Source organism: Sturnus vulgaris, unplaced genomic scaffold (genome assembly GCF_052056855.1).
Source record: "Sturnus vulgaris isolate bStuVul1 unplaced genomic scaffold, bStuVul1.hap1 Scaffold_198, whole genome shotgun sequence".
Taxonomy (NCBI): domain Eukaryota; kingdom Metazoa; phylum Chordata; class Aves; order Passeriformes; family Sturnidae; genus Sturnus; species Sturnus vulgaris.
Genome location: NW_028276185.1, coordinates 644,755 through 932,006, shown reverse-complemented (window position 1 = coordinate 932,006; position 287,252 = coordinate 644,755). Strand labels below are relative to the sequence as shown.

The 287,252-nt window shown below is 52.1% G+C and overlaps 1 protein-coding gene across 1 annotated transcript; it reads right to left on the bottom strand.

Annotated features, from left to right (window-relative positions):
* Positions 1–60,905: 60,905 nt before the first annotated feature.
* On the bottom strand, positions 60,906–279,420 carry LOC148217871 (uncharacterized). The gene is given in 8 exon segments (XM_088158321.1): positions 60,906–61,411; positions 77,908–77,913; positions 101,983–102,643; positions 114,485–114,498; positions 127,411–127,989; positions 153,296–153,303; positions 160,119–160,690; positions 279,394–279,420. Coding segments are annotated over 8 exon segments (2,373 nt in total).
* Between the last annotated feature and the right edge of the window lie 7,832 nt (positions 279,421–287,252).

The following is a 287,252-nucleotide window of genomic DNA, read 5'->3' as shown; positions in this document are numbered from 1 at the left end:
TCACGACTCCCCCCTCTACTAACAGTGGATCGGGACACCTTCCCGGCCCTCCCGCTCACCCGAGAGCTCCGTGCCCCCAGCCCGGGGGGCTCCCAGTGGCACCAGTAGGGCCCCAGCTGCCCCACACGCCCCATGGCCAGCGCCGGGCAGGGTCTGACACCTCCCCCTCCACAAATTCTCCTGGCGGGGGGCGCTGGGGGCGGGGCGCGGGTGGAGTCCAGGTGAGGAGCTCTGGGCGCTCTGGGACTGCCTGAGGAGTCATCAGCGCCGCGCGCTCTGATTGGCTCAATTATTTTGGTGCCTTCTCTGATTGGCTGATGAGAAGCCTGGGAGTTGAGAGAAGCAATGGGAGAGATCCCACCCCGAGCACCTGCATGGGAACAACAGACCCAGCCTGGGCACAGCAACGGAATTTATTACAATCAAATCACAGCAGCACAAGGAGAAGGGAAAGGAATATCTCCAACCTCTTCCCCCACCCAATGGGGATCACCAGGACCACGGATCACCAGGGTTCTGCCCAACGGGGGTCACTGGGGATCATCCAACACCAATCCTCCCATGGGGGATGGAGCTGGAGCAGAGCACGAAGCTCTTCCCACACTCGGGGCACTCACAGGGCTTCCATTAGTGGTGACTCCGTTGGTGTCGGGTCAAGTTAGAGCTCTGTGAGAAGCTCTTCCCACACTCAGGACACTCGTAGGGCCTCTCCCCAGTGTGGATGCGCCGGTGGACAGTGAGGGTGGAGTTGAGATTGAATCCCTTCCCGCAGTCGGGGCAGCGGAAGGGCCTCTCCTCTGTGTGAATCCGCTCGTGTAGGAGGAGATTGGAGCTGGTCTGAAACCTCTTCCCACACTTGGGACACTCGTAGGGCCTCTCCCCGGTGTGGATGCGCTGGTGTTTTCTCAGGGCAGAGCTCCAGCCAAAGCTCATCCCACATTCCAAGCAGGTGTAGGGCCGTTCCCCTGTGTGGATCACCTGGTGCCACATCAGGTGAGAGATCCTTGTGAAGCCCTTCCCACATTTCCCACACTCGTAGGGCTTTTCCCCAGTGTGGATCCTCTGGTGCCGGATAAGACGGGACCTGTCTCTGAAGCTCTTCCCACATTCCCCACACTCGTACGGCTTCTCCACACTGTGCATCCTCTGGTGCTGGATCAGATCAGAGCTCCACCTGAAACTCTTCTCACATTGCAAGCACTTGTGGGGCTTCTCCCCTCCAGGAGGCTTCTCCACCAGCTCTGAGCTCTGCCTGGATCTCCGGCCGCCTTCCCGGCTCAGGGAGGGTCTTTCCTCCTCGCAGCTCCCTGGGCTGGGTTTGCAGCCCCTCCTCCTGAGAGATCTCCAGGGCTTTTCTGCCTCCATCCCCGCACACCTGAGGAATGAAAATTCCTGGTTTAGGGGGAAATAACAAGAAGAGAGCTCCATAAACTGGGTGTTCCTCCTTGCCCAAGTTCATCTCTGGAAGTCATCGAGGATCTTATGTCTGTAATAACCTCCCAAACACCAAGACTCCCACCCAAAATCCTCCAGACTTAAAGACACGGATCAAAAAAACCCCAAATATATAGATTGAGCCAAAATCCCCTCCAAAATTGTGCTGGTTTGAAAGCAAAACCAGTGAGAGACTCCAAGTCAGAAATACAATTTGATAGGAAAAAAGAGAAGAGAATTAAAATACATGCAACAGTAGAAAAGAAAACAACTGACAGAATCAGAATACAACCTGACTCCCCACTAGTTAGGGTGGTGGTAGCAGTCCCGATGAAGTGGTCTTGTTGTAGTAGTGATGCTGTAGAAAGGTCTGGTAGCTCTTGTCCTCTGGAATCCAGTGGGTAAGGGATGCCTTGGTGCTCCAAATCTCAGATTTTATCTAGGTAGGAAAGGCTTGGCTCCTCCCCCTGGCTGGAGCATCTCCCAATGGGATGATGGAATTTTATCAGTCATGCAGTGGGACTCAATGGCCCATTAACAGAAGATATCTTCCTGGAGGAAGGATGGGTTGTGGAAAAGATAAAGAACACTGCCCCAGCTGGTTTTAACAGATGGCCCATTAGCAGAGGATCTCTCCCACAGAGATAAGGATCACTGTTCCACCTGTTTTTTTCCACTACTCTTTGTTCTTTTGTTTATTCCCTGGACCTCTGACCGGTTACTTCATGTTTGCTGCTGATTTCCTCTCCCTTTTGAAGATGAAAATGGTAAAAGTGTCTTTGACCTGCCTTGCTGGATATTGTGAAGAGGAAGAGTCATCTACTGCAAGTGGAAGTGTCACAGGTGGAGCAGAGTTCTGTGAGTGCTGTATCAAACCAGACCTCGTCAGACCTGCCAGAACAACTGGTCATTCTGCCCTTCACTGCTCTGCCTGTTCCCCACTGTTTCATGCCAGAGTAATTTAACTGCTGTTAATTGGGTGTGTGTTTCACTCGAGCCAGTCCAGCAGAACCAGCAGAAAGCAGCCCCAGAATGAATGGGGCTCTGCAGAGGAGCCCCAGACTATTCATCAGCCTGCCCGCAGAACTGGCTCCAACTCTGAACCCTTGTGACCACACTCTGAAGAAGACACACTTCTGATATTTCTGAGGCACTTATGACTGAGGCACTGCATGTGCTTGTGCAGGGAAGAATCCCAAAGGTCTTTCTTACTTCAGGAAAAACCCTGCAGCAGTGCATACCCAGCATCTGCTATCAGCACATCCTGGCTGCACGTGCAGGAGAAGCAGCAGCAGCATTGTACACGTGGGTTTGTTAAGCTGAACTCCCCTACACTTTGAACAGTGCTCATCACAAACATATTTAATGGCACACCGATGCCATACATTTCTCCTAAAAGCCTCCCTTGTAACTAAACTTTGCTGGAAAGTTAATGCCGAGGATGAACGAGCAACTTCGGTCTCAGTGCGGAGGTGGAGGGGTTCTAAACACTGATTTTCCGAAAGCAGCATCTCTCCTGAAGCGCTCGGGGCCACCCGAGCCGCCGCCGGGAGCGCGGTGCAGAAGCCGGCCCGGACTCAGCCGCAGCGCCGGGCACCGCGCATCGCTGCTCTGCAGGGCGGCCCGCACGTCCTCCAGCAGCTGCCGCAGGCTGCCCTTCTCCTGCTGCAGCTCGGCCATGCGCTCCTCGGCCCGCTCCAGCGCCACCATCTCCTCGCAGCGCTCTCGGGAGCAGGGCCCCGGCGGCCGCCGCTCGGGCTCGGCGGGGGCTGCGCGGGCGGATGTGGCTCTCGATGTGCTCGCCCTCCCGGCCCAGCGGCAGCCGCGGTGCTGAAGTGGCCGCAGAGCCGCGCGTGGAGCTGGCGGAAGGTGAGCTCGGCCCAGAGCCCGTCCCACAGCCCCGCGCACTCCTCGGGCTCCGCCGCCTCCTCCGGCGCCAGCGTCCGGCACAGCGTGCGGGACTCCTCGCCGGGGATGCGGCCCGGCCCGGCGCAGTCCCGCTGCTGGAAGATCTCCTGCAGGGACTGCTCCGGGCCGCTGGCCAGCACGACCATCTCGTTCTCCACGCCGCGCTCCAGCCCGTAGCGGTGGGCGAGGGCGCTGAGCAGCCACTGCGTGCGCCGGGCCGGCCGCCCGGAGGGGTCCCAGCCCTCAGGCGGCTCCATCGCGCCCGCCCGGCCCGCGGCGCTGCCCGAGCATCCTGAGCGCCGCCCGCCCGAGCGCTCGGCCCCGGCCCCGGCACGGAGCGCCCGGCTCGCCCCGCACGGAGCCGCGTCCGCCTTTGTCCGGCAGGAGCAGGGACTCGGGCAAAGCGGGCAGGTGCCGCCCTGCTCCCTTTGTCTGCCAAGCCCGAGCCCCAAGTGTGGTTCTTATTTCTTAGCTAATTTCTCCCTGGTTTCTCTCTGACACAAGCATGACAATAGCATCGCACAATCCAGTTTGACAAGTAAGGCGCTTCCACTAAATTAAAAACCCAATGTTTGTAGCCGTGGAATCGGGTTTTAACCCTTTAAGTGCGGCGGAAATAAGATGCACAGCTACATGGTCATCTTTCATGACAGGAAGAAAGAGACAAGTTTATTCAGAAATACACTTGGTTTATAGCATGACTCGTAATTCCCAGAGTAGAGAAAAGGTGATTGGTTCAGAGAGAAGACACCCCATTCCCAGGGCCTGGTCACACATCACAACAGCTGTTCTATCTTTGTTACTAATTCTTTTTTATTTTGACCAAATTATCAGCCTGGGAGAAATTCTCCCTAGCCTTGAGCTGGACCAGCTTATCGGCTGGGAACAGAGCTGAAAAGCTCCAGCCTGGAATATTATTCAGGCTGTAATTTTCTTACTTTCTCAATATGTGTCCCACAAATGTGCTTGAACGTCGACCTTCTGTTCGCTCAGGCATCCTCACCTCTGTAGATGAGGTGACTTCCAGGTGTTGGTGTGTGGGTGTTAAGAGGTCTGTGTTAGAGATGAGTAAGTGTTCAACTCGTTCAAATGAGCTGCCCAAAGCAGTGATTTTGGTCTCTCTTTGCCTGGGGAGCAGGACCGGGGTTGTTGAACGCAGGCAGCAGCACGAGCAGGGCTCCTCCAGCAGCAGGGACACGCCAGGAGCCAGAGGGGACCGTGGCACCAGAGGGGACAGTGGCACCAGCCGTGCCCGAGGTCTGAACAGGCTGCCAAAGTCAGGTGGTGCTGACAGGCTGCGTTAACAGCCCAGGCAAGGCGTGGTGAGGAGCCAGGCCTGGGGGCCACCCAAGGAGTCCTGTCAAGAGCAAATCGTTCTAATATTCTCTCTAGGACAAAAAAGGAACAAACCAGTCCAGTTGATATGTGAGGAAAAAGAATTCAAGTTCGTTTAAAACGCTGCTTAATACAGGGTTGGGTTTCTTTTGAGTGAACTGGTGTTAATAAATATTCGGTCCCATATGATGGGGTTTCTCTGCAAATAGGCCTTGATGGGAAATTACTGAATACCTTTTGTTTTGCTCTTTCTTAAGTTGAGCACCTGAGTAGCTTTGTTGAGGAATGGAGAACTCTTTGTAGCTCAGTATTTTCTCAGGAGGAGCCTTAAATTTTAGCACAGGAGGAAGGACAGGCAAAGGTTTGAAAGCCTAACCGTGCTGAAGTGACACACTTTGAGAGGAGTCTGTGAGGAGAAGTCCCCTCAGGCACTGCCAGGGCTGTTTGCCTCCTCTGCAGGCTCAGTATTCTGGGAATTCCACAAGCCTCAGATGCCACTGTATTTTCCCCTGAATATTTTTTGTCGTGCAGTACACAGGGAGAATATTTTGTGCTAGATCCTCCTCTGGGCTGAGAGGAATGTTGAATTTGTCTTTACAAATGAGCTCTGGATCTGCCTGTAGATAAGGCTAGCACTGAGAGATAAAAGAAACAATGGGATGGATTCCACTGATTGATGAATGGAAAAAGATGTTTGCCTTTACAAACAAACTGTAGGGCTGCTGATAAATCAAGTTGGATATCGAAAGATGAAAGAAGCAAGGGGAGGGGGGAACTATGAATTATATAAAAAATACAAATGAAAAGGGAGGGTTATACATTAGAGGGGAATTTCAGGTATCAGGCATTCCGGGAAGTCTGTGCCTCTCAAGTACCTCAGCCAATGGGGAAAGAGAGAGGGAAATGCGGCGGGGAAAATAGGATAAAAAGGAGGCTGCGTCCTCCAAAAATTGTAGAGATCCCAGGGGAATGTCCCATGGCCTCTCCCTTTATTCGAATAAAGCAAAAAGGACTCCTCTGTCTCCTTTTTGGACATAAACCTCTGGTGTTTGTGGATTAATTTTCCTGACAATTTGGGGGCTCGTCCGGGATCTTTCCACTGTCCCGGGCAGCGAGTGGAGCTGAAGGCGCCTCACCCAGATTGGGTGATCAGCTCCCCTCGGTGCCGGCCGGTACCGGGCGATTGATTGGGTTCCCGAGACTGTCCAGGAGACAGACGAGTGGCGGACCAGGGGGGTCCGTGAAGAGTCCGCAGGGAAGGACCACTGAAAATCTCACCGGTGAGTAAAATGGGATCTTCGGGGAGCAAAGCTGGGAGGGCACCCATGGAGGGTAGCACAGGTAAAACGGGGCACCCAGAGAGGGTTGGAAAGGTGAAGCCGCGAAGGGGCCCCGGCAAAAGGGATGACAATCCCATAATACCCCCGGAGAGTCCCTTGGGGAGAATGCTGAGGTCTTGGGAGAGATTGTATATTCACCCAGACATAACTATGGAAATGATGGTAAAATATTGTTATTTTGTGTGGCCAGAGTATGAGTTGGCAAGGGGACTTATATGGCCACCTTATGGAACAGATAAAATTAATTTGTGTCTAATTTTGTGGAGGTATTTAGAGGAAAGTGGTGAGGATTGGGATGTTTTTCAGCACCTTCCCCCGTCTTGTCCTCCAGTGTTGCCAGCTTATCCAGGGCCAGCTGCAGGTTGTCTGTATCCTCAACTTTCAGAGCAAGGGGATCAAGAAAATGTTATTCCTACAGCCCCACCTGAGAAGGATGATGGTGTAGGGGGAGGGGAGCAGCACGTCGTATCACCCCCCAGAACTAGAAGAGGAACTCAGTTTAGGGCATCAGAAGCCCCCCAAGAGACAGGGGTACACCAGATGCCACTCTGTCAAGTTCCTTTGGGGGGTCAAGGGGGAGGATTTGGGTTTGTAATTGTACCACTCACTACCCAGGATATAAGAGGGTTGAAAAAAGAATTACCCCCATATTTGGATGATCCCATAGGGGTGGGGGAAAAGATAGAGAAATATTTGGGAAATGCGGATTATACGTGAAAGGATTGGGATTTTCTTTTGGGAATTTTGTTTGGGTCATCAGAGAAACGAATGATTTTGCAGAAAGCTCGGCAGCTGTGGGAGGATGAACATCCACAAGCAGCAGGGGGGGCTGGACCCAATGCACCTACGGTGGGTGATGCCATCCCCCAGGCAGACCCCCAAGTGGGACCCAAATAACCAGGCCAGTCTGGCTCACCGTGATTGCCGTGCTTATTTGATCAGGGCAATCAAGTCTGCGGCTCCCAGAACTAACAACATAGCTAAGGCTCTGTCGTTAGAACAGGAGAAACAGGAAAGCCCTCATTGGTTGGAGAGGATTAGGGATGCCTTGAGGAAGCACGGGGGGATGGATCCTGAAGGGCCAGCCTTCAACACATTGCTTAAAGTACAATTTGTTACTAAGGCCTGGCCTGATATAAGGAAAGGGGTACAAAAAGATAAAAAGTGGCAAAATAAGCCTCTAAAGGAATTGGTTAGAAAACCGCAGCAGATATGTGTAAGAAGGGATGAGGAAAAGGCAGAAGCTAAAGCAAGGATGATGGCAGAGTTTGTGCAGCCCCAGAGGAATAAACCGCAGGGTCCAAGGGGTCCCCAGGGACAGAGGGGACGGGGTCGGTCACAAGGAAGTGGCAGAGGGATTCCCTCCTCGGCAGGGGACAGCCGACCCAAACAGCTGCTGGGGAAGAACCAGTGTGCTGTCTGCAGGGCAGAAGGGCATTGGAAAAACGAGTGTCTGCAGAAACAACTGGACCCTCAGGAGGAGGAAGTCCAGAGAATAATAGAAATGGATTGTTAGGGGTGTCAGGGGCTCCTATTATACCAAAGACCCACCACTCAAGAGCCCTTGATAACTTTTAAGGTGGGTCCGGATCGAGAGGAGGTGTGTTTTCTGGTAGACACGGGGGCCTCTCGGTCCAACTTAAATTTTATATCTAAGGGGGGGAAATTGTCAAAAAGATCCTTGGTTATTCAAGGAGTAAGCGGGAAGGATGAGCGAGTGCATTTTATTCAACCGCTGTTAATAGATGTGGGGGACAGATTTGAAGTGCATGAATTCTTGTTTGTTCCTAATTGTGATTGTAATTTACTGGGAAGAGATTTGATGGCTAGAATGGGAATGCAAATTAGCATTGTAAGAAGTGACACGGAGTCCGAAACTGTAATATCTTTGTGTAAAATGTCTGAAAAGGCTTATGCTAAAATAAATCCAGAAGTATGGGCAGCTCCAGGGAAATATGGGAAACTGGACATAGAGCCTCTCCAAATTACTTTGAAGCAACCAGGACAAGTGGTGTCTAAAAAGCAATACCCTCTTTCAAGGGAGGGAAAGAAGGGGTTACAGCCTGTTATTGAGTCCCTGCTAAAAGCAGGTCTTTTAGAGCCGTGTATGTCTCCCTATAACACTCCTATCCTGCCGGTTAAGAAACCAGATGGAACCTACAGAATGGTGCAGGATTTAAGAATAATAAATGAGATTGTCAAACCAAGGCATCCCACAGTTCCAGATCCATACACAATCCTAAATCAAATCCCTTCTTCACATCAGTATTATTCTGTACTGGATTTGAAGGATGCTTTCTGGGGGTGTCCAATCACAGAAGATGGTGGGCGGTGTTTTGCTTTTGAGTGGGAACAAGAGAAAGGAGCGAAAATGATGGAACAGCAATTGCCATGGACGGTGTTCCCTCAGGGATATACAGAGTCGCCGGTTCTGTTTGGGCAAGCTTTGCAGAAAATATTAAGAGAGTTTACTCCACCCTTGGGAGTCGGGTTGTTGCAGTGTGTAGATGATTTGCTCTTGTCGGGGGAGCAGGAAGGGGTGGTTGAAGAGGCTACTGTAAAGCTGCTTGGTTTTCTTGCAAAAAAGGGATTTTGCAGGTGCCGTTGCCCCAGACTGAAAAGGAGTTGCAGCGGTTTTGGGGGTTGGTGGGGTGCTGTGGAGCGTGGATCGAGGGTTTTTCTGTGGTGGCCAGACCTTTATGTGGCTTTTTGGCTCGGGGCAGTCCTGGTGTCGTGGTGTGGACACCAGAGGGAGAGAAGAGCTTTGGGAAATTGGGAGACAAATTGGTTGGGGCCCCGGTCTTGGCTCTTCCAGATGCAGAGGGGGAATTTCGGCTATGTGTGGATGTCGAGCAGGGTCATGCTGGAGGAGTTTTGGTGCGGGAGCATGGAGGAACGCGGGGGCCTGTTGCCTATTTTTCTGAATTGTTGGACCCGGTGGCCAGAGGCTGGCCCCATTGTCTGCAGAGCTGTGCAGCCACAGCTCTGATGGTGGCTGAGGCCCGAAAGCTGACAAGGGGAGGGTATCTCATTGTTAAAGTCCCACATCAGATTAAAGCTTTGCTAACTGAGAGAGCCTCTAAGTGGATGACGAGTGCTCGATTATTACAGTATGAATCTTGTTTAATGGAACAGGAGGATTTAAAATTTAAAGGTGGGGAAATTTTTAATCCAGCCTCTTATTTAAATGGCCCTGGAGAAAAGGGGGGGCAGAAGAAATCCATGATTGTATCCAGGTTATAGACCTCCAGACACGGGTTAGGGAAGATCTAAGGGATATTCCCTGGCCTGAGGGAGAGAATGTGTTCATTGATGGGTCCTCCAAGGTGGTAGAAGGGAAACGATTTACAGGATACTCTATCGTGAATGGGAAGCAATTAAAGGAAGGGGGGAGGTTACCACACACCTGATCAGCTCAGACAGCAGAGCTGTACGGGCTAGTGAGAGCCTGTGAATTATACCAGGACAAGACAGTAAATATCTTTACTGATTCTAAATATGCATATGGGTAATACATGCATTTGGAGAACTATGAGAAGAAAGAGGTTTATTAAGCTGCAAAGGAACGACATTAGCTCACGAGAACTTAATCTCTTGCCTATTGGAGGCAGTGAATTTACCAAAAAAAAGGTGGCGATAATCCACATTAAGGGGCATCAGGCAGGATGGTCGGAGGAGGCAATAGGAAACCGACTGGCTGATGAAGAAGCTCTCAAAGCTGCATTGTTGCCAGAAGTCTCTAAGATCCTGCCTATGCTCCCAGTAACTGCACCGCTGCCAGAAAAACTCTCTTTTCCACCAGAAGAACTTGAAATAATTAAAAAGAGTGGGGCAGAAGAAAGAGAAAATAATTGGTTTACAAGGGATGGTAAGCAGTGGATACCAAAAGCTCTAGCCTTACAATTGTTAAAACAACTTCATGAAGGGAGTCATTGGGGCTCCCGAGGACTGGCAGAAGCCTTCCTCAAAATGAACGCTGCTGTTGGTCTCTTTAGTCTGGCAAAGCGAGCCACTGAAGGCTGTTTGACTTGTGCTAAAACCAACAACAAAGTTACAAAGAAACTGGCCAGGGGAGGGAGGCGTTGGGCAGTACGTCCCTTCCAGAGATGCCAGGTGGATTTTACTGAAATGCCTCGAGTGGCAAGATTTAAATATCTTCTGGTAATAGTATGTCAATTAACCGGGTGGCCAGAAGCATTTCCAACTGTGTCAGCAACTACAGGATCAGTTGTTAAAATATTTTTGGAACAAAAAAATTCCAAGATATGGGATGGTGGAAGCGATAGATTCAGATAGGGAAACTCATTTTACAGGAAAAATTCTTCAAGGAGTTATGACTGCTTTAGGAATACGGTGGAACCTCCATACCCCCTGGCACCCACAGAGTTCGGGCCAGGTTGAGAGGATGAATGGAGAAATAAAGAAACATCTCCTGAAGCTGGTGATAGAAACTAAAATGCCATGGGTACGGCTCCTGCCCCTGGCTTTAGCAAGGATAAGAGCCAGACCCAGGGGAGATATTAAATTATCTCCCTTTGAATTGATGTTTGGAATTCCTTACCCTTGTAATTCTCAGCCGAGTGGGGGGATAGAGATAAGTGATGTGTATTTGAAACAATATGTGGCTCGGATACTGTCTCCTGTGAAATCTCTTCGACAGGAAGCTCAGCTGGCACAGACCCTGCCTTTGGACTTTGCTGTTCACAACATCCAACCGGGAGACTGGGTCCTGGTTAAGGAGTGGGAAGAAGCACCACTGGTGGCCAAGTGGCGTGGACCTTTCCAGGTGTTGCTGAGCACAGACACAGCCGTCAAGACAGCTGAACACGGGTGGACCCATCACACTCCGGTCAAGGTCTCTGCAGCCCCAGAGATTTGGACATCTCAGCTGGAGGAGAAGGACGGGAAGCCGCGACTGACACTCGGCAGGAGGGGACTGGAGCAGCAGCCAGGGCGTCGACATCGGGGGAAGCCTCGTGTGCCCACCCACAGAGTGCCTGCTGAAATAGTCTGTGTGGGCATCCCTCCTCTCAGATCTCCAGGCACTGGGGGCCAACCCTTGCTGTCATTGTTTTCTTTATGTTGAGCTGTTTCTGTGCCTTCACTCGCCACAGGTGGTGTGGAAGACAACGTGAAAGTAAAAATGAAGTTAGGAAATTAGATTACACAATCAGAATGTTTCTCTTAATAATGTTCCCTTTATATTATCAGTTAGGTTGGAGCCAAGAATGGGAAAATAATTTTTTGACCTTAGGAGAAGAAGTAGCAAAAACCTTTAACCTTAGCAATTGTTGGGTCTGGGGAGGGCCAGGAGAATCTGAAAACGGGCCATGGGTGGCCAGCCCAGTAAAACCTCAATAGTAGATTAACACCCTGAGTAAAGTCTGTAATGGAACAGGATTTTGGGATGAAGAAGGAAGTCCATGGCGGCTTCATTCTTCTGAAAAAGACACTTATTGCCTAAATAGGCAAATAGAGGACAATGGAAAAGTGGTGAAACAAACTGCAAAATGAATTAAAAAAATTAGCTCATGTACCAGTCCAAACATGAAAAGGATGGGAATGGGACATGTTTTCTTGGCTACCTGGTGGACTATAAGTTAAACAACTGCTTTTTTCCTCTTATGTGCTGTAGCAACTCTAATCTTTTTGCCAGGCATGATCCCTTGCTTAGTACAACTTATTCAACATGTGATCAAAGGGATGCAGGTAACAGCCACGCCCACTAATTCAGATATGGTTACAAAAGGACAGAAATTGATGTCACTCCAAATAATTACAAAACCAAAAAAGACTCAGGAACAAGAAATTAAGTCAATGAGAGCTAAAGTGTGTAAAGACAATTATTAAAAAATAAAAGAGGAGGGGTTGAGAGGACTGTTGAATTAGTCTTTCCAAATGAGCTGTGGATCAGCCTGTAGATAAGGCTAGCACTGAGAGATAAAAGAAACAATGGGATGGATTCCACTGATTGATGAATAGAAAGAGATATCTGCCTTTACAAACAAACTATAGGGCTGCTGATAAATGAAATTGGATATTGAAAGATGAAAGAAGCAACGGGGGGAAACTATGAATTCTATAAGAATTAAAAATGAAAAGGGAGGGTTATACATTAGAGGGGAATTTCAGGTATCAGGCGTTCCGGGAAGTCTGTGCCTCTCAAGTACCTCAGCCAATGGGGAAAGAGAGAGGGAAATGCGGCCGGGAAAATAGGATAAAAAGGAGGCTGCGTCCTCCAAAAATTTGAGAGATCGCAGGGGAATGTCCCATGGCCTCTCCCTTTATTTGAATAAAGCAAAAAGGACTCCTCTGTCTCCTTTTTGGACATAAACCTCTGGTGTTTGTGGATTAATTTTCCTGACAGAAAGCACTTGGGGATTCTTACCTGCACAAGCACGTGCAGTGCCTCAGTCATAAGTGCCTCAGAAATATCAGAAGTGTGTCTTCTTCAGAGTGTGGTCACAAGGGTTCAGAGTTGGAGCCAGTTCTGCGGGCAGGCTGATGAATAGTCTGGGGCTCCTCTGCAGAGCCCCATTCATTCTGGGGCTGCTTTCTGCTGGTTCTGCTGGACTGGCTTGAGAGAAACACACACCCAATTAACAGCAGTTAAATTACTCTGGCATGAAACAGTGGGGAACAGGCAGAGCAGTGAAGGGCAGCATGGACCAGTTGTTCTGGCAGGTCTGACGAGGTCTGGTTTGATACAGCACTCACAGAACTCTGCTCCACCCGTGACACTTCCACTTGCAGTAGATGACTGTTCCTCTTCACAATATCCAGCAAGGCAGGTCAAAGACACTTTTACCATTTTCATCTTCAAAAGGGAGAAGAAATCAGCCGCAAACATGAAGTAACCAGTCAGATGTCCCAGGAAGAAACAAAAGAACAAAGAGTGGTGGAAAAAAACAGATGGAGCAGTGATCCTTATCTCTGTGGGAGATATCCTCTGCTAATGGGCCATCTGTTAAAACCAGGTGGGGCAGTGTTCTTTATCTTTTCCACAACCCATCCTTCCTCCAGGAAGATATCTTCTGTTAATGGGCCATTGAGTGCCACTGCATGACTGATAAAATTCCATCATCCCATTGGGAGATGCTCCAGCCAGGGGGAGGAGCCAAGCCTTTCCTACCTAGATAAAATCTGAGCTTTGGAACACCAAGGCAGCCCTTACCCACTGGTTTCCAGAAGACAAGAGCTACCAGACCTTTCTACAGCATCACTACTACAACAAGACCACTTCATCGGGACTGCTACCACCATCAAAACTAGCAGGGTGTCAGGTTGTATTCTGATTCTGTCAGTTGTTTTCTTTTCTACTATTTCATGTATTATTTTTCTCTTATCTTTTTTCCTATCAAATTGTATTTCTGACTGATTCTCTCATTGGTTTTGCTTTCAAACCAGCACATGTCTGGAGGGGATTTTGGCTGAAGCTTGTTATTTGGGGAGTTTTTGATCCGTGTGTTAAAGTTTGGAGGATTTGAAGCAGGAATCTTGGTGTTTGGGAGGTTATTACAGACACAAGATGCTCAATGACTACCAGAGATGAACTTGGGCAAGGAGGAACACCCAGTTTATGGAGCTCTCTTCTTGTTATTTCCCCCTAATCCAGGAATTTTCATTCCTCAGGTGTGCAGGGATGGAGGAGGCAGAAAAGCCCTGGATATCTCTCACGAGGAGGGGCTGCAAACCCAGCCCAGGGAGCTGCGAGGAGGAAAGACCCTCCCTGAGCCGGGAAGGTGGCCGGAGATCCAGGCAGAGCTCAGAGCTGGTGGAGAAGCCTCCTGGAGGGGAGAAGCCCCACAAGTGCTTGGAATGTGGGAAGGGTTTCAACTACAGGTCCCAGCTGATCCTACACCAGAGGATCCACACTGGGGAGAAGCCCTACCAGTGTGGGGAATGTGGGAAGGGCTTCAGCAACAGCTCCAACCTGATCCAGCACCAGGTGATCCACACAGGGGAACGGCCCTACACCTGCTCGGAATGTGGGAAGAGCTTTGGATGGAGCTCTGACCTGAGAAAACACCAGCGCATCCACACTGGGGAGAGGCCCTACGAGTGTCCCAAGTGTGGGAAGAGGTTTCACACCAGCTCCAATCTCCTCCTACATGAGCGGATTCACACAGAGGAGAGGCCCTTCCGCTGCCCCGACTGCAGGAAGGGATTCAACCGCAACGACAACCTCATCAGGCACCGGCGCATCCACACTGGGGAGAGGCCCTACGAGTGTCCTGAGTGTGGGAAGAGCTTCTCCAGGAGCTCTCACTTGACTCAGCACCAACGGAGTCTCCACTAAGGGAAGCCCTGTGAGTGTCCCGAGTATGGGAAGAGCTTCATGCTCTGCTCCAGCTCCATCCCCAATGGGAGGATTTGTGTTGGATGATCCCCAGTGACCCCCGTTGGGCAGAGCCCTGGTGATCTTTGGTCCTGGTGATCCGTGTTGGGAAGACACCTGGCTGAGGGGTTTCTGCATCATCCTGTCTCCCTGTGGGCACCTGGATGAACACAGGGGCAGGAACGTCCATCAGGGCCCAAACTGACATTGGGAATTCTTTGAGGAGAGCAGATTTCTTGACTTTCAAGCTCAGAAAATATTCTGTGTTCAATCCTATGTCCTGGTGGTATCCAGGAATATCCAGGAATGGTCTTGGAGACCTTTTCCAACCTCACTAATTCCCGGATTTTCATTTCCTATTGCCCAAGGTTGTCTTCCGCAGCCAAATGGTGATGAACTGAGGCAAAGACTAAGATTTTGGAGACAGTGGGGTGGAAAGTCCTCCAAAAAATGTTTTTCCCTCCCACTCAAGCACATTGGTCCTCAGCTCACACAGACACTGAAATCTTTTTCTTTTAGCCTCGATTTGCTTTTCATTTCTCTTCATCCTTTTAAAACAACCAACACGGGTGAAAATAAAGACACTGAACTGAGACATGGGTGGGGATATGGAGGGACAAAGACATGGTGGGGCACAGACATGGAGAGTTGAATCATGGTTTGAAAGAGTTAAGATTTTTGCTAAGGGTAGAAGGAGTTTCCATGGCCAAGATGTAAGTTAGGTAGGTAATTACTTGATGCTTAGGCAAGAGCTAATTGGTATAATTATCTGCTATTATGAACTTAGGTATAGAAGAACCTAAATAATAAATAAAATAATAAACCGTTAATCATGAAGCACGAGGCCTTGGATCGTGCCAGAGGGTCACAGAGACCTGATGAAGACTCTCCTGACTTCATCCATCGAGACCACTGACCCATTTCGAGACCACCGACCCAATTCAAGAGAAGAACTGCGCACGCATGAAGGACGAATGGGCTCATTTTAATATGGGATGGGGATGGGAGGTGCTGGGGTTATGCACATGTATTGTATGTAAGATCTTGGGCAATAAATAGAGGGCAAAGAACCTTGTTCGGGGCGGTCATGCCTTTGGGAGGTGACTCCCGTGCCGGTGAATAAACACACCACTTTGTAACTTTAATTAGTTACAGCGCCTTTGTCCGTGATTATTCCGGTTTTTAATGATTCAGGGGGACAAACTGCGGTCCCGTGGGGACACTGCAGGGACATCGTAGTGACCCAAAACAGGACAGGCGACCTCAGGGTGGCCCTGATGTCCCCAAGGCAAGGACACCAAGGTCCCCAGTGTCCCTCGGGGTGACAGTACAACCCCGTGTCCCCACCATGTCCCTGCATCCCGGGCTGCCTCCAGCTTTCACATCACCTCCTTGTGTCCCTCCACCGATGTCCCCAAGACCCCCACGATGTCCCCGAGGGCCTGGGCAGCTCTGGGGAACCCCTGTCGCCATGTCCCCCACATGCCACCACCATGTCCTGGTTAACAAAGTTCACCAAGGTCCCCAGGTGTCATGTCACCGTGTCCAGCCACCCCTGGACATTGCGGTGACCTTGCTGGTGGCCGCAGTGGCCTCAGCACTGGCCCTGGCCATCGCCACCCACTGGGCATGGTCACGCAGGCGCTGGGCCATGGCCCAGTGCTCATGGGCGGTGGTGGCCAGGTGTCACCACGATGTCACGGAGGCCTGCAGGATCACCTGGCAGGACACGGCCACCGTGCCCAGGGCCAGAAGCAGGTGACTGTCCTTGGCCACCCCCAGGGCAGAGCGCTCCGAGTCCAGGGACACTGCGGGGACATGGGGATACCGCACAGATGGCACCAGGGACACAGCAGCAGGGCAACCAGCACAGTGGCACTTGAGCCGTGGCACCAGGGACACCCCAGAGCCACCAGCCCAGTGTCCCTAGTTCCATCCCAGTGCCACCAGTTCTATCCCACTGTCACCAACCCAGTGTCACCAACCCAGTGCCACCAAGCCACTCCCACCCCAGTGTCCCCAGTCCTGTCTCAGTGTCACCAGCCCAGTGCTCCCAGTTCCTTCCCAGTGGTCCTAGTGCCAGCCCAGTGTCACTGCCCCATTGCCACCATACCAATATCACCATCCCAGTGCTCCCAGTTCCCTCCCAGTGTCTCCAGTCCCATCCCAATGTCCCCCATCCTGTCCCAGAGTCCCTGTCCCAGTGCTCCTAGTTGTGTCCCAGTGCCACCAGTTGTGTCCCAGTGTCACCATCCCAGTGCTCCCAGTTCAATCCCAGTGTCCCCAGTTCCTTCCCAGTGCCACCACCCCATTGTCCCCATACCAATGTCACCATCTCAATGTCTCCAAACCAGTTCCCTCCCAGTGCTCCCAGTGCCAGCCCAGTGTCCCCCATCCTGTTCCAGTGTTTTTGTCTCTGTGCTCACAGTTATGTCCCAGTGCCACTGCCCCATTGTCACAATACCAGTGTCACCAACCCAGTGCCACCAGTTCTGTCACCACCCAAGTGCCACCAGCCTGGTGTCACTAACCCAGTTCCAGCCCAGTGTCCCCAGTCCTATCCCAGTGCCACCAGTCCTGTCCCAGTACCACATCCCCAGGGTCCCCATACCAATGTCATCACCAGCCCAGTGTCCCCAGTGCTATCCCAGTGTCCCCCATCCTGTTCCAGTGTTCTTGTCCCAGTTCTCCCAGTTGTGTCCCCGTGCCAGCCCAGTGCCACCCTGTCATTGACCCATACCAGTGTCACCAGCCCAGTGCCACCAGTCCTGTTCTAGTGCCACTAGCCCAGTGCTCTCAGTGTCACCATCCCAGTGTCCCCAGTTCCATCCCAGTGCCACCAGTTCTGTCCCAGTGTCACCAATCCAGTGTCACTGGTCCTGTCCCAGTGCCCCCAGTGCCATCCCGGTGTCACCACCCCAGTGTCACCTGTCCCTTCCTAATGTCCCCATCCCAACGTCCCCTCCCAGTGTTCCCAGTTCCATCCCAGCGTCCGCAGTGCCATCTCAGCGTCACCAGTTGTCACGATCCGCTATTAATGCAGAGCGGGGGTCGTGATGGTTCTTTTGATCTCAAAGGTGCAAACAGGCAAAATGCAGGGGACAAAATCAGTTTATTCAACAACAGAAAATCAGTTTAGTCAACAACAGCAATGCATTTCATCAAATGCCAACAATTCAGTTACGGTAAAGGGGAGAGGTACAGGATTAGGAAAGGGGAAGGAAAGGAAGGGATGGGAGAATAGCTACCAACAGACGAGATGGGCGTCCTCGCGGGTCATCCGATAGACGAGTCCTCGTCCGTGGGGAGATCTCAGGGGTCTTCATCAGTGGAGAGATCTCAAAGGGTCCTTTCCAGAGGGTCGCTCTTTTATAGTCCTTCTCCAAAGTGAGTGGCCTCTGGCCAAAAGGTGGGAAGATTTATGGACCATTGTGTGGTGCTGCAGGAGACAGGTACGGACAAGCAGTCCTCAGTTGATGCAACACAGTCTCTGGTTGGTGCCACGACAGCACAGTCCAGTGAACACAATACACCAGCACACAGTCATGAGCATCCACCTGGCCCGGCCAGTAAACCATTCTTCGGAGTCAGCCTGGGTGGGGTCCTCGAGGTCTCCTTGCGACAGTCGGGAGGCAAAATCGAGGGGAACTTGGGAGTGACCCTTACACCACCCCGTGACTCACGATCGTCGTCAAGAGCGCCCTTTTGTAGAGTTGTAGTGAAGTCTCCAGTTGTGGTGTCTTCAGGACTCGTCCCCGTTGGTAGCATATCCCGGAAAACAGAGACAGGAAAGTAGGAAAAAGATAAGGGACAGGATAAGGAAAAGGAGAAAATTCGGAAAACAAAACAGATTAATTATGTTCAATTTTGTTGATTGCTAACGACTTCAAACAATTTGTTCAATTCTTTAAATTTTTTTCAATTTTGATTAGAAATAAATCAATTTTTAAAGAAAGTTTTTGATTAAACAATTCTAATTGAAATTAGAAGATAAAAAAGAAAAAAAAGAAAATATTCATTTTTTATTTTATTTGAAACCTTGTGTCAATAACCCTGGGGATGTCAACAGTAGCCGATCTGGGTATATCTGTCACAGATGCCAATTGTGTTAATCGTTTCGTTATTCTCCAAGTCATGATGTATAGAATTGCTGACAAAACAAAACCAATTAAAACTAAAATCAAGAGAATAATGGTGGGATGACACAATTTGTTCAGGACACCTGTAGCAGTAGGTGACCACCCAAATAGAGTATCCCACCACCTGTGTTCAGCATCTGTCTTTACTCTTTCTAAAACACAATGTATTTTTTCCACATTGTGATGAACAGCTATTAGAGTTTTCTGTCCGTTTTTCTTGATCTTCTCCAAAATTTCGATCAGATCTTGGTGGAGCAACAATTGCTTCACCAGAGAGAGGTTCATTCCAATTGGAGTGGGCAATAGATGGTGGATCAGTGTGTAATTTGACTGCAAAAGATGGTGAGAAGTAACTGGGGCTACATAGGAAAAATCACATCCTGAAATCCTAGTAAAGTTGCAGACACAAAAGTTTGAATGATTTTTAGTATTCAGTACCAAATTTTCTATAAAAACACTATCATAAGCAGTTCTAAAGCATGCACATCCATTGCCTATATATACTAATACAGTTTCAGGAATCTCATTTGGATGGATTTCAAAGTTACAAACATTCTGTTCTGTGTCCAAGCAGATATCTTGAGCTCTGATTGCATTACTTTCACAGATAAACCCTTGTTGTTCCCGGACAATGCAAGTTTCCAAATTGACAGTTTGCCACCTCCCACTGATTTGACGGGCCCATTCCCTATGCTCGAAAGGATAGAGAATAGCTCCATCATGATTCAACCCTAATGCAATGATGGGGAATATTGAATGCACTGAAGCATTACGAATTGTCAGTACAAAGGCTGTGGCAGTGTTTGTGCTGGGATCATAGGTAAAATTTACTAAGTTCCACCGGGACTGGAATTCTTTTTCAAAATCAGTGGCACTGTCCCAGACTATTTTTCGGATTTCAGCGGGAAAAGTGCCTTCCTCACCTTCTCTTATAATTAAAGCAGCAACTGACTGCATCCACAACTGGGCCTGGATACAACTGAGAGCCAAAGAGATGTTATTTTGAGTAGCACCAAGTGCATCGATTATCAATTTGTGGTCATTTACGTTTACCTTTTCCCAACTTGGTAATATGTTTGATAACAACCATTGTTGGGTCCCCAAAGCTGTTAAGGCTGTTTGCAGGGGCCGTTGTAATTTGGTTACATCTCCAGCTGTGGTAGCCAATTTATTCATTAGTACTTCCGAATTGATGCTATTCAAAATTCCCAATCCTGTTCCCACAACACCGGTTATGTCTCTTGCCATTCGTTTTTTAGCAGGATTTCGTTTCCACAGCCAGGTTGTCCATCCCTCAAAAGAAGTCTGTAGAAAGGGTGAACAAACTGGTTGGACTTCTGAGACATTATTTTGCATCAATAATTTGATTTGTTTGAGAGACCATGCCGGATTAAACAATATTTGTTGTTGGCCTGTTTTTCTAATTACATAAGGTCCAAATTGAAAAATTGTAGGGCTTAGCACAACCGGTGGTTGGGTAGTAGGTGTTACAACATTAACATCAAGTTCTCCCCAGTATTTTGTATCATTTTTTCCACACATGATTTTATAGGAAAATTGTACAGCAGTTAGGTTTAGCCAACAGTCTTGCTTTTGGGTTTTGCAATATAAAGTCCGGCCATGAGATCCTATGCCATAACTGTATGCAGGTTCAGTGAGGGATCCAGTTGCTAATTTACAAGTTATTGCGACATTATCACCTTGTGTCACCATGAAAGGAGGGAAAACCTTGTTTTTGTCATCCAACACTAAGGGGAGGGTGCTTCTTCATGTCCCTCGGTGTTCTTCTGTGGAAAGTAAACACAAACAGAGTCTGCCTCCAGAAGGCAGGAGATTAAAATGATGGAACTATCCAGTGTGTAGCGTGGACTGGAATTCTGTTAACTTTCCAATCATTTTGCTGCCAAAAAGGAAGCCACTCTGTACCTCCTTTAAACACAGCAAAAGGAGGCCACTCTGTACCTCCTTTAAACACAGCATAGGTGTCAGTGTAGATGTAAACAAGAGAGATATTCTGTATCTCAAGTCGGAAAACACTCCAAACAACTGTCAGCTCACCGGTCTGAGAGCTGCCTTCTCCCTCAGTAATAATTTGTTCACCAGCAGAAGTGGGGAGGGCTACTGCCCTGTATTTCCCCACCTTTCCCTCTCGTTTGGCAGAAGCATCAGTGAACCAAGAATTTGCTGATTGTTCAGGGGAGAAAGGAGTGGCTACTTTACTTACCAAGGCAGGTTTGTCATGGCTATTTGCCAAGCTCTCAGTTTCTTGTATTGCCAGATTTTTTACAGCTCTTTCTATCACTAAGAAGATGTTACAGTAATGTTTTATCTGGGCATACCACTTCCCAACTGAGGATCTCTGGGCCACCCCGTCATGGGGAGGGGTCTCAATAGTGACTGTGATGTGTTTTCTCCAGAACACTAATAATTCTAGAGCCTGTTGGATATCTTTCCTGGATTCAGGCAATTTAATTTGATCCAGAGAGGTTAGAGTATCAGGTGGAATACATGTCATACTTCCTTTCCACCAAATTCCCAAAAACTTCACCTCCTGAGAAGGTTTTTGAATTTTCTCTGAGGAAATTTGCAAATCAGGGTTTTCCAAATGAGAGATTATTTTTTGTTTGGTATCCCCCACTACTTTTATATCATCCCCTCCCACCAGAATATCATCAATGTATTGATAGACAGCTGTATTGTCAGGTTTGGGTATCTTTTCTAATTCCTGGGCTAAAGTGTGGTGGGCCGAAGTGGGGGAATGTTCAGACCCTTGGGAAAGCCCAGTGCAGGTGAACTGCTTTGGCTCAACTCCCAGAGCCTGTGCAGGAGATTGATTTGGTGCGTTGTTCAGAACTTGTGGAGAAGTTTGCTCTGGTACACTGCCCAGAACCTGTGGAGAAGGTTGCTCAGGAGGTGCATCACTGATATAATCATATTCTATTTTAATCACAGGTTTCAAGTTGGGGCAGCGGTGTTCCCCACAATTTTTCATCAAAATTGGGTCTTTTGGAGAGTACATTGGATTAATGTGAATAGCTTCCTTCTCCTGTGTTCCTTTTGGTGAATCAGCACGCTTTGAATTTTCATCCCATTCTTCTCTTAAGGCAGCTTTTAACAAATTATTTTCATCTCGCAACAAATGGTTCTCATTCCTTTCTTGATCTAATTGTTTTTGCAAAATTTGAACAAGATTTTGTAGAGAGTCTATAATTGTTCTTTCCTCATTTCTGTGCTCAGAGCGAGTTTCTATAGCTGCCGTAAGACAAGCTCCTAAAACCGAGCAGAGTATGGTTTTATCTTTGCCCAGTTTGAACTTTGACTCATGTTGCAGAGAATATATTCTATCAATCACATTCTCCAGATTAAACCAATTATTGTTCGCCCATTCCTCCCCACCTTGGGACGGTCTGGCGCTATACTTAGCTAATAGAGCATAGAATGCAGCTTTATCTGTTACAGTGGAATTCTCAGTCATTTTGTGAAGGGATAAGTAAAAACCACAACAGGGAGGTCTATTGCTTAAGTTACCACACACAACGAAACAGCTTCGCTGTGTGCCCCCCTTCGCTTCCCTGTGTGGGTGAAGAGACCAAACTACTTGGGAGGCACTCCTTAGTTACAAAACACCAGGTTGTCTCTTCACTGCACCAAGTAGTCAAACATCATAAAACAACAACAACAACAACAGTGTCCCGCCTTTTGCACCAGTAAATCTTTTGTGAAATTCTGACGACAGAACCCTCAAGCGAGTCTGGGGATGCTCCACACCAAGGTGTCTGCAGTCTGTGGGAAATCAGAAAAACCCCCCTTGCTTTCTAGACAGGCTCACCCATCCAAGGTGGCCAGCTAGGTGCGGCTGGAGTAAGTCTTCCTTCCCCTGATACAGACTACAGACAACCTTGCATCCCTTCTGTCTGCCAGAAAATCCTGTCCGTGACGCCAATTTAATGTCACGATCCGCTATTAATGCAGAGCGGGGGTTGTGATGGTTCTTTTGATCTCAAAGGTGCAAACAGGCAAAATGCAGTTTATTCAACTGCAGAAAATCAGTTTAATCAACAACAGCAATGCATTTCATCAAATGCCAACAATTCAGTTACGGTAAAGGGGAGAGGTATAGGATAGGGAAAGGGGAAGGAAAGGAAGGGATGGGAGAATAGCTACCAACAGACGAGACGGGCGTCCTCACGGGTCATCCGATAGACGAGTCCTCGTCCGTGGGGAGATCTCAGGGGTCTTCATCAGTGGAGAGATCTCAAAGGGTCTTCTCCAGAGGGTCGCTCTTTTATAGTCCTTCTCCAAAGCGAGTGGCTTCTGGCCAAAAGGTGGGAAGATTTATGGACCATTGTGTGGTGCTGCAGGAGACAGGTACGGACAAGCAGTCCTCAGTTGGTACAACACAGTCTCTGGTTGGTGCCACAGCAGCACAGTCCAGTGAACACAATACACCAGCACACAGTCACGAGCTTCCACCTGGCCCGGCCAGTAAACCATTGTCCAGAGTCAGCCTGGGTGGGGTCCTCGAGGTCTCCTTGCGACGGTCGGGAGGCAAAATCGAGGGGAACTTCGGACCGACCCTTACACACAGACACAGGACGTATGGCCCAGGGCACGAATGCTGCTCTGAGTCCTGGGAGCAGTGAAATCGGCAGGTGTGGCAGAGTCCCTGCCAAAGGAGACCTGCCGCCCCCAAGGCCTGCCAATGCTGGTGCCTGTTCCTGCCACAGAGACCTGTGTCCCCTGGGGACTTCTCTGTCAGAGGACAGCCCAAAGCCCACGTGCATTGGTGTGTGTGCTCCTTTCTGCAGGCGGCTGTTGGCAGGAGCACCTGGTGGCAACACTTGGTCTCTGTCAGAAGCTGTTACTCCTTCCTGGAATGATTTTTGCTTGGAAGTGATTATGTGCAGTGTCCACGCATCTCCCCAGCCCATCACTGCCTCACACACGAGGTGACCACCAAGCCACTCTCCGGCCATCTGACCCGCAGCTGAGCCCTTCCCACAGTGCCCACACCCGCAGGGAGCGCAGGGCTGGATTTGGCCGCCAGAGAGTTGGTGACCCTCGTGAGATCCTCGGTGCATTTAGTTCCTACAGGAGTGTGGGCACCGCTGGGAAATGATCTGCATGCCTTGTTAATTGGATGTTCTTCCACCGCTAGCCTGGGGCAGGATCTCTCCCGGTCCTCCTCTCAACTCCCGGGCCTCTCCTCAGCCAATCAGAGAAGGCACCAAAATAATTGAGCCAATCAGAGCGCGCGGCGCTGATGACTCCTCAGGCAGTCCCAGAGCGCCCAGAGCTCCTCACCTGGACTCCACCCGCGCCCCGCCCCCAGCGCCCCCCGCCAGGAGAATTTGGGGAGGGCGATATAGGATTTTATCTTCTTTTTTGTTCTTCCAGAGTCAGGATTAAATGCTCGACAGACGGAATTTAGTGTTTGGACTCAAATATTTATTAATTCTTATCTATATTACAGTGAGTTCTACAGCACTTCTAGCTAACAGGCTAAAAATGGACACGTATCTCTCTCTCTACAAGGCCTTTTAAGGGCCAATCTGTCCAATTAAGAACAGACACCTAAATTCTTTTTACTATTAACCCAACAATCAATCAGCTGTGACCTGAAATGGGGAATTATCTATCCAATTACAAAAGTGCCACCTAGACCCGTGAAAAAGGCGAAAAAGAAAGAAAACTCCACCCTAAAACCTCCATCTTGTTTTATATGTATTAATATATTCTAAAACCCCAAATTCTAAATTTTCCACCATGGGACATTACACACTTCTATTCAAACTACACACCAGTGATCCCAGTTCTATCACACAATTCTGGAAAGCGTCTTCATGGCCTCTGGTAAAAAGCAGTGTTTTCCTGGGGGTCAGTGCCTGTCAGCACAGAAAGCCCAAACCCCTCAGTTTCCAGGGTTCCAGCAGGGGGGAGGTGTCAGACCCTGCCCGGCGCTGGCCATGGGGCGTGTGGGGCAGCTGGGGCCCTACTGGTGCCACTGGGAGCCCCCTTGGCTGGGGGCGCGGAGCTCTCGGGTGAGTGGGAGGGGCGGGACGGGAAGTGGTGGGAACGGTGGGGATAGAAAGGGAAATGGGGAGGTGGGACCCCCAAACAGATGTTGGGGAGGGCTGGTGACTGGGGAATGTTGGGAAAGGGGGAGGAAAATACAGAGAAGAGTGGAAAAGAGGATCTGGGACTGCGGGAAGAAGGGTCCCATGGCAGCCGTGGGGCACTGGGGGTGCGGAGTCCGGGTTGCCCCGGAGCTCTTGGCTACTGTGGGCTGCTGGGGGGCTGCTGGGAGGACACCCCCGGACCTGTGTCCTGCACACACAGCGCTGTTCCAGGAGATGGTTTAGTCCGAGTGTCACTGCATTCACGGCACCGACCGGCTGAGGTTCGTGGAGAGGAACATCTCCAACCGGGAGCAGTTCCTGCACTTGGGCAGCGATGTGGGGCTGCACGTGGGGACACCTCCTTTGGGGACAAGGCTGCCAGGCACTGGAACAGCGACCCGCAATGGATGGAGTACAGACGGGCTGCGGTGGACAGGCACTGCCGGCACAACTACGAGTTGTCCAGCCCGTTCCTCGTGGAGCACAGAGGTGAGCGTGGGGCAGAGCGTGTCCCCTCGGGCCCTACCCTGGGAATGACCCTGGAGCCCCTCAAAACCTCCCTGGGAATCACCCGAGACACGTCAGCCCTTCTTGTGCCCATCCCCGGGGCCTCCTGCCCCCTCACGCCAAGTGACTCCAGTGGCTCTCCCAGTCCATCCCCTTGTCACCAGAGTCCCTCCAAATTCCTCTCAGTCCACAGCCATTCCATTCCCAGTCTACTCCCAGACCTCCACCCTCTCTACCAGTGAATTCCCAATCCCTCCCAGTCTGTTCCAAGTCCTTTTCAGTCCAATCCCGAGCCTCCACTCTTTCTCCCGGTCCCCAATCCACTCCACTCTCTCCCAGTGTTCTCCCATTTTCTCCAGTTTCATTCCCAGTCCCTCTCAGTGCCACACCAGCACTCTCCCATCTCTCCTAGTCCCCCCCAGCTGATCCCAGTGTGTCCTCACTCTCTCCCAGCGCCCCCCAGTGTCCCCATCTCACTATGGCCCTCGAGCTCCCAGCCGGGCCCCGGCTGCCTGCTCTGCTCCGTGATGGATTTCTACCCTGCCGACATCCAGCTGAGCTGGTCCCAGGGCCAGCAGAATCTCTCAGAGCATGTGGTGGCCACCAACCTAGTCCCTAATGGGGACTGGATTTCTACCAGCTCCTGGTGCTGCTGGAAAACCCTCCCGGAACAGGGTCAGCTCCAGCTCCAGGTGGAGCTCGTCAGCCTGGAGCACCCCCTGAGCCGGCACTGGGGCACGGCCCGGACCCCACAGTGTGAGGGGAGTGGGGGAGACGCTGGGGGAGCTGGGAGAGGGATTGAGGTGTGCTGGGAGTAACTGGGAGCGAGTTTGAGATAGCCTGGATTAAAACAGGAGAATGGATCGGCGGTCTAGAATGGCTGAGAATGAGTTTGAAGGACGTTGGGGAGGGTGGGATGGGGTTCTAGGGGTCCTGGAGAGCACTGGGAGGGAGTCTGGGGGTGCTGGGTATAACTGGGAAGGATCTGAGTGAGCCTGAAGGAGCTGGAAAAAGATCAGGGATTGGAAAGCAGGGGTTGGAATGAGGTTGGTTGTGCTGGAAAGAGACTGGGAGGGGTCTTGATGAGTCCTGGTGGAGTTGGGAAGGGACGGGGAGTTGGTTTGGGGGTCCTGGGGCAGTGGGGGGCAAATGGGAGGGAGTTATGGCATTTTGAGAAGGACAGGAGGGGCTTTGGTGGATCCCAAGGAAGTCAGGAAGAGATTAGAAGAATTAGAAGAATGTTTTAGGGAGCCCTAGGTGGGCTGGGGGAGATTGTGAGGATTCTTGGAGAGGCTTGAAATGTCCGTGAGAGGTTTTGGGTGGCCCAGACCCCTGTGATCACCCAGAGATGTCGCCAGACGTCGCTCACAGCAATGTGCTGACAGAGATTGGTGGCTCCGTGTTGGGCTTCGTCTTCCTGGTGCTGGGGCTCGGCTTCTACCTGTGCAAGAAGGTGAGGGAGGGACCCGGGGTTCATATTCCCCCGCCCCCAGGGTGTGTGTGCTCCTCCTGGGGACCTCCAGCCGGGTGTCACCCCCTTTTCTCTGCCCACAGAGCTCCTGAGCCGGCAGCGGCTGCAGCCCCTCCCCATGACCTCAGGCACAGCCAGGACTCCCCGCTCCGCACCCACATTGATTTTGGGAGGGTTGAGGGTCTGCCCCAGCCCTGCTGTAACTCTGCCTAAGCCCAGCTGCTCCCAGTCCTCCCAATAAAGCTTCCCAGTTACACCCAGTTCCATTTACTGGGGGGCGGGACTGGGAAAGGACTTGGGGGAACCCCGCGGGGGGATCGTGACTGGGGGATAGGGTGGGGTCCAGGTGGGGAACACTGGGTGCTGCGGGTCTGCCCGGCAAGCGGTGAGTCATCACAGCTGCTCTCTCTCATTGGCTGAATCTTCTTCATCGCATTCTCTGATTGGCTGAGGAGAGGCCCGGGAGTTGAGAGAAGGAACAGGAGAGATCCCGCCCCGAGCACCTGCACGGGAACAACAGAGCCAGCCTGGGCACAGCGAGGGAATTTATTACCAACCAAATCACAGCGGGATAAGGAGAAGGGAAAGAAATCTCTCCAACCCCTTCGCCGACCCAACGGGGATAACCAGGACCATGGATCACCAGGGCTCTGCCCAACGGGGGTCACTGGGGATCATCCAACACCGATCCTCCCATGGGGGATGGAGCTGGAGCAAAGCACGAAGCTCTTCCCACACTCGGGGCACTCACAGGGCTTCCCTTAGTGGTGACTCCGTTGGTGTCGGGTCAAGGTTGAGCTCCTGGAGAAGCTCTTCCCACACTCAGGACACTCGTAGGGCCTCTCCCCAGTGTGGATGCGACGATGGTCAGTGAGATGGGAGTTGCGGTTGAATCCCTTCCCGCAGTCGGAGCAGCGGAAGGGCCTCTCCTCTGTGTGAATCCGCTCATGTAGAAGGAGATTGGAGCTGGTCTGAAACCTCTTCCCACACTTGGGACACTCGTAGGGCCTCTCCCCAGTGTGGATTCGCTGGTGGCTTCTCAGGTTGCAGCTCCACTGAAAGCTCTTCCCACATTCCAAGCAGGTGTAGGGCCGGTCCCCTGTGTGGATCACTTGGTGCTGCATTAGGTAGTTGCTGTCCCTGAAGCTTTTCCCACATTTCCCACACTCATAGGGTTTCTCCCCAGTGTGGATCCTCCGGTGCCGGATCAGGTTGGAGCTCTGGCTGAAACCCTTCCCACATTCCAAGCACTTGTGGGGCTTCTCCCCTCCAGGAGGCTTCTCCACCAGCTCTGAGCTCTGCCTGGATCTCCGGCCGCCTTCCTGGCTCGGGGAGGGTCTTTCCTCCTCGCAGCTCCCTGGGATGGGTTTGCAGCCTCTCCTCGAGAGGGATCTCTGGGGCTTTTCTGCATCCTCCATCCCCGCACACCTGAGGAATGAAAATTCCTGGTTTAGGGGGAAATAACAAGAAGAGAGCTCCATAAACTGGGTGTTCCTCCTTGCCCAAGTTCATCTCTTGAAGTCATTGGGCATCTTGTGTCTGTAATAACCTCTCAAACACCAAGATTCCTACCCAAAATCCTCCAAACTTTAAGACACGCATCAAATCTCCCCAAATATCAAGCTTCAGCCAAAATCCCCTCCAAAATTTTGCAGGTTTAAAAGCAAAACCAGTGAGAGACTCCAAGTCAGAAATACAATTTGATAGGAAAAAAGAGAAGAGAAATAAAATACATGAAATAGTACAGAAGAAAGCAACTGACAGAATCAGAATACAACCTGACACCCCGCTAGTTAGGGTGGTGGTAGCAGTCCAGATGAAGTGGTCTTGTTGAAGTTGTGATGCTGTAGAAAGGTCTGGTAGCTCTTGTCCTCTGGAAACCAGTGGGTAAGGGCTGCCTTGGTGTTCCAAATCTCAGATTTTATCTAGGTAGGAAAGGATTGGCTCCTCCCCCTGGCTGGAGCATCTCCCAATGGGATGATGGAATTTTATCAGTCATGCAGTGGCACTCAATGGCCCATTAACAGAAGATATCTTCCTGGAGGAAGGATGGGTTGTGGAAAAGATAAAGAACACTGCCCCACCTGGTTTTAACAGATGGCCCATTAGCAGAGGATATCTCCCACACAGATAAGGATCACTGCTCCACCTGTTTTTTTGCACCACTCTTTGTTCTTTTGTTTCTTCCTCTGATTGGTGACTTCATGTTTGCTGCTGATTTCCTCTCCCTTTTGAAGATGAAAATGGTAAAAGTGTCTTTGACCTGCCTTGCTGGATATTGTGAAGAGGAACAGTCATCTACTGCAAGTGGAAGTGTCACAGGTGGAGCAGAGTTCTGTGAGTGCTGTATCAAACCAGACCTCATCAGACCAGCCAGAACAACTGGTCCATGCTGCCCTTCACTGCTCTGCCTGTTCCCCACTGTTTCATGCCAGAGTAATTTAACTGCTGTTAATTGGGTGTGTGTTTCACTCGAGCCAGTCCAGCAGAACCAGCAGAAAGCAGCCCCAGAATGAATGGGGCTCTGCAGAGGAGCCCCAGACTATTCATCAGCCTGCCCGCAGAACTGGCTCCAACTCTGAACCCTTGTGACCACACTCTGAAGAAGACACACTTCTGATATTTCTGAGGCACTTATGACTGAGGCACTGCACGTGCTTGTGCAGGTAAGAATCCCCAAGTTCTTTCTGTCAGGAAAATTAATCCACAAATACCAGAGGTTTATGCCCAAAAAGGAGACAGAGGAGTCCTTTTTGATTTATTCAAATAAAGGGAGAGGCCATGGGTCTCCCTTGGGATCTCTCAAATTTTTGGAGGACACAGCCTCCTTTTTATCCTATTTTCCCGGCCGCATTTCCCTCTCTCTTTCCCCATTGGCTGAGGTACTTGGGAGGCACAGACTTCCCAGAACGCCTGATACCTGAAGTTCCCCTCTAATGTATAACCCTCCCTTTTAATTTTTAATTCTTATAGAATTCATAGTTTCCCCCCGTTGCTTCTTTCATCTTTCAATATCCAATTTCATTTATCAGCAGCCCTACAGTTTGTTTGTAAAGGCAAATATCTCTTTCCATTCATCAATCAGTGGAATCCATCCCATTGTTTCTTTTATCTCTCAGTGCTAACCTTATCTACAGGCAGATCCACAGCTCATTTGTAAAGACTAATTCAACATTCTTCTCAACCCCTCCTCTTTTGTTTTTTAATAATTGTCTTTACACACTTTAGGTATCATTGACTTAATTTCTTGTTCCTGAGTCTTTTTTGGTTTTGTAATTATTTGGGGTGACATCAATTTCTGTCCTTTTGTAACCATCTCTGGATCAGTGGGCGTGGCTCTTACCTGCATCCCTTTGATCACATGTTGAATAAGTTGTACTAAGCAAGGGAACATGCCTGGCAAAAAGATTAGAGTTGCTACAGCACGTAAGAGGAAAAAAAAGCAGTTGTTTAACTTATAGTCCACCAGGTAGCCAAGAAAACATGTCCCATTCCCATCCTTTTCATCTTTGGACTGGCACATGAGCTAATTTTTTAAATTCATTTTGCAATTTGTTTCACCACTTTTCCATTGTCATCTATTTGCCTATTTAGGCAATAAGTGTCTTTTTCAGAAGAATGAAGCCGCCATGGACTTCCTTCTTCATCCCAAAATCCTGTTCCATTACAGACCTTACTCAGGGTGTTAATCTACTATTGAGGTTTTACTGGGCTGGCCACCCATGGCCAGTTTTCAGATTCTCCTGGCCCTCCCCAGACCCAACAATTGCTAAGGTTAAAGGTTTTTGCTACTTCTTCTCCTAAGGTCAAAAAATTATTTTCCCATTCTTGGCCCCAACCTAACCAATAATATAAAGGTAACATTATTAAGAGAAACATTCTGATTGTGTAATCTAATCTCCTAACTTAATTTTTACTTTCACGTTGTCTTTCACACCACCTGTGGCGAGTGAAGGCACAGAAACAGCTCAACATAAAGAAAACAATGACAGCAAGGGTTGGCCCCCAGTGCCTGGAGATCTGAGAGGAGGGATGCCCACACAGACTATTTCAGCAGGCACTCTGTGGGTGGGCACACGAGGCTTCCCCCGATGTCGACGCCCTGGCTGCTGCTCCAGTCCCCTCCTGCCGAGTGTCAGTCGCGGCTTCCCGTCCTTCTCCTCCAGCTGAGATGTCCAAACCTCTGGGGCTGCAGAGACCTTGGCCCGAGTGTGGTGGGTCCAGCCGTGTTCAGCTGTCTTGACGGCTGTGTCTGTGCTCAGCAACACCTGGAAAGGTCCACGCCACTTGGCCACCAGTGGTGCTTCTTCCCACTCCTTAACCAGGACCCAGTGTCCCGGTTGGATGTTGTGAACAGCAAAGTCCAAAGGCAGGGTCTGTGCCAGCTGAGCTTCCTGTCGAAGAGATTTCACAAGAGACAGTATCCGAGCCACATATTGTTTCAAATACACATCACTTATCTCTATCCCCCCACTCGGCTGAGAATTACAAGGGTAAGGAATTCCAAACATCAATTCAAAGGGAGATAATTGAATATCTCCCCTGGGTCTGGCTCTTATTCTTGTTAAAGCCAGGGGCAGGAGCCGTACCCATGGCATTTTAGTTTCTATCACCAGCTTCAGGAGATGTTTCTTTATTTCTCCATTCATCCTCTCAACCTGACCCGAACTCTGTGGGTGCCAGGGGGTATGGAGTTTTCACTGTATCCCTAAAGCAGTCATAACTCCTTGAAGAATTTTTCCTGTAAAATGAGTTTCCCTATCTGAATCTATTGCTTCCACCATCTCATATCTTGGAATTATTTGTTCCAAAAATATTTTAACAACTGATCCTGTAGTTGCTGAAACAGTTGGAAATGCTTCTGGCCACCCGGTTAATTGACATACTATTACCAGAAGATATTTAAATCTTGCCACTCGAGGCATTTCAGTAAAATCCACCTGGCATCTCTGGAAGGGACGTACTGCCCAACGCCTCCCTCCCCGGCCAGTTTCTTTGTAACTTTGTTGTTGGTTTTAGCACAAGTTAAACAACATTCAATAGCTCGCTTTGCCAGGCTAAAGAGACCAACAGCAGCGTTCATTTTGAGGAAGGCTTCTGCCAGTCCTCGGGAGCCCCAATGACTCCCTTCATGAAGTTGTTTTAACAATTGTAAGGCTCGAGCTTTTGGTATCCACTGCTTACCATCCCTTGTAAACCAATTATTTTCTCTTTTCTCTGCCCCACTTTTTTAATTATCTCAAGTTCCTCTGGTGGAAAAGAGAGTTTCTCTGGCAGCGGTGCAGTTACTGGGAGCAAAGGCAGGAGCTTAGAGACTTCTGGCAACAATGCAGCTTTTCGAGCTTCTTCATCAGCCAGTCGGTTTCCTATTGCCTCTTCCGACCATCCTGCCTGATGCCCCTTAATGTGGATTATCGCCACCCTTTTTGGTAAATTCACTGCCTCCAATAGGCGAGAGATTAAGTTCTCGTGAGCTAACGTCTTTCCTCTGCAGCTTAATAAACCTATTTCTTCCCATAGTTTTCCAAATGCATGTATTACCCCATATGCATATTTAGAATCAGTAAAGATATTTACTGTCTTGTCCTGGTATAATTCACAGGCTCTCACAAGCCCGTACAGCTCTGCTGTCTGAGCTGACCAGGTGTGTGGTAACCTCCCCCCTTCCTTTAATTGCTTCCCATTCACGATAGAGTATCCTGTAAATCGTTTCCCTCCTACCACCTTGGAGGACCCATCAATGAACACATTCTCTCCCTCAGGCCAGGGAATATCCCGTAGATCTTCCCTAGCCCGTGTCTGGAGGTCTATAACCTGGATACAATCATGGATTTCTTCCTGCCCCGCCTTTTTTTCCAGGGCCATTTAAATATAGGCTGGATTAAAAATTTCCCCACCTTTAAATTCTAAATCCTCCTGTTCCATTAAACAAGATTCATACTGTAATAATCGAGCACTCGTCATCCACTTAGAGGCTCTCTCAGTTAACAAAGCTTTAATCTGATGTGGGACTTTAACAATGAGATGCCCTCCCCTTGTCAGCTTTCGGGCCTCAGCCACCATCAGAGCTGTGGCTGCACAGTTCTGCAGACAATGGGGCCGCCTCTGGCCACCGGGTCTAACAACTTAGAAAAACAGGCAACAGGCCTCCGTGTTCCCCCATGCTCTTGCACCAAAATTCCTTTAGCATGACCCTGTTTGACATCCACATAGAGCTGAAATTCTTTTTCTGCATCTGGAAGAGCTAAGACTGGGGCCTTAACCAATTTGTCTTTTAATTTCTTAAAGCTTTTCTCTCCTTCTGGTGTCCATACCACGACATTAGGACTGTTTTGAGTTAAAAAGTTATATAAAGGTCTGGCCACCACAGAAAAGTCCTCGATCCATGCTCTACAGTACCCCACCGACCCTAAAAACCGCTGTAACTCCTTTTTAGTCTGGGGTAATGGTACCTGTAAAATCCCTTGTATCCTTTCTGGGTCAATACACCATAACCCTTCAGACAGAATGTGTCCCAAATATTTCACCTTCTTTTCTACTAACTGTGCTTTTTTTTTTTTTTGGATACTCTAAGTCCCTCTTTTGCAAGAAAATTAAGCAGCTTTACAGTAGCCCCTTCAACCACCTTTTCCTGTTCCCCTGATAAGAGCAAATCATTTACATACTGCAACAACTTGACTCCTGAGGGTGGAGTAAACTCTCTTAATATTTTCTTCAAAGCTTGCCCAAACAGAACTGGTGACTCTGTATATCCTTGAGGGAGTACTGTCCATGGCAATTGTTGTTTTATCATTTTCCCTCCTTCCTCCTGTTCCCACTCAAAAGCAAAATACTGTTTACTATCTTCTGTGATTGGACACCCCCAGAAAGCATCCTTCAAACCCAGTACAGAATAATACTGATGTGAAGAAGGGATTTGATTTAGGATTGTGTATGGATCTGGAACTGTGGGATGCCTTGGTTTGACAATCTCATTTATTATTCTTAAATCCTGCACCATTCTGTAGGTTCCATCTGGTTTCTTAACCGGCAGGATAGGAGTGTTATAGGGAGACATACACGGCTCTAAAAGACCTGCTTTTAGCAGGGACTCAATAACAGGCTGTAACCCCTTCTTTCCCTCCCTTGAAAGAGGGCATTGCTTTTTAGACACCACTTGTCCTGGTTGCTTCAAAGTAATTTGGAGAGGCTCTATGTCCAGTTTCCCATATTTCCCTGGAGCTGCCCATACTTCCGGATTTATTTCAGCATAAGCCTTTTCAGACATTTTACACAAAGATATCACAGTTTCGGACTCCGTGTCACTTCGTACAATACTAATTTGCATTCCCATTCTAGCCATTAAATTTTTTTTCCCAGTAAATTACAATCACAATTAGGAACAAACAAGAATTCATGCAGTTCAAATCTGTCCCCCACATCTATTAACAGCAGTTGAATAAAATGCACTCGCTCATCCTTCCCGCTTACTCCTTGAATAACCAAGGATCTTTTTGACAATTTCCCCCCCCCTTAGGTATAAAATTTAAGGTGGACCGAGAGGCCCCCGTGTCTACCAAAAAACACACCTCCTCTCGATCCGGACCCACCTTAAAAGTTATCAAGGGCTCCTGAGTGGTGGGTCCTTGGTATAATAGGAGCCCCTGACACCCCTAACAATCCATTTCCATTATCCTCTGGACTTCCTGCTCCTGAGGGTCCAGTTGTTTCTGCGGACACTCGTTTTTCCAATGCCCTTCTGCCCTGCAGAGAGCACACTGGTTCTTCCCCAGCCGCTGTTTGGGTCGGCTGTCCCCTGCCGAGGAGGGAATCCCTCTGCCACTTCCTTGTGACCGACCCCGTCCCCTCTGTCGCTGGGGACCCCTTGGACCCTGCAGTTTATTCCTCCGGGGCTGCAAAAACTCTGCCATCATCCTTGCTTTAGCTTCTGCCTTTTCCTCATCCCTTCTTACACATATCTGCTGTGTTTTTCTAAGCAATTCCTCTAGACGCTTATTCTGCCACTTTTCATCTTTCTGTACCCCTTTCCTTATATCAGGCCAGGCCTTAGTAACAAATTGCACCTTAAGCAATGTGTTGAAGGCTGGCCCTTCAGGATCCATCCCCCCGTGCTTCCTCAAGGCATCCCTAATCCTCTCCAACCAATGAGGGCTTTCCTGTTTCTCCTGTTCTAACGACAGAGCCTTAGCTATGTTGTTAGTTCTGGGAGCCACTGACTTGATTGCCCTGATCAAATAAGCACGGCAATCACGGTGAGCCAGACTGGCCTGGTTATTTGGGTCCCACTGGGGGTCTGCCTGGGGGATGGCATCACCCACCGTAGGTGCATTGGGTCCAGCCCCCCCTGCTGCTTGTGGGTGTTCATCCTCCCACAGCTGACGAGCTTTCTGCAAAATCATTCATTTCTCTGATAACCCAAACAAAATTCCCAAAAGAAAATCCCAATCTTTCCATGTATAATCCACATTTCCCAAATATTCCTCTATCTTTTCCCCCACCCCTATGGGATCATCCAAATATGGGGGTAATTCTTTTTACAACCCTCTTATATCCTGGGTAGTAAGTGGTACAATTACAAATCCAAATCCTCCCCCTTGACTCCCCAAAGGAACTTGACAGAGTGGCATCTGGTGTACCCCTGTCTCTTGGGGGGCTTCTGATGCCCTAAACTGAGTTCCTCTTCTAGTTCTGGGGGGTGATACAACATGCTGCTCCCCTCCCCCTACACCATCATCCTTCTCAGGTGAGGCTGTAGGAATAACATTTTCCTGATCCCCTTGCTCTGGAAGTTGAGGATACAGAAGACCTGCAGCTGGCCCTGGGTCAGCCAGCAACACTGGAGGACAAGACGGGGGAAGGTGCTGAAAAACATCCCAATCCTCACCACTTTCCTCTTCCTCCTCTTTTTCCTCTTCTCCTTTTTTTTCTTAACACATAAATTTCTCTTGTTCCTTGTCTGACCCATATTAATCCACATTCCCTTTCAATCCATCCTTTCCAATTCTCCTCTAGATACCTCCACAAAATTCGACACAAATGAATTTTATCTGTTCCATAAGTAGCCATATAAGTCCCCTTGCCAGCTTATACTCTGGCCACACAAAATAACAATATTTTACCATCATTTCCACAGTTACTTCTGGGTGAATATACAATCTGTCCCAAGACCTCAGCATTCTCCCCAAGGGACCCTCCGGGGGTATTATGGGATCGTCATCCCATTTGCCGGGGCCCCTTCTCGGCTTCACCTTTCCAACCCTCTCTGGGTGCCCCGTTTTACCTGTGCTACCCTCCATGGGTGCCCTCCCAGGTTTGCTCCCCGAAGATCCCATTTTACTCACCGGTGAGATTTTCAGTGGTCCTTCCCTGCGGACTCTTCACGGACCCCCCTGGTCCGCCACTCGTCTGTCTCCTGGACAGTCTCGGGAACCCAATGGATCGCCCGGTACCGGCCGGCACCAAGGGGAGCTGATCACCCAAACTGGGTGAGGCGCCTTCAGCTCCACTCGCTGCCCCGGATGGTGGAAAGATCCCGGACGAGCCCCCAAAATTGTCAGGAAAATTAATCCACAAACACCAGAGGTTTATGTCCAAAAAGGAGACAGAGGAGTCCTTTTTGCTTTATTTGAATAAAGGGAGAGGCCATGGGACATTCCCCTGGGATCTCTCAAATTTTCGGAGGACGCAGCCTCCTTTTTATCCTATTTTCCCGGCCGCATTTCCCTCTCTCTTTCCCCATTGGCTGAGGTACTTAAGAGGCACAGACTTCCCAGAACGCCTGATACCTGAAATTCCCCTCTAATGTATAACCTTCCCTTTTCATTTTTATTTTTTATAGAATTCATAGTTTTCCCCCCGTTGCTTCTTTCATCTTTTGATATCCAATTTCATTTATCAGCAGCCTTACAGTTTGTTTGTAAAGGCAAATATCTCTTTCCATTCATCAGTCAGTGGAATCCATCCCATTGTTACTTTTATCTCTCAGTGCTTAACCTTATCTACAGGCAGATCCAGAGCTCATTTTTAAAGACAAATTCAACATTCCTCTCAGCCCAGAGGAGAATCTAGCACAAAATATTCTCCCTGTGTACTGCACGACAAGAAATATTCAGGGGAAAATACAGTGGCAGCTGAGGCTTGTGGAACTCCCAGAATACTGAGCCTGCAGAGGAGGCAAACAGCCCTGGCAGTGCCTGAGGGGACTTCTCCTCACAGACTCCTCTCAAAGTGTGTCACTTCAGCAGGGGAAGGCTTTCAATCCTTTGCCTTTCCTTCCTCCTGTGCTGAAATTTAAGACTCCTCCTGAGAAAATACTGACCTACAAATAGTTCTCCATTCCTCAACAAAGCTACTCAGGTGCTCAACCGAAGAAAGAGCAAAACTAAAGGTGGTCAGAAATTTCCTATCAAGGCCTATTTGCAGAGAAACCCCACCCTATGGGAGCAAATATTTATTAGCATCAGTTCACACAAAAGAAAGCCAACCCTATATTAAGCAGCGTTTTAAACGAACTTGAATTCGTTTTCCTCACATATCTGCTGGACTGGTTTGCTCCTTTTTTATCCTTGAGAGAATATTAGAACGATTTGCTCTTGACAGGATTCCTCTGGTGGTCCCCAGCCCTGGCTCCTCACCACGCCTTGCCTGGGCTGTTAACGCAGCCTGTCAGCACCACCTGACTTTGGCAGCCTGTTCAGACCTCGGGCATGGCTGGTGCCACGGTCCCCTCTGGTGCCACGGTCCCCTCTGGCTCCTGGCGTGTCCCTGCTGCTGGAGGAGCCCTGCTCGTGCTGCTGCCTGCGTTCAACAACGCCCGTCCTGCTCCCCAGGCAAAGAGAGACCAAAATCACTGCTTTGGGCAGCTCGTTTGAACGAGTTGAACACTTACTCATCTCTAACACAGACCTCTTAACATCCACACACCAACATCAGGAAGTCACCTCATCTACAGAGGTGAGGAAGCCTGAGCGAACAGAAGGTCAGCATTCAAACACATCGAGTTTTTAATTTAGTGGAAGCGCTCACTCGTTCACCAGCCTTACTTGTCAAACTGGATTGTGCGATGCTATTTGTCTGGCTTGTGTTAGAGAGAAACCAGGGAGAAATCAGCTAAGAAATAAGAACCACACTTGGGGCTCGGGCTTGGCAGACAAAGGGAGCAGGGCGGCACCTGCCCGCTTTGCCCGAGTCCCTGCTCCTGCTGGACAAAGGCGGACGCAGCTCCGTGCGGGGCGAGCCGGGCGCTCCGTGCCGGGGCCGGGGCCGAGCGCTCGGGCGGGCGGCGCTCAGGATGCTCGGGCAGCGCCGCGGGCCGGGCGGGCGCGATGGAGCCGCCTGAGGGCTGGGACCCCTCCGGGCGGCCGGCCCGGCCCACGCAGTGGCTGCTCAGCGCCCTCGCCCACCGCCCCGGGCTGGAGCGCGGCGTGGAGAACGAGATGGTCGTGCTGGCCAGCGGCCCGGAGCAGTCCCTGCAGGAGATCTTCCAGCAGCGGGACTGCGCCGGGCCGGGCCGCATCCCCGGCGAGGAGTCCCGCACGCTGTGCCGGACGCTGGCGCCGGAGGAGGCGGCGGAGCCCGAGGAGTGCGCGGGGCTGTGGGACGGGCTCTGGGCCGAGCTCACCTTCCGCCAGCTCCACGCGCGGCTCTGCGGCCACTTCAGCACCCGCGCGGGGCCGCGGCTGCCGCTGGGCCGGGAGGGCGAGCACATCGAGAGCCACATCCGCCCGCGCAGCCCCCGCCGAGCCCGAGCGGCGGCCGCCGGGGCCCTGCTCCCGAGAGCGCTGCGAGGAGATGGTGGCGCTGGAGCGGGCCGAGGAGCGCATGGCCGAGCTGCAGCAGGAGAAGGGCAGCCTGCGGCAGCTGCTGGAGGACGTGCGGGCCGCCCTGCAGAGCAGCGATGCGTGGTGCCCGGCGCTGCGGCTGAGTCCGGGCCGCCTTCTGCACCGCGCTCCCGGCGGCGGCTCGGGTGGCCCCGAGCGCTTCAGGAGAGATGCTGCTCGCGGAAAGTCAGTGTTTAGAACCCCTCCACCTCCGGACTGAGGCCGAAGTTGCTCCTTCATCCTCGGTATTAACTTTCCAGTAAAGTTTAGTTACAAGGGAGGCTGATAGGAGAAATGTATGGCACCGGTGTGCCATGAAATATGTTTGTGATGAGCACTGTTCAAAGTGTAGGGGAGTTCAGCTTAACAAACCCACGTGTACAATGCTGCTGCTGCTTCTCCTGCACGTGCAGCCAGGATGTGCTGATAGCAGATGCTGGGTATGCACTGCTGCAGGGTTTTTCCTGAAGTAAGAAAGAACTTGGGGATCCTTCCCTGCACAAGCACGTGCAGTGCCTCAGTCATAAGTGCCTCAGAAATATCAGAAGTGTGTCTTCTTCAGAGTGTGGTCACAAGGGTTCAGAGTTGGAGCCAGTTCTGGGGGCAGGCTGATGAATAGACTGGGGCTCCTCTGCAGAGCCCCATTCTTTCTGGGGCTGCTTTCTGCTGGTTCTGCTGGACTGGCTCGAGTGAAACACACACCCAATTAACAGCAGTTAAATTACTCTGGCATGAAACAGTGGGGAACAGGCAGAGCAGTGAAGGGCAGCATGGACCAGTTGTTCTGGCTGGTCTGATGAGGTCTGGTTTGATACAGCACTCACAGAACTCTGCTCCACCTGTGACACTTCCACTTGCAGTAGATGACTGTTCCTCTTCACAATATCCAGCAAGGCAGGTCAAAGACACTTTTACCATTTTCATCTTCAAAAGGAAGAAGAAATCAGCAGCAAACATGAAGTAACCAGTCAGAGGTCCCAGGAAGAAACAAAAGAACAAAGAGTGGTGGAAAAAAACAGGTGGAGCAGTGATCCTTATCTCTGTGGGAGATATCCTCTGCTAATGGGCCATCTGTTAAAACCAGGTGGGGCAGTGTTCTTTATCTTTTCCACAACCCATCCTTCCTCCAGGAAGATATCTTCTGTTAATGGGCCATTGAGTGCCACTGCATGACTGATAAAATTCCATCATCCCATTGGGAGATGCTCCAGCCAGGGGGAGGAGCCAATCCTTTCCTACCTAGATAAAATCTGAGATTTGGAACACCAAGGCAGCCCTTACCCACTGGTTTCCAGAGGACAAGAGCTACCAGACCTTTCTACAGCATCACTACTACAACAAGACCACTTCATCGGGACTGCTACCACCACCCTAACTAGCGGGGTGTCAGGTTGTATTCTGATTCTGTCAGTTGTTTTCTTTTGTACTATTGCATGAATTTATCTCTTTTCCTATCAAATTGTATTTCTGACTTGGAGTCTTTCACTGGTTTTGCTTTCGAATCAGCACAATTTTGGAGGGGATTTTGGCTGAAGCTTGTTATTTGGGGAGGTTTTGATCTGTGTGTTAATGTCTGGAGGATTTGAAGCAGGAATCTTGGTGTTTGGGAGGTTATTACAGACACAAGATGCTCAATGACTTCCAGAGATGAACTTGGGCAAGGAGAAACACCCAGTTTATGGAGCTCTCTTCTTGTTATTTCCCCCTAAACCAGGATTTGTCATTCCTCAGGTGTGCGGGGATGGAGGAGGCAGAAAAGCCGCGGAGATCCCTCAGGAGGAGGGGCTGCAAACCCAGCCCAGGGAGCTGCGAGGAGGAAAGACCCTCCCTGAGCCGGGGAGGCGGCCGAAGATCCAGGTAGAGCTCAGAGCTGGTGGAGAAGCCTCCTGGAGGGGAGAAGCCCCACAAGTGCTTGGAATGTGGGAAGGGTTTCAGCTGGAGCTCCAACCTGATCCGGCACCAGATGATCCACACTGGGGAAAAGCCCTATGAGTGTGGGAAATGTGGGAAGAGCTTCAGAGACAGCTCCAGCCTGCTCTGGCACCAGATGATCCACACAGGGGAACGGCCCTACACCTGCTTGGAATGTGGAAAGAGCTTTGGCAACAGCTCCAACCTGAGACAACACCAGCGGATCCACAGTGGGGAGAGGCCCTACAAGTGTCCCAAGTGTGGGAAGAGGTTTCAGACCAGTTCCAATCTCCTCCTACATGAGCGGATTCACACAGAGGAGAGGCCCTTCCGCTGCCCCGACTGCGGGAAGGGATTCAAGCAAAATGGCAACCTCACTGTCCACCGGCGCATCCACACTGGGGAGAGGCCCTACGAGTGTCCTGAGTGTGGGAAGAGCTTCTCACAGAGGTGTAACTTGACCCAACACCAACGGAGGCTCCACTAAGGGAAGCCCTGTGAGTGTCCCGAGTGTGGGAAGAGCTTCGTGCTCTGCTCCAGCTCCATCCCCCATGGGAGGATCGGTGTTGGATGATCCCCAATGACCCCCGTTGGGCAGAGCCCTGGTGATCCGTGTTTCTGGTTATCCCCGTTGGATAAGGGGAAGGGGTTGGAGAGATTTTTTTTCCTTGTGCCGCTGTGATTTGGTTGGTAATAAATTCCCTCGCTGTGCCCAGGCTGGCTCTGTTGTTCCCGTGCCGGTGCTCGGGGCGGGATCTCTCCTGTTCCTTCTCTCAACTCCCTGGCCTGTTCTCAGCCAATCAGAGAATGCAATGGAGAAGATTCAGCCAATGAGAGAGAGCAGCTGTGATGACTCACCGGTTGCCGGGCAGACCCGCAGCACCCAGTGTTCCCCACCTGGAGCCACCCTCCCCCCCAGTCACGATCCCCCCGCGGGGTCCCCCAAGTCCTCTCCCAGTCCCGCCCCACAATAAACGGGACGGGGCGAACTGGGAAACTGTCGGAGAAGGGAGACGCGGACACCAATTCGGTCATCAGCAAAGTCTCGTTTATTGATACGCAGAGTGGCGATTAAATACAGTGCTTAATTAGCTCATGCATAGTGCAAAATCTGAGCTCATCATTGGTCTAGCTGTGCGGCTTAGCTAAGCACTTCGGCATTCATGTTTTTCTCAATTCTGCGTGTCTTCCTTATCTCAAGGACACTGTATCCGTGAGACTGAGGCCCACTTTGCTAGCTTTACTAAGTTGATCTGACTATGGCCTTTTTCTTCCAGCTATTCCTGCACCAGGCTCTCTACACTTCCCCCGTTTTCTTTTTGAGCTAGAAGAGTGGCATGCCAAGCTTTGCTGACAGTCTTTTGAATAAAATTTTGTAAGCAAGTTATCAAGCAAGGTAGCAATAAAGCTAAGCACAAGAATATATCTAACACCATAATAGCATACTTAATAACGGTTTGAATCCATCCCCCAAGACCTAGGCTTTTTAACCACTCGTCAATGCCCCAACCATCTTCTTCTTTTAGGTTGTGTAATTTCTGCTGCGTGTTTTGTATCTTTTTGTGGATGGACTCAGAGTGGTTAGATAAATTCATGCAGCACATTCCCTTGAACTCCTTGCAACCATACTGGCAACCTTACTAGGCAGGTTTTAAAAGGATTTTGTACTCCCCCTAGGCTTAAGCAGATTGATTCTTGTCTTGTTATGTTAGTGAATGTTACCCATACGTTTTCCTGAGGTGCATGCTGCATTGGAAAAGATTTTGTGCGAGCAAAGTTAGCAAGCATAAGCAGTGTAATGATCATCATTTTGATTTCTTTGGCGGCCTATTCTTTTTACGCCCTGTATTGCTCCCTGTTATCTGCAGTTGTTTTACCTTTTCTATACTTTGATTTAATACCTCCTCTGGGTCTGTACTGGGCTTAATTGGTCCTACCTGAGGCCAAGGCAGGTGTGGGACTTTATGTCTGCATCTTGCAGCGATAATGTGCGAATTTGCATAGATGTGCTGCCTCTTAATCCAGTTGGTAAGTTCCCACCGGGCCCAAGCTAACAGGAGCTGTTCTGGTGTCTCGTATAGGTTTCGTACCTGGGCATATGGCACTCCTGCTTCTTTTTCTAGGGCCCGACCCCAATTTGAATTTCTTAGGTCGTCACTTTGACACCTCCAGCACCACAAATTAAACACTGTTCTCTGTTCCACCCACGAGCAGTCCCCACAGCCCCCGCACTTTAGGGCTACCCAGGCTTCACACCATGACCCCCCACACGCACAACAAGGACGGCTGCTGAGAGGCTGTTCTTTCTAGTACCCGTGTCTCCCGTGTTTTCTTTTGTAGCTGTGTGAGTGCACCGAGTAGGTGGTTGGCAGTACTCCAGATGGTAAGATCGATGGGCGAGGAGATATTTCGGCGGGAGACAAACCCCTCATCGATGTAGCGTATAATACCCTTGAGGGCTTCCTGTTGTTGCGGGGTTACGGTTACGGGTGTGGTTGGGTCAGTTCCTTTAAGTAGTGGCCTGTGGGAGTCTAGCAAGGAGTTGGGTATCCTAACAATCGGCTTGAGCCATTGTAGATCTCCTAGCAGTCGCTGTGCCTCATTTAGAGTGGTGATCTTTGTTGCAAGCTGGAGCTTCTGTGGCCGTACGATTTGGTCTGTGATAGACCACCCCAAGTACCTCCATGGTGTGGATCGCTGTATTTTTTCTTGAGCTATTATGAGGGATGCCTTTGCTAGGGTGCTTTGAATTTCCTGCATCTGAGTGTCTGTAAATGCTGATTCTTGAGCAAAGAGGATATCATCCATATAATGATAAATAATTGTGTTGGGCCACTGTATTCTCAATGGTTGTAGTGCGGCATCAACATACAGTTGGCACAGGGTAGGCGAGTTTTTCATTCCTTGTGGAAGAACAGTCCATTCATACCGTTTATCAGGTTCTTCTCTGTTTATTGCTGGTAGGGTGAACGCAAATCTTTTAGTATCTTGAGGGTGTAAGGCAATAGTGAAGAAGCAGTCCTTTAGATCAATGATTAGAAGAGGCCAATGCTGTGGGAGCATTGCTGGGTTGGGGAGGCCTGGCTGTAATGCCCCCATTGCCTCCATCTGATTATTTACTGCCCTTAAATCATGTAGAAGACGATATTTTCCTGACTTCTTTTTGATCACAAAAATTGGCGTGTTCCATGGGCTTGTTGAGAGTTTTAAATGTCCTTGTTGGAATTGATCTTTTACGAGTTGATGTGCTTGTATTAGACTTTCCCTTTTTAGAGGCCATTGCTTAACCATTACCGGTTCATTGGTAGTCCAGGTGATTGGGATTGGGAAAGTCCAAGCAATGGCAATTACCCCAAAGGGTGCTCGTTGGATAAAACGACCCCCATTTGAGCCAAAATGTCCCTTCCAATCAAGCAATGTACCGATGGTGGTAACGCAACTACGGACAACACAGTCACCAAATCTTGCCCATCTATAGTGACCCTTATTGGAGGAGTTTTTCTGGCAAGGGTGAATCCTCCGACGCCTGTCACGGTATCCGTAGTTTGCATTGATGGCCAGTTGTGGGGCCATTTTTCTGGTGAGACAATGCTGGTATCTGCCCCAGTGTCTAGGAGTCCTATCATTTCTATTGTCTCTCCTGCATAGGTTAGTTTCACCTTCTTTTTGGGTCTGGTATGGAGATCCATTGTGAGCATAGCAATACCTGATGATCCGAATCCTTGGTCTCCACGTGGGGTTTGTCTTTGTGGTTGAACACCCCGGCTCAACTGTGGAAGTGGAATAAATTGAGCAATACGCTGACCTGCCTCAATTGTCAGAGGAGGAAAAGGAGTATAAACCATTATTTGTATTTCTCCCGTGTAGTCTGCATCGATGACACCTGGCAGCACAAACAGTCCTACAATGGAGCTCGACAAGCGTCCCACTATTAGTCCTCCATAAGCTTGTCCTTTGATATTTATCGGGCTATAAACTCCAGTTGGGACTTTGACAGGGCGATCTGTTATCAAAGATGTTTTTACTGCGGCTGCCAGGTCGAGTCCCAGGCTCCCTGTTGTGGCTGGTTGTAGACAGGAGATGGCGCTGATGTCACGGCGGCTACTTGTGTTCGGGCGCGGCTGCCGGGCGCGCTTCGCTGGGAGTTTTCCGACTTGCGGCGACAAGCTGATGTGTTATGCGTGTTGTTCTGGCAGTTTTGGCACCATACTCCTGGGGCACGGCACTCACGTCGGAAGTGGCCTCTTGCTCCGCATCTGTAGCAGCGCGCTGAGGGAGGTCGGTGATCACTCGACGTGGCTGGGGCCGCTGTGGAAGCACGGAGAGGAGCAAGAGCGGCTAGCACCTGTGACTGTGTGGACTCGGCTTGTTTCTGTAGCCCTAAGCCTATTTCTTTTAGTGCATTAACTAAGAAAACCTGTGCCCCTGTCGGCTGTAAAGCCATCCTTTCCAATGCCTCTTCTATCGACCAATTGGCTCCTAAAGTTGATAATACCCTTTTTGTTGCCTCATTGCTATTCTGCAGCGCACATTGCTTTAGTAGCGCCCCTCTCATATACTCTGGGACTCCTGCCTTTTCAATAGCAGCAGCAGCCTTATCTACAAAGTCCCCAAAGGATTCATTTCTTCCCTGTTTTATCCCCATATACATGGGTATGCCTGAGCTATCTTTGACCCGACCGATGGCACTCCTTACTAGACGCATGGCTTCCCTAACCTTGTCGGGTCCCGAAATCATTTGAGCTTCTGTCCTGCGGTATTGACCCAATCCCATCAGTTCGTCTATGGTAATTCCAGCTAACGGATCTCCCGGGCCCCTCTGTACTGCAATTGACTCCTGAACAAGAGCTTGCCAGTGGGCGTTAAATAGCAACTGCTGATGTTGCGTGAAAATCAGTTTCACTATACTTCTCATATCATTTGGCAACAGCAGGTATGTATCGAACAAGAAATCTAGCATTTGCTTAGCTGGCTCACTCCGGAAACCAAACTGACTCACTGTCTGTCTTAGCTGGGCTAGCAGCTTCCAGTCGGGAGGCGAGTATGCTCCTACTTGGACGGCTTGTCCTTGCTGGTTTATTCCCTGTGTATACGTGACGGGGAAAGCCCAGGCTTTCGCTGCGTCAACAGCGCTCTCGTCCCCAGTCTCCAAGCCGTGTCTGGCTAGCATACTCCACGCCTCCCCCCGCCGTCTTGCCATCTCCTCCCACAGGTCGCTTTCCGCCCTAGGGACCGGAGCTGGCTCCACGGCGGGCTTAGGGGCGGTAGGCTTAGACCGGCAAGGGGATTTTTCGCCGCCGGTCTGGGGCCCTTCGCTGTCGGAAGGCGGGGTTACTCCGCCTTTTGCAATTGTCTCCGCCGCCGCGGCGGAATCCTCCTCAAGCTCTTTTAAGGGGGGTGCCGAGGGCCAAGCGCAGCTGGCCATGTCCGTCATTCCTGCCGCCTCCCCAGAGATAGGTATTTCTACTCTGGTCGTGCTGGGTGCTCGGGGCTCATTATCGCCATACTGAGCATTCCTTTTATATGCCTCTACTGCCTCCCGAGCCGCCCTTCTCTCTGCTTGCTGCTTTAGCAGCGCATTATGAACTACCCGCCAGATCTTTCCCAGCTTTTTTGCTGTTTTATCATCCTGTAATACCGCCTCCCACAGTGCATCCCCTAACTTACGCCACTCATTTAAATCATGCACGGTGTGAGGATTAGAGAATAAACCTTTAGCATAACCCCAGACTAACAACCCCGGTATATCCTTCCTGGGATTAATTTCTTTTAACCCTAACTTATCTATATGTGCTATAAATAAATCATATGCTGCTTGCCTGTCCATTTTTCGTCGTCAGCGCTGTTGCAACTCTCCGGCTTCGGCAGCACGTATGGCCCAGGACCACCTTTATGGCTCCTGGGGGTGTCTTCCCTACGTCGTTTGACACCGACCCGGTTGCAGCAGGCCCCAACTCTACTTCACCGACCGTGGCGCGTTCTCCCCCGTTTTCTGAAACCGTTTTCTTTTCAGCGACGGAGGCACGTCGGGGTTCACCAAATGTCGGAGAAGGGAGACGCGGACACCAATTCGGTCATCAGCAAAGTCTCGTTTATTGATACGCAGAGTGGCGATTAAATACAGTGCTTAATTAGCTCATGCATAGTGCAAAATCTGAGCTCATCATTGGTCTAGCTGTGCGGCTTAGCTAAGCACTTCGGCATTCATGTTTTTCTCAATTCTGCGTGTCTTCCTTATCTCAAGGACACTGTATCCGTGAGACTGAGGCCCACTTTGCTAGCTTTACTAAGTTGATCTGACTATGGCCTTTTTCTTCCAGCTATTCCTGCACCAGGCTCTCTACAGGAAACTTTACTGGGAACACTGGGAGCAGCCAGGCTGGGACAGAGTGACAGCAGGGCGGGGGGGAACACACGATCCCCCCTAAATCAGCGTGGGGACCGAGCGGGGGGTCCCTGCCTCACCCGAGGCCATGGGCAGGGTCTGCCGCCACTGCTGGGTCAGGAGTTCTGTGGGCAGAGAAAAGGGGGTAGCACCTGACTGGGGGCCCCATGGGGAGCGCACACGCTGCGGGGTCGGAACACGACCCCCGGGACCCTCCCCCCACCCTTCTTGCACAGGTAGAAGCCGAGCCCCAGCTCCAGGAAGACGAAACCCAACACGGAGCCCCCGATCCCCATCAGCACCTTGCTGCGGGCGGTGTCCGGCGGCATCTCTGGGGGTCCACAGGCGTCAAGACCTCCCAAAATCTCTCACAGACACCCCAAGCTACTCCAATCACCCTCCCAGTCACCTCTAACCCACCCAGGACTCCTTAAATCCTCCTCCCAATATCTTCCCAGCCTCTCCAGGACCCACCAACGCTCCTGCTTTCCATCTCAGCATCCCATAACCCCCTCTCAGTTGCCCCCCACCACCTCAGGACCCCCAAACCCTCTCCCAGTGCCTACCCAGTCTCACCAGGACTCACCAGAACTCCTCCCAGTCTCTTCCCATCACAGCCAACCTAATTCCAACCCTTGATTTCCAGATCCAGATCTTTCTCCATCCCCTCCAGGCTCACTCAAATCCCTCCCTGTTCCCCCCAGCTGATCCTAGTGTGTCCCCACTCTCTCCCAGTGTCCCCTAGTGTGTCCGTCTCACGGTGGCCCTCGAGCTCCCAGCCCGGCCCCAGCTGCCTGCTCTGCTCCATGGATTTCTACACTGCTGAGATCCAGGTGAGGTGGTTCCAGGGCCAGCAGGAGCTCTCAGGGCATGTGGTGGCCACCAGGACCAGGTCCCCAACAGGAGATGGCTGGTGTGGCACTGAGAGGGACTGGGAATGAAACTGGAGAGAGTGGAGGAACACTGGGAGAGAGTGGATTGGATTGGGGCAATGGGAGAGAGGGTGAAGGTCTGGGAGTGGACTGGGAATGGAATGGCTGGGGACTGAGAGGAATTGGGAGGGACGCTGGTGACACTGGGAGGGACCGTGAGGACACTGGAAGAGACTGGGATGGAGTGGGAGAGCCACTGGAGTCACTTGGGGTGAGGGGGCAGGAGGCCCCGGGGATGGGCACAAGAAGGGCTGACGTGTCTCGGGTGATTCCCAGGGAGGTTTTGAGGGGCTCCAGGGTCATTCCCAGGGCAGGGCCCGAGGGGACACGCTCTGCCCCACGCTCACCTCTGCACTCCACGAGGAACGGGCTGGACAACTCGTAGTTGTGCCGGCAGTGCCTGTCCACCACAGCCCGTCTGTACTCCATCCATTGCGGGTCGCTGTTCCAGTGCCTGGCAGCCTTGTCCCCAAAGGAGGTGTCCCCACGTGCAGCCCCACATCGCTGCCCAAGTGCAGGAACTGCTCCCGCTTGGAGATGTTCCTCTCCACGAACCTCAGCCGGTCGGTGCCGTGAATGAAGTGACACTCGGACTAAACCATCTCCTGGAACAGCGCTGTGTGTGCAGGACACAGGTCCGGGGGTGTCCCCCCAGCAGCCCCCCAGCAGCCCACAGTAGCCAAGAGCTCCGGGGCAACCCCGACTCCGCACCCCCAGTGCCCCACGGCTGCCATGGGACCCTTCATCCTGCAGTCCCAGTTCCTCTTTTCCACCCTTCTCTGTATTTTCCTCCCCCTTTCCCAACATTCCCCAGTCACCAGCCCCCCCCAACATCTGTTTGGGGATCCCACCTCCCCATTTCTTTTTCTCTCCCCACTGTTCCCACCATCCCACCACTTCCCGCCCCTCCCGCTCACCCGAGAGCTCCGTGCCCCCAGCCCGGGGGGCTCCCAGTGGCACCAGTAGGGCCCCAGCTGCCCCACACGCCCCATGGCCAGCGCCGGGCAGGGTCTGACACCTCCCCCCTGTTGGAACCCTGGAAACTGAGAGGTTTGGGCTTTCTGTGCTGACAGGCAGTGACCCCCAGGAAAATGCTGCTTTTGACCTGAGGCTGTGAAGAAGGTTTCCTGAACTGAGTGATAGAACTGGGATCACTGGTGTGTTGTTGGAATAGAAATGTGCAGTGTCACATAGTGGAAAATTAAAATTTGTGATTTTAGAATGTAGTAATATATATTAAACAAGATGGAGATTTTAGGGTGGAGGTTTCTTTCTTCTTCACTTTCTTCACGGGTATAGGTGGTACTTTTGTAATTAGATAGAAAATTCCACATTGCAGGTCACGGGTCATTGGTTCTTGGGCTATTATGGTGTCTTTTTTTAATTGGTCTCATTGGCCCTTAAAAGGCCTTGTAGAGAGAGGTACGTCGCCATTTTTAGCCTGTTGGCTAGAAGTGCTATTGAACTCACTGTAATATAGATAAGAATTAATAAACATCTGAGTCCGAACACGAAATACCATCTCTCGAGCATTTAATCTCGACTCTAGAAAAACAAAAAAGAAGATAAAACGTGATAGCCCCCACCTCAAATTCTCCTGGCGGGGGGCGCTGGGGGCGGGGCGCGGGTGGAGTCCAGGTGAGGAGCTCTGGGCGCTCTGGGACTGCCTGAGGAGTCATCAGCGCCGCCCGCTCTGATTGGCTCAATTATTTTGGTGCCTTCTCTGATTGGCTGAGGAGAGGCCCGGGAGTTGAGAGGAGGACCGGGAGAGATCCTGCCCCAGGCTAGCGGTGGAAGAACATCCAATTAACAAGGCATGCAGATCATTTCCCAGCGGTCCCCACACTCCTGTAGGAACTAAATGCACTGAGGATCTCACGAGGGTCACCAACTCTCTGGCGGCCAAATCCAGCCCTGCGCTCCCTGCGGGTGCGGGCACTGTGGGAAGGGCTCAGCTGCGGGTCAGATGGCCGGAGAGTGGCTTGGTGGTCACCTCGTGTGTGAGGCAGTGATGGGCTGGGGAGATGTGTGGACACCACATGATCAGAGAGCTGACTGGGTAAGGGGACACATCAACAGCGACACCGCAGTGACAGGCAGCCAATGCGGGCTTGTTTCACTAAAGTTTGGGTTAAGTTTCTGTTGGGGGTTGTTTTTATTTTTTTTTTTCCCCCGCCTAGTTCTCTGGATTTTTTTCCCATTGACATGCTAAGATGGCTAGTGATAGGGGGAGACTCCCTGACCCTTTTTGGAGTTTCTCTCGTAGGGCAGGGGGGATGGGGAGGGAAGAGGGAGAACACTGCAAAATCAGGGGCAGGTAAAGGAGAGGTGTGTGCAGCTGCTCGCTCTCTCGCTCGTTTGGCTCTGAGAAGGACGGCTACTGGAAAACCTCGCCCTGCCATCCCAACGCCGGGAGCTTGGCTGTGGGACCCTGCACTCTCCTGGTCGGACACTCTCCCACTTCAGCCTGCCACCTCCACACAACCTATTGGAGCACTGGGACTGACACTGCCTCCAAGGATCCATGAGCAGAGTCTTTCCTCCACCCTTCCCACCCAGGACACAGCCGCCATCACCCCCAGCACTCCTGCAGCCACACGGGATCACCGCATCTGCCCCTGCCCACCGGGAGCCGGCTGGCACTGACTGCCAACTTGGACAGAAACTGCAGCAGAGGGGAAAGGTGTCCACAACCAGAAAAACTGTTACTGGGTTCCCGTCTTCTATTTATTGTTAATTACTTAGTTGTTGTTGTTTTGTTTGCCTTGTTATATATATGTATATATACTAGTAAAGAACTCTTATTCCTATTCCCATATGTTTGCCTGAAAGCCCCATAATTCCAAAAGTATACTAATTCAGAGGGAGGGATTTATTAGCTCAATTTCGAGGGAAGGCCCTGCTTTTCTCCAGCACACACCTGTCCTTTTTCAAACCAGGACAGATTTTTGGCACCCAACATGGCCCCTTTCCCTATGGGAGTGGCTTTTAATGAGTGTGAGAGAGAGGTTTGTCCACAGAGAGAGAATGCAGGAGCACCATCATAGAATGTGCTGGAAGACCCTTAAGGAAGGGATCCAAGAGCTGAGAGAAGTGGCAGTGCTGGAGGTGCTCTTTGGGAGGGATGGACAGCATGACAATGACCCTGACAAGGTCAGGTGCACAGAGCAGATGTTGTGGAACCTGGCAAACCTGGGGCCATCTCAATACACCACCTTTATTGCAATGGTTAGTGCTGAAAGCAGCCGAGAAACAGTGGGTTCTGTCACCAACAAACTTAGAAATTAGGAGAATATGATCAATGGCCGATGCAGGCTCGTGTCTCTGCTGTGATTAAGGAACACAAAGAGAAGTTTAAAGAGGAGATGAGGGAAGAGATGAGGAAGATCAGTGCAGCACCAGTGCGAGTCACAGGCCCCAAAGTCAGAGCCCAATGTCCCCCAGCTAGGGAGAGGGTACACTCCACGAGCTGACCTGTGTTTCTTTCTGCGTGGCCATGGGGAAGACATGAGAAGGTGGGATGGGAAACCCACTTCTGTCCTGGCAGCACGGGTGCATCAGCTCAGGGGGGGAAACACAAACTGAGGGAGCTCTGATAAAGTGAAGGTAGCCTCAGCCTCCCATGACCGAGGTGCAGGGTATTACAGAAGGGAGGATGATGTGTCAGATCCCCTTGAAGGAACCTCCAGCATGTATCCCCAGGAAAGAAAAAATAACCAGGGCTAGAGGGGCCCTGCCTCTAGCCAGAGAGAGGGACGGGAAAACCGGGTCTTTTGGATGGTGTGGATCCAATGTCCTGGCACGTCAGAGCCACAGAAATATAGAGTGTTAGTTGATCCTGATGCACAGAGTACCCTAATGCCATTGGGACATGTGGGGACAGATCCTGAGTCCATTGCTGCGGTGATTGCAGGAATTGACTCTGCTGGAGGCTGAGGTGAGCCTGACTGGGAAGGAGTGGCAGAAACATCCAAATTTGACCAGCCACTTCCCTGGTGGACGTTGCCCATGGTGTCTCTGCTGCAGCTCTTGCTGCTTTGTCCAGTCCATGGCTCTGGGCCCCTTCTCTTTCTTCTCTGGAAAATCACATTCCTGTATCTCCATCTGCTTCGTCTTTTTGTAAGAATCTTCTATTTACAAGGGTCCCCAGAAGGTTCTTCTATTTACAAGGTCTGGACCTCCACAGCTCTCGACTGCTGGCAGCTCTTCCCAGTCACCTTCCCCCACTGGGGTTCCAACTCCACCACTATCCCCACAGCTGGGCTATTGCCTATCACATCGGGGTCACCACTCATTGCAGTTGAGACAGAGCAAAGACAAAAAACTCCATGTTTGTGCAACAAAAACCAACTTTTATTGAGGGCTGTTCTCCCTATATAGCCTTTGAAGTCTGCACGGTTAGCTCAGCTTGGCTAAATTAGTTGTCACCTTGCTAAGTGGCCAGTGGCTGCCCATGTCCCAAATGGCCTAGACCTGCTCCCCAACAGCTCAGACTGCTCAAGTTATATCATTACAGTAGTTATATTATTATTTACATTATAAAATTACAATCGGGATTAGTTATAACTGGAAGGCCTCCAGGCCAGCTGTTAGCTACTACAGGTTTAGTGCTGGCCAAATCTTCCACTAGAATTATTTACTCATTTCCTGATGTGAGATAGGATTAGGAGGAAGGCAAAGCCGGCTCAAGCTTTAAAGGGTATAAAGAAAGAACTTTATTAACAGAACTAAAAGAATTACAAGAATCAGAATAAAACCTTCAGAACACTTCTCTGTAAGGCTTTTTCTCGGCCCAAAACAGGGTCTTTCACCCTTCCTCCGGTCTAGCTCAGGTGTTAGGGTGAAATTCCCCTGGGCCCTAGCCACAGAGACGTAGTTAAGATATCAAAAGAGGCTCTTTCCCCTAATAAAGTTACAGGTTTATTTCTCGTGGGTAGTGAGTGAAAAGGGAAGGGAAAAGAGCGGGGGAAGAGAGAGAAAAGAGGGGGAAGGACAGGGTAAAAGCGTGGGGGGGGAAAAGAGAACAGGGGAAGAGAAAAAGCACGGGGGAAGAGAGTGGGGGGAAAAAGAGAAAGAGCACGGGGGAAGAGAGAGATGCGGGATAAGAGAGCAAGGTCAGTGGGTCCTGACCTTTTCTAGGGTCTGGAAAGGGGGGGCGGGGAGAAATTGGATCCCAGCCAGCTCTGTGTGGCCAGGAGGGGAGAGGGACCAAGATACAGGGCACAGCAGGGGTCATGGAATGTACCATTTACAATGTATCTAGGAAACGCAACATCTCCCCGTTTTTTGTTTAACAAAGTTGAAAGAAGGATATTGGTATCATTCAAATTACGATTTTGCCCACCACTTGTAGCTGGCGGGAGGGTTAGATTGTTTCAAGTCCTTCATTTCTATGTGATTGACTACTGAGGTAGAGGGAATGAGACTATGAATAGCCTTGAAAACCAAGTGACGTAGGATCCCGAATGCCATTATTACAAGGAAAAGAATAACAAAAATTAACATAATTGTTTTGACTATAGATGTCCACCACCCTCTGAGTCCCCAGCCTTTGAACAGTCCATTGAACCAATCTTCAGATTCTTGCTTCACTTGTCCGATCAAGTTGTTCATGTTTCGGAGGGCAGCATGGACGTTAGGAGCTTTCGAGGTCAGGTCCATACAGTAAAGTCCTTCAAATTCCTGGCACTCATGTCCGTGCAGTAGCAAGAGAAAATCTATTTTCTTGTTGGAGCGTCTGTGCCAGGGTCACCCAGGTGTTCTGACGTGGCTGAGGGACGATCCATGCAGCTGCTAGACTGTTCAGTGTTAGCAGGAAGACAGCTTGGATGGGGTTCATCACGGGACTGAGAGAAGAGAAGGTTTTCTCTAGAAGGAAAAACAAACATTATAAAACCTATTAAAAGTCTCTATCTGCCGGAATGCCACCTTCTATGAGGATTTCTTTTCCTTTTTTCCGGCGGCGTCTTCTTTTTGAAGCCACTGCTACCTGCTCCTCGTTCTCCTCAGTCGGAGCAGGATGTCTGGGAACAAACGGTTTCACCCACTTTTGGGGAATCCACCGAGGGCCTGAGGGAGTGGATACACATGCATAGCCACGCCCCCAGGTAACAAGCTCATAGGGACCTTTGATTTCCCAGGTTTCTGGGTCCCTAATCAAAACTGGAGGATGCTGGGATAACTTGAATTGTTTGCTACTGTTAAAGTGACGTACCACAGGTGGACTCATGTTTTCAAATGAACAATTTAGGAAATTGATAGTAAACATGGCTTTGCAGAGCTTCTGCTGTGGAGACATCCACACAGTTGAACTGCTCTGTTTAGCCAAAACCTGTTTGAGTGTCTGATTGGCTCTCTCCACTATACCTTGGCCTGTGGGGGAGTGGGAGGTGCCAGTTTTATGTTCCACTCCCCACTGCTGGACGAATTCCAGGAACTCCTTGGACTTATACGCTGCGCCCTGATCAGTTTTGATTTCCTTAGGGATCCCCAACACTGAAAAGGCTTGCACTAGGTGTTGTTTGGCATGCATAGCCCTTTCTCCTGCATGGGCAGAGGCATAGACTGCACCTGAATATGTGTCAATGCTAACATGCACATATTTGAGGCGACCAAAACTAGGAATGTGTGTGATGTCTGTTTGCCATACCTCACAACTGCCAAGACCTCGGGGGTTTACCCCCATGCCTATTGAGGGCATGGTGTGCAGCTGACAGTTGGGACAGGTGGCCACAATGGCTCGAGCCTGACTCCGTGTTAGCTGGAACTGACGCATTAAACCTGGTGTATTCTGGTGATACTGCTGGTGGCTCAGCTTTGCCTGTTGGAAGATGTCAGGAAGGCGTGCTGGTTCTGCTGGGGTGGCTTGTTCTGCTGGGGTTGCAAGGCAGTCTGCCTGACGGTTCCCTTCTGCAATTTCGCCTGGCAAATCTGTGTGTGATCTCACATGCATCACATAGAACGGATGTTCTCTATGAGAAATCAAATAAATTAGTTTGGAAAGCAACCTGAAAAGTTGCTCATTTTCGATGTTTCTGAGCACTGCCTGCTCCGCCCTGGACACTATCCCCGCTACATAGGCTGAGTCTGTCACCAAGTTTATTGGCTCTGAGAACTTTTCAAAGGCTCTCACGACTGCTGCCAGTTCAGCTACCTGGGGTGACCCTTCCACAAACTCAACATCAGCTTCCCAATGCTGAGTCTGAGGATCTCTCCAAGTCATCACCGACTTGTGGGATGCCCCAGATGCATCTGTGAACACTGTGAGAGCTTTGAGTGGTCTCCTACTCCTCTTCTCACGAGGAATGAGGTGAAATTCCTCATTAAACAGCTTGTGAGACGGGGCATGGACTGATATTTGTCCTCTGTAGCTGTCCAGGGCTAATTGGAGACTGGCATTGCTCTGGAGCAAATGCTCAAACATCTCTTTAGTCAATTTTTCAGGAGAGTTCTTTCCCTCCTCAGACAGTTTAACAGGGAGGTGAATACATGTGAAGTCACAGCCAGCCAGTTCATACAGTCTCATCCTTGCTTTCCGAATCAGTTGTGCTATTAACTCCTGTGGCTTAGTGATAGTTTTGGATCTCTGGTGGGAGAGGAAGACCCACTCTATGATTAAGAGTGACTCTCTCTGCTCCTTGATCCATTGGAATATTAACCCGTGTAAGTGTGGCAGTTTTCCTAGGATAATGAATTTGAAGGGCAGCTCGGGCTGGTAACGGTGAGCTTGCCTCTCTCCTAAGGTCTTTTGTACCTTTTCAATTGCAGTCTTTGCCTCTGGGGTCAGTTCCCTGGGAGAAAGCAGCTCTCTGTCCCCTTTCAATAAATTGAAGAGAGGTTCTAGGTCCTCATTAGTGAGGCCTAGCCAGGGCCTAACCCAATTCAATGACCCACACAGGGAATGGAGATCTGCTAAGGTTTTTGGATTACAATTAATTTCCAATTTCTGCGGAACAATGGTCCGTGCAGTGATTTCCAGGCCCAGGTACTTCCAAGGTGGCATCCTTTGGACTTTGTCCTCCTGCAATTCAAATCCAGCAGAGGTTAAAACTTTAACCACTAGGTCAAGTGTGTCCTGGAGTAGAGAGTTATCGGGTGCACACACTAGCACATCATCCATGTAATGAAGGATGATGGCCTCCCCTCTCTGGGCACGCACCTGGGACAGCAATGAGGCCACATGCCACTGGCAGATGGAGGGACTACATTTCATTCCCTGTGGCAGAACTTTCCAGTGGTAACGCTTCATTGGGGCCTCTCGATTGATGGTAGGAACCGAGAAGGCAAACCGTGGGGCATCCTCTGGGTGTAGGGGTATATGGAAGAAACAATCCTTGATGTCTAGAACAGCCAATTGCCAATCTCTGGGAAGCATTGTTGGAGAAGGCATTCCAGGTTGGAGAGACCCCATGTCTTCAATTACTTTGTTTATTTCCCGGAGGTCGTGGAGCAGCCTCCACTTGTCTTTCCCTGGTTTCTTTACCACAAAAATCGGGAAATTCCACGCACTTGTGGTCTCTTCTATGTGGCCTTTAGCCAATTGTTCCTCCACAAGCTCCTCAAGCGCCTTGAGCTTTTCCTTACTCATGGGCCACTGTGCTACCCACTTTGGGGTATCATCTAGCCATTTCAACTTTTGGGTAGGGCGCCCCACAGTGGCCGCTTCTAAAAATCCCGAGGAGTTTTAGGGATAATTAATTTTACCCCCCACTGCGACATGGTGTCTCTCCCCCATAGAGGGCATTTATAATCTGTAACAAATGGACGGATGCTAGCCAATTTTCCATCCGGCCCCTCAATTTGTACGATGCTTTTTGATATTTTTGCCAATTTTACTCCTCCTACACCCTGGATTCTGCCTGCCACAGGCTGAAGTTCCCAATGTGACGGCCACATCCTCTCGGGTATGATAGTCACATCAGCACCCGTGTCCAGTACCCCCTCCACATGGAGGTGATCTGATCCACGGGTTAGGTTGCATGCCAGAGAGGGCTTGTCCTCACCCACCACTTCTGCCCAGTAGACTTCAGGTGATTTTCCATCTACTGGGACCTCCTGTGGAACAGGAATGGCCTGGGCAAGGATTTGTCCCTCAGCCAGGTAATATGGTGGTAGAGGACATCGTGCCAAGAGAATGAGGCTAGTTATGCTTCCCTTGATGGTCATGGGAACCACCTCAATCTCTAGGGGTGTGTGTGCTGTGTCACCGACAACAAAGTACTCACTGTCCAGTTTCATGTGGTTTAACGTCACGTCCTGTGTACTGTTAGGTAAGTCCACTGTTATGACTGTCCAATCAAGTGACCTGAAATGAAAACCTCTGGTAGTCACAAGCCTAAAACGGCCTAGTGGCTTCCAAACCTTGTTAACTGAACATTTGATATTTTCATTGACATACATCCCCACACCCTCTATCCCATCCTCCCCCTTTTTGTTTATGAAGAGAGAGTCTTTTGCCAGTGTGGAGCCCGCAGTATTTATAGCCGAGCGCGCTATGGTGTTAATGGCGGGTACGCGCTGTAAAGTTAGTTTTTTTGTTTGTTGGTTTTCTTTTGTTTCTGGTTGTGTGGACAGTCCCTGGCGAAGTGTCCTGGCTGCTTGCACTGGAAGCAGATGATGTGCTGCAGTTGCTCTGGTGACACTGGTTGCTTCTTGGCTTCTGGTGTCACAGCTGCCACGGTCCTTGGGTGTGCCAGTCCTGGATTTCTTTCATGTCCACTGAACAGTTCTGCTTTTCTGGCGCAGGCTTCAATCATCTGTGTTAGGCTAGGTGCTGGCTCCAGGGGAAGGCCAAGGATAACCCTACGGCAGGTTTCATTAGCATTCCTCTGAGCCATTTCTTTAATTAATTCAGCTTGTAATACTGGATCAGACACTTGTCTTTCTACTTGCATACGAAGGCGGTCCACAAACTGTAAGAAACTCTCAGAGGTAAACTGTTTAATGTTAATATAACTGCCTTTAGTATCTATTGTTGGTAATTGATTAAAGGCTTTTTCTGCAACATTGCATATCTTATCTAAGACAGACTTAGATAGTACTCTAGTTTGGTTTTCAGGGCAATGCCAATCTTTTTCCCCACATAGGTGTTCATATGTGATATCATTATTATCAGCATCCTTTGCATTATCTGAGCTTTTTAAAAGCTCTTGTAAAAGCACTTTTAAAGATCTTTTCCATAGGCTTTCCCATAGATCATATTCGGAAGGAGTTAACAGACACCGGAAAAGCTCTTTGATATCATGTGGAACCAGTTTGTTTGAATTAAAAGTGGCTCTCATTATGCCTTTAAAGATTTCACTATTCCTACCAAATTCTCTTTGCACTTTACAAATTTCTTTTTTATCTTGATAGGACAAAGGCTGATAACTTCTTTTTCCATTTCTCTTACCAAGATAAACTACAGGAGCAACTGATGGTACATACTCTTTCTCCTGGTGCTGACTTTCAGGTTTGGGCATCCCCCCCCCACCGGGCCCAGGAGGCTGCCCACCTCCCCCCACCACGGGGGCACCATCCATCCCCCAGGGGCTGTGGGCTGATCCCTCCCCACCCCCACCCCCTCCGGCAGGGAACCCAGCAGGGGCTACATTGACCTCCCCCACCCTGCAGCAGCTTGGAGGGAAGGAATGTGAAACCGGAGAGGGGGAGGGGTGGTGGAATTCAGGATTGCAACACCTGTGGGCGGGGTCACCAGGTACCAGGCAGGACAGGGTCTTGGAGGGGGGAGGGGGCGGTGGAGCCGAGGGCAGGGAGGAGTTATGGGAGGGGACAGGCTTAGGGGCAGGGACCAGAGGGTAAAGGGGGTTGGGGGATGGAGGAGGAGACACGTGGCTGTCACCATATCGGCCCTCCCCCACTCCCTGAACCGCATGTCCAATGCTATCTGGGACCCCAACCTGTCCAGATACGGCCACGTGTTCGTGGCCTGGGGGGGAAGGGAACAAGGAAGGAGAGCTGATAATTTTAGAAAAATCGTCAGAACGGGGATACTGGGGAGGATTTGGGGTTTGAGCACAGTTACAGCCGTGCTGAGCATGCTGTATTTCCAAGGGAGACCCTGGGGTGCTTTCCGGTTTATGGTTATAGGGATTTTTGGAAAGGGAAGGTGAGCTTGAATCATTTTGCTGCTTCTGTCTGTTGTTTTCTGTCTGAATTAAAACTTTCCGAATTTGTAAGAATATCGGAAGGAATACAGAGGCAGTTTTATCTCCATTTTCTACTTTTGAAGTCAATAAATTCCCTATTTCATCCCAAAATGAAATCGAATTTACATTTTGCAATTCAAGGTCCGATATTTCAACAGACAGCCAGCTAGCAAAACGAGCTAGTTTTTTATTAGATATTAAAACATTTCCTGAACTTAGTATTTCTTTGAGTTGTTTTGTTATACTCTTTTGTAAAGCAGATTGCTGTATCCCCATAGTGTTAGCAATTTGCACTATATCTAGCCCACTACCGTTAAAACACAGGAAAGGAGTTAGTTGTTAAGACGTACACCACGGTTTTCAGGCTTTACTAGATGCGGAACCGATGTTAATTTCGCCGTTTTTTGTCAGCAAAACCTATGTGTGGCGCCCGCGCCGCTATAGGAACCGCCCCCGCGCCGCAACAACCCGTAAAAACCGCAAAAACGGAAAAAAACCCCCCTGTGCCGCAGCTTTGAAACCGATCAAAGCTGCCTGCCTGCTGCGCCGCGCCTGGGGTGGCCGCGTCCAGCCCCCCCCAGCCCCCGCGCTGCACCACGTGGCCGAGGGCTTCCAAGCCCCGCGCACGCTGCAAACACACCCGCGCCTTCTGTCCTTCCGAGGACGGCTCCGGGCCGGCAAAATGCCACCGGTGAAACGTCCCCGCGGAGCTCCGGGAACCACCCGCCGGAAAGGGACGCTTAACTCACCTTTTCTCTTGCAGGCAGACACGTCTGTGTACACGGTAGTGGATCTACGTCCTGAACCGACCTGTCTGGGACAGACAGGCTGCCGGTTCGTGCTGAAAAGTCTTCGAACTGCAGAAAATGCAGCTTAAAGAAATTTTAGCTAGTTGATCAGCTCCTATGCTGGTGGAATCCCGAAATTAGGGATCACAGCGAAACGTGGGTGCTTTAAAGAAACACGCACGTGGGGCGCCAACTGTTAGGGCTTCTTCCCGGCCTATAACAGAGTCTCTCACCTTCCACCGGTCTAGCTCAGGTGTTGGGATGATATTCCTCTGGGCCTTAGCCACAAAGACGTAGATAAGATATCAAAAGAGGCTCTTTCCCCTGATAAAGTTACAGGTTTATTTCTCGTGGGTAGTGAGTGAAAAGGGAAGGGAAAAGAGAGGGGGGAAAAAAGAGAGAACGGGAAAAGAGTGGGGAAAAAAGTGCGGGAAAGAGTGGGGGGAAAAGAGAGTGCGGGAAAAGAGAGAGTGGGAAAAAGAGAACGGGGCAAGAGAGGGGAAAAATGCGGGAAAGAGTGCGGGAAAGAGTGCAGGAAAGAGAGTGCGGGAAAGAGAGCGAGGTCAGCGGGTCCTGACCTTTTCTAGGGTCTGGAAAGGGGGGGTGGGGAGAAATTGGATCCCAGCCAGCTCTGTGTGGCCAGGAGGGGAGAGGGACCAAGATACAGGGCACAGCAGGGGTCACGGGATGTACCATTTACAATGTATCTAGGGAACGCAACACGAGGGTTTGCTGGCTCTGAGAGGCCCCTCAGAGGGAGACTGCTGGTCACAGCCCACGGTGGCCCAGGAGAGCTCAAAGGTCTCCTTTTGGATTTCTGCTGATAGGGTCACAAGAGAGTGGGCTCCAGTCATAACCATGTTTCATCCTGGCCGCAGTTTGGGTGGGACTTTATCTAGGAGTGGGGGAATGCATCCCCACACTGGAATCTCAGGGGTGCCCATGGCCGCTGGCCCGATGCCAGGCACCCACCAAAGCCACTCTGATCCTGCTCCTCCAGCTGCAAGGGAAGAGAAAGTTTAACCAGGAACTCCAGGATCAGATTAAGACAGGGAGAGCAAACACACAAAACAGCAAAACGGGTGTAACAGACACAGCCTGGGCACAGCGAGGGAATTTATTACAATCAAATCATAGCAACAGAAGGAAAAGAGAGAGAAATCTCTCCAACAACTTCCCCCCACCCAATGGGGTTCACCAGGACCACGGATCACCAGGACTCTGCCCAACGGGGGTCACTGCGGATCATCCAACACCAATCCTCCCATGGGGGATGGAGCTGGAGCAGAGCACAAAGCTCTTCCCATACTTGGGGCACTCACAGGGCTTCCCTTAGTGGTGACTCCGTTGGTGTTTGGTCAAGTTAGAGCTCTGTGAGAAGCTCTTCCCACACTCAGGACACTCGTAGGGCCTCTCCCCAGTGTGGATGCGCCGGTGGACAGTGAGGTTGCCATGTTGCTTGAAGCCCTTCCCGCAGTCGGGGCAGCGGAAGGGCCTCTCCTCTGTGTGAATCCGCTCGTGTAGGAGGAGATTGGAGCTTCTCTGAAACCTCTTCCCACACTTGGGACACTCGTAGGGCCTCTCCCCACTGTGGATGCGCTGGTGGCATCTCAGGGAGGACATCCACCCAAAACTCTTCCCACATTCCAAGCAGGTGTAGGGCCGTTCCCCTGTGTGGATCACCTGGTGCTGGATCAGGGTGGAGCTGTTGCTGAAGCTCTTGCTGCATTCCCCACACTCGTAGGGCTTTTCCCCAGTGTGGATCATCTGATGCTGGATCAGCCTGCACTTGTAGCTGAAACCCTTCCCACATTCCGAGCACTCGTGGGGCTTCTCCCCTCCAGGAGGCTTCTCCACCAGTTCTGAGCTCTGCCTGGATCTCCGGCCGCCTTCCCGGCTCAGGGAGGGTCTTTCCTCCTCACAGCTCCCTGGGCTGGGTTTGCAGCCCCTCCTCGTGAGAGATCTCCGGGGCTTTTCTGCCTCCTCCATCCCTGCACACCTGAGGAATGAAAATTCCTGGTTTAGGGGGAAATAACAAGAAGACAGCTCCATAAACTGGGTGTTCCTCCTTGCCCAAGTTCATCTCTGGTAGTCATTGAGCATCTTGTGTCTCTAATAACCTCCCAAACACCAAGATTCCTGCCCAAAATCCTCCAAACTTTAACACACGGATGAAAAACTCCCCAAATATCAAGCTTCAGCCAAAATCCCCTCCAGACATGTGCTGGTTTGAAAGCAAAACCAATGAGAGAATCAGTCAGAAATACAATTCTATAGGAAAAAAGATAAGAGAAAAAAAAATACATGCAATAGTACAAAAGAAAACAACTGACAGAATCAGAATACAACCTGACACCCCGCTAGTTAGGGTGGTGGTAGCAGTCCAGATGAAGTGGTCTTGTTGTAGTAGTGATGCTGTAGAAAGGTCTGGTAGCTCTTGTCCTCTGGAAACCAGTGGGTAAGGGCTGCCTCGGTGTTCCAAATCTCAGATTTTATCCAGGTAGGAAAGGCTTGGCTCCTCCCCCTGGCTGGAGCATCTCCCAATGGAATTTTATCAGTCATGCAGTGGCACTCAATGGCCCATTAACAGAAGATATCTTCCTGGAGGAAGGATGGGTTGTGGAAAAGATAAAGAATACTGCCCCACCTGGTTTTAACAGATGGCCCATTAGCAGAGGATATCTCCCACAGAGATAAGGATCACTGCTCCACCTGTTTTTATCCACCACTCTTTGTTCTTTTGTTTCTTCCCAGGTCCTCTGACTAGTTACTTCATGTTTGCTGCTGATTTCTTCTCCCTTTTGAAGATGAAAATGGTAAAAGTGTCTTTGACCTGCCTGGCTGGATATTGTAAAGAGGAACAGTCATCTACTGCAAGTGGAGCAGAGTTCTGTGAGTGCTGTATCAAACCAGACCTCGTCAGACCTGCCAGAACAACTGGTCCATGCTGCCCTTCACTGCTCTGCCTGTTTCCCACTGTTTCATGCCAGAGTAATTTAACTGCTGTTAATTGGGTGTGTGTTTCACTCGAGCCAGTCCAGCAGAACCAGCAGAAAGCAGCCCCAGAATGAATGGGGCTCTGCAGAGGAGCCCCAGACTATTCATCAGCCTGCCCGCAGAACTGGCTCCAACTCTGAACCCTTGTGACCACACTCTGAAGAAGACACACTTCTGATATTTCTGAGGCACTTATGACTGAGGCACTGCACGTGCTTGTGCAGGGAAGAATCCCAAAGTTCTTTCTTACTTCAGGAAAAACCCTGCAGCAGTGCATACCCAGCATCTGCTATCAGCACATCCTGGCTGCACGTGCAGGAGAAGCAGCAGCAGCATTGTACACGTGGGTTTGTTAAGCTGAACTCCCCTACACTTTGAACAGTGCTCATCACAAACATATTTAATGGCTCACCGATGCCATACATTTCTCCTAAAAGCCTCCCTTGTAACTAAACTTTGCTGGAAAGTTAATGCCGAGGATGAACGAGCAACTTCGGTCTCAGTCCGGAGGTGGAGGGGTTCTAAACACTGACTTTCCGAGAGCAGCATCTCTCCTGAAGCGCTCGGGGCCACCCGAGCCGCCGCCGGGAGCGCGGTGCAGAAGCCGGCCCGGACTCAGCCGCAGCGCCGGGCACCGCGCATCGCTGCTCTGCAGGGCGGCCCGCACGTCCTCCAGCAGCTGCCGCAGGCTGCCCTTCTCCTGCTGCAGCTCGGCCATGCGCTCCTCGGCCCGCTCCAGCGCCACCATCTCCTCGCAGCGCTCTCGGGAGCAGGGCCCCGGCGGCCGCCGCTCGGGCTCGGCGGGGGCTGCGCGGGCGGATGTGGCTCTCGATGTGCTCGCCCTCCCGGCCCAGCGGCAGCCGCGGCCCCGCGCGGGTGCTGAAGTGGCCGCAGAGCCGCGCGTGGAGCTGGCGGAAGGTGAGCTCGGCCCAGAGCCCGTCCCACAGCCCCGCGCACTCCTCGGGCTCCGCCGCCTCGTCCGGCGCCAGCGCCCGGCACAGCGTGCGGGACTCCTCGCCGGGGATGCGGCCCGGCCCGGCGCAGTCCCGCTGCTGGAAGATCTCCTGCAGGGACTGCTCCGGGCCGCTGGCCAGCACGACCATCTCGTTCTCCACGCCGCGCTCCAGCCCCTAGCGGTGGGCGAGGGCGCTGAGCAGCCACTGCGTGCGCCGGGCCGGCCGCCCGGAGGGGTCCCAGCCCTCAGGCGGCTCCATCGCGCCCGCCCGGCCCGCGGCGCTGCCCGAGCATCCTGAGCGCCGCCCGCCCGAGCGCTCGGCCCCGGCCCCGGCACGGAGCGCCCGGCTCGCCCTGCACGGAGCCGCGTCCGCCTTTGTCCGGCAGGAGCAGGGACTCGGGCAAAGCGGGCAGGTGCCGCCCTGCTCCCTTTGTCTGACAAGCCCGAGCCCCAAGTGTGGTTCTTATTTCTTAGCTAATTTCTCCCTGGTTTCTCTCTAACACAAGCAAGACAATAGCATCGCACAATCCAGTTTGACAAGTAAGGCTTGTGATAGAGGGAATGATTCCACTAAATAAAAAACCCAATGTGCTACAATGCCGCTCAGGCTTCCTCACTTCTGTAAATGCGGTGACTTCCTGGTGTTGGTGTGTGGGTGTTAAGAGGTCTGTGTTAGAGATGAGTAAGTGTTCAACTCGTTCAAACGAGCTGCCCAAAGCAGTGATTTTGGTCTCTCTTTGCTTGGGGAGCAGGACTGGGGTTGTTGAACACAGGCAGCAGCACGAGCAGGGCTCCTCCAGCAGCAGGGACACGCCAGGAGCCAGAGGGGACCGTGGCACCAGAGGGGACCGTGGCACCAGAGGGGACCGTGGCACCAGCCGTGCCCGAGGTCTGAACAGGCTGCCAAAGTCAGGCGGTGCTGACAGGCTGCGTTAACAGCCCAGGCAAGGCGTGGTGAGGAGCCAGGGCTGGGGGCCACCCAAGGAGTCCTGTCAAGAGCAAATCGTTCTAATATTCTCTCTAGGACAAAAAAGGAACAAACCAGTCCAGTTGATATGTGAGGAAAAAGAATTCAAGTTCGTTTAAAACTCTTCTTAATACAGGGTTGGGTTTCTTTTGAGTGAACTGATGCTAATAAATATTCGGTCCCATACGGTGGGGTTTCTCTGCAAATAGGCCTTGATGGGAAATTTCTGACCACCTTTAGTTTTGCTCTTTCTTCGGTTGAGCACCTGAGTAGCTTTGTTGAGGAATGGAGAATTGTTTGTAGCTCAGTATTTTCTCAGGACGAACCTTAAATTTTAGCACAGGAGGAAGGAAAGGCAAAGGTTTGAAAGCCTTCCCGTGCTGAAGTGACACACTTTGAGAGGAGTCTGTGAGGAGAAGTCCCCTCAGGCACTGCCAGGGCTGTTTGCCTCCTCTGCAGGCTCAGTATTCTGGGAGTTCCACAAGCCTCAGCTGCCACTGTATTTTCCTCTGAATATTTCTTGTCGTGCAGTACACAGGGAGAATATTTTGTGCTAGATTGTCCTCTGGGCTTTGAGGTGAATCTCAGTAATAGTGGTGATTTTCATGTCCAGATGTACTTTTTATAGATAATAAGGAAAAGGGAAGAGGTACCATGGAAAATTAGTTGCTCAAAATGTGAGTGGCCAACCACACCAAAAATTAAGTCTGAACTGAAGAATTTTTTTATTGCTTTCTCTCAAGAGGTGGGGTAAAACACGCAGTGCTAAAAATGTTCTTTGAAGAGATTCAGCCAGCACCCAGGTGTATGAAAATCAAAACAGCAAAGGATGAGGCAGGTCATGGGAAGCATTTTTAGCCTTTCCTGTTGAAGGCCCAACAGTATGAAAACTGCCTCTGGATGTTATCCATAGATACCATATGTTATTTGTAGAGAGGAGCAGATGCCCCAAGCTGTTGGTGGCCCTGACGAGCAGGGGATGTGTCTTAGGTCACAGATGTGACCAAAAGTATGTATTCTATCACCATATGTGGGACAGTGATCCTTATCTGTGTAGGAGATATCCTCTGCTAATGGGCCATCTGTTAAAACCAGGTGGGGCAGTGTTCTTTATCTTTTCCACAACCCATCCTTCCTCCAGGAAGATATCTTCTGTTAATGGGCCATTGAGTGCCACTGCATGACTGATAAAATTCCATCATCCCATTGGGAGATGCTCCAGCCAGGGGGAGGAGCCAAGCCTTTCCTACCTAGAGAAAATCTGAGATTTGGAACACCAAGGCAGCCCTTACCCACTGGTTTCTGGAGGAAAACTGGACCTTTCTGCATCATCATTAACCTTTGGAGGAAAACTGCACCCCTCTACAGGAGCACTGCTTCACCTGAACCACATCTGTCACTCCAGGAGGACTGCAGCTACCATTTAATGGGACTGCTACCAACAGCCTGACTGACAGAGTGTCAGGTTGTATTCTGACTAGGTCAGTGTTTTGGGTTTGTTCTTTGTAATACTGTATTTCTATTTTAATTTACCTGGTAAAGAACTGTTATCCCTATACCCATATCTTTGCCTAAGAGCCCCTTAATTTCAAAATTTTAATAATTTGGAGGGAGGGGGTTTACATTCTCCATTTCAAAGAGAGGCTTGTGCCTTTCTTAGCAGACCCCTGTCTTTCAAACCAAGACAGGAGGATTTGGGGTCTGAATCTTGGTGTTTGGGAGGTTATTACAGACACAAGATGCCCAAAGACTTCCAGAGATAACTTGGGTAAGGAGGAACACCCAGTCCATGGAGCTCTCTTGTTTTTTCCCCACACCAGGATTTTCTATTCCCAAGGTGTGGGCAGATGGAGGAGGAAGAAAAGCCCCAGAGATCCCACTCGAGGAGGGGCTGCACACCCAGCCCAGGGAGCTGCGAGGAGGAAAGACCCTCCCTGAGCCGGGAAGGCGGCCAGAGATGCAGGCAGAGCTCAGAGCTGGTGGAGAAGCCTCCTGGAGGGGAGAAGCCCCACAAGTGCTTGGAATGTGGGAAGGGTTTCAGCTGGAGCTCAGGGCTGATGCAACACCAGATGATCCACACTGGGGAAAAGCCCTACGAGTGTGGGAAATGCAGGAAGAGCTTCAGCACTATTTCCTATCTGATGCAGCACCAGGTGATCCACACAGGGGAACGGCCCTACACCTGCTTGGAATGTGGGAAGAGCTTTGGATGGAGCTCTGCCCTGAAATACCACCAGCGCATCCACACTGGGGAGAGGCCCTACGAGTGTCCCAAGTGTGGGAAGAGGTTTCAGAGAAGCTCCACTCTCATCAGACATGAGCGGATTCACACAGAGGAGAGCCCTTCCGCTGCCCCGACTGCGGGAAGGGATTCAAGCACAACTCCACCCTCACTGTCCACCGGCGCATCCACACTGGGGAGAGGCCCTACGAGTGTCCTGAGTGTGGGAAGAGCTTCTCAGACAACTCAGTCTTGACCCGACACCAACGGAGTCACCACTGAGGGAAGCCCTGTGAGTGCCCCGAGTGTGGGAAGAGCTTCGTGCTCTGCTCCAGCTCCATCCCCCATGGGAGGATCGGTGTTGGATGATCCCCAGTGACCCCCGTTGGGCAGAGCCCTGGTGATCCGTGGTCCTGGTGATCTGTGTTGGGAAGACACCTGGCTGGGGGGGGGGTCTCTGCATCATCCTGTCTCCCTGTGGGCACCTGGATGAACACAGGGGCAGGAACGTCCATCAGGGCTGAAACTGACATTGGGAATTCCTTAAGGAGAGCAGATTTGTTGACTTTGATCCCCAGAAAATCTGTGTTTCATCCTGTCTCCTGCTGGCATCCAGGAATACTGAACAGTCTTGGAGACCTTTTCCAACCTCACTGGTTCCAGGATTTTCATTTCCTGTTGTCCAAGGTTGTCTTTCATAGCCAAATGGTGATGAACTGAGGCAAAGACCAAGATTTTGGAGACAGTGGGGTAGAAAGTCCTCCAAAAAATGTTTTTCCCTCCCACTCACACATAGGACCTCAGCTCACACAGACACGGAAATCCTTTTCTTTTAGCCTCGATTTGCTTTTCATTTATTTTCATCCTTTTAAAACAACCAACACGGGTGAAAATAAAGACACTGAACTGAGACATGGGTGTGGATACGGAGGGACAAAGACATGGTGGGGCACAGACATGGAGAGTTGAATCATGGTTTTAAAGAGTTAAGATTTTTGCTAAGGGTAGAAGGAGTTTCCATGGCCCAGATGTAAGTTAGGTAGGTAATTACTTGATGCTTAGGCAAGAGCTAATTGGTATAATTATCTGCTATTATGAACTTAGGTATAGAAGAACATAAAATAATAAACCGTTATTTATGAAGCACGAGTCCTTGGATCATGCCAAAGGATCACAGAGACCTGATGAAGACTCTCCTGACTTCATCCATCGAGACCACTGACCCATGTCGAGAGCACCGACCCAATTCAAGAGAAGAACTGCGCACACGTGAAGGACGAATGGGCTCATTTTAATATGGGATGGGGATGGGAGGTGCTGGGGTTATGCACATGTATTGTATGTAAGATCTTGGGCAATAAATAGAGGGCAAAGAACCTTGTTCGGGGCGGTCACGCCTTTGGGAGGTGACTCCCGTGCCGGTGAATAAACACACCACTTTGTAACTTTAATTAGTTACAGCGCCTTTGTCCGTGATTATACCGGATTTTAATGATTCAGGGGGACAAACTGCGGTCACGTGGGGACACTGCAGGGACATTGTAGTGACCCAAAACAGGACAGGCGACATCAGGGTGGCCTCGTTGTCCCCAAGGCAAGGACACCAAGGTCCCCAGTGTCCCTCCACCAATGTCCCCAAGGCCACCACAATGTCCCCGAGGGCCTGGGCAGCTCTGGGGAATCCCTGTCGCCATGTCCCCCATGTTTCACCACCATGTCCTGGTGAACAGCATCCACCAAGGTCCCCAGGTGCCATGTCACCGTGTCCAGCCGCCCCTGGACATTGTGGTGACCTTGCTGGTGGCCGCGGTGGCCTCGGCACTGGTCCTGGCTGTTGCCACCCACTGGGCGCGGTCTCGCAGGCGCTGGGCCATGGCCCGGTGCTCACAGGCAATGGTGGCCAGGTGTCACCACAATGTTGCTGAGGCCTGCAGGGCCACCTGGCAGGACACGGCCACCATGCCCAGGGCCAGCAGCAGGTGACTGTCCTTGGCCACCCCCAGGGCAGAGCGCACTGAGTCCAGGGACACTGCGGGGACATGGGGACACCGCACAGGTGGCACCGGGGACACGGCAGCAGGGCAACCAGCACAGTGGCACCTGAACAGTGGCACCGGGGACACCCCAGAGCCACCAGCCCAGTGTCCCCAGGGCTGCCCCAGTGTCACCACCCCAGTGTCACCTGTTCAATCCCAGTGCCACCAGCCTGGTGTCCTCAACTCAGTTGCATCCCAGTGTCCTCAGCCCTGTCCCAGTGGCACCAGCCCAGTGGCACCAGGGCTACCAAGGTGTCACCAACCCAGTGTCCCCAGTTCCATCCCAGTGCCACCCGTTCTATTCCACTGTCACCAGCCCAGTGTCACCAACCCAGTGCCACCAAGCCACTCCCATCCCAGTGCCTCTAGTCCCATCCCAGTGTCACCACCCCATTGTCCCCATAGCAATGTCACCATCCCAGTGTCCCCCATGCCAGCCCAGTGTCCCCCATCCTGTTCCAGTGTTCTTGTCTCAGTGCTACCAGTTGTGTCCCAGTATGACCGCCCCATTGTCACCATACCAGTGTCACCAACCCAGTGCTACCAGTTCTGTCTGTCACCACCCAAGTGCCACCAGCCTGCTATCACTAACCCAGTTCCAGCCCAGTGTCCCCAGTCCTATCCCAGTGCCACCAGTCCTGTCCCAGTGCTCTTGTCCCAGTTCTCCCAGTTGTGTCCCCATGCCAGCCCAGTGCCACCCCGTCATTGACCCATACCAGTGTCACCAGCCCAGTTCCACCAGTCCTGTCCCAGTGCCACTAGCCCAGTGTTCCCAGTGCCAGCTCAGTGTCACCATCCCAGTGTCCCAAGTTCCATCCCAGTTCCCCCTGTTCTGTCCCAGTTTCATTAATGCAGTGTCACTGGTCCTGTCCCAGTGCCCCCAGTGCCATCCCAGTGTCACCACCCCAGTGTCACCAGTCCCTTCCTAATGTCCCCATCCCAACGTCCCCTCCCAGTGTTCCCAGTTCCATCCCAGTGTCCCCAGTGCCATCTCAGCGTCACCAGTGCCACCCATGGCACCACCCCAGTGTCCCCAGTTCAGTCTCAGTGTCCTCAGTCCTGTCCCAGTGTCACCAGCCCAGTGCTCCCAGTTCCATTCCAGTGTCCCTGTCCCATCCCAGTATCCCCCATCCTGTCCCAGTGTCCCTGTCCCAGTGCACCCAGTTGTGTCACAGTGTCACCAGTTCCATCCCAGTGCCACCAACTCATTTTCCCCATACCAATGTCACCATCTCAATGTCACCAAACCAGTTCCCTCCCAGTGCTCCAAGTGCCAGCCCAGTGTCCCCATCCTGGGACAGGGGAAGGTCTCTAGTGGTCCAAACTGGTCTGTACAGGTCTGTACTGGCCCATACTGCTCTATACTGGTCCATACTGCTCTATACTGGTTTATACAGGGTTTTACTCACACACAGCACCATCAGCCCTATGGCCAGCCCATGCCCAGCCTGGAGCTCAGCTCACCCAAACTGGTCTGTACTGGTCTGTACTGGTCTGTACTGGTCTGTACTGCTCTATACTGGTTTATACTGGTCCATACTGGTTTATAGTGGTCTATATGGGATTTTACTGGTCTGTACTGGTTTATACTGGTTTTTACTGACACACAGTATCATCAGCCCTATGGCCAGCCTGTGCCTGGCCCAGAGCCCAGTTCACCCAAACTAGTCTATACTGGTCCATACTAGTTTATACTGGTTTATACCGGTTTATACTGGTCCATACTGGTTTTTACTCACACACAGCAGCGCACAGCACCATCAGCCCCACGGCCAGCCTGTGCCCAGCCCATAGCCAGCTCTGGCACTGCTGTGCCCCTTCCTCCTCCCGCTCCAGCATCATCATCACTGCTGCCTCAGCCAGGACCCCTTGGTGCCGCAGCTCCTGCTCGTCCTCGTCCCCCAGGGTCCCCCGGGCCACCGCCGGGGCCACCTCGGCCTTTCTGGAGTCCTTCAGCTCTTCCAGGGCCACTTGGGCCTGATACAGCGTGACCTTGGCTTCAGCCAGTGCCGCGGGGACAGTGCTCGGTGTCCTCAAGGCCTTGGCCAGGGCCACCAAGGCCACCAGGGCCACCAGGGCCACCAGGGCTCGGCGCCACATGGTATCTGCCTGGCCCAGCTCGGGGGGGAGGGCAGGGGCGGACAGCTGGGGACAGGAAAGGGTGGTTAGGGGGTGGGGGAGGAGTTGGGGAGTTCTGGGGAGGGTTTGGGTGGGGTGTGGGTGGTTCCAAGTGAGAATTCTCAAGGATTTGGGGTTTCCCAGATGAGGCTCCAGGGGGTTTTGGAGTTCCCAGGTACCCAAATGAGATTTTTGGGGGGGATCCCAGGTGAGCATTCCCAAGGATTTGGGGTTTCCCATGTGAGAATTTCCAAGGATTTGGGGTTTCCCAGGTGAGGGTCCAGGGGGAGTTTTGGGGTTCTCAGTATGATAATTGATAAAAGATTCGTGTTAATCACAAAAGCATTGGGGTTTGTATAAACCAGAATACTAAGCTCTGAAGTGAAGCATGGACACTAGATAATGGAAATTATATGATAAAATAATTCTGTTTAAAATCACCTTGTTATATTATGTTGTATTATGTTACATTATATAATATGTTATGTTTTCCAAATGAGTTGTATCAGCTACCACCTTGCAAAATCAGACTTCCCAAAAAGCCCTTCCAGCCTTTGTCTAATCAATACTGCCTATCTCAAGGACCAGACTCCCAGAACTTCTCTGGTGGTTATCTACCAGGACCAGATGGCTATCTGTGACTGACTATCACCCAAAGGCTTTGTATAAGGATGTTTATTCAACCACCACTGCTTATGACAACAAAAATCCAAAAAATTATTGATTACAACGAGAACCCACAGTATAAGAAGAGGCTGCAAACCAAGGTTGAGTGGAGCGTGGAGTGGGCGGTGACCCCTCGCGTTCCCCAGCGCGCTGCTTGCTCTTTCTATATCAAATAAAGCAATCTAAATTTTGCTGAATATCGAGACTTTTGTCTCTCATTTATAACAATTTGGTGCCGAAACCCGGGACGTCCTTGGAGCCCTGAGAGGCGCTGCGATTTCGGGGAGGGGCCCCACTGCTGTGGCCCCGGTTCGTCAGTGATTCTCGGGACCCATCGACGTCCCGCACCATAGAGACTGAGCAAGGAAAATCTCCCCGGCAGACCGCGGCAAAATCACCTGTAATTCTCGTGCACGGAGAGCCAGACAGGAGCATCGGACTGTGAGTATCTGTGTGGTTTGGTGGGGATGACTGTGTGCTTGCCTGAATGAGACGTGGCCTTTGCTGCGAAGCGAGAGTGGAGTCCTTCTATCCGCGTTTCCAGCATCCCGCGAGGGACCTGGCCGGGGACCGGACGAAGCGAGTGAGCACAAAGGGAGAGACTGCTTTTCTTGTCCTAGCCCAGGTAGAGGCTGGGTCCTTCCCATCCTAGTCCAGGTAGAGGCAGGACCCGGGGATGGGGGAAGAGGGAAGAAAAGAAAAGCAGATTGCAACGCACCAGTCACGGAGGGAGAAGGGAAAAGCTGCTTTTCCCATCCCAGCCCAGGTAGAGGCGGGTTCCAGTCCATCCTGACCCAAGGAGAGGCAAGGACTCGGGCGGAACACATCGGGGAGTACAAACACCTCAAGATAGTCCCTTGAGGCAAAAATGGGACAAAGAGGGAGGAAGATTCTGAGTCCCAGGGACCCACGAAGAGGTTCAAATTCATTTGGTCCACAAGGAGACCAGGAAAATAAAGACAAGAAAAGTAGGTTACCAGAAATACCACCAGGCAGCCTTTGGGAGTAATATTAAAATGTTGGGACACAGGGGCGGTATACAGAGGAAAAAGTAAAGAAAAATTGATTCAATATTGCATGGTGGAATGAACCAAAGAAATGATCCATAAAGATAACCTATACTGGCCCATGTTCGGATCATTTGAGGGTTGGATTTGTCAGGCATTAAATACATATGTGGCTTGTAAAAAAACATTTAACAACGAGGAATGTGAGTATGCTGCCCTGTGGCCAAAACAGTCCAAGCCATCCTTGATATATACTTTAAAAGAAAAAGAGGATGAAGATAAAAAAGGTTACCTGGGAACCCCTTGACAATCTCCCACCTCCGTATAATACAGAAAATACAGGAGACCCCCCCATGCACCCACTTCTCCTCCTGGTACTCCCATAGCTCTGAGAACTCGCTCCAGTCAAAGGAATACCAGGAGAGATGGTATCACCAGAGAGGAGGGAGATAACGACACAAAGGCTCGCCTTTACCCCCTGAGGGAAGTGCCATTAGCAGGACAACAGGCTGGATTAATTGGATTTGTAAATGTTCCCTTGAACACAGGGGAAGTGAGGAACTTTAAAAAAGAAATGGGAAACTATTAGAAGATCCTATAGGGGTATCAGAGAGACTAGATCAATTCCTCGGACCAAGTATGTATACTTGGATGGAATTACAATCTATATTAAGTATCCTATTCACCACAGAAGAACGGGAAATGATCAGACAGGCTGGAATGAGGGTATGGGACCGGGAGCATCAGATAGGACCTAGGGGAGACCAGAAATGGCCATTAAATAATCCTAACTGGGATAACCAAAATGATGTCCATTGCCAGAATATGATGGACTTAAGATGGATACTCGTTAAAGGTGTCCGAGAATCAGTTCCTAAAGGACAAAATATTAATAAAGCCTTTAGTGAACAAAAACAAAAAAAAAAGGACGAATCCCCGACTGAGTGGTTGGAGCGGCTGAGGAAAAATCTCCAAATGTACTCCGGGATAGACCCTGACACACAAGTGGGTCAGGCACTCCTCAAAACCTAATTTGTTGCTCGATTATGGGGAGATATTAGAAAGAAATTAGAAAAGTTAGACGATTGGCAAGATCGGGGGTTACAAGAATTGCTAAGAGAAGCAAAAAGCAAAAGCTAAAATCTTTATAGCTGCAGTTCGTGAAACACAGAAAGAAACCCAGCAGAAAGGGGGAGGGAAACCACGAAAACCCCCACCGAAACAAGGAAATTAAGCAGGAAATTATTCACCAAGGCGAACCTGCTTTTACTGTAACAAGAAAGGTCAAATAAGGAAAAATTGTAAAGAACAGATACAGGATGAAAAAAAAAAGTTCCAGGAAGATGAATAGGGGTATCAGGGGCTGTATGTATTGGGGACCATACCATCTAAAGAGCCCTTGATAAAATTAAGGATCGGTCCCCAGGGAGAGGAGGTGGAATTTTAGTAGATACAGAAACCGAAAAATCCGCAATTAAACACCTACCAAAAGGCTGTAAACCTAGTAGAGAGTGGTTGGGGCAAAAGGTGAACCATTTCGGGTCCATATTATTAAAAATGTGCAAATTGAGACCCAGAACAAAATTGAATTAAAAGATCTGCTGTTACTGCCAGAGGCAGAAAATAATTCATTGGGGAGAGATTTAATAATAGCATTGGACTTGAAAATTGAAGTATCCCAAGGGCAGCTTAAAACTTTTGCTTTAACCCAAAAGGATGAGGAGCAAATATGTCCTGAGGTGTGGTACACCCCTGGGGAAATAGGGAAGTTAAAAATGAAACCTATCAAAGTGAAAATCACTGATCCCGATTTACCTATCCGAGTTCATCAATATCCAATATCACTGGAAGGGAGACGGGGCCTTAAGCCTCTCATAGAAAACCTTTTTCAACAGGGGGCTTTGGAACCATGTATGTCCCCACATAATACTCCTATTCTGCCTGTCAGAAAGACAGACGGGAATTACAGATTGGTACAGGATTTGAGGGCTATAAATCAGCGAACTGTTACCAAATTTCCTGTAGTGGCAAACCCTTACACTCTCTTAAACCAGTTGTCCCCTGACTACACTTGGTATAGTGTAATAGATCTAAAAGATGCCTTCTGGGCATGCCCATTAGAGGAAAGTAGCAGAGATTGCTTTGCCTTTGAATGGGAAGATCCTGATAAGGGCAGGAAACAACAACTGCCTTGGACAGTATTGCCTCAGGGCTTGACAGAATCCCCTAATCTCTTTGGACAAGCCCTAGAAGAATTAATGCAATCTTTTAAGTCACCAGACCTTACAATATTGTTACAATATGTAGATGATCTATTAATAGCAGGAAAAGACGAGAAATCTACAAGAAATGGGACTATAAAACTTTTAAACTTTTTGGGACAGCAGGGATTGAAGGTATCCAAAGCCAAATTACATTTCAGAGAACCAGAAGTAAAATATTTGGGACATTGGCTAAGTAAAGGGAAAAAGAAATTGGATCCTAATAGAATCTCTGGAATTTTAAGTCTGGGACCTCCAAAAACCAAAAAAGAAGTGAGGACAATTTTGGGATTGCTGGGATATTGTCGCCAATGGATAGAGGGATTTAGTGAGAAAGTAAAATTTCTATATGAAAAGCTTACCACTAATCGCCTAAAATGGACAGAAGAGGATGATAAAAGTTTTGAAAAGGTCAAACATGCTTTAATTCAAGCCCCTGTACTCAGTCTCCCAGATTTGGAGAGACCATTTCAGTTATTTGTAAACACCTCTGATCAAACAGCATATGGGGTACTCACCCAGGAATGGGCAGGCAGTCGAAAGCCAGTGGGATTTTATTCTAAACTGCTCGACCCTGTCAGTCGGGGTTGGCCCACATGCCTCCAGGCCCCAGTGGCCACAGCACTTTTAATTGAAGAAGCCCGAAAAATTACCTTTGGGGCGACCCTAGTGGTCCACACCCCTCATAACGTAAGGGGAATTCTGAATCAAAAAGCTGAGAAATGGTTAACTGATGCCCGAATATTAAAATATGAAGCTATTCTAATCACTTCCCCAGATTTGGAGCTAAAAACAACAACACCTCAATTCCTGTATTGGGAACCAGGAGAAAATTTAGAATGTGATTGTGAGGACATTAGTCCTCAGGAAAAACAAACAATAAAGAAATTAAGGGCATGTCTTGGTTTGAAAGACAGGTATGGTCTAAGGAAAGGCAGGAGCCCCTTTTCTGCGATGCAGAGTGCAACCCCCCTCCCTTTTAATTATTTTAGGTCCAATTCAGACACCTTCAGGCAGGAGATATGGGGATGAGAATAACAGTTCTTTACTGGTATTTAACAAAGCAGAAAAAACAACAACAGCTATAAAAATTGGCAACAGAAACAGTCTAGCTCCGCTCCAGTCCCTTCTGGCTGCAGGCCGTCTCCCTGTGCTGTTACCGGTGCTGGGGGCAGGGCAGGTCCCGCGCAGTTGAAGAGGGCTGGGTGATGGCGGCCGCGGCCCAGGGGACAGAGGGGATGGGGAAAGTGACTCCCCCCTCACGGTGTCGGTCGTGGTGCTCAGCAGAGTGTCCGGAGGTAGTAGGGTGAGCTGGGAGAGCCGCGGAGCGATGTCCAAAGGCAGGGAGCGTGGATCTCAGCGCTGGGATGGCAGGGGAAGATGCCAGAGCAGAGCCCAGGTTGTCTTCCCACTCCAGGAGCCAAGCGAGAGAGCGAGCCCAGCTCCAGACCCCCCTATCCCACCTTTCCTTTTCCGGTTCCCCCCCCCTCCCCCTCCAGCCACCCCCCTACGAGAGAACATTATCTGTCGTTTTAAGGTGTAGCCACAATTACTTAGCATAACAATGGGAGAAATTCCACAGAAAGAAAAGCGAAGCATTCAACCCCCAAAATTATCCACCCCTGAATTTCTCCCATACTAATATGCTATATCAAATTAAACTGTTACATTATATATACATACATGTAGTTAGAGACATAGGCACAGTACTATAGGTATTTCACCCTAAAACAAGGTCTCCTTGGGGTATGCATCTGGTCTCTCCATTCTTTTGCATCACCCACCAGGTGCAACCTGGTCCTTGAGCGAATACAACTCCATGGATGGGATTGTCTTTGCTGGAGGCAGGATTCACCCAAACAGTTTTTCCTAGCATACCTCTCATGTGTACCACTGGAACCTTATCTCCATTCGATATTCCCAAGGGCTCAGATTGGGCAGGGCCTGCTCGGTTAGTGGAACCTCGGGTGTTCACTAACCAGGTGGCCTTTGGTAGATTAATCTCCCAGTTCTTGAAAGTTCCCCCACCCAGTGCCTTCAAGGTGGTTTTAAGCAGGCCATTGCACCGTTCAACTTTCTCTGCAGCTGGTGCATGGTAGGGGATATGGTACACCCACTCAATGCCGTGTTCTCTAGCCCAGGTGTTTATAAGGCTGTTCTTGAAATGAGTCCCATTGTCTGACTCAATTCTCTCAGGGGTACCATGCCTCCAAAGAACTTGTTTTTCCAGGCCCAGGATGGTGTTCCGAGCAGTGGCATGAGGCACAGGGTAGGTCTCCAACCATCCAGTGGTGGCTTCCACCATGGTCAGTACATAGTGCTTGCCCTGGCGGGTTTGAGGCAGTGTGATGTAGTCAATCTGCCAGGCCTCTCCATACTTATATTTGGACCATCGCCCCCCATACCAGAGGGGCTTCACCCGCTTGGCTTGCTTGATGGCAGCGCACGTCTCACAGTCATGGATAACTTGAGAAATACTGTCCATGGTTAGATCCACCCCTCGGTCTCGTGCCCACTTATATGTGGCATCTCTGCCCTGATGACCTGAGGCATCATGGGCCCATCGAGCCAGGAACAACTCTCCCTTGTGCTGCCAGTCTAAATCTATCTGCGACACCTCTATCTGTGCAGCCTGATCTACCTGCTCATTGTGTCGGTGTTCCTCATTAGCCCGACTCTTGGGGACATGGGCATCTACGTGACGGACTTTCACAGGCAACTTCTCTACCCGGGTGGCAATGTCTTTCCATTCATTGGCAGCCCAGATTGGTTTTCCCCTACGTTGCCAGTTAGCCTTTTTCCACCTTTCCAGCCATCCCCACAGAGCATTGGCTACCATCCATGAATCAGTGTAAAGGTAGAGTTTTGGCCACTTCTCTCTTTCAGCAATGTCCAGGGCCAGCTGAACAGCTTTGAGTTCAGCAAGTTGACTCGATCCACCTTCTCCTTCGGTAGCTTGTGCAACCTGTCGTGTGGGGCTCCATACGGCTGCTTTCCACTTCCGGATCATTCCCACGATGCGGCAGGAACCATCAGTGAAAAGAGCATAGCATGTTTCATCTGCTGGCAGTTGGTTATATGGTGGGGCTTCTTCGGCCCGGGTCACCTGTTCCTGTTCCTCTTCGTCGGCAAGGCCAAAGTCTTCCCCTTCCGGCCAGTTGGTAATTATCTCCAAAATCCCAGGGCGATTCGGGTTTCCAATACGGGCACGTTGTGTGATGAGGGCAATCCATTTACTCCATGTGGCGTCAGTGGCATGGTGGGTTGAGGGAACCTTTCCTTTAAACATCCAGCCCAGCACTGGCAGTCGGGGTGCCAGGAGGAGTTGTGTTTCTGTGCCAACCACCTCTGAGGCTGCTTGGACCCCTTTATAGGCGGCCAAGATCTCCCTCTCCGTCGGAGTGTAGTTGGCCTCGGACCCTCTGTAGCTTCGGCTCCAGAACCCCAGTGGTCGGCCTCGCGTCTCACCAGGCACCTTCTGCCAAAGGCTCCAGGACAGACCATGGTTCCCGGCTGCAGAGTAGAGCACGTTCTTCACATCTGGTCCCGTCCTGACTGGGCCAAGGGCTACTGCATGAGCAATCTCCTGCTTGATCTGGGCAAAGGCTTGCTGCTGCTCAGGGCCCCAGTGGAAATCGTTCTTCTTGCGGGTGACCAGGTAAAGAGGGCTCACAATCTGGCTGTACTCAGGAATGTGCATTCTCCAAAAGCCTATGGCACCTAGGAAGGCTTGTGTTTCCTTCTTGCTGGTTGGTGGAGACATTGCAGTGATCTTATTGATGACCTCACTGGGGATCTGGCGCCGTCCATCTTGCCACTTTACTCCCAGGAACTGGATCTCTTGGGCAGGCCCTTTGACTTTGCTCTTTTTAATGGCGAAGCCGGCTCCCAGCAGAATCTCAATGATCTTTTCTCCTTTCTGAAATACTTCCATTGCCGTATCCCCCCACACAATGATGTCATCAATGTACTGCAGATGTTCTGGAGCTCCACCCTTCTCCAGTGTAGCCTGGATCAGCCCATGACAGATGGTGGGGCTGTGTTTCCACCCCTGGGGCAGTCGGTTCCACATGTATTGCACACCCCTCCAGGTGAAAGCGAACTGAGGCCTGCACTCTGCTGCCAGAGGAATGGAGAAGAATGCATTGGCGATGTCAATGGTGGCGTACCACTTTGCTGCCTTGGACTCCAGCTCGTACTGCAGTTCCAGCATGTCCGGCACGGCAGCGCTCAGCGGTGGAGTCACCTCATTCAGTGCACGATAGTCCACTGTCAATCTCCATTCTCCTTCCGATTTACGCACAGGCCAGATGGGGCTGTTGAAGGGTGAGTGGGTTTTGCTGACCACCCCTTGGCTCTCCAGCTCACGGATCATCTTGTGGATGGGGATCACGGCATCTCGATTCGTCCGGTACTGCCGGCGGTGCACTGTTGAGGTAGCAATTGGCACCTGTTGCTCTTTCACCCTGAGGAGTCCCACTGCAGATGGGTTTTCTGATAGCCCAGGCAGGGTGTTCAACTGCTTAATGCCCTCTGCTGCCACAGCAGCTATTCCAAAAGCCCACCTGAGTCCCTTTGGGTCTTTGTAATAGCCATTCCTGAGGAAGTCTATGCCTAGGATACATGGTGCCTCTGGGCCAGTCACAATTGGATGTTTCTGCCACTCTTTCCCAGTCAGGCTCACCTCAGCCTCCAGCAGAGTCAATTCCTGAGATCCCCCTGTAACCCCAGCAATTGAAACAGGTTCCTTTCCGACATGTCCTGATGGTATTAATGTACATTGTGAACCAGTGTCAACCAATGCTCTGTGTTCCTGTGGCTCTGATGTGCCAGGCCATCGGATCCACACCGTCCAAAAGATCCGGTTTTCCCGTGCCTCTCCCTGGCTAGAGGCAGGGCCCCTCTAGCCCTGGTTATTATTTCTCTCCTGGGCATACATACTGGAGGTTCCTTCAAGGGGATCTGACAGATCATCCTCCCTTCTGTAATACCCTGCACCTCCATGGGAGGCTGAGGCTACCCTCACTTTAGTGGAGTTCCCTCTGTTGGTGTTCCCCTCCCTGATTTGGCGCACCCGTGCTGCCAGGACAGAAGTGGGTTTCCCATCCCACCTTCTCATGTCTTCCCCGTGGTCACGTAGAAAAAACCACAGGTCAGCACGTGGGGTGTACCCTCTCTCCCTAGCTGGGGGGCGTTGGGCTCTACTTTTGGGGTCCATGACTCTCACTGGTGCTGCACTGATCTTCCTCACCTCTTCCCTTATCTCCTTCATCTCCTCCTTAAACTCCTCTCTGAGGTCCTTAGCCACAGCAGAGACATGAGCCTGCACTGGGCCAGCCATCATACTCTGATAATTCCTGAGCCTGTTGGCAACAGAACCCACTGTCACTTGGTTGGTGTCAGCATCAATCATTGCAATAAAGGGGGTATATTGAGATGGGCCCAGGTTTGCCAGATTCCACAACATCTGCCCTGTGCACCTGACCTTGTCAGGGTCATTGTCATGCTGTCCATCCCTCCCAAAGAGCACCTCCAGCACTGCCACTTCTCTCAGCTTTTGGATCCCTTCCTCAAGGGTATTCCAACGTGTTCTCTGGTGGTACTCCTGCATTCTTTCCCTGTGGACAAATCTCTCTCTCACACTCATTAAAAGTCGCTCCCAGAGGGAAAGGAGACCTGTCTCCCTTACAAATACCTGGTCCACACCTGAGTCCTGGGTCAAGGCTCCCAAATTCCTTGCCTCAGTACCATCCAGTTGCACACCTGTACCCATAAGGTCCCAGACCCGCAGTAACCAGGTTGTAAAAGCCTCACGGCCCCGTCGTACAATGTCTTTTCGCAGGTTACGGAGACTCTCGTATGACAGGGACTCGGTGATGATCTCAACTTCTGGCTCCCCTGCTGGTTGTGAGGGGCCCCCTTCCTGACCCTTATTATCTAGGTGCCTTGTTTTCATCTTAGACTTCCTAGTTTCCACAGGGGCAACTGCTGCTGGCTGTGAGTGCCCTTGCAGTTCAGCTGGAACCTGGACAGATGTAACATCTGTGGGTCCCACTGCTGCACCATCAGAGTCTCCCTCTTTAAGGCAGGGGGAGGGTTTCTCACCAGCTGGGGAGAGGTACTCCTTCAGCATCTGGCCCATCTCACGTATCTCCTTTGCTAGCACCCCCACCCATTCTGGGTGGTTCCTTTCCGAGGTGGGCTGTGGAGCAGGGTCAAACTCTGGGGTAATATCCCTAGTCTCTGGGATAGGATCAGGCTCTGGGGTAACCTCCCTAGTCTCTGGGACAAGATCAGGCTCTGGGGTAACCTCCCTAGTCTCTGGGACAGGATCAGGCTCTGGGGTAACATCACTAATCCCTGGGGTAGGTATCAGGGTTGTTATCCAAGTCAATCTCCCCTTATCTCTGAATGTTAGATAGAACAGGTTTAACAGGGATATAAGCAACACTAGCCACAATATAATGTCATTAGCATTTAAAGTGGATTGGAACCCCTTGAAGACTGGTGGGGTGAACTTCAAAAACCCTGTGATGGGTTGAGAAAAAATTTCACCTGCTGCCACTTCCTCACAGTAAGTACCATTATTGAAGTAGCCCCAGAAACACACACTTAGAGTGTGATAGCTCTGAATCCATGTGGCCATCTTCCAGAGAAAATTAAAAATCCATGAATTCCTCAACTGATCAACCCACATAATAAACTGGATAATAGCCACAGTAACCTTGGTTATGAAACTCATGTTTAAAAAAGGGCTTGCAAATGGGAGAGATATAGCAGTGACCACATGGAGGCCAATCCAGGGTAAGCTGGACAGCATGGTGTCACCTACCACAAGCTTGGGTAATTTAAGAACTGTTATCCCCTTTTCTACCCCTCCCTCAATGCCCTCAGGCAATGCCCCACGTTGGGCGCCAAAATCTGTCTTGGTTTGAAAGACAGGTATGGTCTAAGGAAAGGCAGGAGCCCCTTTTCTGCGATGCAGAGTGCAACCCCCCTCCCTTTTAATTATTTTAGGTCCAATTCAGACACCTTCAGGCAGGAGATACGGGGATGAGAATAACAGTTGTTTACTGGTATCTAACAAAGCAAAAAAACAACAACAGCTATAAAAATTGGCAACAGAAACAGTCTAGCTCCGCTCCAGTCCCTTCTGGCCGCAGGCCGTCTCCCTGTGCTGTTACCGGTGCTGTGGGGGCAGGGCAGGTCCCGCGCAGTTGAAGAGGGCTGGGTGATGGCGGCCGCGGCCCAGGGGACAGAGGGGATGGGGAAAGTGACTCCCCCCTCACGGTGTCGGTCGTGGTGCTCAGCAGAGTGTCCGGAGGTAGTAGGGTGAGCTGGGAGAGCAGCAGAGCCATGTCCAAAGGCAGGGAGCGTGGATCTCAGCGCTGGGATGGCAGGGGAAGATGCCAGAGCAGAGCCCAGGTTGTCTTCCCACTCCAGGAGCCAAGCGAGAGAGCCCCAGCTCCAGACCCCCCTATCCCACCTTTCCTTTTCCGGTTCCCCCCCCCTCCCCCTCCAGCCACCCCCCTACGAGAGAACATTATCTGTCGTTTTAAGGTGTAGCCACAATTACTTAGCATAACAATGGGAGAAATTCCACAGAAAGAAAAGCGAAGCATTCAACCCCCAACAAGAAGTTATTCCTTGTATTTTACAGTGTGTTAAGAATTTAATAGACAAATCGCTTAAGAGTGTATTTTTAGTTAAAAGAAACGGGGGAGGTGTGGATATGGGTAATGCAAATGAGACTGATAGTACTGCAGATTTAATCAGCAAATGCAGCCTGACAACGAGGATGCCTGGCAAGAGCAAACAGAGATCTGACTGCAAGAGGACTTGATCAAGTCTGGGTTATGGGAAATAAGATTTTACTATGTCCACATGTAAAGTTTGTCTATGTGAGAGTTTGTCTATGTAAAGTTTGTCTATGTGATTGCAGGAAAATATTACCAGCCTTCCTGTAAATGGTATATAAGCACATGTAGTGCTCAGTAAAAATTGGATTTTGATCACCATTCAGTGTCCCCATAGTTCAAGTACTCCCAGTGGGTTCCTGGAAAGAGAATGGTGGCACATCTACTGCCTGCTACCTCTAGGCAATATTCAACTGTTTCGTTCACAGACTCATCTTCCAGCACTCTTAGTGGGGTCAGCAGAGCCACTTCCCACTGGTGGGGGCAAAGAGCACCCTCTGTGCCTTTGTGGTGGGAGCAGACAGTGTTGTCTCAAAGGAAAGGTCAGAGAGAGACCAAGCTGGACCTCTGCCTCCTGCCCCTCACCCCACAAGGGAAGAAGGGCACAAAACTGAGCACGTTTTTATTTTTTTTCTGTCCTGTCATTTCCAGGAGCTTGACTAGCTCGAAGGAGAGGATTAGAAGGATTTCTTGAGGATCACTGCCAGTGCACAGCACACATGGCATCCCTCACCCCTTACATCATCATGGCATGGAGGGGTAGGAACCAACAACAGCCCTACCCCACTGCTCCAGAAGCCAAAATCCCCATGCAAGCATTTAGTTATGGCATTCTTAGAGAACCACATTCCCACCCAAATCTTCCCCTCTGCAGCAGCTCATTCCCACAGGAACTGGCAGAGCAGATGGGCTTTGGACATTGGCTGGCTTCCATTGCACTCCTTGCCCTGGAGCTGGCACGGCAGGAGAAGGGCTCTGGTGAACCTTCTCCTCCTCCCATGTAGGCTCTAACCCAGCTGCCAGAACTTCAAGTTCTCAGAGCACTTCTGGGCTCTGAGCAGCGGCCACGGGAGGAGGAGATGCAACTCCAAAGGCAGCAGTTCCCAGGCCCAGCTCCTGCCATCCCAGTGGGGCTGTTCGGTGGTTCAGGAGAGGAAGGGAAGGGCAAGTGCAGGTGGCAGTAGCTCATTTCAGACTGAAAGAGGGAAAGGTAATTTATTCACTTTGAAATCCCTGCATTCAAGCTCTGATCTTATCCTGAAAGAGAAGTAGTACCTGCTTGTGTTAAATTTGGGTGAAGAACAACTGTTACATTTGATATGGTAAGCAGTTAAATTATCTGAGGGAAAATGTACAGCAAAAATTAGCATTCACAGGGAGACAGAAAACAGCAGGAGTTGGCAAAAGGGAGGAGGAAAAGAAAGCAAACCCCAAGTCAGTGTTTCACCCAAATCCAGGATTTTCTGTTTGTAAGGACTGGAGTCCCCCCAGGTCCCTCCCCCCAATAAACGGGACCGGGTGAACTGGGAAGCTTTATTGGGAACACTGGAGCAGCTGTGCTTGGGCAGAATGACAGCGGGGCTGGGTGTGGGACACACGACTCCTCTAAAATCAGTGTGGGGATGTGTTGGAGTCACTAAGTCAAGAGTTTCTCTGAATCCTTCAGAGAGAGATCAGAGTGCAGGGATTGAATTAAAGTCTTTAGATGGATTGAAATATGTTAAGCCTCTCACACATAAAGCAGAGGTGAAGGTTTAGGTTGTAGCACGAGGGAGCAATAAGTAAGTAAATGGAATAAGTTTTAAGTGCTTTTAGTGAGTAAAAGGTCTTAGACGCCAGAGAAGTAGAACGCGTTCTAGTGAAGGTTGAAAGACATGCTAGTGTTTCCCTCGAGGCTCCAAGAACCTCGCTTCAGACATAATAGAGTTAGAGTTAAGAATATTGCTTGCATTTTTCAGTTAGAACAAGATAGGCCATGCACAGAGTTTATATGTAGCCTGGCGTGCTACGAAACTAGAATTCTAATAGGTTAAGAAGCAGTGGTCCGAGTTTGTGTCTTAGCAAGCTGGAAAGTCTCTATAAAAGAACATGCTTTAGGGAGAGCTGGTGCTCTATGCCATGGCTTTATGCCATTGCATTTTGCCACTTGCATTTTGCCATTGCCACTTGCTTTATGCCATTGCTTTTAATGCCATGTGCTTTTTGCCATTGCTTTGCTTTGTTTTTGCCTTTGATACTGATGTGCTTCTGCAATAAACAGCTTTATAGTAACTATTAGCTGCTTGGCACATGAAATAAAATAACCCGACAGTTGGGTGCCTGAGAGCACCTGGAGGTTCAGAACCTCACAGTCCTCGAGCTCTGTGAGGACAAAGAAGAGAGAGAGCGCAGATGGGCAGGTCTGTCAGCAGGCGGGTTCCCCTTGGCTGCCCCTCGCCAGGCCTGGGTTGAGCCGGGACCAGCTGAGCCGAGCTCCCCAGGCCCGTGCTGTGCCTGCCCTGCCCGTGTGGAAGCGCCTGCACCCATCAATAACCATCGATCCCGGCTGCGGCGGGCACTGCGGGCGCTGCGCCGCCTCTGCCGCTGCCCCTGCCTGGCTCCACTGCCCCAGCAGGAGGGCTGGAAAAGGAGTGACAACAAGAAAAAAAGAAACTGAAAGAAAAAGAATAATAATAAGATTTAGAATAGGAATAGGAAAAAGAATAGGAATTAAGAATAAGGAACCCGCCCCCCCAAAAAAACAATAATGAATAAGAATAAGACTATAAGAATAAAAGAATAAAAGAATATAAGAATAAGAAGTAGATGTAGAAGGAAGAGAAGAGGTAGTAGAAGCCCATAAGAAAAAATAACTATAGCAGGGAAAAATTATAGGAGGAAGAATAATAAAAATACTAAGATGAAGAAGAAATAGTGGTAGCAGTAAATGTAATAATCATTATAAGTATAGACAAGAAGAAGAGAAGGAGAAGGAGAAGGAGAAGGAGAAGGAGAAGGAGAAGGAGAAGGAGAAGGAGAAGGAGAAGGAGAAGGAGAAGGAGAAGGAGAAGGAGAAGGAGAAGGAGAAGGAGAAGGAGAAGGAGAAGGAGAAGGAGAAGGAGAAGGAGAAGGAGAAGGAGAAGGAGAAGGAGAAGGAGAAGGAGAAGGAGAAGGAGAAGGAGAAGGAGAAGGAGAAGGAGAAGGAGAAGGAGAAGGAGAAGGAGAAGGAGAAGAAGTACTGCATGCTTGGAATCCCTGTCCCTCCTTGTCCCTAGCCAAACCAGCCTTTGGAATCCCTGTCCCTCCTTGTCCCTGGCCAAACCAGCCTGGGCACCTCGGGGCTGTCCCCACCATCCTGCTGAGGCCAGGCCTCGAGGGCTTCTGCCACAGGCACCAGAGACGCGTCGGGGAAGCGCCAGAGCAGCCGGCTGGCAGGAAGAAGGTGGCTGTCTGGGGGCTGCTTATGGCCTCTGCCACCCAGTTCCTCAGGGCTTCCCACCAACCCATCCACACAAGTCCTCCTGGCCCATCACAGCCTCCCGCCACCCAGCGCCACACGCATCCCCCTCACGCCTTCCCACTGCCTTCTCCGGGCAGGCCTTGGCAGCACCGCAGCCCTTCATGGCCTCCCACTGTCCCGTGCCCTCCACGCCTCCCCCAGGCCTGCCTGGCTGCTGAAGGAGCTCCAGAGGAGCCGCATCAAGAGGCACCTCAGAGCCCTCAGCAATCCAGCCAGCAACACACGGGCAGGACACAGATGGCGCTTCCAGGCTGGCAGAGGGGTGCTGGCCATCTCCAGGGACCGGTCTCTCAGGGATCCCCGCCGCAGCTCCGGCCTCTGCCCGCCCGCTCTGTCAGAAGTCTTAAGGCTTCCACAGAACCACCAAAGGCCAAGGGCCTTTTGGCCACTTTCCCTTCCACTCCGCACGCTTGGCCAACTTGGCGAGCACAAGCACCCTTTTTGCCCTCTTCCCCATTGGCCTGAAGACTCTGGGCACCAAAAGAAAGCTCCTGGACCTCTGTGTATGACAACAGCAATTTACTAATCCTACAGTGGGGTGAAACAAAGTGCTTGCAGAGCAGAGGTGTTCCCTGCAGGCTCAGGTGGCCCCAGCAGACGCAGCCTCCCGGATCAGTTCTCCACACTGCTCACACAGGACAACCAGCCCCTGCGACACAGGGAAGGCCGTGACTTCCAGAGCCGGCGGAATCCATCTCGCATCTGCTGGAGTCGGGAGGAGGGAATGCTCTGTACAGCTCTGTTGATGTACAGAGTCTGAAGAGCCAGGCATGAGATGGCAGGGCTGGTGTCATCTGTCATGTCCTGAAGGGCTGGAAGAGAGAAGAACAGAGCCACAGTCAGAGCCTGCATCTGCAGGGACCTGGGGAGACCCTCCTGCCCCATCCATCCCACACGGCAGCTCTTGCCATGGCCTGGAGGAAGCAGGAGACAGCAAGGATCAGCTGGAAGGCGCTGGCCACGAATGTCCCTCCCGCAGGGCCCTGGAAGGTCTCTGTGCTCTGCCCACGCCGCCCCTCGTGCGCGCAGGGAGCAGAGCCCTCCCAGCCGGGGCAGGGAACGCAGCTGCCAGCGCCAGCCCCCGCTGACAGCCCGCTGGCCTCACTCACCCCTGCACATGAGCTGCAACTCTCGCTGCTGCTCTCTCAGGAACCGCCCGGCCATCCCTGCCAACACAGAGCCTGTCACGGCCCCAGCCGCACAGCTGCCCCGCAGCGGCGCTGCCAGCCCTGCGGCCACAGCAGCGCCTTCCCCTGCAGGGCTCAGGCCCGGCCCTCGCCGCATCCTGACGCCCAAGGACACGGCTGCGAGAGGGCGGCAGCGGCGCCGAGGGCAGGCGGGGCTCCAGAGCCCCGGCCCGGATGGCGCTGCCGGGGCAGCAGGCGGGGCTGGGGCCGAGCTGCGGCGGGGCGGGGAGGGAGCCGGGCTTGTGGCTCACCAAGAAACCTGACGGCCGCCTCTCGCAGGGGCTCCTGTGGGCTCCGCAGGTACGGCAGCGCCTGGCGCAGCAGCTCGGCCGCTCGGCTCCTGTCCTGTGCCAGCTGGAGAGAGCGGCAGGGCACGGAGGGAAGGGTTGGCGCGGGCTCTGTCCCTTGGCCCCGGCCTGCCCTGCCCGCACAGCCCTGAGCGGGGCAGAGGGCCCGGCAAGGCGCGGGCTTGATGGAGCTCGGGGCTCCATCAGCTCCGGCCCTGGGGCCAGAGGAGCCTGGAGAAGAGCCCGCGTGGGCAGCCCAGGGAAGGGAGCAGCGTTCTTACCAAGCACTCGCCAAACCTCCACATCTGATCCGCCATCAGCAGGTGCTCAAGATCTCTCCTCTTCAGGAAGCTTAGTGCAGAAAGCAGCGTTTCACAAGAGGCCTGCAGAGCAGCAGAGACCCAGAGATGGCACCGCAGCCCAGGGCACAGGACCTGGCTCCCTGTGCCAAGGCCAGGAGGAGGCTGGAGCCCATGAGGTGCCCAGGTGCAGGGAGACAGCTGAGCCCCCTGCCAGGAGGACAGCAGCGCCCAGGAATCCTCACCTCTGCCACACGCATGTTCTCATCGTGGCAGTTGAAGAAGAGTGGCAGCAGGCTCTTGCTCACAAGCATCTTGTCCTGGGGTACAATGCAAAAATGTGTATTCTATCACCATCTGTTAAAATGTGGGAGGGGTGGTGATCCTTATCTCTGTGGGAGATATCCTCTGCTGATGTGCCATCTGATAAGATGGGGGGATGATCATCGTTATCTATTCACAACCCATCCCTCCTCCAGAAGATATATTCTGTTAATGGGCCATTAAGTCCTATTGTGTGACTGATAAGATTACATCACCCCATTGGGAGATGCCCCAACCAGGGGCAGGAGCCAAGCCTTTCCTACCTAGATAAAAAACTGGGGTTTGGGACCCGAGGGCAGACCTTTCTACTGGATCCCAGAGGAAAGTCGGACCTTTTTCCACATCATTGCTGGATCTTCGGAGGAAAACTGCACCTTACCTTCTACAGGAGCACTGCTTCAACAGAACCACATCTGTCATCCAGGAGGACTGCAGCCACCATTTAATGGGACTGCTAGCAACACCCTGACTGACAGGGTGTCAGGTTGTATTTCTGACTGTGTTGGTGGTTGTTTCTTTTATATTATTGCATGTATTTTATTTTTTTTTTCTCTTTTCTCCTATTAAATTGTATTACTGACTTGGAGTCTCGCACTGGTTTTACTTTCAAACCAACACATTAATTGGCGCCCAACGTGGGGCACGAAGGGTACTGAGGAAAGTCAGTATTACAATTTTGTTTTCACCATGATTCTCAACATGCTTACATGGGTTTTATATCTTGCTCTCTATATTTTTCCACACATGGGGAACTATCTGCCAGCTGTAATGCTCCTGTGTAGACCAGGATATGGTATAAAAATTGCTTTACTGGCCTATTATGTCTACTGCATGATAACCTCTGAGGCAATGAACATAATCCGGAATATATACTCGACTTTGTTTGCTTGTCCTAGTCTAGGTTGCTACATCCGGGGTTTTAACAATCACACCCAGCCCTTGGGGGGAGGGGTAAAGGATGATTTTTTCCAATCTTTCCGGCCTGATACAGTAGTTTTTGGAAATGTTGAGTTCCCGCTGGATGCTAAGGACAGCATAATATTGTTGTTAGTTCTGCTTTGTCTCCTCTGCACAGCCTTTACAGCCTACAACATGCTTAGAAACAGAACACTACATGGCGTATTGATGCGTATTCTTGAGGAAGAGGAAAAAAGAAACAAATCAACTTCGTCCACGACTGCACAGAATGTCACAAAGAGGAGAAGAACCAAACAAAAAGCAACAGTGCCCGTGTCTATGCAGACTGCCACAAAGGAGGAAAAAGCCAAAAGCAAAGCAACAGTGTCCGTGTCTACGCAGACTGCCACAGAGGAGAAAAAAGACAGAAGCACCATCAGCATCTCCACACAAACCATCACTGAGCCAGAACAGCCTAGACCAGTAGCAGTTGCGCCCGTTCAGAAGAAGAAATCAAAGAGCAAATCAGTTCGCATAGTGACTGACGAGGACGTGGCAGGACCTTCGCACCCAGCAGAAGTGACAGAGCCAGAAATCATCACTCGCTCTCTATCCCTGGGTGAGCTGCGTGACCTGCGGAGGGAATTCACCCGCCAGACAAATGAGTCCATCTTGACCTGGCTGCTCCGCATCTGGGATGCTGCAGCCAATGACACCATTCTGGATGGATGTGAGGCCAGGCAACTGGGATCTCTGTCCCGGGATGTGGTCATTGACCAGGGGATTGGGAGAACCCAAGAAACTCTCAGCCTCTGGCGGCGACTGCTGACAAGTGTGAAGGACAGATACCTTTGTAAAGAAGATCTTCAGGTGCACCAAGGAAAATGGAGCACAATAGAACAAGGTATCCGATGCCTGAGGGAATTGGCCGTGCTGGAGATCATTTTCTCAGAAGATGAGAGATTTCCTAAGAGCCCAGACTGTGTCCGGTGCACGTCACAGATGTGGTTGAGATTTGCACGACTTGGACCAGAGATGTATTCCCGTTACCTGGCAACGCTGCAGTGGAGGGAAGGTGAGGACATGGTAGGCGTCTTGGCCAATAAACTAAGAATTTATGAGGACACTGTCACAGCCCCATTTCGTACCCATGTCTCATCCGTGGAAACAAGGCTGGTGGAGCAAGTCCGAAGCCTGATTGAAGAGGGCCATCAGAAACTAAAAAAAGAACTTAAGGAAAACAACTACCAGATCTCTCCTGAACCAACAAGAGTTTCTGCCATTAGGAGCCGGCGTTCCTCAGGCAGGGAGAGAGGACACACTCCACGAGGTAACCTCTGGTTTTTCCTTCAGGAGCATGGAGAAGACATGAGGAAATGGGATGGAAAACCCACCTCCTCCTTAGCAGCCCGGGTACGTGAGCTGAAAAGAGGGACACCTACCCCAAGAAGTTCATCTAGAGTCAATGCTGCTCCAGTCTCTCGTGTACAGAACTCCAGACAGTATCAGAATGATGATATGACTGATCCTCTTGAAGGAACCTCAAGAACCTATTTACAGGGAGAGAGCAACGTGTACCAGGATCAGGAATAGAGGAGCCCTGCCTCTAGCCAGGTAGAGGAGAGGGATAATCGGATCTATTGGACTGTGTGGATCCGATGGCCTGGCACATCCGACCCACAAAAACATAAGGCTTTGGTTGACACTGGCGCCCAGTGTACTCTGATGCCATCAAAGTATGTAGGAGAAGAATCCATCTCTATTTCTGGGGTAACAGGAGGATCCCAGCAGCTGACTGTAGTGGAGGCCGAAGTGAGTTTAACTGGGAACAGGTGGCAGAAACACCCCATCGTGACTGGCCCGGAGGCCCCATGCATCCTTGGCATAGACTATCTTAGAAATGGATACTTCAAAGACCCAAAAGGATATCGCTGGGCTTTCGGGATAGCTGCTGTAGAGACAGACGGCATTAGAAAACTGAGCACCTTGCCTGGTCTTGCAGATGACCCCTCTGCTGTGGGACTACTGAGAGTTGAAGAGCAACAGGTACCAATCGCCAGAACAACAATACACCGCCGGCAATACCGTACTGACAGAGACTCAGTGATTCCCATCCATGAAATGATCCGTAAACTGGAGAGCCAAGGGGTGGTCAGCAAAACCCACTCACCCTTCAACAGCCCCATCTGGCCTGTGCGTAAATCTGAAGGAGAATGGAGATTGACCGTAGACTATCGTGCATTGAATGAGGTGACTCCACCGCTGAGCGCTGCTGTGCCAGACATGCTGGAACTTCAGTACGAGCTGGAGTCCAAGGCAGCAAAGTGGTACGCCACCATTGACATCGCCAATGCATTCTTCTCCATTCCTCTGGCAGCAGAATGCAGGCCTCAGTTTGCTTTCACCTGGAGGGGAGTGCAGTACACCTGGAATCGTCTGCCCCAGGGGTGGAAGCACAGTCCCACCATCTGTCATGGGCTGATCCAGGCTGCACTGGAGAAGGGTGAGGCCCCCGAACATCTACAGTATATCGATGACATCATTGTATGGGGCAGCACAGCAGGGGAAGTCTTCGAGAAAGGAGAGAAGATTATCCAGATTCTGCTGAAAGCTGGTTTTGCCATTAAGCGAAGTAAAGTTAAGGGACCAGCTCAGGAAATTCAGTTTCTAGGAGTCAAGTGGCAAGATGGACGTCGTCAGATCCCAACAGAGGTAATTAATAAGATCACTGCTATGTCTCCACCTACCAACAAGAAGGAAACACAAGCCTTCCTAGGTGCCATAGGCTTTTGGAGAATGCACATTCCTGAGTACAGTCAGATTGTGAGCCCTCTCTACCTGGTTACCCGCAAGAAGAACGATTTCCACTGGGGCCCTGAGCAGCAGCAAGCCTTCGCCCAGATCAAGCAAGAGATTGCTCATGCAGTAGCCCTTGGCCCAGTCAGGACGGGACCAGATGTGAAGAACGTGCTCTACTCTGCAGCCGGGAACCATGGTTTGTCTTGGAGCCTGTGGCAGAAGGTGCCTGGTGAGACTCGGGGTCGACCACTGGGATTCTGGAGCAGAAGCTACAAAGGATCTGAAGCCAACTACACTCCCACAGAGAAGGAGATCTTGGCCGCCTATGAAGGAGTTCAAGCTGCCTCAGAGGTGATTGGCACAGAAACACAACTCCTCCTGGCACCCCGACTACCAGTGCTGGGCTGGATGTTCAAGGGAAAGGTGCCTTCCACACATCACGCCACTGACACCACATGGAGCAAGTGGATTGCCCTCATCACTCAGCGCGCCCGTATTGGGAATCCAAATCGCCCTGGGATTCTGGAAATAATTACAAACTGGCCTGAAGGTGAGACTTTTGGATTGTCTTCTGAAGAAGAAGAGGAGCAAGTGGCACGTGCTGAGGAAGCCCCACCATATAATGAGCTACCAGAGACTGAAAGACGATATGCCCTCTTCACTGATGGTTCCTGCCGAATTGTAGGCACTAACCGGAAATGGAAAGCTGCAGTATGGAGCCCCACACGACAAGTTGCACAAGCTACCGAGGGACAAGGTGGATCGAGTCAGGTCGCAGAGCTAAAAGCTATCCAGTTGGCTTTGGATATTGCTGAACGAGAGAAGTGGCCAAGGCTCTATCTCTACACTGACTCATGGATGGTAGCTAATGCTCTGTGGGGTTGGCTGGATCGCTGGAAAAAGGCCAACTGGCAACGCAGAGGGAAACCCATATGGGCAGCTGAGATTTGGCAGGACATTGCTGCCCGAATAGAGAAACTGACCATAAAGGTTCGACACGTGGATGCGCATGTACCCAAAAGCCGGGCTAATGAAGAACATCACAACAACGAGCAGGTGGACCGAGCTGCCAGAGTGAAAGTATCACAGGTGGATCTAGACTGGCAGCACAAGGGAGAATCATTCCTAGCTCGTTGGGCCCATGATGCCTCTGGTCATCAGGGGAGAGATGCGACGTACCGATGGGCCCGTGACCGAGGGGTGGACCTTACCATGGACAGTATCTCACAGGTCATCCACGACTGCGAGACCTGTGCCGCAATCAAACAGGCCAAGCGGGTGAAGCCTCTGTGGTATGGTGGACGATGGTCAAAGTACAGGTATGGGGAAGCCTGGCAAATTGACTACATCACCCTTCCCCAAACCCGCCAGGGCAAACGCTACGTACTGACCATGGTGGAAGCAACCACAGGATGGTTAGAGACCTACCCTGTGCCTCATGCCACTGCCCGGAACACCATCTTGGGCCTAGAAAAACAAGTCCTTTGGAGGCATGGTACCCCTGAGAGAATTGAATCAGACAACGGAACCCATTTCAAGAACGGCCTTATCAACACGTGGGCCAAAGAACATGGCATTGAATGGATATATCATATTCCTTACCATGCGCCAGCTGCCGGGAAAGTTGAACGGTGTAATGGACTCCTTAAGACTACTTTGAAAGCACTTGGTGGTGGAACCTTCAGAAATTGGGAAATGAACTTGGCCAAAGCCACCTGGATGGTTAACACCCGAGGGTCCATCAATCGAGCTGGTCCTGCCCACTCTGAACCCCTGCACACAGTGGATGGGGACAAGGTCCCAGTGGTACACATGAAAGGTATTTTAGGAAAGACTGTTTGGATTAATCCCACCACAGGCAAAGGCAAACCAATCCGTGGGATTGTTTTTGCTCAAGGACCTGGTTGCACCTGGTGGGTAATGCAGAAAGATGGGGAAACCCGTTGTGTACCGCAAAGAGACCTAATTTTTAGTGAGAACTGTATGTAAGGTTTCATTTTGTATTATATATCTGTAAGAGGGTATTGGTTTGGGTGTGATGTAGATGGTAATAGAATAAGGGGTGGATTATGTCCTGGGGTACAATGCAAAAATGTGTATTCTATCACCATCTGTTAAAATGTGGGAGGGGTGGTGATCCTTATCTCTGTGGGAGATATCCTCTGCTGATGTGCCATCTGATAAGATGGGGGGATGATCATCGTTATCTATTCACAACCCATCCCTCCTCCAGAAGATATATTCTGTTAATGGGCCATTAAGTCCTATTGTGTGACTGATAAGATTACATCACCCCATTGGGAGATGCCCCAACCAGGGGCAGGAGCCAAGCCTTTCCTACCTAGATAAAAAACTGGGGTTTGGGACCCGAGGGCAGACCTTTCTACTGGATCCCAGAGGAAAGTCGGACCTTTTTCCACATCATTGCTGGATCTTCGGAGGAAAACTGCACCTTACCTTCTACAGGAGCACTGCTTCAACAGAACCACATCTGTCATCCAGGAGGACTGCAGCCACCATTTAATGGGACTGCTAGCAACACCCTGACTGACAGGGTGTCAGGTTGTATTTCTGACTGTGTTGGTGGTTGTTTCTTTTATATTATTGCATGTATTTTATTTTTTTTTTCTCTTTTCTCCTATTAAATTGTATTACTGACTTGGAGTCTCGCACTGGTTTTACTTTCAAACCAACACACATCTTGAGGGGCTTTTTACCCTTGGCTGCTACCAACCTCATCACCTCTTGGAAGAGGTGAATGGAGAGCAGCTGCACATGGCGGTTGTCCTGTTGGAAAGGAAGCAAAAGCCCTCCTCATCAGCTGCTCCAGACCCCTCTGTGCACAGACCCAAAAATCCATGGGGCACCACACTTGGGGGCAGCACCCAGTGGCCGTGGCTGGGGGCACAGAGCCTTACGTTGTCCAGCAGTGGCCAGAGCGCGCCAGCCAGCCGCAGGGCGATGGGGCTGGGTATTGCGAGGTGTCTGTGCGAGAGCAGAAAGCTGAGCACCGCGACGGTCATCTCAACGATGTCTTCATCTGCATCCCGCAACAGGTCCACAAGGCTTTCTGTCAGGCTGTACATTCTAATGCTCTGCATGGAAGACAAGGCAGGGCAAGCCCACGCTGCTGCTGCTGCCGTGGAGCCCAGGGGCCGAAGGCCTGTCCTGAAGCACTCGGGCAGCTGAACAGCAACGCAGGAGAGCTGGGAGCAGCTGCCACAGCTCCCAAAGCCCAGCCAAGCCCAAGGGGCTGCTTTCCCCAGCCCCACGCTGCCAGCACAGCTTCCGCCGCTGCTGTCTTCTCACCATCGAGGGGTCCTTGCTGAGCTGCACGAGGCCTCTGAGCACCAGGCGACGCATCTCCCTGGACGTGCTTTGCAGGCGCCTTGCCATGATCTCCAGGACGCTGTCACCCCATTCTTTGATGTCCAGGAGGTCCAGGACCTGAAAGGCACAATGCAGTGACCGGGCTGCCCAGCTGGAAGGAGCTCAGAACTGCACAGGGCTGAGCCAAGGCAGCAGCACAGGGCACGGGCACCGTCCCAGGCAGCTGAGGCTGTGAGAGGGCAGAGAGGTGGGAGGCAGCTCAGCTGTGCTGCCCATGGGGCTCACCTCCACAAGGAATGCCATGGCAGGCAGCTGCCAGTCTGAAATGTCTTGGCTGAGGAGCTCCAAGAGGCAGGAGTTGAAGCTGCAACACCAGATCATGGAGACACAGCGCATCTCCCTGGTGGGGGGAAAAGGCATCATTGCCCCTGAGCCGAGAGGGCAAAGCTGTCCCAGGAGTGACCCACGGAGCTCTGGTCTTTTCCCAAGCCCCCCGTGGGCGCATTGGGAGGTGGCTGTTCCCGGGCACCCTCCTGTGCCAGCCTTTTCCAGTCTGCTCGTCCGTCTCTTTGTGACAAAGCCCTCTCACCCCTGCCCATGGGAACTGTGTGGGGCACCCTGGGCACAAGTGCCGGGGGCAGCAGGGAGAAGGGGGTCTCACCTGGCCAGGAGTCCAACTGCATAGTGGTGGGTGTCAGTACAGAGCAGCGTGTCCCAGCCAGCCTTGCCTTCCATGGCTACCACAACACGCTCACACTGCACTCGGCAGAGCAGGACCTTCAGGGTCTGCACCGCAAACCTGTGTGCAGAGCAAAGCCCAGGTCATGCTGGCAGCCCTGGCTCCTGCCTTGGAAGGGATGGGGACACTGGGAGGACTGGGATGGGGCACCTTTGGGGGTTGGTGGCAAGGCCCAGTTGCTCCTGGCACCCCTTCCAGAAGGTATCAACCTCCTCTGGTGTATCCAGTGCGCTGATGTAAACTTGGAAGAGCAGACACAGAAAGAGACGGGGAAAATACTCCAACACTATAGGTGGGCACCAGGTCAGGTTGAAGACCCTCCACAGTGTCACGGTTGCCTGCAAAAAATGAATCACCCAGAGACAACACTCAGTGCCAAGACATCCGTGTGGCAGGGCCCGAGCATGCCAGGGAGAGGCCGGGGGAGACACCTCGGGGGCGCCCAGCCTGGTGCCCCTGAACTTTGCCCCTAAGGCAGGTTTCACCCCAGTGCCTGAGGCAGAGAGATGCAGCTGGGGGGAGGACAGAGAGCTAGCTGCTGGAGAGGTGGCCTAGGGGCAAGCCAAGGTCAGTTGCAGGAACTCACAGCCAGGGCAAAGACTCCTGTGCTGTCCCCATCGGAGGTGTACACACTGTCCACTGGCCAGGCGTTCAGCACATTGAGGAGTATCTGCAGCGCCGGCTCCGCAGTCCCAGTGGAGGACATGATCACTCCCCACATGGCCGTAGCAGCTCTGTGGGGTCAGAGCTCTGTGTCAGGGGGGTCTGGGCCACAGCACTGTGGCCTGGGCTGCTGCAGGGGCCCGCGCTGGCCGTCAGCCCTGCCTCTGCCCACCGGCCCTCGCTGGCAGCACCCAGCCAGCCCACGGGGGTGCAGGCATCTTGAGGGGCAGGGAGGGAGCGTGGCAGCACGCTCAGGGGCTGACATGGCAGCACTGGCAAACGGAGGAGCCAGAGGCTCCTGGAACTGTCCCCCTGTCTGGCAGTCACCAGGGACAGGCTCTACAGGGTAACGGGCCGGGGAACCCTAAACCCTCAAGGCAGGTGGGGCTGCCGTACCTGTCACCCGATGGGGCCCAGCGCAAGAGAGTCATCAGCACATCGCAGGGATATTCCCTGGTCAGCTCCAGAAGGGCCTTGTCCAGCCTGTGCCCAGCAGACTCGTTGGCCGTGAGCCACTTGTGGATGTACCTCACCATGGCTGGCACCTGCAGAAGGCCCGGGGAGACTTGGACACCTGCCCGAGCAGCAGGTTCCCCAGCTTCCCCTGAGAAGTGCTGCCCTTCCTACCCTATTGGTCTGGGCTTCAAAGACTGAAGGAACCCAGCAGAGCTGGCTTGAGGCGCCACACAATTCCTGGCCACAGGCTGCTTACTTGCTTTGGATTGGAGACACCCTTCTCCACAAGCAAATCCAGCATGGCAGCCCCGGTCTCAGCAGTGAAGAGGGGAAAGTTTGCCAAGAGCCCAGTGCCCACACCGGTGGTCTCTTCCCGCCAAATGCACATGATGAATTCATAGATCATCTGCAGGAGAAGGGCAGGAAGAGAGGGAGAATCCATGGAGTGCTCCAAGCACGGTGCTGGGCTGAGCAGTGACAGCAGGCCCAGCCCAGGTGGGGATGGCTGCAGTACCTGCGCTGTTCTGCGGAAGCGGCCACGGGCAGGGTCCTGCTCTTGTGTCGGGTCCATGGTGGCACCTGGCAAAGAGCGAGCGCAGCCAGGGCTGAGGGGCTGTGGGAGAGGCCGGAGAACACAGGCCAGCCCTGCATTCCCAGGCAGGGACAGCCCTGGGATGCTCCAGGGATGGGGGGTGGCTGCCAGGGGGTTCAGCCCCAGCCCCTCTTCTGTCCTATCCATGGGCATGTTGGGATGGGATGGGATGGGATGGGATGGGATGGGATGGGATGGGATGGGATGGGGCTAAGCTGGCTGCAGGCACCAGCCCTGTGGCCCAGCTCTGCTACTCACCCTCCTGCAGCAGCTGGATCTTCTCCAGCTCTTCAGGCTGCTGTGCTGTGGGAGCTGCAGCCTCCTCCTCCTCCTTCACCCAGGCCAGCTTGGGCACTCTGGGTGGTGTCTGCTCCATGTCACTGTTTGGAGTTGGGACTGCTTGCAGGAGAGATGTCTCGGAAAAGCTCCAGATGGGCAAGTGCTGCAGTTGTGCCTTGTAGGCAGCTGCAACAGAGAAGCCTTGGGAAGGCTACAGGACACCGTGTCCTGCAGTCTGTCCTCGAGGCCACCTGCAGAGGAAACGCTTTGGAAAAGCTCCGGGTCAGTAAGGAACAAGCTGGCTGTGTGGGGGCTCCTCACAGCACCGCTCTCTCCGTCCTGTCCCGACGAGTGCACCGAGCACTGTGGTGTGGCCGTGTCACCGCCAGCACCTATGTCACGACGTGTCACAAAGGGTCACCCTTGTACGTTCTGTCCCTTTCCTATTGCACGGTGACCACGGTGCACTGTGTCACAAAGAGCCCTAGGACACACCTCCACGTGCCCTGGGGACACCCCCACCCCCCAAAGTGGCCCAGCTTGCAAGGAAGACGTTCCCCCAAGGTTCGAGGGCAGCCCAACAGGAATTTTAGGAATGGCTCAAACAACAAGCAGATGCTCCTCTGCTCTGCCTGCTCAGGGCAGCAGAAGGAGCCCCCACGGTTGCCGATGCAGCTGCAGCAGGAAGGGCATCGGGGTCTTCCACAGCAGCTGCCGGGGCCTCTCTGGGACAAGACCCGGTGCTGGGTGGCCGTCACACACACAGGAGTGTGACACGGACACGGGACGTATGGCCCAGGGCACGAATGCTGCTCTGAGCCCTGGGAGCAGTGAAATCAGCAGGTGTGGCAGAGTCCCTGCCAAAGGACACCTGCCGCCCCCAAGGCCTGCCAATGCTGGTGCCTGCTCCTGCCACAGAGACCTGTGTCCCCTGGGGACTTCTCTGCCAGAGGACAGCCAAAGCCCACGTGCATTGGTGTGTGTGCTCCTTTCTGCAGGCGGCTGTTGGCAGGAGCACCTGGTGGCAACACTTGGTCTCTGTCAGAAGCTGTTACTCCTTCCTGGAATGATTTTTGCTTGGAAGTGATTATGTGCAGTGTCCACGCATCTCCCCAGCCCATCACTGCCTCACACACGAGGTGACCACCAAGCCACTCTCCGGCCATCTGACCCGCAGCTGAGCCCTTCCCAGAGTGCCCGCACCCGCAGGGAGCGCAGGGCTGGATTTGGCCGCCAGAGAGTTGGTGACCCTCGTGAGATCCTCGGTGCATTTAGTTCCTACAGGAGTGTGGGGACCGCTGGGAAATGATCTGCATGCCTTGTTAATTGGATGTTCTTCCACCGCTAGCCTGGGGCAGGATCTCTCCCGGTCCTCCTCTCAACTCCCGGGCCTCTCCTCAGCCAATCAGAGAAGGCACCAAAATAATTGAGCCAATCAGAGCGCGCGGCGCTGATGACTCCTCAGGCAGTCCCAGAGCGCCCAGAGCTCCTCACCTGGACTCCACCCGCGCCCCGCCCCCAGCGCCCCCCGCCAGGAGAATTTGGGGAGGGGGGTATCGCGTTTTATCTTTTATTCTTCCAGAGTCAGGATTAAATGCTCGAGAGACGGAATTTCGTGTTTGGACTCAGATATTTATTAATTCTTATCTATATTACAGTGAGTTCTACAGCACTTCTAGCTAACAGGCCAAAAATGGACACGTATCTCTCTCTACAAGGCCTTTTAAGGGCCAATCTGTCCAATTAAGAACAGACACCTAAATTCTTTTTACTTTTAACCCAACAACCAATCACCTCTGACCTGCAATGTGGAATATTCTATCCAATTACAAAAGTACCACCAAGACCCGTGAAGAAGGTGAAAAAGAAAGAAAACTCCACCCTAAAACCTCCATCTTGTTTTATATGTATTAATATAGTCTAAAACCACAAATTCTAAATTTTCCACCATGGGACATTACACACTTCTATTCAAACTACACACCAGTGATCCCAGTTCTATCACACAATTCTGGAAAGCTTCTTCACAGCCTCAGGTCAAAAGCAGTGTTTTCCTGGAGGTCAATGCCTGTCAGCAGAGAAAGCCCAAACCCCTCAGTTTCCAGGGTTCCAGCAGGGGGGAGGTGTCAGACCCTGCCCAGTGCTGGCCATGGGGCGTGTGGCGGGGGCCCGGAGCTCTTGGCTACTGTGGGCTTCTATGGGGCTGCTGGGGGGCTACCCCAGACCTGTGTCCTGCACACACAGCGCTGTTCCAGGAGATGGTTTAGTCCGAGTGTCACTTCATTCACGGCACCGAGCGGCTGAGGTTCATGAAGAGGAACATCTCCAAGCGGGAGCAGTTCCTGCACTTGGGCAGCGATGTGGGGCTGCACGTGGGGACACCTCCTTTGGGGACAAGGCTGCCAGGCACTGGAACAGCGACCCGCAATGGATGGAGTACAGACGGGCTGCGGTGGACAGGCACTGCCGGCACAACTACGAGTTGTCCAGCCCGTTCCTCGTGGAGCGCAGAGGTGAGCGTGGGGCAGAGCGTGTCCCCTCGGGCCCTGCCCTGGGAATGACCCTGGAGCCCCTCAGAACCTGCCTGGGAATCACCCGAGACACGTCAGCCCTTCTTGTGCCCATCCCCGGGGCTTCCTGCCCCCTCATCCCAAGTGACTCCAGTGGCTCTCCCAATTCCTCTCAGTCCACAGCCATTCCATTCCCAGTCCACTCCCAGTCCTTCTAACTCCACTCCCAAACCTCCATCCTCTCTCCCAGTGCCCTCCCAGTGCCCTTCGAAATCTCTCCCTTCTCCCCCAATGACCCCCCAGTTCCTCCCAGTCCTTTCCAAGTCCTTTTCATTCCAATCCCAAACCTCCACTCTCTCTCCCATTGCCCCAATCCAATCCACTCTCTCCCAGTGTTCCCCCACTCTCTCCAATTTCATTCCCAGTCCCTCTCCACACCAGCCCTCTTGTGTTGGGGACCTGGTCCTGGTGGCCACCACATGCCCTGAGAGCTCCTGCTGGCCCTAGAACCACCTCACCTGGATCTCAGCAGGGTAGAAATCCATGGAGCAGAGAAGGCAGCTGGGGCCGGGCTGGGAGCTCGAGGGCCACAGTGAGATGGACACACTGGGGGGCACTGGGACAGAGTAGGGACACACTGGGATCAGCTGGGGGGAACAGGGTGGGGTTTGAGTGAACCTGGAGGGGATAGAGAAAGATCTGGATCTGGAAAGCAAGGGTTGGAATAAGGTTGGCTGTGATGGGAAGAGACTGGGAGGAGTCCTGGTGAGTCCTGGTGAGACTGGGTAGGGACTGGGAGAAGGTTTGGGGGTCCTGGGCTGGTGGGGGGCAACTGAGAGGGGGTTATGGGATCCTGAGAGGGACAGGAGGAGCGTTGGTGGGTCCTGGGGAGGCCGGGAAGAGATTGGGAGGAGGATTCAAGGAGTCCTGGGTGGGCTAGAGGTGACTGGGAGAGTGATTGGAGTAGCTTGGGGTGTCTGTGAGAGATTTTGGGAGGTCTTGACTCCTGTGGACGCCCAGAGATGCCGCCAGACACCGCCCGCAGCAAGGTGCTGATGGGGATCGGGGGCTCCGTGTTGGGTTTCATCTTCCTGGCGTTGGGGCTCGGCTTCTACCTGTGCAAGAAGGTGGGGGGGGGGGGGGGGGGGTCCCGGGGTGCATATCCCCCCTCCCCAATAAAGCTTCCCAGTTAGACCCAGTTTCGTTTATTGTGGGGCGGGACTGGGGAGGGACCTGGGGGGACCCCGGGGGGGGATCGTGACTGGGGGCGAGGGTGGGGTCCAGGTGGGGAACACTGGTGCTGCGGGTCTGCCCGGCAACCGGTGAGTCATCACAGCTGCTCTCTCTGATTGGCTGAATCTTCTTCATCGCATTCTCTGATTGGCTGAGAACAGGCCCGGGAGTTGAGAGAAGGAACAGGAGAGATCCCGCCCCGAGCACCGGCACGGGAACAACAGAGCCAGCCTGGGCACAGCGAGGGAATTTATTACCAACCAAATCACAGCAGCACAAGGAGAAAGGAGAGAAATTTCTTCAACGCCTTCCCCCCACCCCACGGAGATCACCAGGACCACGGATCACCAGGGCTCTGCCCAACGGGGGTCACTGGGGATCATCCAACACTGATCCTCCCATGGGGGATGGAGCTGGAGCAGAGCACGAAGCTCTTCCCACACTCGGGACACTCAAAGGGCTTCCCTTAGTGGTGACTCCGTTGGTGTCGGGTCAAGGTACAGCTCTGTGAGAAGCTCTTCCCACACTCAGTACACTCGTAGGGCCTCTCCCCAGTGTGGATGCGCTGGTGGACTGTGAGGTTGCCATTCTGCTTGAAGCCCTTCCCGCAGTCGGGGCAGCGGAATGGCCTTTCTTCTGCGTGTATCTTCTCATGCAGGAGGAGACTGGATCTGGTCTGAAACCTCTTCCCACACTCAGGACACTCATACGGCCTCTCCCCAGTGTGGATGCGCTGGTGGTCCTTCAGGGAGGAGCTCCACCGAAAGCTCTTCCCACATTCCCCACACTCATAGGGCCGTTCCCCAGTGTGGATCACCCGATGCCGGATCAGGCCAGAGCTGTCGCTGAAACTCTTCCCACATATCCCACACTCATAGGGCTTTTCCCCAGTGTGGATTCTCTGGTGTTGGATCAGTTTGGAGCTATCTCTGAATCCCTTCCCGCACTCCCCACACTCGTAGGGCTTTTCCCCAGTGTGGATCACCTGGTGCCGGATCAGTTTGGAGCTGTAGCTGAAACCCTTCCCACATTCCAAGCACTTGTGGGGCTTCTCCGCTCCATGAGGCTTCTCCACCAGCTCTGAGCTCTGCCTGGATCTCCGGCCGCCTTCCCGGCTCAGGGAGGGTCTTTCTTCCTCGCGGCTCCCTGGGCTGGGTTTGCAGCCCCTCCTCATGAGGGATCTCTGGGACTTGTTCTCCTTCTCCATGCGCCCACGCCTTTGGAATGAAAAATCGTGGTTTGAGAGGAAAAAAAAGAGGAGAGTGCTTTAGGTTGGGGGTTCCTCCTTACCCAAGTTCATCTCTGAAAGGTATTGGGCATCTTGTATGTGTAAGAACCTCCAGAACATCCAGCTTCAACCCAAAACTCCTTTAAACACCAAAACCCAGTTAAATAATCCCCCAAACATCAAGGTTCTGCAAACATCCCCTCCAAAGATAAAGATTCAGTCCCTGTAAAAAACCAAAACAGTAATTTTTAGCCAAATACAGATCAGCAACACCAAGATTCACCCCTGTGAAAATCGTGGATGCCCTCCCCAGTCACCGGCTGCATGTGGGGAGACAACGCGCCGGGGGCTGGGGGAGGCTACAGATAAAGGAAGGGCTGGAACCTTGTGGTGTTTACTGATTCTGCTCCTCCTCCTCCTGTGTCCCTACTCTTTCTCACATCCCTGTTCCTCCTACTATTCCTCTTCCTCCCGCAGAATCCCACCTTCTCCTCCCACGTATATCTTTTGACCATTTGGTTCTTCAAGCCTGCTTCTCCTTCCCTTCTCCTGCTGCCCCCAGGCCCAGCACCCACTGCCGGCTCCCTCTTCCCCCCAAACCCACAGCATCCCAGCGCAGGGGCAGCGATGGAGCTGGGGCAGCTCGGGCTGGGGCAGCGCTGGGCTCTCGGCCGCTCCCGCCCGCACTCGCTCCCCACTGCAGCCGCTGCCGCCACCACAGCGCGGGGGGGCCCGGCCTTGGCGCTCCCCCCCTCCCACCTCCCCAAATTCCCCTGCCGGGGGGCGCTGGGGCCAGGAGACAGACGAGTGACAGATCAGGGGGGCTGGGAACAGTCGGCAGCCAGAGAGCACTGAAAATCTCAGCAGTGACTACAGTGGGATCTTCGGGGACTAAACATGGCAGGGCACCCATGGAGGGTAGAAAGGGAAAGCCAGGAAGGGCTCCTGGCCAAAGTGATGATGATCCCAAAATATCTCTGAAGGGTCCCTTGGCAGCATGTGGAGGGAGTTTGCACATTCTTCCAGAGGTAATCACGGACATGGACACCCAGGGGGGCAATAAGGGAAGTCCAGAAGGGATTTAGACAACAGGGGATGGATGCTGTTGGTGTGCTGGGAAGGGATTGGGTGAAGGGGAGTGTGCAGGAATATGGTTCAGTCAAGATGAAGCAGGAGCACTCTATCTGGGAAAAAAAAAATGAAGGACGGTAAAGAGGAGGAAGAGAAAAATACTGAGGATGGGGATGTTTTTCAGCAGGATTTGATCCTCAAAAGTTGCCAGCTGATGCAGATCCTTTGTATCCCCGGTTGCCAGGACAGGCACACAAGGAGGTCAGGATTGCAGGGGGTTTCTCTGTGCTGGGCAGCGGCAGGAGCGGGCGCAGAGGGGCGGCACCGGGAGCACGGGCTGGGGGCTTGTGAGGAGCTGCGGGGCCGGGCCGGGGCTGTGGGGCAGCCGGGGCTCAGCGCCGGGCGCTGCCTGAGCCCAGCACCCCCCGGCAATTGCAGGCCCGGCAGTGGCCCCCGGCCCCCAGGAGGCTGCGGGACGCCCCGGCCGCTGCCCGGCCCCGTGGAGCTGCCGGCCCTGCCCGCCGGGGGGGCCGCGTTTGGACACTGCGGCAGGACAGGCACCGGCTCTGGGATACGGGCTGGCCACGGCAGCCACAGCACAAGGAGCAGCAGCACAAAGGAACAGCTGGGAAATGGGCATTGGACGTGCAAGCATCCAGATTAGCTTTTTAGCATTTTCCTTGGGTCAGTGCAGAAAGGAATGATTTAGCAGAAAGCTCAGCAGCTGTCAGAGGATGAGCACCCCCAGGCACTGAGGGGGCTGCAGGAGGGGCAGAAGAAGCCCCTGGAGCACTTGGTCACAAAGGCACAGCAGGGGAATGCAAGAAGGGAGGAGGAAAAGGCCAAGGGGAAGGCAAAGGCCATGGCAGAGTTTCTACAGCCCCTGAGGGATGAACCCCAGGGCCCAAGGGGGCCCCAGCTCCCAGGGGCTCTCACATCCTTACACCATCTTCAACCAGGTGCCCTCCTCACACTGACACCATTCAGTCCTTGATGGCAAAGATGCTTTCTGGGGATGCCCACTGACACAGGATGGTAAACTGGATTTTGCCTTTGAGTGGGAACAAGAGGTAGAAGGGAAAATGGAAAAGACATGGACGGTCCTTCTGCAGGGATGCACGGAAGCACCAGCCTTATTGGGGCAAATCTTGCAGAAAATATCACAGGAATTTACCCCACCCCAGGGATTGGGTTAATGCAGGATGTGGATGACTTTCCCCAATCAGGAGGACAAGAAGTGGCAGAAGAAGCCTCTGTGAAATGGCTGAATGTTCAGGCTAAAAAATATTTTTTATTATTTGAAAAAACAGCGCAAATGGTGGAGAAAAAAGTAAAATATTTCAGACATATTTTGACTCAAGGTTTGTGGTGTATTAACCCAGGGAGGGACCAGGGAATCTCAGAAGCAATATTACCCAGCACTAAAAAGCAGCTGGGAACATTCTGAGGATTAACAGGGATTTGCAGAACCTGCATTGAGGATTCTCTGTTCCATCCAGAACATTGTACGACTTTTTAACCCCAGACAGCCCTAGTATTATGGTATGGACATAAGAAAAAGAACAAAACTTGAGAAAATTAAAAAAGAAAGGGATGGACGCCACAGCCATGGCTCTACCAGAGTCAGAAAAGAAATTGGAATGGGATGTGGATGTTAAACAGGGCCATGCCAAAGGAATTTGGAATTCCCGGCTGCAGGAGCAGCATGGGAGGGCACCACTGACCCTGCACTGAAGGCAACGCAGCAGCAGCCAGGGCTCCACATCGGGCCAAGCCCCTGGGCCTGCCCACAGATCCTCTGCTGAAATCCTCTGCCTGGGCACCCTCCTTTGGCATCTCCACACACTGGGGCCAATCCTTGCTGCCACTGCTGGAGCTTCGCTGCTTTCTGTGCCTGCACTGCCACAGCTGCTGGGGAAGACAACGGCACAATTCCACTCTGCCCCTCAGTTACACTCACACACTGGGCTGCCGGGGATTCCATGGTCAGAAAATATACCGAGTGTAATTTTAAAAATCTATTTCTCTACTCAGGCTTCATGTGCCTTTGCATTGGGGAAACGAATTTTAAAGAGATTTCTAAGGAATTTTCCACTACTAAACAGAGATGAGTTTAACATCTCAACAGACTGGGAATAGCCCAAAAGATACTCACAAAGATAACGACCATTAAGGCCCATCAACAAACATCAAGGAACACCCACCCCAGACACTGCCCCTGGCATAGTTGGAGATGCCTGGTCTGCAAAAGGATGATAAGGAAATCCAGGAGTGCGGACTTAATTAATATAGAGGGGAAGAAATCCAGGGCCGATAGGAAATTAATACTCAGAACTACACAACTTGGAAGCAATGAACATAAAACCAATGGATTTCTATAGGTTTTGGTCTGTGAAAAGTTAAGGGAAAATCCTGTAAAACTCACATCTCTTGGAATGATTTCCTCTGCACACCCGGGCTATGTATGGCTGAAATTATTTCTGTTGCACATCCTGGCCAGAATCAAGTAATGCCTTGATTCTCTAACAGTAGAAATGGTGTTGAAGAGTTTTGGGTCCTCCTGCAGTTTTGGTGACAAGATTACACCATTAGAATGTTTTTTCTTAATAATCCTACTTTTATATTTTCAGTTAAGATTGGGCCAAGGGTGTGAGAACCACATTTTAGTGTTCAGGGAATAAGCAGAAAAAATCTTTATTCCTTTTGGGATTTTTTGTGTATGTTTATGAGTGGCTGTTAGTGATGGCAACAATTTGGTATGGAATTTGTAATGTTCACTGTTCTCCTTTAGGCTGCATTTGGCATAACCAGAAGCCCTGTAATATTTAATAGAATATTGTTTTAAAAAGAGAATAAAAAAGAAAAGCAGCGGGAGGGGGGAGGGGAGAGAGGAAGGAGAGAATATGTGAGTCACCTGATGGGCTGTGATGAAAAGAAGATTCATTCCAGGCAGAGCCAGGAGAGGAACTTTAGAAATGCAAATTAACTCTGCTGAGACAAAGCGCAGACAATTTACCAAACTCTTCATGCCTGGGGGAGGAATTGGGCTGATTCCCTCTGCCCCTCACCCCAAGCTCTGCCTGCTCGCACAGATGGAATTTGCACAGCTAAAGGCAGAGCCCATAGTGAGGATATCTGACTGCAACAGAAATTGGTTAAGCTGCAAAGGGAAACAACAAACGGAGAATGTTGGGAAAACATCATGAAAAACAGCGGGGGGGAATCATCCCTCTCCTCACTCCAACCTGTGCTGTCACTGTCCAGGTTATTTAGGGTGTATTGGGGCACTGGGGTGTTTTTGGTGCCACAAGTTCAGGGAAATGAGTTGGAAATCCAGGTATGCGGTGATTTAATTAATGTGCTCAATTGGTGCAGCCCTGGCTGAAGGGAGCACACCAAAAATGGAGAAAAGATGAACAGGCACCAGAACAAATCCTACACCAGCATGGACCAGCCCCTGGGAGCCCTAACGAATTCATATCAGGAGACAGAGAAGTCATTTATCATTTCAATGGCATAATTAGATTACACAATGTCCTCAAAATAACACCCAACCAGACAGCTCCAGCTCCTGATCTTCTTACAGACCAATCTATTCAGATGAGGAATGCAACGTTTCCCCATGGGATGGAATCAGATTATCCACTAACAGAAAGAGGAGGAATTTGTGGAAAATCAAATTACTCAAACTGCTGTTCCCAAACAGAACACAAAGGAAAAGTGGTGAAACACAAAACAAAGAAAGTGAGAAAGTAGCTCATATTCCGGTCCAAATGTGCAAAGGATGGGAATGGGACACGTTTCCGTGGTTCCCTGGCAGACCACGGGTTAAACAAATGTTGTTTGTCCTTTTATGAGCTACAGCAACTCTCATCTTTTTACCATGGGCCGTGGGGGTGTCAGGAAAATTAATCCACAAACACCAGAGGTTTATGTCCAAAAAGGAGACAGAGGAGTCCTTTTTGCTTTATTCGAATAAAGGGAGAGGCCATGGGACATTCCCCTGGGATCTCTCAAATTTTCGGAGGACGCAGCCTCCTTTTTATCCTATTTTCCCGGCCGCATTTCCCTCTCTCTTTCCCCTTTGGCTGAGGTATTTGAGAGGCACAGACTTCCCGGAACGCCTGATACCTGAAATTCCCCTCTAAAGTATAACCCTCCCTTTTAATTTTTAATTCTTATAGAATTCATAGTTTTCCCCCCGTTGCTTCTTTCATCTTTCGATATCCAATTTCATTTATCAGCAGCCCTACAGTTTGTTTGTAAAGGCAAATATCTTTTTCCATTCATCAATCAGTGGAATCCATCCCATTGTTTCTTTTATCTCTCAGTGCTAGCCTTATCTACAGGCTGATCCACAGCTCATTTGTAAAGACAAATTCAACATTCCTCTCAGCCCAGAGGAGAATCTAGCACAAAATATTCTCCCTGTGTACTGCACGACAAAAATATTCAGGGGAAAATACAGTGGCATCTGAGGCTTGTGGAACTCCCAGAATACTGAACCTGCAGAGGAGGCAAACAGCCCTGGCAGTGCCTGAGGGGACTTCTCCTCACAGACTCCTCTCAAAGTGTGTCACTTCAGCAGGGGAAGGCTTTCAAACCTTTGCCTTTCCTTCCTCCTGTGCTAAAATTTAAGGCTCCTCCTGAGAAAATACTGACCTACAAATAGTTCTCCATTCCTCAACAAAGCTACTCAGGTGCTCAACTTAAGAAAGAGCAAAACAAAAGGTATTCAGTAATTTCCCATCAAGGCCTATTTGCAGAGAAACCCCATCATATGGGACCGAATATTTATTAACACCAGTTCACTCAAAAGAAACCCAACCCTGTATTAAGCAGCGTTTTAAACGAACTTGAATTCTTTTTCCTCACATATCAACTGGACTGGTTTGTTCCTTTTTTGTCCTAGAGAGAATATTAGAATGATTTGCTCTTGACAGGACTCCTTGGGTGGCCCCCAGCCCTGGCTCCTCACCACGCCTTACCTGGGCTGTTAACGCAGCCTGTCAGCACCACCAGACTTTGGCAGCCTGTTCAGGCCTCGGGCACGGCTGGTGCCACGGTCCCCTCTGGTGCCACGGTCCCCTCTGGCTCCTGGCGTGTCCCTGCTGCTGGAGGAGCCCTGCTCGTGCTGCTGCCTGCGTTCAACAACCCCGGTCCTGCTCCCCAGGCAAAGAGAGACCAAAATCACTGCTTTGGGCAGCTCGTTTGAACGAGTTGAACACTTACTCATCTCTAACACAGACCTCTTAACACCCACACACCAACACCTGGAAGTCACCTCATCTACAGAGGTGAGGAAGCCTGAGCGAACAGAAGGTCGACGTTCAAGCACATTTGTGGGACACATATTGAGAAAGTAAGAAAATTACAGCCTGAATAATATTCCAGGCTGGAGCTTTTCAGCTCTGTTCCCAGCCGATAAGCTGGTCCAGCTCAAGGCTAGGGAGAATTTCTCCCAGGCTGATAATTTGGTCAAAATAAAAAGGAATTAGTAACAAAGATAGAACAGCTGTTGTGATGTGTGACCAGGCCCTGGGAATGGGGTGTCTTCTCTCTGAACCAATCACCTTTTCTCTACTCTGGGAATTACGAGTCATGCTATAAACCGAGTGTATTTCTGAATAAACTTGTCTCTTTCTTCCTGTCATGAAAGATGACCATGTAGCTGTGCATCTTATTTCCGCCGCACTTAAAGGGTTAAAACCCGATTCCACGGCTACACACATTGGGTTTTTAATTTAGTGGAAGCGCTCACTCGTTCACAAGCCTTACTTGTCAAACTGGATTGTGCGATGCTATTGTCTTGCTTGTGTCAGAGAGAAAGCAGGGAGAAATTAGCTAAGAAATAAGAACCACACTTGGGGCTCGGGCTTGGCAGACCAAGGGAGCAGGGCGGCACCTGCCCGCTTTGCCCGAGTCCCTGCTCCTGCCGGACAAAGGCGGACGCGGCTCCGTGCGGGGCGAGCCGGGCGCTCCGTGCCGGGGCCGGGGCCGAGCGCTCGGGTGGGCGGCGCTCAGGATGCTCGGGCAGCGCCGCGGGCCGGGCGGGCGCGATGGAGCCGCCTGAGGGCTGGGACCCCTCCGGGCGGCCGGCCCGGCGCACGCAGTGGCTGCTCAGCGCCCTCGCCCACCGCTACGGGCTAGAGCGCGGCGTGGAGAACGAGATGGTCGTGCTGGCCAGCGGCCCGGAGCAGTCCCTGCAGGAGATCTTCCAGCAGCGGGACTGCGCCGGGCCGGGCCGCATCCCCGGCGAGGAGTCCCGCACGCTGTGCCGGGCGCTGGCGCCGGAGGAGGCGGCGGAGCCCGAGGAGTGCGCGGGGCTGTGGGACGGGCTCTGGGCCGAGCTCACCTTCCGCCAGCTCCACGCGCGGCTCTGCGGCCACTTCAGCACCCGCGCGGGGCCGCGGCTGCCGCTGGGCCGGGAGGGCGAGCACATCGAGAGCCACATCCGCCCGCGCAGCCCCCGCCGAGCCCGAGCGGCGGCCGCCGGGGCCCTGCTCCCGAGAGCGCTGCGAGGAGATGGTGGCGCTGGAGCGGGCCGAGGAGCGCATGGCCGAGCTGCAGCAGGAGAAGGGCAGCCTGCGGCAGCTGCTGGAGGACGTGCGGGCCGCCCTGCAGAGCAGCGATGCGCGGTGCCCGGCGCTGCGGCTGAGTCCGGGCCGGCTTCTGCACCGCGCTCCCGGCGGCGCCTCGGGTGGCCCCGAGCGCTTCATGAGAGATGCTGCTCTCGGAAAGTCAGTGTTTAGAACCCCTCCACCTCCGGACTGAGACCGAAGTTGCTCGTTCATCCTCAAAATTTAGCAAAGTTGTTATAAGGGAGGCTTTTAGGAGAAATGTATGGCATCGGTGTGCCATTAAATATGTTTGTGATGAGCACTGTTCAAAGTGTAGGGGATTTCAGCTTAACAAACCCACGTGTACAATGCTGCTGCTGCTTCTCCTGCACGTGCAGCCAGGATGTGCTGATAGCAGATGCTGGGTATGCACTGCTGCAGGGTTTTTCCTGAAGTAAGAAAGAACTTTGGGATTCTTACCTGCACAAGCACATGCAGTGCCTCAGTCATAAGTGCCTCAGAAATATCAGAAGTGTGTCTTCTTCAGAGTGTGGTCACAAGGGTTCAGAGTTGGAGCCAGTTCTGCGGGCAGGCTGATGAATAGTCTGGGGCTCCTCTGCAGAGCCCCATTCATTCTGGGGCTGCTTTCTGCTGGTTCTGCTGCACTGGCTCGAGTGAAACACACACCCAATTAACAGCAGTTAAATTACTCTGGCATGAAACAGTGGGGAACAGGCAGAGCAGTGAAGGGCAGCATGGACCAGTTGTTCTGGCAGCTCTGACGAGGTCTGGTTTGATACAGCACTCACAGAACTCTGCTCCACCTGTGACACTTCCACTTGCAGTAGATGACTCTTCCTCTTCACAATATCCAGCAAGGCAGGTCAAAGACACTTTTACCATTTTCATCTTCAAAAGGGAGAGGAAATCAGCAGCAAACATGAAGTAACCAGTCAGAGGACCTGGGAAGAAACAAAAGAACAAAAAGAGGTGGAAAACCAGGTGGAGCAGTGATCCTTATGTCTGTGTGGGAGATATCCTCTGCTAATGGGCCATCTGTTAAAACCAGCTGGGGCAGTGTTCTTTATCATTTCCACAACCCATCCTTCCTCCAGGAAGATATCTTCTGTTAATGGGCCATTGAGTGCCACTGCATGACTGATAAAATTCCATCATCCCATTGGGAGATGCTCCAGCCAGGGGGAGGAGCCAAGCCTTTCCTACCTAGATAAAATCTGAGATTTGGAACACCAAGGCAGCCCTTACCCACTGGTTTCCAGAGGACAAGAGCTACCAGACCTTTCTACAGCATCACTACTACAACAAGACCACTTCATCGGGACTGCTACCACCACCCTAACTAGCGGGGTGTCAGGTTGTATTCTGATTCTGTCAGGTGTTTCCTTTTGTACTATTGCATGTATTTTATTTCTCTTCTCTTTTTTCCTATCAAACTGTATTTCTGACTTGGAGTCTCTCACTGGTTTTGCTTTTAAACCTGCAAAATTTTGGAGGGGATTTTGGCTGAAGCTTGATATTTGGGGAGATTTGATGCGTGTCTTAAAGTTTGGAGGATTTTGGGTAGGAATCTTGGTGTTTGGGAGGTTATTAGAGACACAAGATGCCCAATGACTTCCAGAGATGAACTTGGGCAAGGAGGAACACCCAGTTTATGGAGCTCTCTTCTTGTTATTTCCCCCTAAACCAGGAATTTTCATTCCTCAGGTGTGCGGGGATGGAGGAGGCAGAAAAGCCCCAGAGATCCCTCACGAGGAGGGGCTGCAAACCCAGCCCAGGGAGCTGCGAGGAGGAAAGATCCTCCCTGAGCCAGGAAGGCGGCCGGAGATCCAGGCAGAGCTCAGAGCTGATGGAGAAGCCTCCTGGAGGGGAGAAGCCCCACAAGTGCTTGGAATGTGGGAAGGGTTTCAGCCAGAGCTCCAACCTGATCCGGCACCGGAGGATCCACACTGGGGAGAAGCCCTATGAGTGTGGGAAATGCGGGAAAAGCTTCAGGGACAGCAACTACCTAATGCAGCACCAAGTGATCCACACAGGGGAATGGCCCTACACCTGCTTGGAATGTGGGAAGAGCTTTCAGTGGAGCTGCAACCTGAGAAGCCACCAGCGAATCCACACTGGGGAGAGGCCCTACGAGTGTCCCAAGTGTGGGAAGAGGTTTCAGACCAGCTCCAATCTCCTCCTACACGAGCGGATTCACACAGAGGAGAGGCCCTTCCGCTGCCCCGACTGCGGGAAGGGATTCAACCGCAACTCCCATCTCACTGACCATCGTCGCATCCACACTGGGGAGAGGCCCTACGAGTGTACTGAGTGTGGGAAGAGCTTCTCCAGGAGCTCAACCTTGACCCGACACCAACGGAGTCACCACTAAGGGAAGCCCTGTGAGTGCCCCGAGTGTGGGAAGAGCTTCGTGCTTTGCTCCAGCTCCATCCCCCATGGGAGGATCGGTGTTGGATGATCCCCAGTGATCCCCGTTGGGCAGAGCCCTGGTGATCCGTGGTCCTGGTGATCCCCATTGGGTCGGCGAAGGGGTTGGAGATATTTCTCTCTCTTTTCCTTGTCCCGCTGTGATTTGGTTGGTAATAAATTCCCTCGCTGTGCCCAGGCTGGCTCTGTTGTTCCCGTGCCGGTGCTCGGGGCAGGATCTCTCCTGTTCCTTCTCTCAACTCCCGGGCCTCTCCTCAGCCAGTCAGAGAATGCGATGAAGAAGATTCAGCCAATGAGAGAGAGCAGCTGTGATGACTCACCGGTTGCCGGGCAGACCCGCAGCACCCAGTGTTCCCCACCTGGACCCCACCCTATCCCCCAGTCACGATCCCCCCGCGGGGTTCCCCCAAGTCCTTTCCCAGTCCCGCCCCCCAGTAAACGGAACTGGGTGTAACTGGGAAGCTTTATTGGGAGGACTGGGAGTAGCTTGGCTTGGACAGAGTTACAGCAGGGCTGGGGCAGACCCACAACCCTCCCAAAATCAATGTGGGTGCGGAGCGGGGGGTCCTGGCTGGGCCTGAGGTCATGGGGAGGGGCTGCGGCCGCTGCCGGCTCAGGAGCTCTGTGGGCAGGGAAAAGGGGGTGACACCCGTCTGGAGGTCCCCAGGAGGAACACACCTACTCTGGGGGCGGGGGAATATGAACCCGGGGTCCCCCCCTCACGTTCTTGCACAGGTAGAAGCCGAGCCCCAGCGCCAGGAAGACGAAGCCCAACACGGAGCCACCAATCTCCGTCAGCACCTTGCTGTGAGCGGCGTCTGGCGGCATCTCTGGGGGATCACAGGGGTCAGGGCCACCCAAAACCTCTCACGGACATTTCAAGGCTCTCCAAGAATCCTCCAAATCTCCCCCAGCCCACCTGGGGCTCCCTAAAACTTCTTCTAATTCTTCTAATCTCTTCCTGGCTTCCTTGGGACCCACCAAAGCCCCTCCTGTCCCTTTCAAAATGCCATAACTCCCTCTCATTTGCCCCCCACTGCCCCAGGACCCCCACACCATCTCCCAATCCCTTCCCAGCCACACTAGAACTCACCAAGATCCTCCCAGTCTCTTTCCAACACAACCAACCTCATTCCAAACCCTGCTTTCCAATCCCTGATCTTTTTCCAGCTCCTCCAGGCTCACTCAAATCCTTCCCAGTTATACCCAGCACTCCCAGACACCCTCCCAGTGCTCTCCAGGACCCCTAGAACCGCATCCCACCCTCCCCAGCATCCTTCAAACTCCTTCTCAGCCATCCTAGACCGCCGATCCATTCTCCTGTTTTAATCCAGACTATCTCAAACTCCCTCCCAGTTACTCCCAGCACACCTCAATCCCTCTCCCAGCTCCCCCAGTGCCTCCCCCACGCCCCTCACACTGTGGCGTCCGGGCCGTGCTCCAGGCTGACGTGCTCTACCTGGAGCTGGAGCTGACCCTGTGCCGGAGGGGTTTCCAGCAGCACCAGGAGCTGGTAGAAATCCAGTCCCCATTAGGGACCAGATTGGTGGCCACATGCCCCGAGAGCTCCTGCTGGCCCTGGAACCATCTCAGTTGGATCTCGGCAAGGCAGAAATCCATCACGGAGCAGAGCAGGCATCTGGGGCTGGGCTGGGAGCTCGAGGGCCACAGTGAGATGGACACTGGGGAGCGCTGGGAGAGAGCGGGGACACACTGGGATCAGCTGGGGTGGGGACTAGGAGAAATGGAAGAGGGCTGTTGTGGAAGTGAGAGGGACTGGGGATGAAAGTGGAGAAAGTGGGGGAACACTGGGAGAGAGTGGAGTGGATTGGGGAACGGGAGAAAGAGTGGAGGTTTGGGATTGGACTGAAAAGGACTTGGAACAGACTGGGAGGGATTGGGAATTCACTGGTAGAGAGGGTGGAGGTCTGGGAGTGGAATGCGAATGGAATGGCTGTGGACTGAGAGGAATTGGGAGGGACTCTGGTGACACTGGGAGGGACCGTGAGGACACTGGAAGAGACTGGGATGGACTGGGAGAGCCACCGGAGTTACTTGGGGTGGGGGGGCAGGAGGCCCCGGGAATGGGCACAAGAAGGGCTGACGTGTCTCGGGTGATTCCCAGGCAGGTTTTGAGGGGCTCCAGGGTCATTCCCAGGGCAGGGCCCGAGGGGACACGCTCTGCCCCACGCTCACCTCTGTGCTCCACGAGGAACGGGCTGGACAACTCGTAGTTGTGCCGGCAGTGCCTGTCCACCGCAGCCCGTCTGTACTCCATCCATTGCGGGTCGCTGTTCCAGTGCCTGGCAGCCTTGTCCCCAAAGGAGGTGTCCCCACGTGCAGCCCCACATCGCTGCCCAAGTGCAGGAACTGCTCCCGGTTGGAGATGTTCCTCTCCACGAACCTCAGCCGGTCGGTGCCGTGAATGAAGTGACACTCGGACTAAACCATCTCCTGGAACAGCGCTGTGTGTGCAGGACACAGGTCCGGGGGTGTCCCCACAGCAGCCCCCCAGCAACCCACAGTAGCCAAGAGCTCCGGGCCCCCGCCACACGCCCCATGGCCAGCGCCGGGCAGGGTGTGACACCTCCCCCTGTTGGAACCCTGGAAACTGAGGGGTTTGGGCTTTCTGTGCTGACAGGCACTGACCCCCAGGAAAACACTGCTTTTGACCTGAGGCCGTGAAGAAGCTTTCCATAATTGTGTGATAGAACTGGGATCACTGGTGTGTAGTTTGAATAGAAGTGTGTAATGTCCCATGGTGGAAAATTTAGAATTTGTTGGTTTAGACTATATTAATACATATAAAACAAGATGGAGGTTTTAGGGTGGAGTTTCCTTTCTTTTTCACCTTCTTCACGGGTCTAGGTGGTACTTTTGTAATTAGATAGAAAATTCCACATTGCAGGTCACGGGTCATTGGTTCTTGGGCTATTATGGTGTCTTTTTTTAATTGGACTCATTGGCCCTTAAAAGGGCTTGTAGAGACAGGTACGTCGCCATTTTTCGCCTGTTAGCTGTAAGTGCTGTAGAACTCACTGTAATATAGATAAGTATTAATAAACATCTGAGTCCGAACACGAAATTCCATGTCTAGAGCATTTAATCTCGACTCTGGAACAACAAAAAAGAAGATAAAACTCGATAACCTCCACCCCAAATTCTCCTGGCGGGGGGCGCTGGGGGCGGGGCGCGGGTGGAGTCCAGGTGAGGAGCTCTGGGCGCTCTGGGACTGCCTGAGGAGTCATCAGCGCCGCGCGCTCTGATTGGCTCAATTATTTTGGTGCCTTCTCTCATTGGCTGAGGAGAGGCCCGGGAGTTGAGAGGAGGACCGGGAGAGATCCTGCCCCAGGCTAGCGGTGGAAGAACATCCAATTAACAAGGCATGCAGATCATTTCCCAGCGGTGCCCACACTCCTGTAGGAACTAAATGCACCGAGGATCTCACGAGGGTCACCAACTCTCTGGCGGCCAAATCCAGCCCTGCGCTCCCTGCGGGTGCGGGCACTCTGGGAAGGGCTCAGCTGCGGGTCAGATGGCCGGAGAGTGGCTTGGTGGTCACCTCGTGTGTGAGGCAGTGATGGGCTGGGGAGATGCGTGGACACCACATGATCAGGGAGCTGACTGGGTAAAGTGACACGGCAACAGCGACACCTGGACTCCTAAACTGGGGTCAGGGACCCTCAAATTGTAATCTGGGTTCTTTAAACTGGGTCTGGAATTCTTAAACTGAGATCTGGTACCCCCAAACTGGGATCTGCAGCCCTCCAGCGTGATCTGGGATCCTCACCCTGAGGTCTCAGCTCTCCACCCTGGGACCTGGGCCTCTCAAACTGGGGTCTGGAATCCTCAAAGTGGGTCTGGACCCTCGCACCGCCTGGATTTTGGACCCCTGAAAAAACTGAGGGGACAAGTGGGGGAGGTGAGGTAGGGGTTTATTTGGAGGTACAAAGATTAAAGGGGGATGGGGAGACCTCAAGGTGGAATTTTGGGTCCACCTTAGAGGGGGGAGGTGAGTGGGAGTAGCCCAGGATGGAGATTTGGGATCCTCAGGGTGGGCTTCGTGGGGTCTCAGGGGGGATTTGGGGTCCCAGGGTGGGTTCTGGAGGGCCTCAGGGTGGAATTTTGGGTGTCCCAGGGTTGATTTAGGCAGTTCCAAGATAGATTTTGGGGTGCAAGATGGATTTTGTGGGTCCCAGCGCCAGATTTCACAGACCCCTTAGTGGAAGGCCTTTGGGGTTTGAGGATTCCCAGGGTGGATTTTGGAGTTTCACAGTGAGTTTCACCCTCCCCAGGATGGATTTGGGCATCTCAGGTTGGGTTTTGGGGTTCCAGAGTAGGTTTTTAGGGTCGTAGGATGGATTTTGGGGGTCCTAGGCCGGGTTTTCAGGGTCAGGGGGATGGATTTTAGGGTTCCAGCACCCGCAGTGCAAAGTCCAGGGCGGGGGCACTGTGGGTCAGACACCCCATGGACACCACGTCGATGTGGGGCCCCAAAAACTGGGGGAGGGTCTCCAAAACGATGCCCCCGCTGGCCTCCACCGTCACTCCGGGATGTGCAGCCTTGACCTGCGCCGCAGCCGAGTGCAGCTCCTGGGGGGACACCCTGTTAGCAGGGAGCACCCCCTCCCCAAAATTTGGGGGTACACTGGACATAGGGATGTATACTGGATGCTACATAGTGCAGAATCCCCCCCCAAATTGGCCCAAATCTGCCCAATGTGGGCCTCCCCCCAAGAAATCCCCAATTCAGGGATTATTCCACACACTGAGCTCCAAAATTGGGGTGTCCACCCCCAACCCCTCCAAATCAAGGGTTATCCTGATTAAACCCAATAAAAACTCAATATAAATAGATTCCCACCCAACATCTGCCCAACTGGGGGCACCACCCACCACTGACCTCCAGGACAACCCCAAATTTGGGCTCTCCAATCCAAATGCCTGTCCCCCCACCCAGAACCCCCCAGAATTGTGGCCTCCTATTCAGTCTCCAATCCAGGCATTTGCCCACCCACTGACCCCCAAATTACAGTCCCCACACCTAAAATCCCCAAATCAAGGGTCCCTTCACCCAAAACCCCCCAAATTTGGATTATCCAACCCTCTGGCTCCCCCGAAACTGGGATTCCCCCTGGTATCTTTGGGGCTGCCCCACTTTTACAGCAGATTCCCATTTTACTGGTGTAGCCTCACCCTGGGATGTCCCCCTTTTTAGCCACTCCCCTCGATTTTGGGGGCTCAGCTGGGGATAACAGAGTCAGGATCTATGTGGTTAATCCCCACTTTTTTGGGTTCAACCCATTTCACTGGTCTGCCTCTCTTTTTAAAGGGTCTCGGCCCCCATTTTTGGGGTCCAGCTTCACATCTGGAGGGTCCTCCCATTCTTGGGGGCTCTTTCCAGATTTTCGAAGCTCACCTGGTGGGGGCAGAAGTCAAACCTATGGCATTACCCACCTTTTTCTGAGATCTGTGCCCCATTTTTCGCATTTATCCCCATTTTTAGAATCCAAACTCCCATTTTTGGGGTCCAGCCCACACTTGGGGTACCACCACTATTGGCCCCCTCCGATTTTGGGGCTCACCTGGGGGCTCAGGTTGTCCAGCAGGACGATGTCAGCCCCAGCCCCAGCAGCCGCCAGCGCCTCGTCCGCACTCGAGCACTCGACCCCCAACCGGCGGGTGAAGCCCCCGGCCCGGCGCACCCCCAAAATCATCTGGGGAAGAGGGGGGGTCAGGGAGAACCCCAGAGGGACGCCCCAGTGTGGGGCAGGGTAAAATGGGGGCTCCCCCACAGTCATTCACTTAAAATTGGGCCCCCCCACTGCCCTCCCCCCCACATTGATCCCCAAATTTGGGGTCCTCTCCCCCAGAGTCCCCCAATTCAAGGTTGTCTGCTGCCACCAGAGTTGGGATACTCCCAACTACAAACACCAAAATTTAGAGTTACTCAACACATGATCTTCCCCCAGTTCAGGGGTGACCCCCCAATTTCCCTCCCAAATTGGGACCCCCCCCTCACCCATCCCCCCCAGTTCAGGGGTCCTCCCACATCAGTCCACGCCCAGAATACCCCAGTCCAAGAGTCAGTCCCAAAATTGGTACCCCCTTTAAATATTGGTGCTTCCCCACCACCCTCGAAATTCGGGGTACCCCAAGCCATCACTCCCCCAAAGTCGAGCCCCCTCCACCAAAACCCCCCATTACCTCCAAATCTCACATTCCCCACACCCCCAAAATTGGGGTTGTCACACCGACCACCCAGAACCCACCAATTCAAGGGTCCCCCTCCAATCTCCCCCCCAAACTGGGATACTGCTCCTCCAGTCTCCGGCTTTCCCCAAAATCCAGGGATCCTTCCGCCATTACCGCCCAAATTCTGGAGTCCCCCCACACCCAGAACCCCCCAATTCAAGCCCCCTCCCAATTGTCCCCCCAAGTTCGGCGTCCCCACCTGCTCGAGCCCCCCCGCTGCCGCCGCCAGCGCTCGGTGATTGTCCTTGAGGAGGAGGAGTCCCCCCAAACCTGCCCGGTGGGGGTCAGCGCCCCCCACCCCCAGCGCGTATTTCTCCGCCAAGCGGAACCCGGGCGTGGTTTTTCGGGTGCCCCCCACGACCCCCGCCCAGCCCTGGGCCCGGGCCACCCCCACAGCCCTCGCGGCCATCGAGGCTACTCCGCTGCAGCGCCCCAAAATATTGAGGGCGACCCTCTCCGCTGCCAGCACCCCCGCGGCCGGACCCTCCACCTCGGCCACCAACACCCGCCCGGGGGGCAGCGCCGCCCCCTCGGGCACCCTCCAGGTGACCCGGCACCCCGACACCCCGAAAACGGCCTCGGCCAAGGGGGCCCCGGCCAGGACACCCCCCGAGTGCCCCCCGGCCTTGCTGAGCAGCTGCGCTCGGGTCGCGCTGTCCCCCACGGTCGCCACCGCCGCGTCCGGCCAGGGCGCGTCCTCGTCCAGCCGGGAGCGCGCCAGGGAGCGCAGGCGGTGCGGGGGGGGCGGGGGGGCCCAGCCCCGGGCGGGGGGCGGCGAGCGGGCCGGGGGCGAGCGGGACATGGTCCGGGGGAGCCTGGGCAGAGAGACAGAGGCGCTGCTTGGGGGCTGCGGGAGTGGGATTTGGGGTCGTGGGGAGGGATTTGGGATCTTGGGGAGGGATTTGGGGTCATGGAGAGGGATTTGGGGTCGTGGGGAAGGATTTGGGGTCTTGGGGATGGGTTGTTGGCGTCCTAGGAAGGTCCGTGAGAGGGTCTTGGGATCCAGGAAGGATTTACAGGGAGATATTTGGGCGTTGAGGGGGTTTGGAGGGGTTTTGAGGCGTTGAGGGGGAAATTTGGGTTGGTCTTTGCAGGATTTGGGGAATTTTGAGGGGTTGCTGCAGGGGTTGAGGGTCCCAGGAGGGTCCTTGAAGAGGTGTTGGGGTCTGGGAAGGGCTTGTCGGGAGGTTATTGCGTCCTGGGAAGGGGATTTTGGGCGGCTCCTGGGGGGAGGTTGAGGGTCCTAGGAGAGTCTTGGAGGGGATATTGGGGTCCTAAGGGGATTTTGGAGAAGAGTTTTGGGTGCAGGGGGAATGTTGGGAGTTATTGGGGTCCTGGGATGGATCTGGGAGTCCAGGAAGGAGATCAAATGTGGGTCCCGCCCCTCCATAGGCACCCAAAATGTGGGTCCCTCTCCCCGCTCCTGCCCCTTCCCCCCAGCTCAGGGGGGTCCAAAGTCCGGTCCGGAGTGGCCACATCACCCACCCCTCCCCCCTCCCCTTCCCGAGACTCCCAGGTGGGGGAGGGGCGCCCCACTGACCTGTCCAGGGTTGGAGGCGACTGAAGCCCGAATTGGGGCTCGGGGGTTCTTACCTGGGGGGGCGTGGCCCGCCTCGCCCCAATGCCCCACCCTGGGCTGTGATTGGCTGCCCTGGGGGTCCCCACCCCCCAAAAAACCCGCAGGCGGTTTGGGATGGGGGAGGGGAAATTCCCTTTATTGACAGTAAATGAGCGTGGCGAGGGCATTGGGGACACTTGGGTGGCGCCCCACGGACGGGGGGGGCACTTGGGGTGACACCAGATGACATCAGGTGATTCCTCCAACCTGCCCCCCCTAATTCAGACCCTGCCAAATCCCATCAGTGTCACGTGGGGGGGTTACAGAGGCATCGAGGGTGACGGACACATGGGGGTGACAGGAGGTGACAGTGACAGGGGTGTTCCCGCAGTAGCTGTGATAGGAACACTGGGATATGAAAGGGAAAACAAGGCATGGGAGGGGGAGACGGGGTGGTGGCAGTGCCAGGGGTGTGGTGTTGAGAGTGCCAAGGGTGCGGTGACAGTGCCAGCTGGTGTGGTTGTGACAGTGCCAAGGGTGTGGTGGCACTACCAGGGATGTGGTGGTGACAGTACCAGGGGTGTGGTGACAGTGCCAGGGGTGTGGTGACAGTGCCAGGGGTGTGGTGACAGTACCAGGGGTGTTCCTCTGGGCGGGGCTGGGGCTGAGGGGTTGGACAAGGTTGGGCTGAGGGCAGAAGATGGAGATGGGCGAAGAGGGGAACAGAGGGACATTGCGAGGGGGAGACAGGGAAGAGATCGAGGTGGGCGAGCCATGGTGGAGGAGACAGCAGAGGGGACATGGAGATGACAGTGGGGGCAGGGACAAGAGAGGACCCAGACATGGAGTTGGGGACCTGGAGAGGACATGGACATGAGAGGACATGGACATGGTGGTGGGGTCATGGGGAGGGGTATGGTAGCCAGGAGGAGATGGTCAAGGAGACCTGGAGATCGTGGAGGTGACCTGGACGTGGTGGTGGCACATGTGGAGGAGACGGGGAGGAGGTGGAAGAGACAGGAAGATGGAACTGGGGACAGAGATGAGCAGTGAAATGTGGAGAGGTGGTGGGGACATGAAGAGGACATGAGGGGGGATATGGAGATGTTCAAGGTGAACGGGATGTGGTGGTGGGACATGAGGAGGGGACAGGGAGATGGTAGTGGGGGCATGGAGATGGTCAAGAGCACCTGGAGATGGTCGAAGGTACACAGGAAGTGGGAGAGTGGGGACAGGGAAGAGCTGGAGGTGACCATGGACCGTGAAGGTGACCATGGAGGTGACCCATGAGCAGAGGGCAGGGTTCAGGTGGGACATGGGCCCATGGGAATAGGGGGATTGGGAATGCTGGGACAGGGGGCTGTGGGGACATGGTGTGAGCAGTGTCAGGGTGATGGTGTCAAGGGTGTGGGTGATGAAGATGAAGGTGATGATGAAGATGGTGCTGTTGGTGTTGTGGTGATGATGATGGAGGTTGATGGTATTGGGAGATGATGATGGCGGTGTGGGTGATGAAGATGATGATGTTGCAGATGATAAGGCTGATGATGTGGGTGGTTGTGGTGATGAAGATGATGGTGATGATGAAGGCCACCCCTGCTCCTTATTGAGGGCATTTCACATCTCGATGGGGACCAGCACTGGCAGCTCCATCGGCTCTGGAGTCTCAAAGATGTCACAGTCCAGAGCCTCAAAGACCTCGCTGTGCTCTGGGAGCTGCATGAAGTGGGGCTGGAGGGGGTCACCAGGGGGTCACTGGACTGGAACACTTAGGGGACACCTTGGGGACACCCAGGCAGGACTCCTGGGGGCTGGGGAGGCTCCACTGGTGTTGGGACTAAGGAGCAGCAGTTGCCCATCCCAAACACTGTCCCCACAGGGGGATTTTGCCAAGAGACAAAATTTTTATTGAGTTTTTATTGGGTTTAATCAGGATAACCCTTGATTTGGAGGGGTTGGGGTGGACATCCCAGTTTTGGAGCTCAGTGGGTGGAATAATCCCTGAATTGGGGATTTCTTGGGGGGAGGTCCCACATTGGGCAGATTTGGGCCAATTTGGTGGGGGATTCTGCACTGTGTAGCATCCAGTATACATCCATATGTCCAGTGTACCCTCAAATTTTGGGGAGGGGGTGCTCCCTGCTAACAGGGTGTCCCCCCAGGAGCTGCACTCGGCTGCGGCGCAGGTCAAGGCTGCACATCCCGGAGTGACGGTGGAGGCCAGCGGGGGCATCGTTTTGGAGACCCTCCCCCAGTTTTTGGGGCCCCACATCGACGTGGTGTCCATGGGGTGTCTGACCCACAGTGCCCCCGCCCTGGACTTTGCGCTGCGGGTGCTGGAACCCTAAAATCCATCCCCCTGACCCTGAAAACCCAGCCTAGGGCCCCAAAAATCCATCCTAGGACCCTAAAAACTTACTCTGGAACCCCAAAACCCAACCTGAGATGCCCAAATCCATCCTGGGGAGGCTGAAACTCACTGTGAAACTCCAAAATCCACCCTGGGAATCCTCAAACCCCAAAGGCCTTCCACTAAGGGGTCTGTGAAATCTGGCGCTGGGACCCACAAAATCTATCTTGGAACTGCCTAAATCATCTCTGGGACCCCAAAGTTCCACCCTGAGACCCTCCAGAACCCACCCTGGGACCCCCAAATCCCCCCTGAGACCCCACAAAGCCCACCCTGAGGATCCCAAATCTCCATCCTGGGCTACTCCCACTCACCTCCCCCCTCTAAGGTAGACCCAAAATTCCACCCTGAGGTCTCCCCATCCCCCTTTAATCTTTGTACCCCCAAATAAACCCCTACCTCACCTCCCCCACTTGTCTCCCCAGTTTTTTCAGGGGTCCAAACTGCAGGCGGGGGGAGGGTCCAGACCCAGTTTGAGGATTCCAGACCCCAGTTTGAGAGGCCCAGGTCCCAGGGTGGAGAGCTGAGACCTCAGTGTGAGGATCCCAGATCACGCTGGAGGGCTGCAGACCCCAGTTTGGGGGTACCAGATCTCAGTTTAAGACTCCCAGACCCAGTTTAAAGAACCCAGATTACAGTTTGAGGGCCCCTGACCCCAGTTTAGGAGTCCAGGACCTGAACCCCCCATCTGAGGGACCCAAACCCGAGTTTCGGGGTATCAGATCTCAGTGTGAGAGTCCCAGACCCACCAGCAGCACCCCTGGCAGCACCGTAACACTGGGAATTAGGATCAGAGGAGAAGTCCTGCTGTAAATCACAAAATCAGGGTCTAATTCCTGGCCTGATCCCACCCACCCCATCACACCTGTGTGCCCACCTGCCTGCAGGTACCTTTGGGATGTCTTAAAAGAAATTTGAAAAGCAATTACTTAAAACTTAAAAAAACTAACTTTATTTACAAAGCTATAGTTGGCTTGCCAGCCATAATCCTTAGGACAAAGTGATCTCCAGGCTCAAGGACGCCTGTGTGACCCTTCAGACTTAAAGTGCTGCCCCAGTCTGGGGCTGGGGTTGGATCCAGCCACACCCAGAGCCTTCTCTGAGAAGAACCCTGGGAAGTCAAGGAGTCCTTTCTGCACCTTGTGAATCAGCAGGAGGGTGTCCCTGATCAGTCGAGCCTGAATGTCCCACTCTGGGCACAACAGGCCCCCAGCTCAGCAGTGCCAGCACCACAGAGCTCGCAGGGACTGTCCCGGTGTCCGCTGCTCCTTCGGCTCCTCAGGATCGAGCTGCTCTGAGCTGCCAGACAACGCGTGAGTTCACACCCATCTTTCTGCAAGGCCTGAAGTTCTGTGACCAAAACAGAGCCGAGATGAGTTCCCGTGTTTGTAGAGACCCCCCACTCTCCCAGCCCTCACTCCCCACTCCCCACTGAAATCCAGAGCAGGCAGCTCCTCGCTCTGGTCCTGGGGATGTCACACGATGGTCCCTGGGCACAGAGCTCTGTCAGCCCCTGCTGTTCCCCAGCACGATCCCAAACAACCAGGGACCACCAGCAGCCTGGATGTGGCACTGGGCAGGGGCTGGGGGGGACAGGGGCTGCCCAAAGAGGGACCCCGGGCTGGGGCTCATGAACCTGATGGTCCAGTCTTGCACACATTGCTGAGGGTCCCTCAGGCACTGCAGGCTCTGATGAAGGTGCTGCTCAGCCCTGCTGCTGTCCTTTTCCATCTGGAGCGACCAGAAAGATGTGGGTATTGTCACACATCTTCCAGGTGGCTGGAGCAGCCCCTCCTGGCAGCAGCCCCATTACCAAGAGCCCTCCTCCCTCCCACTGGGTGCAGGAAGGGGAGATGGGACTGGAGGAGAGCCCCTGGGGCTCTGTTCTTGAGCCAGGAACAAGGATGCAGCTCCAGGCTGTGGGGTCTCTTCCCCAGGCCCAGCTGCAGAGCCCACGGCCCAGCACAGTCCCTGGGGCACATCCTCACCAAGCAGTCAGCCATCCTCCAGCTCTGCCCTGTCTTCACCACGTGCTTCAGCTCCTTCCACTTGAGGAGCTCTGCGATAGCAAGGACGGCATTCCTGGAGGCCTGTGGGACAGCAGGAACTGGGAGATGGCTCCAGGGCCTGGGAAAGTTGACCTGGGGTAACTCTGCCTTTAGGGAGCTGCCAAAACATCTGGGAATGGCCCCCCAGGTACAGGGATTGAGGCCCAAATCCCTGCTCTCCAACACCTTTGGGGACACACCTGTCCACACCTCGGTGTCCTGGCCTGGTGCTGAGCCCTGCTGGAGTGGGCAGGGCAGGTGCTGGCAATGCCAACTTGGCTCTGCAGGGACCCTTCCCTGGGCTGTGCTTGGGGAATGCTGCCCAAGGCCTGGAGCCCCAGGGGGGGTCAGCCACCCCTCTCCGTGTCAGTGCTCAGCCTTGGCAGCAGTGCCTGGCCCACCCTGGGGGCCTCGTCATTCATGGGGAGGATGAGCAGGGCCAGGACACTGCACGCAGTTCTTCATCCACTTCTTCACCTTCCCCAGCCCTGCCCTCAGCAGCCTCTGAAGGAGCGCATGCAGCGCTCCCACACCCAGCTTTCCTCCTGGAAGGAACGAGGAAAGGGGAGCTTCAGGAGCAGCAGCTCCCTGCCCATAGTGATGTGAAAAACGAGGTTCACTTTCCTGGTAAATTTTACAAGGTTTAATAAAACAAATAAGAGACTAAGACAATAAAGCAAAGGGTTAATGTGGCTGGGTGCTGGGCATTCAGCCAAGGCCACACACTCAGAAAACACTTCCTTAAATGCATCAACATGGTGCATATTTACAGACCTTCATGCATTATTCAAAATCACCCCCCCCAACCTGCAAATCAACTTTTTTTGTAGCCATCCTGTCTTATAAATAAATAAAATAAATAAATAAATAAATTCCTTCCCTGGAGTTCTGGTTATCTTCATCCAGATAGGATAATCTAATGTCTTGGTTTAATTTGAATTTTTGAATTTTCTGGCCAACGCACCAAATAATGTTATAGTCTTGAGTTGCCAATTTAAATATACTCATTTTCTGCTGTGAGACAGAACCAGGAGCAAAAGAGCAAGTCAGGCCTAAAACTTAAAAGGGTATAAAAAACTTTATTAACTACACAAAGAAAGAGAAAGAAAAGCAAATTCAGAATAAGATCTTCAGACCACTCTTTCCTCCTCTTGGGGGTTGAATTGTTCCCTTTTCTTTCTGTGGAATTTTTCCCATTGTTATGCTGAGTACTTGTGGCTACACCTTAGTAGCAACAGTTTTCTCTTGCAGGGGGGTGGGGAGATGGGGGGAGACCGAGAAGGAAAAGTTGGGAGAGGGATCTGGGGGGCACTCTCTCTCTCTCACTTCACCCGTGGAGTGAGAGGAGGATGCCCTGTGCTCGGATCTGGCATCTCCCCTGCCATCCCAGCGCTGAGATCCACGCTCCCTGCCACTGGACATCGCTCTGCTGCTCTCCCATCTCACCCTGCTACCTCCGGACACTCTGCTGAGCACCACGACCGACACCGTGAGGGGGGAGTCACTCCCCCATCCCTCTCACCCCTGGGCTGCTGCCGCCATCACTCCAGCCCCTCTTCAACTGCGCGGGACCTGCCCTGCCCCCAGCACCGGTAACTGAGCACAGGGAGAGAGGGCTTTGGCCAAAGGGACTGGAACTGAGCTATACTGTTCTCTTCTGTTGTCAATTTTTATAGCTGTTGTTGTTTCTGCTATTTTGCCTTGTTAGATCTCAGTAAAGAACTGTTATTTCTATCCCCATATCTTCTGCCTGACAGGCTCTGATTTGAAACTAAAATAATTAGAAGGGAGGGGGTTGCACTCTGCATCTCAGGAAAGGGGTTCTCGCCTTTCCTTAGAAAAATACCTGTCTTTCAAAGCAAGACAAGATGACATTGGCCCGATGCCAGGCACCCACCAGAGCCACTCTGACCCTGCCCCTCCAGCTGCAAGGGAAGAGAAAGTTGAACCAGGAGCTCCAGGATCAGATTAAGACAAGACAAGCAAACACACCAAACACAGCCTGGGCACAGCGAGGGAATTTAATACCAACCAAATCATAGCAACAGAAGGAAAAGAGAGAGAAATCTCTCCAAGCACTTCCCCCCACCCAATGGGGATCACCAGCTCACCAGGGCTCTGCCCAACGAGGGTCATGGGGGATCATCCAACACCAATCCTCCCATGGGGGATGGAGCTGGAGCAGAGCACGAAGCTCTTCCCACACTCAGGGCACTCACAGGGCTTCCCTTAGTGGTGACTCCGTTGGTGTCGGGTCAAGTGAGAGCTCTGTGAGAAGCTCTTCCCACACTTGGGACACTCGTGGGGCCTCTCCCCAGTGTGGATGCGCCGGTGGACAATGAGGTTGCCATTTTGCTTGAATCCCTTCCTGCAGTCGGGGCAGCGGAAGGGCCTCTCCTCTGTGTGAATCCGCTCATGTAGAAGGAGATTGGAGCTGGTCTGAAACCTCTTCCCACACTTGGGACACTCATAGGGCCTCTCCCCAGTGTGGATGCGCTGGTGTTTTTTCAGGTCAGAGCTCCATCCAAAGTTCTTCCCACATTCCAAGCAGGAGTAGGGCCGTTCCCCTGTGTGGACCACCTGGTGCCGGAGCAGGTCAGAGATCTCACTGAAGCCCTTCCCACATTTCCCACAGTCGTAGGGCTTCTCCCCAGTGTGGATCCTCTGGTGTTGGATCAGCTTGGAGCTCTGGCTGAAACCCTTCCCACATTCCCCACACTTGTAGGGCCGTTCCCCAGTGTCGATCCTTTGGTGTTCGATCAGCCTGCACCTGTAGCTGAAACCCTTCCCACATTCCAAGCACTTGTGGGGCTTCTCCCCTCCAGGAGGCTTCTCCACCAGCTCTGAGCTCTGCCTGGATCTCCGGCCGCCTTCCCGGCTCAGGGAGAGTCTTTCCTCCTCGCAGCTCCCTGGGCTGGGTTTGCAGCCCCTCCTCGTGAGAGATCTCCGGGGCTTTTCTGCCTCCTCCATCCCCACAATGAAAATTGAGCAATGAAAATTCCTGAGCAATGAAAATTCCTGGTTTAGGGGGAAATAACAAGAAAAGAGCTCCATAAACTGGGTGTTCCTCCTTGCCCAAGTTCATCTCTGGAAGTCATTGAGCATCTTGTGTCTCTAATAACCTCCCAAACACCAAGATTCCTGCCCAAAACCCTCAAAACATTAAGACACGGATTAAAAACTCCCCAAATATAAATATTCAGCCAAATTCCCCTCCAAAATTATGCTGGGTTGAAAGCAAAACTAGTGAGAGACTCCAAGTCAAAAATACAATTTTTTAGGAAAAAAGATTGGAGAAAAAAAATACATGCAATAGTACAAAGGAAAACAACTGACAGAATCAGAATACAACCTGACTCCCCACTAGTTAGGGTGGTGGTAGCAGTCGAGATGAAGTGGTCTTGTTGAAGTAGTGATGCTGTAGAAAGGTCTGGTAGCTCTTGTCCTCTGGAAACCAGTGGGTAAGGGCTGCCTTGGTGTTCCAAATCTCAGATTTTATCTAGGTAGGAAAGGCTTGGCTCCTCCCCCTGGCTGGAGCATCTCCCAATGGGATGATGGAATTTTATCAGTCATGCAGTGGCACTCAATGGCCCATTAACAGAAGATATCTTCCTGGAGGAAGGATGGGTTGTGGAAAAGATAAAGAACACTGCCCCCCCTGGTTTTAACAGATGGCCCATTAGCAGAGGATATCTCCCACAGAGATAAGGATCACTGCTCCACCTGGTTTTTTCCACCACTCTTTGTTCTTTTGTTTCTTCTTGGGACTTCTGACTGGTTACTTCATGTTTGCTGCTGATTTCTTCTCCCTTTTGCAGATGAAAATGATAAAAGTGTCTTTGACCTGCCTTGCTGGATATTGTGAAGAGGAACAGTCATCTGCTGCAAGTGGAAGTGTCACAGGTGGAGCAGAGTTCTGTGAGTGCTGTATCAAACCAGACCTCGTCAGACCTGCCAGAACAACTGGTCCATGCTGCCCTTCACTGCTCTGCCTGTTCCCCACTGTTTCATGCCAGAGTAATTTAACTGCTGTTAATTGGGTGTGTGTTTCACTCGAGCCAGTCCAGCAGAACCAGCAGAAAGCAGCCCCAGAATGAATGGGGCTCTGCAGAGGAGCCCCAGACTATTCATCAGCCTGCCCGCAGAACTGGCTCCAACTCTGAACCCTTGTGACCACACTCTGAAGAAGACACACTTCTGATATTTCTGAGGCACTTATGACTGAGGCACTGCATGTGCTTGTGCAGGTAACAATCCCAAAGTTCTTTCTGTCAGGAAAATTAATCCAGAAATACCAGAGGTTTATGTCCAAAAAGGAGACAGAGGAGTCCTTTTTGCTTTATTCGAATAAAGGGAGAGGCCATGGGACATTCCCCTGGGATCTCTCAAATTTTTGGAGGACGCAGCCTCCTTTTTATCCTGTTTTCCCAGCCGCATTTCCCTCTCTCTTTCCCCATTGGCTGAGGTACTTGAGAGGCACAGACTTCCCGGAACGCCTGATACCTGAAATTCCCCTCTAATGTAGAACCCTCCCTTTTCATTTTTAATTCTTATAGAATTCATAGTTTTCCCCCCGTTGCTTCTTTCATCTTTCGATATCCAATTTCATTTATCAGCAGCCCTACAGTTTGTTTGTAAAGGCAAATATCTTTTTCCATTCATCAATCAGTGGAATCCATCCCATTGTTTCTTTTATCTCTCAGTGCTAGCCTTATCTACAGGCAGATCCACAGCTCTTTTGGAAAGACAAATTCAACATTCCTCTCAATCCCTCCTCTTTTATTTTTTAGTAATTGTCTTTACAAACTTTAGCTCTCATTGACTTAATTTTTTTTTGTTTCTAAGTCTTTTTTGGTTTTGTAATTATTTGGAGTGACATCAGTTTCTGTCCTTTTGTAACCATCTCTGGATCAGTAGGCGTGGCTATTACCTGCATTCCTTTGATCACATGTTGAATAAGTTGTACTAAGCAAGGGATCATGCATGGTAAAAAGATTAGAGTTGCTACAGCACATAAGAGGAAAAAAAGTAGTTGTTTAACCCATAGTCCACCAGGTAGCCAAGAAAACATGTCCCATTCCCATCCTTTCCATGTTTGGACTGGCACATGAGCTAATTTTCTTATTCCTTTTGCTATTTGCTTCACCACCTTTCCATTGTCATCTATTTGCAAACAGCAGTTTGAGTCATTAAATTTGCCACACACTCCCCCTTCTTCTGCTAATAAATAGTCTAATACCATCCAGTGTTGAAATATTGCAGTTCTCATCTGAGTAGCCTGGTCAGCAAGAAGGTCAAGAGCTGTAGCTGTCTGGTTACTTACTATTTCAAAGACAGCTTGTAACCTAATTATCCGGTTTAGATTATAAATGGGTTCTCTGGCACCTGATATGAATTCATTAGGATTCCAAGTGGCTGGTCCGTAGTGTTGTATGATTCGTTCAGGTGGCCATTCATCATCACCCCATCTTTGGGTGCTCCCTCCAGCCAGGGATACATCAATTGACTGCTTTTCTCTAATTAGATCATCATATACCTTGATTCCTAAGTGATTTCCCTGAACCTGTGGTAGCAGAAAGAGCAGTGGTCTGATATACCCCACACAACATATTCCTGACCAGTTTGGGGGTAACCTGTGATGTGCATGTTGGCCACAAATCCAGTAATGCCCCTTTAAAGCCCAGGTCCCATTGGCAAAGGGACCTTCCCAATTTTCATGGTCAATTGGAGAGTCAAAATACAGCTTACTCCCTGGGCCCAGTGGTCCCCCAACAATGGTTGCCCCACCATAAGAATCACAGTAGTTGCATTTCCAAGCTCCCACATGAGGTTTCCACCTGCAGTTACATCCCAGATCTGTTTTGTTAGATTTGGACCAGAACCTATTAAAAAGGGTTCGAGTTCCATTTCGATGTTGCCATTTCCACTGGTAGTCACGGATAACATGTGTGCTACTTGTGGAATTATCTCGGGGGCAGCTTAAAAATAAGGGATCAAAAAACTTATCCTTCCCCACTGCTTTACAGCCTTTTAAATCTTTCTGGTAATTATGGTAGGAGCACTTTACCCAGCTACCATTTGTGAGCTTAACATGTGTTTGATTCCATCTGCCTTGATATCTGGAACAATCATAAGGAAGGCAGTTGGGGATCCAACAATCTAAACCCAAAGATAAAGTCCAGTCACAAACGCTTTTTCCCATGTATATGCCTCCTGTCCTATTTAGACAGTAAGTGCCTCTTTCAGAAGAATGAAGCAGCCATGGACTTCCTTCCTCATCCCAAAATCCTGTTCCATTACGGACCTCACTCAGGGTGCTAATCCACCATTTAGGTTCAACTGGGCTGGCCACCCATGGCCAGTTTTCAGATTCTCCTGGCCCTCCACAGACCCAACAATTGCTAAGATTAAAGGTTTTTGCTACTTCTCCTAAGGTCAAAAATTATTTTCCCATTCTTGGCCCCAACCTAACTGATAATATAAAGGGAACATTATTAAGAGAAACATTCTGATTGTGTAATCTAATTTCCTAACTTAATTTTTACTTTCACGTTGTCTTCCACACCGCTTGTGGCGAGTGAAGGCACAGAAACAGCTTAACATAAAGAAAACAATGACAGCAAGGGTTGGCCCCCAGTGCCTGGAGATCTGAGAGGAGGGATGCCCACACAGACTATTTCAGCAGGCACTCTGTGGGTGGGCACACGAGGCTTCCCCCGATGTCGACGCCCTGGCTGCTGCTCCAGTCCCCTCCTGCCGAGTGTCAGTCGCGGCTTCCCGTCCTTCTCCTCCAGCTGAGATGTCCAAATCTCTGGGGCTGCAGAGACCTTGGCCCGAGTGTGATGGGTCCAGCCGTGTTCAGCTGTCTTGACGGCTGTGTCTGTGCTCAGCAACACCTGGAAAGGTCCACGCCACTTGGCCACCAGTGGTGCTTCTTCCCACTCCTTAACCAGGACCCAGTGTCCCGGTTGGATGTTGTGAACAGCAAAGTCCAAAGGCAGGGTCTGTGCCAGCTGAGCTTCCTGTCGAAGAGATTTCACAGGAGACAGTATCCGAGCCACATATTGTTTCAAATACACATCACTTATCTCTATCCCCCCACTAGGCTGAGAATTACAAGGGTAAGGAATTCCAAACATCAATTCAAAGGGAGATAATTTAATATCTCCCCTGGGTCTGGCTCTTATCCTTGCTAAAGCCAGGGGCGGGAGCCGAACCCATGGCATTTTAGTTTCTATCCCCAGCTTCAGGAGATGTTTCTTTATTTCTCCATTCATCCTCTCAACCTGGCCCGAACTCTGTGGGTGCCAGGGGGTATGGAGGTTCCACTGTATCCCTAAAGCAGTCATAACTCCTTGAAGAATTTTTCCTGTAAAATGAGTTCCCCTATCTGAATCTATTGCTTCCACCATCCCATATCTTGGAATTATTTGTTCCAAAAATATTTTAACAACTGATCCTGTAGTTGCTGACACAGTTGGAAATGCTTCTGGCCACCCGGTTAATTGACATACTATTACCAGAAGATATTTAAATCTTGCCACTCGAGGCATTTCAGTAAAATCCACCTGGCATCTCTGGAAGGGACGTACTGCCCAACGCCTCCCTCCCCTGGCCAGTTTCTTTGTAACTTTGTTGTTGGTTTTAGCACAAGTCAAACAGCCTTCAGTGGCTCGCTTTGCCAGGCTAAAGAGACCAACAGCAGCGTTCATTTTGAGGAAGGCTTCTGCCAGTCCTCGGGAGCCCCAATGACTCCCTTCATGAAGTTGTTTTAACAATTGTAAGGCTCGAGCTTTTGGTATCCACTGCTTACCATCCCTTGTAAACCAATTATTTTCTCTTTTCTCTGCCCCACTCTTTTTAATTATTTCAAGTTCCTCTGGTGGAAAAGAGAGTTTCTCTGGCAGCGGTGCAGTTACTGGGAGCAAAGGCAGGATCTTAGAGACTTCTGGCAACAATGCAGCTTTGCGAGCTTCTTCATCAGCCAGTCGGTTTCCTATTGCCTCCTCCGACCATCCTGCCTGATGCCCCTTAATGTGGATTATTGCCACCTTTTTTGGTAAATTCACTGCCTCCAATAGGCGAGAGATTAAGTTCTCGTGAGCTAACGTCTTTCCTCTGCAGCTTAATAAACCTCTTTCTTCCCATCGTTTTCCAAATGCATGTATTACCCATATGCATATTTAGAATCAGTAAAGATATTTACTGTCTTGTCCTGCTATAATTCACAGGCTCTCACAAGCGCGTACAGCTCTGCTGTCTGAGCTGACCAGGTGTGTGGTAACCTCCCCCCTTCCTTTAATTGCTTCCCATTCACGATAGAGTATCCTGTAAATCGTTTCCCTTCTACCACCTTGGAGGACCCATCAATGAACACATTCTCTCCCTCAGGCCAGGGAATATCCCGTAGATCTTCCCTAGCCCGTGTCTGGAGGTCTATAACCTGGATACAATCATGGATTTCTTCCTGGCCCCCCTTTTCTCCAGGGCCATTTAAATAAGAGGCTGGATTAAAATCTTCTCCACTGTTGAATTTTAAATCCTCCTGTTCCATTAAACAAGATTCATACTGTAATAATCGAGCACTCGTCATCCACTTAGAGGCTCTCTCAGTTAACAAAGCTTTAATCTGATGTGGGACTTTAACAATGAGATCCCCTCCCCTTGTCAGCTTTCGGGCCTCAGCCACCATCAGAGCTGTGGCTGCACAGTTCTGCAGACAATGGGGCCGCCTCTGGCCACCGGGTCTAACAACTTAGAAAAACAGGCAACAGGCCTCCGTGTTCCCCCATGCTCTTGCACCAAAATTCCTTTAGCATGATACTGTTTGACATCCACATATAGCTGAAATTCTTTTTTCTGCGTCTGGAAGAGCCAAGACTGGGGCCTTAACCAATTTGTCTTTTAATTTCTTAAAACTTTTCTCTCCTTCTAGTGTCCATACCACAACATTAGGACTTTGTTGAGTTAAAAAGTTATATAAAGGTCTGGCCACCACAGAAAAATCCTCGATCCATGCTCTACAGTACCCCACCAACCCTAAAAACTGCTGTAACTCCTTTTTAGTCTGGGGTAATGGTACCTGTAAAATCCCTTGTATCCTTTCTGGATCAATACACCGTAACCCTTCGGACAGAATGTGTCCCAAATATTTCACCTTCTTTTCTACCAACTGTGCTTTCTTTTTGGATACTCTAAGTCCCTTATTTGCAAGAAAATTAAGCAGCTTTACAGTAGCCTCTTCAACCACCTTTTCCTGTTCCCCTGACAAGAGCAAATCATCCACATACTGCAACAACTTGACTCCTAAGGGTGGAGTAAACTCTCTTAATATTTTCTGCAAAGCTTGCCCAAACAGAACTGGTGACTCTGTATATCCTTGAGGGAGTACTGTCCATGGCAATTGTTGTTTTATCATTTTCCCTCCTTCCTCCTGTTCCCACTCAAAAGCAAAATACTGTTTACTATCTTCTGTGATTGGACACCTCCAGAAAGCAACCTTCAAATCCAGTACAGAATAATACTGATGTGAAGAAGGGATTTGACTTAGGATTGTGTATGGATCTGGAACTGTGGGATGCCTTGGTTTGACAATCTCATTTATTATTCTTAAATCCTGCACCATTCTGTAGGTTCCATCTGGTTTCTTAACCGGCAGGATAGGAGTGTTATAGGGAGACATACACGGCTCTAAAAGACCTGCTTTTAGCAGGGACTCAATAACAGGCTGTAACCCCTTCTTTCCCTCCCTTGAAACAGGGCATTGCTTTTTAGACACCACTTGTCCTGGTTGCTTCAAAGTAATTTGGAGAGGCTCTATGTCCAGTTTCCCATATTTCCCTGGAGCTGCCCATACTTCCGGATTTATTTCAGCATAAGCCTTCTCAGACATTTTACACAAAGATATCACAGTTTCGGACTCTGTGTCACTTCTTACAATGCTAATTTGCATTCCCATTTTAGCCATCAAATCTCTTCCCAGTAAATTACAATCACAATTAGGAACAAACAAGAATTCATGCACTTGAAATCTGTCCCCCACATCTATTAACAGCGGTTGAATAAAATGCACTCGCTCATCCTTCCCGCTTACTCCTTGAATAACCAAGGATCTTTTTGACAATTTCCCCCCCTTAGGTATAAAATTTAAGATGGACCGAGAGGCCCCCGTGTCTACCAAAAAACACACCTCCTCTCGATCCGGACCCACCTTAAAAGTTATCAAGGGCTCCTGAGTGGTGGGTCCTTGGTATAATAGGAGCCCCTGACACCCCTAACAATCCATTTCCATTATCCTCTGGACTTCCTCCTCCTCAGGGTCCAGTTGTTTCTGCGGACACTCGTTTTTCCAATGCCCTTCTGCCCTGCAGACAGCACACTGGTTCTTCCCCAGCCGCTGTTTGGGTCGGCTGTCCCCTGCCGAGGAGGGAATCCCTCTGCCCCTTCCTTGTGGCCGACCCCGTCCCCTCTGTCCCTGGGGACCCCTTGGACCCTGCGGTTTATTCCTCCGGGGTGCAAAAACTCTGCCATCATCCTTGCTTTAGCTTTTGCCTTTTCCTCATCCCTTCTTACATATATCTGCTGTGTTTTTCTAACCAATTCCTCTAGAGGCTTATTTTGCCACTTTTCATCTTTCTGTACTCCTTTCCTTATATCAGGCCAGGCCTTAGTAATAAATTGCACCTTAAGCAATGTGTTGAAGGCTGGCCCTTCAGGATCCATCCCCCTGTGCTTCCTCAAGGCATCCCTAATCCTCTCCAACCAATGAGGGCTTTCCTGTTTCTCCTGTTCTAACGACAGAGCCTTAGCTATGTTGTTAGTTCTGGGAGCCACTGACTTGATTGCCCTGATCAAATAAGCACGGCAATCACGGTGAGCCAGACTGGCCTGGTTATTTGGGTCCCACTGGGGGTCTGCCTGGGGGATGGCATCACCCACCGTAGGTGCATTGGGTCCAGCCCCCCCTGCTGCTTGTGGGTGTTCATCCTCCCACAGCTGCCGAGCTTTCTGCAAAATCATTTGTTTCTCTGATGACCCAAACAAAATTCCCAAAAGAAAATCCCAATCCTTCCATGTATAATCCGCATTTCCCAAATATTTCTCTATCTTTTCCCCCACCCCTATGGGATCATCCAAATATGGGGGTAATTCTTTTTGCAACCCTCTTATATCCTGGGTAGTAAGTGGTACAATTACAAACCCAAATCCTCCCCCTTGACCCCCCAAAGGAACTTGACAGAGTGGCATCTGGTGCACCCCTGTCTCTTGGGGGGCTTCTGATGCCCTAAACTGAGTTCCTCTCCTAGTTCTGGGGGGTGAGACAACATGCTGCTCCCATCCCCCTACACCATCATCCTTCTCAGGTGGGGCTGTAGGAATAACATTTTCCTCATCCCTTTGCTCTGGAAGTTGACGATACAGACGACCTGCAGCTGGCTCTGGGTCAGCTGGCAACACTGGAGGACAAGACGGGGGAAGGTGCTGAAAAACATCCCAATCCTCACCACTTTCCTCTTCCTCCTCTTTTTTCTTAACACATAAATTTCTCTTGTTTCTTGTCTGACCCATATTAATCCACATTCACTTTCAATCCATCCTTTCCAATTCTCCTCTAAATACCTCCACAAAATTCGACACAAATGAATTTTATCTGTTCCATAAGTAGCCATATAAGTCCCCTTGCCAGCTTATACTCTGGCCACACAAAATAACAATATTTTACCATCATTTTCATAGTTACTTCTGGGTGAATATACAATCTGTCCCAAGACCTCAGCATTCACCCCAAGGGACTCTCCGGGGGTATTATGGGATCGTCATCCCATTTGCCGGGGCCCCTTCGCGGCTTCACCTTTCCAACCCTCTCTGGGTGCCCCGTTTTACCTGTGCTACCCTCCATGGGTGCCCTCCCACGGTTGCTCCCCGAAGATCCCATTTTACTCACCGGTGAGATTTTCAGTGGTCCTTCCCTGCGGACTCTTCACGGACCCCCCTGGTCCGCCACTCGTCTGTCTCCTGGACAGTCTCGGGAACCAATGGATCGCCCGGTACCGGCCGGCACCGAGGGGAGCTGATCACCCAAACTGGGTGAGGCACCTTCACCTCCACTCGCTGCCCCGGACGGTGGAAAGATCCCGGACGAGCCCCCAAAATTGTCAGGAAAATTAATCCACAAACACCAGAGGTTTATGTCCAAAAAGGAGACAGACGAACACTTTTTGCTTTATTCGAATAAAGGGAGAGGCCATGGGACATTCCCCTGGGATCTCTCAAATTTTTGGAGGACGCAGCCTCCTTTTTATCCTATTTTCCCGGCCGCATTTCCCTCTCTCTTTCCCCATTGGCTGAGGTACTTGAGAGGCACAGACTTCCCGGAATGCCTGATAGATGAAATTCCCCTCTAATGTACAACCTACCCTTTTCATTTTCAATTTTTATAGAATTCATAGTTTTCCCCCCCGTTGCTTCTTTCATCTTTCGATATCCAATTTCATTTATCAGCAGCCTTACAGTTTGTTTGGAAAGGCAAACATCTCTTTCCATTCATCAATCAGTGGAATCCATCCCATTGTTTCTTTTATATCTCAGTGCTTAACCTTATCTACAGGCAGATCCAGAGCTCATTTTTAAAGACAAATTCAACATTCCTCTCAGCCCAGAGGAGAATCTAGCACAAAACATTCTCCCTGTGTACTGCACGACAAGAAATATTCAGGGGAAAATACAGTGGCAGCTGAGGCTTGTGGAACTCCCAGAATACTGAGCCTGCAGAGGAGGCAAACAGCCCTGGATGTGCCTGAGGGGACTTCTCCTCACAGACTCCTCTCAAAGTGTGTCACTTCAGCACGGGAAGGCTTTCAAACCTTTTCTTTTCCTTCCTCCTGTGCTGAAATTAAGGCTCCTCCTGAGAAAATAATGAGCTACAAACAATTCTCCATTCCTCAACAAAGCTACTCAGGTGCTCAACCGAAGAAAGAGCAAAACTAAAGGTGGTCAGAAATTTCCCATCAAGGCCTATTTGCAGAGAAACCCCATCATATGGGAGCAAATATTTATTAGCATCAGTTCACCCAAAAGAAACCCAACCCTGTATTAAGCAGCGTTTTAAACGAACTTGAATTCGTTTTCCTCACATATCTGCTGGACTGGTTTGCTCCTTTTTTATCCTTGAGAGAATATTAGAACGATTTGCTCTTGACAGGACTCCTTGGGTGGTCCCCAGCCCTGGCTCCTCACCACGCCTTGCCTGGGCTGTTAACGCAGCCTGTCAGCACCACCTGACTTTGGCAGACTGTTCAGGCCTCGGACACGGCTGGTGCCACGGTCCCCTCTGGTGCCACGGTCCCCTCTGGCTCCTGGCGTGTCCCTGCTGCTGGAGGAGCCCTGCTCGTGCTGCTGCCTGCGTTCAACAACGCCCGTCCTGCTCCCCAGGCAAAGAGAGACCAAAATCACTGCTTTGGGCAGCTCGTTTGAACGAGTTGAACACTTACTCATCTCTAACACAGACCTCTTAACATCCACACACCAACACCAGGAAGTCACCTCATCTACAGAGGTGAGGAAGTCTGAGCGAACAGAAGGTCAGCATTCAAGCACATTGAGTTTTTAATTTAGTGGAAGCACTCACACGTTCACAAGCCTTACTTGTCAAACTGAATTGGGCAATGCAATTGTCTTGCTTGTGTTAGAGAGAAACCAGGGAGAAATTAGCTAAGAAATGAGAACCACACTTGGGGCTCGGGCTTGTCAGACAAAGGGAGCAGGGCGGCACCTGCCCGCTTTGCCCGAGTCCCTGCTCCTGCCGGACAAAGGCGGACGCGGCTCCGTGCGGGGCGAGCCGGGCGCTCCGTGCCGGGGCCGGGGCCGAGCGCTCGGGCGGACGGCGCTCAGGATGCTCGGGCAGCGCCGCGGGCCGGGCGGGCGCGATGGAGCCGCCTGAGGGCTGGGACCCCTCCGGGCGGCCGGCCCGGCGCACGCAGTGGCTGCTCAGCGCCCTCGCCCACCGCTACGGGCTGGAGCGCGGCGTGGAGAACGAGATGGTCGTGCTGGCCAGAGGCCCGGAGCAGTCCCTGCAGGAGATCTTCCAGCAGCGGGACTGCGCCGGGCCGGGCCGCATCCCCGGCGAGGAGTCCCGCACGCTGTGCCGGGCGCTGGGGCCGGAGGAGGCGGCGGAGCCCGAGGAGTGCGCGGGGCTGTGGGACGGGCTCTGGGCCGAGGTCACCTTCCGCCAGCTCCACGCGCGGCTCTGCGGCCGCTTCAGCACCCGCGCGGGGCCGCGGCTGCCGCTGGGCCGGGAGGGCGAGCACATCGAGAGCCACATCCGCCCGCGCAGCCCCCGCCGAGCCCGAGCGGCGGCCGCCGGGGCCCTGCTCCCGAGAGCGCTGCGAGGAGATGGTGGCGCTGGAGCGGGCCGAGGAGCGCATGGCCGAGCTGCAGCAGGAGAAGGGCAGCCTGCGGCAGCTGCTGGAGGACGTGCGGGCCGCCCTGCAGAGCAGCGATGCGCGGTGCCCGGCGCTGCGGCTGAGTCCGGGCCGGCTTCTGCACCGCGCTCCCGGCGGCGGCTCGGGTGGCCCCGAGCGCTTCAGGAGAGATGCTGCTCTCGGAAAGTCAGTGTTTAGAACCCCTCCACCTCCGTACTGAGACCGAAGTTGATCGTTCATTCTCGGCGTTAACTTTCTAGCAAAGTTTAGTTACAAGGGAGGCTTTTAGGAGAAATGTATGGCATCGGTGTGCCATTAAATATGTTTGTGATGAGCACTGTTCAAAGTGTAGGGGAGTTCAGCTTAACAAACCCACGTGTACAATGCTGCTGCTGCTTCTCCTGCACGTGCAGCCAGGATGTGCTGACAGCAGATGCTGGGTATGCACTGCTGCAGGATTTTTCCTGAAGTAAGAAAGAACTTTGGGATTCTTACCTGCACAAGCACGTGCAGTGCCACAGTCATAAGTGGCTCAGAAATATCAGAAGTGTGTCTTCTTCTTCAGAGTGTGGTCACAAGGGTTCAGAGTTGGAGCCAGTTCTGCGGGCAGGCTGATGAATAGTCTGGGGCTCCTCTGCAGAGCCCCATTCATTCTGGGGCTGCTTTCTGCTGGTTCTGCTGGACTGGCTCGAGTGAAACACACACCCAATTAACAGCAGTTAAATTACTCTGGCATGAAACAGTGGGGAACAGGCAGAGCAGTGAAGGGCAGCATGGACCAGTTGTTCTGGCAGGTCTGACGAGGTCTGGTTTGATACAGCACTCACAGAACTCTGCTCCACCTGTGACACTTCCACTTGCAGTAGATGACTGTTCCTCTTCACAATATCCAGCAAGGCAGGTCAAAGACACTTTTACCATTTTCATCTTCAAAAGGAAGAAGAAATCAGCAGCAAACATGAAGTAACCAGTCAGAGGTCCCAGGAAGAAACAAAAGAACAAAGAGTGGTGGAAAAAACCAGGTGGAGCAGTGATCCTTATCTCTGTGGGAGATATCCTCTGCTAATGGGCCATCTGTTAAAACCAGGTGGGGCAGTGTTCTTTATCTTTTCCACAACCCATCCTTCCTCCAGGAAGATATCTTCTGTTAATGGGCCATTGAGTGCCACTGCATGACTGATAAAATTCCATCATCCCATTGGGAGATGCTCCAGCCAGGGGGAGGAGCCAAGCCTTTCCTACCTAGATAAAATCTGAGATTTGGAACACCAAGGCAGCCCTCACCCACTGGTTTCCAGAGGACAAGAGCTACCAGACCTTTCTACAGCATCACTACTACAACAAAACCACTTCATCGGGACTGCTACCACCACCCTAACTAGTGGAGTGTCAGGTTGTATTCTGATTCTGTCAGGTGTTTTCTTTTGTACTATTGCATGGATTTTTTTTCTCTTATATTTTTCTTATGAAATTCTATTTCTGACTTGGAATCTTTCACTGGTTTTGCTTTCAAACCAGCATAATTTTGTAGGGGATTATGGCTGAAGCTTGATATTTGGGGTTGTTTTTGATCCCTGTCTTAAAGTTTGGGGGATTTTGGTTGGGAATCTTGTTGTTTGGGAGGTTATTAGAGACACAAGATGCTCAATGACTTCCAGAGATGGACTTGGGCAAGGAGGAACACCCAGTTTAGGGAGTTGTCTTCTTCTTATTTCCCCCTAAACCAGGAATTTTCATTCCCCAGGTGTGCAGGGATGGAGGAGGCAGAAAAGCCCCGGAGATGTCTTGCGAGGAGGGGCTGCAAACCCAGCCCAGGGAGCTGTGAGGAGGAAAGACCCTCCCTGAGCCGGGAAGGCGGCCGGAGATCCAGGCAGAGCTCAGAGCTGGTGGAGAAGCCTCATGGAGGGGAGAAGCCCCACAAGTGCTTGGAATGTGGGAAGGGTTTTAGCTACAGGTCCAAACTGATCCTACACCAGAGGATCCACACTGGGGAAAAGCCCTACGAGTGTGGGGAATGTGGGAAGGGCTTCAGCAACAGCTCCAGCCTGATCCGGCACCAGGTGATCCACACAGGGGAACGGCCCTACACCTGCTTGGAATGTGGGAAGAGCTTCGCATGGAGCTCTGACCTGAGAAAACACCAGCGCATCCACACAGGGGAGAGGCCCTACGAATGTCCCAAGTGTGGGAAGAGGTTTCAGACCAGCTCCAATCTCCTCCTACATGAGCGGATTCACACAGAGGAGAGGCCCTTCCGCTGCCCCGACTGCCGGAAGAGATTCAACCGCAACGACAACCTCATCAGGCACCGGCGCATCCACACTGGAGAGAGGCCCTACGAGTGTCCTGAGTGTGGGAAGAGCTTCTCCAGGAGCTCTCACTTGACTCAGCACCAACGGAGTCTCCACTAAGGGAAGCCCTGTGAGTGCCCCGAGTGTGGGAAGAGCTTCGTGCTCTGCTCCAGCTCCATCCCCCATGGGAGGATCGGTGTTGGATGATCCCCAGTGACCCCCATTGGGCAGAGCCCTGGTGATCCGTGATCCTGGTTATCCCCGTTGCGTGGGGGGAATTGGTTGGAGAGATTTCTCTCCCTTCTCCTTGTCCCTCTGTGATTTGGTTATAATAAATTCCCTCGCTGTGCCCAGGCTGGCTCTGTTGTTCCCGTGCCGGTGCTCGGGGCGGGATCTCTCCTGTTCCTTCTCTCACTCCCGGGCCTCTCCTCAGCCAATCAGAGAATGCGATGGAGAAGATTCAGCCAATCAGAGAGGGCAGCTGTGATGACTCACCGCTTGCCGGGCAGACCCGCAGCACCCAGTGTTCCCCACCTGGACCCCACCCTCCCCCCCAGCCACGATCCCCCCGCGGGATTGCCCCAAGTCCTTTCCCAGTCCCGCCCCACAATAAACGGGACTGGGTCTAACTGAGAAGCTTTACTGGGAGCAGCCAGGCGGGGTCAGAGTGACAGCGGGGCTGGGGAGGACACACGACCCTCCCCCAATATCAGTGTGGGGACAAAGCAGGGTGTCCTGGCTGGGCTCGAGGCAATGGGCAGGGTCTGCCGCCACTCCTGGGTCAGGAGTTCTGTGGGTGGAGAAAAGGGGGATGTCACCGCACTGGGAGCCTCAGGGGGAGCACATGCGCGCTGGTGGAGGGAGCACACGACTCCCTAGGACCCCTCCCTCTTGCACAAGTAGAATCCGAGCCCCAGTGCTAGGAAGATTGAAGCCCAGCTCGAAGCCCCCAATTCCCATCAGCACCTTGCTCTGGACGGTGTCTGGCAACATCTCTGGGGGATCACAAGGGTCAGGACCCTCCCAAAACCTGTCACAGATACTCCAAATCCCTCTAAGTACCCTCCCAATTTCCTCCAGCCTACCCAGGACCCCTTAAAATCTCCTCCCAGCCTCTTCCCAGCCTCCCCAGCTCCCACCAAAGCCCCTCTTGTTCCTCTCCGGATCCCGTAACTCCCCTCTCAGTTTCCCCCCACTAGCACAGGACTCCCAACCCTCTCACAGTCACTTCCAAGCCCCACCAGGACACACCAAGACGCGTCTCAGTTTCTCTCCAGCACAACCAACCTCATTCCAACCCCTGCTTTTCCCTCCCTGATCTTCTTCCATCCCCTCCAGGCTCACTCAAATCCCTCCCAGTTACACCCAGTACCCCCAAACTCCCTCCCAGTGCCCAGAAGGACACCCGGAACCCCATCCCCCCCTCCCCAACATCCTTCAGACTCCTTCTTAGCCATTCTAGACCCCCGAGCCTTACTCCCAGTTTAAGCCAGACTATCTCAAACTCCCTCACAGTTACTCCCAGCACACCTCAATTCACCCACCAGCCCCCCAGTACTTCCCCCACTACCCCCTGCTGTGGGGTCCGGGCCGTGCCCCAGTGCCGGCTCAGGGGGTGCTCCAGGCTGACGTGCTCCACCTGGAGCTGGAGCTGACCCCGTGCCGGGGGGGTTTCCAGCAGCACCAGGAGCTGGTACAAATCCAGTCCCCGTTGAGGAACAGGTCGGTGGCCACCACGTGTCCCGAGGGCTCCTGCTGGCCCTGGAACCAGCTCAGCTGGATGTTGGCAGGGTAGAAATCCATCAAGGAGCAGAGCAGGCAGCCGGGGCCGGGCTGGGAGCTCAAGGGCCACAGTGAGATGGATACACTGGGGGTCACTGGGAGAGAGTGAGGACACTTTGGGATCAGCGGGGGGGAGATGGGAGAGGACTGGTGTGGCACTGAGAGGGACTGGGAGTGAAGCTGGAGAGAATGGGGAAACATCGAGAGAGAGTGGAACGGATTGGGGCAATGGGTGATAGGGTGGTGGTCTGGAATTGGACTGACAAAGGACTTGGAAAGGACAGGGAATGGACTTGGAATGGAATGGCTGTGGACTGAGAGGAATTTGGAGGGACTCTAGTGACACTGGGAGGGACTATGAGGATATTGGCAGGGCCTGGGGGGCACTAGGAGAGACTGGGATGGACTGGAAGAGACTGGGACGGACTGGAAGAGCCACCATCTCACCATTTCCCGCCCCTCCCGCTCACCCGAGAGCTCCGCGCCCCCAGCCCGGGGGGCTCCCAGTGGCACCAGTAGGGCCCCAGCTGCCCCACACGCCCCATGGCCAGCGCCGGGCAGGGTCTGACACCTCCCCCGTGTTGGAACCCTGGAAACTGAGGGGTTTGGGCTTTCTCTGCTGACAGGCATTGACCTCCAGGAAAACACTGCTTTTGACCTGAGGATGTGAAGAAGCTTTCCAGAATTGTGATAGAACTGGGATCACTGGTGTGTAGTTTGAATAGAAGTGTGTAATGACCCATGGTGGAAAATTTAGAATTTGTGGTTTTAGATTATATTAATATATATAAAACAAGATGGAGGTTTTAGGGTGGAGTTTTCTTTCTTTTTCACCTTCTTCACAGGTCTTGGTGGTACTTTTGTAATTGGATAGAAAATTCCACATTGCAGGTCACAGGTGATTGGTTGTTGGGTTAAAAGTAAAAAGAATTCAGCTGTCGGTTCTTAATTGGACAGATTGGCCCTTAAAAGGCCTTGTAGAGAGAGAGAGAGAGATACGTGTCCATTTTTGGCCTGTTAGCTAGAAGTGCTGTAGAACCCACTGTAATATAGATAAGAATTAATAAATATCTGAGTCCAAACACAAAATTCCGTCTGTCGAGCATTTAATCCCGACTCTGGAAGAACACAAAAGAAGATAAAACGCGATACCCCCCTCCCCAAATTCTCCTGGCGGGGGGCGCTGGGGGCGGGGCGCGGGTGGAGTCCAGGTGAGGAGCTCTGGGCGCTCTGGGACTGCCTGAGGAGTCATCAGCGCCGCGCGCTCTGATTGGCTCAATTATTTTGGTGCCTTCTCTGATTGGCTGAGGAGAGGCCCGGGAGTTGAGAGGAGGACCGGGAGAGATCCTGCCCCAGGCTAGCGGTGGAAGAACATCCAATTAACAAGGCATGCAGATCATTTCCCAGCGGTGCCCACACTCCTGTAGGAACTAAATGCACCGAGGATCTCACGAGGGTCACCAACTCTCTGGCGGCCAAATCCAGCCCTGCGCTCCCTGCGGGTGCGGGCACTCTGGGAAGGGCTCAGCTGCGGGTCAGATGGCCGGAGAGTGGCTTGGTGGTCACCTCGTGTGTGAGGCACTGATGGGCTGGGGAGATGCGTGGACACTGCACATAATCACTTCCACTCAAAAATCATTCCAGGAAGGAGTAACAGCTTCTGAGAGAGACCAAGTGTTGCCACCAGGTGCTCCTGCCAACAGCCGCCTGCAGAAAGGAGCACACACACCAATGCACGCGGGCTTTGGCTGTCCTCTGGCAGAGAAGTCCCCAGGGGACACAGGTCTCTGTGGCAGGAACAGGCACCAGCATTGGCAGGCCTTGGGGGCGGCAGGTCTCCTTTGGCAGGGACTCTGCCACACCTGCTGATTTCACTGCTCCCAGGACTCAGAGCAGCATTCGTGCCCTGGGCCATACGTCCCGTGTCTGTGTCACACTCCTGTGTGTGTGACGGCCACCCAGCACCGGGTCTTGTCCCAGAGAGGCCCTGGCAGCTGCTGTGGAAGGCCCCGATGCCCTTCCTGCTGCAGCTGCATCGGCAACCGTGGGGGCTCCTTCTGCTGCCCTGAGCAGGCAGAGCAGAGGAGCATCTGCTTGTTGTTTGAGCCATTCCTAAAATTCCTGTTGGGCTGTCCTCGAACCTTGGGGGAACGTCTTCCTTGCAAGCTGGGCCACTTTGGGGGGGGGGGGGGGTGTCCCCAGGGCACGTGGAGGTGTGTCCTAGGGCTCTTTGTGACACAGTGCACCGTGGTCACCGTGCAATAGGAAAGGGACAGAGCGTACAAGGGTGACCGTTTGTGACACGTCGTGACATAGGTGCTGGCGGTGACACGGCCACACCACAGTGCTCGGTGCACTCGTCGGGACAGGACGGAGAGAGCGGTGCTGTGAGGAGCCCCCACACAGCCAGCTTGTTCCCTACTGACCCGGAGCTTTTCCAAAGCGTTTCCTCTGCAGGTGACCTCGAGGACAGACTGCAGGACACGGTGTCCTGTAGCCTTCCCAAGGCTTCTCTGTTGCAGGTGCCCACAAAGCACAAGTGCAGCACTTGCTCATCTGGAGCTTTTCCAAGACATCTCTCCTGCAAGCAGTCCCAACTCAAAACAGTGACATGGAGCAGACACCACCCAGAGTGCCCAAGCTGGCCTGGGTGAAGGAGGAGGAGGAGGCTGCAGCTCCCTCAGCACAGCAGCCTGAAGAGCTGGAGCAGATCCAGCTGCTGCAGGAGGGTGAGTAGCAGAGCTGGGCCACAGGGGCTGGTGCCTGCAGCCAACTTAGCCCCATCCCATCCCATCCCATCCCATCCCATCCCATCCCATCCCATCCCATCCCATCCCATCCCATCCCATCCCATCCCATCCCATCCAACATGCCCATGGATAGGACAGAAGAGGAGCTGGGGCTGAAAGCTCAGGCAGTCACACCCCATCCCTGGAGCATCCCAGGGCTGTCCCTGCCTGGGAATGCAGGGCTGGCCTGTGTTCTCCGGCCTCTCCCACAGCCCCTCAGCCCTGGCTGCACTCGCTCTTTGCCAGGTGCCGCCATGGACCCGACACAAGAGCAGGACCCTGCCCGTGGCCGCTTCCGCAGAACAGCGCAGGTACTGCAGCCATCTCCACCTGGGCTGGGCCTGCTGGCACTGCTCAGCCCAGCACCCTGCTTGGAGCACTCCATGGATTCTCCCTCTCTTCCTGCCCTTCTCCTGCAGATGATCTATGAATTCATCATGTGCATTTGGCGGGAAGAGACCACCGGTGTGGGCACTGGGCTCTTGGCAAACTTTCCCCTCTTCACTGCTGAGACCGGGGCTGCCATGCTGGATTTGCTTGTGGAGAAGGGTGTCTCCAATCCAAAGCAAGTAAGCAGCCTGTGGCCAGGGCTTGATCACCCCAGGAATTGTGTGGCGCCTCAAGCCAGCTCTGCTGGGTTCCTTCAGTCTTTGAGGCCCAGACCAATAGGGTGGGAAGGGCAGCACTTCTCAGGGGAAGCTGGGGAACCTGCTGCTCGGGCAGGTGTCCAAGTCTCCCCGGGCCTTCTGCAGGTGCCAGCCATGGTGAGGTACATCCACAAGTGGCTCACGGCCAATGAGTCTGCTGGGCACAGGCTGGACAAGGCCCTTCTGGAGCTGACCAGGGAATACCCCTGCGATGTGCTGATGACTCTCTTGCGCTGGGCCCCATCGGGTGACAGGTACGGCAGCCCCACCTGCCTTGAGGGTTTAGGGTTCCCTGGCCCATTACCCTGTAGAGCCTGTCCCTGGTGACTGCCAGACAGGGGGACAGTTCCAGGAGCCTCTGGCTCCTCCGTTTGCCAGTGCTGCCATGTCAGCCCCTGAGCGTGCTGCCACGCTCCCTCCCTGCCCCTCAAGATGCCTGCACCCCCGTGGGCTGGCTGGGTGCTGCCAGCGAGGGCCGGTGGGCAGAGGCAGGGCTGACGGCCAGCGCGGGCCCCTGCAGCAGCCCAGGCCACAGTGCTGTGGCCCAGACCCCCCTGACACAGAGCTCTGACCCCACAGAGCTGCTACGGCCATGTGGGGAGTGATCATGTCCTCCACTGGGACTGCGGAGCCGGCGCTGCAGATACTCCTCAATGTGCTGAACGCCTGGCCAGTGGACAGTGTGTACACCTCCGATGGCGACAGCACAGGAGTCTTTGCCCTGGCTGTGAGTTCCTGCAACTGACCTTGGCTTGTCCCTAGGCCACCTCTCCAGCAGCTAGCTCTCTGTCCTCCCCCCAGCTGCATCTCTCTGCCTCAGGCACTGGGCTGAAACCTGCCTTAGGGGCAAGGTTCAGGGGCACCAGGCTGGGCGCCCCCGAGGTGTCTCCCCCGGCCTCTCCCTGGCATGCTCGGGCCCTGCCACACGGATGTCTGGGCACTGAGTGTTGTCTCTGGGTGGTTCATTTTTTGCAGGCAACCGTGACCCTGTGGAGTGTCTTCAACCTGACCTGGTGCCCACCTATAGTGTTGGAGTATTTTCCCCGTCTCTTTCTGTGTCTGCTCTTCCAAGTTTACATCAGCGCACTGGATACGCCAGAGGAGGTTGATACCTTCTGGAAGGGGTGCCAGGAGCAACTGGGCCTTGCCACCAACCCCCAAAGGTGCTCCATCCCAGTCCTCCCAGTCTCCCCATCCCTTCCAAGGCAGGAGCCAGGGCTGCCAGCATCACCTGGGCTTTGCTCTGCACACAGGTTTGCGGTGCAGACCCTGAAGGTCCTGCTCTGCCGAGTGCAGTGTGAGCGTGTTGTGGTAGCCATGGAAGGCAAGGCTGGCTGGGACACGCTGCTCTGTACTGACACCCACCACTATGCAGTGGGACTCCTGGCCAGGTGAGACCCCCTTCTCCCTGCTGCCCCCGGCACTTGTGCCCAGGGTGCCCCACACAGTTCCCATGGGCATGGGTGAGAGGGCTTTGTCACAAAGAGACGGACGAGCAGACTGGAAAAGGCTGGCACAGGAGGGTGCCCGGGAACAGCCGCCTCCCAAAGCGCCCATGGGGTGCTTGGGAAAAGACCAGAGCTCCGTGGGTCACTCCTGGGAGAGCTCTGCCTACCGGACTCAGGGGCAATGATGCCTTTTCCCCCCCACCAGGGAGATGCGCTGTGTCTCCATGATCTGGTGTTGCAGCTTCATCTCCTGCCTCTTGGAGCTCCTCAGCCAAGACATTTCAGACTGGCAGCTGCCTGCCATGGCGTTCCTTGTGGAGGTGAGCCCCATGGGCAGCACAGCTGAGCTGCCTCCCACCTCTCTGCCCTCTCACAGCCGCAGCTGCCTGGGACGGTGCCCGTGCCCTGTGCTGCTGCCTTGGCTCAGCCCTGTGCAGTTCTGAGCTCCTGCCAGCTGGGCACCCCAGTCACTGCTTTGTGCCTTTCAGGTCCTGGACCTCCTGGACATCAAAGAATGGGGTGACAGCCTCTTGGAGATCATGGCAAGGCGCCTGCAGAGCACGTCCAGGGAGATGCGTCGCCTGGTGCTCAGAGGCCTCGTGCAGCTCAGCAAGGACCCCTCGATGGTGAGAAGACAGCAGCGGCTGAAGCTGTGCTGGCAGCGTGGGGCTGGGGAAAGCAGCCCCTTGGGCTTGGTTGGGCTTTGGGAGCTGTGGCAGCTGCTCCCAGCTCTCCTGCGTTGCTGTTCAGCTGCCCGAGTGCTTCAGGACAGGCCTTCGGCCCCTGGGCTCCACGGCAGCAGCAGCAGCAGCAGCAGCAGCAGCAGCAGCAGCAGCGTGGGCTTGCCCTGCCTTGTCTTCCATGCAGAGCATTAGAATGTACAGCCTGACAGAAAGCCTTGCGGACCTGTTGCGGGATGCAGATGAAGACATCGTTGAGATGACCGTCACGGTGCTCAGCTTTCTGCTCTCGCACAGACACCTCGCAATACCCAGCCCCATCGCCCTGCGGCTGGCTGGCGTGCTCTGGCCACTGCTGGACAACGTAAGGCTCTGTGCCCCCAGCCACGGCCACTGGGTGCTGTCCCCAAGTGTGGGGCCCCGTGGATTTTTGGGCCTGTGCACAGAGGGGCCTGGAGCAGCTGATGAGGAGGGCTTTTGTTTCCTTTCCAACAGGACAACCGCCATGTGCAGCTGCTCTCCATTCGCCTCTTCCAAGAGGTGATGAGGTTGGTAGCGGCCAAGGGTAAAAAGCCCCTCAAGATGCTTGTGAGCAAGAGCCTGCTGCCACTCTTCTTCAACTGCCACGATGAGAACATGCGTGTGGCAGAGGTGAGGACTCCTGGACGCTGCTGTCCTCCTGGCAGGGGGCTCAGCTGTCTCCCTGCACCCGGGCACCTCATGGGCTCCAGCCTCCTCCTGGCCTTGGCACAGGGAGCCAGGTCCTGTGCCCTGGGCTGCGGTGCCATCTCTGGGTCTCTGCTGCTCTGCAGGCCTCTTGTGAAACGCTGCTTTCAGCACTAAGCTTCCTGAAGAGGAGAGATCTTGAGCACCTGCTGATGGCGGATCAGATGTGGAGGTTTGGCGAGTGCTTGGTAAGAACGCTGCTCCCTTCCCTGGGCTGCCCACGCGGGCTCTTCTCCAGGCTCCTCTGGCCCCAGGGCCGGAGCTGATGGAGCCCCGAGCTCCATCAAGCCCGCGCCTTGCCGGGCCCTCTGCCCCGCTCAGGGCTGTGCGGGCAGGGCAGGCCGGGGCCAAGGGACAGAGCCCGCGCCAACCCTTCCCTCCGTGCCCTGCCGCTCTCTCCAGCTGGCACAGGACAGGAGCCGAGCGGCCGAGCTGCTGCGCCAGGCGCTGCCGTACCTGCGGAGCCCACAGGAGCCCCTGCGAGAGGCGGCCGTCAGGTTTCTTGGTGAGCCACAAGCCCGGCTCCCTCCCCGCCCCGCCGCAGCTCGGCCCCAGCCCCGCCTGCTGCCCCGGCAGCGCCATCCGGGCCGGGGCTCTGGAGCCCCGCCTGCCCTCGGCGCCGCTGCCGCCCTCTCGCAGCCGTGTCCTTGGGCGTCAGGATGCGGCGAGGGCCGGGCCTGAGCCCTGCAGGGGAAGGCGCTGTTGTGGCCGCAGGGCTGGCAGCGCCGCTGCGGGGCAGCTGTGCGGCTGGGGCCGTGACAGGCTCTGTGTTGGCAGGGATGGCCGGGCGGTTCCTGAGAGAGCAGCAGCGAGAGTTGCAGCTCATGTGCAGGGGTGAGTGAGGCCAGCGGGCTGTCAGCGGGGGCTGGCGCTGACAGCTGCGTTCCCTGCCCCGGCTGGGAGGGCTCTGCTCCCTGCGCGCACGAGGGGCGGCGTGGGCAGAGCACAGAGACCTTCCAGGGGCCTGCGGGAGGGACATTCGTGGCCAGCGCCTTCCAGCTGATCCTCGCTGTCTCCTGCTTCCTCCAGGCCATGGCAAGAGCTGCCGTGTGGGAGGGATGGGGCAGGAGGGTCTCCCCAGGTCCCTGCAGATGCAGGCTCTGACTGTGGCTCTGTTCCTCTCTCTTCCAGCCCTTCAGGACATGACAGATGACACCAGCCCTGCCATTTCATGCCTGGCTCTTCAGACTCTGTACATCAACAGAGTTGTACAGAGCATTCCCTCCTCCCGACTCCAGCAGATGCGAGATGGATTCCGCCGCCTCCGGAAGTCACGGCCTTCCCTGTGTCGCAGGGGCTGGTTGTCCTGTGTGAGCACTGTGGAGAACTGATCTGGGAGGCTGCGTCTGCTGGGGCCACCTGAGCCTGCAGGGAACACCTCTGCTCTGCAAGCACTTTGTTTCACCCCACCCTAGGATTAGTAAATTGCTGTTGTCATACACAGAGGTCCAGGAGCTTTCTTTTGGTGCCCAGAGTCTTCAGGCCAATGGGGAAGAGGGCAAAAAGGGTGCTTGTGCTCGCCAAGTTGGCCAAGCGTGCGGTGTGGAAGGGAAAGTGGCCAAAAGGCCCTTGGGCTTTGGTGGTTCTGTGGAAGCCTTAAGGCTTCTGACAGAGCGGGCGGGCAGAGGCCGGAGCTGCGGCGGGGATCCCTGAGAGACCGGTCCCTGGAGATGGGCAGCACCCCTCTGCCAGCCTGGAAGCGCCATCTGTGTCCTGCCCGTGTGTTGCTGGCTGGATTGCTGAGGGCTCTGAGGTGCCTCTTGATGCGGCTCCTCTGGAGCTCCTTCAGCAGCCAGGCAGGCCTGGGGAGGCGTGGAGGGCACGGGACAGTGGGAGGCCATGAAGGGCTGCGGTGCTGCCAAGGCCTGCCCGGAGAAGGCAGACCCCACTAAAAATTCTGTCCCATCTTTTTTACAAGCCCCCTTAAGGTACTGAAAGGCAGCAATCAGGTCTCCCTGGAGCCTTCTCTCTTCCAGCATGAACAACCCCAGCTTCCCAGCCTGTTTCCAAAGCAGAGAGGCTCCAGCCCTCAGATCATTTTGTCCCTCCTCTGGACTAGCTCCAACAGGACCATTCCTTCCTGTGTTGGGACCCAGAGCTGGATGCAGTACTCCAGGTGGGGTCTCATCAGACCAGAGGGGTGCAATCACCTCCTTCAACATTCACTCCTTTGGATGTGTCATTGCTGGCTCATGTCCAGCCTCTCATCTAGCAGTACCTGCAAGCCCTTCCCAGCAGAGCTGCTCTCCATCCCTTCATCCCCCAGGCTGTGAGATCAGCTGGGCTGGGACTGTGTCACAGCCCTTGGACAGAGCTGCTGGGCAGGATGAGCTCCCTCCCACAAAACATAGATCCCACTCCTCACAAAATTCCACCCTGGCCGTGAGGTCACTGCATGCTCTGAGGTCCCAGAGGTGCCAGAGCCCCGTGGTTGCACAGCACCACAGGCACCGAGCAGTCAGGCCTTGAGCACAACTGCTGCGGCAGCAGCGGTGGCGGCGGCAGTGGTGCTGACATTGGGACAGCGGTGTCAGGACAGCGGGGGCAGCAAGAGCTGCGGGACTGGCACAGGGCAAGGCACCATGGCCCTTGCTCTGCGCCTCTTCCTCCTGCTCCTCCTGGCACTGGCCCTGCCTGCCAGGGCTGCCCAGGCAGCTCCGTGGAGAGCACAGGGAGCAGGTGAGCTGGGGGCCTGGCTCCCCTTTCCCGGGACAGCGCTCCCTTCTCCCCAGGGAGTGTTGGGGATGGTTTTCCATAGGGCTTTAGGGAGGTTTTCCTCAGTGGGAGGCAGAGAGCCCACACGGGCCCTGGGCTGGCCTAGTTTCCCCTCCAGGGATGTTGAACAGGGCATGGAGAGAGTGTGCAGAGTGACCAGAGCTACCATAGAGCCCCCCAGGCCCCTCTGCAGCTTTGGCCATGTCCATTCACATCTGGTTCCCACAGCCTCACCCTATGCATACACTTGAAGTGCAACTGTTTTGATCTAAGGTCTTCCAAAAGCCAAGAGCCACGACACAGGAGACAAGAAATCTCTCGAGGCAGCCAAACATCTGGACCAGATGCTAAGCGATCTGGAGAGACGCCGTGGTGGGTGCATTTCCCTTCCTTGCACTGCCCAGTTCCCTAAGGCAGAAGGGGATCCCAGCACACCATGGAAATGCTTCTGATCTGTGCTCCCTTCTAGGTGAGGTTCCTGGGAAGGCTTCTCAAGGAAGTTGGGTGGAAGATGATTTGGAACTCTTGGGAGCTTCTGCAGGTAAGTTCTTAACTTCCCCTCACAGCACAATCATTGACAACCTGGCAGAAACCAGGTGACAGAAGCTTGTGTGGCTGTTGAGTTACAGGTGTGTCTGCAGGGAGCACTTTTCAAGCTCCAGGGCTGGATGCTGTGTCCAAATCCAATTCCCATAGCAGGAGTGAGTAGTGTGTACCTGCTGACCCCACAAGCTGAGCACTGCTTTTGTGGAATCCATCCACATGAAGTGGAATTACTTTGCTCTAAGATCCACCAACAGGCAAGGCCCAAGAAACAGGAAACAAGAAATCCCTCGAGGCAGCCAAAATGCTGGACCAGATGCTGAGTGATCTGCAGAGACGCCGTGGTGGGTGCATTTCCCTCAGCCTTCTCCTGACACTCAGCAGCCGGGGGCTTTCTCTGCACATCTGGACACGCCGTGCCCGGCACAGCGGGAAGGGATCCATGGCAGCCTCGCTGTCCCACTGCTGCTGTCACAGCCTGCAGGGCTGTTTCCCAGCCTGGCCTGGCTGCAGCTTCTCCCGAGCCTCTGCAGGAAGGCTTTTGGCATCATCTGACAGGGATCCCAAAGTGTCCCACAGGCCATGCACACCCTGAGATCCCTGAAATTTCCTGGCCTCAGGCTAGATCAGGAGGGGTGGCTGTTCGGAGGAGAGAGGGCCCCGTGGCAACCCCAAGAGCCTCGGCTTTTTCCTGATCCTTATCCATGTCTAGGACAAATATTACTTACTGAAGATGCCCCCTCCCCAATGGGGAATGGTTCCATCTGATCCAGCTGCGCCTCTTCCCTTCTCCAGAGGTGGACCAAAAGGCCTTGGTGAAGGCAGCGCTTCCTGGAGGAAGCAATGGCTCCGTGCCAGCCCCTGGTACACAAAGGGAGGAGATGCCAGGCAGAGCCACAGAAGGTGATTGCTGTGCCAGGCTCAGCCAGGCTGAGCAATCCTGCTGGGATCCCTCCGTGGGAGACACCGCCCAAAACCTGGGAGGGGCTGCAAGGGGTGACCATGGTGGGGAAAGGGCAGAGGGGGAGAGCAGGGCTCCAGTGTGTCCTGACAGGGCCTGGCTCTGTCCCCTTGGGCTGGGGGAGCTGTCACGGGGCTGGGAGGGTCGGGGCTGGCAGTGGCTGCTCAGGGATGGGTTGGGCGCGGCTCCCTGGAAGCAGCGACTGCCCAAGCAGCTGCGCTGGCCCCGGGCTCTCCTCCCGGCCTCCTGGGCTTTGTTGGGTGGCACAGCCTGTGCCAAGGGGTGCCAAGGTGCCTGCAGGCCCCAGCTCTGGGGCAAACAGAGAACGTCCTGGCCGTATGCAGCGAGCTGCCAGCTCAGCAGTGGAGCCCAGCACGGGCTCACGCTCCCCATTGCTCCCACAGATGTTATCCCTGAAACAGGAATAGATGCTCAGGATCCAGCGCGCCTTCCAAGAATTGTCTGCCCCCAGGATGTGCGCAGGACCTGCATGATCGGCACAGTAGTGACAATGTTCACTGTGCCACTTGTCCTGCTCTGCTGCTATTTTGGCATTCGGAAGCTCTATCAGATAGGACGGTAAGTTGCTGATTTTTCTCTGCAGTTTTATTAAAACTCTGCTCATTGCATTGGTAGCCTGGCTCATGGTCATGCTGCTGTGGAGCTGTGGCAAGTCCCTGTTGTCCCAATAACTCTGATAAGGGTTCTGCTGCTGCCCAGTGCTTTAATTGGCCTCTTAATTGCTGGGCCTTGTCCTGGGGAGCCCGCTGGGGCTGCAGCCAGTGCTGGCTCCCACTGAGGCTGCGTGGCCAAGAGCAGCCCCAGGAGCAGTGGCAGAGGCAGAGCAAGTGCACAACAATATTTGGGAATGCATTTCAGGATGGGAATGTGGTTATTTAGCAGCTCATGTAAAGTTTCATGGTAATAATGATGTTACAGGATGAGCAAATTTTCTACAATTCAGTGTTTAAACAAATCCAACCCGATGGAGGTTTGGCTTTGGTCTTGAGACTTTGCTCTGTGTGTGAGCCCTGTTCTGGACTGATTTTGGATTCACTTTTGGGTGAAGGCTCATCCCAGCCCTGATCCTTGGCAGCTCTGGGCTCAAAGGGACAGCTGAGGCTGCACTGCACATGACTGGGGTGCAGGGCTCCATTATCAAAGGGCTTTGAGAAGTTTAAATTACTGTATTTTTACTACATGATTTTGTTTATGAAATTAATCCACTTTTTTTAAACCTAGCTTTAAAAAATTTCTTTTCTATTGCTTTTCCAGTTATTTGATCTAGTGAATTATGGCATAATTATCCCATGGCTGAATTAGAAGACTGTAAGTACTAGAAAATGAACTAATTTTTACACTCTTCTGTCTTTCACAGACTTATGCTGGTTTGATGTGACCAACAGAAGAGGTTTTTGCTTGCTTTGAATTCAAACAAGGAGCAAAGCTGGAACCTGTTGAAATGAGTCTCTTGACTTCACAGCTAAAGCAAACTGACAGGGTTCTTTTTTTTCAGCTTTGGGTGGGGATATAAAAATATACCAGCAGCATATACTATAAATAAATATATACTAAATACATAGCAACAAATAGTCCAGTAAAGTAACTGATCTAAATGAGGGGTTTGGTGTGTTTGCTCACTAAGCCCTGAGTTCCTCAGAGCTGCAGCTCCCTGCTCTCTGTGCAGACAGAGGCTGGCTATGGGTGACAGTGCTGTGTCTGGCCTGGTGCACACCAGCTCCACACAGGAGCTAAGGGATTATCCTTGCACACTCCATCCTGGAAGAACCGAGTTCATTGATGAATCTGACACAATTTATGGCATGGCAGAAAAAAAAAAAAAGGTTAGAATTGATTCCATTCCAAACACTTTACATTTTGCTGTGTGTAATGCAGATAGGAACTACAAGTTTCCTATTCATGCACAATTTGCTGTCTGAGAGCCCACAGTCCTCAAAGTCACAGGGGCTTGCAGAGCTGTGTGTGAGATGACTTTAAAAACAAAAACAACCTTTATGTGCAACACCTGTCTTCAAATCTTTACAATCCAAATCACAGGCTGATTCCTACTGGTAACTGGAAAAAACTCCAACCAAATAACAAAACCAAAACTGTGACCCAACAAAACAGGCAAACAAAACAACCACCAAGAAAAAATCAAAACCCATAGAAAAACCCCCACAAATCCAGAAAAATATAAAAATCAGGTGAAGGAGAGAACGATCAAAGAGCAACAAATGGGCAGAGGAACTACAGAAAGGACAGATAATTAGAAAGGACAGTTAATCAGTGGCTATGGCACCAAACTAGCCAGGGGATCTGAGATACAGTTCCCACCCTTCTGAAAACAAAATAAACAGAAAATAAATGGTGATGATTGTGAAATAGGACTCTGCATGTTTAGCTTTAATATATCCATTGTGTGTAAGTTCTGTTTGCCTTGTTAAGTCACATCCTCTGGCAAAGGTGTTTTTCTGTCCAAAGAAAAACACTGCAGTGGAAGAGAAGGCCAGCTTGGAAAATATTATAATCAAGAGCTAGAAATAAAGTACTTGTTTTTAATATGTTGTTTGGTTGGTTTCTGTTTGTTCATGGGGTTTTTGTCTGTCTTTGAAAGCAACCCCTTGGATGTTAATGCAAGTAACAAGTCCTTTTTAAAAGGCAAAACACCTGCCATTTTGTGATGCAAGACAGAAAAAGCTTCCCTTGGGCTACAGCTGGAAGGGCTTGAAAATGTGTTCCAGGAACTCGTGATATGACAGAGTCTGATTAACACAGTTTAATGTCATGAAGTGCAAGATGTAAGTTATCAATAAAATACTCAGAGTGTACTCTAACTTTGGGGTCTGTGACTCGCACTGGTGCTGCTTGGGAACTGTTCTTCCTCACCTCCTCCCTCATCTCCCTCATCTCCTCTTGGAGGCTCACAATTACAGCAGACACATGAGCCTGCATTGGGCCTTGATCATACTCTCAAAATTTCTAAGCTTGTTGCTTGTTGGCAACAGAACCCACTGTCTCTGTTATTATCAGCATTAATTGTTGCAATGAAGGTGGTGTATTGAGATGGGCCCAGGTCTGTCAGATTCCACAACATCTGCCCTGTGCACCTGACCTTGTCAGGGTCATTGTCATGCTTTCCATCCCTCCCAAAGAGCACCTCCAGCACTGCCACTTCTCTCAGCTCTTGGATCCCTTCCTCAAGGGTCTTCCAGCACATTCTATGGTGGTGCTCCTGCATTCTCTCTCTGTGGACAAACCTCTCTCTCACATTCATTAAAAGCCACTCCCAGAAGGAAAGGAGGCCTGGCTCCCTTACAAATACCTGGTCCACACCTGAGTCCTGGGTCAAGGGTCCCAAATTCCTTGCCTCAGGACCATCCAGTTGCACACCTGTACCCATAAGGTCTCACACCTGCAGTAACCAGGTGGTAAAAGCCTCACGGCCTCATCACTCAATGTCTTTTTGCAGAGTATGGAGACTTTTCTATGACAGGGACTTGGTGATGATCTCAACCTCTGGCTCCCCTGCTGGTTGTGAGGGCCCTCCTTTCTTATCCTTATTTTCTAGGTGCTTTGTTTCCATCTTAGACTTCTTTGTTTCCACAGGGGTGACTGCTGCTGGCTGTGACTGCCCTTGTGGTACATTTGGAACCTGGACAGATGTAATGTCTGTGGGTTCCACTGCTGCACCATCAGAGTCTCCCTCTTTAAGGCAGGGGGAGGGTTTCTCACCAGCTGGCGAAAGGTACTCCTTCAGAATCTGGCTCATCTCCTTCCCCTACCTACTCTGGGTGTTTCATTTCTGAAGTGGGCTGTGGGGCAGGGTCAGGCTCTGGGGCAGCAGCTCGATTTCCTGGGGTAGGTATCAGGGTTGTTATCCAAGCCAATCTCCCCTGATCTCTGACTGCTAAATAGAACAGGCATATCAGCAACACCAACCACTGTATGATATCATGAGCATTTAGAGTGGATCTCAACTCCTTCAAATCTGGTGGAGAGGACTTTAAAAAGTGGGTGATGGGTTGGGAATACATTTTCCCTGCTGACACTTCTTCACAGTAAGTACCATTATTGAAGTAAACCCCAAAACTACACACTTAGAGTGCAATAGCTCTGAATCCATGTGATTGTCTTCCAGAGGAAGTTAAAAATCCATTAATTTCTCTGCTGATCAACCCACAGAATGAACTGGATAATAGCCACAATAACCTCAGTGATAACACCCATGTTCAAAAAAGGGCTTGCAAATGGGAGAGATATAGCAGTGACCACATGGAGCCCAAACCAGGGTAAGCTGGACAGCGTGGTGTCCACCTACCACAAAACTTAGGTAACTCAAGAGAGCTGTTATTCCTTTTTCACCCTCCTCTCAATGCCCTCAGGCCCAAATCTGTCTTGGTTTGGAAGACAGGTATTTGCCAAAAGAGACAGCAGCCTCTCTTTGAAATGGAGAGTATAAACCCCCCTCCCTTCACTTTACTATAATTTTGAAATCAAGGGGCTCTCAGGCAAAGATATGGGGGGTAGGAATAGCAGTTCTTTACTAATATATCTAACAAGACAAACAAAAACAACAGCTATGAAATTAACAGCCAGCAGAACAATAACTCAGTTCTAGTCCTTTTTTGGCCGCAGACACCCTCTCCTTGCCCTGCAGTTACCGGGGCTGTGGGCAGGTCCCGCCCCCGCAGCTGCGGGAGGACCGGGGCAATGGCTGCGGCCTCGTCCCGGGTGGGAGAGGGATGGGCAGAGACTTCTCTGCTCACGGTGTCGGTCACGGTGCCCAGCAGGGTGTCCGGAGCTGGGAGACCGAAAGCGGGAAAGGGAGCAGTGCGGTGTCCCACAGCAGAGAACGCGGCTCCCGGCGCTGGGATGGCGAGGGGGTGGCGGCAGCAGCACCGGCGTCTTTCCTCCGACTCCACGAGCGAGAGAGAGAGCGACTCCCAAACCTCTCCTTTACCTGCTGCCTGCACATCGCGGTGTTTCCCCCTCTTCCCTCCCCCTCCCCTCGAGGGAAAACCAGTGTCTGAGCCACGGGGTAGCCACAGCTTCTTAGCATAACAATGGGGAAAATTCCACAGAGAGAAAAAGGGGAACACCCAACCTCCAACAAACAGTCATATTCACTTCATAATATTTGTATGTGTTATAGGGAAACAAAAGTATTTTGTCCATAGTTTAAAAAACGAGAAATTTTAGTTCATGACTTTTCTCCTTTCTTTATTTAGGATTTGACTTTTCTTTTTGTTTTATTTTGGTGGTTTTATATTGTTTCTGTGTGTATTACTATTTTGTCTTTGTTGTTGTTGTTGTTTTTTTCAATTTAGGAGCGAGAATAAAGTATCTGTAAAGTTTTATTCTGGGCATTGAAAGAGTTAATACCTTGCCCAGGCAGCAGAGGGTTTTGTGATTCTTATCAGGTGGGGCAGTCGGAGTTATTTAGGATAAAGAGTCTTTCAAGGCCACGCTGGGGGCTGGGTGAGGACTGTAGGGTTTAGTCAGAGGAGCCCTGATGAGTTTCTGGTTTCATGGCTGTTCTCCGGCGCCCGCTGCACTCAATTCCAGCCACGGGCCGGGGGTTCTTCCTCCACCCTGCCCAGCAGGGCACCACCAGAAGATAGGATTGAACACAGAAGATTTTCTGGGGTTGAAAGTCAACAAATCCACTCTCCCTAAGGAGTTCCCAATGTCAGTTTGGGTCCCAATGGACGTTCCTGCCCCAGCATTCATCCAGGTGCCCACAGGGAGACAGGATGATGCAGAGCCCCCCCAGCCACGTGTCTTCCCAACACGGATCACCAGGACCACGGATCACCAGGGCTCTGCCCAACGGGGGTCACTGGGGATCATCCAACACCGATCCTCCCATGGGAGATGGAGCTGGAGCAGAGCACGAAGCTCTTCCCACACTCGGGGCACTCACAGGGCTTCCCTTAGTGGGGCCTCCGTTGGTGTTGGGTCAAGGTTGAGCTCTGTGAGAAGCTCTTCCCACACTCAGGACACTCGTAGGGCCTCTCCCCAGTGTGGATGCGCCGGTGGCTGATGAGGTGGGAGTTGCGTCTGAATCCCTTCCCGCAGTCGGGGCAGCGGAAGGGCCTCTCCTCTGTGTGAATCCGCTCATGTAGAAGGAGATTTGAGCTGGTGTGAAACCTCTTCCCACACTTTGGACACTCGTAGGGCCTCTCCCCGGTGTGGATGCGCTGGTGTTTTCTCAGACTGGAACTCCACCCAAAGTTCTTCCCACATTCCAAGCAGGTGTAGGGCCGTTCCCCTGCATGGATCACCTGGTGCTGCATCAGATGAGAAATAGTCCTGAAGCTCGTCCTGCATTTCCCACACTCATAGGGCCGTTCCCCAGTGTGGATCCTCTGGTGCCGGATCAGGTGGGAGCTCCACTTGAAACCCTTCCCACATTCCAAGCACTTGTGGGGCTTCTCCCCTCCAGGAGGCTTCTCCACCAGCTCTGAGCTCTGCCTGGATCTCCGGCCGCCTTCCCGGCTCAGGGAGGGTCTTTCCTCCTCACAGCTCCCTGGGCTGGGTGTGCAGCCCCTCCTCGAGAGGGATCTCCGGGGCTTTTCCTCGTCCTCCATCTGCCAATGCCTTGGGAATGAAAAATCCTGGTTTGGGGAGAGAACAAGAGAAAACAGCTCCTAGGACTGGGAGTTCCTCCTTGCCAAAGTGCAAATCACGAAGTCACTGTGCATCTTGTGTCTGTAAGAACCTCCAAAACATCAAGATTCAGCACAAAATCTCCAAACATCATGACAAAGATCAAAAACTCTCCAAACATCAAGACTCAGCCAAAACTCACTGCAAAATATAAGGATTCAGGCCCAGCAAAAAAAACAAAGAATCAACATTTAGGCCAAAAAAGCTCAGAAACACCAAAGTTCACCCCTCTGAAAATCGTGGATCCTCCTCTCCGGTCACCTGCTAAATGTTGGGGGGGGACCAACGCCCTGGGACTGGAGGGACGCTGTAGATAGAGGGAGGTTTGGAATCTTGTGCTGCTTCCCGTTTCAACTTCTCCTTCTCCTCCTGTGAACCTGCTCTTCCTCACATTCCTCTCCCTCCTATTCTTCTTCGACCTCCTGCACAATCCCACCTTCTCCTCCCTCGTGCATCCTTTGACCATTTTGTTCTTCATCCCTGCTTCTCCTTCCCTTCTCCTGCTGCCCCCAGTCCCAGCACCCACTGCCGGCTCCCTCTTCCCCCCAAACCCACAGCATCCCAGCGCAGGGGCAGCGATGGAGCTGGGGCAGCTCGGGCTGGGGCAGCGCTGGGCTCTCGGCCGCTCCCGCCCGCACTCGCTCCCCACTGCAGCCGCTGCCGCCACCACAGCGCGGGGGGGCCCGGCCTTGGCGCTCCCCGCCTCCCACCTCTCCAAATTCCCCTGCCGGGGGGCGCTGGGGCCAGGAGACAGACGAGTGACAGATCAGGGGGGCTGGGAAGAGTCGGCAGCCAGAGAGCACTGAAAATCTCAGCAGGGACTACAGTGGCATCTTCGGGGACTAAACATGGCAGGACACCCATGCAGGGGAGAAAGGGAAAGCCAGGAAGGGATCCCGGAAAAAGGGATGATGATCCCAAAATATCTCTGAAGGGGCCCTTGGAAGCATGTTGAGGAAGTTTGCCCATTCTCCCAGAGGTAATCAAGGACAGGGACACTCATGGGGGCAATCAGGCAAGTCCAGAAGAGATTGATACAAAAAGGGATGGATGCTGTTGGTTTTCTGGGAAGGCATTGGGTGAAGAGGAGTATGCAGGAATATGGTTCAGGCAAGATGCAGCAGGAGCAATCTATCTGGGAAAAAAAATGAAGGATGGTAAAGAGGGGGTAGAGAAAAATACTGAGGATGGGGATGTTTTTCAGCAGACTCATCCTCAGAAGTTGCCAGCTGCTGCAGATCCTTTGTATCCCCGGTTGCCAGGACAGGCACACAGGGAGGTCAGGATTGCAGGGGGTTTCTCTGTGCTGGGCAGCGGCAGGAGCGGGCGCAGAGGGGCGGCACCGGGAGCACGGGCTGGGGGCCTGTGGGGAGCTGCGGGGCCGGGCCGGGGCTGTGGGGCAGCCGGGGCTCAGCGCCGGGCGCTGCCTGAGCCCAGCACCCCCCGGCAATTGCAGGCCCGGCAGTGGCCCCCGGCCCCCAGGAGGCTGCGGGACGCCCCGGCCGCTGCCCGGCCCCGTGGAGCTGCCGGCCCTGCCCGCCGGGGGGGCCGCGTTTGGACACTGCGGCAGGACAGGCACCGGCTCTGGGATACGGGCTGGCCACGGCAGCCACAGCACAAGGAGCAGCACGAAGGAACAGCTGGGAAATGGGCATTGGACGGGCAAGGACCGAGATCAGCTTTTAAGCATTTTCCTTGGGTCACTGCAGAAAGGAATGATTTAGCAGAAAGCTCAGCAGCTGTCAGAGGATGAGCACCCCCAGGCACTGAGGGGGCTGCAGGAGGGGCAGAAGAAGCCCCTGGAGCACTTGGTCACAAAGGCACAGCAGGGGAATGCAAGAAGGGATGAGGAAAAGGCCAAGGGGAAGGCAAAGGCCATGGCAGAGTTTCTACAGCCCCTGAGGGATGAACCCCAGGGCCCAAGGGGGCCCCAGCACCCAGGGGCTCTCACATCCTTACACCATCTTCAACCAGGTGCACTCCTCACACTGACACCATTCAGTCCTTGATGGCAAAGATGCTTTCTGGGGATGCCCACTGACACAGGATGGTAAACTGGATTTTGCCTTTGAGTGAGAACAAGAGGTAGAAGGGAAAATGGAAAAGACATGGACGGTCCTTCTGCAGGGATGCACGGAAGCACCAGCCTTATTGGGGCAAGCCTTGCAGAAAATATCACAAGAATTTACCCCACACCCAGGGAATTGGTTAATGCAGGATGTGGATGACTTGCTGCAAATCAGGAGGACAAGAAGTGGTAGAAGAAGCCTCTGTGAAATGGCTGAATGTCCAACCTAAAAATAATCTTTCAGTATTTGAAAAAAAAAAAGAGCAAATGCTAGAGAAAAGAGTTAAATATTTGTGAGATATTTTGTCTGAAGGTTTGTGGTATCTTGAACTAGAGGGGGTCAGGGGAGTCTCAGAAGTCATCCAGGACTGAAAAGGAGGTGCAAGAATTCTGAGCATTAATAGGAAACTGCAGGACCTGAATTGAGAGTTCTCTGTTCTACCCATAACATTGTATCACTTTCTAAACCCCAATAGCCTCAAGGTTGGGGTATGGACAGAAGAAAGGGAACAAAAGCTGAGAAAATGAAAACTAACAAAATGATTGGTGCCACAGCTATGACTATTCCAGACTCAGGAAAGAAATTGGGATTCTACGTGTGTTATAAGTACATATTATATTATTGTCTATTTGCAAATATTAAAATGAATGCTATCTCTTGGAAAACTTTGCTGTATGAACATAGTTTACTTTAGCTCTGCGATTAACAGAACTTAGAAATAGTTGTGGTAAATATATTTTTTGTAATTACAACATTTTGATGTAAAAAACTTTTCTTCATGTAACTAACTCAGAGAATGGTAAAAAAGATAATCAGGAAATTCTTCACATTCCTGGATTATGGGACACCAGAATCCCAGGAAGGAAAAAATAACGATTTACAGGTCTGGGGATGTTGCCCGATGCCCCAAACAGAACACAAACTAACAGAGTGTCAGTTTATGCGGTGCTTTATTCAGGGCCCGGGGAACCTGCGGACTCGCGTCCCAAGTCAGGGTCCCACAGTTCCCTTTTTCGTCAAGTTTTTTATACCTTTTTACAAAGTAGTCCACGTGCAGAGGTACACATTCTTCAAGACAATACAGATACATAAATCTTGTAGATATCATTCCTAAAAGTTATAAATTTTGCATGCTTGTCTATTCAAAACTATAGGCTACCCCCCTTTAATTCCCCCTTGCATGTTTTCCCATCACCAGAACCCTTTATTTATTATTATACTTTAGCCTTATCCTGAAAGTTTCTAGATGTTCTTATATGCTCCACTAAATTCTTTAATTATCTTTACTTATTGTTTCTACAGTCCCCAGCTCATTCCGAGGGCTGGTTCCCAGGGCCTGTCCGAGAACTGCAGTTTTCTAAGCCTTAGCATGACTACTACTATATCTACATTAGTCCTTTTTCACATTATTTCGGTATCAGGGAGAATGATTCAGAATAATGCATGAAGGTCTATGAATATGCAACATGTTGCTGCATTTAGGAAGTGTTTTCTGAGTCAGTGTGTGCCCTTGGCTGAAGGCCAAGCATCCGGCCATTATAACCTTTGGCCAGAGCCAGGGCAGATATTCAATTATCTCCCTTGGAATTGATCTTTGCAATTCCTTACCCTGGGAATTCTCCACCTAGTGCGGGCTGGAGATAAGGGATGTATATTTCAAGCAGTCTATGGCCAGAATCCTGTCTCTTGTGAAATCTCTGCCACAGGAAGCTGGGCTGGCACAGAGCCTGCCTTGGCACTTTGCTGTTCACAGCATCCACCCAGGACTCTGCCTCTCAATTACACTCACACACTGGGCTGCCTGCGATTCCACTGTTGGAAAGTATACCAAATTTAAATTTTTTTCACATTTCATTTTACTAGTCAGGCTCGGTTTGCCTTTCTCTCAGGAAAGAAATTTTAAAAGGTTTTTTTAAGGGATGTGGCACCACTCAAGAGAGATGAGTTTAACATCTCAACAGACTGGGAATAGCCCAAAACATATCCACAAAGAGAACAACATTCAACAAAACATCAACAAAACACCAGCAAACATCAAGGAACACCCACCCCAGACACTGCCCCTGGCCCAGATGGAGACACCTGGTCTGGAAAAGGCTGAGAAGGAAATCCAGGAATGTGGATCTAATTAACATCAGAAGAGGAGAAATCCGTGTGCAATAGGAAACCAAACACTAAGAACTACACAACTTTAAAGCAATGAACACTAAACCAATGGATTTCAATGGGTTCGGACTGTAAAAAGTTAAGGGAAAATCTAGTAAAACTCACATCTCATGCAATGATTTTCTCTGCACACCCGGGCTATGTGTGGATGAAATTACTTCTGTTGCACATCCTGACCAGGATCAAGTAATGCCTTAACTCTCTAACACTAAAGATATTGTTGGAGAGATTTTTATTGTCCCTGCAGTTTCAGTGACAAGATTACACCATGAGAAAAATTTTTCACATTAATCCTACTTTTAGATTGTCAGTTAGGTTTGGGCCAGGGGTGTGACAAGCAATTTTTACTCCTAGGAGAAGAGGCAGAAAAGACTTGATTGCATTGGAATATTTTTCTATATATTTGTGGTGGCTCTTAATGATGGGAGAATTTCGGAATGGATCTTTAGAAGCTCATCTTTAAGTTGCATTTTGCAAACCTAGAAGAGTACAAATGGTAAGGCTTTAACGCATAAACTGTTAATAAAAAATCGTTAAAAAAAATAATAAAGAAAAATAAAGCAGGTTGTGAGGGTGGACGTGTGAATCACCTAAAGGCTGCTCTGGAAGAAAATCCTAGTTCCAGGCAGCCAGGAGAGGAGTTTTAGAAATGCAAATTAACATTGCTCTGGAGAAGTGTGGACAATGCCCAAGGGCCTTCTTGCCAGGGGGAGGAATTTCCCTGAGTCCATCTGCCCCTCACCCCCAGCTCTGCCTGCTTGCACAGATGGAATTTGCACAACTAAAGGCAGAGCCCATAGTGAGGATATCTGACTGCAACAGAAATTGGTTAAGCTGCAAAGGGAAACAGCAAACGGAGAATATTGAGCAAATTTCATGAAAAAAGTGTGTGTGGGGGGGGATCATCCCTCTCCCCAAAGCAATGAGGTGTTTTTGCTAGTCCAGAGAAATGAGTTGGGAATCCAAACATTTTATCATTTCATAAGATAAAAGTGGTCAATTGATGCAGCCCTGGATGGAGGGAGCACCCCGAAAAGGGAAAAAGATGAACGGCCACCAGAACAAATGCTACAACACCATGGACCAGCCCCTGGGATCCCTAACGAATTCATATCAGGACACAGAAAACCCATCCATAATTTGAGTGGCACAATTACGTTTAAAAGTATCCCTGAAATAATAACCAAGCAGACAGCTCCAGCTCCTGACCTTCCTGCTGACCAAGCCGCTGAAATGAGGAACGAGACATTTCACCATGGGATGGAATCAGATTATCTACTTACAGAAGAAGGAGGAGTTTGTGGAAAATTAAGTGCCGCAAACGGCTGTTTGCAAACAGATGATAACCGAAAAGTGGTGAAACAGATAACAAAGGAAATAAGAAAATATCTCGTATTCCGGAGAAAGGATGGGAATGGGACAAATTTTCGTGTTTCTCTGTCTGACCACGGCTTAAACGAATGCTGCTGCTCCTCTGACGTGCTGCAGCAACTCTCAGCTTTTTACCATGCACGACACCTTGCACCAAAGAGGATGCAGGAAAAGAAATTGAGTCAATGGAAATTGAAAGTTAGTAAAGGCAATTCTTGAGAATATGAGAAAAGGAAGGATTGAAAGCAGTAAGATTAATATCGTAGTAGGGGTGAATATTAAGAGGGACATGCAGTAGGCGGATCGGGAAGTCTGAACCTTCCAAAAACGTCAGCCAGAGGGGAATGGGAGAGGGAGATGCCAAGGGAAAATGAGGATAAAAAAGGAGGCTGCGTTTTAGAGACCGCATGGCAAATGCCGCATGGCCTCTCTCTTTGTTCATCAATAAAGTCACTTTTACAGGACTCCTCTGTCTCCTTTATGCACACAAACCTCTGGCCACGGGAATTTTCCCGCACAGCCCCGGGCACAGGGCAGACACCTCTGTGCCACCCACAGCAACCGGGACGAGCCAGCGCTGCTCCGGCACCGGCTCCTGCCGAGGCCCCAGCGGGAAGGAGACCGCGGGCAGCCGCTCCCGCAGCGCCCTCAGCCCAGCGCCAACACGGGCCGGCACCGGCACAACCAACCCGCCAGAGCCCCCTGCCGCCCCCTCGGCCCGCAGCGAGCCCCGAGCCCCCGCACAACCGAGCGCGGCTCCCACCTGCGCTGGGGCCGCCTCCGAGCTCCGCCGCCGCCTGTGGCTGAGGAATTCGATGGGATGTGTTGCCTTAACCTTTCTGACCACTCCCAGCCCATCTATGCCAGCATTCAAGCCCTGAAAGAAGGTGTGAATAAACTTCGGGTAGATCATGGGTACGACTGGCTGAACTGGCTCTTAGGGCACTGGGGACTCACTGGCTGGATCAGGAATTTAGTTCAAATAGGTTTGTATGTATTAGGCATCATATTATGCATTGTAGTAGTTATTCCTTGTATTTTACAGTGTGTTAAGAATTTAATCGACAAATCGCTTAAGAGTGTATTTTTAGTTAAAAGAAAGGGGGGAGGTGTGGATATGGGTAATGCAAATGAGACTGAGAGTACTGCAGATTTAATCAGCAAATGCAGCCTGACAACGAGGATGCCTGGCAAGAGCAAACACAGATCTGACTGCAAGAGGACTGGATCAATTCTGGGTTATGGGAAATAAGATTTTACTAAGTCCAAATGTAAAGTTTGTCTATGTGAGAGTTTGTCTATGTAAGGTTTGTCTATGTGATTGCAGGAAAATATTACCAGCCTTCCTGTAAATGGTATATAAGTACATGTAGTGCTCAGTAAAAATTGGATTTTGATCACCATTCAGTGTCCCCGTCTCTCTCTCATCGTCGATAGTTCAAGTCCTCCCAGTGGGATCCTGGAAAGAGAATGGTGGCACATCTACTGCCTGCTACCCCCTCTGGGCAATATTCAAGTGTTTAGTTCACAGACTCATCTTCCAGCACTCTTAGTGGGGTCAGCAGAGCCACTTCCCACTGGTGGGGGCAAAGAGCACCCTCTGTGCCTTTGTGGTGGGAGCAGACAGTGTTGTCTCAAAGGAAAGGTCAGAGAGAGACCAAGCTGGACCTCTGCCTCCTGTCCCTCACCACACAAGGGCAGGAGGGCACAAAGCTGAGCTTTTTTTTTTCTTTTTCTGTCCTGTCATTTCCAGGAGCTTGACTAGCTCGAAGGAGAGGATTAGAAGGATTTCTTGAGGATCACTGCCAGGGCACAGCACACATGGCATCCCTCACCCCTTACATCATCATGGGATGGAGGGGTAGGAACCAACAACAGCCCTACCCCACTGCTCCAGAAGCCAAAACCCCCATGCAAGCATTTAGTTATGGCCTTCTTAGAGAACCACATTCCCACCCAAATCTTCCCCTCTGCAGCAGCTCATTCCCACAGGAACTGGCAGAGCAGATGGGGTTTGGACATTGGCTGGCTTCCATTGCACTCCTTGCCCTGGAGCTGGCACGGCAGGAGAAGGGCTCTGGTGAACCTTCTCCTCCTCCCATGTAGGCTCTAACCCAGCTGCCAGAACTTCAAGTTCTCAGAGCACTTCTGGGCTCTGAGCAGCGGCCACGGGAGGAGGAGATGCAACTCCAAAGGCAGCAGTTCCCAGGCCCAGCTCCTGCCATCCCAGTGGGGCTGTTCGGTGGTTCAGGAGAGGAAGGGAAGGGCAAGTGCAGGTGGCAGTAGCTCACTTTGGACTGAAAGAGGGAAAGGTAATTTATTCACTTGGAAATCCCTGCATTCAAGCTCTGATCTTAACGTGAAAGAGAAGTAGCACCTGCTCGTGTTAAATTTGGGTGAAGAACAACTGTTACATTGGATATGGTAAGCAGTTCAATTATCTGAGGGAAAATGTACGGCAAAAATTAGCATTCACAGTGAGACAGAAAAGAGCAGGAGTTGGCAAAAGGGAGGAGGAAAAGAAAGCACACCCTAAGCCAGTGTTTCACCCAAATCCAGGATTTTCTGTTTGTAAGGACTGGAGTCCCCCCAGGTCCCTCCCCCCAATAAACGGGACCGGGTGAACTGGGAAGCTTTATTGGGAACACTGGAGCAGCTGTGCTTGGGCAGAATGACAGCGGGGCTGGGTGTGGGACACACGACTCCTCTAAAATCAGTGTGGGGATGTGTTGGAGTGAGTAAGTCAAGAGTTTGTCTGAATCCTCCAGAGAGAGATCAGAGTGCAGGGATTGAATTAAAGTCTTGAGATGGATTGAAATATGTTAAGCCTCTCACACATAAAGCAGAGGTGAAGGTTTAGGTTGTAGAACGAGGGAGCAATAAGTAAGTAAATGGAATAAGTTTTAAGTGCTTTTAGTGAGTAAAAGATCTTAGAGGCCAGAGAAGTAGTACATATTCTAGTTGTTATAAATGAGAGACAAAAGTCTCGATATTCAGCAAAATTTAGATTGCTTTATTTGATAAAGAAAGAGCAAGCAGCGCTGGGGAACGTGAGGGGTCACCGCCCACTCCACGCTCCACCCAACCTTGGTTTGCAGCCTCTTCTTATACTGTGGGTTCTCGTTGTACACAAATTCACAAAGCCTTTGGGTGATAATCAGTCACAGATAGCCATCCGGTCCTTGTAGATAATCACCAGAGAAGTTCTTGGAGTCTGGTCCTTGAGATAGGCAGTATTGATTAGACAAAGGCAGGAAGGGCTTTTTGGGAAGTCCGATTTTGCAAGCGGGTAGCCGATACAACTTATTTGAAAAACATAACATAACATATTATAATGTAAGATAATACAACATAATATAACATAACAAGGTGATTTTAAACAGAATTATTTTATCATATAATTTCCTTTATCTAGTGTCCATGCTTCATTTCAGAGCTTAGTATACTGGTTTATACAAACCCCAATGCTTTTGTGATTAACACGAATCTTTTGTCAATTATCACACCAGTCAAATCCAAAACAGTGGGAACATTCTGACAAGTCTCCGAGAAAATCCTAATGTATTTAACACTAATGCTCCGAAGAAGATCAGATCTTAATCTGTAAACACATTCCTGGTACTCGGAGGCCATCTGACCAGTAGAGTGGGGGAGCTTCCTGCAGGTGGAAAAACCTCCTTGGTTTCATGTGAATCTTTCCTGCTGCAAAGCGTGGGGGGTTCCCCACTGGAACAGGGACAGCGTTCTGGGAACTGACTGTAGGCTGAACACAAGTGGCTCCAGGACACTTCCTGCCGGGACACTTGCCTCTGGGAACAGCTTCTTGGAGATGGCTGGGCTCCCCTTTTTACTTCCAGGCATTTCCTGCCCATCTGCATCCTCAGGGATGAGGCTGTTTGTCTCACAGCCGTGGCTCTGACGGAGCAGGGACGCCTGTCCAAAGGGCTGCCTCCCTCTGCACTCTGGCAGCTCTCACCCAGGCTCTGGCAGGGGTGAAGGCTCTTGCAGAAATATCCCAAGGCTGGAGATCTTCCTCACCCTGCTCCTCCACTGCTGATACCACAGAGTTCCCTGCACATGGGAACATCACCTTTTCTTCTGGAGGAACCTTTTCAGCATAACACCAAGGGTCTTCTCCTGTAGCACCACCACAGCATCCTTAAAGCCGTGGACTAGCAAGTGACAGGTCCTGGAAACTGCTGCTGTGTGTCTGGCTGCAGGAAACCCCTTCTGGAATGCCCTTGGTCTCTATTTTTTGCTTTCTGGATTTTCCTGGCCAATCTGCATTGATTGCCAGAGAAAATCGCGAGGGTGCGGCGTGAGCAGCGGCCGAAAGCGCTGAGCGGGGCCATCAAACCCAGCCCAGCAACTCCCGGCGCTCGCCAGCCCAGAGGTGGCGCGGACAGCGCGGCCGAGGGTGGAGAACCAGCCCGGCTGTGCGGGAGGGCTCTCACGTGGGAATGTGGTTCTCTAAGAAGGCCATAACTAAATGCTTGCATGGGGATTTTGGCTTCTGGAGCAGTGGGGTAGGGCTGTTGTTGGTTCCTACCCCTCCATCCCAGGATGATGCAAGGGGTGAGGGATGCCATGTGTGCTGTGCACTGGCAGTGATCCTCAGGAAATCCTATGAGTCCTCTCTTTCAAACTAGTCAAGCTCCTGGAAAAGATGGGTCCAAAAAAAAAGTGTTCAGTTTTGTGCCCTCCTGCCCTTGTGGGGTGAGGGGCAGGAGACAGAGGTCCAGCTTGGTCTCTCTTTGACCTTTCCTTTGAGACAACACTGTCTGCTCCCACCACAAAGGCACAGAGGGTGCTCTTTGCCCCCACCAGTGGGAAGTGGATCTGCTGAGCCCACTGAGAGTGCTGGAAGATGAGTCTGTGAACGAAACAGTTGAATATTGCCTAGAGGGGGTAGCAGGCAGTAGATGTGCCACCATTCTCTTTCCAGGAACCCACTGGGAGTACTAGAACAGAGGTCTGTGAGGCTGAGAGGTTGAATATTGCCTGGGAGGGTGGCAGGCACTGGATGTGACTCGACTCATGTGGGCACTGGCCTGGCCTTTCCTGTTTGTGCAGAACAAGCTCACTGTTCACCACGGGTGTTCTCTTTCCAGCACACATTCTCTGTGTGTTGTTTGCACTGGGAGGGAGATTTCTAGGTTGTCTTTTGTTTCTTCATTAAAGGCGAATGATGGTGGGCAGAGCTCTGCAGAGAGTGAGATAAAGAAAGGAACAGGGTTGGTTGCCCCTAAGAACATGAGAGGAGAGGAACAGTCCCATTGTCCCCCCCTGAGCCTCGCCAGAGTGAAATAACTAAGAAATTGTCCCCAAAGACCGGGTTTTGTGAAGCCTTGTGCTGCCTGCAGGAATGCGGGACCTGTCTTCGAGTATGTGTGTGGGGGAGGGTTGTGAAGTAAGAAGAACTTCTAGTGACATATTTTAACTAATTGTAGGCATGAACTGTGCCACAATGTCCCAGCCATACTCCCCTCTCCTGTCCCCATCCCCACCGTGTCATGATCCCACAGAGAGACCCACAGGGGGGTCGGGGCCAGGAGGGCTCTAGAAAAGTGCAGTGCACGTGTGCCAGTGTGCAGAGCTCTGTGTGCACACACAGACACCGAAGTGCACACGTGTGTCAGTGTGCACAGCCGCACACACGGATATTTTCTAGCGTGTCCAGATGTAAGAGTGCCCGTTCCGCTTTGCACAGTGTCCATGTGTGCGGGTGTGCACAGCACTGTTCACATCTGTGCACTGCTGTGTACACGTGTGTGGAGTCTGTGCACAGCTCTGTGCTTGTAGGTGTGCACAGCTCCGCAAGGGTGAGCACGGCTCTGTGTGGGACATCCGTGTGTCAATGACACTGCACGTATTCGTGTGCACGAGCTCTCTAAGGACAACAGGTCTTGTGCTTGTGGGCAGGTGAGCATTAGTGGAGACTGTGCCTAGGTGGGTGTGTGTGTAGCACGGATGTGCTGGGGTGTCTGTGTGTGTCTGTGTGTGTGTGTCTGTGTGTCTGTGTGTCTGTCTGTGTGTCACTGCTGGGCTCTGCTGGCTGCAGTGTCCCCTGGCTCTCTGTGTACACTCTGTTCTTGTAGGGAGAGGAATTCACCTCTACATATAAATTTGCCAATAATGTTTATAAGGTTGTGTACAGTGATTTCCATCAAATTTAGTAGTGTTTAACGTTACATTGAATCCCTGTAAGATGTGCATGCTTTGCACGGGTGTCTTTGGGACGGGTGTGTGTTCTCTAAATAGATTTCATAGTCATTTCCAGAGCTTTGATTTATACTGACATTTTAAATCCAACATGTCAAACAAGAGTTTTTCAAATACACCAAGGAACAAGTGGCATCATTATGTGCATCCACTGCTGCTCTCGCCCAGGTCCCCTAGAAACTGCTGCCATCAAGACGAGAGGCCATGCCAGGCACATAACCTCTCTATAATTTAATGATCCCCAAGCCAGTTCCCTTGTGTCAGCAGTGGTGAGCAACTGCCTTAGGGTGAAGCAGTGGGGGCAGTACTGGGGTGGAAATAGCCATGAAGAATAGAACTGCCTGCTAATATGTATTTGTTCAACAATGCTTCCTGAGTCTGTGCTCTCCGGCCCTGGCTGAGTGTCAGACACATTAAGCATTTCAGTTCCTTGTTCCAACACTCAACAGAAGCTGCTATGTAGAAAAATGCTACCTTATGTACATTGTCTTCAGTGTCTGTCTTTTGGAGAAAGACCAGCTTTTAACCCCTCAGTGGGGAGTTCCCTTTCAGGTTCTGTTCACCACTGAATCGGCTGTGCCAACTGCAGAGTGGGAGTGGACTCATGGCAACAGAATTAAAGGTCCAGTAAAAGAACCCAAAGAATAAACTATAACATCCAGACAGGGAGAGATAGAATTGACTCTCAAGCTGAGAACTAGAGATAACCAAAGTGAGGTCAAGCTTCCACCAGACAGCTCCAAGACTGTTTTAACTAACACTTTAAGGGGGAGTTTGAACCATATCAGATATTAATGTAATTGCCCTGTTTTAATGGATGGAAATTACAAGCATCTATTTAGGGAAAGTACACAAGGAACCGTAAGAGGTGCTGGGGTGGTTTACTTAGGAACCAACAAGTGGAGTCACACAAGAAATTCAGGGCAAGACCGGGTTGGCCCCTGTGTTCTCCACCGAGAAGATTGTACAGCCCTGCTGTGGGCAGCAACCCTGTTGGCATGGTAAGGTGGGGGCAAAAAGGCCATACCAGACCTCTATCATTCCTCAATTGGTGTTTAACAGGTGAGATACACCTGCTATGGGCAGTAATGCCATCAGCATGGTAGGGGGCCATACCAGGCCCCTGTGATTCCCTATTGTTCATTGTGAATAAGTGGGCCTAAGGAAAACCTGAGATTTTCTGTTCCCACTGTCCTCACCCACCTCAACAGATGCTAGTATGAAAAAACTCAATTTTGAAATTTAAGAGCGAATCATCAGAATCGAAAATAAGAGTCCATTGTTTAAGACAAATGACTTATGAAAAGGAAAAAGGAGGTTTGTTATAGATGAGAAATGTGATGGTTGGCTCTCAGAATTAAAAGATTAATATTGTGCCTAAGTTAAGATAAGTTTTATGGATGTATAATGATGTTATTGTAATATATCCTCCCATAGTGCTCTTTCCCCTCCCCCTTGTATTGTTGTCGTGACACAGCTTAGGTAGTCGGGGCATTTGGGGAGGGCCGTTGTCCTGGTTTGGAAAGACAGGTGTGCTAGGGAAAGCAGGGCCTTCCCTTGAAATGAAGAAAATAAATCCTTCCCTCTGAATTAGTATAATTTTGAAACTAAGGGGCTCTCAGGCAAAGATATGGGGATAGGAAAAAACAGTTCTTTACTAGTGTATATAACAAGGCAAAGAAAACAACATCTACGGAATTAACAACAAACAGAACAGGCACCCAGTAACAGCTCTTTTGGTTGTGGACACCTTTTCCCTGTGGTGCAGATGCCGTCCCAGTTGGCAGTCAGTGCCAGCCGGCTCCCGGTGGGCAGGGGCAGACGCGGTGATCCCACGTGGCTGCAGGAGTGCTGGGGGCGATGGCAGCTGTGTCCCAGATGGGAAGGGATGGAGGAGAGACTCTGCTGGCGAATCCTTGGAGCAGTGTCAGTCCCGGTGCTCCAACAGGATGCTGGAGATCCAGACTGAAGCAGGAGAGCGTCCGAGCAGGGGTGAGGGATCCAACACCAGAAGAGGCGTTGGGATGGTGGGGCGAGGTTTTCCAGGGGCCTTCCTGCTCCCAGAGCCATAAGCGAGCGAATGCCAGGAACTGTTCCCGCCCATCTTCACCTGCCTCCAATCTCGCGGTCTTCCCCCCCTTCCCCCTACCTCACTCCTGCTCCACCAACGCCCTCCTCCAAAAGAAAGTGCCAAAAATCCAGGGAAGCTGTCCCTCCCCCATCTCAAGGTCTCAAGGATCTAGCCATCAGTGCTCCTTAGCATGTCAATGGGAAAAAATTCCACAGGCAGAGAGGAAAGGAAAAAACCAACCCCCAACACCCGGCTTGTTCCTACACCTGACCTCCAGTGCAGATGTAAGAAAGGAGTCTCCAGCAATGGACGGCACAGAAGGAGTTCAGCGACAAGACTTTGGGAGGGCCCAGGGGCATAAAAGGCAGAACATCCATTCTGTAGGGGAGCACGTGGGGGTTTAGTCCAGTGGTCCCAGCGCTGATTTTTCTCATTCTACAGTCTTTTCTTGTATTTTTTTTTAAGCTTTAATAAACCTCTGAAATTTTTTAAAAAGTGAGCGTTGTTTCTCACACCCTGCACTGCTGGGGTAGGAGGGAACAATGGGGGAAACCTGGTTTGAAGGGTCTCCATTTACTGCTCACTATACTGCTCTAAGCTTTTGGAGGTTTCTGCCAGAAATCTCTCCCCTCCCCAACTCATCCACAGGGGTTTGGGGCAGTTTTCCCGTTTTGGGGGAAATCAAAGTGAGAGGAATGTTGAATTTGTCTTTACAAATGAACTCTGGATCTGCCTGTAGATAAGGCTAGCACTGAGAGATAAAAGAAACAATGGGATGGATTCCACTGATTGATGAATGGAAAGAGATATTTGCCTTTACTAACAAACTGTAGGGCTGCTGATAAATGAAATTGGATATCGAAAGATGAAAGAAGCAACGGGGGGAAAACTATGAATTCTATAAGAATTAAAAATTAAAAGGGAGGGTTATACGTTAGAGGGGAATTTCAGGTATCAGGCGTTCCGGGAAGTCTGTGCCTCTCAAGTACCTCAGCCAATGGGGAAAGAGAGAGGGAAATGCAGCCGGGAAAATAGGATAAAAAGGAGGCTGCGTCCTCCAAAAATTTGAGAGATCCCAGGGGAATGTCCCATGGCCTCTCCCTTTATTCGAATAAAGCAAAAAGGACTCCTCTGTCTCCTCTTTGGACATAAACCTCTGGTGTTTGTGGATTAATTTTCCTGACAATTTTGGGGGCTCGTCCGGGATCTTTCCACTGTCCCGGGCAGCGAGTGGAGCTGAAGGCTCCTCACCCAGTTTGGGTGATCAGCTCCCCTTGGTGCCGGCCGGTACCGGGCGATCCATTGGGTTCCCGAGACTGTCCAGGAGACAGACGAGTGGCGGACCAGGGGGGTCCGTGAAGAGTCCGCAGGGAAGGACCACTGAAAATCTCACCGGTGAGTAAAATGGGATCTTCGGGGAGCAAACCTGGGAGGGCACCCATGGAGGGTAGCACAGGTACACCTGAGAGGGCACCCATGGAGGGTAGCACAGGTAAACCTGAGAGGGCACCCATGGAGGGTAGCACAGGTAAAACGGGGCACCCAGAGAGGGTTGGAAGGGTGAAGCCGCGAAGGGGCCCCGGAAAATGGGATGACGATCCCATAATATCCCCGGAGAGTCCCTTGGGGAGAATGCTGAGGTCTTGGGAGAGATTGTATATTCACCCAGAAGTAACTGTGGAAATTATGGTAAAATATTGTTATTTTGTGTGGCCAGAGTATAAGTTGGCAAGGGGACTTATATGGCTACTTATGGAACAGATAAAATTCATTTGTGTCGAATTTTGTGGAGGTATCTAGAGGAGAATTGGAAAGGATGGATTGAAAGGGAATGTGGATTAATATGGGTCAGACAAGGAACAAGAGAAATTTATGTGTTAAGAAAAAAAAGGAGAAGAGGAAAAAGAGGAGGAAGAGGAAAGTGGTGAGGATTGGGATGTTTTTCAGCACCTTCCCCCGTCTTGTCCTCCAGTGTTGCTGGCTGACCCAGGGCCAGCTGCAGGTCTTCTGTATCCTCAACTTCCAGAGCAAGGGGATCAGGAAAATGTTATTCCTACAGCCCCACCTGAGAAGGGTGATGGTGTAGGGGGAGGGGAGCAGCATGTTGTATCACCCCCCAGAACTGGAAGAGGAACTCAGTTTAGGGCATCAGAAGCCCCCCAAGAGACAGGGGTACACCAGATGCCACTCTGTCAAGTTCCTTTGGGGGGTCAAGGGGGAGGATTTGGGTTTGTAATTGTACCACTTACTACCCAGGATATAAGAGGGTTGAAAAAAGAATTGCCCCCATATTTGGATGATCCCATAGGGGTGGGGGAAAAGATAGAGGAATATTTGGGAAATGCGGATTATACATGGAAAGATTGGGATTTTCTTTTGGGAATTTTGTTTGGGTCATCAGAGAAATGAATGATTTTGCAGAAAGCTCGGCAGCTGTGGGAGGATGAACACCCACAAGCAGCAAGGGGAGCTGGACCCAATGCACCTACGGTGGGTGATGCCATCCCCCAGGCAGACCCCCAGTGGGACCCAAATAACCAGGCCAGTCTGGCTCACCGTGATTGCCGTGCTTATTTGATCAGGGCAATCAAGTCAGCGGCTCCCAGAACTAACAACAAAGCTAAGGCTCTGTCGTTAGAACAGGAGAAACAGGAAAGCCCTCATTGGTTGGAGAGGATTAGGGATGCCTTGAGGAAGCACGGGGGGATGGATCCTGAAGGGCCAGCCTTCAACACATTGCTTGAGGTGCAATTTGTTACTAAAGCCTGGCCTGATATAAGGAAAGGAGTACAGAAAGATGAAAAGTGGCAAAATAAGCCTCTAGAGGAATTGGTTAGAAAAACACAGCAGATACATGCAAGAAGGGATGAGGAAAAGGCAGAAGCTAAAGCAAGGATGATGGCAGAGTTTTTGCAGCCCCGGAGGAATAAACCGCAGGGTCCAAGGGGTCCCCAGGGACAGAGGGGACGGGGTCGGCCACAAGGAAGTGGCAGAGGGATTCCCTCCTCGGCAGGGGACAGCCGACCCAAACAGCGGCTGGGGAAGAACCAGTGTGCTGTCTGCAGGGCAGAAGGGCATTGGAAAAACGAGTGTCCGCAGAAACAACTGGACCCTCAGGAGGAGGAAGTCCAGAGGATAATGGAAATGGATTGTTAGGGGTGTCAGGGGCTCCTATTATACCAAGGACCCACCACTCAGGAACCCTTGATAACTTTTAAGGTGGGTTCGGATCGAGAGGAGGTGTGTTTTCTGGTGGACACAGGGGCCTCTCGGTCCACCTTAAGTTTTATACCTAAGGGGGGAAATTGTCAAAAAGATCCTTGGTTATTCAAGGAGTAAGCGGGAAGGATGAGCGAGTGCATTTTATTCAACCGCTGTTAATGAATGTGGGGGACAGATTTGAACTGCATGAATTCTTGTTTGTTCCTAATTGTGATTGTAATTTACTGGGAAGAGATTTGATGGCTAGAATGGGAATGCAAATTAGCATTGTAAAAAAGTGACACGGAGTCCGAAACTGTGATATCTTTGTGTAAAATGTCTGAGAAGGCTTATGCTGAAATAAATTAGGAAGTATGGGCAGCCCCAGGAACAAATTGGTTAATGCCCCAGTCTTAGCTCTTCCAGATGCAGAAAAAAAAAAATTCAGCTATATGTGGATGTCAAACAGGGTCATGCTAAAGGAATTTTGGTGCAAGAGCATGGGGGAACACGGAGGCCTGGTGCCTGTCTTTCTAAGCTGTTAGACCCGGTGGCCAGAGGCGGCCCCATTGTCTGCAGAACTGTGCAGCCACAGCTCTGATGGTGGCTGAGGCCCGAAAGCTGACAAGGGGAGGGGATCTCATTGTTAAAGTCCCACATCAGATTAAAGCTTTGTTAACTGAGAGAGCCTCTAAGTGGATGACGAGTGCTCGATTATTACAGTAGGAATCTTGTTTAATGGAACAGGAGGATTTAGAATTTAAAAGTGGAGAAGATTTTAATCCAGCCTCTTATTTACATGGCCCTAGAGAAAAGGGGGGGCCAGGAAGAAATCCATGATTGTATCCAGTTATAGACCTCCAGACAAGGGCTAGGGAAGATTTACGAGATATTCCCTGGCCTGAGGGAGAGAATGTGTTCATTGATGGGTCCTCCAAGGTGGTAGAAGGCAAACGATTTACAGGATACACTATTGTGAATGGAAAGGAATTAAGGGAAGGGGTGAGGTTACCACACACCTGGTCAGCTCAGACAGCAGAGCTGTACGGGCTTGTGAGAGCCTGTGAATTATACCAGGACAAGACAGTAAATATCTTTACTGATTGTAAATGTGCATATGGGGTAATACATGCATTTGGAAAACGATGGGAAGAAAGAGGTTTATTAAGCTGCAGAGTAAAGACGTTAGCTCACGAGAACTTAATCTCTCGCCTATTGGAGGCAGTGAATTTACCAAAAAAGGTGGCGATAATCCACATTAACGGGCATCAGGCAGGATGGTCGGAGGAGGCAATAGGAAACCGACTGGCTGATGAAGAAGCTCGCAAAGCTGCATTGTTGCCAGAAGTCTCTAAGATCCTGCCTTTGCTCCCAGTAACTGCACCGCTGCCAGAGAAACTCTCTTTTCCACCAGAGAAACTTGAGATAATTAAAAAGAGTGAGAGAGAGGAAAGAAGAAAATAATTGGTTTACAAGGGATGGTAAGCAGTGGATACCAAGAGCTCTAGCCTTACAATTGTTAAAACAACTGTCTCTTGTGAAATCTCTTCGACAGGAAGCTCAGCTGGCACAGACCCTGCTTTTTGACTTTGCTGTTCACAACATCCAACCGGGACACTGGGTCCTGGTTAAGGAGTGGGAAGAAGCACCACTGGTGGCCAAGTGGCGTGGACCTTTCCAGGTGTTGCTGAGCACAGACACAGCCGTCAAGACAGCTGAACACGGCTGGACCCATCACACTCGGGCCAAGGTCTCTGCAGCCCCAGAGATTTGGACATCTCAGCTGGAGGAGAAGGACGGGAAGCCGCGACTGACACTCGGCAGGAGGGGACTGGAGCAGCAGCCAGGGCGTCGACATCGGGGGAAGCCTCGTGTGCCCACCCACAGAGTGCCTGCTGAAATAGTCTGTGTGGGCATCCCTCCTCTCAGATCTCCAGGCACTGGGGGCCAACCCTTGCTGTCATTGTTTTCTTTATGTTGAGCTGTTTCTGTGCCTTCACTCGCCACAGGTGGTGTGGAAGACAACGTGAAAGTAAAAATTAAGTTAGGAAATTAGATTACACAATCAGAATGTTTCTCTTAATAATGTTCCCTTTATATTATCAGTTAGGTTGGGGCCAAGAATGGGAAAATAATTTTTTGACCTTAGGAGAAGAAGTAGCAAAAACCTTTAACCTTAGCAATTGTTGGGTCTGTGGAGGGCCAGGAGAATCTGAAAACGGGCCATGGGTGGCCAGCCCAGTTGAACATCAATAGTAGATTAGCACCCTGAGTAAAGTCTGTAATGGAACAGGATTTTGGGATGAAGAAGGAAGTCCATGGCGGCTTCATTCTTCTGAAAAAGACACTTATTGCCTAAATAGGCAAATAGATGACAATGGAAAAGTGGTGAAACAAATAGCAAAATGAATTAAAAAAATTAGCTCATGTACCAGTCCAAAGATGAAAAGGATGGGAATGGGACATGTTTTCTTGGCTACGTGGTGGACTATGGGTTAAACAACTGCTTTTTTTCCTCTTATGTGCTGTAGCAACTCTAATCTTTTTGCCAGGCATGTTCCCTTGCTTAGTACAACTTATTCAACATGTGATCAAAGGGATGCAGGTAACAGCCATGCCCACTAATTCAGACATGGTTACAAAAGGACAGAAATTGATGTCACTCCAAATAATTACAAAACCAAAAAAGACTCAGGAACAAGAAATTAAGTCAATGAGAGCTAAAGTTTGTAAAGACAATTATTAAAAAATAAAAGAGGAGGGGTTGAGAGGAATGTTGAATTTGTCCTTTACAAATGAGCTGTGGATCAGCCTGTAGATAAGGCTAGCACTGAGAGATAAAAGAAACAATGGGATGGATTCCACTGATTGATGAATGGAAAGAGATATTTGCCTTTACAAACAAATGTAGGGCTGCTGATAAATGAAATTGAATATTGAAAGATGAAAGAAGCAACGGGGGGAAAACTATGAATTCTATAAGAATTAAAAATGAAAAGGGAGGGTTCTACATTAGAGGGGAATTTCAGGTATCAGGCGTTCCGGGAAGTCTGTGCCTCTCAAGTACCTCAGCCAATGGGGAAAGAGAGAGGGAAATGCGGCCGGGAAAATAGGATAAAAAGGAGGCTGCGTCCTCCAAAAATTTGAGAGATCCCAGGGGAATGTCCCATGGCCTCTCCCTTTATTGGAATAAAGCAAAAAGGACTCCTCTGTCTCCTTTCTGGACATAAACCTCTGGTGTTTGTGGATTAATATTCCTGACATAGATGACCCGGGAGAGGGACCTCGCCCCCAATATCTTGGGCGGTCCTGGCAGGGTTTTTTTGAAATGGGGAGGAATATTCGGAGCTCCCTCGAAGTATCTTTGGTTCTCCCTGTTTGTGTATTTCGGGAGGCGGCGGGCGGAGCGATGTTTGCATCTCGCAGGGCTCCAAAGCTGTCCCGAAATCCCCTTTTGGGGGATCCTGCGGGGTCCCCGGGTGGTTTTTTGGGGATGTCTGGGTGGCGGCTGCAGACAGAGCCCCGGTGGTGGGTGGGGGATGGAGGTCCCCGGAGCCCCGTGGCGATCGCCCGGGACTGGCAGGGCGAGGGGAGCAGCCTTGAGGGGGGGAAAGCGAAAAGGGGAGAGCCCCGGGAGTGCCGGAGCCTGAAATGGGGGCCTGGAGAGGGGGGACCCCGAGAGCCGGGAGTGAGGGGAGCCTGGAGAAGGGATGAGCCTGGAGACGGGGAACCCCTGGGATACCAACGTGGGGACCCCAAAGCCTCCCAGGGCTCTGGCCACGCCAGGGGCTACAAGGCCACGAGGCCGGGGCTGCTCCGGGCCACTTCCAGGCTGTCCCTCTGCTCTTGGGTGCCGGGGATGGCCCTTTGTGACACGGGCGTGTGTCAGGGCCCTCGGTGATGCGGGACATTGTGGTGCTGTCATGAATGAGAGCGTTTGAGATCGCTTAAAAATCGGTGACAAGGGCATGAACAAAAGTCAGATTTAATATTAAGCAACAAATTACAATAAGTTTGTTGGCTAGATTCACTCCACTGCCTACAGGACAGGTGAGGCACAACAAGACAAGAACAACACCAAATAAAATCCATGCAATCAGAACAGAAATTAACTGGGAACTCTCTAGGGGAGTGTGGGTGGGTGTGTGCTGTGTTTAGGTGCATGCAGGGATTAAAAGGAACACGGCCTAAAAACATTTGAACTTCTACCTTAATTTGTAACTTAAGTTATACCTTAGGCTTAGCAAATCAACAGAGGAACAACACCAAACTTATACCTAACTTAACTTAGAACTTAACATTAACAATTCCACAGAGCAATAACACTTAACAGCATTTAACCTAACTTACAGCTATAACTTCCAAGTTGTATTTAGCAACTTAATACAATAACAACACTTATGACTTACATTTAAGAACTTAGCAAAACACTTAGCATTTAACAGCATTTAAGTATGTTCATAACTATAACTGAACCTTGCTTACAGGCCTAACTTAGATATCCAAGGTTCTTCCACATCTAGGAAAGCTGTATTTTTCCCAGATTTGCTATAGCATATGTGCAGGGGCACACACACGGACAGGAACAGTCAGTGCAAGCAATTCCCCTCAGAGCTCAGTGAAATCCTCCTTTCAGATGTTTTTGCATCTCCCACTGGCCGAAGGATGGGCCTTGAGCAGTGAGGGTATGGGCCCAGGACACGTGTTTCAGCGATCCTCCAGGCACAGCAAAGCCGAGGGTTTGCTGGCTCTGAGAGGCCCCTCAGAGGGAGACTGCTGGTCACAGCACACGGTGGCCAAGGAGAGCTCAAAGGTCTCCTTTTGGATTTCTGCTGACAGGGTCACAAGAGAGTGGGCTCCAGTCATAACCATGTTTCATCCTGACCTCAGTCTGGGTGGGCACTTTCTCTAGAAGTGGGGGAATGCATCACCACACTGGGATCTCAGGGGTGCCCATGGCCTGGGTGATGCTGGCCCGATGCCAGGCACCCACCAAAGCCACTGACCCTGCCTCTCCAGCTGCAACAGGGGAGAAAAAGTTTAACCCAGAGTTCCTGGGTTGGTGTAAAAAGGAGAAACATCCCATACGAAACAGCAAAATTTGCATCACAGACCCAGCCTGGGCATGGAGAGGAAATTTATTACCAACCAAATCACGGCAGGACAAGAAGAAGGGAAAGAAATCACTCAAACCCCTTCCCCCTCAACCAATGGGGGTCACTGGGGATCATCCAACACCGATCCTCCCATGGGGGATGGAGCTGGAGCAGAGCACGAAGCTCTTCCCACACTTGGACACTCACAGGGCTTCCCTTAGTGGTGACTCCGTTGGTGTTTGGACAAGTGAGAGCTCTGTGAGAAGCTCTTCCCACACTCAGGACACTCGTAGGGCCTCTCCCCAGTGTGGATGCGCCAGTGCCTGATGAGGTTGTAGTTGCGGTTGAATCCCTTCCCGCAGTCGGGGCAGCGGAAGGGCCTCTCCTCTGTGTGAATCCGCTCGTGTAGAAGGACACTGGAGCTGGTCTGAAACCTCTTCCCACACTTGGGACACTCGTAGGGCCTCTCCCCGGTGTGGATGCGCTGGTGTTTTCTCAGGTCAGAGCTCCATCCAAAGCTCTTCCCACATTCCAAGCAGGTGTAGGGCCGTTCCCCAGTGTGGATCACCTGGTGCCGCATCAGGTAGTTGCTGTCCCTAAAACTCTTCCCACATTCCCCACACTCATAGGGCTTTTCCCCAATGTGGATCCTCCGGTGCCGGATCAGCCTGGATCTCTGGCTGAAACCCTTCCCACATTCCAAGCACTTGTGGGGCTTCTCCCCTCCAGGAGGCTTCTCCACCAGCTCTGAGCTCTGCCTGGATCTCCGGCCGCCTTCCCGGCTCAGGGAGGGTCTTTCCTCCTCGCAGCTCCCTGGGCTGGGTTTGCAGCCCCTCCTCGAGAGGGATCTCTGGGGCTTTTCTGCCTCCTCCATCCCCGCACACCTGGGGAATGAAAATTCCTGGTTTAGGGGGAAATAACAAGAAAAGAGCTCCATAAACTGGGTGTTCTTCCTCGCTCAAGTTCATGTCTGGAAGTCATTGAGCATCTTGTGTCTGTAATAACCTCCCAAACACCAACATTCCTACCCAGAATCCTCCAAAGTTTAAGACACAGATCAAAACCTCCCCAAATATCAAGATTCAGCCAAAATCCACTCCAAAATTGTGCTGATTTGAAAGCAAAACCTGTGAGAGAATCAGTCAGAAATACAAATTCATAGGAAAAACATAAGAGGAAAAAATACATGCAATAGTACAAAAGAAAACAACTGACAGAATCAGAATACAACCTGACACCCTGCTAGTTAGGGTGGTGGTAGCAGTCCAGATGAAGTGGTCTTGTTGTAGTAGTGATGCTGTAGAAAGGTCTGGTAGCTCTTGTCCTCTGGAAACCAGTGGGTAAGGGCTGCCTTGGTGTTCCAAGTCTCAGATTTTATCTAGGTAGGAAAGGCTTGGCTCCTCCCCCTGGCTGGAGCATCTCCCAATGGGATGATGGAATTTTATCAGTCATGCAGTGGCACTCAATGGCCCATTAACAGAAGATATCTTCCTGCAGGAAGGATGGGTTGTGGAAAAGATAAAGAACACTGCCCTACCTGGTTTTAACAGATGGCCCATTAGCAGGGGATATCTCCCACAGAGATAAGGATCCCTGCTCCACCTGCTTTTTCCACCACTCCTTGTTCTTTTGTTTCTTCCTGGGACCTCTGACTGGTTACTTCATGTTTGCTGCTGATTTCTTCTCCCTTTTGAAGATGAAAATGGTAAAAGTGTCTTTGACCTGCCTTGCTGGATATTGTGAAGAGGAACAGTCATCTACTGCAAGTGGAAGTGTCACAGGTGGAGCAGAGTTCTGTGAGTGCTGTATCAAACCAGACCTCGTCAGACCTGCCAGAACAACTGGTCCATGCTGCCCTTCACTGCTCTTCCTGTTCCCCACTGTTTCATGCCAGAGTAATTTAACTGCTGTTAATTGGGTGTGTGTTTCACTCGAGCCAGTCCAGCAGAACCAGCAGAAAGCAGCCCCAGAATGAATGGGGCTCTGCAGAGGAGCCCCAGACTATTCATCAGCCTGCCCGCAGAACTGGCTCCAACTCTGAACCCTTGTGACCACACTCTGAAGAAGACACACTTCTGATATTTCTGAGGCACTTATGACTGAGGCACTGCAAGTGCTTGTGCAGGTAAGAATCCCAAAGTTTTTTCTTACTTCAGGAAAAACCCTGCAGCAGTGCATACCCAGCATCTGCTATCAGCACATCCTGGCTGCACGTGCAGGAGAAGCAGCAGCAGCATTGTACACGTGGGTTTGTTAAGCTGAATTCCCCTACACTTTGAACAGTGCTCATCACAAACATATTTAACGGCACACCGGTGCCATACATTTCTCCTGAAAGCCTCCCTTGTAACTAAACTTTGCTAGAAATTAATACCGAGGATGAAGGAGCAACTTCGGTCTCAGTGCGGAGGTGGAGGGGTTCTAAACACTGACTTTCCGAGAGCAGCATCTCTCCTGAAGCGCTCGGGGCCACCCGAGCCGCCGCCGGGAGCGCGGTGCAGAAGCCGGCCCGGACTCAGCCGCAGCGCCGGGCACCGCGCATCGCTGCTCTGCAGGGCGGCCCGCACGTCCTCCAGCAGCTGCCGCAGGCTGCCCTTCTCCTGCTGCAGCTCGGCCATGCGCTCCTCGGCCCGCTCCAGCGCCACCATCTCCTCGCAGCGCTCTCGGGAGCAGGGCCCCGGCGGCCGCCGCTCGGGCTCGGCGGGGGCTGCGCGGGCGGATGTGGCTCTCGATGTGCTCGCCCTCCCGGCCCAGCGGCAGCCGCGGCCCCGCGCGGGTGCTGAAGTGGCCGCAGAGCCGCGCGTGGAGCTGGCGGAAGGTGAGCTCGGCCCAGAGCCCGTCCCACAGCCCCGCGCACTCCTCGGGCTCCGCCGCCTCCTCCGGCCCCAGCGCCCGGCACAGCGTGCGGGACTCCTCGCCGGGGATGCGGCCCGGCCCGGCGCAGTCCCGCTGCTGGAAGATCTCGTGCAGGGACTGCTCCGGGCCGCTGGCCAGCACGACCATCTCGTTCTCCACGCCGCGCTCCAGCCCGTAGCGGTGGGCGAGGGCGCTGAGCAGCCACTGCGTGCGCCGGGCCGGCCGCCCGGAGGGGTCCCAGCCCTCAGGCGGCTCCATCGCGCCCGCCCGGCCCGCGGCGCTGCCCGAGCATCCTGAGCGCCGCCCGCCCGAGCGCTCGGCCCCGGCCCCGGCACGGAGCGCCCGGCTCGCCCCGCACGGAGCCGCGTCCGCCTTTGTCCGGCAGGAGCAGGGACTCGGGCAAAGCGGGCAGGTGCCGCCCTGCTCCCCTTGTCTGCCAAGCCCGAGCCCCAAGTGTGGGTTTATTCCTTAGCTAATTTGTCCCTGCTTTCTCTCTGACACAAGAAAGACGATAGCATCTCACAATCCAGTTTGACAAGTAAGGCTTGTGAACGTGTGAGTGCTTCCACTAATTAAAAAACTCGATGTGCTTGAATGTCGACCTTCTGTTCGCTCAGGCTCCTGACCTCTGTAGATGAGGTGCCTTCCTGGTGTTGTGTGTGTGGATGTTAAGAGGTCTGTGGTAGAGATGAGTAAGTGTTCAACTCGTTCAAACGAGCTGCCCAAAGCAGTGATTTTGGTCTCTCTTTGCCTGGGGAGCAGGACCGGCATTGTTGAACGCAGGCAGCAGCACGAGCAGGGCTCCTCCAGCAGCAGGGACACGCCAGGAGCCAGAGGGGACCGTGGCACCAGAGGGGACCGTGGCACCAGCCGTGCCCGAGGTCTGAACAGGCTGCCAAAGTCAGGTGGTGCTGACAGGCTGCGTTAACAGCCCAGGCAAGGCGTGGTGAGGAGCCAGGGCTGGGGGCCACCCAAGGAGTCCTGTCAAGAGCAAATGGTTCTAATATTCTCTCTAGGATAAAAAAGGAACAAACCAGTCCAGTTGATATGTGAGGAAAAAGAATTGAAGTTCGTTTAAAACGCTGCTTAATACAAGGTTGTGTTTCTTTTGAGTGAACTGATGCTAATAAATATTTGCTCTCGTATGGTGGGGTTTCTCTGCAAATAGGCCTTGATGGGAAATTTCTGACTACCTTTAGTTTTGCTGTTTCTTAAGTTGAGCATCTGAGTAGCTTTGTTGAGGAATGGAGAACTATTTGTAGGTCAGTATTTTCTCAGGAGGAGCCTTAAATTTCAGCACAGGAGGAAGGAAAGGCAAAGGTTTGAAAGCCTTCCCCTGCTGAAGTGACACACTTTGAGAGGTGTCTGGGAGGAGAAGTCCCCTCAGGCACTGCCAGGGCTGTTTGCCTCCTGTGCAGGCTCAGTATTCTGGGAGTTCCACAAGCCTCAGCTGCCACTGTATTTTCCCCTGAATATTTTTTGTCGTGCAATACACAGGGAGAATATTTTGTGCTAGATTCTCCTCTGGGCTGAGAGGAATGTTGAATTTGTCTTTACAAATGAACTCTGGATCTGCCTGTAGATAAGGCTAGCACTGAGAGATAAATGAAACAATGGGATGGATTCCACTGATTGATGAATGGAAAAAGATATTTGCCTTTACAAACACACTGTAGGGCTGCTGATAAATGAAATTGGATATCAAAAGATGAAAGAAGCAAGGGGGGGGGAACTATGAATTCTATAAGAATTAAAAATGAAAAGGGAGGGTTATACATTAGAGAGGAATTTCAGGTATCAGGCGTTCTGGGAAGTCTGTGCCTCTCAAGTACCTCAGCCAATGGGGAAAGAGAGAGGGAAATGCGGCCGGGAAAATAGGATAAAAAGGAGGCTGCGTCCTCCAAAAATTTGAGAGATCCCAGGGGAATGTCCCATGGCCTCTCCCTTTATTCAAATAAAGCAAAAAGGACTCCTCTGTCTCCTTTTTGGACATAAACCTCTGGTGTTTGTGGATTAATTTTCCTGACAATTTTGGGGGCTCGTCCGGGATCTTTCCACCGTCCGGGGCAGCGAGTGGAGCTGAAGGCGCCTCACCCAGTTTGGGTGATCAGCTCCCCTTGGTGCCGGCCGGTACCGGGCGATCCATTGGGTTCCCGAGACTGTCCAGGAGACAGACGAGTGGCGGACCAGGGGGGTCCGTGAAGAGTCCGCAGGGAAGGACCACTGAAAATCTCACCGGTGAGTAAAATGGGATCTTCGGGGAGCAAACCTGGGAGGGCACCCATGGAGGGTAGCACAGGTAAACCTGAGAGGGCACCCATGGAGGGTAGCACAGGTAAAACGGGGCATCCAGAGCGAAGGGGCCCCGGCAAATGGGATGACGATCCCATAATACTCCCGGAGAGTCCCTTGGGGTGAATACTGAGGTCTTGGGACAGATTGTATATTCACCCAGAAGTAACTATGGAAATTATGGTAAAATATTGTTATTTTGTGTGGCCAGAGTATAAGCTGGCAAGGGGACTTATATGGCCACCTTATGGAACAGATAAAATTCGTTTGTGTAGAATTTTGTGGAGGTATCTAGAGGAGGATTGGAAAGGATGGATTGAAAGGGAATGTGGATTAATATGGGTCAGACAAGAAACAAGAGAAATTTATGTGTTAAGAAAAAAAGGAGAAGAGGAAAAAGAGGAGGAAGAGGAAAGTGGTGAGGATTGGGATGTTTTTCAGCACCTTCCCCCGTCTTGTCCTCCAGTGTTGCCAGCTGCAGGTCGTCTGTATCCTCAACTTTCAGAGCAAGGGGATCAGGAAAATGTTATTCCTACAGCCCCACCTGAGAAGGGTGATGGTGTAGGAGGAGGGGAGCAGCATGTTGTATCACCCCCCAGAACTAGAATTTGAACTCAGTTTAGGGCATCAGAAGCCCCCCAAGAGACAGGGGTACACCAGATGCCACTCTGTCAAGTTCCTTTGGGGGGTCAAGGGGGAGGATTTGGGTTTGTAATTGTACCACTCACTACGCAGGATATAAGAGGGTTGAAAAAAGAATTACCCCCATATTTGGATGATCCCATAGGGGTGGGGGAAAAGATAGAGGAATATTTGGGAAATGCGGATTATACATGGAAGGATTGGGATTTTCTTTTGGGAATTTTGTTTGGGTCATCAGAGAAACGAATGATTTTGCAGAAAGCTCGGCAGCTGTGGGAGGATGAACACCCACAAGCAGCAGGGGGGGCTGGACCCAATGCACCTACGGTGGGTGATGCCATCCCCCAGGCACACCCCCAGTGGGACCCAAATAACCAGGCCAGTCTGGCTCACCGTGATTGCCGTGCTTATTTGATCAGGGCAATCAAGTCAGCGGCTCCCAGAACTAACAACATAGCTAAGGCTCTGTCGTTAGAACAGGAGAAACAGGAAAGCCCTCATTGGTTGGAGAGGATTAGGGATGCCTTGAGGAAGCACGGGGGGATGGATCCTGAAGGGCCAGCCTTCAACACATTGCTTAAGGTGCAATTTGTTACTAAGGCCTGGCCTGATATAAGGAAAGGGGTACAAAAAGATAAAAAGTGGCAAAATAAGCCTCTAAAGGAATTGGTTAGAAAACCGCAGCAGATATATGTAAGAAGGGATGAGGAAAAGGCAAAAGCTAAAGCAAAGATGATGGCAGAGTTTTTGCAGCCCCAGAGGAATAAACCGCAGGGTCTAAGGGGTCCCCAGGGACAGAGGGGACGGGGTCGGCCACAAGGAAGGGGCAGAGGGATTCCCTCCTCGGCAGGGGACAGCCGACCCAAACAGCGGCTGGGGAAGAACCAGTGTGCTGTCTGCAGGGCAGAAGGGCATTGGAAAAACGAGTGTCCGCAAAAACAACTGGACCCTCAGGAGGAGGAAGTCCAGAGGATAATGGAAATGGATTGTTAGGGGTGTCAGGGGCTCCTATTATACCAAAGACCCACCACTCAAGAGCCCTTGATAACTTTTAAGGTGGGTCCGGATCGAGAGGAGGTGTGTTTTCTGGTAGACACGGGGGCCTCTCGGTCCAACTTAAATTTTATACCCAAGGGGGGGAAATTGTCAAAAAGATCCTTGGTTATTCAAGGAGTAAGCGGGAAGGATGAGCGAGTGCATTTTATTCAACCGCTGTTAATGAATGTGGGGGACAGATTTGAAGGGCATGAATTCTTGTTTGTTCCCAATTGTGATTGTAATTTACTGGGAAGAGATTTGATGGCTAGAATGGAAATGCAAATTAGCATTGTAAAAACGTGACACAGAGTCCGAAACTGTGATATCTTTGTGTAAAATGTCTGAGAAGGCTTATGCTGAAATAAATCCGGAAGTATGGGCAGCCCCAGGGGCAAATTGGTTAATGCCCCAGTCTTAGCTCTTCCAGATGCAGAAAAAGAATTTCAACTATATGTGGATGTCAAACAGGGTCATGCTAAAGGAATTTTGGTGCAAGAGCATGGGGGAACACGGAGGCCTGTTGCCTGTTTTTCTAAGTTGTTAGAGCCGGTGGCCAGAGGCTGGCCCCATTGTCTGCAGAACTGTGCAGCCACAGCTCTGATGGTGGCTGAGGCCCGAACGCTGACAAGGGGAGGGGATCTCATTGTTAAAGTCCCACATCAGATTAAAGCTTTGTTAACTGAGAGAGCCTCTAAGTGGATGACGAGTGCTCGATTATTACAGTATGAATCTTGTTTAATGGAACAGGAGGATTTAGAATTTAAAGTTGGGGAAATTTTTAATCCAGCCTCTTATTTAAATGGCCCTGGAGAAAAGGGGGGCCAGGAAAAAATCCATGAGTGTATCCAGGTTATAGACGTCCAGACAAGGGCTAGGGAAGATCTACGGGATATTCCCTGGCCTGAGGGAGAGAATGTGTTCATTGATGGGTCCTCCAAGGTGGTAGAAGGGAAACGATTTACAGGATACTCTATCGTGAATGGGAAGCAATTAAAGGAAGGGGGGAGGTTACCACACACCTGGTCAGCTCAGACAGCAGAGCTGTACGCGCTTGTGAGAGCCTGTGAATTATACCAGGACAAGACAGTAAATATCTTTACTGATTCTAAATATGCATATGGGGTAATACATGCATTTGGAAAACTATGGAAAGAAAGAGGTTTATTAAGCTGCAGAGGAAAGACGTTAGCTCACGAGAACTTAATCTCTCGCCTATTGGAGGCAGTGAATTTACCAAAAAAGGTGGCGATAATCCACATTAAGGGGCATCAGGCAGGATGGTCGGAGGAGGCAATAGGAAACCGACTGGCTGATGAAGAAGCTCGCAAAGCTGCATTGTTGCCAGAAGTCTCTAAGATCCTGCCTTTGCTCCCAGTAACTGCACCGCTGCCAGAGAAACTCTCTTTTCCACCAGAGGAACTTGAGATAATTAAAAAGAGTGGGGCAGAGGAATGAGAAAATAATTGGTTTACAAAGGATGGTAAGCAGTGGATACCAAAAGCTCTAGCCTTACAATTGTTAAAACAACTTCATGAAGGGAGTCATTGGGGCTCCCGAGGACTGGCAGAAGCCTTCCTCAAAATGAACGCTGCTGTTGGTCTCTTTAGCCTGGCAAAGCGAGCTATTGATTGTTGTTTGACTTGTGCTAAAACCAACAACAAAGTTACAAAGAAACTGGCCAGGGGAGGGAGGCGTTGGGCAGTACGTCCCTTCCAGAGATGCCAGGTGGATTTTACTGAAATGCCTCGAGTGGCAAGATTTAAATATCTTCTGGTAATAGTATGTCAATTAACCGGGTGGCCAGAAGCATTTCCAACTGTGTCAGCAACTACAGGATCAGTTGTTAAAATATTTTTGGAACAAATAATTCCAAGATATGGGATGGTGGAAGCAATAGATTCAGATAGGGGAACTCATTTTACAGGAAAAATTCTTCAAGGAGTTATGACTGCTTTAGGGATACAGTGGAACCTCCATACCCCCTGGCACCCACAGAGTTCGGGCCAGGTTGAGAGGATGAATGGAGAAATAAAGAAACATCTCCTGAAGCTGGTGATAGAAACTAAAATGCCATGGGTATGGCTCCTACCCCTGGCTTTAACAAGGATAAGAGCCAGACCCAGAGGAGATATTCAATTATCTCCCTTTGAATTGATGTTTGGAATTCCTTACCCTTGTAATTCTCAGCCTAGTGGGGGGATAGAGATAAGTGATGTGTATTTAAAACAATATGTGGCTCGGATACTGTCTCTTGTGAAATCTCTTCGACAGGAAGCTCAGCTGGCACAGACCCTGCCTTTGGACTTTGCTGTTCACAACATCCAACCGGGACACTGGGTCCTGGTTAAGGAGTGGGAAGAAGCACCACTGGTGGCCAAGTGGCGTGGACCTTTCCAGGTGTTGCTGAGCACAGACACAGCCGTCAAGACAGCTGAACACGAGTGGACCCATCACACTCGGGTCAAGGTCTCTGCAGCCCCAGAGATTTGGACATCTCAGCTGGAGGAGAAGGACGGGAAGCCGCGACTGACACTCGGCAGGAGGGGACTGGAGCAGCAGCCAGGGCGTCGACATCGGGGGAAGCCTCGTGTGCCCACCCACAGAGTGCCTGCTGAAATAGTCTGTGTGGGCATCCCTCCTCTCAGATCTCCAGGCATTGGGGGCCAACCCTTGCTGTCATTGTTTTCTTTATGTTAAGCCGTTTCTGTGCCTTCGCTCGCCACAGGTGGTGTGAAAGACAAAGTGAAAGTAAAAATTAAGTTAGGAAATTAGATTACACAATCAGAATGTTTCTCTTAATAATGTTACCTTTATATTATCAGTTAGGTTGGGGCCAAGAATGGGAAAATAATTTTTTGACCTTAGGAGAAGAAGTAGTAAAAACCTTTAACCTTAGCAATTGTTGGGTCTGTGGAGGGCCAGGAGAATCTGAAAACTGGCCATGGGTGGCCAGCCCAGTTGAACCTAAATGGTGGATTAGCACCCTGAGTGAGGTCCGTAATGGAACAGGATTTTGGGATGAAGAAGGAAGTCCATGGCTGCTTCATTCTTCTGAAAGAGGCACTTAGGACAAGAAGCATATACATGGGAAAAAGCGTTTGTGACTGGACTTTAGGTTTAGATTGTTGGACCCCCAACTGCCTTCCTTATGATTGTTCCAGATATCAAGGCAGATGGAATCAAACACATGTTAAGCTCACAAATGGTAGCTGGGTAAAGTGCTCCTACCATAATTACCAGAAAGATTTAAAAGGCTGTAAAGCAGTGGGGAAGGATAAGTTTTTTGACCCCTTATTTTTAAGCTGTCCCCGAGATAATTCCACAAGTAGGACACATGTTATCCGTGACTACCAGTGGAAATGGCAACATCGAAATGGAACTCGAACCCTTTTTAATAGGTTCTGGTCCAAATCTAACAAAACAGATCTGGGATGTAACTGCAGGTGGAAACCTCATGTGGGAGCTTGGAAATGCAACTACTGTGATTCTTATGGAGGGGCAACCATTGTTGGGGGACCACTGGGCCCAGGGAGTAAGCTGTATTTTGACTCTTCAATTGACCATGAAAATTGGGAAGGTCCCTTTGCCAATGGGACCTGGGCTTTAAAGGGGCATTACTGGATTTGTGGCCAACATGCACATCGCAGGTTACCCCCAAACTGGTCAGGAATATGTTGTGTGGGGTATATCAGACCACTGCTCTTTCTGCTACCACAGGTTCAGGGAAATCACTTAGGAATCAAGGTATATGATGATCTAATTAGAGAAAAGCGGTCAATTGATGTATCCCTGGCTGGAGGGAGCACCCAAAGATGGGGTGAAGATGAATGGCCACCTGAACAAATCATACAACACTATGGACCAGCCACTTGGAATCCTAATGAATTCATATCAGGTGCCAGAGAACCCATTTATAATCTAAACCGGATAATTAGGTTACAAGCTGTCTTTGAAATAGTAAGTAACCAGACAGCTACAGCTCTTGACCTTCTTGCTGACCAGGCTACTCAGATGAGAACTGCAATATTTCAACACTGGATGGTATTAGACTATTTATTAGCAGAAGAAGGGGGAGTGTGTGGCAAATTTAATGACTCAAACTGCTGTTTGCAAATAGATGACAATGGAAAGGTGGTGAAACAAATAGCAAAAGGAATAAGAAAATTAGCTCATGTGCCAGTCCAAACATGGAAAGGATGGGAATGGGACATGTTTTCTTGGCTACCTGGTGGACTATGGGTTAAACAACTACTTTTTTTCCTCTTATGTGCTGTAGCAACTCTAATCTTTTTACCATGCACGATCCCTTGCTTAGTACAACTTATTCAACATGTGATCAAAGGGATGCAGGTAATAGCCACGCCCACTGATCCAGAGATGGTTACAAAAGGACAGAAATTGATGTCACTCCAAATAATTACAAACCCAAAAAGGACTCAGGAACAAAAAAAAATTAAGTCAATGATAGCTAAAGTTTGTAAAGACAATTATTAAACAAATAAAAGAGGGGGGATTGCGAGTAATGTTGAATTTGTCTTTCCAAATGAGCTGTGGATCAGCCTGTAGATAAGGCTAGCACTGAGAGATAAAAGAAACAATGGGATGGATTCCACTGATTGATGAATGGAAAGAGATATTTGCCTTTACAAACAAACTGTAGGGCTGCTGATAAATGAAATTGGATATCGAAAGATGAAAGAAGCAACGGGGGAAAAACTATGAATTCTGTAAGAATTAAAAAGTAAAAGGGAGGGTTATACATTAGAGGGGAATTTCAGGTATCAGGCGTTCCGGGAAGTCTGTGCCTCTCAAGTACCTCAGCCAATGGGGAAAGAGAGAGGGAAATGCGGCCGGGAAAATAGGATAAAAAGGAGGCTGCGTCCTCCAAAAATTGTAGAGATCCCAGGGGAATGTCCCATGGCCTCTCCCTTTATTCGAATAAAGCAAAAAGGACTCCTCTGTCTCCTTTTTGGACATAAACCTCTGGTATTTCTGGATTAATTTTCCTGACAGAAAGAACTTGGGGATTCTTACCTGCACAAGCACGTGCAGTGCCTCAGTCATAAGTGCCTCAGAAATATCAGAAGTGTGTCTTCTTCAGAGTGTGGTCACAAGGGTTCAGAGTTGGAGCCAGTTCTGCGGGCAGGCTGATGAATAGTCTGGGGCTCCTCTGCAGAGCCCCATTCATTCTGGGGCTGCTTTCTGCTGGTTCTGCTGGACTGGCTCGAGTGAAACACACACCCAATTAACAGCAGTTAAATTACTCTGGCATGAAACAGTGGGGAACAGGCAGAGCAGTGAAGGGCAGCATGGACCAGTTGTTCTGGCAGGTCTGACGAGGTCTGGTTTGATACAGCACTCACAGAACTCTGCTCCACCTGTGACACTTCCACTTGCAGTAGATGACTGTTCCTCTTCACAATATCCAGCAAGGCAGGTCAAAGACACTTTTACCATTTTCATCTTCAAAAGGAAGAAGAAATCAGCAGCAAACATGAAGTAACCAGTCAGAGATTCCAGGAAGAAACAAAAGAACAAAGAGTGGTGGAAAAAAACAGGTGGAGCAGTGATCCTTATCTGTGTGGGAGATATCCTCTGCTAATGGGCCATCTGTTAAAGCCAGGTGGGGCAGTGTTCTTTATCTTTTCCACAACCCATCCTTCCTGCAGGAAGATATCTTCTGTTAATGGGCCATTGAGTGCCACTGCATGACTGATAAAATTCCATCATCCCATTGGGAGATGCTCCAGCCAGGGGGAGGAGCCAAGCCTTTCCTACCTAGATAAAATCTGAGATTGGGAACACCAAGGCAGCCCTTACCCACTGGTTTCCAGAGGACAAGAGCTACCAGACCTTTCTACAGCATCACTACTACAACAAGACCACTTCATCTGGACTGCTACCACCACCCTAACTAGCGGGGTGTCAGGTTGTATTCTGATTCTGTCAGTTGTTTTCTTTTGTACTATTGCATGTATTTTTTTTCTCTTATATTTTTTCCTATCAAATTGTATTTATGACTTGGAGACTCTCACTGGTTTTGCTTTCAAACCAGCACATGTCTGGAGGGGATTTTGGCTGAATCTATATATTTGGGGTGTTTTTGATCCGTGTCTTAAAGTTTGGAGGATTTTGGGCAGGAATCTTGGTGTTTGGGAGGTTATTACAGACACATGATGCTCAATGACTTCCAGAGATGAACTTGGGCAAGGAGGAACACCCAGTTTATGAAGCTCTCTTCTTGTTATTTCCCCCTAAACCAGGAATTTTCATTCCTCAGGTGTGCAGGGATGGAGGAGGCAGAAAAGGCCTGGATATCTCTCACGAGGAGGGGCTGCAAACCCAGCCCAGGGAGCTGCAAGGAGGAAAGACCCTCCCTGAGCCAGGAAGGCGGCCGGAGATCCAGGCAGAGCTCAGAGCTGGTGGAGAAGCCTCCTGGAGGGGAGAAGCCCCACAAGTGCTTGGAATGTGGGAAGAGTTTCAGCTACAGGTCCCAGCTGATCCTACACCAGAGGATCCACACTGGGGAGAAGCCCTACCAGTGTGGGGAATGTGGGAAGGGCTTCAGCAACAGCTCCAACCTGATCCAGCACCAGGTGATCCACACTGGGGAACGGCCCTACACCTGCTCGGAATGTGGGAAGAGCTTTGGATGGAGCTCTGACCTGAGAAAACACCAGCGCATCCACACCGGGGAGAGGCCCTACGAGTGTCCCAAGTGTGGGAAGAGGTTTCAGACCAGCTCCAATCTCCTCCTACATGAGCGGATTCACACAGAGGAGAGGCCCTTCCGCTGCCCCGACTGCGGGAAGGGATTCAACCGCAACTTCACCCTCATCAGGCACCGGCGCATCCACACTGGGGAGAGGCCCTACGAGTGTCCTGAGTGTGGGAAGAGCTTCTCACAGAGCTCTCACTTGACCCAACACCAACGGAGTCACCACTGAGGGAAGCCCAGTGAGTGCCCAAGTGTGGGAAGAGCTTTGTGATCTGTTCCAGCTCCATCCCCCATGGGAGGATCGGTGTTGGATGATCCCCAGTGACCCCCGTTGGACAGAGCCCTGGTGATCTGTGTTCCTGGTTATCCCCGTTGGGTGAGGGGGAAGGGGTTTGAGAGATTTCTGTCTCTTTTCCTTCTATTGCTATGATTTGGTTGGTAATAAATTCCCTTGCTGAGCCCAGGCTATGTCTGTGACATCCGTTTTGCTGTTTGGTGTGTTTGCTCGTCCTGTCTTAATCTGCTCCTGGAGCTACTGGTTAAACTTTCTCTTCCCTTGCAGCTCGAGGGGTAGGGTCAGAGTGGCTCTGGTGGTTGCCTGGCATCGGGCCAGTGTCACCTTGTCTTGGTTTGAAAGACAGGTATTTTCTAAGGAAAGGCAAGAACCCCTTTCTGACACCTGTGTCCACTGGGACACGAGAGGGACCTTGTTCCCACCCCTCTCTTTGCAGGGACCTGCAGCAGGAGAAGGGATTTGGAGCCCCGAATACACCTGGGACTGGACTTGGCTCCTGACATCCATGTGGCTCCCAGAGCCCCTCACCCTGGAATATCCCAAAACCTCCCAGAGCCCTTGCTGCTCCACAGGGACACTGGGTGTCCCTAGAGCCCCCCAGTGCAAGGGAAGCCTTGGGGACAGCTCTGTCCACCTAACCCCAGCACATGGATCAGGGACAGCCCCCTCCATGTCCCTCTGACTTTCCCAAGCTCTGCCCACCCCAGAGGGCTCAAGAATCTGCCCTGGTCCCCGAGGATCTTTTGTGGAGCTGGAATCCGCCAAGATTTCTCACCAGGGCATCCAGAGGGGCAGCCGGGCATCACTCCTGCAGAAGCTCCACCTGCTCAGCCACGAGGGGCTGGGGAGAAAGGGGGGGTTAGAGCCACACTGGGGGATACTGGGGCTGGTTGGGAGATACTGGGGCAGGCTGGGGTGTACTGGGGCACAGTGGGGTGTGCTGGGGTGCACTGGGGGTGATGACCAGGACAGGGGAAGCTCTGGGCCCAGCAGAACTGCGGGTACCCACCTCAGACCTCTTCACTCGTTGGACGCCGTTCTTCTTCTGCAGAGAGATGGGGAGATGTCACTGGTCACTGGGGTGTCCCCAGTCCCAGCAAGGCATGGGGGGACCCAACTGGCCCCCAGTTCCCACACTGGTGCCCCAATTCCAGGACTTACCACAATGCATTCACCTGCAGCTCCTCCTATGACTACCTGCAGATTGAGAGCAAAGGTTTAGTCTGGAATGGCCCCTGTGGGACTCAGGGGTCACAGGTGTCCCCACGCCCTGTGTCTGTCCCCAATCTGAGGGGGAAAATCCCTTCTGCTCCCCGCAGTCCCACTCCAGCCAGTTTCACCCGATCCCTGTTCCTGCAGGGACCACGGTGGGGATGGAGACGAGGAGAGCAAAGGGAACTTGGGCCCTCCAAGGAGGAGGGGATGGAGTGGGATGTGAGGGCCCCAAAGACACTGAACTGGGGGGAGTTTGGGGCCCCTCGGGATGGGGCTGGGGGTGCTGAAGGGATGGGAATGGGGGAATGCAGGTGGGGAGGCAGGAATTCCAGTGGGGGGACATGGGGGCTGAAGTGGGAGGTGGGTGGGACAGGGGAAAGCAGGGGCAGAGCACCAAAATTGTTGGGTTTGGGAGGGGCTTTGGGAGTCCAGGAGGGGGATTTGGGGATACTGTCATGGAGAATGAGAAAGGGAAGGGAGTGGAGGGAAAGAGGAGAGGAAGTGGACTGGGTATGGGGATCTTTGGGGTGCCTGGGGTGCACTGGGATGGGTGGGAATACAATGGGGACCCTGGGGAAGGGGCAGCCTTGGGAAGCTCTGGGATGTACAGGCACGCACTGGGTGCACTGGGATGGCCTGGAGGGTCATGGCCATGAGAGGGGAGGCTCTGGTTCAGCAGAAAAATTCAGGATACTCACATCGCCAACAGCAATGCCACCAACTCGCTGTGGAGAGAACATGAGATGTCACTGGGGTGTCCCCAGTCCTAGTAAAGATTGGGGGTGACCAAACTTCCCCCCAGTTCCCACACTGGTGCCCCCAGCTCCAGGACTTACCCCGACACATATAGCTCCACCACTGCCATCAAAGGTGGCCTGGGCAAGGAGAGCAAAAGGTTGGTCAGGATTGGCCCTTGAGGGGCTGGGGGGACACAGGAGTCCCCAGCCCCCCACCTCCCACCCATGGCTGTCCTCTGCTCTGAGCAGGGGGTGCCAGGGGATTTGGGAACATCACTGCAGGGTGGAAGGCAATGAACTGAGGGCAAAGATTGGAAAGAAGATCCTGGGAATCATCTGGGGGCTTGAGGGGACGAGGGGGCAAAGGGGAGGGGAGGCATTTCCCAGTTTGTGCCAGCTCAGCCTGGCTTGGGACTGGAACAGTTCATCCCAGTTTGGCCGAGTTCAGCCTAGTCTGTACTTAAATGAGTTTGGACCTCTTGGTCCCACTTCAGCCTAGTTTGGGACTGCTCTTTGTTCTTGTGTGGGCAACAGAGGAGATGCTGGGGAGATGCCCGAGGGGATCAAGAGGATGGGATGGGATGGGATGGGATGGGATGGGATGGGATGGGATGGGATGGGATGGGATGGGATGGGGAGGCCCAAAAGGACGGGATTTGGGGATAGCAGCACAGGAAAGCTCTGGGGCCCTCGCAGGGAGGAGCCGGGTCCGAGCATCCGTGGTTCAGCCGGGCTCTGGCAGCGGGAGTTGAATTGCGGCAAGGGGAAGGACAGAGGCAATGGTGGCGAGGAGAAAGCGGCACGGCCCGGGGCCGGGGAGCCCGGCGGAGCCCCTGCATTGGGAAGAGCCCTCAGACCTGAGCCCAGCCCGTGCCTTTGGAGCCTCACCTCGCTCTGTGCCGGGAGGCACAGCAGGATGGAGAAGAGCAGGGCCACGCTGAGCACAGCCACCTTCATCTTCCTCTCGCACTGGGCAGCGCTGGCTGAGGCTGCAGCAGGGCAGGAGCACCTTTATCCCTGCCGGGACTCCTCCCTGCGCCCTCCCTGACAGCCCCCAGGCCAAAGCCCGGCTTGGCACAGCCCCCAGCCCTGGCCACAAGCCCAGCCCTGGCACAGAGTCCATCCCGGCTGGGGCACGGATCCAGCCCCGCTCCCCGCATCCCTGCAGCTTCCTGCACGGGGCAGCTGCCCCTGGAGGGGACCGGGCACCCGGGGGGCCGAGGGGGGCAGGCAGGGATCCAAAGGCAGCTGGGGACCCTGTGGGGACACCCCCACTCCAACACAATCCATCCTCCAACAGCCCCCAGCCCCACACCCCCCATCTCCCGGGACCCCTCCCCTCCCAGAGCGTTCCTTGCAGGACACCCCGGAGCTGAGCCCGGCCCCAAACCTGGAGTGTCAGAGCAGGATTGTCCCTGTTCCCACTGCAGCCCCTGGGCTCATTGGGGCTGCACTGACCCCTCTTCCTGGGGCAGCAGCACCCCGGGATCAGGGAGAAGGGGCAGGGGGAGCACAGCGGGGTCAGGGGCCATGGCAGCAGCTGGGGGACCGGGATCTCCAGTCCCTGCAGGTGCCCTGGGGAGCACTGGGCAATGGTGGCACTGGGACACCGGGGCTGGCCTTGTGGCAGTGCTGGGGTGGTGGCAGTGCCCGGCTCCAGCCCATTCCTGTCCCTGCAGCCCCAGACTGCTCCAGGCCCCCAGGGGAAGATCCCCGGGCAGAGCCCCTGGCACAGCCACGGCCACCGTGTCCTGCTGGATCAGCCCAACCCCGCTGTGCTGAGCTGGCCCAGCCATCGGCTCCCAGGGGCTCTGTGCCCAGCAGGGCTGTGGCTCCAGACCGGGCTGGCACTGGGACACAGCTCCCGAAGCTCCCCTGGCCCCAGGGATGGCCCTGCCCTGTCCTGCCCTGCTCCCAGCGCTGGCCCTGAGCTGGGGCTGACCTTCCCAGCCCAGGGTCCTGCGCTGCTGTCCCAGCTCAGAGGCCCCTGTCAGGGTCACCCCGAGGACACAGATCAGTGACAGTCCCTGCCAGGGCTGCCACGAGCTGCCAGTGCCTCCATTCTCCACTGACATTCCGTGACATTTCCAGGACATGTTCCCTCCTCACGGGACACTGACCTCACAGAAGGGACCTGTTGTGGCACAGGTCAGAAAATCCTTCAGGCACCTGACTTGACTGTTTGCACTGGATTTTCCTGCAGAGCCAGCAGTGACCTGGAAGATTTTCCTTTTCCCTGTTGATGCTTTGTGCCTCCTTTGTTGGAGAACTGAGGAGTGTTGATCCTGGAGGGGCACAATGGAGGTGAAGCTGCTCAGGAGATGAATTTCCAGCCCCTGGACACCTAAGGGGCCATTCCAGATGACCCCAGTATGGGGTTGATGGGCTCCTTTTTCCAGATCAGCACTTCAGGGCTCAGGGCTGACTGTGTCTACCAGTACCAAATTCAAGGAAAACACCGAGCTGTGTGGCACTGTGGATCTGCTGCTGGGCAGGAGGCTCTGCAGAAGGATCTGGGCAGGCTGGATCGATGGGCTGAGGCCAAAAGTGTGAGGGTCAATAAGGCCAAGTGTGGGGTCCCACACTGGGGTCACAACAACCCCATGGAATGCTCCAGGCTGGGGCAGACAGGCTGGAAAACTGGAAAAGGTCCTGGGAGTGCTGGTGGCAGTGTGTGAACATGAGCACAGGTGTGCCCAGGTGGGCAGAGGCAAAGGGCACCTGCGCTGTCCCAGCCGTGGGGCAGCAGCAGGACCAGGGCAGTGACAATCCCTGTGCTGGCACTGCTGGGGACCCTTGAGGGCTGGGTCCAGGGCTGGCTCCTCATGGCCACAGAGACATTGAGGGGCTGGAGCGTGTCCAGGGAAGGGAACGGAGCTGTGGAAGGTGCTGGAGCACCAGAAGTGTCTGATGGAGCCGGGGAGACTCAGCCTGGAGAAAAGGAGGCTCAGAGGGAACCTTCTCACTCTGCACAACTCCCTGACAGGAGGGGACTGCCAGGTGAGGGTCGGGCTCTGCTCCCAGGGAACAGGGACAGGGTGGGAGGAAACAGCCTGCAGCTGTGCCAGCTGGACATCAGGAGGAATTCCTTCATGGAAAGGGTGGTCAGGCCTTGAAAGGGGCTGCCAGGGGAGGTGATGGAGTCCCCATCCCAGAGGTGTGCTAGGAAAGGCTGCAAGTGGCACTCAGGGCTCTGGTGGGGATTGGTCACAGGGTGGCTTTGGTGGTCTTGGAGGGCTCTTCCAGCCACAGTGATCCTAGGATTCTGGGATTGTCCTGGAGAAATGCTTTTTGGCTTTTTTTCCCATTCCAAGTTCTCTACTCGAACTTCCAGTCTCCAGGGAGGTTCCCCATCTCACTTCCTTGTGTCCAACCCCCTGATCCACAGACAGAACCATGGGGTGACCCACGGGCTGTGGCACCAGCACCACCCCCTTGAGCAGAAATTCTTCATAGCTGAGACAGTAGGAGCAGGAAAAACATCCTTCCTTAAAAGCTGGAATAACTGTTGGGACATTTTCTCCACAGCTGAGACACATCCCAAGGGAGGCAGGGCCATGCCCAGTTCCTGGAGCTGGGTGGCCTGTCCAGCTCATTGTCCCCACGCTCTTGGTGAACAACATCAGTCAGTTCACTTTGCACAAACTCTCTCTGCATGGACAGCACGTACAGGATTCCATCCAGGTATTGGGATGGCTGCTTGTTCTCCAGGTTCCTGTAAATTGCCTCCCCCACAGGTGATTCCCTCAGATCCTGGGTACCTCCCTCATCAGGGGCTCACAAGATCCTGCTCAAAGAGATTCCTGTCCTTCCCAGTGAGCAGGAGCTGCTTCTGGAGGCTGAGGACTGCTGCCCCATTCCCAACCCCACTGTCAATGCCCATATCCCCAGCAAGGAATCCCCTCGAATTCCTAACTCTTGGCCCCAGTATCTGGCATTGGAGTAACCAGCTGATGGTTTGCTCTCCCAGAGAGTGGCTGAAATCTTTTTGCATCTCTCCCAAATCAGCCTCTGTTTCCATGGATCCTTCCTGGCTCCAGGGCAGCCAGTGCAGCCAAGGGCCATGGTCTGGTGTTTGTGTGTCTGGAGATCCAGAGCTGCCCTGTTCCCCTCCCTGGATGTGGAGCAGGGGCAGGATGGGCCCAGCTGTGTCACACAGAGTTGGTGCTGGGGTTCCTTCCCTTGGCTTGAACCTCAGGACACTCCCTCCCTCCTGAACTCGCTCAGCTTGAAGTCTCAGACTGTTGGAGGTGACAACCTTCAGAGGGACCTGCCTGTGTTTGCCCACCTTGTCAGCCACGACTGCACTGCTTTGGGACGGGGCAAATCCCTGGGGGTCTCCCTAAAGAGTTGGTGAACCTTAGGAAAACCTGGGAAACTCTTCTTGGGAAGCACCACCAGGAGGATTGTAGCTTCACAAGGATGTTCAGGACACTGAGGAATTGTTGGAATCAGGGAGAGCACACCTATGACAGAGGCACAGGTGGGGCAGGTGCTATTCTTGTGTGTCCTCTGCTGAAAACATCTTGGAGGACAAAAGGCAAAAAAAGTGAAATTGGGAATTGTCTCCATCCCCAAAGCAGAGGCATGGCCCAGCACAGAGCTCCAATGCCTGACAAAGATCAAGGCCAGGATTTTACAGCACTACCCAGAAAGCCCCCACAGAGCACAGTGACTGCAGCCCAAGCCCACCTGTCAGGATTCCAGCAGGGACAGGAGCATGGCACAGCTGGGAAAACTGATGGGGAGACCTGGAAAGGCTTTGCTATGGCCAGCAACTGCTCACCAGCCAGTTATCCCAGCCAAACCAGTACAACAGCACTGAGACCCCCTGTTCCTGTCCTGTGTCCCCGCCTCTCCCCCACACCACAGCTACTGAGGGAGTCTGGCAAGTGGAGGGCTCTGGGAAATTTGGAAAGGAGATGTAAATATGGGGAGAACAGGCTCCTCTTTTATCCCCTGTGACCACCACAACACCTCCCTGTGGTCCCAGCCTCGGGAGAATGGCCAGGCCAGAAACTGATTTGAAACCTGACTGTGGAAGAAATCCCAAGGACAGGATGACAGGAAAATCAGAAATTTCCCAGGGTGCTCACAGTCCTGCCCAGGGAGAGGAAGGAACCAGTCCAGGACAGATCAGCTGCACCTCAGACCCCCTGATCACTTCTCTAACCCATCTCTCCATCATACACCAAAATGGGAATTTGGGAATTTTCCATGTTCTAGTGAGCTGCTGATACGGAAACAGGAACACGTAGGTGCAGAGTTCATGAACCCACAGCTGGGAACATCTGGAATGGCCCCTTAGGTGTCCAGGGACTGGAAATGTCCCTGGGCCCCTCCAGGATCAACACTCCTCAACTCTCCAACAAAGGAGGCACAAAGCAGCAACAGGCAAAAGGAAAATCTTCCAGGTCACTGCTGGCTCTGCAGGAAAATCCAATGCAAACAGTCAAGTCAGGTGCCTGAAGGATTTTCTGACCTGTGCCACAACAGGTCCCTTCTGTGAGGTCAGTGTCCCGTGAGGAGGGAACATGTCCTGGAAATGTCACGGAATGTCAGTGGAGAATGGAGGCACTGGCAGCTCGTGGCAGCCCTGGCAGGGACTGTCACTGATCTGTGTCCTCGGGGTGACCCTGACAGGGGCCTCTGAGCTGGGACAGCAGTGCAGGACCCTGGGCTGGGAAGGTCAGCCCCAGCTCAGGGCCAGCGCTGGGAGCAGGGCAGGACAGGGCAGGGCCATCCCTGGGGCCAGGGGAGCTGCGGGAGCTGTGTCCCAGTGCCAGCCCGGTCTGGAGCCACAGCCCTGCTGGGCACAGAGCCCCTGGGAGCCGATGGCTGGGCCAGCTCAGCACAGCGGGCTTGGGCTGATCCAGCAGCACACGGTGGCCGTGGCTGTGCCAGGGGCTCTGCCCGGGGATCTTCCCCTGGGGGCCTGGAGCAGTCTGGGGCTGCAGGGACAGGAATGGGCTGGAGCCGGGCACTGCCACCACCCCAGCACTGCCACAAGGCCAGCCCCGGTGTCCCAGTGCCACCATTGCCCAGTGCTCCCCAGGGCACCTGCAGGGACTGGAGATCCCGGTCCCCCAGCTGCTGCCATGGCCCCTGACCCCGCTGTGCTCCCCCCTGCCCCTTCTCCCTGATCCCGGGGTGCTGCTGCCCCAGGAAGAGGGGTCAGTGCAGCCCCAATGAGCCCAGGGGCTGCAGTGGGAACAGGGACAATCCTGCTCTGACACTCCAGGTTTGGGGCTGGGCTCAGCTCCGGGGTGTCCTGCAAGGAACGCTCTGGGAGGGGAGGGGTCCCGGGAGATGGGGGGTGTGGGGCTGGGGGCTGTTGGAGGATGGATTGTGTTGGAGTGGGGGTGTCCCCACAGGGTCCCCAGCTGCCTTTGGATCCCTGCCTGCCCCCCTCGGCCCCCCGGGTGCCCGGTCCCCTCCAGGGGCAGCTGCCCCGTGCAGGAAGCTGCAGGGATGCGGGGAGCGGGGCTGGATCCGTGCCACAGGCGGGATGGACTCTGTGCCAGGGCTGGGCTTGTGGCCAGGGCTGGGGGCTGTGCCAAGCCGGGCTTTGGCCTGGGGGCTGTCAGGGAGGGCGCAGGGAGGAGTCCCGGCAGGGATAAAGGTGCTCCTGCCCTGCTGCAGCCTCAGCCAGCGCTGCCCAGTGCGAGAGGAAGATGAAGGTGGCTGTGCTCAGCGTGGCCCTGCTCTTCTCCATCCTGCTGTGCCCCCGGGCAGACGCTTGGCCTGGCAGACGATGCTCTCTGTATCTCGGACGGAGTTTGATTTGTCAGCACGACCCCGGCTCCGGGGCAGGATTCCCTCCTCTTGGTGAGCAGGAGATCCTTTGGGTTTGGATCTCTGGGATTTTCCTCCTCAGGACGGGGGCAGCGGTGGGCTGGGGGATTTGGGGACCCCCTTGTCTCCCTCCTGCCCCATAAGGCCCAGTCCTGAGCTCCCCTTGCACGGCCCCCCTGGACGTGGACACAGCGGGTGGTTCCATCATCGTGGTGAGTTCTGGAAATGGAAGGGCACTCACTGGGGAAACTGGGAACCAGTTTGTGCACCCTAATCCTTAGTGGGGTGGGGACACCTCACTGGGATTGGGGACACCTCACTGGGTTCTGGGGACACCTCAGTGTGGGAACTGGGAACCAGTTTGTGCACACCATCCCTTACTGGGGCTGGACACACCCCACTGATGTGTCCCTGTCTCTCCACAGGGGGAAGCCACAGCCAGGAAGAGCAAGGTGAGTACTGGGAATTCTGGGCCCAGACCTCCTCCCTCAGGGCTCCCTCCATTGCCCCCCAGTGCTCCCCAGTAAATCCCAGTGCTTCCCTGAGAGGCACCCAATTTTATTCCCACCCACCCCAGTGCACCCCAGTGCATTCCAGTTGTTCCCAGAGAGGACACCATTGCAATCCCAGTGCACCCCAGTACAACCCAAAGAGGGCCCCACTGCAATCCGAGTTATCCCAGTTACCCCAGTAACCCCACAGTGCCTCATTCCCCGTCCATTTCCCACCCTCTTTCCCCCTTGCCCTTTCCCATTCCCACGTATGGGATGTCCCCAAATCCCCTTCTTGTCCTCTCGCTCCCAAAGCCCCGCCCAAATCCCTCAGGTTTTGTCCCTGTCCCACTTTCTCCTGCCACCCCCCCACCCCATGCTTGAGGCTCCGTGTCCCTCTCATTGGAATTACTTCTTCTTTCTTCTTCCTCTCCTCCTCCTTCCCCCCACACCCCCCAACACCTCTGGCCTTTCCCCACCCCTGTCCCAATCCCGTGGGGTCCCCAGTTCCCCCATTTCACCATCACTGAGGGCCCCATTTCACCCCAACCCTCCCATCCCTGACTGGGACTGGGGACACCTCACTGGAATTGCAGACACCACACTGGGATTGGGGACACCTGACTGAGACTGGAGACACCTCACGGGCACTGAGGACACCTCACTGAGTTCTGGGGACACCTCACTGTGGTTGAGGACACTTCAATGGGTTCTGGGGACACAGCACTGTGGGAACGGGGAACCAGTTTGTGCACACCATCCCTTACTGGGGCTGGGCACACCCCGCTGATGTGTCCCTGTCTCTCCGCAGGGGGAAGCCACAGCCAGGAAGAGCAAGGTGAGTACTGGGAATTCTGGGCCCAGACCTCCTCCCTCAGGGCTCCCTCCATTGCACCCCAGTGCTCCCCAGTAAATCCCAGTGCTTCCCTGAGAGGCGCCCAGTTGTATTCCCACCCACCCCAGTGCATTCCAGTTGTTCCCAGAGAGGGAACCATTGCAATCCGAGTTATCCCAGTTACCCCAGTAACCCCGCAGTGCCTCATTCCCCGTCCATTTCCCACCCTCTTTCCCCCTTGCCCATTCCCATTCCCACGTATGGGATGTCCCCAAATCACTTTCTCATCCCTTCTCTCCCAATGCCCCGCCCAAATCCCTCAGGTTTTGTCCCCTGTCCCATTTTCTCCTGCCACTCCCCCACCCCATGTTTCAGGCTGTGTCCCTCCCATTTAAATTCCTTCTTCTTTCTTCTTCCTCGTCCTCCTCCTTCTCCCCCACCCCCCAACACCTCCAGCCCCAGCCCAGCCTCTGTCCCAATCCCATGGGGTTCCCAATTCCCCCATTTCACCATCACTGTGGGCCCCCCTTCACCCCGACCCTCCCATCCCTGACTGGGACTGGGGACATCTCACTGGGACTGGGGACACCTCACTGGGATTGGGGACACCTCACTGGCACTGGGAACACCTCAATGGGACTGGGAACACCTCACTGGGATTGGGGACACCTCACTGGAGTGGGGACACCTCACTGGCACTGGGAACACCTCAATGGGACTGGGAACACCTCACTGGGACTGGGAACACCTCACTGGGATTGGGGACACCTCACTGGAGTGGGGACACCTCACTGGCACTGGGAACACCTCAATGGGACTGGGAACACCTCACTGGGACTGGGGCCACCTCACTGGGATTGGGGACACCTCGCTGGGTTTGGGGACAGCTCACTGTCATTGGGGACACGTCACTGGCTCAGGTGACACCCCAATGACGTCCCTTGGGCTCTCTGCAGGGAACAGTGAGAGCCTTTCCAGTGAAGAGGTCTGAGGTGAGGACCCGGAGCTCTGTGGGGCCCAGACCCTCCCCTGGCACGGCCACGGCCCTTGGGGTCACCCCAGGGTGCCCCAGTGCCCCCCAGTGTCCCCCAGCACCGCCCTAACCCCACCTTTGTCCCCAGCCCGTGGTGGCTGCCCCTCGGGATGCTGTGGTGAGCAATCTCAGGGGGTCTGCAGCCCCCCAAAGGCTCCTGGGGGGCTTTGGGGGGACCCTGCAGCCCCCTGGGGTGGGCAGAGCCCGGGGCCCGCAGAGGGACACCGAGGGGGCTGTCCCTGCTCCGTGTGCAGGGGACAATGGCCAGAGCTGTCCCCAGGGCTGTCTTTGTGCCTGGGGGGCTCTGGGAGACCGGGAGGGACTCGGGGAGGGTTTGGGGCATCCCGGGGGGAGGAGATCTGGGGCTCACCTGGATCTGAGGAGCCGAGTCCTGTTCCAGGTGAGCCAGGCCCCAATTCCCTGCTCCTGCCGGGGAGGGGAGGGGACAAGGCCCCTCTGCTGTCCCCGGGGTCACGGGGGGGTCACGCTTTGGCCTCTGGCTTTTAGGATGGAGCCGATGGTGACCCCGAGTGCTGCCCCCTCCAGCGGCACGAGGAGATCCCATCCCTGGAGGAACCCTGAGCCCTGGGAACCCCGGGAATGTCCCTGCAATGATCAATAAACCCTGAGCAGAGTGAGGGGTCCAGGCTTGGGTTCATTTGTGCCACAGCTCCCCGGGGAGAGATTCCCTTGGCATGGGGTCAGGAACTGCAGGAATGGCTCTGGGAGCTTCCATGGGGTCAGGAATGTTCCAGTTGCTTCCATGGGGTCAGGAAGCATTCCAGGAAATCCCATGGGGTCGGGAATGTTCCAGTTACTTCCATGGGGTCAGGAATGTGCCAGATCCCTCCATGGAGTCAGGGACTGCAGGAACAGCTCTGGGAGCATCCACGAGGTCAGGAATGTTCCAGGACCTTTCATGGAATCAGGCATGTTCCAGACCCTTCCATGGGGTCAGGAAGCATTCCAGGAAATCTCATGGGGTCAGGCATGTTCCAGTTGCTTCCATGGGGTCAGGAACTGCTCCGGGAGCTTCCATGGGGTCAGGAATGTTCCAGATCTGTTGGTCACAGAAACCTGGGAGTTTTGGACTTTCTGTGCTTTCTGGCACTGACCCCAGGAGAACCCTGCTTTTGACTGGAGGCCTTGGAGAAGGCTTCCAAATTTGAGTGATGGAGTTAAGGTCACGGGTGTGCAGCTGGAATAGAAGTGTGTGATTTCACATGGTGAAGGGTTTGGAATGTGAAGGTTTTATAATATAGTAATAGATATGAGACAAGATGGAGGATTTGGGGTGTCGTCTCCTTTCTGTCTTCTTCCTTCTTCTTCACGGTTTCAGGTAGTTGTTTCTGGCTGGACAGTTAGTGCTGCACTCTGGGTCAGAGGAGGTTGGTTATTGAGTCAAAAATATAAATAATATAGGTGTTAGTTCTTAATTGAACTGTTTAGTTTTAAAAGACCTTGTACCTAGCTCGACTGACCTCCATTTTGCTCACTTTTAGCTGTTAGCGAGAAGTGTTGCCAAACTCTCTGTACTTTAGATAAGATTTTTTTAAACAACCAAACCCAAACTCGAGGAAATTCAACTCCTTCGTGTTTTTAATCCTGACTTTGAGTAAAAACAAAAGAAAATTAAGACAAAGCACCAATTAGGTGGTGCAGTTACCCAATTACAAGTGACTCCATCACTTCCCTGGGCAGCCCATTCCAATGCCCAATCACCTTTTCTGTGAATAAATTTTTTCAAATGTTCAGGATAAACCTTCCTTTGGCTGTGTCCTCTGGTCCTGTCCCTGTTCCCTAAGAGAAGAGCCCGACCCCCACCAGGCTGCACCCTCCTGTCAGGGAGTTGTAGAGAGTGATGAGGTCTCCCCTGAGCCTCCTCTTCCTCAGGATAAACATTCCCAGCTCCCTCAGCTGCTCCTCACAGGACTTGTGTTCCACAGCTTCTCCCCTGTTGTTCCACAGCCACTGCTCCTGTTCCAGTGCAGCTGCAACCCCTCCAGTGGTGCTGCTCCCACTCCAGTGCTGCTCGTCTGTGACAATGAGGGGACAGGTGGAACTGTGGGGCCATTGTGATTCTGAGGGCACACATGACACTTTGGGGCCATTGTGACATTGAGGGGACATGGAACACTGGGGCGACTGTGTCACTGCAGAGCCTCCTGGAAGCGTGGGGCCATTGCAACATGGGGACACATGGAACCATGCAGATATTGTCTCACTGAGGGGACACATGAAAGCCTGGGGCCATTGTGTCACTGAGTGAAAACATGGAACCATGAATGCCATTGTGACACTGAGGGGTCACATGGAAACCTGAGGCCGTTGTGACATGAAGGGATACATGGAACCGTTGGGCCATTGTGACATGGCAGGGTCACTTGGAGCCATGGGACCATGGTGACACTGAGGAGACACATGGAACCATGAGGACACTGTGACATTGGGGGGACACTGGGAACTCTGGGGCCATTGTGACACAGAGGGGACATATGGAACCATGGGGTCACTGTGACACCTCAGAGCCTCCTGGAACCATGGGGCCATTGTGACACTGAGGGGACACATGGAACAATGGGGCAATTGTGACATTGAGGGGACTCATAGATCCCTGGGGCCACTGTGACACTTAAGGGACACATGGAACCATGTGCACATTGTGACACTGAGGGGACACATGGAACCCTGGGGCCATTGTGACATTGAGGGGACACATGGAACCCTGGGGCCGTTGTGACACTTGGAGGTCACATGGAACCATGGGGCTATTGTGACACTGCAGGGCCTCCTGGAACCGTGTGGACATTGTGACATTGAGGGGACACGTGGGACTGTGGGGCCATTGTGACACTCAAGGGTCACATGGAACCGTGGGGCCATGGTGACACTCCAGTGTCTTGTGTAATCCAGAGGCCCCTGTGATTCTGTGGGGCCTCATGGAACCAAGGATCCATTGTGATCCCACAAGGCCTTGTTGTTCTCTGCGACTTCATGGAACTGAGGGGACACTGTGACACTGTGGAGTCTCTTGAATCCAAGAATCCATTGTGACACTTTCAGGATTTGGGGAAAGAAAGTGACTCTGTGACACTTTGGGGTCTTGTGGAATCCAGAGGCCCTTAGAGTTCTGTGGGGCCTCATGGGACCAAGAATCCTTTGTGATATTTTGGGGCTTCAGGGAAAGAAAGGGATCCTGTGACACTGTGGGGTCTCATGGAATCCAGAGGCCCCTATGGTTCTGCAAGGATTTTTGGAACCAAGGAGCCATTGTGATGCCTCAGGGCCTTATGGTGTCCACAGATCATTGTGACATTGTGGGGGTTCCTGGAACAAAGGATCCATTTTGACTTTACAGGGCCTCATGGAGCCAAGGGTGACAACATGAGACCTCACAACAGAAAGGGGGGACCCTCTGTGCTGGTTTTGCACATTTGACATTTGGTGAGGAGGTAAGAAGTCACCCCCGGAAATGATTTTTTTTCACAGGAGCTGCTAAGAGCTTCATCCATGTCTGACAAAATCTAATCAGTGATTAGTTTTGAGAACTGACAACCTGTTACACCACTGAAAAAGCTGTGCAGCCACAGCGGCCACACTGTCCTGGCTGGGGCCCTTGAAAATCCTGGCACAACCTCCCAGAATTCTCCACTGTAAACAGCTCTGGCCACCACCAGCAGGGATCATATGATTATCTGCAGGCCTTGGAACAAGATATTATCTCTTTCACTGTACAGATGAGTCTTGCAGACCTTCAATTCTCTCTCGAGTGAGAGAACAGGACAGAGTGAAGACACGTAGAGGAACAACATGTGGACCCCAAGGTTAGAGAAGTAGAATTCAGGTCCCAGATGGGAGGGATTGAGGAGATGCCTGACTCTTGGGCTGAAATCCTCTTGTAAGTCTATGGGGAAGATAAAGTTGATATGTCAGACTCTATTTCCCTGTAACTTGTTGAAAAGCACATGGAGGATGAAGTGTTCAAATTGTAGGCATGAGCAAAAGCATCCATGCTGAACAAGCAGATATTGATGTAGTTTGAACAGAGAGAGATGAGAGTGATGAAGACCCTTTACCCCAGGGAAGGAGAAGAGAACCTCTGTTCCCAGAGATGAAGATGATCTCAGAGACAGATGAAGAGAACCTTTGCTTCTGAGCAGCTCAGCCTTAAAAGTGTACCCCATTAGCCAAAGATTGAGCCCTCAAAAACAATTGTGGGGAAAGCTGTAGGTCGAGGGGAGGGACTTTTACAAAGTGATGAGATTTCCATTCTCCTGGGCAGCTGATTCACTGTGACTTTGAAGCCACGAAAGAATTGTCTCTTGTGGAGAAGTCTCCATAGCATGACAAAAGAGACTCCTCTCCCTAAGTGAACTGGAAAAAGACTATTTTAGAGATGGTAAACTGGCTGAATTGTCCCTGCACATCGTCAGTGTAAAGAAAAGAGGGTGTGGAGGGAGGAGAAGTGTTCTGAAGGTTTTATTCTGATTCTTATAATTCTTTTAGTTCTGTTAATAAAGTTCTTTCTTTATACCCTTTAATGTTTGAGCCTGCTTTGCCTTCCTCCTAATCCTATCTCACAGCAGGAAATGAGTAAATAATTCTAGTGGAAGATTTGCCCAGCACTAAACCTGTAGTAGCTAACAGCTGGCCTGGAGGCCTTCCAGTTATAACTAATCCCGACTGTAATTTTATAATGTAAATAATAATATAACTACCGTAATGATATAACTTGAGCAGTCTGGGCTGTTGGGGAGCAGGTCTAGGCCATCTGGGACATGGGCAGCCACTGGCCAGTTAGCCAGGTGGCAACTAATTTAGCCAAGCAGAGCTAACCATGCAGACTTCAAAGGCTATATAGGGAGAACAGCCCTCAATAAAAGTTGGTTTTTGTTGCACGAACACGGAGTTTTTTGTCTTTGCTCTGTCTCAACTGCAATGAGTGGTGACCCCGATGTGATAGGCAATAGCCCAGCTGTGGGGATAGTGGTGGAGTTGGAACCCCAGTGGGGGAAGGTGACTGGGAAGAGCTGCCAGCAGTCGAGAGCTGTGGAGGTCCAGACCTTGTAAATAGAAGAACCTGCTGGGGACCCTTGTAAATAGAAGATTCTTACAAAAAGAAGAAGCAGATGGAGATACAGGAATGTGATTTTCCAGAGAAGAAAGGGAAGGGGCCCAGAGCCATGGACTGGACACAGCTGCAAGAGCTGCAGCAGAGACACCATGGGCAACATCCACCAGGGAAGTGGCTGGTCAAAATTGGATGTTTCTGCCACTCCTTCCCAGTCAGCCTCATCTCAGCCTCCAGCAGAGTCAATTCCTGCAATCACCGCAGCAATGGAAATGGGATCTGTCCCCACATGTCCCAATGGCATTAGGGTACACTGTGCACCAGGATCAACTAACATTCTATATTTCTGTGGCTCTAATGTGCCAGGACATTGGATCCACACCATCCAAAAGACCCGGTTTTCCCGTCCCTCTCTCTGGTTAGAAGCAGGGCCCCTCTAGCCCTGGTTATTATTTCTTTCCTGGGGATACATGCTGGAGGTTCCTTCAAGGGGATCTGACACATCATCCTCCCTTCTGTAATACCCAACACCTCAGTCATGGGAGGCTGAGGCTACCTTCACTTTATCAGAGCTCCCTCAGTCTGTGTTTCCCCCCGCTGAGCTGACGCACCCGTGCTGCCAGGACAGAAGTGGGTTTCCCATCCCACCTTCTCATGTCTTCCCCATGGCCATGCTGAAAGAAACACAGGTCAGCTCGTGGGGTGTACCCTCTCCCTAGCTGGGGGACATTGGGCTCTGACTTTGGGGCCTGTGACTCGCACTGGTGCTGCACTGATCTTCCTCATCTCTTCCCTCATCTCCTCTTTAAACTTCTCTTTGTGTTCCTTAATCACAGCACAGACATGAGCCTGCATCGGCCATTGATCATATTCTCCTAATTTCTAAGTTTGTTGGTGACAGAACCCACTGTTTCTCGGCTGCTGTCAGCACTAACCATTGCAATAAAGGTGTATTGAGATGGCCCCAGGTCTGCCAGATTCCACAACATCTGCCCTGTGCACCTGACCTTGTCAGGGTCATTGTCATGCTGTCCATCCCTCCCAAAGAGCACCTCCAGCACTGCCACTTCTCTCAGCTCTTGGATCCCTTCCTTAAGGGTCTTCCAGCACATTCTATGATGGTGCTCCTGCATTCTCTCTCTGTGGACAAACCTCTCTCTCACATTCATTAAAAGCCACTCCCATAGGGAAAGGGGCCATGTTGGGTGCCAAAAATTTGTCCTGGTTTGAAAAAGGACAGGTGTGTGCTGGAGAAAAGCAGGGCCTTCCCTCGAAATTGAGCTAAGAAATCCCTCCCTCTGAATTAGTATACTTTTGGAATTATGGTGATTTCAGGGAAACATATGGGGATAGGAATAACAGTTCTTTACTAGTATATATACATATATATAACAAGGCAAACAAAACAACAACAACTAAGTAATTAACAACAAATAGAAGACGGGAACCCAGTAACAGTTTTTCTGGTTGTGGACACCTTTCCCCTCTGCTGCAGTTACCGTCCCAGTTTGGCAGTCAGTGCCAGCCGGCTCCCGGTGGGCAGGGGCAGATGCGGTGATCCCGTGTGGCTGCAGGAGTGCTGGGGGTGATGGCGGATGTGTCCTGGGTGGGAAGGGTGGAGGAAAGACTCTGCTCATGGATCCTTGGAGGCAGTGTCAGTCCCAGTGCTCCAATAGGTTGTGTGGAGGGGGCAGGGTGTCCAAGCAGGAGGGTGCAGGGTCCCACAGCCGAGGAAAGGCAGCTCCCGGCGTTGGGATGGCAGGGCGAGGTTTTCCAGTGGCCATCCTTCTCTGAGCCAAACGAGCGAGAGAGCGAGGAGCTGCACACACCTCTCCTTTACCTGCCCCTCATATCCTGGTGTTCTCCCTCTTCCCCCCCTATCCCCCCTGCCCACGAGAGAAACTCCAAAAAGGCTCAGGGAGTCTCCCCCTAACACTAGCCATCTTAGCATGTCAATGGGAAAAAATTCCAGAGAGCGAGGCGAGGGAAAAAAAAGTAAATAAAATCAACCCCCAACAGAAACTTAACCCAAACTTTACTGAAACAAGCCCGCATTGGCTGCCTGTCACTGCGGTGTCGCTGTTCCCGTGTCCCTTTACCCAGTCAGCTCTCTGATCATGTGGTGTCTACGCATCTCCCCAGCCCATCACTGCCTCACACACGAGGTGACCACCAAGCCACTCTCCGGCCATCTGACCCGCAGCTGAGCCCTTCCCAGAGTGCCCGCACCCGCAGGGAGCGCAGGGCTGGATTTGGCCGCCAGAGAGTTGGTGACCCTCGTGAGATCCTCGGTGCATTTAGTTCCTACAGGAGTGTGGGCACCGCTGGGAAATGATCTGCATGCCTTGTTAATTGGATGTTCTTCCACCGCTAGCCTGGGGCAGGATCTCTCCTGCTCCTCCTCTCAACTCCAGGGCCTCTCCTCAGCCAATCAGAGAAGGCACCAAAATAATTGAGCCAATCAGAGCGCGCGGCGCTGATGACTCCTCAGGCAGTCCCAGAGCGCCCAGAGCTCCTCACCTGGACTCCACCCGCGCCCCGCCCCCAGCGCCCCCCGCCAGGAGAATTTGGGGAGGGGGGGTATCGTGTATTATCTTCTTTTTTATTCTTCCAGAGTCAGGATTAAATGCTCGAGAGACGGAATTTCGAGTTTGGACTCAGATATTTATTAATTCTTATCAATATTACAGTGAGTTCTACAGCACTTCTAGCTAACAGGCTAAAAATGGACACATATCTCTCTCTCTCTCTACAAGGCCTTTTAAGGGCCAATCTGTCCAATTAAGAACAGACACCTAAATTCTTTTTACTATTAACCCAACAACCAATCAGCTGTGACCTGAAATGGGGAATTATCTATCCAATTACAAAAGTACCACCTAGACCCGTGAAGAAGGTGAAGAAGAAAGAATCCACCACCCTGAAATCTCTATCTTGCTTTATATACATATATATTAATATATTCTAAAACCCCAAGCCCTAAATTTTCCACCATGGGACATTACACACTTCTATTCAAACTACACACCAGTGATCCCAGTTCTATCACACAATTCTGGAAAGCTTCTTCATGGCCTCTGGTAAAAAGCAGTGTTTTCCTGGGGGTCAATGCCTGTCAGCAGAGAAAGCCCAAACCCCTCAGTTTCCAGGGTTCCAACAGGGGGGAGGTGTCAGACCCTGCCCGGCGCTGGCCATGGGGCGTGTGGGGCAGCTGGGGCCCTACTGGTGCCACTGGGAGCCCCCCGGGCTGGGGGCGCGGAGCTCTCGGGTGAGTGGGAGGGGCGGGAAGGGAAGTGGTGGGATGGTGTGAACGGTGGGGAGAGAAAGGGAAATGGGGAGGTGGAACCCCCAAACGGATGTTGGGGAGGGCTGGTGACTGGGGAATGTTGGGAAAGGGGGAGGAAAATACAGAGGAGAGCGGAAAAGAGGAACTGTGACAGTGGGAAGAAGGATCCCATGCCGGCCGTGGGGCACTGGGGGTGCGGAGTTGGGGTTGCCCCGGAGCTCTTGGCTACTGTGGGCTGCTGGGGGGCTGCTGGGGGGCTACCCCAGACCTGTGTCCTGCACACACAGCGCTGTTCCAGGAGATGGTTCAGTCCGAGTGTCACTTCATTCACGGCACCGACCGGCTGAGGTTCGTGGAGAGGAACATCTCCAACCGGGAGCAGTTCCTGCATTTTGGCAGCGAGGTGGGGCTGCACGTGGGGACACCTCCTTTGGGGACAAGGCTGCCAGGCACTGGAACAGCGACCCGCAATGGATGGAGTCCAGACGGGCTGCGGTGGACAGGCACTGCCGGCACAACTACGAGTTGTCCAGCCCGTTCCTCGTGGAGCGCAGAGGTGAGCGTGGGGCAGAGCGTGTCCCCTCGAGCCCTGCCCTGGGAATGACCCTGGAGCCCCTCAAAACCTGCCTGGGAATCACCCGAGACACGTCAGCCCTTCTTGTGCCCATCCCCGGGGCCTCCTGCCCCTCACCCCAAGTGACTCCAGTGGCTCTTCCAGTTCATCCCAGTGTCTCCTGCTGTCCTCACAGTTCCTCCCCGTGTCACCAGAGTATCTCCCATTTCCCCTCAGTCCCCAGCCATTCCATTCCCTGTCCGCTCCCAGAGCAGAAAAATCTCTCCAACCCCTTCCCCCCACCCAGCACGGATCACCAGGGCTCTGCCCAACGGGGGTCACTGGGGATCATCCAACACTGATCCTCCCATGGGGGATGGAGCTGGAGCAGAGCACGAAGCTCTTCCCACACTCGGGACACTCACAGGGCTTCCCTTAGTGGTGACTCCGTTGGTGTTGGGTCAAGTGAAAGCTCTGTGAGAAGCTCTTCCCACACTTGGGACACTCGTAGGGCCTCTCCCCAGTGTGGATGCGTCGGTGTTTCTTCAGGTAGGACATCCACCCAAAGCTCATGCCACATTCCAAGCAGGTGTAGGGCCGTTCCCCTGTGTGGACCACCTGGTGCCGCATCAGATCAAAAATCGTCCTGAATCCCTTCCCACATTTCCCACACTCGTAGGGCTTTTCCCCATTGTGGATCATCTGGTGCCGGATCAGGTGGGAGCTCCACCTGAAACCCTTCCCACATTCCAAGCACTTGTGGGGCTTCTCCCCTCCAGGAGGCTTCTCCACCAGCTCTGAGCTCTGCCTGGATCTCCGGCCGCCTTCCCGGCTCAGGGAGGGTCTTTGCTCCTCGCAGCTCCCTGGGCTGGGTTTGCAGCCCCTCCTTGAGAGAGATCTCTGGGGTTTTTCTGCCTCCATCTACTGACGCCTTAGGAATGAAAAATCCTGGTTTGGGGAAAAAACAAGAGGATAGAGTCTTGGGCTGGGCGCTCCTCCATCCCCAAGTGCAACTCAGGAAGACATTGGGCATCTTGTGTCTGTAAGAATCTCCAAAATACCAAGATACAGCCTAAAAATGCTACAAACATCATGACACAGATCAAAAACCCCCCAAATAGCAAGATGTAGACAAAACTCTGTCCAAAATACTAAGGTTCAGCCCGTGAAAAAAACCAAAGCACCAAAATTTACCCAGCTAAAGCTCAGAAACACCAATATTCACCCCTCTAAAAATTGTGGAACCCCAATGCTGCATGGGGGGGGGGTCAACGCTCATGGGACTGGGGGAGAGGCTGCAGATACAGGGAGGGGTGGAACCTTGTGGTGTTTACTGTTCCTACGAATCCTCCTCTGGTGTCCCTGCTCTTCCACACACTCCTCTTCCTCCCATTATTCCTCTTTCTCCTGCACAATCCCACCTGCTCCTCCCACATACATCGTTTGATCCTTTTCTTCTTCAACCCTGCTTCTCCTTCCCTTCTCCTGCTGCCCCCAGGCCCAGCACCCACTGCCGGCTCCCTCTTCCCCCCAAACCCACAGCATCCCAGCGCAGGGGCAGCGATGGAGCTGGGGCAGCTCGGGCTGGGGCAGCGCTGGGCTCTCGGCCGCTCCCGCCCGCACTCGCTCCCCACTGCAGCCGCTGCCGCCACCACAGCGCGGGGGGGCCCGGCCTTGGCGCTCCCCCCCTCCCACCTCCCCAAATTCCCATCCAGGGGGGCGCTGGGGCCCGGGCCGGGCGCAGGTGGCTCCAGGTGGGCAACGCTGGGAGCTGCGGCTCTGCCTGGACACTGCTGCGTCATCACCGCCGCGCGCTCTCATTGGCTCAGCGCTGCCCGAGGGGCGGGGCTGCACCAAGCCGGGACACCCTGCTCCAGGGGGGATGGCCCCAAAACGGGGGACTCCCATGCAAGGAACAACAGCAAAGGGTCTCTACAAACACAGGCTGCGAATCCGCTTGGACACAGGGCCGGGGACGTGGACATAAGGAAGGGACAGCAGAAGCCATCAGGGTCAGAAAATGTTATTAATTGACCACACAGACTGCTGCTCAGCCAAGGTCCTGCTCAATTCATGAACTCCCAGAAGAACAACAAACACTTAACAGAGCCATGAATATCACTAGCTATACAAAAGTGGAGTGCATATTAAGGCCCAAGCACCCAGGGGCTCTCACATCCTTACACCATCTTGTTCCAGGTGCCCTCCACACACTGCCATCATTCAGTACCTGATGGCAAAGATGCTTTCTGGGGATGCCCACTTACTCAGGATGGTAAACTGGATTTTCCTTTTGAGTGGGAACAAGAGGTAGAAGGGAAAATGGGAAAGACATGGATGGTCTTTCTGCAGGGATGCACGGAAGCACGGGCCTTATTCAGGCAAGACTTGCAGAAAATATCACAAGAATTTACACCTCCCCCAGGGATTTGGTTAATGCAGGACGTGGATGACTTGATCCAATCAAGAGGACAAGAAGTGGTAGAAGAAGTCTCTGAGAAATGGCTGAATGTTCAGGCTAAACAGCATCCTTAAATATTTGGAAAAAAAAAAAGCGCAAATGGTGGAAAAAAAGGTTAAATATTTGGGACATATTTTGACTGCAGGTTTCTGGTGTATTGACCCAGAGAGAGACCAGGGAATCTCAGAAATAACCCAGGTCTAAAAAGGAGTTGCAAGAAGTATGACGATTAATCGGAAATTGCAGGATCTGGATTGAGGATTCTCTGTTCTAGCCAGAACACTTTGTGACTTAACACCAGATAGCCTCAATGCTGTGGTATGGATACAAGAAATGGAACAAAACTTAATAAAATGAAATAAACAAATGATTGATGCTGCAGCCATGGCTCTACCAGACTCAGAAAAAAAATTTGAATTGTATGTGGACCTTAAACAGGGCCATGCCAAAGGAATTCTTCTGCTAAAATGTTTAACCCAGTGGCCAGAGTGGCCTCATTGTCCGCAGAATTGTGCAGCCACAGCTTTAATGGGACCTGAGGCCCAAAAACTGATGGCAGGAGGATCTCCTGTTGTTCAAGTCTGGCACCAAGTGAAAACTTTGATAACCAAAGGAGCCTCTACATGGATGAGCAGTGCTCGGTGATTACAGAATGAAACTTGTTCAGTGGCACAGGAGGATTTGGAATTGAGGACAGGGCAAGGGTTTAACCCAGGCTCCTGTTTGAACAGCCTGCACAGGGGGCTGGGAACAAACCCATGACTGCATTCAAGTGACAGAGCTCCAGAGCCAGGCTGGGAGAGATTTAGGAGAAATTCCCTGGCCTGAGGGACAAAATGTGTTTATGGATGGCTCTGCAAGGGCAGGAGAAGGGAAAAGGGCTCCAAGACACGCTCTGATGAAGGAAAGGGAATTAGACCAAGCTCAGGTTACTGCCTGCATGGTCAGCTCAACCGGCGGAGCTGGGTGTGCTTGGAAGAGCCTGGCACTGAAATGCCCTGAGCAGGAAGGCTCAAATATCTTCTGGTGACAGCATGGCAGCTAACAGGGTGGCAAAAGCAATTCTGACTTCTTCAGCAATAACCAGATCGCTTATGAAGGTATTTCTTAAAGAAATAATTCCAAAAGAACAGATTGCAGAAGCTACAGACTGAGACTGAGAACTCATTTTACAGCAAAGATCCTTCAGGGGGTTATGGCTGCTTTAGGAATACAATGGGACCTCCACAAGTCCTGGCACTCCCAGAGCTCAGGTCAGGTAGAAAGAACAAACGGGAAATAAAGAAACTCATTTGAAAACTTGGTGATAGAAACCAAGATGCCATGGTAGCAGCTTTTGCCATTGGCTTTGGCAAGAATAAAAGCCAGACCCAGGGCAGATATTGAATTATATCCCTTGGAATTGATCTTTGCAATTCCTTACCCTGGGAATTCTCCACCTAGTGCGGGCTGGAGATAAGGGATGTATATTTCAAGCAGTCTGTGGCCAGAATCCTGTCTTGTGAAATCTCTGCCACAGGAAGCTGGGCTGGCACAGAGCCTGCCTTGGCACTTTGCTGTTCACAGCATCCACCCAGGACTCTGCCTCTCAATTACACTCACACACTGGGCTGCCTGCGATTCCACTGTTGGAAAATATACCAAATTTCAAATTTTTTACCTTCCATTTGTCTAGTCAGGCTCGGTTTGCCCTTGTCCTGGGAAAGAAATTTTAAAAGGTTTTTTCTAAGGAATGTTAGGCCACTCAACAGAGATGAGTTTAACATCTCAACAGACTGGGAAGAGCCCAAAAGATTCCCACAAAGAGAACGACATCCAACAAAACATCAAGGAAACATCAGCAAACATCAGGGAACACCCACCCCAGACACTGCCCCGGCATAGATGGCGACACCTGGTCTGGAAAAGACTGAGAAGGAAATCCAGGAATGCGGATCTAATTAACATCAGAAGAGGAGAAATCCATTTGCAATAGGAAACCAAACACTAAGAACTACACAACTTTGAAGCAATGAACACTAAACCAATGGATTTCAATGGGTTCAGACTCTAAAACGTTTAGGAAAAATCTAGTAAAACTCACGTGTAATCGAATGATTTTCTCTCCACACCCGGGCTATGTCTGGATGAAATTATTTCTGTTGCTCATCCTGACCAGAATCAAGTAATGCCTTGACTCTAACACTAAAGACATTATTGAAGAGTTTTTGTTTTTCCTGCAGTTTCAGTGACAAGATTACACAATTATAAAATTTTTTCATATTAATCCTACTTTTATTTTATCATTTAGGTTTGGACCAGGGGTGAGACAAGGAATTTTTATTCCTAGGAGAAGATGTAGAAAAGACTTGCTTGCACTGGAATATTTTTCTATATATTTGTGGCTGACTCTTAATGATGGCAGAATTTCCAAAAGGGTTTTTCGATACTCACATTTAAGTTGCATTTTGCAAACGTAGAAGAGTATTAATCGTAAGGCTTTAACACATAAATAGTTAATACAAAATCGTTAAAAAAAAAAAAGAAAAATAAAGCAGATTGTGAGGGTGGACGTGTGAATCACCTAAAGGCTGCACTGGAAGAAAATCCTAGTTCCAGGCAGCCAGGAGAGGACCTTTAGAAATGCAAATTAACATTGCTCAGGAAAAATGCAGACAATGCCCAAGGGCCTTCTTACCTGGTGGAGGAATTGGGCTGATTCCCTCTGCCCCTCACGCCAAGCTCTGCCTGCTTGCACAGATGGAATTTGCACAACTAAAGGCAGAGCCCATAGTGAGGATATCTGACTGCAACAGAAATTGGTTAAGCTGCAAAGGGAATCAGCAAACGGAGAATGTTGTGGAAGGTTAATGAAAAACAGTGTACGGGGGGGGGAATCATCCCTCTCCCCAGAGCAATGAGGTGTTTTTGCTAGTCCAGAGAAAAGAGTTGGGAATCATTTTATCATTTCATAAGATAAAAGTGGTCAATTGATGCAGCCCTGGATGGAGGGAGCACCCAAAAATGCAAAAAAGATGAACGGACACCAGAACAAATCCTACAACACCATGGACCAGCCCCTGGGATCCCTAACGAATTCATATCAGGAGACAGAAAATCCATCCATAATTTGAGTGTCATTATTACGTTAAAAAGTGTCCTTGAAATAATAACCAAGCAGACAGCTCCAGCTCCTGAACTTCCTGCAAACATCCACTGACATTAGGAACGAGACATTTCACCATGGGATGGGATCAGATTATCCATTCACAGAAAGAGGCGGAGTTCGTGGAAAATTAAATAATTCAAATTGCTGTTTGCAAATAGATGATAACCGAAAAGTGGTGAAACAGATAACAAAGGAAATAAGAAAGTAGCTCATGTACCAGTGCAAACAGGGAAAGGATGGGAATGGGACACGTTTTCGTGGTTCCCTGGCAGACCATGGCTTAAACGAATGCTGCTCCTCCTCTGACGTGCTGCAGCAACTCTCAGCTTTTTACCACGCAAGACACCTTGCGCCAAAGAGGATGCAGGAAAAGAGATTGAGTCAAGAGAAATTAAAAGTTCGTAAAGGCAATTCTTGAGAATATGAGAAAAGGAGGGATTGAAAGCAGTAAGATTAATATCGTAGTAGGAGTGCATATTAACGAGGACATGCAGTAGGTGGATCGGGAAGTCTGAACCTTCCAAAAACGTCAGCCAGAGGGGAATGGGAGAGGGAGGTGCAGCCGGGAAAATGAGGATAAAAAGGAGGCTGCGGTTTAGAGACCGCATGGCAAATGCCGCATGGCGTCTCCCTTTGTTCATCAATAAAGTCACTTTTACAGGACTCCTCTGTCTCCTGCGGGCACACAAACCTCTGGCCACGGGAATTTTCCCGCACAGTCCCGGGCACAGGGCAGACACCTCTGTGCCACCCACAGCAACCGGGACGAGCCAGCGCTGCTCCGGCACCGGCTCCTGCCGAGGCCCCAGCGGGAAGGAGACCGCGGGCAGCCGCTCCCGCAGCGCCCTCAGCCCAGCGCCAACACGGGCCGGCACCGGCACAACCAACCCGCCAGAGCCCCCTGCCGCCCCCTCGGCCCGCAGCGAGCCCCGAGCCCCCGCACAACCGAGCGCGGCTCCCACCTGCGCTGGGGCCGCCTCCGAGCTCCGCCGCCGCCTCCCCGGGCTCCGGCCGCTGCCGCCGCTGCCGGGCCCGCACAGACGCTGCCACAATGGCGCCTTTGCTGCTCTGCCCAATCAGCGCGCGACAACCACGAGTGACATTGGCACAATCAGCCAATGGCAGCGAGGGCCGGGCTCTGCACACGGCCCAGCCTCGGCCCGCGCTCTCAGGGCCCCCCGGGCTGTGGGAGGGCAAAGGCGGAGATGAGGAACAGCCCTGGAACGGCCCGGGCCCGAGCCGCCATTGGCCTGGAAACACAAACAAAGTTCTCCGCAGCTCCCGGCACGCCTTTCCCAGCCCTGCGTGTTCGCTGCCTCCGGCTCAGCGGGAAGCCCTGGAGCCTCACTTCTCCTACCCCCTAATTAGGAGCGTCAGTGCATGGCTTTGATTTCCCCCGAAATGGGAAAACTGCCCCAAACCCCAGGGGAAGAGTGGGGGAGGGGAGAGATTTCTGGCAGAAACTCCAAAAACTCAATGCAGGATAATGAGAAGTAAATGAAGACCCTTCAAACCAGCTTTCCCTCACCCCTCCTTCCTTCTAGCTGCACCTCCTACCCCGGCAGTGCAGGGTGGGACAAACGACACTCACTTTTTTAAACTTTATGAGGTTTATTAAATCTTAGCATAAAAATACAACAGACTGAGAAAAGTGAAAAATCAGCACTGGGACCACTGGACTAAACCCCCACGTGCTCCCCTACAGAATGGATGTTCTGCCTTTTATGGCCCTGTCCCCTCCCAAAGTCTTGTCGCTGAACTCCTTCTCTGCCGTCCATTGCTGGAGACTCCTTTCTTACATCGGCACTGGAGGTCAGGTGTAGGAACAAGCTGGGTGTTGGGGGTTGGTTTTTTCCTTTCCTCTCTGCCTGTGGAATTTTTTCCCATTGACATGCTAAGGAGCACTGATGGCTAGATCCCTGAGACCTTGAGATGGGGGAGGGAGAGCTTCCCTGGATTTTTGGGGTTATCTTTTGGAGGAGGGCGTCGGTGGAGGGGGAGTGAGGTAGGGGAAAGGGGGGGAAGACCACGAGATTGGAGGCAGGTAAAAATGGGGGGGAGCAGTTCCTGGCATTCGCTCGCTTATGGCTCTGGGAGCAGGAGGGCCCTGGAAAACCTCGCCCCACCATCCCAACGCCTCTTCTGGTGTTGGATCCCTCACCCCTGCTCGGACGCTCTCCTGCTTCAGTCTGGATCTCCAGCATCCTGTTGGAGCACCGGGACTGACACTGCTCCAAGGATTCGCCAGCAGAGTCTCTCCTCCATCCCTTCCCATCTGGGACACAGCTGCCATCGCCCCCAGCACTCCTGCAGCCACGTGGGATCACCGCGTCTGCCCCTGCCCACCGGGAGCCGGCTGGCACTGACTGCCAACTGGGACAGCATCTGCACCACAGGGAAAAGGTGTCCACAACCAAAAGAACTGTTACTGGGTGCCTGTTCTGTTTGTTGTTAATTCCATAGTTGTTGTTTTGTTTGCCTTGTTATATACACTAGTAAAGAACTGTTATTTCCTATCCCCATATCTTTGCCTGAGAGCCCCTTAATTTCAAAATTATACTAATTCAGAGGGAAGGATTTATTTTCTTCATTTCAAGGGAAGGCCCTGCTTTCCCTAGCACACCTGTCTTTCCAAACCAGGACAACGGCCCTCCCCAAATGCCCCGACTACCTAAGCTGTGTCACGACAACAATACAAGGGGGAGGGGAAAGAGCACTATGGCAGGATATATTACAATAACGTCATTATACATCCATAAAACTTAACTTAGGCACAATATTTATCTTTTAATTGTGAGAGCCAACCATCACATTTCTCATCTATAACAAACCTCCTTTTTCCTTTTCATAAGTCATTTGGCTTAAACAATGGACTCTTATTTTCGATTCTGATGATTCACTCTTACTTTTCAAAATTGAGTTTTTTCATACTAGCGTCTGTTGATGTGGATGAGGACAGTGGGAACAGAAAAATCTCAGGTTTTCCTTAGGCCCACTTATTTGCAATGAACAATTGGGAATCACAGGGGCCTGGTATGGCCCCCTACCATGCTGATGGCATTACTGCCCATAGCAGGTGTATCTCACCTGTTAAACGCCAATTGAGGAATGATGGAGGTCTGGTATGGCCTTTTTGCCCCCACCTTACCATGCCTACAGGGTTGCTGCCCACAGCAGGGCTGTACAATCTTCTCGGTGGGGAACACAGGGGCCAACCCGGTCTTGCCCTGAATTTCTTGTGTGACTCCACTTGTTGGTTCCTAAGGAAACCACCCCAGCACCTCTTACGGTTCCTTGTGTACTTTCCCTAAATAGATGCTTGTAATTTCCATCCATTAAAACAGGGCAATTACATTAATATCTGATATGGTTCAAACTCCCCCTTAAAGTGTTAGTTAAAACAGTCTTGGAGCTGTCTGGTGGAAGCTTGACCTCACTTTGGTTATCTCTAGTTCTCAGCTTGAGAGTCAATTCTATCTCTCCCTGTCTGGATGTTATAGTTTATTCTTTGGGTTCTTTTACTGGGCCTTTAATTCTGTTGCCATGAGTCCACTCCCACTCTGCAGTTGGCACAGCCGATTCAGTGGTGAGCAGGACCTGAAAGGGACCTCCCCACTGAGGGGTTAAAAGCTGGTCTTTCTCCAAAAGACAGACACTGAAGACAATGTACATAAGGTAGCATTTTTCTACATAGCAGCTTCTGTTGAGTGTTGGAACAAGGAACTGAAATGCTTAATGTGTCTGACACTCAGCCAGGGCTGGAGAGCACAGACTCAGGAAGCATTGTTGAACAAATACATATTAGCAGGCAGTTCTATTCTTCATGGCTATTTCCACCCCAGTACTGCCCCACATGCTTCACCCTAAGGCAGTTGCTCACTGCTGACACAAGGGAACTGGCTTAGGGAGCATTAAATTATAGAGAGGTTATGTGCCTGGCATGGCCTCTCATCTTGATGGCAGCAGTTTCTAGGGGACCTGGGCGAGAGCAGCAGTGGATGCACATAATGATGGCGCTTGTTCCTTGGTGTATTTGAAAAATTCTTGTTTGACATGTTAGATTTAAAATGTCAGTATAAATCAAAGCTCTGGAAATGACTATGAAATCTATTTAGAGAACACACACCCCTCCCAAAGACACCCGTGCAAAGCATGCACATCTTACAGGGATTCAATGTAACCTTAAACACTACTAAATTTGATGGAAATCACTGTACACAACCTTATAAACATTATTGGCAAATTTATATGTAGAGGTGAATTCCTCTCCCTACAAGAACAGAGTGTACACAGAGAGCCAGGGGACACTGCAGACAGCAGAGCCCAGCAGTGACACACAGACAGACACACAGACACACACACAGACACACAGACACACACACACACACACACACACACAGACACACAGACACACAGACACACAGACACACACAGACAGACACACAGACACACAGACACACACAGACAGACACACACAGACACACCCCAGCACATCCATGCTACACACACACCCACCTAGGCACAGTCTCCACTAATGCTCACCTGCCCACAAGCACAAGACCTGTTGTCCTTAGAGAGCTCGTGCACACGAATACGTGCAGTGTCATTGACACACGGATGTCCCACACAGAGCCGTGCTCACCCTTGCGGAGCTGTGCACACCTACAAGCACAGAGCTGTGCACAGACTCCACACACGTGTACACAGCAGTGCACAGATGTGAACAGTGCTGTGCACACCCGCACACATGGACACTGTGCAAAGCAGGACGGGCACTCTTACATCTGGACACGCTAGAAAATATCCGTGTGTGCAGCTGTGCACACTGACACACGTGTGCACTTCGGTGTCTGTGTGTGCACACAGAGCTCTGCACACTGGCACACGTGTGCACTGCACTTTTCTAGAGCCCTCCTGGCCCCGACCCCCCTGTGGGTCTCTCTGTGGGATCATGACACGGTGGGGATGGGGACAGGAGAGTGGAGTATGGGTGGCACATTGTGGCACCGTTGATGCTTACAATTAGTTAAAATATGTCCCTAGAACTTCTGCTTACTTCCCCAACCCTCCCCCACACACATACTCGAAGACAGGTCCTGCATGCATTCCTGCAGGCAGCACAAGGCTGCACAAAACCCTGTGATTGGGGACAATTTCTTGGTTATTTCCCTCTGGCGAGGCTCAGGGGGGGACAATGGGACTGTTGCTCTCCTCTCATGTTTTAGGGGCAACCAGCCCTTTTCCTTTCTTCATCTCACTCTCTGCAGAGCTCTGCCCACCATCATTCGCCTTTAATGAGGAAACAAAAGACAACCTAGAAATCTCCCTCCCAGTGCAAACAACACACAGAGAATCTGTGCTGGAAAGAGAACACCCGCGGTGAACAGTGAGCTTGTTCTGCACAAACAGGAAAGGCCAGGCCAGTGCCCACATGAGTCGAGTCACATCCAGTGCCTGCCACCCTCCCAGGCAATATTCAACCTCTCAGCCTCACAGACCTCTGTTCTAGTACTCCCAGTGGGGTCCTGGAAAGAGAATGGTGGCACATCTACTGCCTGCTACCCCCCTCTAGGCAATATTCAACTGTTTAGTTCACAGACTCATCTTCCAGCACTCTTAGTGGGGTCAGCAGAGCCACTTCCCACTGGTGGGGGCAAAGAGCACCCTCTGTGCCTTTGTGGTGGGAGCAGACAGTGTTGTCTCAAAGGAAAGGTCAAAGAGAAACCAAGCTGGACCTCTGCCTCCTGCCACTCACCACACAAGGGCAGGAGGGCACAAAACTGAGCACCTTTTTATTTTTTCTGTCATTTCCAGGAGCTTGACTAGCTCGAAGGGGAGGATTAGAAGGATTTTTTGAGGATCACTGCCAGTGCACAGCACACATGGCATCCCTCACCCCTTACATCATCATGGGATGGAGGGGTAGGAACCAACAACAGCCCTACCCCACTGCTCCAGAAGCCAAAACCCCCATGCAAGCATTTCGTTATGGCCTTCTTAGAGAACCACATTCCCACCCAAATCTTCCCCTCTGCAGCAGCTCATTCCCACAGGAACTGGCAGAGCAGATGGGCTTTGGACATTGGCTGGCTTCCATTGCACTCCTTGCCCTGGAGCTGGCACGGCAGGAGAAGGGCTCTGGTGAACCTTCTCCTCCTCCCATGTAGGCTCTAACCCAGCTGCCACAACTTCCAGTTCTCAGAGCACTTCTGGGCTCTGAGCAGTGGCCACGGGAGGAGGAGATGCAACTCCAAAGGCAGCAGTTCCCAGGCCCAGCTCCTGCCATCCCAGTGGGGCTGTTCGGTGGTTCAGGAGAGGAAGGGAAGGGCAAGTGCAGGTGGCAGTAGCTCATTTCCGACTGAAAGAGAGAAAGGTAATTTATTCATTTTGAAATCATGGCATTCAGGCTCTGATCTTAACCTGAAAGAGAAGTAGCACCTGCTCGTGTTAAATTTCGGTGGAGAACAACTGTTACATTAGATACGGTAAGTAGTTAAATTATCTGAGGGAAAGTGTACAGCAAAAATTAGTGCTCACAGAGAGAGAGAGAAAAAGGCAGGAGGTGGCAAAAGGGAGGAGGAAAACAACGCACACCCTAAGCCAGTGTTTTTCCCAAATCCAGGATTTTCTGTTTGTACAGAGTGTTGTGCAGAGTAGCTTTCCCTTGAGATTTAGGACTGAGAGGCCAGAGCTAGAAAGGTCGTTCAGTGAGAAATCTCCTCTCGCAGATCTGTACCGGAGTTGTTCCTCAGCTTTTACATGGATGTTTAAAACCTGACGCATCCATTCCTCATTTGACTTGTCAGGAAAATTAATCCACAAACACCAAAGGTTTATGTCCAAAAAGGAGACAGAGGAGTCCTTTTTGCTTTATTCGAATAAAGGGAGAGGCCATGGGACATTCCCCTGGGATCTCTCAAATTTTTGGAAGACACAGACTCCTTTTTATCCTATTTTCCCGGCCGCATTTCCCTCTCTCTTTCCCCATTGGCTTAGGTACTTGAGAGGCACAGACTTCCCGGAACGCCTGATACCTGAAATTCCCCTCTAATGTATAACCCGCCCGTTCAATTTTTAATTCTGATAGAATTCATAGTTTTCCCCCGTTGCTTCTTTCATCTTTCGATATCCAATTTCATTTATCAGCAGCCCTACAGTTTGTTTGTAAAGGCAAATATCTCTTTCCATTCATCAATCAGTGGAATCCATCCCATTGTTTCTTTTATCTCTCAGTGCTAGCCTTATCTACAAGCAGATCCACAGCTCATTTGTAAAGACAAATTCGACATTCCTCTCAGACTCATCCCAAGTCCAGTAAACATAGTCGGACTTAGTTTCTCTCTTAGCCTATTCTAATATACAATATTGTATCATCTTAAATTCTTTGGTGTTGGAGTCATATTTTCAACGGGCTAGTTTTCTTCCCAGGGGGCTATTTAAGAGTATATCTGTTGATATCTTCTCATTTCTTCTCCCCCTCGGGGATTCCTTCCTTAGGAAGTCCCATTCCTCTTAGTCCCATTCTTCCCGATAATCACTGATTATCACAACAGAAGCCGCCTTCCTGACAGACAATTACAGGTCCTCGCAAGAAATCTTGCCTTCCCAATCAGCTAGAAGGAAAAAGAAGGGAAAAGAAAGGAAGGAAAAAGAAAGAAAGGAGAAGGGGGAAAAAAAGACTTTACGTTCGTCTCGGAAAGTAAAACCAATTTGCCTACGATGCAGGGACCCCCATAGCACCGGGTGGGTTCCGCCGTTCCTCTCCTCCTCGGCCGGCGGGTATTCCCGGGGAACCGGCACAGCCCGGCACCCTCCCCCTTCCCGCTGCCTTTTGGCTTCTTAGCGTGGGGCAGCTGCCCAAAAGCCCCTCCCCGCCGTGGGCTCTTGCGGCCCCGTGTTGTTTTTTCCTGCCGGCGGATCCCGCAGGGAACCCGGCCCGGTTCGGTGCCCCCCGGGTCAGCCCCGCTCTTGAGCGGCGCCGCCGCCCCCCAGCCCGGTGCTCCGCGGCTCCGCCCGCTCCGATCCCCGCTCGGCGCGGCGGCGGCTTTATGCCGGGGGGCCCGGAGAAGGGCCTGACTCGAGGCCTTGGGCAGCGCCGAGAGCAACTTGGACTGGCTTGGCGAGCTCCGCGCTTTGTGAGAGCCCTCCCGCACAGCCGGGCTGGTTCTCCACCCTCGGCCGCGCTGTCCGCGCCACCTCTGGGCTGGCGAACGCCGGGAGTTGCTGGGCTGGGTTTGATGGCCCCGCTCAGCGCTTTCGGCCGCTGCTCATGCGGCACCCTCGCGATTTTCGCTGGCAATCAATGCAGATCGGCCAGGAAAGTCCAGAAAGCAAAAAATAGAGACCAAGGGCATTCCAGAAGGGGTTTCCTGCAGCCAGACACACAGCAGCAGTTTCCAGGACCTGTCACTTGCTAGTCCACAGCTTTAAGGATGCTGTGGTGGTGCCACAGGAGAAGACCCTTGGTGTTGTGCTGAACAGGTTCCTGCAGAAGAAAAGGTGATGTTCCCATGTGCAGGGAACTCTGTGGCATCGGCAGTGGAGGAGCAGGGTGAGGAAGATCTCCAGCCTTGGGATTTTTCTGAAAGAGCCTTCACCCCTGCCAGAGCCTGGGTGAGAGCTGCCAGAGTGCAGAGGGAGGCAGCCCTTTGGACAGGCGTCCCTGCTCCCTCAGAGCCACGGCTATGAGACAAACAGCCTCATCCCTGAGGATGCAGATGGGCAGAAAATGCCTGGAAGTAAAAAGGGGAGCCCATCTGACTCCAAGAAGCTGTTCCCAGAGGCAAGTGTCCCAGCAGGAAGTGTCCTGGAGCCACTTGTGTTCAGCCTACAGTCAGTTCCCAGAACGCTGTCCCTGTTCCAGTGGGGAACCCCCCACGCTTTGCAGCAGGAAAGATTCACATGAAACCAAGGAGGTTTTTCCACCTGCAGGAAGCTCCCCCACTCTACTGGTCAGATGGCTTCCGAGTACCAGGAATGTGTTTTCAGATCAAGATCTGATTTCTTAGGAGCATTAGTGTTAAATACATTAGGATTTTCTCGGAGACCTGTCAGAATGTTCCCACTGTTCTGGATTTGACTGGACTTCCTTTCTTCCCAGAAAGTGGCACAGGGATGGGATTGGATGCAGGATGGGAATGCTGTGTATGACAGGGAGAGAATTTGGTTGTTGCTCAGCAAGGCTTGCCCTCCTCAAGGACTCTGCAGGGTCCTAGAAGCCACTCAATATCCCATGCTCTGCCATCGAGGAGGTGACAAAGAGCCTGGAGGGAGCCTGTCCAGGACAGCCAAAGGGACTGGACAGAGGGATATTGTCGATGCTGGGAGCACCTGGATGTGGGACCAGCCAGCTCCTGCTGCCTTTTGGTGGTGCCTGAGCAGGGCTGTGACGATGCCAGGGACATCCTGCAGTGACATCTCCCCTGTCCGTCTGGGCGTGCGCTCGGTCCCAAAGCTCACCCTGATCCTGATCTCAATCTCACTCCATGTTGAGACACACTCACTCTCCTGGATTTAATCTCATCCCAGTGCCAGACTCGTGCAGCCCCAGAGCCAATCTCAAGGCCAGGCCTAAGGCAAATGGCACATTTAGCCTTAACCCCAATTCCAGCTCTAATCTAAAACCCAGTTCTAACTGCAAAGCCCAGCCACAATTCCAGACCCTACCAAATGCTCAGCCCTAAACCAAATGCCACGTTTAGCCCTATGCCCAAAGCCAGCCCCAATTGCAACTCTAAGCCCAACTCCAATGGCAGTCTCAAGCCCTAAGTGCAGCTTTGAGTGCCAGCCCACACTCCAATGCCAGCTTTAGCTTGAATTCCCAAGCTCAGCCCCAATTCCTGCCCTAAGGCCAACACCATTCTTAGTCCTAAGCCAAATGGCAGCCCCAGTCACACTCCCTAGCCCAAGCCCGTCTCTGAACTCAAGATCACTGTGATAAATATATTACACTGTCGGCTTTAGCAATTGTTAGAGTGAATACTACGTGTTTCATAAGGTTGACTTCTGTAAAAGAAGTTTTCCTAAAGTTTAGAGATCTTTTAATGCGAATGGTGTTTTGTGAATGTTGGTGAAGAGTTGTTGTAATGTTAACATTTAACCAGTGAAGGAATTCACACCTGTTGAATGTATTGAAAAGTAACAAATGATGAGGACTGGAAAAACTGCACATGCTTGAAAAAGGTAGGACAGGGGACAAACTCTGTTTAAGTGTTTGAATATGTAAAGCCTTTCGTAAATATGTATTAGGCTGATGCAATACCCAGGTGGGCAGGGGGTAGTCTCTGCCCTCACCGATTCGGGTGGACTGGCTCTGGCTCCATCCCCCTCTGATCTAGGGGGGCCAGTGCAGTCGCTGTTGTTACAGATAAGCAATGTGGTGGTTGGCTCTCACAATTAAAGGATGAACAGTGTGTGTATGTTAAGATAAGTTTTGTGGATGTATAATGATGTTATTGTAATATATCCTCCCATAGTCCTCTTTCCCCTCCCCCTTGCATTGTTGTCACGACATGGCTCAGGTAGTCGGGGCATTTGGGGAGGGCCGGCTTGTTCCTACACCTGACCTCCAGTGCAGATGTAAGAAAGGAGTCTCCAGCAATGGACGGCAGAGAAGGAGTTCGGCGACAAGACTTTGGGAGGGCCCAGGGCCATAAAAGGCAGAACATCCATTCAGTAGGGGAGCACGTGGGGGTTTAGTCCTGTGCTCCCAGCGCTGATATTTCTCCTAATTCAGTCTTTTGCTGTATTTTTCTAAGATTTAAGAAATTGCTGAAAGTTTTAAAAGAGCAAGCGCCGTTTCTCACACACTGCACTGACAGGGTAGGAGGTGCAGCTGGAAGGAGGGAGGCGTGTGCAGAGCTGGTTTGAAGGGTCTCCATTTACTTCTCATTATGCTGCTCTGAGTTTTTGGAGTTTTCTGCCAGAAATCTCTCCCGTCCAGTCATCCCCTGGGGTTTGGGGCAGTTTTCCCATTTTGGGGGAAATCAAAGCTGAGAGGAATGTTGAATTTGTCCTTACAAATGAGCTCTGGATCTGCCTGTAGATAAGGCTAGCACTGAGAGATAAAAGAAACAATGGGATGGATTCCACTGATTGATGAATGGAAAGAGATATATGCCTTTACAAACAAACTGTAGGGCTGCTGATAAATGAAATTGGATATCGAAAGATGAAAGAAGCAACGGGGGGAAAACTATGAGTTCTGTAAGAAGTAAAAATTAAAAGGGAGGGTTATACATTAGAGGGGAATTTCAGGTATCAGGCGTTCCAGGAAGTCTGTGCCTCTCAAGTACCTAAGCCAATGGGGAAAGAGAGAGGGAAATGCGGCCGGGAAAATAGGATAAAAAGGAGGCTGCGTCCTCCAAAAATTTGAGAGATGCCAGGGGAATGTCCCATGGCCTCTCCCTTTATTCAAATAAAGCAAAAAGGACTCCTCTGTCTCCTTTTTGGACATAAACCTGTGGTGTTGGTGGATTAATTTTCCTGACAGAAAGAACTTTGGGATTCTTACTTGCACAAGCACGTGCTGTGCCTCAGTCATAAGTGCCTCAGAAATATCAGAAGTGTGTCTTCTTCAGAGTGTAGTCACAAGGGTTCAGAGTTGGAGCCAGTTCTGCGGGCAGGCTGATGAATAGTCTGGGGCTCCTCTGCAGAGCCCCATTCATTCTGGGGCTGCTTTATGCTGGTTCTGCTGGACTGGCTCAAGTGAAACACACACCCAATTAACAGCAGTTAAATTACTCGGGCATGAAACAGTGGGGAACAGGCAGAGCAGTGAAGGGCAGCATGGACCAGTTGTTCTGGCAGGTCTGACGAGGTCTGGTTTGATACAGAACTCTGCTCCACCTGTGACACTTCCACTTGCAGTAGATGACTGTTCCTCTTCACAATATCCAGCAAGGCAGGTCAAAGACCCTTTTACCATTTTCATCTTCAAAAGGGAGAGGAAATCAGCAGCAAACATGAAGTAACCAGTCAGAGCTCCTGGGCAGAAACAAAAGAACAAAGAGTGATGGAAAAAAACAGGTGGAGCAGTGATCCTTATCTGTGTGGGAGATATCCTCTGCTAATGAGCCATCTGTTAAAACCAGGTGGGGCAGTGTTCTTTATCTTTTCCACATCCCATCCTTCCTCCAGGAAGATATCTTCTGTTAATGGGCCATTGAGTCCCACTGCATGACTGATAAAATTCCATCATCCCATTGGGAGATGCTCCAGCCAGGGGGAGGAGCCAAGCCTTTCCTACCTAGATAAAATCTGAGATTTGGAACACCAAGGCAGCCCTTACCCACTGGTTTCCAGAGGACAAGAGCTACCAGACCTTTCTACAGCATCACTACTACAACAAGACCACTTCATCGGGACTGCTACCACCACCCTAACTAGCGGGGTGTCAGGTTGTATTCTGATTCTGTCAGTTGTTTTCTTTTCTACTGCTGCATGTATTTTAATTCTCTTCTCTTTTTTCCTATCAAATTGTATTTCTGACTTGGAGTCTCTCACTGGTTTTGCTTTCAAACCAGCACAATTTTGGAGGGTATTTTGGCTGAATCTTGATATTTGGGGAGTTTTTGATCCGTGTGTTAAAGTTTGGAGGATTTGAAGCAGGAATCTTGGTGTTTGGGAGGTTATTACAGACACAAGATGCTCAATGACTACCAGAGATGAACTTGGGCAAGGAGGAACACCCAGTTTATGGAGCTCTCTTCTTGTTATTTCCCCCTAAACCAGGAATTTTCATTCCTCAGGTGTGCAGGGATGGAGGAGGCAGAAAAGCCCTGGAGATCTCTCACGAGGAGGGGCTGCAAACCAGCCCAGGGAGCTGCGAGGAGGAAAGACCCTCCCTGAGCCGGGAAGGCAGCCAGATATCCAGGCAGAGCTCAGAGCTGGTGGAGAAGCCTCCTGGAGGGGAGAAGCCCCACAAGTGCTTGGAATGTGGGAAGGGTTTCAAGTGGAGCTCCGAGCTAATCCAACACCAGATGATCCACGCTGGGGAAAAGCCCTATGAGTGTGGGAAATGCAGGAAGAGCTTCAGCACTATTTCCTATCTGATGCAGCACCAGGTGATCCACACAGGGGAACGGCCCTACACCTGCTTGGAATGTGGGAAGAGCTTTGGATGGAGCTCTGCCCTGAAATACCACCAGCGCATCCACACTGGGGAGAGGCCCTACGAGTGTCCCAAGTGTGGGAAGAGGTTTCACACCAGCTTCAATCTCCTCCTACATGAGCGGATTCACACAGAGGAGAGGCCCTTCCGCTGCCCCGACTGCGGGAAGGGATTCAACCGCAACTCCACCCTCACTGTCCACCGGCGCATCCACACTGGGGAGAGGCCCTACAAGTGTCCTGAGTGTGGGAAGAGCTTCTCACAGAGCTCTCACTTGACCCGACACCAACGGAGTCACCACTAAGGGAAGCCCTGTGAGTGCCCCGAGTGTGGGAAGAGCTTTGTGCTCTGCTCCAGCTCCATCTCCCATGGGAGGATCGGTGTTGGATGATCCCCAGTGACCCCCGTTGGGCAGAGCCCTGGTGATCTTTGGTCCTGGTGATCCGTGTTGGGAAGACACCTGGCTGAGGGGTTTCTGCATCATCCTGTCTCCCTGTGGGCACCTGGATGAACACAGGGGCAGGAACGTCCATCAGGGCCCAAACTGACATTGGGAATTCTTTGAGGAGAGCAGATTTGTTGACTTTCAATCTCAGAAAATATTCTGTGTTCAATCCTATCTCCTGGTGGTATCCAGGAATATCCAGGAATGGTCTTGGAGATCTTTTCCAACCTCACTAATTCCCGGATTTTCATTTCCTATTGCCCAAGGTTGTCTTCCGCAGCCACATGGTAATGAACTGAGGCAAAGACCAAGATTTTGGAGACAGTGGGGTGGAAAGACCTCCAAAAAATGTTTTTCCCTCCCACTCAAGCACATTGGTCCTCAGCTCACACAGACACTGAAATCTTTTTCTTTTAGCCTCGATTTGCTTTTCATTTCTCTTCATCCTTTTAAAACAACCAACACGGGTGAAAATAAAGACACTGAACTGAGACATGGGTGGGGATATGGAGGGACAAAGACATGGTGGGGGCACAGACATGGAGAGTTGAATCATGGTTTTAAAGAGTTAAGATTTTTGCTAAGGGTAGAAGGAGTTTCCATGACCAAGATGTAAGTTAGGTAGGTAATTACTTGATGCTTAGGCAAGAGCTAATTGGTATAATTATCTGCTATTATGAACTTAGGTATAGAAGAACATAATAAACCGTTAATCATGAAGCACGAGGCCTTGGATCGTGTCAGAGGGTAACAGAGACCTGATGAAGACTCTCCTGACTTCATCCATTGGGACCACTGACCCATTTCGAGAGCACCGACCCAATTCAAGAGAAGAACTGTGCACACGTGCAGGACGAATGGGCTCATTTTAATATGGGATGGGGATGGGAGGTGCTGGGGTTATGCACATGTATTGTATGTAAGATCTGGGGCAATAAATAGAGGGCAAAGAACCTTGTTCGGGGCGGTCACGCCTTTGGGAGGTGACTCCCGTGCCGGTGAATAAACACACCACTTTGTAACTTTAATTAGTTACAGCGCCTTTGTCCGTGATTATTCCGGTTTTTAACAATTCAGGGGGACAAACTGTGGTCACGTGGGGACACTGCAGGGACATTGTAGTGACCTAAAACAGGACAGGCGACCTCAGGGTGGCCCTGATGTCCCCAAGGCAAGGACACCAAGGTCCCCAGTGTCCCTCGGGGTGACAGTGCCACTTCCATGTCCCCACCCTGTCCCTATCCCTGCCACACCGCTGTGTCCTGAGCCGCCTCCAACATTCGTGTCACCTTCTTGTGTCCCTCCAACATTGTCCCCAAGGCCACCACGATGTCCCCGAGGGCCTGGGCAGCTCTGGGGAATCCCTGTCGCCATGCCCCCCACGTGTCACCACCATGTCCCAGTTAACAGCGTCCGCCAAGGTCCCCAGGTGCCATGTCACCGTCTCCAGCCACCCCTGGACATTGCGGTGACCTTGCTGGTGGCCGCGGTGGCCTCGGCGCTGGCCCTGGCGGTCGCCACCCACTGGGCACAGTCACGCAGGCGCTGGGCCATGGCCCAGTGCTCACGGGCGGTGGTGGCCAGGTGTCACCACGATGTCGCCAAGGGTCACCTGGCAGGACATGGCCACCGTGCCCAGGGCCAGCAGCAGGTGACTGTCCTCGGCCACCCCCAGCCGAGCTCACGCCGAGTCCAGGGACACTGCGGGGACATGGGGACACCGCACAGGTGGCACCAGGGACACGGCAGCAGGGCAACCAGCACAGTGGCACCTGAGCAGTGGCACCAGGGACACCCCAGAGCCACCAGCCCAGTGTCCCCAGGGCTGCCCCAGTGTCACCACCCCAGTGTCACCCGTTCAATTCCAGCGCCACCAGTCCAGTGTGACCAACCCAGTGCCATCCCAGTGTCCTCAGCCCTGTCCCAGTGGCACCAGCCCAGTGGCACCAGGGCTGCCAAGGTGTCACCAACCCAGTGTCCCCAGTTCCATCCCACTGCCACCAGTTCTATCCCACTGTCACCAACCCAGTGCCACCAAGCCACTCCCATCCCAGTGTCCCCAGTCCTGTCCCAGTGTCACAAGCTCAGTGCTCCCAGTTCCTTCCCAGTGGTCTTAGTGCCATCCCAGTGTCACTGCCCCATTGCCACCATACCAATTTCACCATCCCAGTGCTCCCAGTTCCCTCCCAGTGTCTCCAGTCCCATCCCAGTGTCCCCCATCCTGTCCCAGTGTCCCTGTCCCAGTGCTCCTAGTTGTGTCCCAGTGTCACCAGTTCCATCCCAATGCCACCAGTTGTGTCCCAGTGTCACCATTCAGTGCTCCCAGTTCAATCTGTCTCCAGTTCCCTCCCAGTGCCACCACCCTATTGTCCCCATACCAATGTCACCATCTCAGTGTTACCAAACCACTTCCCTCCCAGTGCTCCCAGTGCCAGCCCAGTGTGTCACGATCCGCTATTAATGCAGAGTGGGGGTCGTGATGGTTCTTTTGATCTCAAAGGTGCAAACAGGCAAAATGCAGGGGACAAAATCAGTTTATTCAACAACAGAAAATCAGTTTAGTCAACAACAGCAATGCATTTCATCAAATGCCAACAATTCAGTTACGGTAAAGGGGAGAGGTATAGGAAACAAAGTATAGGGAAAGGGGAAGGAAAGGAGGGGATGGGAGAATAGCTACCAACAGATGAGACGGGCGTCCTCACGGGTCATCCGATAGACGAGTCCTCGTCCGTGGGGAGATCTCAGGGGTCTTCATCAGTGGAGAGATCTCAAAGGGTCTTCTCCAGAGGGTCGCTCTTTTATAGTCCTTCTCCAAAGCGAGTGGCTTCTGGCCAAGAGGTGGGAAGATTTATGGACCATTGTGTGGTGCTGCAGGAGACAGGTACGGACAAGCAGTCCTCAGCTGGTACAACACAGTCTCTGGTTGGTGCCACGACAGCACAGTCCAGGGAACACAATACACCAGCACACAGTCATGAGCTTCCACCTCGCCCGGCCAGGAAACCATTGTTGGGAGTCAGCCTGGGTGGGGTCCTCGAGGTCTCCTTGCGACGGTCGGGAGGCAAAATCGAGGGGAACTTCGGACCGACCCTTACACACAGACACAGGACGTATGGCCCAGGGCACGAATGCTGCTCTGAGTCCTGGGAGCAGTGAAATCAGCAGGTGTGGCAGAGTCTCCGCCAAAGGAGACCTGCCGCCCCCAAGGCCTGCCAATGCTGGTGCCTGCTCCTGCCACAGAGACCTGTGTCCCCTGGGGACTTCTCTGCCAGAGGACAGCCAAAGCCCATGTGCATTGGTGTGTGTGCTCCTTTCTGCAGGCGGCTGTTGGCAGGAGCACCTGGTGGCAACACTTGGTCTCTGTCAGAAGCTGTTACTCCTTCCTGGAATGATTTTTGCTTGGAAGTGATTATCTGCAGCACAAAAACCCCATCCACTGTTGACTTTCACAACACAATTAGATTCTTACGGAGATCCTCTCAAGTTTCCTTGTGTCCTTCTGACTGTTTTTCTTGCTTTCTGGTAAAAACCATCAGCCCAGCACGTGATGCCCAATGCTGGAGGTTGCTGCTTGTCTGGCTGTGGCCAGCAGCTCACGTCCAAACACAACTGGGTGCCTGCTGGGCAAGGGAATGGACAGGAACTCGCAGTGAATTTCCCTGGTGAACTTGCAAGGAACCTGGGCAAGATAGGGATAACTCTGGGGTGAGACAACCTGTTTTGTGTCTCCGTCGATGATGGTGCCAGCCCCATGAAGGAACAGCCAAGACAAGCACTGAGAGCAAACGTATCCTGCCACTTTCTTCTGTTCGATGGGCACGGAACACACTTGTTCCCACAGCTCCACAAGACTTGATCCAGGAATAAGGGAGGGCCTCCAACAAGACCAGAGCAGAATCCTCACTCAGCAGAGCCTGAGCCTATGACCTGGGCCATCTGTTCAGCAGACACCAAAGTGCTTACTTCCCTCTATCCCTGAACCTCAGCCACACGAGTCCTGCTTTTCTTCAGCATCTGCTGCTTCTTCCTTCTTTCTCAGCAAGGTCTCCATTTCCAGTGTAGACGCTCACGCTGTTTTTAGAAAGGTGCCGGAATGGAGGAGAGTGTCAGCAGCTGCAGCTAAGGGCTCGTGTCCCATCAGAGTCTCTAACGATGGCACCAACGCTGCTGCCTTGGGACAGCCGACTCTGGAAGGCGAGTGTGCCCTTGAGCAGAGCCGCTGAGGTCAGTCAGGGGGACAGGCTGCAGCTGAAGCTGCCAAGCGTTGCTGTGATTCTGGCAAGTCAAGAGGAAACCATGGTGACCACTTTCCCTTACACCCTTTGCCAAGCCACGAAAAATTGTGCACACAGCATCCCCTCTTTTGGCATCTTGTCTGGTGTGCATGTCTTCCTGAGGAGGTACAAGCCTTCTGGGTGCTGCTGTTCCTGTGCACACTCTGGTCATTTTTCTCTGGTGTCCAGAGCCACGTTGACAGCAGGAGCTCCACAGGCCAGCTCCAGGAGACATCGTTCTTGCCATGGTGGCAGCAGCTCTGTGGGTCCCGAGCTCAGTGTCAGGGGAGTCTTGGCCACACAGCACAGTGGCCTGGACAGCTCTGGGGACCCGGGCTGATTGCCAGCGCTGCCACTTCCCACTGCTCCTCGCCTGCAGCAGCCAGTGGCCGTGCTCCAGCAGGGCCTGCTTGGGGTCCTTGTCCCTCCTTGTCCCTGGCCAAGCAGCCTGGGCACCTCGGGGCTGTCCCCACCGTCCTGCTGAGGCCAGGCCTCGAGGGCTTCTGCCACAGGCACCAGAGACGCATCGGGGAAGCGCCAGAGCAGCCGGCTGGCAGGAAGAAGGTGGCTGTCTGGGGGCTGCTTATGGCCTCTGCCACCCAGTTCCTCAGGGCTTCCCACCAACCCATCCACACAAGTCCTCCTGGCCCATCACAGCCTCCCGCCACCCAGCGCCACACGCATCCCCCTCACGCCTTCCCACTGCCTTCTCCGGGCAGGCCTTGGCAGCACCGCAGCCCTTCATGGCCTCCCACTGTCCCGTGCCCTCCACGCCTCCCCCAGGCCTGCCTGGCTGCTGAAGGAGCTCCAGAGGAGCCGCATCAAGAGGCACCTCAGAGCCCTCAGCAATCCAGCCAGCAACACACGGGCAGGACACAGATGGCGCTTCCAGGCTGGCAGAGGGGTGCTGGCCATCTCCAGGGACCGGTCTCTCAGGGATCCCCGCCGCAGCTCCGGCCTCTGCCCGCCCGCTCTGTCAGAAGCCTTAAGGCTTCCACAGAACCACCAAAGGCCAAGAGCCTTTTGGCCACTTTCCCTTCCACACCGCACGCTCGGCCAACTTGGCGAGCACAAGCACCCTTTTTGCCCTCTTCCCCATTGGCACCAGAAGAAAGCTCCTGGACCTCTGTGTATGACAACAGCAATTTACTAATCCTACAATGGGGTGAAAGAACGTCCTTGAAGTGCAGAGGTGTTCCCTGCAGGCTCAGGTGGCCCCAGCAGACGCAGCCTCCCGGATCAGTTCTCCACAGTGCTCACGCAGGACAACCAGCCCCTGCGACACAGGGAAGGCCGTGACTTCCAGAGCCGGCGGAATCCATCTCGCATCTGCTGGAGTCCGGAGGAGGGAATGCTCTGTACAGCTCTGTTGATGTACAGAGTCTGAAGAGCCAGGCATGAGATGGCAGGGCTGGTGTCATCTGTCATGTCCTGAAGGGCTGGAAGAGAGAGGAACAGAGCCACAGTCAGAGCCTGCATCTGCAGCGATCTGGGGAGACCCTCCTGCCCCATCCATCCCACACGGCAGCTCTTGCCATAGCCTGGAGGAAGCAGGAGACAGCAAGGATCAGGTGGAAGGCGCTGGCCACGAATGTCACTCCCGCAGGCCCCTGGAAGGTCTCTGTGCTCTGCCCACGCCGCCCCTCGTGCGCGCAGGGAGCAGAGCCCTCCCAGCCGGGGCAGGGAACGCAGCTGCCAGCGCCAGCCCCCGCTGACAGCCCGCTGGCCTCACTCACTCCTGCACATGAGCTGCAACTCTCGCTGCTGCTCTCTCAGGAACCGCCCGGCCATCCCTGCCAACACAGAGCCTGTCACGGCCCCAGCCGCACAGCTGCCCCGCAGCGGCGCTGCCAGCCCTGCGGCCACAGCAGCGCCTTCCCCTGCAGGGCTCAGGCCCGGTCCTCGCCGCATCCTGACGCCCAAGGACACGGCTGCGAGAGGGCGGCAGCGGCGCCGAGGGCAGGCGGGGCTCCAGAGCCCCGGCCCGGATGGCGCTGCCGGGGCAGCAGGCGGGGCTGAGGCCGAGCTGCGGCGGGGCGGGGAGGGAGCCGGGCTTGTGGCTCACCAAGAAACCTGACGGCCGCCTCTCGCAGGGGCTCCTGTGGGCTCCGCAGGTAGGGCAGCGCCTGGCGCAGCAGCTCGGCCGCTCGGCTCCTGTCCTGTGCCAGCTGGAGAGAGCGGCAGGGCACGGAGGGAAGGGTTGGCGCGGGCTCTGTCCCTTGGCCCCGGCCTGCCCTGCCCGCACAGCCCTGAGCGGGGCAGAGGGCCCGGCAAGGCGTGGGCTTGATGGAGCTCGGGGCTCCATCAGCTCCGGCCCTGGGGCCAGAGGAGCCTGGAGAAGAGCCCGCGTGGGCAGCCCAGGGAAGGGAGCAGCGTTCTTACCAAGCACTCGCCAAACCTCCACATCTGATCCGCCATCAGCAGCTGCTCAAGATCTCTCCTCTTCAGGAAGCTTAGTGCAGAAAGCAGCGTTTCACAAGAGGCCTGCAGAGCAGCAGAGACCCAGAGATGGCACCGCAGCCCAGGGCACAGGAGCTGCCTCCCTGTGCCAAGGCCAGGAGGAGGCTGGAGCCCATGAGGTGCCCGGGTGCAGGGAGACAGCTGAGTCCCCTGCCAGGAGGACAGCAGCGCCCAGGAGTCCTCACCTCTGCCACACGCATGTTCTCATGGTGGCAGTTGAAGAAGAGTGGCAGCAGGCTCTTGCTCACAAGCATCTTGAGGGGCTTTTTACCCTTGGCCGCTACCAACCTCATCACCTCTTGGAAGAGGCGAATGGAGAGCAGCTGCACATGGCGGTTGTCCTGTTGGAAAGGAAGCAAAAGCCCTCCTCATCAGCTGCTCCAGACCCCTCTGTGCACAGCCCCAAAAATCCACGGGGCACCACACTTGGGGACAGCACCCAGTGGCCGTGGCTGGGGGCACAGAGCCTTACGTTGTCCAGCAGTGGCCAGAGCGCGCCAGCCAGCCGCAGGGCGATGGGGCTGGGTATTGCGAGGTGTCTGTGCGAGAGCAGAAAGCTGAGCACCGCGACGGTCATCTCAACGATGTCTTCATCTGCATCCCGCAACAGGTCCACAAGGCTTTCTGTCAGGCTGTACATTCTACTGTTCTGCATGGAAGACAAGGCAGGGCAAGCCCACGCTGCTGCTGCTGCTGCCGTGGAGCCCAGCGGCCGAAGGCCTGTCCTGAAGCACTCGGGCAGCTGAACAGCAACGCAGGAGAGCTGGGAGCAGCTGCCACAGCTCCCAAAGCCCAGCCAAGCCCAAGGGGCTGCTTTCTCCAGCCCCACGCTGCCAGCACAGCTTCAGCCGCTGCTGTCTTCTCACCATCGAGGGGTCCTTGCTGAGCTGCACGAGGCCTCTGAGCACCAGGCGACGCATCTCCCTGGACGTGCTCTGCAGGCGCCTTGCCATGATCTCCAGGAGGCTGTCACCCCATTCTTTGATGTCCAGGAGGTCCAGGACCTGAAAGGCACAAAGCAGTGACCGGGGTGCCCAGCTGCCAGGAGCTCAGAACTGCACAGGCCTGAGCCAAGGCAGCAGCACAGGGCACGGGCACCGTCCCAGGCAGCTGCGGCTGTGAGAGAGCAGAGAGGTGGAAGGCAGCTCAGCTGTGCTGCCCATGGGGCTCACCTCCACAAGGAACGCCATGGCAGGCAGCTGCCAGTCTGAAATGTCTTGGCTGAGGAGCTCCAAGAGGCAGGAGATGAAGCTGCAACACCAGATCATGGAGACACAGCGCATCTCCCTGGTGGGGGGGAAAAGGCATCATTGCCCCTGAGCCGGGAGGGCAAAGCTCTCCCAGGACTGACTCACAGAGCTCTGGTCTTTTCCAAAGCACCCCGTGGGCGCTTTGGGAGGCGGCTGTTCCCGGGCACCCTCCTGTGCCAGCCTTTTCCAGTCTGCTCGTCCGTCTCTTTGTGACAAAGCCCTCTCACCCATGCCCATGGGAACTGTGTGGGGCACCCTGGGCACAAGTGCCGGGGGCAGCAGGGAGAAGGGGGTCTCACCTGGCCAGGAGTCCCACTGCATAGTGGTGGGTGTCAGTACAGAGCAGCGTGTCCCAGCCAGCCTTGCCTTCCATGGCTACCACAACACGCTCACAGTGCACTCGGCAGAGCAGGACCTTCAGGGTCTGCACTGCAAACCTGTGTGCAGAGCAAAGCCCAGGTCATGCTGGCAGCCCTGGCTCCTGCCTTGGAAGGGATGGGGAGACTGGGAGGACTGGGATGGAGCACCTTTGGGGGTTGGTGGCAAGGCCCAGTTGCTCCTGGCACCCCTTCCAGAAGGTATCAACCTCCTCTGGCGTATCCAGTGCGCTGATGTAAACTTGGAAGAGCAGACACAGAAAGAGACGGGGAAAATACTCCAACACTATAGGTGGGCACCAGGTCAGGTTGAAGGCCCTCCACAGTGTCACGGTTGCCTGCAAAAAATGAACCACCCAGAGACAACACTCAGTGCCCAGACATCCGTGTGGCAGGGCCCGAGCATGCCAGGGAGAGGCCGGGGGAGACACCTCGGGGGCGCCCAGCCTGGTGCCCCTGAACCTTGCCCCTAAGGCAGGTTTCAGCCCAGTGCCTGAGGCCGAGAGATGCAGCTGGGGGGAGGACAGAGAGCTAGCTGCTGGAGAGGTGGCCTAGGGGCAAGCCAAGGTCAGTTGCAGGAACTCACAGCCAGGGCAAAGACTCCTGTGCTGTCCCCATCGGAGGTGTACACACTGTCCACTGGCCAGGCGTTCAGCACATTGAGGAGTATCTGCAGCGCCGGCTCCGCAGTCCCAGTGGAGGACATGATCACTCCCCACATGGCCGTAGCAGCTCTGTGGGGTCAGAGCTCTGTGTCAGGGGGGTCTGGGCCACAGCACTGTGGCCTGGGCTGCTGCAGGAGCCCGCGCTGGCCGTCAGCCCTGCCTCTGCCCACCGGCCCTCGCTGGCAGCACCCAGTCAGCCCACGGGGCTGCAGGCAACTTGAGGGGCAGGGAGGGAGCGTGGCAGCACGCTCAGGGGCTGACATGGCAGCACTGGCAAACGGAGGAGCCAGAGGCTCCTGGAACTGTCCCCCTGTCTGGCAGTCACCAGGGACAGGCTCTACAGGGTAACGGGCCGGGGAACCCTAAGCCCTCAAGGCAGGTGTGGCTGCCGTACCTGTCACCTGATGGGGCCCAGCGCAAGAGAGTCATCAGCACATCGCAGGGGTATTCCCTGGTCAGCTCCAGAAGGGGCCTGTCCAGCCTGTGCCCAGCAGACTCGTTGGCCGTGAGCCACTTGTGGATGTACCTCACCATGGCTGGCACCTGCAGAAGGCCCGGGGAGACTTGGACACCTGCCCGAGCAGCAGGTTCCCCAGCTTCCCCTGAGAAGTGCTGCCCTTCCCACCCTATTGGGCTGGGCCTCAAAGACTGAAGGAACCCAGCAGAGCTGGCTTGAGGCACCACACAATTCCTGGGGTGATCAAGCCCTGGCCACAGGCTGCTTACTTGCTTTGGATTGGAGACACCCTTCTCCACAAGCAAATCCAGCATGGCAGCCCCGGTCTCAGCAGTGAAGAGGGGAAAGTTTGCCAAGAGCCCAGTGCCCACACCGGTGGTCTCTTCCCGCCAAATGCACATGATGAATTCATAGATCATCTGCAGGAGAAGGGCAGGAAGAGAGGGAGAATCCATGGAGTGCTCCAAGCACGGTGCTGGGCTGAGCAGTGACAGCAGGCCCAGCCCAGGTGGGGATGGCTGCAGTACCTGCGCTGTTCTGCGGAAGCGGCCACGGGCAGGGTCCTGCTCTTGTGTCGGGTCCATGGCGGCACCTGGCAAAGAGCGAGCGCAGCCAGGGCTGAGGGGCTGTGGGAGAGGCCGGAGAACACAGGCCAGCCCTGCATTCCCAGGCAGGGACAGCCCTGGGATGCTCCAGGGATGGGGGTGTGGCTGCGTGGGGGTTCAGCCCCAGCCCCTCTTCTGTCCTATCCATGGGCATGTTGGATGGGATGGGATGGGATGGGATGGGATGGGATGGGATGGGATGGGATGGGATGGGATGGGATGGGATGGGATGGGATGGGATGGGATGGGATGGGATGGGATGGGGCTAAGCTGGCTGCAGGCACCAGCCCTGTGGCCCAGCTCTGCTACTCACCCTCCTGCAGCAGCTGGATCTGCTCCAGCTCTTCAGGCTGCTGTGCTGAGGGAGCTGCAGCCTCCTCCTCCTCCTTCACCCAGGCCAGCTTGGGCACTCTGGGTGGTGTCTGCTCCATGTCACTGTTTGGAGTTGGGACTGCTTGCAGGAGAGATGTCTTGGAAAAGCTCCAGATGAGCAAGTGCTGCATTTGTGCCTTGTAGGCAGCTGCAACAGAGAAGCCTTGGGAAGGCTACAGGACACCGTGTCCTGCAGTCTGTCCTCGAGGCCACCTGCAGAGGAAACGCTTTGGAAAAGCTCCGGGTCAGTAGGGAACAAGCTGGCTGTGTGGGGGCTCCTCACAGCACCGCTCTCTCCGTCCTGTCCCGACGAATGCACCGAGCACTGTGGTGTGGCCGTGTCACCGCCAGCACCTATGTCACGACGTGTCACAAAGGGTCACCCTTGTACGCTCTGTCCCTTTCCTATTGCACGGTGACCACGGTGCACTGTGTCACAAAGAGCCCTAGGACACACCTCCACGTGCCCTGGGGACACCCACACCCCCCCCAAAGTGGCCCAGCTTGCAAGGAAGACGTTCCCCCAAGGTTCGAGAACAGCCCAACAGGAATTTTAGGAATGGCTCAAACAACAAGCAGATGCTCCTCTGCTCTGCCTGCTCAGGGCAGCAGAAGGAGCCCCCACGGTTGCCGATGCAGCTGCAGCAGCAAGGGCATCGGGGCCTTCCACAGCAGCTGCCAGGGCCTCTTTGGGACAAGACCCGGTGCTGGGTGGCCGTCACACACACAGGAGTGTGACACAGACACGGGACGTATGGCCCAGGGCACGAATGCTGCTCTGAGCCCTGGGAGCAGTGAAATCAGCTGGTGTGGCAGAGTCCCTGCCAAAGGAGACCTGCCGCCCCCAAGGCCTGCCAATGCTGGTGCCTGCTCCTGCCACAGAGACCTGTGTCCCCTGGGGACTTCTCTGCCAGAGGACAGCCAAAGCCCACGTGCATTGGTGTGTGTGCTCCTTTCTGCAGGCGGCTGTTGGCAGGAGCACCTGGTGGCAACACTTGGTCTCTGTCAGAAGCTGTTACTCCTTCCTGGAATGATTTTTGCATGGAAGTGATTATGTGCAGTGTCCACGCATCTCCCCAGCCCATCACTGCCTCACACACGAGGTGACCACCAAGCCACTCTCCGGCCATCTGACCCGCAGCTGAGCCCTTCCCAGAGTGCCCGCACCCGCAGGGAGCGCAGGGCTGGATTTGGCCGCCAGAGAGTTGGTGACCCTCGTGAGATCCTCGGTGCATTTAGTTCCTACAGGAGTGTGGGCACCGCTGGGAAATGATCTGCATGCCTTGTTAATTGGATGTTCTTCCACCGCTAGCCTGGGGCAGGATCTCTCCCGGTCCTCCTCTCAACTCCCGGGCCTCTCCTCAGCCAATCAGAGAAGGCACCAAAATAATTGAGCCAATCAGAGCGCGCGGCGCTGATGACTCCTCAGGCAGTCCCAGAGCACCCAGAGCTCCTCACCTGGACTCCACCCGCGCCCCGCCCCCAGCGCCCCCCGCCAGGAGAATTTGGGGAGGGTTGTATCGCATTTTATCTTCTTTTTTATTCTTCCAGAATCAGGATTAAATGCTGGAGAGACGGAATTTCATGTTCCGACTCAGATATTTATTAATTCTTATCAATATTACAGTGAGTTCTACAGCACTTCTAGCTAACAGGCCAAAAATGGACACGTATCTCTCTCTACAAGGCATTTTAAGGGCCAATCTGTCCACTTAAGAACACACAGCTAAATTCTTTTTACTTTTAACCCAACAACCAATCACCTGTGACCTGCACTGTGGAATTTTCTATCCAATTACAAAAGTACCAGCAAGACCCGTGAAGAAGGTGAAAAAGAAAGAAAACTCCACCCTAAAACCTCCATCTTGTTTTATATGTATTAATATAGTCTAAAACCACAAATTCTAAATTTTCCACCATGGGACATTACACACTTCTATTCAAACTACACACCAGTGATCCCAGTTCTATCACAATTCTGGAAAGCTTCTTCACAGCCTCAGGTCAAAAGCAGAGTTTTCCTGGGGGTCAATGTCTGTCAGCAGAGAAAGCCCAAACCCCTCAGTTTCCAGGGTTCCAGCAGGGGGGAGGTGTCAGACCCTGCCCGGCGCTGGCCATGGGGCGTGTGGCAGGGACCCGGAGCTCTTGGCTACTGTGGGCTGCTGGGGGGCTGCTGGGGGGACACCCCCGGACCTGTGTCCTGCACACACAGCGCTGTTCCAGGAGATGGTTTAGTCCGAGTGTCACTTCATTCACGGCACCGACCGGCTGAGGTTCGTGGAGAGGAACATCTCCAAGCGGGAGCAGTTCCTGCACTTGGGCAGCGATGTGGGGCTGCACGTGGGGACACCTCCTTTGGGGACAAGGCTGCCAGGCACTGGAACAGCGACCCGCAATGGATGGAGTACAGACGGGCTGCGGTGGACAGGCACTGCCGGCACAACTACGAGTTGTCCAGCCCGTTCCTCGTGGAGCGCAGAGGTGAGCGTGGGGCAGAGCGTGTCCCCTCGGGCCCTGCCCTGGGAATGACCCTGGAGCCCCTCAGAACCTCCCTGGGAATCACCCGAGACACGTCAGCCCTTCTTGTGCCCATTCCCGGGGCCTCCTGCCCCTCAACCCAAGTGACTCGGGTGGCTCTCCCAGTCCATCCCAGTCCCTCCCAGTGTCCTCACAGTCCCTCCCAGTTTCACCAGAGTCCCTCTCAATTCCTCTCGGTCCCCAACCATTCCATTCCCAGTGCACTCCCAGACCTCCACCCTCTCTCCCAGTGCACTCCCAATCCCTCTAAATCTGTTCAAAGTCCTTTTCAGTCCAATCCCGAACCTCCACTCTTTCTCCCGTTCCCCAATCCACTCCACTCTCTCCCAGTGTTCCCCCACTTTCTCCAGTTTCATCCCCAGTCCCTCTCACTTCCTCAACAGCCCTCTTCCATTTCTCCTAGTCTCCCCCCAGCTGATCCCAGTGTGTCCCCGCTCTTTCCCAGCGCTCCCCAGTGCCCATCTCACTGTGGCCCTCGAGCTCCTAGCCCGGACCCGGCTGACTGCTCTGCTCTGTGATGGATTTCTGCCTTGCCGAGATCCAGCTGAGATGGTTCCAGGGCCAGCAGAAGCTCCGGGGCATGTGGTGGCCACCAATCTGGTCCCTAATGGGGACTGGATTTCTACCAGCTCCTGGTGCTGCTGGAAACCCCCCTGGCACAGGGTCAGCTCCAGCTACCAGGTGGAGCACATCAGCCTGGAGCACGGCCCGGACCTCACAATGGGAGGGGCGTGGGGGAGGCACTGGGGGAGCTGGGAGAGGGATTGGCGTGTGCTGGGAGTAACTGGGAGGGAGTTTGAGATAGCCTGGATTAAAATAGGAGAATGGATCGGCGGTCTAGAATGGCTGAGAATGAGTTTGAAGGATGTTGGGGAGGGTGGGATGGGGTTCTAGGGGTCCTGGAGAGCACTGGGAGGGAGTCTGGGGGTGCTGGGTATAACTGGGAAGGTTTTGAGTGAACGTGGAGGAGCTGGAAAAAGATCAGGGATTGGAAAGCAGGGTTTGGAATGAGGTTGGTTGTGCTGCAAAGAGACTGGGAGGATCTTCGTGAGTTCTACTGTAGCTGGGAAGGGATTGGGAGATGGTGTGGGGGTCCTGGGGCAGTGGGGGGCAAATGAGAGGGAGTTATGGCATTTTGAAAGGGACAGGAGGGGCTTTGGTGGGTCCCAAGGAAGCCAGGAAGAGATTAGAAGAATTAGAAGTTTTAGGGAGCCCTAGGTGGGCTGGGGGAGATTGGGAGGATTCTTGGAGAGGCTTGAAATGTCCGTGAGAGGTTTTGGGTGGCCCTGACACCTGTGGTCCCCCAGAGATGCCGCCAGACGCCGCTGACAGCAATGTGCTGACGGAGATTGGTGGCTCCGTGTTGGGCTTCGTCTTCCTGGCGCTGGGGCTCGGCTTCTACCTGTGCAAGAAGTTGAGGGGAGGACCCCGGGTTCATATTCCCCCGCCCCCAGAGTGTGTGTGCTCCTCCTGGGGACCTCCAGCCGGGTGTCACCCCCTTTTCTCTGCCCACAGAGCTCCTGAGCCGGCAGCGGCCGCAGCCCCTCCCCATGAACTCACGGAAGGCCAGGACCCCCTGCTCCATCCACACACTGATTTTGGGAGGGTAGTGGGTCTCCCCCAGCCCTGCTGGAACTCTGCCTAAGCCCAGCTGCTCCCAGTGTTCCCAGTAAAGCTTCCCAGTTACACCCAGTTCATTTAGTGGGGGGTACTAGGAAAGGACTTGAGGGGACCCCGGAGTGGGGATCGTGACTGGGCGGGGAGGGCGGGTCCAGGTGGGGAACACTGGGTGCTGCGGGTCTGCCCGGCAAGCGGTGAGTCATCACAGCTGCTCTCTCTGATTGGCTGAATCTTCTTCATCGCATTCTCTCATTGGCTGAGAACAGGCCCGGGAGTGAGAGAAGGAACAGGAGAGATCCCGCCCCGAGCACCGGCACGGGAACAACAGAGCCAGCCTGGGCACAGCGAGGGAATTCATTACCAACCAAATCACAGCGGGACAAGGAAAAGGGAGAGAAATCTCTCCAACCCCTTCCTTCCACCCAACAGGGATCACCAGGACCACGGATCACCAGGGCTCTGCCCAACGGGGGTCACTGGGGATCATTCAACACCGATCCTCCCATGGGGGATGGAGCTGGAGCAGAGCACGAAGATCTTCCCACTCTTGGGGTACTCACAGGGATTCCCTTAGTGGTGCCTCTGTTGGTGTCGGGTCAAAGTTGAGCTCTGTGAGAAGCTCTTCCCACACTCAGGACACTCGTGGGGCCTCTCCCCAGTGTGGATGCGCCGGTGGACAGTGAGATGGGAGTTGCGGTTGAATCCCTTCCCGCAGTCGGGGCAGCGGAAGGGCCTCTCCTCTGTGTGAATCCGCTCATGGATGAGGCAATCGGAGCTGGTGTGAAACCTCTTCCCACACTTGGGACACTCGTAGGGCCTCTCCCCAGTGTGGATGCGCTGGTGCCTTCTCAGGTCAGAGCTCCACCCAAAGCTCATCCCACATTCCAAGCAGGTGTAGGGCCGTTCCCCTGTGTGGATCACTTGGTGCTCCATCAGATGAGAAATAGTCCTGAAGCTCTTCCCACATTTCCCACAATCATAGGGCCGTTCTCCAGTGTGGATCACCTGGTGCCGGATCATGTCGGAGGTCCATCTGAAACCCTTCCCACATTCCAAGCACTTGTGGGGCTTCTCCCCTCCAGGAGGCTTCTCCACCAGCTCTGAGCTCTGCCTGGATCTCCGGCCGCCTTCCCGGCTCAGGGAGGGTCTTTCCTCCTCGCAGCTCCCTGGGCTGGGTTTGCAGCCCCTCCTCGTGAGAGATCTCTGGGGCTTTTCCTCCTCCTCCATCTGCCAATGCCTTGGGAATGAAAAATCCTGGTTTGGGGAAAAAACAAGAGGGGAGTGCCTTGAGCTGGCGGTTCCCCTTTGCCCAAGTTCATCCCAGAAAATTATTGGCCATATTGTGTCTGTAAGAACCTCTGAAACACCAAGATTCAGCCCCAAAATCCTCCAAACCTCAAGATACACATCAAAAGCGCCCCACAAAGCAAGATTCAGCCAAAATCCCCTTGAAATACAAAGATTCAGTACCCGCAAAAGAAATAAAACACCAACTTTTACCCCAATAAAGCTTTCAAACACCAAGATTCATCCTTCAGAAAATCACAGATCCCCCTTTCTGGTCACCTGCTGCATTTGGAGGGGGGCAATGAACTTGGGGCTGCAGGGGTGAGGCTGTAGATAGAGGGAGGGATGGAAACTTGTGTTGCTTCTCTTTTCTGCTCCTCCTTCTCCTGTGTCCCTGCTTTTCCTCACATTTCACTTCCTCCTACTATTCCTCCTTCTCATGCACAATCCCACCTGCTCCTCCCATATGCATTATTTGACCATTTTGTTCTTCAACCTTGCTTCTCCTTCCCTTCTGCTGCTGCCCCCAGGCCCAGCACCCACTGCCGGCTCCCTCTTCCCCCCAAACCCACAGCATCCCAGCGCAGGGGCAGCCATGGAGCTGGGGCAGCTCGGGCTGGGGCAGCGCTGGGCTCTCGGCCGCTCCCGCCCGCACTCGCTCCCCACTGCAGCCGCTGCCGCCACCACAGCGCGGGGGGGCCCGGCCTTGGCGCTCCCCCCCTCCCACCTCCCCAAATTCCCCTGCCGGGGGGCGCTGGGGCCAGGAGACAGACGAGTGACAGATCAGGGGGGCTGGGAAGAGTCGGCAGCCAGAGAGCACTGAAAATCTCAGCAGGGACTACAGTGGCATCTTCGGGGACTAAACATGGCAGGGCACCCATGCAGGGTAGAAAGGGAAAGCCAGGAAGGGATCCGGGCCAAAGGGATGATGATCCCAAAATATCTCTGAAGGGTCCCTTGGGAGCATCTTGAGGGAGTTTGCCCATTCTCCCAGAGGTAATCAAGGACAGGGAGACACAGGGGAGCAATAAGGGAAGTCCAGAAGGGATTTAGACAACAGGGGATGGATGGTGTTGGTGTGATGAGAAGTGCAGGGAATATGGTTCAGGCAAGAAGCAGAAGAAAGAATCTATGTGGGAAGACAAAGAATGATGGAAAAGAGGAGGAAGAGAAAAATACTGAGGATGGGGATGTTTTTCAGCAGGCTCTTCTCGTCAAAAGTTGCCAGCTGCTGCAGATCCTTTGTATCCCCGGTTGCCAGGACAGGCACACAAGGAGGTCAGGATTGCAGGGGGTTTCTCTGTGCTGGGCAGCGGCAGGAGCGGGCGCAGAGGGGCGGCACCGGGAGCACGGGCTGGGGGCCTGTGGGGAGCTGCGGGGCCGGGCCGGGGCTGTGGGGCAGCCGGGGCTCAGCGCCGGGCGCTGCCTGAGCCCAGCACCCCCCGGCAATTGCAGGCCCGGCAGTGGCCCCCGGCCCCCAGGAGGCTGCGGGACGCCCCGGCCGCTGCCCGGCCCCGTGGAGCTGCCGGCCCTGCCCGCCGGGGGGGCCGCGTTTGGACACTGCGGCAGGACAGGCACCGGCTCTGGGATACGGGCTGGCCACGGCAGCCACAGCACAAGGAGCAGCAGCACAAAGGAACAGCTGGGAAATGGGCATTGGACGTGCAAGCATCCAGATGAGCTTTTAAGCATTTTCCTTGGGTCAGTGCAGAAAGGAATGATTTAGCAGAAAGCTCAGCAGCTGTCAGAGGATGAGCACCCCCAGGCACTGAGGGGGCTGCAGGAGGGGCAGAAGAAGCCCCTGGAGCACTTGGTCACAAAGGCACAGCAGGGGAATGCAAGAAGGGAGGAGGAAAAGGCCAAGGGGAAGGCAAAGGCCATGGCAGAGTTTCTACAGCCCCTGAAGGATGAACCCCAGGGTCCAAGGGGGCTCCAGCACCCAGGGGCTCTCACATCCTTACACCATCTTGAACCAGGTGCCCTCCTCACACTGACACCATTCAGGAATTGATGGCAAAGATGCTTTCTGGGGATGCCCACTTACACAGGATGGTAAACTGGATTTTGCCTTTGAGTGGGAACAAGAGATAGAAGGGAAAATGGAAAAGACATGGACGGTCCTTCTGCAGGGATGCATGGAAGCACCGGCCTTATTGGGGCAAATCTTGCAGAAAATATCATAAGAATTTTTCCCTAGGATTTACCTAGGAATTGGGTTAATGCAGGATGTGGATGACTTTCCCCAATCAGGAGGACAAGAAGTGGCAGAAGAAGCCTCTGTGAAATGGCTGAATGTTCAGGCTAAAAATAATCTTTGAGTATTTGAAATAAAAGAGGAAATGGTGGAGAAAAGGGTTAAATATTTGGGACATATTTTAACTAAGGGTTTGAGGTGTATTGACCCAGAGAGGGACCAGGGAATCTCAGAAGTAATCCAGGACTAAAAAGCAGCTGTAAGAATTCTCAGGATTAATAGGAAATTGCAGGACCTGCATTGAAGATTCTCTGCTCTAGCCACAACACTGTATGACTTTTTAAACCCAAATATCCTCAGTGTTGTGCTATGGACAGGAGAAAAGGGAATAAACCTGAGAAAATGGAAAATAACAAAATGATTGGACCACCAGCTATGTCTCCTCCAGACTGCAAAAAAGAAATTTGAATTCTATGTGTGTTATAAGTGTACATTATACTATTGCCTTTTTGCAAATATTTAAATGAATGCTATATGCTGGAAAACATTGCTGTATGAATATAGTTTATTTTAGTTCTGCAATTAAAAAAACTTATAAATACTTGTGTGATAAATATATTTTTCTTGGAGTTTAATGTAAAAATCTTTTGTTCATGTAACTAACTCAGAGAATGGTAAAAAAGATAATCAGGAAATTCTTCACATTCCTGGATTATGGGACACCAAAACCCCAGGGAAGGAAAAAATAATGATTTACAGGTCAGAGGACAATGATTCTGAATAATGCATGAAGGTCTATGAGTATGCAACATGTTGCTGCATTTAGGAAGTGTTTTCTGAGTCAGTGTGTGCCCTTGGCTGAAGGCCAAGCATCCGGCCATTATAACCTTTGGCCAGAGCCAGGGCAGATATTCAGTTATCTCCCTTGGAATTGATCTTTGCAATTCCTTACCCTGGGAATTCTCCCCCTAGTGCGGGCTGGAGATAAGGGATGTATATTTCAAGCAGTCTGTGGCCAGAATCCTGTCTCTTGTGAAATCTCTGCCACAGGAAGCTGGGCTGGCACAGAGCCTGCCTTGGCACTTTGCTGTTCACAGCATCCACCCAGGACTCTGCCTCTCAATTACACTCACACACTGGGCTGCCTGCGATTCCATTGCTGGAAAGTATACCAAATTTAAATTTTTTTACATTTCATTTTACTAGTCAGGCTCGGTTTGCCTTTCTCTCAGGAAAGAAAATTTAAAAGGTATTTTTTATGGACTGTTAGACCACTCAACAGAGATGAGTTTAATATCTCAACAGACTGGGAATAGCCCAAAAGATATCCACAAACATAACAAACATCAACAAAACATCAATGAAACATCAGCAAACATCAAGGAACACCCACCCCAGACACTGCACCCGCCATAGATGGAGACTCCTGGTCTGGAAAAGGCTGAGAAGGAAATCCAGGAGTGGGACCTCATTAACATCACAGGAGGAGAAATCCAGGTCCAGTAGGAAACTAAAGACTAAAAACTACACAACCTGGAAGCAATAAACACTAAAACAATGGATTTCAATGTTTCAGACTGTAAAATTTCAGGAAAAATCTAGTAAAATTCACATCTCATGGAATGATTTTCTCTGCACACCCGGGCTATGTGTGGATGAAATTATTTCTGTTGCACATCCTGACCACAATCAAGTAATGCCTTAACTCTCTAACACTAAAGATATTGTTGGAGAGTTTTTTATTGTCCCTGCAGTTTCAGTGACAAGATTACACCATGAGAAAAAATTTTCACATTAATCCTACATTTAGACTGTCAGTTAGGTTTGGGCCAGGGGTGTGACAAGCAATTTTTACTCCTAGGAGAAGATGTAGAAAATACTTGATTGCATTGGAATATTTTTCTATATATTTGTGGTGGCTCTTAATGACGGCAGAATTTCAGAATGGATCTTTAGAAGCTCACCTTTAAGTTGCATTTTGCAAACCTAGAAGAGTATTAATGGTGAGGCTTTAACGCATAAATAGTTAATAAAAAATCGTTAAAAAAAATAATAAAGAAAAATAAAGCAGATTGTGAGGGTGGACGTGTGAATCACCTAAAGGCTGCTCTGGAAGAAAATCCTAGTTCCAGGCAGCCAGGAGAGGAGTTATAGAAATGCAAATTAACATTGCTCTGGAAAAGTGTGGACAATGCCCAAGGGCCTTCTTGCCTGGGGGAGGAATTTCCCTGAGTCCATCTGCCCCTCACCCCCAGCTCTGCCTGCTTGCACAGATGGAATTTGCACAACTAAAGGCAGAGCCCATAGTGAGGATATCTGACTGCAACAGAAACTGGTTAAGCTGCAAAGGGAAACAGCAAATGGAGAATATTGAGCAAATTTCATGAAAAAAAATGTGTGGGGGGGGATCATCCCTCTCCCCAAAGCAATGAGGTGTTTTTGCTAGTCCAGAGAAATGAGTTGGGAATCCAAACATTTTATAATTTCATAAGATAAAAGTGTTCAATTGATGCAGCCCTGGACGGAGGGAGCACCCAAAAAAGGGAAAAAGATGAACGGCCACCAGAACAAATCCTACGACACCATGGACCAGCCCCTGGGATCCCTAACGAATTCATATCAGGACACAGAAAATCCATCCATAATTTGAGTGGCAAAATTAGGTTTAAAAGTATCCCTGAAATAATAACCAAGCAGACAGCTCCAGCTCCTGACCTTCCTGCTGACCAAGCCGCTGAAATGAGGAACGAGACATTTCACCATGGGATGGAATCAGATTATCTATTAACAGAAGAAGGAGGAGTTTGTGGAAAATTAAATGACGCAAACGGCTGTTTGCAAATAGATGATAACCGAAAAGTGGTGAAACAGATAGCAAAGGAAATATGAAAATATCTCGTATTCCGGAGAAATAATGGGAATGGGACAAATTTTCGTGGTTCCCTGGCAGACCATGGCTTAAACGAATGCTGCTGCTCCTCTGACGTGCTGCAGCAACTCTCAGCTTTTTACCATGCACGACACCTTGCGCCAAAGAGGATGCAGGAAAAGAGACTGAGTCAATGGAAATTAAAAGTTTGAAAAGGCAATTCTTGAGAAAATAAGAAAAGGAGGGATTGAAAGCAGTAAGATTAATATCGTAGTAGGGGTGCATATTAACGAGGACATGCAGTAGGCGGATCGGGAACCTTCCAAGTACCTCAGCCAGCGGGGAAAGGGACAGGGAGACGCAGCCGGGAAAATGAGGATAAAAAGGAGGCGGCGCTTTAGAGACCGCATGGCAAATGCCGCATGGCCTCTCTCTTTGTTCATCAATAAAGTCACTTTTACAGGACTCCTCCGTCTCCTTTGGGCACACAAACCTCTGGCCACGGGAATTTTCCCGCACAGCCCCGGGCACAGGGCAGACACCTCTGTGCCACCCACAGCAACCGGGACGAGCCAGCGCTGCTCCGGCACCGGCTCCTGCCGAGGCCCCAGCGGGAAGGAGACCGCGGGCAGCCGCTCCCGCAGCGCCCTCAGCCCAGCGCCAACACGGGCCGGCACCGGCACAACCAACCCGCCAGAGCCCCCTGCCGCCCCCTCGGCCCGCAGCGAGCCCCGAGCCCCCGCACAACCGAGCGCGGCTCCCACCTGCGCTGGGGCCGCCTCCGAGCTCGGCCGCCGCCTGTGCCTGAGGAATTCGATGGGATGTGTTGCCTTAACCTTTCTGACCACTCCCAGCCCATCTATGCCAGCATTCAAGCCCTGAAAGAAGGTGTGAATAAACTTCGGGTAGATCATGGGTACGACTGGCTGAATTGGCTCTTAGGGCACTGGGGACTCACTGGCTGGGTTAGGAATTTAGTTCAAATAGGTTTGTATGTATTAGGCATCATATTATGCATTGTAGTAGTTATTCCTTGTATTTTACAGTGTGTTAAGAATTTAATAGACAAATCGCTGAAGAGTCTATTTTTAGTTAAAAGAAACGGGGGAGGTGTGGATATGGGTAATGCAAATGAGACTGATAGTACTGCAGATTTAATCAGCAAATGCAGCCTGACAACGAGGATGCCTGGCAAGAGCAAACAGAGACCTGACTGCAAGAGGACTGGATCAAGTCTGGGTTATGGGAAATAAGATTTTACTAAGTCCAAATGTAAAGTTTGTCTATGTGAGAGTTTGCCTATGTAAGGTTTGTCTATGTGATTGTAGTAAAATATTACCAGCCTTCCTATAAATGGTATATAAGCACATGTAGTGCTCAGTAAAAATTGGATTTTGATCACCATTCAGTGTCCCCATAGTTCAAGTACTCCCAGTGGGATCCCGGAAAGAGAATGGTGGCACATCTACTGCCTGCTACCCCCCTCTAGGCAATATTCAACTGTTTAGTTCACAGACTCATCTTCTAGCACTCTTAGTGGGCTCAGCAGAGCCACTTCCCACTGGTGGGGGCAAAGAGCACCCTCTGTGCCTTTGTGGTGGGAGCAAACAGTGTTGTCTCAAAGGAAAGGTCAGAGAGAGACCAAGCTGGACCTCTGCCTCCTGCCCCTCACCACACAAGGGCAGGAGGGCACAAAACTCAGAATGCTTTTTTTCTTTTCGGTCCTATCTTTCCCAGGAGCTTGACTAGCTCGAAGGAGAGGATTCGAAGGATTTCTTGAGGATCACTGCCAGGGCACAGCACACATGGCATCCCTCACCCCTTACATCATCATGGCATGGAGGGGTAGGAACCAACAACAGCCCTACCCCACTGCTCCAGAAGCCAAAATCCCCATGCAAGCATTTAGTTATGGCCTTCTTAGAGAACCACATTCCCACCCAAATCTTCCCCTCTGCAGCAGCTCATTCCCACAGGAACTGGCAGAGCAGATGGGGTTTGGACATTGGCTGGCTTCCATTGCACTCCTTGCCCTGGAGCTGGCACGGCAGGAGAAGGGCTCTGGTGAACCTTCTCCTCCTCCCATGTAGGCTCTAACCCAGCTGCCACAACTTCAAGTTCTCAGAGCACTTCTGGGCTCTGAGCAGCGGCCACGGGAGGAGGAGATGCAACTCCAAAGGCAGCAGTTCCCAGGCCCAGCTCCTGCCATCCCAGTGGGGCTGTTCGGTGGTTCAGGAGAGGAAGGGAAGGGCAAGTGCAGGTGGCAGTAGCTCATTTCAGACTGAAAGAGGGGAAGGTAATTTATTCACTTGGAAATCACTGCATTCAAGCTCTGATCCTAAACTGAAAGAGAAGTAGCACCTGCTCGTGTTAAATTTGGGTGAAGAACAACTGTTACATTTGATATGGTAAGCAGTTCAATTATCAGAGGGAAAATGTAAAGCAAAAATTAGCATTCACAGAGAGACAGAAAACAGCAGGAGTTGGCAAAAGGGAGGAGGACAAGAAAGCACACCCCAAGTCAGTGTTTCATCCAAATCCAGGATTTTCTGTTTGTAAGGAGTGGGGTCCCCCCAGGTCCCTCCCCAGTCCCGCCCCCCAATAAACGGGACTGGGGTGAACTGGGAAGTTTTACTGGGAACACTGGAGCAGCTGTGCTTGGCCTGAATGACAGCGGGGCTGGGTGTGGGACACACGACTCCTCTAAAATCAGTGCGGGGATGTGTTGGAGTCAGTAAGTCAAGAGTTTCTCTGAATCCTTCAGAGAGAGATTAGACTGCAGGGATTGAATTAAAGTCTTGAGATGGATTGAAATATGTTAAGCCTCTCACACATAAAGCAGAGGTGAAGGTTTAGGTTGTAGTACGAGGGAGCAATAAGTAAGTAAATGGAATAAGTTTTAAGTGCTTTTAGTGAGTAAAAGGTCTTAGACGCCAGAGAAGTAGTACATGTTCTAGTGAAGGTTCAAAGACATGCTAGTGTTTCCTTCGGGGCTCCAAGAACCTCGCTTCAGACATAATAGAGTTGGAGTTAAGAATATTGCTTACATTTTTCAGTTAGAACAAGACAGGCCTTGTACATAGTTTATATGTAGCCTGGCGTGCTAAGAAACTAGAATTCTAATAGGTTAAGAAGCAGTGGTCTGAGTTTGTGTCTTAGGTAGTTGGAAAGTTGCTATGAAAGAACATGCTTTAGGGAGAGCTGGTGCTCTATGCCATGGCTTTATGCCATTGCATTTTGCCACTTGCATTTTGCCATTGCCACTTGCTTTATGCCATTGCTTTATGCCATTGCTTTTAATGCCATGTGCTTTTTGCCATTGCTTTGCTTTGTTTTTGCCTTTGAGACTGATGTGCTTCTGCAATAAGCAACTTGATAGTAACGATTAGCTGCTTGGCACATGAAAGAAAATAACCCGACAGTTGGGTGCCTGAGAGCACCTGGAGGTTCAGAACCTCACAGTCCTCGAGCTCTGTGAGGACAAAGAAGAGAGAGAGCACAGATGGGCAGGTCTGTCAGCAGGCGGGTTCCCCTGGGCTGCCCCTCGCCAGGCCTGGGTTGAGCCGGGACCAGCTGAGCCGAGCTCCCCAGGCCCGTGCTGTGCCTGCCCTGCCCGTGTGGAAGCGCCTGCACCCATCAATAACCATCGATCCCGGCTGCGGCGGGCACTGCGGGCGCTGCGCCGCCTCTGCCGCTGCCCCTGCCTGGCTCCACTGCCCCAGCAGGAGGGCTGGAAAAGGAGTGACAACAAGAAAAAAAAAGAAACTGAAAGAAAAAGAATAATAAGAAGATTTAGAATAAGAATAGGAAAAATAAGAGGAATTAAGAATAAGGAAAACAACTCAACAGTAATAAGAATAAGATTATAAGAGTAAGAACAAGACTATAAGAACATAAGAATAGAAATAAATGTAGAAATAGGAGAACAAGTAGAAGAAGCCCATAAGAAGAAAGAGTTATATTAAGAATTATAATAGGAAGAAGAATAATAAAACTACTAAGTTGAAAAAGAAATGGTGGTAGGAGTAAATGAAATAATCATTTTAAGTATAGACAGAAGAAGAAGAAGAAGAAAAAGAGGAGGAATGGGAAGAAGAAGAAAGAGAAGAGGAAGAGGAGGAAGAAGAAGAAGTAATAGATGTAGTATTAAATAATGGAATTTGTATTAAATAATTATAATGAAAATAAAATTATTATTATAATAATAATTTGTATTAATGTTACCAAGTTAAAATACACATCCACACATCTTCTAGAGTCAAAGCATAGTTTGTGTTGGGAAGGACCTCAAAAATCCTCTACTGAATAAAGAGGCTGAGACCACCCCAGCCCAGCCCTCCTTCACCTGACTGCAGCTTTGGCCTGGGACTTGAGCGGCCTAACAGCACCTGAGGTACCATCAAGGTGACACCATTGATCAATTGCCTCTGGTCTAGGGACAAGGACACAAAACTGAGGCAGGAGAATGTATCCAAAGCAAGGCAAAGCCAGCAGCTGTCCTGAAAATCAGCTTGGGCCAGGCTGGGGCTGGGGGAGGCCGTAGCCCACAGGCTCATCTGCTGAGGCCACGTTTGCACACACTGCCCACAGCCAGCCAGGGAGGAGGAGAGTTCTGGGGCTGTGGGGGAACCTCTGCCCACAGGCACTGAACACCCATCCTCCCTCACACAAACTGGCTCCGCTGGAAAATCCCCAGCCCGGGAAGGCCACATCCACGGCACATTGCCGTGAGGGGCAGCTGAGGAGGTGCCAGAATCCATCCAAGAGCCCCAAAGCGCTGCCCAGACTCACTGCTGAGGCCTTGCAGCAGAGCACTGCTCCTGATGCAAAGGGATGCAGCAGAGCCAGAGGCTGCTGCCAGAGCCTGTGTCAGACTTGTCCCTGCCAGGGGAGGAACCTGGGCCTTCCCACCTGCCCCAAGTGTGTATGGACCCCCTGAACTCCGTGTTTGTGGGGGACCCTGAGCACCAAGAAGACAGAGATGTAGAGCATCCACAGGACACTACTGGGATCCATCTCCAAGAGGTCTGTAGATGCTCTCCATCAGAGAGCCTAATTCCATTGGGATCCACAGAGTGGTGAGGTGCTACATATAAACTATGTACATGGCCTGTCTTGTTCTAACTGAAAAATGTAAGCAATATTCTGAACTCTAACTCTATTATGTCTGAAGCGAGGTTCTTGGAGCCTCGGAGGAAACACTAGCATGTCTTTCAACCTTCACTAGAACATGTACTACTTCTCTGGCGTCTAAGACCTTTTACTCACTAAAAGCACTTAAAACTTATTCCATTTACTTACTTATTGCTCCCTCGTGCTACAACCTAAACCTTCACCTCTGCTTTATGTGTGAGAGGCTTAACACATTTCAGTCCATCTCAAGACTTCAATTCAATCCCTGCACTCTGATTTCTCTCTGAAGGATTCAGAGAAACTCTTGACTTAATGACTCTAACACATCCCCACATTGATTTTAGAGGAGTCGTGTGTCCCACACCCAGCCCCGCTGTCATTCAGGCCAAGCACAGCTGCTCCAGTGTTCCCAGTAAAACTTCCCAGTTCACCCCAGTCCCGTTTATTGGGGGGCGGGACTGGGGAGGGACCTGGGGGGACCCCACTCCTTACAAACAGAAAATCCTGGATTTGGATGAAACACTGACTTGGGGTGTGCTTTCTTGTCCTCCTCCCTTTTGCCAACTCCTGCTGTTTTCTGTCTCTCTGTGAATGCTAATTTTTGCTTTACATTTTCCCTCTGATAATTGAACTGCTTACCATATCAAATGTAGCAGTTGTTCTTCACCCAAATTTAACACGAGCAGGTGCTACTTCTCTTTCAGTTTAGGATCAGAGCTTGAATGCAGTGATTTCCAAGTGAATAAATTACCTTTCCCTCTTTCAGTCTGAAATGAGCTACTGCCACGTGCACTTGCCCTTCCCTTCCTCTCCTGAACCACCGAACAGCCCCACTGGGATGGCAGGAGCTGGGCCTGGGAACTGCTGCCTTTGGAGTTGCATCTCCTCCTCCCGTGGCTGCTGCTCAGAGCCCAGAAGTGCTCTGAGAACTTGAAGTTCTGGCAGCTGGGTTAGAGCCTACATGGGAGGAGGAGAAGGTTCACCAGAGCCCTTCTCCTGCCGTGCCAGCTCCAGGGCAAGGAGTGCAATGGAAGCCAGCCAATGTCCAAACCCCATCTGCTCTGCCAGTTCCTGTGGGAATGAGCTGCTGCAGAGGGGAAGATTTGGGTGGGAATGTGGTTCTCTAAGAAGGCCATAACTAAATGCTTGCATGGGGATTTTGGCTTCTGGAGCAGTGGGGTAGGGCTGTTGTTGGTTCCTACCCCTCCATCCCATGATGATGTAAGGGGTGAGGGATGCCATGTGTGCTGTGCCCTGGCAGTGATCCTCAAGAAATCCTTCTAATCCTCTCCTTCGAGCTAGTCAAGCTCCTGGAAATGACAAGACAGAAAAAAAAGGTTCTCAGTTTTGTGCCCTTCTTCCCCTGTAGGGTGAGGGGCAGGAGGCAGAGGTCCAGCTTGGTCTCTCTTTGACCTTTCCTTTGAGACAACACTGTCTGCTCCCACCACAAAGGCACAGAGGGTGCTCTTTGCCCCCACCAGTGGGAAGTGGCTCTGCTGAGCCCACTAAGAGTGCTAGAAGATGAGTCTGTGAACGAAACAGTTGAATATTGCCTAGAGGGGGTAGCAGGCAGTAGATGTGCCACCATTCTCTTTCCAGGAACCCACTGGGAGTACTTGAACTATCGACGATGAGAGAGAGATGGGGACACTGAATGGTGATCAAAATCCAGTTTTTACTGAGCACTATATGTGCTTATATACCATTTACAGGAAGGCTGGTAATATTTTACTGCAATCACATAGACAAACCTTACATAGACAAACTCTCACATAGACAAACTTTACATTTGGACTTAGTAAAATCTTATTTCCCATAACCCAGACTTGATCCAGTCCTCTTGCAGTCAGGTCTCTGTTTGCTCTTGCCAGGCATCCTCGTTGTCAGGCTGCATTTGCTGATTAAATCTGCAGTACTATCAGTCTCATTTGCATTACCCATATCCACATCTCCCCCGTTTCTTTTAACTAAAAATAGACTCTTATGCTATTTGTCGATTAAATTCTTAACACACTGTAAAATACAAGGAATAACTACTACAATGCATAATATGATGCCTAATACATGCAAACCTATTTTAACTAAATTCCTAACCCAGCCAGTGAGTCCCCAGTGCCCTAAGAGCCAGTTCAGCCAGTCGTACCCATTATCTACCCGAAGTTTATTCACACCTTCTTTCAGGGCTTGAATGCTGGCATAGATGGGCTGGGAGTGGTCAGAAAGGTTAAGGCAACACATCCCATCGAATTCCTCAGCCACAGGCGGCGGCGGAGCTCGGAGGCGGCCCCAGCGCAGGTGGGAGCCGCGCTCGGTTGTGCGGGGGCTCGGGGCTCGCTGCGGGCCGAGGGGGCGGCAGGGGGCTCTGGCGGGTTGGTTGTGCCGGTGCCGGCCCGTGTTGGCGCTGGGCTGAGGGCGCTGCGGGAGCGGCTGCCCGCGGTCTCCTTCCCGCTGGGGCCTCGGCAGGAGCCGGTGCCGGAGCAGCGCTGCCTCGTCCCGGTTGCTGTGGGTGGCACAGAGGTGTCTGCCCTGTGCCCGGGGCTGTGCGGGAAAATTCCCGTGGCCAGAGGTTTGTGTGCCCGCAGGAGACAGAGGAGTCCTGTAAAAGTGACTTTATTCCTGAACAAAGAGAGAGGCCATGCGGCATTTGCCATGCGGTCTCTAAAATGCCGCCTCCTTTTTATCCTCATTTTCCCGTCTGCATCTCCCTCTCCCTTTCCCCACTGGCTGAGATACTTGGAAGGTTCAGACTTCCCGATCCGCCTACTGCATGTCCCTCTTAATATGCACTCCTACTACGATATTAATCTTACTGCTTTCAATCCCTCCTTTTCTCATATTCTCAAGAATTGCCTTTACAAACTTTTAATTTCCATTGACTCAATCTCTTTTCCTGCATCCTCTTTGGCGGAAGGTGTCGTGCATGGTAAAAAGCTGAGAGTTGCTGCAGCACATCAGAAGAGGAGCAGCATTCATTTATGCCACGGTCTGCCAGGGAACCAGGGAAACGTGTCCCATTCCCATTATTTCTCCGGAATACGAGATATTTTCATATTTCCTTTGCTATCTGTTTCACCACTTTTCGGTTATCATTTGTTTGCAAACAGCCGTTTGCATCATTTAATTTTCCACAAACTCCTCCTTCTTCTGTAAATAGATAATCTGATCCCATCCCATGGTGAAATGTCTCGTTCCTCATTTCAGCGGCTTGGTCAGCAGGAAGGTCAGGAGCTGGAGCTGTCTGCTTGGTTATTATTTCAGGGATACTTTTAAACCTAATTATGCCACTGTTGGGGGTTGAATGCTTCGCTTTTCTTTCTGTGGAATTTCTCCCATTGTTATGCTAAGTAATTGTGGCTACACCCTAAAACGACAGATAATGTTCTCTCGTAGGGGGGTGGCTGGAGGGGGAGGGGGGGGGAACCGGAAAAGGAAAGGTGGGATAGGGGGGGTCTGGAGCGGGGGACGCTCTCTCTCGCTTGGCTCCTGGAGTGGGAAGACAACCTGGGCTCTGCTCTGGCATCTTCCCCTGTCATCCCAGCGCTGAGATCCACGCTCCCTGCCTTTGGACATCGCTCCGCTGCTCTCCCAGCTCACCCTACTACCTCCGGACACTCTGCTGAGCACCACGACCGACACCGTGAGGGGGAGTAACTTTCCCCATCCCCGCTCACCCCTGGGCCGCGGCCGCCATCACCCAGCCCTCTTCAACTGCGCGGGACCTGCCCTGCCCACAGCACCGGTAACAGCACAGGGAGACGGCCTGCGGCCAGAAGGGACTGGAGCGGAGCTAGACTGTTTCTGTTGCCAATTTTTATAGCTGTTGTTGTTTTTTCTGCTTTGTTAAATACCAGTAAAGAACTGTTATTCTCATCCCCATATCTCCTGCCTGAAGGTGTCTGAATTGGACCTAAAATAATTAAAAGGGAAGGGGGTTGCACTCTGCATCGCAGGAAAGGGGCTCCTGCCTTTCCTTAGGCCATACCTGTCTCTCAAACCGAGACAGATTTTGGCGCCCGGAACGTGGGGCATTGCCTGAGGGCATTGAGAGAGGGGTAGAAAAGGGGATAACAGTTCTTAAATTACCCAAGCTTGTGGTAGGTGACACCATGCTGTCCAGCTTACCCTGGATTGGCCTCTATGTGGTCACTGCTATATCTCTCCCATTTGCAAGCCTTTTTTTAAACATGAGTTTCATAACCAAGGTTACTGTGGCTATTATCCAGTTTATTATGTGGGTTGATCAGTTGAGGAATTCATGGATTTTTAATTTTCTCTGGAAGATGGCCACATGGATTCAGAGCTATCACACTCTAAGTGTGTGTTTCTGGGGCTACTTCAATAATGGTACTTACTGTGAGGAAGTGGCAGCAGGTGAAATTTTTTCTCAACCCATCACAGGGTTTTTGAAGTTCACCCCACCAGTCTTCAAGGGGTTCCAATCCACTTTAAATGCTAATGACATTATATTGTGGCTAGTGTTGCTTATATCCCTGTTAAACCTGTTCTATCTAACATTCAGAGATAAGGGGAGATTGACTTGGATAACAACCCTGATACCTACCCCAGGGATTAGTGATGTTACCCCAGAGCCTGATCCTGTCCCAGAGACTAGGGAGGTTACCCCAGAGCCTGATCCTATCCCAGAGACTAGGGATATTACCCCAGAGTTTGACCCTGCTCCACAGCCCACCTCGGAAAGGAACCACCCAGAATGGGTGGGGGTGCTAGCAAAGGAGATACGTGAGATGGGCCAGATGCTGAAGGAGTACCTCTCCCCAGCTGGTGAGAAACCCTCCCCCTGCCTTAAAGAGGGAGACTCTGGTGGTGCAGCAGTGGGACCCACAGATGTTACATCTGTCCAGGTTCCAGCTGAACTGCAAGGGCACTCACAGCCAGCAGCAGTTGCCCCTGTGGAAACTAGGAAGTCTAAGATGAAAACAAGGCACCTAGATAATAAGGGTCAGGAAGGGGGCCCCTCACAACCAGCAGGGGAGCCAGAAGTTGAGATCATCACCGAGTCCCTGTCATACGAGAGTCTCCGTAACCTGCGAAAAGACATTGTACGACGGGGCCGTGAGGCTTTTACAACCTGGTTACTGCGGGTCTGGGACCTTATGGGTACAGGTGTGCAACTGGATGGTACTGAGGCAAGGAATTTGGGAGCCTTGACCCAGGACTCAGGTGTGGACCAGGTATTTGTAAGGGAGACAGGTCTCCTTTCCCTCTGGGAGCGACTTTTAATGAGTGTGAGAGAGAGATTTGTCCACAGGGAAAGAATGCAGGAGTACCACCAGAGAACACGTTGGAATACCCTTGAGGAAGGGATCCAAAAGCTGAGAGAAGTGGCAGTACTGGAGGTGCTCTTTGGGAGGGATGGACAGCATGACAATGACCCTGACAAGGTCAGGTGCACAGGGCAGATGTTGTGGAATCTGGCAAACCTGGGCCCATCTCAATATACCCCCTTTATTGCAATGATTGATGCTGATACCAACCAAGTGACAGTGGGTTCTGTTGCCAACAGGCTCAGGAATTATCAGAGTATGATGGCTGGCCCAGTGCAGGCTCATGTCTCTGCTGTGGCTAAGGACCTCAGAGAGGAGTTTAAGGAGGAGATGAAGGAGATAAGGGAAGAGGTGAGGAAGATCAGTGCAGCACCAGTGAGAGTCATGGACCCCAAAAGTAGAGCCCAACGCCCCCCAGCTAGGGAGAGAGGGTACACCCCACATGCTGACCTGTGGTTTTTTCTACGTGACCACGGGGAAGACATGAGAAGGTGGGATGGGAAACCCACTTCTGTCCTGGCAGCACGGGTGCGCCAAATCAGGGAGGGGAACACCAACAGAGGGAACTCCACTAAAGTGAGGGTAGCCTCAGCCTCCCATGGAGGTGCAGGGTATTACAGAAGGGAGGATGATCTGTCAGATCCCCTTGAAGGAACCTCCAGTATGTATGCCCAGGAGAGAAATAATAACCAGGGCTAGAGGGGCCCTGCCTCTAGCCAGGGAGAGGCACGGGAAAACCGGATCTTTTGGACGGTGTGGATCCGATGGCCTGGCACATCAGAGCCACAGGAACACAGAGCATTGGTTGACACTGGTTCACAATGTACATTAATACCATCAGGACATGTCGGAAAGGAACCTGTTTCAATTGCTGGGGTTACAGGGGGATCTCAGGAATTGACTCTGCTGGAGGCTGAGGTGAGCCTGACTGGGAAAGAGTGGCAGAAACATCCAATTGTGACTGGCCCAGAGGCACCATGTATCCTAGGCATAGACTTCCTCAGGAATGGCTATTACAAAGACCCAAAGGGACTCAGGTGGGCTTTTGGAATAGCTGCTGTGGCAGCAGAGGGCATTAAGCAGTTGAACACCCTGCCTGGGCTATCAGAAAACCCATCTGCAGTGGGACTCCTCAGAGTGAAAGAGCAACAGGTGCCAATTGCTACCTCAACAGTGCACCGCCGGCAGTACCGGACGAATCGAGATGCCGTGATCCCCATCCACAAGATGATCCGTGAGCTGGAGAGCCAAGGGGTGGTCAGCAAAACCCACTCACCCTTCAACAGCCCCATCTGGCCTGTGCGTAAATCGGAAGGAGAATGGAGATTGACAGTGGACTATCGTGCACTGAATGAGGTGACTCCACCGCTGAGCGCTGCCGTGCCGGACATGCTGGAACTGCAGTACGAGCTGGAGTCCAAGGCAGCAAAGTGGTACGCCACCATTGACATCGCCAATGCATTCTTCTCCATTCCTCTGGCAGCAGAGTGCAGGCCTCAGTTCGCTTTCACCTGGAGGGGTGTGCAATACATGTGGAACCGACTGCCCCAGGGGTGGAAACACAGCCCCACCATCTGTCATGGGCTGATCCAGGCTACACTGGAGAAGGGTGGAGCTCCAGAACATCTGCAGTACATTGATGACATCATTGTGTGGGGGGATACGGCAATGGAAGTATTTCAGAAAGGAGAAAAGATCATTGAGATTCTGCTGGGAGCCGGCTTCGCCATTAAAAAGAGCAAAGTCAAAGGGCCTGCCCAAGAGATCCAGTTCCTGGGAGTAAAGTGGCAAGATGGACGGCGCCAGATCCCCAGTGAGGTCATCAATAAGATCACTGCAATGTCTCCACCAACCAGCAAGAAGGAAACACAAGCCTTCCTAGGTGCCATAGGCTTTTGGAGAATGCACATTCCTGAGTACAGCCAGATTGTGAGCCCTCTTTACCTGGTCACCCGCAAGAAGAACGATTTCCACTGGGGCCCTGAGCAGCAGCAAGCCTTTGCCCAGATCAAGCAGGAGATTGCTCATGCAGTAGCCCTTGGCCCAGTCAGGACGGGACCAGATGTGAAGAACGTGCTCTACTCTGCAGCCGGGAACCATGGTCTCTCCTGGAGCCTTTGGCAGAAGGTGCCTGGGGAGACGCGAGGCCGACCACTGGGGTTCTGGAGCTGAAGCTACAGAGGGTCCGAGGCCAACTACACTCCGACGGAGAGGGAGATCTTGGCCGCCTATGAAGGGGTCCAAGCAGCCTCAGAGGTGGTTGGCACAGAAACACAACTCCTCCTGGCACCCCGACTGCCAGTGCTGGGCTGGATGTTTAAAGGAAAGGTTCCCTCAACCCACCATGCCACTGACGCCACATGGAGTAAATGGATTGCCCTCATCACACAACGTGCCCGTATTGGGAACCCGAATCGCCCTGGGATTTTGGAGATAATTACCAACTGGCCGGAAGGGGAAGACTTTGGCCTTGCCGACGAAGAGGAACAGGAACAGGTGACCCGGGCCGAAGAAGCCCCACCATATAACCAACTGCCAGCAGATGAAACATGCTATGCTCTTTTCACTGATGGTTCCTGCCGCATCGTGGGGATGAACCGGAAGTGGAAAGCAGCCGTATGGAGCCCCACACGACAGGTTGCACAAGCTACCGAAGGAGAAGGTGGATCAAGTCAACTTGCTGAACTCAAAGCTGTTCAGCTGGCCCTGGACATTGCTGAAAGAGAGAAGTGGCCAAAACTCTACCTTTACACTGATTCATGGATGGTAGCCAATGCTCTGTGGGGATGGCTGGAAAGGTGGAAAAAGGCTAACTGGCAACGTAGGGGAAAACCAATCTGGGCTGCCAATGAATGGAAAGACATTGCCACCCGGGTAGAGAAGTTGCCTGTGAAAGTCCGTCACGTAGATGCCCATGTCCCCAAGAGTCGGGCTAATGAAGAACACCGACACAATGAGCAAGTAGATCAGGCTGCACAGATAGAGGTGTCGCAGATAGATTTAGACTGGCAGCACAAGGGAGAGTTGTTCCTGGCTCGATGGGCCCATGATGCCTCAGGTCATCAGGGCAGAGATGCCACATATAAGTGGGCACGAGACCGAGGGGTGGATCTAACCATGGACAGTATTTCTCAAGTTATCCATGACTGTGAGACATGCGCTGCCATCAAGCAAGCCAAGCGGGTGAAGCCCCTCTGGTATGGGGGGCGATGGTCCAAATATAAGTATGGAGAGGCCTGGCAGATTGACTACATCACACTGCCTCAAACCCGCCAGGGCAAGCGCTATGTACTGACCATGGTGGAAGCCACCACTGGATGGTTGGAGACCTACCCTGTGCCTCATGCCACTGCTCGGAACACCATCCTGGGCCTGGAAAAACAAGTTCTTTGGAGGCATGGTACCCCTGAGAGAATTGAGTCAGACAATGGGACTCATTTCAAGAACAGCCTTATAAACACCTGGGCTAGAGAACACGGCATTGAGTGGGTGTACCATATCCCCTACCATGCACCAGCTGCAGGGAAAGTTGAACGGTGCAATGGCCTGCTTAAAACCACCTTGAAGGCACTGGGTGGGGGAACTTTCAAGAACTGGGAGATTAATCTACCAAAGGCCACCTGGTTAGTGAACACCCGAGGTTCCACTAACCGAGCAGGCCCTGCCCAATCTGAGCCCTTGGGAATATCGAATGGAGATAAGGTTCCAGTGGTACACATGAGAGGTATGCTAGGAAAAACTGTTTGGGTGAATCCTGCCTCCAGCAAAGACAATCCCATCCATGGAGTTGTATTCGCTCAAGGACCAGGTTGCACCTGGTGGGTGATGCAAAAGAATGGAGAGACCAGATGCATACCCCAAGGAGACCTTGTTTTAGGGTGAAATACCTATAGTACTGTGCCTATGTCTCTAACTGCATGTATGTATATATAATGTAACAGTTTAATTTGATATAGCATATTAGTATGGGAGAAATTCAGGGGTGGATAATGTTGGGGGTTGAATGCTTCGCTTTTCTTTCTGTGGAATTTCTCCCATTGTTATGCTAAGTAATTGTGGCTACACCCTAAAACGACAGATAATGTTCTCTCGTAGGGGGGTGGCTGGAGGGGGAGCGGGGGGGAACCGGAAAAGGAAAGGTGGGATAGGGGGGGTCTGGAGCGGGGGACGCTCTCTCTCGCTTGGCTCCTGGAGTGGGAAGACAACCTGGGCTCTGCTCTGGCATCTTCCCCTGTCATCCCAGCGCTGAGATCCACGCTCCCTGCCTTTGGACATCGCTCCGCTGCTCTCCCAGCTCACCCTACTACCTCCGGACACTCTGCTGAGCACCACGACCGACACCGTGAGGGGGAGTAACTTTCCCCATCCCCTCTCTCCCCTGGGCCGCGGCCGCCATCACCCAGCCCTCTTCAACTGCGCGGGACCTGCCCTGCCCACAGCACCGGTAACAGCACAGGGAGACGGCCTGCGGCCAGAAGGGACTGGAGCGGAGCTAGACTGTTTCTGTTGCCAATTTTTATAGCTGTTGTTGTTTTTTCTGCTTTGTTAAATACCAGTAAAGAACTGTTATTCTCATCCCCATATCTCCTGCCTGAAGGTGTCTGAATTGGACCTAAAATAATTAAAAGGGAAGGGGGTTGCACTCTGCATCGCAGGAAAGGGGCTCCTGCCTTTCCTTAGACCATACCTGTCTCTCAAACCGAGACAGCCACTCAAATTATGGATGGGTTTTCTGTCTTCTGATATGAATTCGTTAGGGATCCCAGGGGCTGGTCCAAGGTGTTGTAGGATTTGTTCTGGTGGCCGTTCATCTTTTTGCCTTTTTTGGGTGCTCCCTCCTGCCACGGCTGCATTAATTGACTACTTTTATCTTATGAAATGATAAAATGTTTGGATTCCCAACTGATTTCTCTGGACTAGCAAAAACACCTCATTGCTTTGGGGAGAGGGATGATCCCCCCCACACACACTTTTTTTTCATGAAATTTGCTCAATATTCTCCGTTTGCTGTTTCCCTTTGCAGCTTAACCAATTTCTGTTGCAGTCAGATATCCTCACTATGGGCTCTGCCTTTAGTTGTGCAAATTCCATCTGTGCAAGCAGGCAGAGCTGGGGGTGAGGGGCAGATGGACTCAGGGAAATTCCTCCCCCAGGCAAGAAGGCCCTGGGGCATTGTCCACACTTTTCCAGAGCAATGTTAATTTGCATTTCTAAAACTCCTCTCCTGGCTGCCTGGAACTAGGATTTTCTTCCAGAGCAGCCTTTAGGTGATTCACACGTCCACCCTCACAACCTGCTTTATTTTTCTTTTTTATTTTTTTAACGATTTTTTATTAACAGTTTATGCGTTAAAGCCTCACCATTAATACTCTTCTAGGTTTGCAAAATGCAACTTAAAGGTGAGCTTCTAAAGATCCATTCCGATATTCTGCCGTCATTAAGAGCCACCACAAATATATAGAAAAATATTCCAATGCCATCAAGTCTTTTCTACCTCTTCTCCTAGGAGTAAAATTGCTTGTCACACCCCTGGCCCAAACCTAACTGACAATCTAAAAGTAGGATTAATGTGAAAAATTTTTCTCATGGTGTAATCTTGTCACTGAAACTGCAGGGACAATAAAAAACTCTCCAACAATATCTTTAGTGTTAGAGAGTTAAGGCATTACTTGATCCTGGTCAGGATGTGCAACAGAAATAATTTCATCCACACATAGCCCGGGTGTGCAGAGAAAATCATTCCATGAGATGTGAATTTTACGGGATTTTTCCTGAAATTTTACAGTCTGAACACAATGAAATCCATTGGTTTAGTGTTTATTGCTTCCAGGTTGTGTAGTTTTTAGTGTTTGGTTTCCGATTGGACCTGGATTTCTCCTCCTGTGATGTTAATGAGGTCTCACTCCTGGATTTCCTTCTCAGTCTTTTCCAGACCAGGTGTCTCCATCTATGCCGGGGCAGTGTCTGGGGTGGGTGTTCCTTGATGTTTGCTGATGTTTCATTGATGTTTTGTTGAATGTTGTTATCTTTGTGGGAATATTTTTGGCTATTCCCAGTCTGTTGAGATGTTAAACTCATCTCTGTTGAGCAGTTCAACATTCCTTAAAAAAAACCTTTTAAAATTTCTTTCCTGAGAGAAAGGCAAACCCAGCCTGACTAGTAAAATGGAATGTAAAAAAAATTTTAGAGTTGGTATACTTTTCAAGAGTGGAATCGCAGGCAGCCCAGTGTGTGAGTGTAATTGAGAGGCAGAGTCCTGGGTGGATGCTGTGAACAGCAAAGTGCCAAGGCAGGCTCTGTGCCAGCCCAGCTTCCTGTGGCAGAGATTTCACCAGAGACAGGATTCTGGCCACAGACTGCTTGAAATATACATCCCTTATCTCCAGCCCGCACTAGGTGGAGAATTCCCAGGGTAAGGAATTGCAAAGATCAATTCCAAGGGAGATAATTGAATATCTGGCCTGGCTCTGGCCAAAGGTTATAATGGCCGGATGCTTGGCCTTCAGCCAAGGGCACACACTGACTCAGAAAACACTTCCTAAATGCAGCAACATGTTGCATATTCATAGACCTTCATGCATTATTCAGAATCATTTCCCTCCAACCTGTAAATCACTGTTTTTGCCTTCCCTGGAGTTTTGGTGCCCCATAATCCAGGAATGTGAAGAATTTCCTGATTCTCTTTTTTACCATTCTCCAAGTTTGTTACATGAACAAAAGATTTTTACATTATACTCCAAGAAAAATATACTTATCACACAACTATTTATAAGTTTTTTTAATTGCAGAACTAAAAGAAACTATATTCATACAGCAATGTTTTCCAGCATATAGCATTCATTTTAATATTTGCAAAAACTCAATAATATAATGTACACTTAGAACACACATAGAAGTCAAATTTCTTTTTCTCAGTATGGAGGAGACATAGCTGCTGGTCCAATCATTTTGTTATTTTTCATTTTCTCAGGTTTTTTCCTTTTCTCCTGTCCATACCACAATATTTAGGATATTTGGGTTTAAAAAGTCATAAAATGTTGTGGCTAGAGCAGAGAATCTTCAATCCAGGTCCTGCAATTTCCTATTAATCCTCAGAATTATTGCACCTGCTTTTTAGTCCTGGATTACTTCTGAGATTCCCTGGTCCCTCTCTTGGCCAATACACCACAAATCCTCAGTCAAAATAAGTCCGAAATATTTAACCCTTTTCTCCACCATTTCCTGTTTTGTTTCAAATACTCAAAAATGCTGTTTAGCCTGAACATTCAGCCATTTCACAGAGGCTTCTTCTGCCACTTCTTGTCCTCCTGATTGCAGCAAGTCATCCACATCCTGCATTAATCCAATTCCTAGGTAAATCCTAGGGATAAATTCTTATGATATTTTCTGCAAGGTTTGCCCCAATAAGGCTGGTGCTTCCCTGCATCCCTGCAGAAGGACCGTCCATGTCTTTTCCATTTTCTTTTCTACCTCTTGTTCCCACTCAAAGGCAAAATCCTGTTTACCATCCTGTGTAAGTGGGCATCCCCAGAAAGCATCTTTGCCATCAAGGACTGAATGGTGGCAGTGTGAGGAGGGCACCTGGTTGAAGATGGTGTAAGGATGTGAGAGCCCCTGGGTGCTGGGGCCCCCTTGAGCCCTGGGGTTCATCCCTCAGGGGCTGTAGAAACTCTGCCATGGCCTTTGCCTTCCCCTTGGCCTTTTCCTCATCCCTTCTTGCATTCCCCTGCTGTGCCTTTGTGACCAAGTGCTCCAGGGGCTTCTTCTGCCCCTCCTGCAGCCCCCTCAGTGCCTGGGGGTGCTCATCCTCTGACAGCTGCTGAGCTTTCTGCTAAATCATTCCTTTCTGCAGTGACCCAAGGAAAATGCTTAAAAGCTAATCTCGATCCTTGCACGTCCAATCCCCATTTCCCAGCTGTTCCTTTGTCCTGCTGCTCCTTGTGCTGTGGCTGCCGTGGCCAGCCCGTATCCCAGAGCCGGTGCCTGTCCTGCCGCAGTGTCCAAACGCGGCCCCCCCGGCGGGCAGGGCCGGCAGCTCCACGGGGCCGGGCAGCGGCCGGGGCGTCCCGCAGCCTCCTGGGGGCCGGGGGCCACTGCCGGGCCTGCAATTGCCGGGGGGTGCTGGGCTCAGGCAGCGCCCGGCGCTGAGCCCCGGCTGCCCCACAGCCCCGTCCCGGCCCCGCAGCTCCCCACAGGCCCCCAACCCGTGCTCCCGGTGCCGCCCCTCTGCGCCCGCTCCTGCCGCTGCCCAGCACAGAGAAACCCCCTGCAATCCTGACCTCCTTGTGTGCCTGTCCCTGGCAACCGGGGATACAAAGGATCTGCATCAGCTGGCAACTCTTGAGGATAAGAGCCCGCTGGAAAACATCCCCATCCTCAGTATTTTTCTCTTTCTCCTCTTTTCCATCATCCTTTTTCTTCCCACATAGATTTTTCATGCTGCTTCTTTCCTGAACCGTATTCCTGCACACTCCCCTTCACCCAATCCCTTCCCAGCACACCAACACCATCCATCCCCTGTTGTCTAAATCCCTTCTGGACTTCCCTGATTGCCCCCGTCAGTGTCCCTGTCCTTGATTACCTCTGGGAGAATGTGCATACTCCCTCAACATGCTCCCAAGGGACCCTTCAGAGATATTTTGAGATCATCATCCCTTTTGCCAGGAGCCCTTCCTGGCTTTCCCTTTCTACCCTGCATGGGTGCCCTTCCATGTTTAGTCCCCGAAGATGCCACTGTAGTCCCTGCTGAGATTTTCAGTGCTCTCTGGCTGCCGACTCTTCCCAGCCCCCCTGATCTGTCACTCGTCTGTCTCCTGGCCCCAGCGCCCCCCTGGATGGGAATTTGGGGAGGTGGGAGGGGGGGAGCGCCAAGGCCGGGCCCCCCCGCGCTGTGGTGGCGGCAGCGGCTGCAGTGGGGAGCGAGTGCGGGCGGGAGCGGCCGAGAGCCCAGCGCTGCCCCAGCCCGAGCTGCCCCAGCTCCATGGCTGCCCCTGCGCTGGGATGCTGTGGGTTTGGGGGGAAGAGGGAGCCGGCAGTGGGTGCTGGGCCTGGGGGCAGCAGGAGGAGGGAGGGACAAGCAGAGTTGAAGAACAAAATGATCAAACGATGCATATCGGAGGAGAAGGTGGGATTGTGCATGAGAAGGAAGAATAGGAGGAAGAGAAATGTGAGGAAAAGCATGGACACGGGAGAAGGAGGAGCCGAAAGGAGAAGCAATAGAAGTTTCCATCCCTCCCTGTACCTACAGCCTTCCCCCCTCAACCCCAGGTGCATTGCCCCTCTCCAAATGCAGCAGGTGACCAAAGATCGGGATCTATGATTTTCTGAAGGGTGAATCTTGGTGTTTGAAAGCTTTATTGGGGTAAAACTTGGTGCTTTATTTTTTTTCAGGGGCTGAAAGTTTGTATTTTGAGGGGGTTTTGTCTGAATCTTGCTTTTTGGGGTGTTTTTGATGTGTATCTTGAGGTTTGGAGGATTTTTGGACTGAATCTTGGTGCTTTAGCGGTTCTTACAGACACAACATGCCCAATGATTTTCTGAGATGAACTTGGGCAAGGGGGAACCGCCAGCTCAAGGCACTACCCTCTTGTTTTTTCCCCAAACCAGGATTTTTCATTCCCTAGGCGTTGGCAGAGCGAAGAGGAGGAAAAGCCGGGGAGATCCCTCACGAGGAGGGGCTGCAAACCGAGCCCAGGGAGCTGCGAGGAGGAAAGACCCTCTCTGGGCCGGGAAGGCGGCCGGAGATCCAGGCAGAGCTCAGAGCTGATGGAGAAGCCTCCTGGAGGGGAGAAGCCCCACAAGTGCTTGGATTGTGGGAAGGGTTTCAGCTACAGGTCCCAGCTGATCCGGCATCAGAGGATCCACACTGGCGAAAAGCCCTGCGAGTGTGGGAAATGTGGGAAAAGCTTCAGGGACAGCAACTACCTGATGCAGCACCAAGTGATTCACACAGAGGAACGGCCCTACACCTGCTTGGAATGTGGGAAGAGCTTTCAGTGGATCTCTGCCCTGAGAAAACACCAGCACATCCACACCGGGGAGAGGCCCTACGAGTGTCCCAAGTGTGGGAAGAGGTTTCAGAGCAGCTCCAATCTCCTTGTACATGAGCGGATTCACACAGAGGAGAGGCCCTTCCGCTGCCCCCACTGCAAGAAGGGCTTCAAGCACAACTCCCATCTCACTGTCCACCGGCGCATCCACACTGGGGAGAGGCCCTACGAGTGTCCTGAGTGTGGGAAGAGCTTCTCCAGGAGCTCTCACTTGACCCGACACCAACGGAGTCACCACTAAGGGAAGCCCTGTGAGTGCCCCGAGTGTGGGAAGAGCTTCGTGCTCTGCTCCAGCTCCATCCCCCATGGGAGGATCGGTGTTGGATGATCCCCAGTGACCCCCGTTGGGCAGAGTCCTGGTGGTCTTTGGTTCTGGTGATCCGTGTTGGGAAGACACCTGGCTAGGGGGGTCTGCATCATCCTGTCTCCCTGTCAGCACCTGGATGAACACAGGGGCAGGAACGTCCATCAGGGCCCAAACTGACATTGGGAATTCTTTGAGGAGAGCAGATTTGTTGACTTTCAACCTCAGAAAATATTCTGTGTTCAATCCTATCTCCTGGTGGTATCCAGGAATATCCAGGAACGGTCTTGGAGATCTTTTCCAACCTCACTGATTCCAGGATTTTCATTTCCTATTGCCCAAGGTTGTCTTCCGCAGCCAAATGGTGATGAACTGAGGCAATGACCAAGATTTTGGAGCCAGTGGGGTGGAAAGTCCTCCAAAAAATGTTTTTCCCTCCCACTCAAGCACATTGGTCCTCAGCTCACACAGACAAGGAAATCCTTTTCTTTTAGCCTCGATTTGCTTTTCATTTCTCTTCATCCTTTTAAAACAAGTAACACAGTTGAAAATAAAGACACTGAACTGAGATATGGGTGTGGATATGGAGGGACAAAGACATGGTGGGGCACAGACATGGAGAGTTGAATCATGGCTTTAAAGAGTTAAGATTTTTGCTAAGGGTAGAAGGAGTTTCCATGGCCAAGATGTAAGTTAGGTAGGTAATTACTTGATGCTTAGGCAAGAGCTAATTGGTATAATTATCTGCTATTATGAACTTATGTATGGAAGAACATAAAATAATAAACCGTTAATCATGAAGCACGAGGCCTTGGATCATGCCAGAGGTTCACTGAGACCTGATGAAGACTCTCCTGACTTCATCCATCGAGACCACTGACCCATTTCGAGAGCACCGACCCAATTCAAGAGAAGAACTGTGCACACGTGCAGGACGAATGGGCTCATTTTAATATGGGGTGGGGATGGGAGGTGCTGGGGTTATGCACATGTATTGTATGTAAGATCTTGGGCAATAAATAGAGGGCAAAGAACCTTGTTCGGGGCGGTCACGCCTTTGGGAGGTGACTCCCGTGCCGGTGAATAAACACACCACTTTGTAACTTTAATTAGTTACAGCGCCTTTGTCCGTGATTATTCCGGTTTTTAAGGATTCAGGGGGACAAACTGCGGTCACGTGGGGACACTGCAGGGACATTGTAGTGACCCAAAACAGGACAGGCGACCTCAGGGTGGCCCCGATGTCCCCAAGGCAAGGACACCAAGGTCCCCAGTGTCCCTCGGGGTGACAGTGCCACTTCCATGTCCCCACCCTGTGCCTGCATCCCCGGCCGCCTCCAGCTTTTGCATCACCTCCTTGTGTCCCTCCACCAATGTCCCCAAGGCCACCACGATGTCCCCGAGGGCCCGGCCAGCTCTGGGGAACCCCTGTCGCCATGTCCCCCACGTGTCACCACCAAGTCCTGGTTAACAGCATTCACCAAGTACCCCAGGTGCCATGTCACCGTGTCCAGCCGCCCCTGGACATTGTGATGACCTTGCTGGTGGCCGCAGTGGCCTCGCCACTGGCCCTGGCCTTCGCCACCCACTGGGCGGTCTTGCAGGCGCTGGGCCATGGCCCGGTGCTCACGGGCGATGGTGGCCAGGTGTCACCGCAATGTCGCTGAGGCCTGCAGGGCCACCTGGCCGGACACAGCCACCGTGCCCAGGGCCAGCAGCAGGTGACTGACCTCGGCCACCCCCAGTGCAGCGTGCACCGAGTCCAGGGACACTGCAGGGACATGGGGACACCGCACAGGTGGCACCGGGGACACGGCAGCAGGGCAACCAGCACAGTGGCACCTGAGCAGTGGCACCAGGGACACCCCAGAGCCACCAGCCCCGTGTCCCCAGGGCTGCCCCAGTGTCACCACCACAGTGTCACCCATTCAATCCCAGCGCCACCAGCCCCGTGTCCTCAACCCAGGGCCATCCCAGTGTCCTCAGCCCTGTCCCAGTGGCACCAGCCCAGTGGCACCAGGGCTACCAAGGTGTCACCAACCCACTGTCCCCAGTTCCATCCCAGTGCCACCAGTTCCATTCCACTGTCGCCAGCCCAGTGTCACCAACCCAGTGCCACCAAGCCACTCCCATCCCAGTGTCCCCAGTCCTGTCTCAGTGTCACCAGCCCAGTGTTCCCAGTTCCTTCCCAGTGGTCCCAGTGCCAGCCCAGTGTCACTGCCCCACTGCCACCATACCAATATCACCATCCCAGTGCTCCCAGTTCCCTCCCAGTGTCTCCAGTCCCATCCCAGTGTCCCCCATCCTGTCCCAGCGTCCCTGTCCCAGTGCTCCTAGTTGTGTCCCAGTGCAACCAGTTCTATCCCAGTGCCACCAGTTGTGTCCCAGTGTCACCATCCCAGTGCTCCCAGTTCAATACCAGTGTCTGTAGTTCCTTCCCAGTGCCACCACCCCATTGTCCCCATACCAATGTTACCATCTTAATGTCACCAAACCAGTTCCCTCCCAGTGCCAGCCCAGTGTCCCCCATCCTGTTCCAGTGTTTTTGTCTCAGTGCTCCCAGTTGTGTCCCAGTGCCACCGCCCCATTGTCACCATACCAGTGTCACCAACTCAGTACCACCAGTTCTGTCTGTCACCACCCAAGTGCCACCAGCCTGGTGTCACTAACCCAGTTCCAGCCCAGTGTCCCTAGTCCTATCCCAGTGCTACCAGTCCTGTCCCAGTACCACATCCCCAGTGTCCCCATACCAATGTCATCACCAGCCCAGTGTCCCCAGTGCCATCCCAGTGTCCCCCATCCTGTCCCAGTGTTCTTGTCCCAGTTCTCCCAATTGTGTCCCCGTGCCAGCCCAGTGCCACCCTGTCATTGACCCATACCAGTGTCACCAGCCCAGTGCCACCAGTCCTGTCTCAGTGCCACTAGTCCAGTGCTCCCAGTGCCAGCTCAGTGTCACCATCCCAGTGTCCCGAGTTCCATCCCAGTGCCACCAGTTCTGTCCCAGTGTCACCAATCCAGTGTCACTGGTCCTGTCCCAGTGCCCCCAGTGCCATCCCGGTGTCACCACCCCAGTGTCACCTGTCCCTTCCTAATGTCCCCATCCCAACGTCCCCTCCCAGTGCTCCCAGTTCCATCCCAGTGTCCCCAGTGCCATCCCAGCATCACCACTGCCACCCATGGCACCACCCCAGTGTCCCCGTTCCCTCTGCCCCTTCGAGCCATTTCGTCCCTGGACCCTTCGAGAAGGAACAAACTCCGCCTTGGATCACCACACGTGGCTCCCGTCCCTCTCTCCACCGTCGGCAGAAGCGGGGCTCGCACAAGAGAGCTGAAATCCCTCTCGTCCCGAGAGCAGGAACGTGCCTGTAACCCCCAGGCCGTCTTTCTAAAGACGCTTCTCTGGAAGGTCTCGGCACCAGCGCTCGCCCCGCGCCCACCAGCTCCTTCCAGCCGGTGCCGCCGTGATAACCGGAGCCCAAAGACCGGGACCTCCGCGAAAGAGTTCCTGGAGAAGCGTCTCCTGCAGCACCAACTGCAGGACACAAGCTGCTTTTCGGGACGGCCAGCTCCCCGAGCACAGCTCTCCGCGTTCTACTGGAAGCCGTCTGAGGGGTGACTGGGACCTTCTGTGGAACATCTCTGGAGACCAATCGCCGGCCCGACGGCCTCCCCAGCAGCTTTTCTGTTGACCCAGTGGGCTTTGCTTAGCCCGAAGAAAAGAGTGAGTTAAGAAATACCGGGGTCTTTTTCCTTTAGTTTTTTCTTTTACTGCTGGGTGGGACATTGGAGTTTTGAGGATGGGCAATTTGATCAGTAGTGCTAAGTTCAGCCGTCCTCAAAAGGACATTTATTACCAAGTTGTGAACACTCTTAAGTTATCAAAAGCGGAACTTAAAGGGTTTTTCTTTGTGTGATAATTGATAAAAGATTCGTGTTAAACACAAAAGCATTGGGGTTTGTATAAACCAGAATACTAAGCTCTGAAGTGAAGCATGGACACTAGATAAAGGAAATTATATTATTAAATAATTCAGTTTAAAATCACATTGTTATGTTATATTATGTTGTATTATGTTACATTATATTATGTTATATTATGTTATGTTTTCCAAATAAGTTGTATCGGCTACCAGCTTGCAAAATCAGACTTCCCCGTAGGCCTTCCTGCCTTTGTCTAATCAATACTGCTTATCACAAGGACCAGACTCCCAGAACTTCTCTGGTGGTTATCTACAAGGACCAGATGGCTATCTGTGACTGATTATCATCCAAAGGCTTTGTGAATCTGTGTAAGGATGTTTATTCAACCACCACTGCTTATGACATCAAAAATCCAAAAATTATTGATTACAACGAGAACCCACAATATAAGAAGAGGCTGCAAACCAAGGTTGGGTGGAGCGTGGAGTGGGCAGTGACCCCTCACGTTCCCCAGCGCGCTGCTTGCTCTTTCTATATCAAATAAAGCAATCTAAATTTTGCTGAATATCGAGACTTTTGTCTCTCATTTATAACAATTTGGTGCCGATACCCGGGACGTCCTTGGAGCCCTGAGAGGCGCTGCGATTTCGGGGAGGCGCCCCACTGCTGTGGCCCCGGTTCGTCAGTGATTCTCGGGACCCATCGACGTCCCGCACCATAGAGACTGAGCAAGGAAAATCTCCCCGGAAGACCGCGGCAAAATCACCTGGAATTCTCGTGCACGAAGAGCCAGACAGGAGCATCGGACTGTGAGTATCTGTCTGGTTTGGTGGGGATGACTGTGTGCTTGCCTGAATGAGACGTGGCCTTTGCTGCGAAGCGAGAGTGGAGTCCTTCTATCCGCGTTTCCAGCATCCCGCGAGGGACCTGGCCGGTGACCGGACGAAGCGAGTGAGCACAAAGGGAGAGACTGCTTTTCTTGTCCTAGCCCAGCTAGAGGCTGGGTCCTTCCCATCCTAGTCCAGGCAAAGGCAGGACCCGCGAAGGTGGTGGGGGGAAGGGGGAGGAAAAGAAAAGCAGATGGCAACACACCAGTCACGGAGGGAGAAGGGAAAAGCTGCTTTTCCCATCCCAGCCCAGGTAGAGGCGGGTTCCAGTCCATCCTGACCCAAGGAGAGACAGGGGTTCAAGCAGAACACATCGGGGAGTACAAACACCTCAAGACAGTCCCTTGAGGTAAAAATGGGACAAAGAGGGAGTAAGATTCTGAGTCCCAGGGACCCACGAAGAGGTTCAAATTCATTTGGTCCACAAGGAGACCGGGAAAATAAAGACAAGACAAGTAGGTTGCCAGAAATACCACCAGGCAGCCCTTTGGGAGTAATATTAAGATGTTGGGACACAGGGGTGGTATACAGAGGAAGAACTAAAGAAATATTGATTCAATATTGCATGGTGGAATGAACCAAAGAAATAATCCATAAAGATAACCTATACTGGCCCATGTTCGGATCATTTGAGGGTTGGATTTGTCAGGCATTAAACACATATGTGGCTTGTAAAAAAAAATTTAACAGAGAGGAATGTGAGTGTGCTGCCCTGTGGGCAAAACAGTCCAAGCCATCCTTGATATATACTTTAAAAGAAAAAGAGGATGAGGATAGAAAAAAGGTTACCTGGGAACCCCTCGATAATCTCCCACCTCCGTATAATACAGAAAATACAGGAGACCCCCCCACGCACCCACTTCTCCTCCTGGTACTCCCATAGCTCTAAGAACTCGCTCCAGTCAAAGGAATACCAGAGAGGAGGGAGATAACGACACAAAGGCTCGCCTTTACCCCCTGAGGGAAGTGCCATTAGCAGGACAACAGGCTGGATTAATTGGATTTGTAAATGTTCCCTTGAACACAGGGGAAGTGAGGAACTTTAAAAAAGAAATGGGAAAACTATTAGAAGATCCTATAGGGGTATCAGAGAGACTAGATCAATTCCTCGGACCAAGTATGTATACTTGGATGAAATTACAATCTATATTAAGTATCCTATTCACCACGGAGGAACGGGAAATGATCAGACAGGCTGGAATGAGGGTATGGGACCGGGAGCATCAGATTGGACCTAGGGGAGACCAGAAATGGCCATTAAATAATCCTAACTGGGATAACCAAAATGATGTCCATCGCCAGAATATGATGGACTTAAGATGGATACTCGTTAAAGGTATCTGAGAATCAGTTCCTAAAGGACAAAATATTAATAAAGCTTTTAGTGAACAACAAAAAAAGGACGAATCCCCGACTGACTGGTTGGAGCGGCTGAGGAAAGATCTCCAAATGTACTCCGGGATAGACCCTGACACACAAGTGGGTCAGGCACTCCTCAAAACCCAATTTGTTGCTCAATCATGGGGGATCATGGGGAGATATTAGAAAGAAATTTTAAAAGTTAGATGATTGGCAAGATCGGGGGTTACAAGAATTGCTAAGAGAAGCAGAAAGCAAAAGCAAAATCTTTATAGCTGCAGTTCGTCAAACACAGAAAGAAACCCAGCAGAAAGGGGGAGGGAAACCACGAAAACCCCCACCGAAACAAGGAAATGAAGCAGGAAATAATTCACCAAGGCGAACCTGCTTTTACTGCAACAAGAAAGTTCATATAAAGAAAAATTGTAAAGAACGGATACAGGATGAAAAAAAAAAAAGTTCCAGGAAGACGAATAGGGGTGTCAGGGGCTGTATGTATTAGGAACCATACCATCCAAAGAGCCCTTGATAAATTTAAAGATTGGTCCCCAGGGAGAGGAGGTGGAATTTTTAGTAGATACAGAAACCGAAAAATCCACAATTAAACACCTACCAAAAGGGTGTAAACCTAGTAGAGAAACGGCACTCGTGGTTGGAGCAAAAGGTGAACCATTTCTGGTCCCTATTATTAAAAATGTGTAAATTGAGACCCGAAACAAAATTGAATTAAAGGATCTGCTGTTACTGCCAGAGGCAGAAAATAGTTTATTGGAGAGGGATTTAACAATAGCATAGTATTTGAAAACTGAAGTATCCCAAGGGCAGCTTAAAATTTTTGCTTTAACTCAAAAGGATGAGGAGCAAATATGTCCTGAGGTGTGGTACACCCCTGGAGAAATAGGGAAGTCAAAAATGAAACCTATCAAAGTGAAAATCACTGATCCCGATTTACCTATCCGAGTTCATCAATATCCAATATCACTGGAAGGGAGACGGGGCCTTAAGCCTCTCATAGAAAACCTTTTGCAACAGGGGGCTTTGGAACCATGTATGTCCCCACATAATACTCCTATTCTGCCTGTCAGAAAGACAGACGGGAATTACAGATTGGTACAGGATTTGAGAGCTATAAATCAGCGAACTGTTACCAAATTTCCTGTAGTAGCAAACCCTTACACTCTCTTAAAAGAGTTGTCCCCTGACTACACTTGGTATAGTGTAATAGATCTAAAAGATGCCTTCTGGGCATGCCCGTTAGAGGAAAGTAGCAGAGATTGCTTTGCCTTTGAATGGGAAGATCCTGATAAGGGCAGGAAACAACAACTGCGTTGGAAAAAAAAGAAAAAAAAAAAAAGGGTGTCCATATTGGGTATTGCCCATTCGCATTATGTGTTCAATGTAGAAAAAAATAAATGTAAGGAAACTCTTAAGGTACTTAATACCCTATCAGCACAAGGAGAAATTAAAATTGATGATCATAACTGGTGGAAGTTATTTGAGAATGGAACGAGATAAAAAAAGCAAGCCAGAGCAGAGGTATTGGCAAAAGAGTGTCAGAAGGGTTGTGTATACCGAGCTGTTACTGCTGTACCTCGTACTGGAATGTTAAAGCTAAAAGCTGGGACAAAATTAAGAAACACTACCAAAAGAGAAAGACAAAGTGGGAGAGCCCAGGACATATTCCCTGCTGCCGAGAAGATCAAACAAACCTCGGCTACTGGCAGCAACCCCGTAGGCCTTGAGGGAGGCAGAGGGATGAAAATGGTCATGGGAGTCATCCTATTGCTAATGATGATAAAAGGAAATAATGCTGATGCTTGTTCCAAGTGTCACCAGACAATTGGGTACGGGGATGCACGGTATCCACCCTTGCCTTCCACACACACATCAATTCGGCCTGCTGTAATAAACACAACTTAGAAACCTGTACTATTATGGGAAGAAGTTACTGGGTAGCCACCAATTTGGGAAAAGGAGGGTGGGCTCCATCAGCATACCAAAGTTGCCCAGTAGGAGAGACACACCTCTGCTTCACAAAAGAAGGTATGTGGGGATATTCAGATCAGGGAGGAGTGCAAGATGACTACAAGGAGGAATTGATAAAAAATACAACTAAAGTGTTCAAAGGAACAAGGACAAACCGTGGGGGACGTTTTAACTTGTATGAGAAAATAAAACAACAACTCAGCGAACGGGACTTACCCACCTTGGGAAAAAATTTATTTGTAGAATTAATGAAAGAAATCACTACTGAACTGAACTTAACTCACTGTTGGATCACTGTAGAGGAATGCAGATGACTGAGCAATGGCCATGGAGGGGGGAGGGAATAGGCCCAGAGCAGTTGTTACAGTGAAATCAAACGGAAATATCGAGGGGAGTCAATAGACCTGAAGGGTGGGTTCTAAGTCATGAGGTAATAGGAGAGGCATGTATAACACATTAGGGAAATAACTTTACCCAATATGTGGAGCACACCCCCTGTAAGACTATCCTGATTACAAATGCAAGCAATCAGTCTTGGTGGCCCAAAGCTCCAGAAGGATATTGGGGAAAGTTAAGTAAAGGTAATTGTATAAAGAACAATTTTACAAGACTATGCTGGTATAATAAAAATAGAGCCAACAGATATGAAGAAGTAAAAAGTGTAAGGACCTATTGGCAACAACCTGAATCAGTTAAACTGAGCCGGAAAGTCCCAGACGGAATATTTTGGATCTGTGGAAAAAAGCTTATAATACCCTACCAAAAAGATGGAGAGGGACATGCACTCTAGGGATTATCCAGCCTGCGTTTTTTACATTTCCAAAGGAAAAGGGTAATAGAGTGTTAGGAGTTCCCTTGTATGAAACTTTGTATCGAAATAAAAGGAGCACAGACATAGGGGGAACACAAATATGGAAGGATGATGAATGGCCCCCAGAACGAATTATTGAATATTATGGACCAGCTACCTGGGCTCAAGATGGGAGCTGGGGCTATCGCACTCCAATTTATATGCTAAATAGAATTATCAGGCTACAAGCCGTGGTAGAAATTACTTCAAACCGGACAGCCCGAGCAATGGAATTGATAGCTAAACAACTTACCCAAACTAGAGCAGCAGTATATCAAAACCGACTGGCTCTAGACTATCTGTTAGCTGAAGAAGGGGGAGTGTGTGGGAAATTTAATAATTCTGAATGCTGCTTAGAAATTGATGATAATGGTGAAGTAATTACTAAAATTGCAGAAGAAATAAAACAAATAGCCCATGTACCTGTACAAACCTGGAACTCTAT